The sequence below is a fragment of the Mesoplodon densirostris genome, chromosome 8 (assembly GCF_025265405.1).
Source record: "Mesoplodon densirostris isolate mMesDen1 chromosome 8, mMesDen1 primary haplotype, whole genome shotgun sequence".
NCBI classification, from domain to species: domain Eukaryota; kingdom Metazoa; phylum Chordata; class Mammalia; order Artiodactyla; family Ziphiidae; genus Mesoplodon; species Mesoplodon densirostris.
Genome location: NC_082668.1, coordinates 50,084,700 through 50,373,057, shown reverse-complemented (window position 1 = coordinate 50,373,057; position 288,358 = coordinate 50,084,700). Strand labels below are relative to the sequence as shown.

Here is a 288,358-nt window from a genome sequence, read left to right as displayed (position 1 = left end):
TTTTAATTATCAAAAAATAGTGCTGAGAGTGAAGGGGAAAGGTATAAACTTTGAAGAGATATCTGTAGATCATAAGAGGCATAAATGACTTGTACCTAGCATATATGTCATGGCAATTTTAAAAATAGAGAATTGCATAGAAAACAGGTTTGAATGGGTATGTCACAAAAGAATATATATAAATGACTAATGAATAAAAGGTATTCAATATCATGGTAATTACAGAAATGCAAATTAAAACTAAATTAATACACTTCATATCTACCAGAATGATTGACTCCCAGAAAGTAATTTTACTAGATTTAACCATAGATCTGAAAAATAATAAATTACTTTATCATTTATATCTCAAAAATAGAGTTTAACCTATGCTGGAATATCATTAAAAATAAATTGTTGGGCTTCCCTGGTGGGGTAGTGGTTGAGAGTCTGCCTGCCGATGTAAGGGACACGGGTTCGTGCCCCGGTCCAGGAAGATCCCACATGCCACGGAGCAGCTGGCCCCGTGAGCCATGGCCGCTGAGCCTGTGCGCCCGGGGCCTGTGCTCCGCAACAGGAGAGGCCACAACAGTGAGAGGCCCGTGTACCACAAAAATAAAAAAATTAAAAAATTAAAAAAAATAAATTGTTTATATCTGAATGTAAAATATCCATTTTTATTAAAGCTATGTGATGTTCCTCTTAAGAGTGAACTCCTGAAATAGTCTAAGTTATTATTTAGATGGGTTCTGATAAAACAGACGGACTTTATTAGAGCTAAAAATGACAACTTTATTTTCAGTTCAACACACAGTAGAAGTAGACTTTAAAATTATGAATATTTTCTTTCCTAAAACAATTGCAACTGAATATCTGTAGCTTTCAATTAGTAATGTAATTTCAATAATATAAAATTGATGGACTGTAATGAACTAGAAGTATCAATTGCCTACAAGCTCTCACTGAAAGTTTTTTTATGACAGACGCCATATGTAATTAAATTTCACAAAGGAAAAAGCCTTTCAAATGCTTTTGTTAGTATATTTTCAAAAAGAATACAGTATCAAGCTTTGTAGTAACATTTCTGTTTTTCTTCCTGCACTCAGAATAGCACTGTCAAATTATAGTTAATGACCCATTTTAAATCTCTCAAATTATAGAGTGAATGATGTGAGTTAATGTGCCCCCTTACTTTTTAAACATTTCTTAAGTAGTTTTCTAAGTTTTTTAAAGAAGAAAATATGCTTTAGTCATATCAAAAGTTATGTTCAACTTTTCCAGACAAGGAAGATGGTTTTTCTAATTTTATTTCTTGTACATAAGATTTGAAAGCATAGATAAAGCAGTATCTATAAACATATCAATTGATTTAACTCAGCTGAGTGAAGTTTATGTTAAAGAAAAAGAATCAAAATATCACATTTTGGAAATAAAACATATTTTATAATAGGAAGTGATGCTGAACTTTATACTCTTCTCTCAATTATACACTCAACTTAATTAAATATTAGGTTTATAGTAAGAGAACACTTCTCTATTCTCATAGTGATTCCTATTTCAGCTGAGTAGGTTTTTCTGTACTTTCCTAACACTGTCTGCAACTTGACAGAATTATGCATTCACAGGCAACGATTCATATTTGAAGGAAATGCCATAGAGGATAGGAGTTCACTACACGATCCTTAGCTAATAGGAAGCTTTTCATGGAAGCTTCTTCCTAGAAGCATAATGGAAGCTTCTTGTGCATGTAACTTCCAAAATTACAAGATGTTACCATTATGAGTTTACAAAATATGAAAGGAGAATTGATTAATAAAAGTTAGGTAACACTGAATATTGTCATCATGACATATATAACAGCCACACAATAAGCAAAATTACTTTTAACTATTTAGGGTCACGAAGCATATACCTATGGTGTCCTTTCTTCCTTTATTCAATTAATGCTTACTGTCTTAGTAAATTTGGCGAGGTGATGGATGTGTTAATTAACTTGAATGTGGTAATCATTTTACAATGTATATGTATATTAAATCATCACATTTGCATCTTAAATCACGCTGTAAAACCTAAATATAAAAAACTTGTATTTATCAAGCATACCTTGACAAGCTAGAAAAATATAATAAAAAAATAAGGCCGTAAATAAACACTAATGGTTCTCATAAAAAATATATTTTAAAGAACGCTTACTATCTGTAATTGCCAAGGATTGGCAAGGTATTTATCTGGAGTCATTTAAAAAATGAAATACCTTTTTAAGTCTGTAATTAGAGTTTCCAATGTTGATTTAATGTAATTATTTTTTGTTTACTTTTCTTCTGTGAATTACAACTGTGAAATGTCTCTTAACTGAATAAAGTAGAGAACTTTTCTGAACTGCTTAAAGAGACTGATACATAGAATATTTTGTGGTTATTGTAAGACAGTGGATTAAAGAAATGTAAGTATTCTCCTGCCATAAACATCTGGAAATCATGGGTAAAAACTAACAAACATATTTCAAATTCAAATCTGATCTTACGTTAAAGAAAAGGAAATTTCCAGTTTCCAGTTTCCAAGTATAAGATGGAACACTGGAACCTAGTTAGGAAAGCAGATGAGCTGATACTGCTCCTGCGTGAGGTCTCAGGGATAAGAGTACACAGCAGGAGAGGGTTCCATCCACATAAACCCAAGAGACTAGGCCTTGTGTCCATGTAGGGCAGAGGGTAGAAAATAAGATCACTGAAGATAAACCAGGAACCCCAGCTATCTGATAACCAGGAAAAGTAGGTGGACAGAGAAATGCAGAGAGTATTACAAGCTTCTCTGTATCTGCATAAGCTGTAGGTGAAAACAAACCAAAAAAATAAGATTCTCAGTTCAGCCTAGACATGCCCTGGATATCCCCAAGCCATGAAATTAACATAAAAGTTGGTTTTTGCCATTTGAATTCCAATTATGTCTAATGAAAGCAAACCAAAACCCACTGTGGAGATACACTGCCACTCAGAGAAAAAATTTACCAGAATAGAAGATGAGATTTTTCAATGCAAAAAAGCATAAAATTTCAAGTAAGATAAATGAATAAAAATTCACAGCTGAACATATCTGAGTGAAATTCCATAATACTATAAAAAAGATAATTCAAAAATAATCATAGACAAGAGATAAAACTACATCTAGAGCAAAATATCATGACCAATATGAAGCTAATTGAATATCTTTAAAATACTAAGATAGTCATCAAATCACAAGAGAAAAGAACAAGTAGAAAAAATCTACAAAAACAAATCCAAAACAATTAACTAAACGGCAATAGGAATATAGGTATCAATAATTACCTTAAATGTAAGCAGACTAAGTCCTCCAACCAAAAGACACAGACTGGATAAATGGATACAAAAACAAGACCTGTATATATGCTGCCTACAAGAGACTCACATCAGATCTAGAGACACATACAGACTGAAAGTGAGGGGATGAAAAAAAGTATACCATGCAAATGGAAATCAAAAGAAAGCCAGAGTTGCAATACTTGCAACAGAAAAAATAGAATTTAAAATAAATACTATTTCAAGAGATAAAGGACACTATATAATGGTCAAAGGATCAAACCAAGAAAAAGATATAACAATTGTAAATATATATGCAACCAACATAGGAACATCTCAATATATGAAGCAAATGTTCACAGACGTAAGAGGAGAATTTGACACTAACAAAATAATAGTGGGGGACTTTAACAGCCCACCTACATCAATGGACAGATCATTCAGGCATAAAATCAATAATAAAAAAAACACAGGCCTTAAATGACACCTTAGACCAGATGAACTTAATTGATATTTATATAGCATTCCACCCAAAAGCAGAATACACATTATTTTCAAGTGCACAAGGAAGATTCTCCAGGAGAAATTGCACACTAGGCTACAAAGCAAGCTTCCATAAACTTAAGAAATCTGAAATCATATCAAGCATCTTTTCTGACCACACTATGAGGCTAGAAATCAACTATAAGAAAAAACTGCAAAAACCATAAATACATGGAAGCTAAACAATATACCACTAAACAACGAATGGATCACTGAAGAAATCAAAGAGGAAATCAAATAATACCTAGAGACAAATGAAAATGAAAACATGATGATCCAAAACCTATGGGATGCAGCAAAAGCAATTCTAAGAGGGGAGTTTATACAAGCTTACACCAGGAAGCAAGAAAAATCTTAAATAAACCACCTAACCTTATGTATAAAGCAACTAGGGAAGAACAACAACAACAAAAAAACCCCGAAGTTAGTAGAGGGAAAGAAATCATGAAAATCAGAGCAGAAATAAATGAAATAGAGACTAAGAAAACAGTAGAAAAGGCCAAATGAAACTAAAAGCTGGTTCTTTGAAAAGATAAGCAAAATTCATACACCTTTAGCCAGACTCATCAAGGAAAAAAAGGGAGAGGGCTCAAATCAATAAAATGAAAAATAAAAAAGAAGTTACAACAAACAACACAGAAATACAAAGGATCATAAGACACTACTACAAGCAACTAGACACCAATAAAATGGACAACCTGGAAGAAATAAACAAATTCTTAGAAAGTTACAATCTCCCAAGACTGAACCAGGAAGAAATAGAAAATATGAAAACACCAATTAAAAGAACTGAAATTTTGAATCTGTGACTAAAAAACCAGAGACAGGCATGAGACACTAAAGCTGCTGCTGTAGCCACAAAGAAGTCTGTGTGCAAGCACAGGTCACAACCACACCTCTCCTGCTGGGAGCCTGTGCAGCCTGCCACTGCCAGGGTGCTGTGATCCAGGGACAACTTCCCCAGGAGAACACATGGCGTGCCTCAGGCTGTTGCAACATCATGGCAGCATCTGCCACCACAGGCTTGCCCCTCATTCCATACCCCTCCCTCTCCCCAGCCTGAGTGAGCCAGAGCCCCCTAATCAGCTGCTATTTTAACCCCATCCTGTCTGGCCAGGGAAGAGACACCCTCAGGTGACCCACACAGAGGTGGGGCCAAACTAAAGCTGAACCACAGGAGCTGTGTGAACAAAGAACAGAAAGGGAAATATCTCCCAGCAGCCTCAGGAGTAGCGGATTAAATCTCCACAATCAACTTGATGTATCTTGCATCTGTGGAATAACTGAATAGACAATGAATCATCCCACACTTGAGGCAGTGGACTTTGGGAGCAACTGTAGGCTAGGGGTTTGCTTTCTGCAACTAATTTGTTTCTGGTTTTATGTTTATCTTAGTTTAGTATTTAGAGCTTATTATCATTGGTAGATTTGTTTATTGATTTGGTCACTCTCTTCCTTTATATATATATTTTTTTTTTCTTTTTTTCTTTTTCTGAGTGTTTAGTGTATGCTTCTTTGTGTGATTTTGTCTGCATACCTTTACTTTTACCATTTATTGTAGGGTTCTGTCCGTCCATTTTTTTTTTTGTATAGTTGTACTGCTTGTTATAATTGGTGGATTTCTTTTTTCATTTGGTTGGTCTCTTCTTTCTTTTTTTAAATTACTTTTTTATTTTTTAATTTTTAATATATTTTTTTATTTTAATAAATTTATTTTATTCTTTTTTTCTTTTTCTTTTTTTTTCTCCCTTTTCTTCTGAGCTGTGTGGCTGACAGGGTCTTGGTACTCTGGCCAGGTTTCAGGCCTGAGCCTCTGAGGTGGGAGACTGAGTGCAGGAAACTGCTCCACCAGAGACCTCCTGGACCCACATAATACCAAATGGTGAAAGAACTCCCAGAGATCTCCATCTCAACATTAAGACCCAACTTCACTCAATGACCAGCAAGCTACGGTGCTGGACACCCTATGCCAAACAACTAGCAAGACAGGAACACAAACTCACCCATTAACAAAGAGGCTGCCTAAAATCATGATAAGTTCAGAGACACCTCAAAACACACAACTGGAAACGGTCCTGCCAACCAGAAAGAAAATATCCAGCCTCATCCACCAGAACAAAGGCATCAGTCCCCTACACCAGGAAGCTTACACAACCCACTGAACCAACCTTACCCACTGGGGGAAGACACCAGAAACAACAGGAAATATGAACTGGCAGCCTGCGAAAAGGAGACCCCAAACACAGTAAGTTAAGCAAAATGAGAAGACAGAGAACCACACAGCAGATGAAGGAGCAGGTAAAAACCCACCAGACCAAACAAATGAAGAGGAAATAGGCAGTCTACCTGAAAAAGAATTCAGAGTAATGATAGTAAGAATGATCCAAAATCTTGGAAATACAATGGAGAAAATATAAGAAACGTTTAACAAGGACGTAGAAGAACTAAAGAGCAAACAAACAAGGATAAACACCACAATAAATGAAATTAAATATTCTCTAGAAGGAATCAATAGCAGAATAACTGAGGCAGAGGAACGGATAAGTGGCCTGGAAGACAAAATAGTGGAAATAACTACAGCAGAGCAGAATAAAGAAAAAAGAATGAAAAGAATTGAGCACAGACTCAGAGACCTCTGGGGCAACATTAAATGCACAGACATTCGAATTATTGGGGTCCCAGAAGAAGAGAAGAAAAAAAGGGACTGAGAAAATATTTGAAGAAATCATAGTTGAAAACTTCCCTAATATGGGTAAGGTAATAGTCAATCAGTCCAGGAAGCACACAGAATCCCATACAGGATAAATCCAAGGAGAAACATGCCAAGACACATATTAGTCAAACTATCAAAAATTAAATACAAGAAAAAATATTAAAAGTAGCAAAGGAAAAGCAAAAAATAACATAAAAGGGAATCCCCATAGGGTTAACAGCTGATCTTTCAGCATAAACTCTGCAAGCCAGAAGGCAGTGGCAGGACATATTTAAAGTGATGAAAGGGAAAAACCTACAACCAAGGTTACTCTACCCAGTAAGGATCTCATTCACATTCGATGCAGAAATTAAAACCTTTACAAACAAGCAAAAGCTAAGAGAACTCAGCACCACCAAACTAGCTTTACAACAAATACTAAAGGAAATTCTCTTGGCAGTAAACACAAGAGAAGGAAAAGACCTACAAAAACAAACCCAAAACAATTAAGAAAATGATAATAGGAACATACATATTGATAATTACCTTATATGTAAATGGATTAAGTGTCTCAACCAAAAGATATAAACTGGCTGAATGGATACAAAAACATGACCTATACATATGCTGACTAAAAGAGACCCACTTCAGACCTAGGGACAAAACAGAGTGAAAGTGAGAGGATGGAAAAAGATATTCCATGCAAAAGGAAATCAAAAGAAAGCTGGAGTACAAATCCTCATATAAGACAAAATAGACTTTAAAATTACAACTATTACAAGAGACAAAAAAGGACACTACATGATGATTAAGGGATCATTCCAAGAAAAAGCTATAACAATTGTAAATATTTATGCAACCAACATAGGAGCACTTCAATACATAAGGCAAATGCTAACCTCCATAAAAGGGAAAATCGACAGTAACACAATCATAATAGGGGACTTTAATACCCCACTTTCACCAATGGAAAGATCATCCAAAATGAAAATAAATAAGGAAAGAGATGCTTTAAATGACACATTAAACAAGATGGACTAAATTGCTATTTATAGGACATTCCATCCAAAAACAACAGAATACACTTTATTTTCAAGTGCTCATGGAACATTCTCCAAGATAGATCATATGTGGGTCACAAATCAAGGCTTAGTAAACTTAAGAAAATTGAAATTGTATCAAGTATCTTTCCCGACCACAATGCTATGAAACTAGATATCAATTACCGGAAAAATATCTGTAAAAAATATTAATACATGGAGGCTAAACAATACATTACTAAATAACCAAGAGATCACTGATGAAATCAAAAAATACCCAGAAACAAATGACAATGAAAAAACAACAGCCCAAAACCTATGGATGTAGCAAAACCAGTTCTAAGAGGGAAGTTTATAGCAATACAATCCTACCTCAGGAAACAAGAAACACCTCAAAGTAACAAGCTAACCTTACACCTAAAGCAATTAGAGAAAGAAGAACAAAAAACCCCCATAGTTAGCAGAAGGAAAGATATCATAAAGATCAGATCAGAAATAAATGAAAAAGAAATGAAGAAAACAAGAGCAAAGATCAATAAAACTAAAAGTTGGTTCTTTGAGAAGAAAAACAAAATTATTAACTATTACTCAGACTCATCAAGAAAAGAAGGGAGAAGACTCAAATCAACAGAATTAGAAATGAAAAAGGAGAAGTAACAAGTGACAATGAAGAAATACAAAGGATCATGAGAGATTAATACAAGCAACTATATGCCAATAAAATGGACAAGCTGGAAGAAATGGACACACTTTTAGAAAAGCACAACCTTCTGAGACTGAGCCAGGAAGAAATAGAAAATATAAACAGACCAATCACAAGCACTGAAGTTGAAACTGTGATTAAAAATCTTCGAACAAAAAAAAGCGCAGGACCAGATGGCTTCACAGGGGAATTATATCAAACATTGAGAGAATAGCTAACACCTATCCTTCTCAAAGTCTTCCAAAATATAGCAGAGGGAGGAGCACTCCCAAACTCATTCTACGAGGCCACCATCACCCTGACACCAAAATCAGACAAAGATGTCACGAAGAAAGAAAACTACAGGCCATTATCACTGATGAACATAGATGCAAAAATCCTCAGCAAAATACTAGCAAACAGAATCCAACAGCACATTAAAAGGTTGACACACCATGATCATGTAGGGTTTATCCCAGGAATGCAAGGATTCTTCAATATATGCAAATCATTCAATGTGATAAACCATATTAACAAATGGAAGGAGAAAAACCATATGATTATCTCAATAGATGCAGAAAAAGCTTTTGACAAAATTCAACACCCATTTATGATAAAAAGTCTCCAGAAAGTAGGCATAGAGGGAACTTACCTCAACATAATAAAGGCCATATATGACAAACCCACAGCCAACATGTTTCTCAATGGTGAAAAACTGAAACCATTTCCACTAAGATCAGGAACTAGACAAGGTTGCCCACTCTCACTACTATTATTCAACATAGTTTTGGAAGTTTTAGCCACAGCAATCAGAGAAGAAAAACAAATAAAAGGAAACAAAATTGGAAAATCAGATGTAAAACTGTCACTGTTTGCAGATGACATGATAGTATATAGAGAGAATCCTAAAGATGCTACCAGAAAACTACTAGAGCTAATTAATGAAACTGGTAAAGTAGAAGGATACAAAATTATTGCAGAGAATTCTCTTGCATTCCTATACACTAATGATGAAGAATCTGAAAGAGAAATTAAGGAAATACTCCCATTTAGCATTGCAACAAAAAGAATAAAATACCTAGGAATAAACCTACCTAAGGAGACAAAAGACCTGTATGCAGAAAACTATAAGACACTGGTGACAAAAATTAAAGATGATACAAACAGATGGAGAGATATACCATGTTCCTGGATTGGACGAATCAACATTGTGAAAATGACTGTACTATCCAAGGCAATCTACAGATTCAATGCAATCGCTATCAAAATGCTAATGGCATTTTTCACAGAACTATAATAAAAAATTTCACAATTTGTATGGAAACATGAAAGACTCCGAATAGCCAAAGCAATCTGGAGAAAGAAAAATGGAGCTAGAGGAATCAGGTTCCCTGACATCAAACTATACTACAAAGCTACAGTAATCAAGACAGTATGGTACTGGTACAAAAACAGAAATACAGATCAATGGAACAGGAGAGAAATCCCAGAGATAAACCCATGCACATATGGTCACCTTATCTTTGATAAAGAAGACAAGAATATACAATGCAGAAAGGACAGCCTCTTCAATAAGTGGTGCTGGGAAACTGGACAGCTACATGTAATAGAATGAAGCTAGAACACTCCCTAACACCATACACAAAAATAAACTCAAAATGGATTTAAGGCCTAAATGTAAGGCCAGACACTATAAAACTCTTAGAGGAAAACATAGGCAGAACACTCTGTGACATAAATCACAGCAAGATCCTTTTTGACCCACCTCCTAGAGAAATGGAAATTAAAAAAAATAAACAAATGGGACCTAATGAAACTTAAAAGCTACTGTACAGCAAAGGAAACCATAAACAAGATGAAATGACAACCCTCAGAATGGGAGAAAATATTTGCAAAGGAAGCCACTGACAAAAGATTAATCTCTAAAGTATACAAGCAGCTCACGCAGGTCATTAACAAAAAAACAAACAATCCAATTCAAAAATGTGCAGAAGACCTAAATAGACATTTCTCCAAAGAAGATATACAGATTGCCAACAAACACATGAAAGGATGCTCAACATCACTAATCATTAGAGAAATGTAAATCAAAACTACAATGAGGTATCACCTCACACTATTCAGAATGGCCATCATTAAAAAATCAGCGACAATAAATGCTGGAGAGGGTGTGGAGAAAAGGGAACCCTCTTGTACTGTGGGTGGGAATGTAAATTGATACAGCCACTATGGAAAACAGTTTGGAGGTTCCTTACAAAACTAAAAATAGAACTACCATATGACCCAGCAATCCCACTACTAGGCATATACCCCGAGAAAACCATAATTCAAAAAGAGTCATGTACCGCAGAGTTCATTGCAGCTCTATTTACAATATCCAGGAGGTGGAAGCAACCTAAGTGTCTATCAATAGATGAACGGATAAAGAAGATATGGCACATATGTATAGTGGAATATTACTCAGCCATAAAAAGAAACAAAATTGAGTTATCTGTAGTGAGGTGGATGGACCTAGACACTGTCATACAGAGTGAAGTGAGAAAGAGAAAAACAAATACCATATGCTAACACATATATATGGAATCTAAAAAAGAAAAAAATAAATGGTTCTGAAGAACCTAGAGGCAGGACAGGAATAAAAATGCAGAGGTAGAGAATGGACTTGAGGATACGGGGAAGGGTAAGGGTAAGCCGGAACGAAGTGAGAGAGTGGCATGGACATATATACACTACCAAATGTAAAACAGATAGCTAGTGGGAAGCAGCCGCATAGCATAGGGAGATCAGCTTGGTCCTTTTTGTCCACCTAGAGTGGTGGGATAGGGACGGTGGCAGGGAGATGCAAGAGGGAGGAGACACGGGGATATATGTGTATATCTATAGCTGATTCACTTTGTTATACAGCAGAAACTAACACAACACTGTAAAGCAATTATACTCCAATAAAGATGTTAAAAAGAAAAAGTAAGTAAATTCAGTAATTCTACATAATGGCCAAGTTCACTAATGAATAATCCACCTAATTAATATAAACATTAGTTCAAAAAATAAGCAACAAACCTACCCTGATTACATATGCCATCATCACTTTCTAAATACTTCATTTTACAGAAATCAGTAATAGAAAATATAGTGAGAAAAAAACCTGTTAACAAATAATGTTTAAATGGTAACATATATATATATACCTACACAGATATACATATGCATACATATAACAAGTTTCACTTCACTCACACTCCATTTCACTTTTAGATTCTTTTAAAGTAGGGTTGACTCCAGGCTGATATATAAAACGTCTAGATCCTATGGAATTGAAGAAAACATGCATGTAAAGAGCTTAAATGTTATTAAATTTGTTTTCTTAAACAGAAAGAAAACATGCTTTTCCATATTGATTTGCTTGGTTTTCCTAGTCCAGAAATAATTGCATATCTACCAAACAGAAACAAGAGAAAAGTAATCCTTTACTTTCACATATCTGTTTATTGTAGACTTTCACTATGTTACAAGACCTTTCAAATTTCAAATAGAGTGAAACAAATAAAACATTGGTGCTGGGTTCATTAGCATTTAATGAATAACAAATTAGCTTGCCTGGACTAGTAATCTGAATTAGTTGTCCTCCTGAGTTTTTCATTTATGTTATCTTCTTTCATTCAAATTAAGGAAGTACACAAACAGAATTAGATGTGGTAGCAATCTCTGTAGCAAGTAACAGGAAATGGGCTTTGCAAAATGAATTACAGATATATTTCCTCATACCAGCAACAATCAAACCTTACATTTCAGGTAAATTTTAGACTTTTTCATTACACCATCTCCTATAAGTTAAGAGGGTAAGTTAATACAAAGTAATGTTTTTAAGAAAGTGAATTAAGTTGTTTTTCTCATGAATAGTTGATTTCATGAGGTCTTGGGGGAAAGGCATGTTAGAGTACTTCTGCTGAATCTAAGGTTGCACTGTTCCTAGAATCCACTACTATCACCAAGCACAGGCATGAGCATAACCGCATCCATTCCCACTTGTCCATTTGATTTGGCTTTATGCCTTCGGTAGCAAAAGCTGAGTTCTTTAAACAAAAATAAAATTTGATTCTAGTTCTTCAGCAATACTCTTTCAGACATAAATAAATAGTGACTGCCTCACGGCACAACTGGGTCCAGGTGAAACTGTAGAGTAAGCAAAATTTGTCTACAGTTGCTGTAATATTTTTCCACTTCTGCGAAAAACATCTCAGGCATTAAATTTACCTTAGTTGAACATTAACTCATTTTGCATGTGTTAAACAATTTAATCCTCCCCATAACACTGTGAATTAAAATGAACTAAATTTTAATTCAGAGGAGCTAAGTAAGTGAAAACAAATTACACAGCCAGTAAATGATAGAGCGAGTGCTTAGACACAAGTCAAAATAACTCCAAAAGAAGCGCTCTTAACTCTTTATCACACTGCCTGCCAGAAAACTGGGTTTTTCACAATTTCTTGAACATGGAAATTTGGACTGAAGGCTCACCTCATGACATCCAATTCTTTAACTAGGTCAGTGCTGCTGGGTCTACTTCTTGATTTTTCCCTTAAGCCCAGTGACAGCCAACATTACGTCCTTCATTGCTGTAGTCACTCGTTTTTAAGCACCTGGTAGAAATGGGTTATTATTTTAGTACCAAAGGGCATGGCTTCTGTGCTAAAGTACTTTGGAATCCAGTGGGACAATAGATAGGTGATAAAGTTCTGGAAAATTATGGATGTTATGGTAAAGGTATGCAGGAAGGTCTGTGAAAAAAGAATCTAATGATTTCAACAAGCTCCTGCAAATTTCCAGGGAAAAACATTTACATGGTGATCTCTGGCTCATTTATTTGTTCAGCCCCTTGCAAGTGTTGGTTTCTTCAGTGACACAAATGTGGAACTCAGCTCTCTTCTTTATATTACTACACACAAAACTAAACTTAAAAAAAAAAAAAACCACTAGCCTAATCCTGAATGTCAAACTAGGTAACTGGGTAGAGAGAGGAGAAAGAGAAGAGAGTTAGCTCAAAACAAAACGAACATTGGTCAAACATTACATATCTTTGTCCTTGAGGGTTCTTCAACTAATCTATGTTGTCCTTACAATATCCCACTCTTTTCTCTCACTCCTTTCTTCTATTCTCCCCCCACCCCCAGTTTCCTGTTCGTTCTGTCTATTAGAAATCTAACGATATTTGTGTGTGTGTCTGTCTGTATATAAGGCACTCATCTTTTATCCCAAGTGAATATCAATTGTATTTTCCTAAACAAAAGTTCTTCTCCATAATAGAAACTTTGATAAGTTCTGTAGCTCCTGAAGAAATATAGGTAGGTAAAGTCTCTCAAAGGAGAATATGAGTAAGTAAATACCAAGAGTAAATTTATAGGAGTTATCTGTGTAAGGCTTATCTAAGTAAGAGGAGTCATACATGTAAGAAAAGGATAAAAATAAGCTTAAAAATACTGAGAAGTAATTTCCAGTATGGTGGGTTTCACAGACCGCAGGATAGAAAAAACTTTCAGGAAGGACGAATGAGCAAACAGTGTCACGGATGCCAGGGAGACGAAGGACAAAACAGGCCATGCCTCTGGCAATGTGGCAGTTACTGCTGACTTCTGCAAGAAGAGTTTCAGTATCGTATGTAATGCTGGCCAACTTTTATATAAAGATTCAACCTAAAGATAAGTACTGTTCACAACACAGTTTTCCTTAAAAGCTCAGCTAAAATAAAAGAGCTTGGATAAATAATTTAACATAAAAATATCTTAGTTTGATTAGTGTATTACCATTTTAAAGATCTCCAGATGGATCTATAGTTTTCACAACTTATATACCAGACAAGTGCACACACAATATTCTCTTCATCTGAAATAATTTCATTCATGTATATAACTACAATTGTTATTTTTTAGGATAAAAACATCCTATGTATAACTGAAGCAGGAAAAAATGTAGTAAAAATTCTAATCATAAATACACATGAAAACAGGGAGCATTTATATATGTAAAATGACAAGTTAGTAATGTTATTCACAATATAAACATAACATTCTTGTTCTTTATCATACCTATTTATTCTTAAGCATGATTATAGATGATAAAGTAGTGTAAGTATCAGAGGCTCTGATACAACTAGTTTTATCATACATACATGCCTTTGAGGGTCAGGGGGAATGAGTACAACCAGAGGAGTTACTGGGGCCCTTCCCAAAATGTCTAAGACCTCTCTGGTTCTCCCAAGGAGGATTTATTCCTTTCTGATCCTAGTCGTGTAGGCGTCCTATCCTATTCTCCAGTCTCTCATAAGACTAGAGGGAAAAGTATCCTTCAGGGGTCCTCTTGATCACATCCCCCGGATTTGACCTATATACGGGCATAAGCGGCTGCCTGGACCAAGAATGAAAGAGGACTGAAATAGGGTTAGGGCAGGAGCCTAGGTAAGGCACATTTATGCTGCCAGTTTCTTGAATACCCATACCTTTTTTAAAAACTTAACTTTTATTAGAACATCTAACATGACTGTATTTGTTATTAGAATATTTTGAAATTAGGTTATTCATGATTATTCATTTGACTAATTCTTATATTTTATACAATATTACCCATTTCAAATGAGAAAACTGTGTCAAATGATGTATTGACATTCCCTCAACATCGTATGTTGAAATTCTAACCCTCAACATTAGGAGGTAGAGAATTTGGGAGGTATTTAGGTCATGAGAGTGGAGCCCTCATGATGAAGTCAGTGCCTTTACAAGAAGAGACAAGTGAGAGGCAATCTCTTTCCTCACCACATGAGGATATGAGAAGACGGCCATCTATAAACTAGGAAGGGGGTCTTCACCAAGAATCCAACCACCCTGTCAGTCTGATCTTAGGCTTCCAGCCTCCAGAACTGCGAGAAATAAATGATTGCTGTTTAAGCTACCCAGTCTATGTTATTCTATCACAGCAGCCCTAGGACATTCAGTATTATGAAAAAGACATTATTGCTCAATGCTTTGCTTCCTATTTTTGTGTTTGACCAAATGCTCAACAAACACCTGCTAACTTGACTTGACGAAACCTCAGTCAGGCTTCTGTCCTCTTACCAAACCCCTGAACTTTGTTCCACACTTGAGCTTAAGCACCGTAATGAAAACCAAGGTCCTGCTAATGGCACCTTCTGAAAATCAGCTGACCACAAAGAAAACATTTTTTGTTCAGTTCTTTGATAATGCTACCTGCTCACCCCACTCCTCTACACCTAGTCCTTTTCTAGCCTGATTTTGCTTCTCCTTATAAAAGAAAGAATCCCCTTCTTTCTTTACTCATAGACACAGATTCTATGGTCAGAGCATTCTCCCTCTACCATAGTCTTTCTGAATAAAATCTTTCCTTTTTTAAGTCTGGGCTTATTTTTATTATGATATGTTAAAATATTTTCTACATTGGGTTGACCCTGGATAAAGTCAGGAGAAATATTTTAGAGGGCATAAAAGATGCTTGTGTTGAAGAGAGCTTTCATTACTACACTGAAATCTTTAATTAAAAAAGATAAGGGAATTCCCTGGTGGTCCAGTGGTTAGGACTCTGCACTTTAAGTGCTGAGGGTGTGGGTTCAATCCCCGGTCAGGCAACTAAGATTCTGAGAGCCGCGTGGCCTTGGCCCCCCTACCAAAAAAAAACAAAACAAAAAAAGGATGAGTAACTTCAGAATTTCAGAGTGTAAGCTAACTTTTTAATGTTGACAAAAAGCAATGAAATAATTCATTTTAACTATTATTGAGTATCTGCAATGAAACAGAAAATGTATGTTTACAAATACTTTATTGCCTTCATGTTTCCCATGAACTCTATGCAAGTTTAACTCATTTTCTGAAAGAGGAAAATGAAGCTCATGGATACAGGAATGATATGGTTTGACTAAGGTCACACAAATAGCAGTAATATGGACAGTTGCCATTTGAATGCAAGTCTCATGATGCCAAACCAAATGTTGTTTACACACAACAGCTGCAGCACAAAACGTGTACACTATTTGATTATAAAAGAAAAGAAAAATCTTCTCTGTATAATATTGAAAGCTGAACACTTTCAAAGTCATCTTGGGATCCAGAGGCTTAGAGAATTTTGTTATTAAACAACCGAACAGAAAACAGTAAGAACACAGGGAAGGCTTTTCCCATATATAAAGGATGAGGTTATTTATGGATATTTTGCAAATTTTCCATTTGCTGGTGGTATTCAAGAGAACTGAGAATCTTATTTTAAGAGTATGGGGTATTTTGGATGTTTGCCATGTAATTATTCTTTCTTATTTGTGATAAATTGGGCTTTATATACTGTCACTATTTGACAAAGCATATGAAATATTTCAAAATGATTTGAAAATCAGTGCATGTTTTATTTTATTATTACTCAAAATTATTTTGGGTAGAAATAAAGGACTGAAGATTTTTTTTTCTATTATAATTGTCTCCTGATATTCTTAAGATTTTTTTTCTTTGCTTGATAAAAGAAGCAATATTTGGGTCTAGCAAATGAAGAGACTCATCATTTATCTTGACAAGACTCTAAATAGATATTCTTACATTTCAAGGTCATGGATGCTATATCCCATTAAGACAATTTCTCCAGTCTGTGTGGGACTGGAAGTTAATAAACCCATTAGAATATAGATCTTGGACTCTGAATCTGGTGCAGTTGAAAGTCCACTTCAAAAAGAAAGTCCTAGCTACAAAAATTGAATTGTGGTAAATTCTTATTTATACAATTCACTCTTTCTTTCTTTTCTCTTTTCTTTTCTTTTCTTCCTTTCTTTCAGGCACATTCTATCTAGAAGTTGTTTTTATTCATGATGCAAGTCTTCTATGGAGGAAACATGACTTGGAAAGTTTCAAGTGTCAAGGCCCAAGTATTTCCTGCACATCGCAATAAAGTGATTCTCTGATATCTTTAAGTAGGAAAACTATTCACTCTTAGAAATTATACCTCTCCTAAGGAGATCCCATTCTTTTCATATTTCCACCTATTTACCACTTCATGTGTCTTAATCATGTTTTTTATTCTATTTCAACCCTAGTGTTTGCTCTGAGTCTTGTTAGAAAGGATCCTTCCAACTCCTTGGCAATTCCTTACATCAAGGAAAAACCAAAACCTATTCATTCATTCAAGAAATATTTATTAAGCATCTACTATGTAAAATGAATTGCTCTACTTATTAGGGACTCAGTAGTATGGGGGAGAAAAGACACAGTGCCTGTTCTCTTGAAGCTTACACTATGTTGGGGGGAAAGACAAGAAATTAATAAACATTCAAGGTACTATTAGGTTGTAATAAACACTATGTTGAAAAATAAGCAGGAAGCAGAAATAGAGAGTTTGGGTGGCAGTGAGGGAATTTTAGGCAGGGTAATTAGGGAAAGCTTCAATGTCAAGATATCTGCACACAGACCTGGAGTGAAAGCAATGGAAGACAAGTATCCCAGACAGAGGGAACAGAGAGTGTGAGATTTCTGAGGTAGAAATATCCCTGCACTAATCAATGAATAATTAGCCAGCTTGGTAAATGTTAGAGCAGATTGAGCAATGGAAGGAATAATGAGGGCTGAAGTTGGTAAAGTACCCTGGGTTAGAACTTTTGGTTTGAACTACACTGATGTTAAGAATATGATCAAGGAGAAAAATGAACAAGTGTCAGAAAGTTCATGGTACATCCTAAATCTAAGCCAGAGGGTTCCTGTGGGTAAATCTGAAATCAAGGATGTTCCATGAAATTAATTAGGCATGGATTTTGCCTTCACTTTGTTTAGGATTTCAAAGACTTCAACATGTAAAATACATAACCACAAATACAAAAGCAGGCCATCTTCAACTAAGTACAAAAGGAACATCTGAAAGTATTGCCATCAAAATCTTCTTGCCAATAAAGAAGCAAAAAAAAAAATGGCAAAAAAAAATGAGTAGGCAAAGCCCGATTCTTAACAAGTATTAGAAAGAAAAGATTAATGAAAATATTTCCCAAAACATAATTGAGTCAGAATATCTGCACTCTTTACAATCACAACACAAATGAATACATACAGCTGACCCTAAATATGTATTTCATTATTTTATTTTTGTTTAAACTACTATGTATGTTATTATATTTAAAGTAATAAAATATTATTTTTATATAATCTGGAAAACTACAGGAAGTCATATCTTGGCATGTGTGACATTTCTAAGAACCTTTAATTTTCTGCTGTTTCTTGTGGTAAATGTGTCTTAATTAAATAAGCTGCTGATAATTTTTGGGTGGGGACCCAAGGCATCAGGAGATGGGTAGAGTGATCTCTCACAGTAACTACTAGGGGTAACACTATGAATACAGAAATATTATGAATAGACAAATACATCAGAAATACATCTACATGTGGAACAGCTCCTACAGAACACCTACTGTATGCTGGCAGAAGACGTCAGACCTCCCATAAGGGTCCGGAGGAAGATGGCGGAACAGTAAGACGCGGAGATCACCTTCCTCCCTACAGATACATCAGAAATTCATCTACATGTGGAACAACTCCTACAGAACACCTACTGAACGCTGACAGAAGACCTCAGACCCCCCCAAAAGGCAAAAAACTCCCCACATACCTGGGTAGGGCAAAAGAAAAAAGAATAAACAGAGACAAAATGATAGGGACAGGACCTGCACCAGTGGGAGGGAGCTGTGAAGGAGGAAAGGTTTCCACACACTAGAAGCCCCTTCGCGGGCGGAGACTGCGGGTGGCAGAGGGGGAAAGCTTCGGAGTAGCCGAGGAGAGCACAGCAACAGGGGTGTGGAGGGCAAAGCGGAGAGATTCCCGCACAGAGGATCGGGGCCAACCGGCACTCACCAGCCCGAGAGGCTTGTCTGCTCGGCCGGCGGGGCGGGCGGGGCTGGAAGCTGAGGCTCGGATATCGGGTTTCGGTCGGAGCGCAGGGAGAGGACTGGGGCTGGTGGCGGGAAGAGCCTGAAGGGGTTGGTGCGCCGCGGCTAGCCCAGAGGGAGTCCGGGTAAAAAGTCTGGAGCCGCCGAAGAGACAAGAGACCTTTTCTTCCCTTTTGTTTCCTGGTGCGCGAGGAGAGGGCATTAAGAGTGCTGCTTAAAGAAGCTCCAGAGACGGGCATGAGCCGCGGCTAAAGGCGCGGACCCCGGAGACGGGCATGGTACGCTGGGGCTGCTGCTGCCGCTGCCACAGGACTGTGTGCGAGCGCAGGTCACTGTCCACCCCCCCTTCCGGGGAGCCTGTACAGCCCGCCACTGCCGGGGTCCCGGGACCCAGGGACGGCTTCCCCGGGAAAGCGCACGGAGTGCCTCCGGCTGGTGCAACGTCACGCCGGCCTCTGCCGACGCAGGCCCGCCACGCACTGCGTGCCCCTCCCTCCCCTCAGCCTGAGTAAGCCAGAGCCCCCAAATCAGCGGCTCCTTTAAACCCGCCCTGTCTGAGCGAAGAACGGACGCCCTCCGGCGACCTACACGCAGAGGCGGGGCTAGATCCAAGGCTGAGACTTGGAAGCTGTGAGAGCAGAGAACAGACAGGGAAATGTCTCTGTGCAGCCGCGGAGGCAGCGGATTAAAGCTCCACGGTCCGCTTGATGTGCCCTGTGACTGTGGAGGACATGAATGGACAGCGAATCATCCAAAATTGAGGAGGTGGACTTTGAGGACAAGATTTAAGATTTTTTCCTCTTTTCCTCTTTTTACAACGAATTATCCCAAATTAAGGAGGTGGACTTTGAGAGCAAGATTTCAGACTTTTTCCCCTTTTCCTCTTTTTACAACGAATTATCCCAAATTGAAGAGGTGGACATTGAGAGCAAGATTTTCGATTTTTTCCCCCCTATTCATATTTGTGAATGTGTATGTGTATGTTTCTGAGATTTTCTCTGTATAGCTTTTTGTTTGTTTGTTTGTTTGTTTGTTTTTGCTGTACGCGGGCCTCTCACTGTTGTGGCCTCCCCCATTGCGGAGCACAGGCTCTGGACGCACAGGCCCAGCGTCCATGGCTCACGGGCCCAGCCTCTCCGCGGCATGTGGGATCTTCCCAGACCAGGGCACGAACACGTATCCTCTGCATCGGCAGGCGGACTCTCAACCACTGTGCCACCAGGGAAGCCCTCTGTATAGCTTTGCTTCCACCATAGGTCCCAGGGTTCTATCCGTCCATTTTTTTTCAATAATTACTTTTTTACTTTTAATAATGTTACTGTATTTTATACTTTATTCCATTTTACTTTATCTTCCCTCTTTCTTTTTTCCTACCTTCCCTTCCGCCCTCCCTCCTTCCGCCCCTTTCTTTCTTTCTTTCCTTCCTCCCTCCCTCCTGTCTTTCTTTCTTTACTTCCTCCCTCCCTTCTTCCTTTCAATCTTTTTCTTTCCTTCCTCCCTCCCTCCCTCCATTTTTTCTTCCTTCCTTCCTTCCTTCCTTCCTTTCTTTCCTTCTTCCTTTCTTTCTCTTTCTCTTTCTTTCTTCTACTAATTCTTTCTTTCTACTTTTTCTCCCTTTTATTCTGAGCCGGGTAGATGAAAAGCTCTTGGTGCTGCAGCCAGGAGTCAGTGCTGTGCCTCTGAAGTAGGAGAGCCAACTTCAGGACACGGGTCGACAAGAGACCTCCCAGCTCCACATAATATCAAGCAGCGAAAATCTCCCAGAGATCTCCATCTCAACACCAGCACCCAGCTTCACTCAACGACCAGCAAGCTACAGTGCTGGTCACCCTATGCCAAGCAACTAGCAAGGCAGGAACACAACCCCACCCATTAGCAGAGAGGCTGCCTAAAAACATAATAAGGCCACAGGCACCCCAAAACACACCACCAGACATGGACCTGTCCACCAGAAAGACAAGATCGAGCCTCAACCACCAGAACACAGGCACTAGTCCCCCCCACCAGGAAGCCTACACAACCTACTGAAAAAACCTTAGCCACTGGGGACAGACACCAAAAACAATGGGAACTACGAATCTGCAGCCTGCAAAAAAGAGAACCCAAACACAGTAACATAAGCAAAATGAGAAGACAGAAAAACACACAGCAGGTGAAGGAGCAAGATAAAAACCTACCAGACCTAACAAATGAAGAGGTAATAGGCAGTCTACCTGAAAAAGAATTCAGAATAATGATAGTAAAGATGATCCAAGATTCTATTTCCAAGATCCAAAATCTTGGAAATAGAATAGACAAAATGCAAGAAACAGTTAACAAGGACCTAGAAGAACTAAAGATGAATCAAGCATTGATTAAAAACACAATAAGTGAAATGAAAATTACTCTAGATGGGATCAATGGCAGAATAACTGAGGCAGAAGAACGGATAAGTGAGGTGGAAGATGAAATAGTGGAAATAACTGATGCAGAGCAAAATAAAGAAAAAAGAATGAAAAGAACAGAGGACAGTCTCAAAGACCTCTGGGACAACATTAAACGCACCAACATTCGAATTATAGGGGTTCCAGAAGAAGAAGAGAAAAAGAAAGGGACTGAGAAAATATTTGAAGAGATTATAGTTGAAAACTTCCCTAATATGGGAAAGGAAATAGTTAATCAAGTCCAGGAGGCATAGAGAGTCCCATACAGAATAAATCCAAGGAGAAATACACCAAGACACATATTGATCAAACTGTCAAAAATTAAACACAAAGAAATCATATTAAAAGCAGCAAGGGAAAAAAAAACAAATAACACACAAGGGAATCCCCATCAGGTTAACAGCTGATCTCACAGCAGAAACTCTACAAGCCAGAAGGGAGTGGCAGGACATAATTAAAGTGATGAAGGAGAAAAACCTGCAACCAAGATTATTCTACCCAGCAAGGATCTCATTCAGATTTGATGGAGAAATTAAAACCTTTACAGACAAGCAAAAGCTGAGAGAGTTCAGCACCACCAAACCGCTTTACAACAAATGCTAAAGGAACTTCTCTAGGCAAGAAACACAACAGAAGGAACAGACCTACAATAACGAACCCAAAACAATTAAGGAAATGGGAATAGGAACATACATATCAATAATTACCTTAAATGTAAATGGACTAAATGCTCCCACCAAAAGACACAGAGTGGCTGAATGGATACAAAAACAAGACCCATATATATGCTGTCTATAAGAGACCCACTTCAGACCTAGAGACACATTACAGATTGAAAGTAAGGGGATGGAAAAATATATTCCATGCAAATGGAAATCAAAAGAAAGCTGGAGTAGCAATTCTTATATCAGACAAAATAGACTTTAAAATAAAGACTATTAGAAGAGACAAAGGAGGACACTACATAATGATCAAGGGATCGATCCAAGAAGAAGATATAACAATTGTAAATATTTATGCACCCAACATAGGAGCACCTCAATACATAAGGTAAATACTAACAGCCATAAAAGGGGAAATTGACAGTAACACATTAATAGTAGGGGACTTTAACACCCCACTTTCACCAATGTACAGATCATCCAAAATGAAAATAAATAAGGAAACACAAGCTTTAAATGATACATTAAACAAGATGGACTTAATTGATATTTATAGGACATTCCATCCAAAAACAACAGAATACACATTTTTCTCAAGTGCTCATGGAATATTCTCCAGGATAGATCATATCTTGGGTCACAACTCAAGCCTTGGTAAATTTAAGAAAATTGAAATTGTATCAAGTATCTTTTCCAACCACAATGCTATGAGACTAGACATCAATTACAGGAAAAGATCTGTAAAAAATACAAACACATGGAGGCTAAACAATACACTACTCAATAATGAAGTGATCACTGAAGAAATCAAAGAGGAAATAAAAAAATACCTAGAAACAAATGACAATGGAGACACGACGACCCAAAACCTATGGGATGTAGCAAAAGCAGTTCTAAGGGGGAAGTTTATAGCAATACAATCCCACCTTAAGAAACAGGAAACATCTCGAGTAAACAACCTGACCCTGCACCTAAACCAATTAGAGAAAGAAGAACAAAAAACCCCCAAAGTTAGGAGAAGGAAAGAAATCATAAAGATCAGATCAGAAATAAATGAAAAAGAAATGAAGGAAACGATAGCAAAGATCAATAAAACTAAAAGCTGGTTCTTTGAGAAGATAAATAAAATTGATAAACCATTAGCCAGAATCATCAAGAAAAAAAAGGAAAAGACTCAAATCAGTAGAATTAGAAATGAAAAAGGAGAAGTAACAACTGACACTGCAGAAATACAAAAGATCATGAGAGACTACTACAAGAAACTCTTTGCTAATAAAATGGACAACCTGGAAGAAATGGACAAATTATTAGAAATGCACAACTTGCCGAGACTGAATCAGGAAGAAATAGAAAATATGAATAGACCAATCACAAGCACTGAAATTGAAACTGTGATTAAAAATCTTCCAACAAACAAAAGCTGAGGACCAGATGGCTTCGCAGGTGAATTCTATCAAACATTTAGAGAAGAGCTAACACCTATCCTTCTCAAACTCTTCCAAAATATAGCAGACGGAGGAGCACTCCCAAACTCATTCTACGAGGCCACCATCATCTTGATACCAAAACCAGGCAAGGATGTCACAAAGAAAGAAAACTACAGGCCAATATCACTGCTGAACATAGATGCAAAAATCCTCAACAAAATACTAGCAAACAGAATCCAACAGCACATTAAAAGGATCATACACCATGATCAAGTGGGGTTTATTCCAGGAATGCAAGGATTCTTCAATATACACAAATCAATCAATGTGATACACCATATTAACAAATTGAAGAAGAAAAACCATATGATCATCTCAATAGATGCAGAGAAAGCTTTTGACAAAATTCAACACCCATTTATGATAAAAACCCTGCAGAAAGTAGGCATAGAGGGAACTTTCCTCAACATAATAAAGGCCATATATGACAAACCCACAGCCAACATCATCCTTAATGGTGAAAAACTGAAGCCATTTCCACTAAGATCAGGAACAAGACAAGGCTGCCCACTCTCACCACTCTTATTCAACACAGTTTTGGAAGTTTTTGCCACAGCAATCAGAGAAGAAAAGGAAATAAAAGGAATCCAAATTGGAAAAGAAGAAGTAATGCTGTCACTGTTTGCAGATGACATGATACTATACATAGAGAATCCTAAAGATGCTACCAGAAAACTACTAGAGCTAATCAATGAATTTGGTAAAGTTGCAGGATACAAAATTAATGCAGATGATGAAAAATCTGAAAGTGAAATCAAGAAAACACTCCCATTTACCATTGCAACAAAAAGAATAAAATATCTAGGAATAAACCTACCTAAGGAGACAAAGGACCTGTATGCAGAAAATTATAAGACACTGATGAAAGAAATTAAAGATGATACAAACAGATGGAGAGATATATCATGCTCCTGGTTTGGAAGAATCGATATTGTGAAAATGACTCTACTACCCAAAGCAATCTACAGATTCAATGCAATCCCTATCAAACTACCACTGGCATTTTTCACCGAACTAGAACAAAAATTTTCACAATTTGTATGGAAACACAAAAGACCCCGAATAGCCAAAGCAATCTTGAGAACGAAACACGGAGCTGGAGGAATCAGGCTCCCTGACTTCAAACTATACTACAAAGCTACAGTAATTAAGACAGTGTGGTACTGGCACAAAAACAGAAAGATAGATCAATGGAACAGGATAGAAAGCCCAGAGATAAACCCACGCACATATGGTCAACTTATCTTTGATAAAGGAGGCAGGAATGTACAGTGGAGAAAGTACAGCCTCTTCAATAAGTGGTGCTGGGAAAACTGGATAGGGACACGTAACGGTATGAGATTAGATCACTCCCTAACACCATACACAAAAATAAGCTCAAAATGGACTAAAGACCTAAATGTAAGGCCAGAAACTATCAAACTCTTAGAGGAAAACATAGGCAGAACACTCTATGACATAAATCACAGCAAGATCCTTTTGGACCCACCTCCTAGAGAAATGGAAATAAAAACAAAGATAAACAAATGGGACCTAATGAAACTTCAAAGCTTTAGCACAGCAAAGGAAACCATAAACAAGACCAAAAGACAACCCTCAGAATGGGAGAAAATATTTGCAAATGAAGCAACTGACAAAGGATTAATCTCCAAAATTTATAAGCAGCTCATGCAGCTCAATAACAAAAAAACAAATAACCCAATCCAAAAATGGGCAGAAGACCTAAATAGACATTTCTCCACAGATATACAGACTGCCAACAAACACATGAAAGAATGCTCAACATCATTAATCATTAGAGAAATGCAAATCAAAACTACAATGAGATATCATCTCACACCAGTCAGAATGGCCATCATCAAGAAATCTAGAAACAATAAATGCTGGAGAGGGTGTGGAGAAAAGGGAACACTCTTGCACTGCTGGTGGGAATGTGAATTGGTACAGCCACTATGGAGAACAGTATGGAGCTTCCTTAAAAAACCAAAAATAGAAGTACCATATGACCCAGCAATCCCACTACTAGGCATATACCCTGAGAAAACCATAATTCAAAAAGAGGCATGTACCAAAATGTTCATTGCAGCTCTATTCACAATAGCCTGGAGCTGGAAACAACCTAAATGTCCATCATCGGATGAATGGATAAAGAAGATGTGGCACATATATAGAATGGAATATTATTCAGCCATAAAAAGAAACGAAACTGAGCTATTTGTAATGATGTGGATAGACCTAGAGTCTGTCATACAGAGTGAAGTAAGTCAGAAAGAGAAAGACAAATACCGTATGCTAACACATATATATGGAATTTTAAAAAAATGTCATGAAGAACCTAGGGGTAAAACGGGAATAAAGACAAAGACCTAATTGAGAATGGACCTGAGGATATGGGGAGGGGGAAGGGTAAGCTGTGAGAAAGCAAAAGAGAGGCATGGACATGTGTACAGTACCAAACGTAAGGTAGATAGTGGGAAGCAGCCGCAGAGCACAGGGAGATCAGCTCGGTGCTTTGTGACCGCCTGGAGGGGTGGGATGGGGAGGGTGTGAGGGAGGGAGATGCATGAGGGAAGGGATGTGGGAACAGATGTATATGTATGACTGATTCACTTTGTTATAAAGCAGAAACTAATAAAAATAAATAAATAAATTTTTAAAAATGTTGGCATAAAATATCAATCTATGGAATAATTTCTGTCCTTTATGAAGATTTTAAATTTTTTGATTACTAGTCCAACCTTTGAATTCTTTCTGGAAATCTTATTATTTAGATATTGAACCAAGAGAATTGAGAACCTAGGTTAATTAATAAAAATATTTCAAATGTTTTGAAGCCTGAACTATACCCCTGCCCTCACACTGTGTACTTGTGTCTGAATCTAAACTTCTTCAGCATTAGTCATCTCAAGAGTTGGTCAACAACCCTATCTACCTTCCTCCACATTCCAAGGCATAAGCATCACGCCTGTCCAAGTCTAACATCTTAAGTCAACACTTTTGTTTCCATCTTCTGATTCTTCCAGAAGCTTGTTCCTCAATCAATGACTTTTACTTTCCACCACAACCTCCCTAAGCACTTGCATATTTTGTTTTCACTGAAGTGAAAGTCACATGCTATAAGGTTAGTTGAAAATCAACAATTCAGTATCATTTAGCACATTTACAATATTGTGCGATCATCACATCTATCTAGTTCCAAGACATTTGCATCACCTCAAAAGAAAACTCCATATGCATTAAACATTTATTCCCCATTCTTTGCTCTCCCCATCTACACCCCGGCCCCTGGAACCAACCTGCACTATGTCTCAATGTATTTATTTATGCCGGGTATTTCATATAAATGGAATTATACAATAAATGATCTTTTGTGTCTGGCTTCTTTCACTTAGAATAATGCTTTTGAGGTTTATTTATGCTGTAGTATGTGTCAGTCCTTCCTTTTTATGGCTGAAAAACATGCTATTGTATATATATAACACATTTTCTTTATCCATCCATCAGATGATGGACAGTTTGGTTGTTTCTACCTTTTGGCTATTGTGTATAGTACAGCTATGACATTCATGTACAAGTTTTTGATGAGTACTTGTTTTCATTTTGGGGTGTATATACCTAGGAATAGAATCCTGGGTCATACAATAATTCTATGTATAATTTTTTAAGGAATGGCCAAACTGTTTTCCAAAATGGCTGAAACAATTTACATTCCCACAAGCAAGGTATAAAGGTTCCTATTTATCCACATCCTCACCAATATTTGTTATTCTGTTTAATTATTAAAACAGAAAAACAGGAACTGATGAGACAAACAACTGAATTAAATTCCAGAGAGTGATAAGCCTCACAAAAGAAATACATCACCCACAAACTTTTTCAGCTCTGGGAAAGCACAGCAGGGAAAGGTGGCTGCCATACAAGGCAGAAGAAAAGAAGCTGGGTAAAATTTTAACAAATTCATAAAGGAGTAGCATGAGATAGCATGTCAGTTTGGACTAGATGTTAACTCCAGCTCTAAACAGAGTTCACATTCGCTTATAGGCTTTCTTCCATGGCCTCTTCTGAGTACTCATGAAAATAATTCAGAGCAGAGCAGATGCCTGGAGACAGATCCACGGTTTCATGGAGACGGAGAAAATTCTCTGCCCCACTTGGACCCTCTGGTGCCCCAGATTCTTTGTCAGTACAAAGTAGAGGTCTGCTGTCATTGAGGAAGGTGAAGCAAACTGTTTCCCACCCAAGATCCACCACAGATACAGGACAGAGCTTGGCTTTCATGGAGAGAAGGGAAGGAATACTGAGAAAGACCTACCCCCAAGAATCAGGCACATATGCCTAACTCTTAGGGACTACAGAGAAAATGAAGCATCAGCTAACAAACATCACCAGTCTACCACTGGGAAAGGGACAAGAGCATGGAGCCAGGCCCCATTTGTGGCACAGACTTATACGAACTACTGGAAGATGAAGAACTGAAGCACTGAGGAAAGTGCTCTGGCACCATAGATGCTTCTCTAAGCATAGGATAAGAGCAGCCCATTGCTGAGAAATCTGAAGTCTGTAGTGAACTGAACGTAACAGTGGCAAAAACAAAACTCAAACTCAGTTCAAGTACTACTATATAGAATCAATCTCCCATGCTAGTGGCCTGACAGAAGAGGCATGCCCATTTCTGGATACAAACATTAGTTATCTCAGTCTTCTTTCACATACAATGTATAATGCATAATGCATAAATATTACAAAGACACAGTAACAAGGAAAAGCTAACCATTTTCAAGAGATAAAGTAAACTATACAGCCATACTGAAAGATGATCCTACTACTGGTCCTATCACACAGGAACTTTAAAATAACCATGATTTTTAAGTTAAAGAAACCAGCAGAAAATAAGGGAAACACACATTAATGTACAGGGAATGTGAAAACTATAAAAATAATTAAACAAAAATGCTAGGAGGGAAATCATGATGTAAGAGATGAAGAACTCCTTTAATGGACTCATCAGCAGAATGATCATAGCTGGGGAAGAATCAATTAACTTGAAGATAGATCAACAGAAATTACCAAAACTGAAACAAGCAGACAGAAAAAAATAAAGAAGAAAAATCAGAACAGAGTATTTAAAAACCATAGAACAATATCAAAGGCATGACACGTATGGAGTTCAGATCTTTGAAGAAGAAAAAGAAAGAGGTAAATAAAAAACTTGAGATAATGGCAGAGATTTTGCAAAATTAATGAATGGCATCTAACACAGATCCTAAAAGCTCCTATTGTTATACTATTTCTTGGAATTTAAAATCTAAAGTCCAATGTAGTCAATCAGATATATAATTGGAAAAGAATTTGAAACACAATATAATTTTATAAAAATTTAAATGATAAGTGAGATGGATGAAAGCTTTAATTTCCATCTTATAGAATAATAGCAGTGTATTAAATATCAGTGTAATATCAGTGTATTAAATGGCTTTAAATCATGACCATGATAACCTCTACCATACAGTGGTTGCTAAAAAAATATCAGTTTTGTTGTCATTCTTTTGTCTCTCTTGATATCTTTCAGTTAGCCATTTTTTAAAAAATGCATTAAATAAGACTGACAGATGTATCCACAATTCTACTATCTTTCTGTTTGTGAAATTAAATGTAGAGAATTTATAGTTCTACATTAAGAAGCAGACAATCTATTACATGTAGCTGTGCACTATCATATAAACACATTTTCTTTACTTTTCAATAGGTATTGAATTTTATTCAAGTTAGGAATTTGCCTAAACACTTTTAATTTCTGGAGCGATATATCTGTACTTCTATTCTGAAGGCAATGATAATGAAAATTTATAAATCACATATGTTAACTCATGTGACAGGATGTAAAAGAGTATTGTTCCAAAAATGTTTCAAAACATTTTTCCTTAGAGTAGTTTTGCAATCATCAGAATACAAAGAATGCATTATTGTTGTAAATAAGGATAATATCACACAAATTGACAGCATTACTTATTTAAAATTATGAGGCAATCATCATCATTATCATTATCATCTAACATTTCTATTATGCCCATTATGCATCACACACTGTTCAAGCCTTTCAGATTTATTTTATCAATCCTCATAATATCCTTATAATGGTTATTTTCTTTATACAGATACAGAACTTGAAGCACAGAAAACTTTGAAAAAAATTGTGTAATATCACACAAGATACAAGTGTTAGAACTGGCATTTAACTCAGGGAGTCTGAAGCGTTATGCTCATAATCACTCAACTGGTTCGTATTTTTTAACTTAAGTCAGTTCAGGCTGCTCTAATAGAATACCATAGACTGGGTGGCTTAATTTATTTCTCACAGTTTTGGTGGCTGAGAAGTCCAAGATTAAGGTATCAGCAGATCCAGTGTCTGGTGAGAGCTTACTTCATGGTTTGCAGATGGACATTTTCTCATAGTATCCTCACATGGAGGACAGCACAGGAGAGAGAAAGCAAGCTTTCTGTGTCTTTTTGTAAGGGCATGAATCTCATTCATGAGGGCTCTATCTTTATGACCTAATCACCTCCCAAATGCCCCATCTCCTAATACCATCGCACCATCACTGGGATTTCAACACATGAAAAAATTCTCCAAAGATTTTCTGTTATCTACAGGCAAAAGTACTTCCATACCATTCCCTAGGCCAAAAGAAAAAGCCACATGGCTCTCTAAAGGAGAATCAGACAGATTTCAAAAACATATTTGTGAGGTGGGTTAAGTCCTTGACACTGAAATCTAATTACAGGGACTGATAATCATTTTATCTCTGGAAATTGCCTAAATTATAGTTGGATGATGAGTCCTTACAAGAAATCTTAAATGCTATCTCACAACCATTATTATGTCATAAGATTTAACAATTGATCCTACAACAAAAGGAACAGGAGGGGACCACTCTAAACTAACTACAATTAACATTTTCCAGATCAGCAGAATCTTGGCAATGGATCACAAGACTGATATACTGTGGCCTGTCTTGGACAAAGTAGAGAAGAATGAGAAAGAGGAAAAAAATACAAAGAAAATAAAATGGCCCTGAAAGCAGTTATCAAATAGGCTATGGTATTCTCTACTGAACAGAAGTCAAGAAAAATTAAACAAGATCATTTTATGACTATGGTGGAACACAAACCTTCTGTAATTATGCCTGAATATAATACAAAGAGAAGGATTCTATGCTGCCACAAAAATAAACAGTCCTGGGCTTCCCTGGTGGCGCAGTGGTTGAGAGTCTGCCTGCCAATGCAGAGAACGAGGGTTCATGCCCCGGTCCAGGAAGATCCTACCTGCCACGGAGCGGCTGGGTCCGTGAGCCATGGCCGCTGAGCCTGCGCGTCCCGAGCCTGTGCTCCACAACGGGAGAGGCCACAACAGTGAGAGGCCCATGTACCACAAAAAAAAAAAAAAAAAAAAAAAAAAAAAACAGTCCCCTCTGTCACCTAAAACAAATGACTACTAATCCTTTACCAATGACAGCTCTCGCTCCATGACCTCTCACCGCATACATGTAAATTATTAAGAAATAAAGTCATTGAATTGCATTACTTTCTGGCAGTACTGAATCCTTGAACACTCCCCCAAATCACCTAAAAAAGTCCATTCTAATTCTTTCATACCAAGATGCTCCATGGTTCCCTTTGTTATGCATTCACCTTGCTATGGAAAATTAATACACTCCACTGTGTTTGAATATAGTCAATGTGTTCCTGGTGCTCTTTGCACCAGGACTCCATCAATACTTCAATCTTTTCTCTCCTTTACTATCCAAACCTAATCACTCATTGGGTCTTTGAAAATTTCCTTCTTAAGAACTTTTAGATATTTCAAATTGTTATATCTCCACTTTAACTACCTAGTTTAGTCCATGTCTATTCTCTTTTCTGAATTATCAATCCCTAACAGATCTCCCTAAACTCAGGGTTAGACCCATCCACAATGCAGTGAGAGTTTCCATTCAAAATCCACCTTAAAACATATAAATTGGATTTCCACAGCCCTTTGGATCTGACATACAAAGATGTTTACTGTGCAGTAATCACCTCCACAACCTTCTCACCAGCCATTCTTTTGCTCCGATCTTGCTGATTATTTACAATTAGTTGTTTTCTTCATGGTTTTGTTTACCTCTGGTCTATCTCTAATCTGCCCTCTCTTCACATATCCTTGCTACATCTATTTTAGAACCCAGTGTATATGTCACTGTCTTCAGGAAGATGTTCCATAGTATATTTGCATTCCTCAAAGCACTTTCTACATATCAAAATAGTATCTTACAGGTGTCTTCCTCACCTCCCTTCTCTTTCAACCCTCAAAGTTCCATGAGGTCGAGAACATGCCATTCTTTATCACCTCAATGTCTACATCTGAAAGAGGTTTCTAAATCTTTTGGAAATTTTATCGTATATTTTATTAAGTGCCATATAATGTAAAAAGATGATTAACAAATTTTTGTGTGAGAATAACTGGTAAGTGTCTGGTACGTCACATACATGTGCCATGAATTTTCACAAATTAAATAAATACTATAGGATTCAGTTAACTCATCAAAGAAGATGAAAATTCCTATCTCAGAGGTATTTCTCTGAATTTTAAATTTTGTATATTGATTGATATATTGAGTATATTATATACAATTTCCAGTATATGTAAATATATGTGCACAAATATACAGATGTTAGCTAATTTAATCCTTCATTTTTTTCTTTATAGGTATTCACATGTACTTTTTTCTTTTAGATAAATTTTGTATTTTAGACTAATAAATTCTAAATTCCTCTTCTGAACCCCAAGATCTTCTTTAACCTTCAACAAAACTATTCAGTTTTTAAACATTTTCTGCTAAAGATTCCTTTACTTTCATAAAAATTACTGAAAACCATAAAGAGCTTTAATTTGTATGGGATACATCTACTAATATTTAGTATATTGAAAATGGAAAAGTTTTAAACTATTACGTCATTTAAAAAATAAAATCATACACCAACCACATGTTCATTTAAATAACATTTTTATGAAAAAACTACATTGTGAAAAATAAAAAATAGGGAAAGGGCACTGTTTTACATTTTTGAAAACCTTTTTAATATCTAAATTAGTAAAAGACAACTGGATTGTTTATCTGCTCTGCATCCAATCTTTTGCAAATATGTTGAAGAAAATCCAGCATCAAACAGATTATGTAGTAGGATAAAAGAGGAGTATTTCAAAAATCTTTTCAGATTATGCAGACATTATTCTTTGATACTACTCCGAACTCAATAAACGATGATTTCATGAAATGTACTCCCAATGCAGAATCCAAAACCTTATTGATGTTACGTTAAAATCCATTGGTCTGTAAAATAGCTAGTGGGAACCTGCTGTATAGCACAAGGAGCTCAGCTTAGTGCTCTGTGATAACCTAGATGGGTGGGATGGGGGGGAGGGAGGTCCAAGAGGGAGGGGATATATGTATACATATAGCTGATTCAGTTCGTTGTACAGCAGAAACTAACACAACATTGTAAATCAATTATACTCCAATAGAAAAAACAAATCTATTGGTTTGTTTTGTAATTTGAATGGATCTTTTACCCAAGCATAAGTTTGTAGCATCAAGCATTAGTTATTTGGAAAATATTAGTTCACTGAATAATAAAGATCTTCCAATTGTTAATATATTTCATTACACATTTTTTTTTTTTTTTTTTTTTGTGGTACACGGGCCTCTCACTGTTGTGGCCTCTCCCGTTGCGGAGCACAGGCTCAGCGGCCATGGCTCACGGGCCTAGCCGCTCCGTGGCATGTGGGATCTTCCAGCACCGGGGCACGAACCCGTGTTCCCTGCATCGGCAGGCAGACTCTCAACCACTGCGCCACCAGGGAAGCCCCAACACAATATTTTTAATTACATTCATTTTATATCACTACTATTCTCATCATAAAACTATATTGAAGTATTGGGAGGCTGTCAAAGTCATGGTGATGAACAGAAGTTTCCAAAGTTCTAATTTTAACCAAATCTTACATTTTATCACTGGCAAAATATCTTCACTGTTTTCGTTGAAGTGACATCCATTTTTGAGATCTAAATAGCCATAGTTTGCCTAGTGAAAAATGCTGTTCTATTAATAAACAACTAGGTCAGCTCACAACTCAAACAATCAAATTATTTTCCTGGAGACAACCACATTTTTACATGAAACATCATGCTTCTTTCATATTTTCCATTTTGTCATACAGCCTATTGAAAATCATTTCACTCAAGGGTCAAGATTTAATAAATTCTTTTTCTGCTTTATCAAGAATATTCTTAAGTAAAACTGATATCTTAAAAAATTGTTATAGTGTGGTGGTGACAATAATTACTAAGAACTGGAATGTACAGTGTTTTCACCTAGCTACATTTACAGGCCGGCTAGTTGTTGAATTTACAAGCAAATTGGAGCCAGTTTGTAGCCTGAGATAAAAGTTGGCAGAAGGAGTCAAGTAGAAAACCCATGGAAGAAGGTACATTGAGAACCAAATAAAATACTTGAAAAAGTATTAACACAAAGAGAAGTAGAGAGAAAAATACCAAAAAAATTGTCCAAAAAATTATAGATCGCAAAGTGATTTTGGAAAAGTTTGTAAACAGAGCCTGAAAAGATTCCCTAAAATATTAGCTAGTGGTAATCCAGATATCAAGCAGAGAAGGTAGTCGCATTGCTTCCAGGATGCTGGTGCAAAGCAGCAGAATGGAAACAAGGGATTTAGAATGTTGAGGATGCTGGCAAAAACTTGTGTACAGTGTTGCACAGTGGAATTTAGGCTACATAGGGAATGAGATAAGACAATAAGAAGACTGGCTTCTAGAGGCAGAAGAGTAGGTTAGGTAAGAGTTTTTAAAAAGGATCCAGTTTGAAGGTTTATTAACTTTTATAGAGTCATTAAGTAACCACATTAATGGGAGTGGATGAATGAAGTAACGTGTAGACATAGTCTAATCACAGTAGTAGTGACTATTAAGCATGAACTACTGACTCATTCACAAATAGGCACACAATTAGAGTACTATATAAAGAAGCAATCCACCCAAAATGAGAGAAAATTATTGTGGCTGAGCCACTAGATAGGTTACTTAATTGAATGTTACACTTTTGCAGAAAAGCCGCCTTACTTAAATTTAAAAGAAAAGCGATCAGTTTGGTTCCAAAGGTATTTATCAAAAGAAAGAAAAGTGTGGGTATGGGGGATAGGACGTAAGTAGATGGTATCAATAGGATCAGTAAAGAGAAAGGAAGAACCAAATACAAATACAAAATGTAAAGGAGATTTTATATAATAGAGGAATATAAAGAGTGTAAAAATCATAGTGGCAGTCAAGGCATCTTCAGTGTCCTCAAGTGGTAAAATCAAGGTGTGTGCTGATGCTGGTTCTATACCTAAGGACTGTAGTATATGAGGTCAGTGAGCGAGACACCCATGAGAGATTTCTGAGAAATTACCATTCTCTTAGGGGAGCCAGGTTTGGTATGAGAATAAGGATGAAGCTTGTTTTGTGAAGTAATCCTGAAGGGGAGATGTGGGGTTTAATTTATGTAGGACACAAGGAAGGAGATGTCAGTAATAAAATAAAGGGGCATGTAAAGAAATATAAGGTCATATGTAAAATTATGTGATAATATTGACTGGAATTGACCTAAGTTGTTTACATTTTGGAGAATGGTTGATGCTGAAGAATGAGCATAATCATGGGTTTACCTAGATCCAAGATTTTTGAACAGATGTATGCACACACCAGGAAATGTCAGAGGTCAGGTGAGATTCATGACTATTCCAACTCTAATAATGGTGAGGGATTTTTGAAGATCCTAGAAGTGGATAGAATTGTAGCATGAGGTTTCAAGAATACATCTGATCTTAAAGAGATCATTTTTCTAAGGGTTTGTCAGATGAAACTCTTTTCATAGAGAAAGTGACTCACACTAGTTTTTTTTACACTATTTACACTATTTCCAAAGAAACTCACTGCCCAGAGAATTAGTCCCTTAAGACTTAAGTGGTGACAAACTCATGATAAAGAATCACTCAATTGTACTCTTAGTTCTGAGATTCCATCTCTTGGTCTCATTTATATGGCTGTTCCATGTAACTCTGAGTTGGGAATGTCACTGCAAAGATATCCCTAAAATGAGGTAAAGACATTAGCAGATACATATCTCAGCTAGTGATTACTTAGCATGAACTACTGACTCATTTACAAATGGGCACAAAAATAGAATACTAGATGAAGGAATCTAAGAAGCTAAGAGAAAAATCTTGTGTAGGGATTAAAAAAATAATATACTATTTTTAATCACTTTAATACGATAGAAAATTCCATGGAGTTAAAGAAGTGAAATTAAGTCTATGGCCAAATTGAGAAAGTGATTCACACTAGTAGTGTTTTTAAATTATTACTCTGTTAATCAAAAACAAAATATTAACTATTTACATGCAAATCTCAGAAACTCAGTATCAGTATTGAACAGTTTTAACATTAGTGCCTTCAATACTACATATATATTTTTCCCTTGCTTATAAAACTTTTATTGTATCATATAAACATTTGCAGATAAGTTGATCTGTATGCAAAATAACTATATATATTCAAACATATGCATAGCATATGCAAGGTCTTAGAGTATTTTTCTCTGTGATCCTAAGAAGTTTTTATCTGTGAACTTTGTGACTGACTATTGATAAATTAATAGATTATAGTGAAGACTGAAATTTATTTCTGTCAAAAAACACCCATGGAGTTTATATATTCATTGACTACAACATGACATCATTTCTATGGAGCATTAAATAACATTATATTTGATGAAAAGCTTTTATAATTTGAAGGGGGGTGGAATTAATGTTTTGGTACAATGCCTCTGTGTATTTGAAGCCCAGATAGTCACTGCTCAAGGAGTGGAAAACTAAGTCCTATCACTAGGAAAATGGTTTCTATAATCACAATATATTTATTACATAATCTAACAGAATAATTCAGCACTTGATTTATGTCCATAAGGCATAATACTATAAAAAGTAAGGATATAAATACATTTTTAAAAGTCAACATTTATTATTATACATTCCATTTACTCCACTTCTCTTATGCCAGTTCCATAACATGACATTTGACCCCTGGGGGGATGACATTTGGTATGAATTTAGTGTGTTGTCTGAACAGTCATAGATAATTTTAACATTTTCAGAATATATTGATTTTACTGCTTCCATAAAAGATCAAAATTATATTTCCCACAGGGATTCTTAACTGCTATATTAAGATGTATAAAAATATATTTTTTAACAAGAGAGACAGCAAAAATGAAGTTTGATTTCATTTTGATTATGACAGATGTCATAGAGACAAAAGGAAATTCTAAATTAGTCTTTGGATATTTTCATTATAATTTCATCTATCACAATGTTTGAAGTGCACAGAGTACAGATATGTAAAGAGAGAATGAAAATATATTCACTGCAAGTATCTACATAGCTTATCTTTCTCAATAGCTTTCTACTTCCTGCTGGCTTGATTGTTTCCTAATCAGCAAAATAAAACAGTAAAATGGGTATACATATAATTACATTTTAGAATCAACTATCAATCAACATGAACTTTTATTTATGAATCAATATGAACTTATTAAATGCAATGTGAATATTTCTTTGTCTGGGTTTTTAATCAAAGGAGTTCTTCATGATTTGGTGCAAATCCAGAAAGGGCATCCATTTGGCTTTCACATTTTTCTGAAATCTTATTCTATAAAACTTAACACTCCGCCAACAAAGTACGCTTTAAATTTGGTTTATTGTGAATTTTCATCTTTTTCATCAGGAGTGTCTCTAATAAAGTAAAAGAAATGTTGAGGAATTATTGAGATAGTCTATTCAACCACTTAAAATTCTCAGCATGGTTGTAAGTACTCTAGTCACCTTTGAAAACAGGGATTCCCAGGTGTTTTAGGCCTTAAGAAAATATCTGAGATAAATCTCAAAAACACCTGATTTTGAGCCCCACTGCCTCGATTACTGTTGCTGCTTTTTTTCTGGTTTTTGTGGAAGGAACTGTTCAGATACCACATCAGTATTGCAGCCATAAGTAAGACAGATGGCACAAAAACTGGTTTAAACTAAAAATGCAATAATGATTCAGTTTATATGTAATGTATGTTAGTTACTCTTCAAATTCTATAGTGAAAAGTACTTGGTGGGATAAATTAGGAGTATGGGATTAACAGATACACACTACTATATATAAAATAGATAAACAACAAGGACCTACTCTACAGCACAGGGAATTATATTCAGTATCTTGTAATAACCTATAATTGAAAAGAATCTGAAAAAGAATATAAACATGTATTATACAGATATATAACTGAATAATTTTATATTATATATATAACTGTACACCTGAAACTAACACATTATAAATTGAAGTATTAGATGATGGTTTTATATCTGTATCTATCTATACATATATGCATATAAAATATACATATATTATGTGTATTCTACATATACAAAGTTTATTAAATTGTAGAAATGTGAATGCTAATAAGTAGTTACAATAGGACCAAATTTTATTAGTATTTACATCTATCTCTCCTTCCCCAAAAAAGAGAGAAAAACAAATATATTCTGCTTTTAATAACATTTGATGTCTACTCAACTATTCCCTATTCCTTAGTAGAGTTTTTCAGCTCTGCTTACATGATTTATGTTTTTTAAGTGTGAACAGACAGGATGTATTTTACTATAACTTCTTAACATTAGTTTACATTTAAATGCCCTTTTAAATTACCTGATTAAGGAAAATTGTTCAGCAGAAACAATATTTATTTTTATTGCATCCTTTCTAACAACTCAAAATGATAGAAAGTTAAAGTGTGTTTTCCTTCCTTTTTATTTTGGTTTATTCTCTCTTAAAAAATCACAAGGGCATTATTCACATATTTGCATTTTATTTTCTGATATAAAACTCAGATATGAACCTGGAATGTTTATGTAACTCTGTTTTCCATCTGGACCATTAACATTTACCCTGAACCTGGCATGTGTTTATAAACTTCTTTTCTCTGGTATGATGTTTTAAAAATTAATAAATTAGGGACTTCCCTGGTGGCGCAGTGGTTAAGAATCTGCCTGCCAATGCAGGGGACACGGGTTCAATCCCTGGTCTGGGACTATCCCACATGCTGTGGAGAAACTAAGCCCATGTGCCATAACTACTGAGCCTGCGCTCTAGAGTCCACACACCACAGCTACTGAAGCCCGCGCACCCTAGAGCCAGCGCACCGCAACTACTGAGCCTGCATGCTGCAGCTACTGAAGCCGTTGCACTTAGATCCCGTGCTCTGCAACAAGAGAACCCACCTCAATGAGAAACCCATGCACTGCAGTGAAGAGTAGCCGCTGCTCGCCGCCCACTAGAGAAAGCCCACATACAGCAATGAAGACCCAACACAACCAAAAATAAATAAAATTAATTTTTAAAAACTGATAAATTAGATGTAAACATGGAAATATACATTAGGGTTAGGAAGCAGAAGGAACTGAAACAAAGGGGAGTTTTAAAATCAGAGTGGAAAATTTTAAACAAGATGCTAAAATGGATATGAGCTGGCAAAATTGCAATGTTTGAACAGAGGGGTAAAATGGTAATAATTCTAGGGAAAGACTATATTAGTAAGTTATTACCAGCTCTCTGCAATGAATAAATTAAAAGACTGAATATGAAAAGCTCAGAAGGCACAAGGTAAAATGTAACCTTTCAAAAATAGTTCCTGAAACTGTAATTGGGGCATGGCTAATACTGCCAGATTAGTAATATTGTTGTTGCAGAAGATATCTGGCCTCCTGGCTTTGAAATACTATCTATATGCTTCATTCCAGACCTCTTGTCCAAATTCTGATTTTGTATTGCCAACTGACTACATCCTCATGCGTATGTCTATTAGACAAATCAAACACAGTATTTCCAAACATAAACTCTTCCCTCCATGTTTGCCATCAAAGTTAATGGTAATTCCATTTTTTCCAACAGCTCTGGCCAGAAACCTTAATGTCATTCTAACTCCTTTATTTCTCTCTTACACCTTATATCCAATAATTAGGAAATCCACTGACTTTACCTGAACATATATGCAAACTCCTTCCCATTCTTTCCACCTTCACAACTATCATCTCACTCAGCCACCACCACTTCTCACTTAAAATACAAAAATAGCATCCTAAAGTTATTCCTGGTGCTACACTCTCCCCTACCACAGTCTGTTTTTAACAGAAAATCATTTTAAAATATGCCACTTCGGTCCCCATCTCACTTAAATAAAAGCCAAAATATTTGTGATGTCATATGATATCACCCACTCCTCAGTTCCACCATATATCACCTCTTCACATTCTCTATTCCATCCGCATCGCCTCTGAGTATACCAGGTATACTGCTACACTTGCAGCTTTACTTTAGCTCTGTCCTCTGTCTGAAACACTCCATCCTCAGATATCTGCATAGAAGTCCCTTACTCTTTTCAAGGAGTTTCTCAACAGCCAGCTTCCCAGTAAGTTCTATTCTTACCACCAAATATGATGCTGTAATCTGCAATATCTCACTCCACAAACTTGTGAGCCTTCTTCCTGCTCTACTGTTTATTTTCTTCCACAACACTTATCACCTTACAACATGCTAGATTATTTATTATCTTTATTGCATGTTATCTGCCTCTCATCCCTGAACTATAAGCTTCAGACAGCCAAAAATTTTTGTTTGATTTGGTCACTGATATATCCCAAATGACTAAAAGAGTATCTGGTACTTAGCGTGTACTCAATAAATACTTGTTTTCAAACTTTAGAAATATATAGTTTATAATGATAACAATACACATTTAGACAACAAGGATAAACTCAGTATACTAACGACATCTCTATGGATCTGTGTACTATAAAACCTAAGATAGTAAGTAAATGCTTCATTATCTGTTGTACAATAAATACACTAGACTATCCAACAAATAGACTAAATCTACAGTTCAGTAATGTTAACAAAAATTATCAGACAAGAAAAATTATCAAATAAAATAGTGTAGGTAACAGAATTACTACAAATATTTTTTTTTTATTTCCAGGAGTATTTCACATAATTTTCCATAGTTCAGGTTCAAAATTGTGTTCAGTAGACTAACTGCAATAATATCACCTCAAATGCTTGTTTACAATGTAAGTTTCTTTGGCTCTACCTCAAATTTATAGCATCAGAATTTGGGGGAGTGGGGTGGATATCACCTGGGAATGTGAAATTTTCCCATTTTTTCCAGGTAATATTTTGGAAGCTAGTGTTTAATACAATTTTTTTATTTAATTGAGAATAATGACACAAAATCTAAATGCATCTGTCTTCCCTACTTACATTTTAATTAACTTCTCTATACATGATACAATTTAGTTGCAATTCACTCATTAGATATACAGTTGTTTCTAACTTCCCTTGTAATATGCTGCTTCACCAATTATATCCTCTTGGCTCTTCTCCCATATCCTCTGATATTTTACCTTCAGAGTACAAACATGATAAAATCCCACCAATTCTAAACCTCCATGTTCTCTGAACTTTTACAAAGGACTAACCTGTTAAATCACACTTTCATGTATCAGACATCTTACCCAGTGTCAGGCTTTACTATAATTTCAAGGATAGAGGAAATTAAGAGCCACAGGTGGAGCAGGAAGTAGTCGAGGATTTTTAACACACCTTCCCAGGTCCTGCTTCTCTTTGTCAGATGAGATTTCTAAGTGATGAAGGTGGTTTACTTTATTTACACAGAAGGAACTAACTTAGTTATGAAAATCTACATTTAATATTTAGATAGTTATGTAGCTTATCTGATGTCTTCCTGGGAGAGAATCTCCCATAAATCTAAAATCTCATATTTGTTTAACACAAGCAATCAGTCCATGGGCATCATGCTAAAAAACATTCCCCAACTTTAATTTTCCCAATAAGAAAAATAATTTATTTTCCAAGTAATTGTTTATGAGAATGTTTATAAGAATATTAGACTGAGTCACCTGCCCTCTACACCCTCTCCTCATCATAGGAGAAAAATTTTTTCCAGGCCAGTTGCTTTCTTCTTTCCTTTTAGTTTTATTCCCTTAATTTTTTGTATTATTTATTATAATATCTTGACCTCTTTCTGTTGATTTAATTCTTATATTTTAAGAAATAAATGTAACTTACTATTATATTCATTTTTGTATAATTAAGTAAGGATTTACCACTATATTTTACAATATTCTGTCAAAGAAAACAAAGAGATTTTTTCTTGGAATTTATACCAAGAAATGATAAAATCCAAGGAAAAACGTTCATTTTTTACTTTAGGGACGCTACTGAGCTTCTAACAGTTTGTGTTTCCATTCTTGCTAAGCTTTACATATCTAATAAAGTATTCTGTGCAATATCCCCAGGTTGGCTTTATGTTCCCTTCTAACTTTTTCTAGATTTTCCCATATCCTAATATAATTAATTTTTGTTATTTATTTTTCTCACCCTTTCTAGGTCACCAAGAACTAAGAATAGTGCTTGCCCAAGAGCTGGCAAGAAAACAGTGACCAAAATACAGTCCAAAAGAAATGAATTCCATCAGCAACTGAACATGGAAAAGGACTTTGAGTTTCAGAGGATATCACAGTCCTGGCCCACACCTTGATTTCGGCCTGGCAAGGCCCTAAGCAGAGGAACCAAGCAAACTACACTTAGATTCCTAACCCTAAATTTGTGCTCTTAAATCAAGTTTGTGGAATTTGCTACACTGAAATAAAAACTAATGTAGATTTTAGTATCCGTGGGGTGGTGCTCTAACAAATACTTTAAAAGTGTGGCAGTGGCTTTGGATCTGGCAAAGACGAAGGCTGGAATAATTTTGAGGAGCGTGATAGAGAAATTTTTTTACATTGCTTCTAACAGACTGTTAAAAACGCTGCTGGTAAGACTTCTGAAGGAAGTGCAGAATATGCTTTTGCAAACTGGAGAAGGGGAGATCCTTGTTACATAATGGCAGTAAGCTTAGTGAAATTGTATCCTGCAATTAGTGCAAAGCAGAACCTGTAAGTGACAAATTTGATATATAGTTTCAGAACTTTTTAAACAAAAAGTTGAGGGTGCTTGTCTGGTTTCCTCTTGCTGCATATAATAAAATGTGAGAGAAGAAAGGTAAATTGAGAAAAGAATAGTATGACGAAAAAAAAAAAGAACCAGGACTAGATGATTTTGAAAATGTGCAGTGCCTCCAAGTGGCAAAATATTCCAAAAGTCAGAAATGGCTACTGAAAGTGTGGCATACAGAAATGACTAAGTATGTGACTATATAACATTTTGTTAAAACCCCAGAAAGATGAAAGGTCAGATATTCAGTATACAATGGGCTCTTTCCAAGAATGAAGGATGTGTCTTACAGACCTCAACCAAACCAGAGGATCTCTAAAGCTTAAGGGTGCTGACCCTTAGCCATCTCGACAGGAAGCCGTAGTAGAGAAGGAATTAACTCTAAAAGATCTGTGGATCTGACTTTTACCAAATGGGGTAAATACACGATAAATCCATGGAAGACCCCCAAAATTCTTGAGAAAATTGTTTCAGTAGAGACACTCCCAACTTGGACTAAAAGAGACAGAGAAAGTACAAAGTGAAGGGAGGCTGTCAGACCATCAAAATTCTACTGGCAGGAAGCAAGTTGATAAAACAACTCAGCTGCAAAGATACAGTAACTTTTTTGATAAAATAAGATGACTCAGAAATGGGAAGCTAGAACCAAGATGACAGAGCTGAGAGCAAAGGAAAATTATTCCTAGGCCTTAATACCTAATGAAGAGAATTCTAACGTTTGCCTGGCTGGATTTCAGAACTATTTTGGACTAGTGACATTTTTGGGCTTCTATTTCCCCTCTTTTTTGATCAATGCCTGTTGTATTATTCTATACTTGTCCTACCATTGTACACTGGGAATCTTAGGGGCAGATAACAGATCTCTTTAGTTTCAGGGTCCTACATGAGGCTAGGGATTATGTCCCAGGAGTTGATCATAATAGATTACGCTCAGGAGCCTCATCATAACCTTAGATGATTTAAATGAGATTTTGGACTTTGAGTCGATGTTATAATGGGACTAAACTCTTGGGTCCTTGGGAGGGAGTCAATGTATGCTACTGTGGGAGGAATGTGAATTTTTTATGGCCAGAAGGAAGACTGTGGTGGGAGAATTCTAGGATGGCCCCCATGATTCCCCCAAGAGCTTATTAACTATGTTATACAAAAATTCATAGCTCTTATTATTTGTTTTCTTTATCTAGCAAGTTCTGAGGATGGTGTGTTAAAATCTCCAATGATACATTATATTATATTTCTCCCTGCAGTTATGTCAATAAATATTTAAGGCTATGTTGTTAGGTGCAAATATTTTGAAAACCACAGTAATACTTTATTTATTTATTTGTTTGTTTGTTTGTTTGTTTTTGCGGTTTGTGGGCCTCTCACTGTTGTGGCCTCTCCCGTTGCGGAGCACAGGCTTCGGACGCGCAGGCTCAGCTGCCATGGCTCACGGGCCCAGCCGCTCCGCGGCATGTGGGATCTTCCCAGACCAGGGCACGAACCCGTGTCCCCTACATTGGCAGGCAGACTCTCAACCACTGCGCCACCAGGGAAGCCCCACAGTAATGCTTTTTAAATTTATGAATCATTTTATCAATATTCTTCACATTCCTTAGGATATTTAGCCTTAAATACGTTTAGACATTTATTAAAATTGCTACTCTGAAGGGTAAGCTGGGATTAAGTGAGAGAGTGGCATGGACATATATACACTACCAAATGTAAAACAGATAGCTAGCGGGAAGCAGCCACATAGCACAGGGACATCAGCTCCGTGCTTTGTGACCACTTAGACGGGTGGGATAGGGAGGGTGGGAGGAAGAAGCAAGAGGGAAGGGATATGGGGATATATGTATACATACAACTGATTCACTTTGCTATACAGCAGAAACTAACACAACATTGTAAAGCAATTATACTCCAATAAAGATGTTTTTTAAAAAAAAATTGCTACTCTGGCTATCCTCTGGTTCAATTTTTTTTTTTTTTTTTTGCCACGCCATGCAGCATGTGGAATCTTAGTTCCCCAACCAGGGATTGAACCCATGCCCCCTGCCTTGGAAGCATGGAGTCTTAACCACTGGACTGCCAGGGTAGTCCTGGTTCAATTTTTATGGTCTTTAGTTACCATCCTTGAAATTTTCTGCATAATCATGCCTTTTCATTTTCTACGTATCTGTTATATAATATATATTATTAGATGTTTAAAATTGAATCTGATAATTTGCATTTTCTAATTAACATTATATTAAGTTTTAATTTTATTATCTATTTTCTCTTTACCATTACAATGCTCACTAGAGAATCTCTTCAGTGTCAACCAAATGTTTAAACTGACAAGACTAAGAAGGTCACATCTGGCATCAGAGTTACTTAAAAGTATAGAGGTTAAGAGAAAACCGCTTGTCATCAGGAAAGTATCAAGTTTCCTCTATGTTAAGAATTGTCTTTACAGCATTTATATAGCTATCCAGGAGATATTCTCTGAGGTCTCAAGTAAGTTCAGGTGTCAGGAGACCAGAATCCCACCAGTGGTAATGGATTCATTAGGTTGGAAATTTCAAGTCACACATGAGCTGGTATCTCTTGTAACAAGTCCAGAAGAATAGCTCTTAGAAAGGCATGAGCTCCATCATCAGGAAAACATAAAGTTCAGGTTACCTCTTGATATTTATAGTTCCTCCAAGTTCAGTTTCAATTTACTAACCAGTAGTTAATTTTACCATAAGTAATACTGCCTAGTTGATATTCCAATTTTAGCAGGTTTACAGGCGGAAAAGCTAGAAAGTTAAGAGTCAAATTCTTATGAAGAATAGAAAAATGTTTACTTAATACCTAACCAAAATTACATTTTTATTTTGGTTTTCAATTATATATATCAAAAGATTTATATAATATTTTACTGGTTTGAAAACTTCCATTATTATTTTATTATTCTGATTACTCCTAACATAACCCATTTTAAGTTATTTTTACTTATTCATTTCTTAAGCTTAGCAATGTTTACATTTCATCTGAAAACTACGGATATATCTTCTGTTACTTTACTTTGCCCATTCTCTAGCATTATTTTACTTTGAGGTTTTACTTAGGAATGCTTTAGATATTTTCTTTCTTAATGTCATTGCTTATCATGCCATCGGTAAATTTAATTTAGAATTATTCACCCATCCTTCCCATAATTCTAGTGTTCTCTGTGATTTGTTTCTTCTTTTACCAGAATACTTTCTCCAAGAATTCGTTCAAAGGAGCCTTCATGTGATAAACATTCTGAGGTTGTATATGCCAAGGGATACTTTTATTTCTCCTGTTCATTTAATTAGCAGTTTACCTAGATATAAACATGATTAATCATAGATTTTCTTGAACCTAAGTGTGGTAGTCAGAATTATAATGTTATCTCCAAGATTCCTGCTTCCAGGAGTACATAGTCTATATAATTCCTGAGTTCAGCAGGACCTGTGAACATTATGTGATGTCATTTCTGTGATTAGATTATGTTGTGTGGCAAAAGTGAAGATGTGATTAGGTCCCAAACCAATTGACTTCAGGCTAATCAAATGTGAATTATCTTGAGTGGTCTTGAACTAATCAAGTGAGCACTTTCAAAGAGAATCTATTGGTTAGAGATTTTCTGCTTGACCTAGAAGAAATTAACTACCATCTTATGAGAGGGGGCCAAATGGCAAAGACTTTAGGGTGGCATCAAAAGAGCTGCAAGCAATCTCTGACCAACAATTAGCAAGAAAATGGAGACCTCAGTCTGGCAATTGCATAGGAGTGAATTCTATCAACAATCTGAATGAGCTTCAAATTGAAATCTGAGCTCCAGATGAGAACATAGTCTGGATGACAGCTTGAACTTTGTGAGATCCTGAACAGAAGACCCAACAACTTACCCTTGCCCAGACTCCTGACCCCTGGAAACTGCGTGATCATAAGTTTGTGTGATTTTTTAAGGTAGTAGATGTTAGAGATTGATGGTGCCACCACAAAAGATGTGTTGAAGTCCCAACGCCTAGAATCTGATACTTGTGAATGTGATCTTCTTTGGAAATAGGATCTTTGCAGATGTGATCAAGTTAAGATAAGGTCATTATGGCTGGTGTCCTTATAAGAGAGAAATGTGTAAACAGAGAGAGAACACAAAGAAAAGCATGTTCCCTGGAGACAGAGATTGAAGTACTATACCTGCAAGCTCAGAAACACCAAGAATTGCCAGTTAAGCACCAGAAGCTAAGAAGAAGCAAGGAAAGATTCTCCTCTACAAGTTTCAGAAAGCTTGGCCCTGCCAACACCTTGAGTTCATACTTCTAGCCTTCAGGGCTATGAGACAACACATTTACATGTTTTAAAATACCCAGTTTATGGTACTTTGTTACAACAGTTCTGGAAAATTATTACAGTAAATTTGTCATAATTTGTTACATAACAATAAGAAACAAATACACCAGGTTTTGTGGAGCTGTCTGATGTCAATTTAATTCTTTCATTATTTTTCTGAAATTTCAGAATATCTCCTTTTCTGATATTTTTAATTTCAAAATATTTCCCATTTTTAACTTAATTATTTGATAACTACAATTATTTTTCAACCTAAAGTACCACAACTGTCTTTAATTCTTGACAATTCTTGCTCATTATTTATGCAAAATACCCAGTATTACATTCATTTTTTCACTCTTTCTGAAACACGTATACTCATCTCCTAAATATTATATATTTCATATTATGTATTTTTATTTTAAGTATGTGTATGTATGTATACACTTTATATCATGGCAATAATATTAATAGTAAAGCACCCATGTATCTCACATCCAGTTTACGACTTAGAACATTAACAATAGTTTTAGAATCTCCTGTGTGCCTCTCCATACCATTTCTTTGATAGAATATCCAATGCTGCTTATTTGAGAGGAGAACAACTCTTTGCTAAGTGTGTCATCCTGTCAGAAACTGAAAGTCCCATATTTAATTTCATAGCTTAATTTAAGCAGTCTACTTCCTCATTCAAAATTAAAATCCCTAATTAACTCTTGGCTACTTCAGATTCTAATTACCAAGGCTTCCTTCTAGGGTTGGAATGTTTCGCTGGTTGGAAGTTTTTTTAAATGCAGGTAACTTCTCTCTCTCTTTTTTTTTTTTTTTCTAATGTGCTTAAAGTCTCTTTTTGTGGTAGTCTGAGATTATCTCAAGTGGTTCAATTTCCCTTGTTGGCTCAAATGATAAACAACATTCTATTTTAATAAACCATTTTCATTTTGATTGCCAACAGTTGCAAATTTTTGGCAAGGGCTGAAGCCAAGCAATTCAAGCAATAGATGGGTTTTATTTACCATGTATGGGAGGTTTAAAAATTATGTTTGAATACCTTAAGTGGACATAAAACTGTTGGAGGAGGTCATTAATAAGATGTGACTGCCCATTTGACCTGGACCCGGGCAATCAGAGGCTCCTCACCCCCACTCCTGTCCTTGGAATGTATGTTCCACTTGCTTTTCCTGAGCTAGAAGCTGCCCAAGGACACAGCCTTGAGACGGTAATATGGTGTTGAGACCAACCTGACTGTGTATGTGACTGAACCCAGTTAAGGTCTCTATATAAACTTTTAAGATTTGGCAAGCAAGTGCAGAAATCTACACACCTTGCGGCCACCCAAGACATGCCTGATAAGTAAGTTTCCTTGCTTACTAAACTGGCCACTGGGAAGAGATCAAGATGGCAGAGTAGGACATGGCACTCACCTCCCCCCATGAACACATCAAAAATACACCTACACATAGAGCAATTCTCACTGAAAACAACTGGAGACTGGAAGAAAGACTCTAATACAACCAAAGCTGTGGGAAAGATCCACACAGAGTCAAGTAGGAAGGGAAGAGAAGCAATCATGTTGGGACCTGCACCACTAGCAGGGAGCACAGAAAAGGAAAGGGATTCACTGAGCTCAGATATCCTCCCTGGGGAGTGAGCTGTTCAAACCACACATTGGGCAACCCAGCCCTGGGGTCCAACACTGGATAGACAAGTCCCCTTAGGTGGTTTGAAAACCAGTGGGACCAACAGCAGGGCTGTAAGAAACCTATATTCTACTCATGAAGAGTGTGCACATGCTTGCTTACTCCCAAAACAAGGTGGAGGAAGAATACTGACACTGCTCAGAACTGTGGTCAGTTTCCCATGACCACACTAGTGTATGTCCCAACTCACACCGGGTGCCCATTCCAGCTCCTCGTGCTACACCACACAGCTCCACACTACAGTGAAGGCTGCCGTGTGAGGAGAGTGCACAGTTGTGGACGACAGAGCCAGCTCAGAACTGATGCAGCATCCTCACAGGTTGAGGGCAACCTTTACTGGTGTTCATGGGGGCAGCATATCAGGAGCAGTCTGGAACACTGGTGCACTGGGACCACCCCAGCATGAGCCCCAACCCACACAAGGGAGCTGATCTGGCCCCTCTTGCTCCACAGTGCAGCTCCCCACTAAGGCAAAGTTGTCATTGCTGAGAATGTGTACTTTTGTGGGGGATGGAGCTGGCTCAGACTCAACATAGCATCTCAGCAGGGTGAGGGTAGCCATTACTGGAATTCGTGGAGGCAGCAGATGGAGAGCAGTCTGGACCTCTAGTACCCAGACTGCATCAGCACATGCCTTGGCCTGCACCAGCACCCACTCCAGCCCATCTTGCTACTATCTGCTGCCCTTTGAGGAGAAGGTGCCAATGCTGAGAAGGATAACAGTGCACACTTAGAGGGAACAGAACCAGCTCAGACCTGACTCTCTGGGCTCCAGAAACTTAGGACCCAAACCTGCCCCTGATAGGGTGGTGTTGGCCAATGAGCAGAGGAGGAGCCCTGGCTCATACCTGGCTCAGACTCCAGCCACTCAGTCTCTAGCCCCAACTACCACCAAGGTGATAGCTACCAGCACACCCTAGGGGAAGACATGCTTACTTCAGATCCTGCTCTCCCACCAAAGCTCTGGGCCCATGCACATTCTATAGAAATGCTCTCACACGAGGACACCCCTTCAAGACCAGGATATGTAACTATGTCACCTAATTTCATAGAGACAGAGAAAGTTAAGCAAAATAAGACAGAGCAATTTGTTTCAAATGAAAGAACAAGAAAAAAGCCCTGAAAAAATAACTAATGGACAGAGATAAGTAATTTAATAGAGATTCAAAGCACTAGTAATAAGAATGCTAACTGAACTAGGGAAAAGAATAGATGAACACAGTGAGAATTTTAAGAAGGAACTAGAAAATGTGAAAAAGAACCAGTCAGAACTGAAGAATACAATAACTGAAATGAAAAACACACTAAAAAAAATTAACAGTAGACCAGCTGATAAAGAAGAACACATGAGTGATCTGAAAAATAGATAATGGAAATCACCCAATTAGAACAGCAAAAAAGGAAAACAAATTTTTAAAAAAGAGAACAGTTTAAGGGACCTCTAGGACAACATCATGCATACTAACATTAGCATTATAGGGGTCCCAGAAAGAAAAGAGGGAGAGAAGGGGGTTAAAAATGTATTTGATGAAATTATGGCTGAAAATTTCCTGAACCTGAAAAAATAAGTAAGAATGTATAGGAAAGGAAAAACTCCACTACTACAGGCAAATATAGAGTAAAAGCTGAGGATCAACCACTTAAATAAGCTAGTATGAAGATTAAAAGACAAACAATTGAAAAATCAACTATAACTATAATAAACAGTGAAGGAATAAATATGAAGATGTAAAATATGACATCAAAACACAAAATATGGGGAGGGGACTAAAAACTATAGAACTCATGGAATGTCTTTAAACTTAAACGACTATGAGTTTAAAACAAGTAGATATAGTTATAGGTTAAAATATATGAACCCCATGGTAACCACAAATCAAAAATGTACAATAGATACACAAAAACTAGAGAGAAAGAAACACAAGCATTAATTAGAGAAAAACCATCAAACCACAAAGAAAGAAATTAGAAGACAAATCAGAGAAGAACTATTTAAAAAATAACAGAAAACAAGTAACAAAATGGCAATAAGTACATACCTATCAATAACTATTTTGGAAAACAGTATGGAGGTTTCTCAAAAAAACTAAAAATTGAAATACCATATGATCCAGCAATTCCCCTCCTGGGTATATATCTGAAGAAAAGGAAACCATTAATTTAAAAAGATACATGCACCCCAATGTTCATAACAGTATTAATTACAATAGCCAAGATATGGAAGCAATCTAAATGTCCATCAACAGATGAATGAATTAGAGAATGTGGTATAAATAAACATATATATATATATGTGTATATGTATATATACACACATACACAATAGAATATTGTTCAGCCACAAAAAAGAATGAAATTTTGCCTCTTGCAAAAACTTGGATATAACTGGAGGGTATTATGCTAGTGAAATGAGTCAGACAGAGAAAGACAAATACTCTATGTTATCACTTATATGTGGAATGTAAAAATAAAACAAATGCATAAATATAACAAAAAAGAAACATACTCACAGATACAGAGAACAAGCTAGTGGTTACCAGTGCTGAGAGAGAAGGGGTGAGGGATAAGATAGAGGTAGAGGATTAAGAGGTACAAACTATGCTGCATAAAATAACTAACCTACAAGGAAATATTGTAAAGCACAGAGAATTTGGTCATATTTTATAATAACTTTAAATGGAGTATAAACTATAAAAATATTGCATCACTATGCTGTACACCTGAAACTAATTTAAAATTGTAAATCAACTATATAATTCAATTTTTAAAAATTAGAAAAAAACCTGCCACCTACCAATCTGGAGTACTCTGCCTCTTTCATTGGTCTCTCCTTGCCTTCTGTATATGCAGGCTGGTTTCAGATTACACCCAGGAAGCTCCGGAGGATGTTCAATCCAACAGAAACACAATCCTCTACAAACTTTGCCCCCTTAATATCCACTGTAATCACTTGCATTATCTGTTTTGTCCACAAATATAATAGAATTTATACTTTATGTATTAGATAGCAAATCTTAGAGTGTCAGTTTAGAATCCACAAAGGAAGGGGGAACAATAGAATTGTCCCAAGTCTCATAGTGCATTTTAAAGCTCAATTATTTATATCATTCTCATTCTTACTAAGAATTAGGTGGACTACGGATTAATGAGTGAACAAAGACTATATTATTCCTTTAAAATTCAGTTTCAATGTAAACTTAAACTTTTCCTCTTCCACTCCTTTATATCTTGCATCCAGTATAGATTTAGATATCCCTAATATTATTTCCAATTTCCCTGTTTTATGTGTATATATTTTGATTCATAGAATGACACACACACACACATATGTGCCTTAATTATAACTACACATTCCATATATATGTAGAGATATAAAATTCTTTTTATATATAAACTTAAAAATATTTATCTATGTTCCTCTGTCCATCTAATCTACTGTTTCTATTTGGGGCACAGAACTCATGTTGTACCTACATGTCATTTAACTATCCTTTAATCCAGTAATAGACACAGACATTTTCTCCATCTTGTTGACAGCACAGATAACACTTTAATAGACATTGTAATGCATGTCCCATTATTGAACTGTAAAAGAAGTTTGGTGGGAGAGGAGAGTAGAGAGTGGAATATATATCTAGGATCACAATTGCTAGGATACAGGGTATCAGTAAAATTAATTAGACTGAGAAGTGCCAGACTGTTCACCTGAATGGCTGCCCCATTCTACGTTCTGAAAGGTGAAGGATTATTTTACATATTTCTACATCCAAGAACACTTCGTTAATTTCTACATAAATGCCCTTGTCTCCTGCACTTCACTCTTCTGAATGAAACGTCTGTGTGTCGGTAGGAAATAAGTGGACAAAAGGTAAAGTTATAATTACTCTAATGGTGCATACAGGTTCTGTGTGTATATAGGGAGGGCAACACATTTCCACTGGGGAGAGGACAGCTTAGACGCTGGGAGGAATGAGGGAGAGGAAGCATTAATGATCTTTTGTCGCTGATAATCTTTTAGTACTGCCCCTGCAGCCTTGTTCATGAAGGAAAATACTCTGTTAGCACTCTCCCACGCTGAATTCCCAAACTTGCGAGCATCATAAATTTAATCAACTGCTTGGTCTGCAATGCTCCTCCAGATAATTCTGGCCATGACTTGCTTGTCATTCCCTTTAACCTTACTGAAAGGGTTATCAAAAAATTCAGGCAATCTCTCCAGCTTCTGTACCTCTTGTGCAAAACACTTCCAGATCTTCCACACTTTCACTCTCCATTATTCCACACATGTGAAAAGAAGGTCACCTAGCTGGTGGCACGGACAAACGACACATTAGATTAACTGTTTTCAGGCAGCAAACAAAAACAAGGATTAGACTCAATTATTTAAACTGAATTGGGGGACCCTAAGACTTACCAGCGTGTTGCAAGGACACATTAGAGACACTTTCCAACTGTGCCCCCTGTCTAATATAGGTCCCATTGGAGGGGGGGAGGCCCAATAATTGTAAACACCACTTTCTAGGAGTATATATGTGCTCCCAGAATTGTACATCTTATGTGGAAGCCAGGCATAAACTGTCCTGTCTTCTGAAACACAGTGACTTTAACCTCAGGGGAGCTCATAAGCAACTTACAAGCAGATTATGTAGCTCTCAAATGACTGAAGAAACTTCTCCGAGATGAGGCTGCCCTTATTTATGTGCATGCTGCAGGCAGTTTTCCCTGCAATAGAAGTCGTTCAATTAAGAAAGTGAACACAAAATTTGTCCCTGATTTTAGCTGAAGAAATCAATGACAGTCTTGGCTGTGGAAGCTATTCAGGTCAGCTTTGATTGCTTAGACAATATAGATAGAGATTATAGTATTGCTCAGATGGCCTCTTTATGGGCCAAGTTAAACCCTGTACAACGACTAATACATCTTGCTCTAACAAGATTAATGCCTTAGGCTAAATGGAAAGGCCAATACAGAAACTTAAAAAGATAATCACCTTTCTCTCTGAGTTAGACCCTAACAGTGTATAGCATTTGTTCAATAAGTTGATACTGGTACTGTGCAGGGCAAGGTTGAAGTCAACATTGCAGGTTGACTCATCTTGCTGGTTCTAGTCTTGTTGATAGTGGCCTTAATTATATACTGCATGAAACAAATTTGGTCCCAATCCTTGTCAATCAGATTAAACAGAGTAATTTACATTCCCATGAAAGATTCACCAGAGGTTAAGACAGTGTAGAAATGTGAGGTGGATATTGCTGAAAGACATTTCTCCAGGGGTCTCTTGCATTTCTGCAGAGACACTGACAACTTCAAAGTACCCTTTCAAGGATGTCCGTATAGCAAAGAATTTTGGAAGATGGAGATATTATCTCCCATTGGAATAAAGGACAGACTTGTCTCCTGTTCAGTATAATAAAGATAATGTCTTTCTCCAGGGCAAAGTTTGGGCAGGCTTGCTTGCAGAACCTGATAATGAACTTGGGTTTCCTAAGCTCAGGGTTACTCAGTTTAACACAAACCCACTGTGTATTCAGCATCCACTTTTGTCCTCTTCCACTTCACTTGGGAGACTGGGGCCAAAGTAAACTAATACAAACATAAAATTCATATTGCCTTCTGTGCTGTGAGTAATAAATCCTTCATCTCTGACAAAGGAGTTTCAAGCTATATTCCATGAAGCCAAGTTGTTAACTTACAAGTAGGATAGAACATCAGCCCCATCATAGTACCTGACAGTATTATATGTTTAACAGATGTCCATAAAGAAATATTGCTCTTACATCTACTCTTTCTCCCCATACTACAAGATCTAATTCATTTTTTAAAAGTATAACTTGCATTGCCAAACACAAGCATGCATTGTGCCTCATAATATCTAATGTAATATAAAGTATGCAACTCCTTGTATCAATATGGCTTTATTCTACTGAAAAGATATAATCACATGGAACAATACAAAATTTTTAACAAAGGAAAGTAAATGTTGGTATTTGTATGTTTTACAAACAGTTATACCTTGTATAATTATTCAGTTTGGTTTATTTCAAATTGAATTTTGTTAATTTAACTAAATTTGTGAATTTTGTTAATTTAACCAAATATTTTAGGAATAAATTGTATATGCTATTGAAGGAATCTTGTAAAAATATTAGAAAAAAGTACAACATGAACTCAGAATCTAAAAGTTTTACATTCTACAGCACTGTCTCTAGAAATCCAACACACTCAGCATCATTTCAAAGACATTTTTTTCTAATCAATACACAGTGATACCTGAGAAAGAAGCATCCCTTTTCTATGCTCATTTACATATATTTATTCAATGAATATTAAATTAACACAACATGGCTAATTTAGAGCTGTGCAAACAAATGTCCTGTTCAAAGAATGATGATGGCCCACTTGTAAAAAAGGAAAAATACATCTTACTTGTCTTTTATTCCTTATGCTCCTCCTTATGTCATTTTATGAATTGTCTGAAATTATACTGAATAATATAGTTGTCATATTACTTTGGTTAGTAGATACTGTAATAGATGGAACAGATGCAAACTAGTCTTCTTAAATAAAACACAAACAATTTTTGTATTTTGAATTGAAAACTATAAAACTATTTTATAAACATAGTCACATCATGAAGTAAATATGTAAGCATCCAAACATCAGAATATGCATTTGGAATAATTTTCAATTGTCCCAAAATATGATGATGTCGAGGAAATCAGGATGGCCCTTTTCTATTACTCTAAGTTGATGATTAGCAAGCAATTATGTATAAGCATGGAAACGCTACATATATTTATTCTGTTAATTTTCTGCATCCATTTTTCTTTTCAATACGTTTTATTTTGTCAAACATAAAGTTTAAACCAACCAAAACACACACAAAAAAATAATTTTATGCTATAGATGGAGAAAATCATTTAAGAGCACTGATATACCTTCATATCTGACAAAGAAATGCAGTAATTGCTGATTTCTTCTAAGGCAATACCTATTGAGTCCCTGAGATAATTTAATCAATCAACATATATTTGAGAATATATACTCATGTTTACTAGAAACCATGATTGGTAAATGATAAATTTCTGTAATCCTTTCCAAAAAAGAAAATATACATATATAAAATTGTATCTTATAAATGATTCACCACTTTTTAGACAAACATATTAATGAGGAAAAAATAAGAGAGATCAACTCTAGAAGATAGTTCACCATACATAGCTTCAGGCTTCAAATAAATTTCTTTCATATCAAATAAATTGTACAAAATATTCTAGTCTTTACATTCATGGGCAGCTTGTATTGCTATCAAAAATGGCTGTAAATAAACAATGTAATAATTTTGAACTTAGATTTGAAAATAGTTCATTGTAAACAAATGTCATGCAAGAATTAAGGAATTGTCTTTATCATTTGTTTTGTTCTATGTTCACCTCACATTTGAAAAAGAAGAGGGAAAATCAGCATGAGAAAAAAAGTAGTTTAAAAGTGATCCCACACTGAACTCTATGAAAAGCTATTCATCCTGGATTAAAAAGAAAAACAACTGTGTCTCATGACAAACATCAAATTGTTTTAATAATGATGGATAAATACAAAGGTATTTCTAGTGTATAAAAAACAAATGAAAACAAAGATAAAGGGAACGTTTCCTGACTCTAAAAAAATCGACATTGATAACTATATATTCAATTATAATTTGATTTTCCTTGTTGTTTGTGCTCATGTATAATGCAATGATAATCTTGTGAGAAGTAATTTCAAATATTGAATAAGACTATTAATTAATACAAGTGTTACATTTGACATCCATGACTTCTTTTTTATATTCTGTACAATACTTGTCAGGCCTATAGTAGATATATAGCCCTAATTCCTGCTTTCATCCAATCTTAGGACTGGTTGCTCTATTTTCAGTAAAATAATTTTGGATATGTTAACCATTAGACTATATTTTTGTACATTTACTTGTTCTTGCTCCAAGGTCCCACCATCATTCAACACTTTAACAAAATTGTTTTAATTATATGCACACACACACACACACACACACACACACACACACACACGGGCGACACATACAAGCCAGATGCTGAAAATGTGGTCAGACAGGACTCCTCAGGTCACCTGAATAATCTACATCATATGCATCCTCATATGAAAACACTGTATTTTAAATAGATAATATGTGATGTATTTTCAAAACATAAAACTATATTTTATTAAGAAGAAATAGATATAAAGGGAAAAAAAGTGAAAATAAATCAAATAAAGTTTCCCAAATACAAAATAACATAGAAGTTGCTTTAACTGCAGAGGGATATATATAAGGGAGACAAGTCGGAAAGAATAAATGGAGAAGGATAAGGATACACTGTAAAATTCCTATGTAACAACCAGCTCTATGAAGAATACATGTTTGAATTATAGTGAAAATTGAGCAGTTGAAACCTTTGGGAGAAAACAATATGAGTTGTATATTACCTATACCTTGATAAGAAATGAAGTATAGTGCCCAGAAATGAAGTATCCAGCCCAGATTCACTGAATTGAGAGGCAATAAAATATAAAATATTCAATATACACCTGAGATAAAAATAAAGAGAAACAACCAAGTGCCAAAAAAGAATAAATAAATTCAAAAAAATAGATGTAAGAAGATGCTATAGTTTGAATCAGCTATAGATCTTGGAGAGGGTAGATTTTTTTTATACCCATGTAGCTCCCCTTTCTGGCTCCATGAAGCAGGAATTGGAATTGCCATGACAGATTTCAAAATATGTTTTAAAGCCATTATTTTAGAATAAAATTTTTTCCACATAAACAAAAAGTTGAGCCAGGTTATATCTTTATGAATAAGTAATGCTGATGAGAATGGGGGAAAATGTTTCTACAGGTATACAATTGATTTATTCTAATGGGATAACTGACTAATCTGAGTCTATGGGAATCTACATATCCAATCTTTTGCCAGCTGATTCTTGGTCACACTAGTGTTTAAGTAGCACTGACTTGGGGATGTGGTCCAATAAAAATAAAAGTATTCTATTCCAGATAGGTTAGCTCAAAGTGACTTTAAAGGAAAGAGAGTTTACTCCATCTGATTGACCATCAACTCTCAGTTATTTTATATTTAATGCTGAACTAAGATGATATAGAGTATACACTGTATAAGTAGAGACAGGGAAAACATTTTTCTTTCATAAGAATACCTAATAGAGAAATTATCCCAATAAATCTATTATATTTCAAAAGCTTTTTACTTATATTTTAATGGCCCAAGTAGCTAAGTCAGTGTCCTATTTAAAAGCATGGTAGTTTCCAGAAATTTAATACTGAAATAAAATAAACTTCATAATCCATGGCAGATTTTTTTGTTATTTCTGTAGACAATGGAAAAATTGCTTTAAATATTCTCATGGATTCTTTCCTTTCTCCTGGGGATTCTTTAATGAACCAAAGACGTCACTATTTGGGAAACCAGTTTGATCATCAATTGCTTAAATGATATATCAATTCAAAATGATTTTGTGGATTCTGAATGGGAGAGATTTGACAGCTTGTTATTTTATAATAAATACTCATTAAATGTCATCTACACCAAGTAACTGAAAAATACACTCTGTGTCTCGTTCAATTTACCTTCCAGCATGGAATAGTTATAATTGGTTGAAATCAAGATATGGGGCTGAAAATTTACTCATTTATCCTCCCCCAAACTGAGAAAAAATGAATATTGCAAATTGGATTATTTTGAAGTATGTGAGTTTATCTTCTGCAGGGAATTTGAATTTTGGTCATAAATGCTTAGAGCACATCTGGCACATAGGATAAGGAAAATAAGTTCATTAGACAAATTGCAAAGGGTCACAATGGAACATGTGCCCATGCATGAATATGGGGACTGCACCCTGGGGTAGTACTGAGGCATGTTTTGCCGGCTGCTTTAGTTTGTCCTACATGATTTGTTAAGCAAACAAAAGAATATGAGAAGCTTGCTTGCTTGAGTGTACCAAGGCTGCAATCAGGCACTTCACACATCCTTTCCAGCTCACTACCCCTGTGAGAGCTGCAGATGCAGAAAAGCTGGCTGCTGCACCAAGGTAAATATGGCACAGTAGCCAGAAAGAACTATGAACTACAAAAATGTTAACTGCAGATGCTGTACCAGAAGAATACACAAAGATGAAAAAAACAAAAACAAAAGAAAATTTAAAAGGCATAAAATATTCACTGAAGGCAAAATCTAAAACTCACTTTCTTAGATATCTAGATAAAGTTTGTGTATTTAAATACACTATAAGGAATTATGCAAACGTTGTCATGAATTGTATGATAATAATATAGAAACTCTAACATGATGGAAACTAAATTTGTAGAGGAGAAAAACAGTCACCTGTGAGGGAAAATTGTGTGTCAACTCATACCATAAATTTGAGGCAGGCCTGAAATTACAACTTGAGCCTCATAATTCCTAGTCTAATCCTCTTTCCATTGAGGAATGCTGCCTATCTCTCATCGTCATCATGCTCTCTATATCACCAATATCACTCTCCTTATGTTGCTGTTCAATATGCTATTTGATTATTTATCAAATATTACTGCCTACTAAATTCAAGTTATTACTTGGTGTTTTGATAATATATGAAATGAACAACTTTTGTTAAATTTCTCAGTTTATTGAACAAATTATAATAGTTTAAAATATTTTAATTAATGTAATATATATTATAATTTTTCCTGTGACAATATTGCTATTATTTAACCTTTTTGTTTTCAGGTTTTTTTTTTTTTAGTTCCTTAAAAAACTGAACATACTGTACTCTTAATCCTTTTAAGGAATATTAATTACATTTTTAAAAATGTCTCTTCCATTCTTTACATTATCTCAGTATGTTCTGGAATCTCTGGTTCAGTTTTTATATCCTGATCTTTCTCTTTCTGCTCCTGGCTTTCACCCTTGATTAGTATTTCATATTTATGAACAAATAAATATGTTGTTTAGTATTGGTATTGGCGTTTTATTCCTTTGCAGGGGTGAAAGGTTGCAAACAACATGCAAATAGTATAAGGTTTGCAAAATGGGCAGGTTCTAAGTAGAAGCAGCCTTCCATTTAAATTATTTAATAGGGAGATGCTTAAGACTCTCCAACTCACTATAATCACAAGGAAGCTGCTCTGGGGTTGGCATATTTAATACTTATTTCAAAACTAAGTGGCACTGAGCTCCACTACTTTTTTTTTTCCCTTGTTTATTTTGGGGATTGAAAATTGTCTTAACTTCTGTCTGTTCTCCAATTCCCACACTAGTTCCCTTCTGTGGAATGGTTAATTAGAAAGTATTTCTTGGGTCCAGCTAAGGGCATATGCTACAGCCTGTTGCTCCTTGTACACAGAATGTATACATTTTTGAAGACAGTTCTTTAATTCATTACAGTGATTTCTTCTCCAAAAGCCTATCACTGCATTCAGATTTTCTACTGCATTCCCTTCTGTGCAAAATTAGAGTTACACATTCTACTCCTCAGATGTCTCAGTCAATAAATCATCTGCTCTCTCCCGTCAGGAATTTGTCAGTGTTTCTCTACAGTTGATGGTACTATTTCTTATTTTGATACTGACATACTTTTGTGATTACTATTTTGTATATATCAATTCTCACTTCAATCCGACTTTATGAAAAAGAAAGGATAAATTATGTACTCTGCCATCTTGAATTAGATATGCATTTGCTTTTTATCTTTGTTTTTCATTGTTGTTTTGACCATACATTTTAAAAATTCATATAAATCTTTGTGTATCATTTCCTTTTCTAGTTTCTGTCTTTGTAGTTTGTATTAGGAAGATTTTTCCCTCTCTAACAATACACAGCATTTTCTTACTTAATTTTAATTATCTCAAGGTTTTATCAATTTTTTTCTCTTTCTGTATGATGATTAGAAACATAATGGACAAAAAAAAACACCCAACACTATGGACATCAACATACAATTTACCTACCTCTACTCGGAGGAAGAATTAGGGTGTTCTGCACAGGATTGTGTAATGAACAAAGGATAGAACTAAGATTGTGGGGACTTGGGTTTTTAAGTAGATTATACTATAATGAGAATGCATTAGAGCACTTATGGAACATCACAACCCTATAGTTTTCCCAACTGGCATGAGTTATAATCAGTGTAAATAAACTAAATATTAAGACATCTATACGTTTACATCCTCTATCTTGCCATTGTTTTCTGGATGAAAACTTCAGAGCTAGGAAATGATGGTGACATTCCCTGGCTTCAGGTGTGATCTGGAGAGGGCTATTACTATTAAAGCATCTGTAATAAGAAAGCTAACTGAATTAATGAAAAGAGTTGATGAACACAGCAAGAATTTTAACAAGGAATTAGGAAATAGAAAAAAGAGCCCATCAGAACTTAAGAGTAAAATAACTAAAATGAAATACACAATAGAAAATCTATTCTGAAGATCTTCCTATAATGTTAGGATCTATGTAGAAAGAGCACATTTTTTGTTTTCTGGATGCTATTTTAGTCCTGTAAGTTCACTTTCCTTTCCTCCAAGTAATTTTACCTAGTGGATAGATAAATTTGAGAACTTGTCTTATTAATGAAAGTAAATATGCAAGAATCAGCTTTTTTCCCCTGAAGATTGCTATTAAGTGAATCTCTACAAGAAATCTAGTTTGACCACAACAAAATTTACCCAGAATGAAGTTCTATAGGGAAGGTAATTACAAAGAAAGAGAATCCAGGAGGTCAAATGCTTTTTGACAAAGAATCAAAAGCAATTTAATTAAGAAAGGATAGTCTTTTTAACAAATGGACACCCATATGCAAAAAACAAACATCTAAACAGAAACCTTTGACCCTTCACAAAATCAACTCAAAATAATCATAGATATAAATGTAAAATACAAAGCTGTAAAACTCCTAGAAGATAACATAAGAGAAAATCTCGATAACATTGGGTCTGGTGATGACTTCTTAGGTACCACACCAAGCGTGAGCCATCAAAGAAAAAATCTGTAAGCTGAAATTTAATAAAATTAAACACTTCTCCACTGTGAAAGACACTGGAAGAAATATTTGCAAAACACATATATGATAAAGGACTAGTAACCCAAATATGCAAAAAACTCAATAATATGCATAATTCAAAAAAACACCTCAACAATAAGAACACAAACAACCCAATTAAAAAATGGACAAAAGATCTAAACAGACATCTCACCCAAGAAGATATATAGGTGGTAAGCACACTAATAGATGTCCAACATCATGTATCATTAGGGAATTGCAAATTAAAACAATAAGATACCACTACACACATATTAGAATGGCTAAAATCCAAAACAGTGCCAGCATCAAATCTTGGTGAGGATGTGGAAAAACAGGAACTTCTGTTCATTGCTGTTGGAAATGCAAAATTTTACAGCCACTTTGGAAGACGCTTTGGCAGTTTCTTACAAAACCAAACATACATTTAACCATACGATCCAACAGCTGAGTTGCTTAGTATTTACTCTGCTCAGAAAAATTGAAAATTTATGTCCTCACAAAAGTCTGCACACAAATGTTTATAGCAGCTCTACACACAAATGTTTATAGCAGCTCTATTCATCATTGTCAACCAGGATAAACTTCAATAAGGTGAATGGATAAACAAACTGTAGTATATTCAGAAAATGGAATATCATTCAGCATAGAAAGAAAAGAGCTATCAGGCCATGAAAATACATGAGAAAATCTTAAACAGATATGGCTAAGTGAAACAAGCCAAACTGAAAAGGCTACATGTTTCCAACTATATGACATTCCAGAAAAGGTAAAACTATGGATTCGGTAAAAAAATATCAGTGGTTTCCTGGGGTTTAGTGGGGAGGAGATAGAGAAAAGGAGGGATAAATAGGTGGATCCCGAGGGATTTTTAGAGCATTGAATCTATTCTGGATGAGACTGTAATGGTGACTTCATGTCATTACACGTTTGTCAAAACTGGTAGAAAGTGTAACACAGAGTGAGCCTTAATGTGAATTATGTACTTTAGTTAATAATGATGTATCCATATTGGGTCATCTATTTTAACAAATGTACCACAGTAATGCAATGTGTTATAAAAGAGGGATAATAGGGCAAGTGAGAACGTATGTGGGAACTCACTGTACTTTCCACTCAATTTTTTTGCTCTGCATACCTAAATTTGCTCTGAAAAAAAAAAATAAAGTATATATTTTTTTAAATGGGCAAAGGAATTGAACAGACATTTCTCCAAAGAAAATAAATCAAAGGCCAATAAGCACATGAAAAAATGCTCATCATTACTAGTCATTAAGAACCCTTTAAAACCACAATGAGATACCACTTCACACTCAATAGGACAGCTACTATGAAAAAACAAAAACGAAAAACAAGTATTAATAAAGATATAGAGAAATTGAAGCCTTCATACAGTGCTGGTGGGAACATGAAACGGTCTGTGGAAAACACTTCGGCAATTCCTCACAAAGTTAAACATAGAATTACCATATGACCCCAAAATTCTACTCCTAAGTATGTAACAAAGAGAGCAGAAAATATTTTCACACAATAACTTATGCATCAATTTCATAGCAGCATTATTCTTAATAGACAATAAGTGGAAAAAACTAAAATGTTCATTAACTGATGAGTGATAAACAAATGAGGCATGCCCATACAATAGAATATTATGTAGCTATAAAAAGAATGAAGTACAGATACATACTACCATCTGGAGGAGCCTTGAAAATGTTACACTAAGTGAAAGAAGACAAACATGAAATGTCTAATGTTGTATGATGTCAATTATACATATCTTAAATAGGAAAATCTATAGACAGAGCAAGAGGATTAGTGGTATAGCAGATTTGAGGAGGGTGAGAGAATAGGGATATGATACCTAAAATACATGGGCTTCTTTTTCAGGTGATGAGACAGTGTTATAATGGACTCTGTGGATGACTGCTCATGTCTGTGACTATACCATAAATCATTGAATTGTTCACTTTGAACAGGTAAATTGTATACTATGTAAATTAATATCTCAATAAAGTTGTTTAAATAATAATGTTGGGAAAATTACTACATGCAAAGAAGCAGCATAAGTAGACTCATAAATAGGAAAAAAATCAGTCAATAAAAATAGAATCAAAATGAGAGAGAAGATGGAATTAGAAGACAAACATTAAAACTGCTATTATAAATATGCTTAAAGAGGGACTTCCCTGGTGGTCCAGTGGGTAAGACTCTGTGCTCCCAATGCAGAGTGCCCAGGTTTGATCCCTGGTTGGGGAACTAGATCCCACATGCATGCCACAACTAAGAGTTTGGATGCTGCAACTAAGAGTTTGCATGCCACAACTAAAGATCCCACATGCCGCAACTAAACATACTGCAACAAAGATCCCATGTGCCACAACTAAGACCCAGCACAGCCAAAATAAATAAATAAATAAATAAATAAATAAATATTTAAGAATAAATAAATAAACATGCTTTAAGAAATAAAAATATAGATATAAAGAATTAAAAGAAAATATGAAAATAGAAACAAATGATATTAGAAAAGAACCAAATGTTAACTCTATAGCAGAAAAATATAATTTATGAAATATAATTTATAAAACTCTCACTTGGTAGTCAAAAACAAACAATTCTTTTGTTATATGTAGGACAATATCATGAAGTCTATCATATGAATAATAAAGATTAAAACATGTCTAAAAGTCTTCTGGTGAGAAAAAAAAGAATACCTGGAGAAAATGGAATGACATATTTGTAATATAAAAAGTAAAAGACTTTTAAATAAAATTTTCAACCTAGAATTCCATATTGAGGAAAAACATCCTTCAAAAGTGAAGGCAAACTAATTTTTTACATGGAAAAACAGTTGAAAGAATTCAAGGCCACCAAATGTGAACTACAAGAACTATCAAAGTATGTGCTTCGGGAAGAAAGAAAATGACGTTGCATTGAAACTTGGATCTACTCAAAGTAAATACCAAAGTATTATGGATAAGTATAATAAAAGATGCTTTTCAGTTTATGACTTCATTAAAAGGTAATTGACACTTAAAGGAAAAATAACAATCATCATGGGTTTCATAACATATAGGAAAAAACATGACAACAGCAAAAAAAAAAAAGCAAATGAAATACCCTTATAAGAATTTACATTATAAATGAAATGATTTAATAGTATTTGTAGGTAGACTGTGTAGGATAAAGATGCAAATTGTATTCTCTAGAGCATGGCGAAAAATAAATCAAAGAGATACAGATAGGAATACACAGAGGAGGTAGCACAGAACACTGAAAATATTCAAAAAGGAGAAAAAACAAATAATAGAGGGAGCAAATGGAAAATCAAAGCAAGATAGTGGGTCCAGATATGCTATGTCCCAAGCCAGTTTCTTCCTTGAGACTTAATGTTGCTTCTTTCAAGATATGGTCAGTTATCTCAGTTTCAAGAAGTGCTGATCATTTTTTTGGTTAATATTAGTCAACATCTTCACCCCACCCTACTTCTCAAGAACTTAGGATTCAACTCTTTGAGCTGTAAAGGAATAATTTCCTTCTCAATGAAATGGATCTTTATGTTAACACTGAATTATCTCACTCTATGTACAGCTCATCTCATCCAGTTCTTAGATATTTAAAAAAAATTTTTTAGGTTTACATTTCCCTCTAATAAGTATTTACACCATAATTCCCGAGATGAAAGAGGTAAATTTGAAAGTTATTTCTGAGTTATTATTTTAAAACTACTTTCTATTTAGACACATGTGGTATTCTTCTTTTTGTGTTGATTCTTAGAATCATAATTCTGTTTTTCTTAGTCTCTGGAATCCAGACTTTATACTCCCCTTCTTTTTCTGAGGACTTATTTCTGGATATTTGCTCATCCTTTCTGTATCTATTTAGGAATTGGATTTAGCTACACAAAAAGAAAGATCTGCCCATAGAAGCTTTAACAAATAGGGGTTTATTTTTCTCATGTAGTTATAAGTCTGGTATAGGCAGTCCAGAGCTTACTTAGCTGCCAAAAAAAGAGTTTCTTCTATCTTTCAGTATTTGAGCCTCTGTGACTTTTCCCCTCCTGGTACAATAACGCTATTCTGCCTTCAGTCTGTTAGTATGCTATCTATATTCCAAGGAGAAAAAAAGGGCAGGATGAAGCAAAACCTTTCCCAGAAATCCACTTCTACTAACTTTACATCTTTTTGTCCAAAACTGTAATACTTGGCCACACTAGCTGCAGGAGAGTCTGAGGAAGTGAGGATATTTAAATGGACACATTGCCTTTCTCAACAAAATTATGAGTAGTAAAGAACAGAGACACTGGAAATCAGGATGCAAATAGCATAGACTACCTTAGGTCAGAAGGTTTCTTCCGTAACTTCTTTCTGGATTCTTCATTACAATAATTACAGTAAAATCTATTTTTTATCTACATCAATATTTTATTCTTTCCAAAGTAAACAAAGCAACCAATTTCACGTATATGTTATTCTCTCATCAAAATATTTGAAAGGGCACCAAGTATGCCTCTCTTCCATCTGAGGACATGCATATACTCAGTAGTCCTATAGCACTTTCTTTTTTCAAGAAACCTCAAGGTGATATGAAATCAGAATCCAGATAATTCAATTTCCCAGATCCTTTTTCCTCTAGCCAAATACATTTTGTCCATTCCAGAGCCCTTCCTCACAGATCTGAACTATAAAAAACCCTTTATCTACATCAAAAATGTATTAAGGGAATTCCAGTGGTTAGGACTCCACGCTCTCACTGCTGAGGACCCGGGGTTCAGTCCCTGGTCAGGAAACTAAGATCCCAAAAGCCACATGGTTTGGCCAAAAAAAAAAAAAAAAGGTATTAAATCTGCCAGTATGCTATATCATGAGAATTTATAAAACTATTTTTACCTTATACATAGATATTTCTAATAATCTGAAGTTATGCTAAGGAAAATTTGTGATATATTTTAATAAATTATTCAAAATGTATAATATTTGTTTTTGATTTTATTATTTATCATTCTCCAGTATCTTATCACCAACTTTTTCTCTTTTTTGGGGGGGGCGGGGGGGACTGACACAGCAAACTGCATCAAACTAAAATAAACTTTTGAATCAAATATTTATAGATTTTCTTGTCCACAATTTTTAAATCAATTGGCTATTTGACTGCAGCTCTTTAACTAGTTTTCCCATAATTAATTTCATATTTTTTGATATGTTTCAAAGTAAATGCAAACATTTTTACATTTACCCCGAATACTGCCGTATGGACAGAGTTCAACATTCGTTCAAATTTTTGTTCAAGTTTAGGTTTTTTTTAATGTAATATTCAAATACAATAAAATGCACAAATCTTAAGTGTACATTGGGTGAGTTTTGATGAACGAATAGTCCTATGAAAGCGAAATCCTTACCCAAGATAAAGAACATTATCATCTCCTCAGAAATTGCCTTTCTTTCCCTTCCCATTCAATTCTCACCCACACTCCAAACGTAAGTATTGCTATGATCTTCCCCATAAGCATTCGTTTTATGCATCCTACAAATCCATATAAATTGAATCATTCAATATGCATTCTTTCATATTTCACTCAACAAAGGATTTTTACAATGTACCTGTGCTGCAATATATATCACTAGTTTCTTCCTTTTATTTCTGATTAATTTTATTTTATTTATTCATTTATTTTAATTTAAGCAATTTATTTGAGCAAAAATTCATTCAAGTCAGGCAGCAACCAATATAGCAGATAGAAAGCTCCAAAGAGTTGTACAAAATGAAAGTTTTACAGGCAGAGGGGAATGGGAACAAGTAAGTTATACTAAGCAAAAAAAGTAGGTTGGTTATTACAAAGTTCCTTTCCTTTCCTTTCCTTGAGATAGCAAGAGTAACCCAGGCAGATTCCCTATAACTAGTGCTGATCAGGTGATGCCTGATTGACTGGTTTAAGATTCCATTTCCCAGAGAGCTGAAGCTGTAATTAAGTTTAAGTCTTGGCTGGCTGTGTGTGGCTTAGCATAAGTGTCTCCATTTGGGGTCTGTTGTCTTGTTTTTAACACATTCTATTAATTTTCCTTAGAAACTCGATGATCACCCCCTACAACTGGTTACCATGAAGAATTAGGCTGATGAATACAGTAGCTGTCTTGGGTGGTTTTCCTTTGCTGCTGTAGACCTGTTTTCCTAACAGTCCGTTCCTTTTAATGTAAGGACCAACAGGGTGTTTTTTGGAAGTGGGTCTTGGTGTTGGTGGAACACAGAGGGAGCTAGGCTGTGGATCCCCACAACTACCAAAATAAAGGCTCTTCTAATCTCCAGGGAGAACGCCTGCATTTATTCCTGGGTAAAGTCACCTTCGACACTTTTGTTACACATGTATTTTTTTTCAGCATCTGATATAAAGTCCAGAGTTTCCTCAAGCTTTGCTCTTTTATCCTGGGCTTGACAACCCACACTGGTTTGCTACCTAGACAAACGACTTTCTTTTGAGAATGGTTCTCAAGTTTTATTCAAGAAGTTAAAGCTTTTCTCTACTCTACAGAACCCGGGAATGGGGAGAGGGAGCATCCACATGGCCACCTGTCATGAATAAATGTTGTTAGTAGTTAACCTGCCTGGGGGCCCGAGGTCCACACCTGCTCCTTATATTGGTTGCTTCTCTGCTGCAGTTTGTTCAGAGCTCTTTCAGGAAGAACTACGCTTTCCTCTGCTCTCTTGGGTGAGTGTTTCCCCTGGTTTTTATTTTTTCCGTCAGTCTGTTTTTCAGCATCTTGGACTGTAGTTTTTCCATTTCATATTTTCCAACCTTGTTTAGGTTTTTCTGCTTCCCTTTATGTTTCTTTTTTGCTCTTTCATCAGGACCTTAAGAGATACAGAAGGTAAGCAGAGGGACTGGTTGTCGTTGTTTGGTTCACAATATTTATATTGTAGCTTCTTTAGGAAAAAACCAAACTAAAACAAGAGAAAAATCTTGTTAGTCATGCTGACACAGTTTTGCGAAGTGCTGATAAAGTGTTTTAGACTTTAGAGAAATACTTAGCTACTGGAAACTTGTGAAATACTAGTTTGTTCCTTTCCATTTCTGAGTAGTAGTCCACCGTAGGAATGTACCACATTTGTTCAGCAGTTCTCCTGTTGAAGGACACCTGGGATGTTTCCATGTTTTTGCCTATTATGAAATAGAGCTGCTATTAACATTCATCTACACTTATTTTTTTTGTGAAAATAAGTTATTTCTTTTTAATAAATACCCAGGAGGAGACTGCTGGGTCAAAGGGTAGTTTATTTTTACTAAAAAAAAGAAGGGGAAAAAAAGCTTCCAGATTGTCTTTCGGACTTGTTTTACCATTTTACATTCAACCAACTATATATTGGTTGGTTATTCCAATCAACAACCAGAGAGGTCTGGATATTTCACATTGTTGCTGACATTTGATATTCGCAGTCATTGTAACAGACATTCTGATGGATGCGTGTAGTGTCTCACTGCAGTTTTAATTTGCATTTCCTTAGTGGCTAATCACGTTGACTGTGGTGCTTTGAGTCTACCTCATGTATGCATGGTTTCAGAGTCCGTCAGAGATTTCATCAGAATTTGTACATAGAATTTGGAGCTCCTCACCTCTATTTTCAGATCTAATATTTCACTTGAATTTTCTTTCATATTTGCTATTCCTCTACTGATATTTCCTATATTTTCACTCATTACAATCCTTTACTTCAATGAACATAGTCAAGAAAGTTATTTTAAAATCTTGGTCTGAAAATTGCAGCATCTGAGTTAACTAGCAATCGCCATTTGTGGAGAGCTTTTTCTTGATACTAGGTCACATTTTCCTGTGATTAACTTGATTTTTGTCCTGAACATTGTGAATAGTATGTTTGGTGCATTCTAGATTCTGTTATACTTCTCCAAGAATACAAATGTTTCATTTTAGTTTGTTAGACTTAAATTGCTGACTCATGCCTGCACTGAGTGGCAGTTTAGATTTCCACTCGATTCCTTAATCTTCGGTTGCAATCTGCTTTCAATTTGACCTTCATGTGCCTTGTTCAGGGGCCATTCAGTGAACACAGGCTAGGTTAATGAAGGAATCAGGTTTCTCCTGTCTCTTCCCTTACTAGGGACTCCTTCTTCACTTTATAGCAGCTGTGGTTTCCTGGAGTTCCTTCACAAGGTTCCTCTAGCTTCAAAGATTTCACATTTTTCTATTAGGCTTTTGGAACCCAGTGCTGCCACTTTTGCAACTATGGTGGGAATCACTCCATGTTGATCAATTCTCCCAAGTTTTGCCTCCTCTCAAAAGAAAAAAAAAAAAAAGCCTACTCTTTTAAAGCTATAGTGCCCTCAGGGAGTGTTCTGTTTTTTTTTTTTCCTCCCAAATTATTAATAACTTATTTGTGAAAAGACCAGTGTGTTAAATGCTTAGTCCTCTGTGGCCGACAACATATTCTGGCAGCAATTATGTATAAAGACTTTGCTATGTCAGACTAAAACCCTGTCATTTAAAGTGTCACAAATATCAGTTAGATACTAAAGGGGTTAGCCTTCCTAAAAGTATTTTTGTGGACCTTTCATCTTTCATTTGAACTATATTACTGAACCGGTGTCAAAAGAATTCATGGTATTTGTGTATCTGCTATAGGCAACCATTCTATTAGTCCAACTATTTCAGTAGTCCTTTACATTTCTACAATTCTTATAAATGTTTAGACAAGTAAGGCATTTTAATAGAGGATATGTAGGTAGAGAAACTGGAAAAAATGAATATTGTGTCTACTATGTAGTAAATATTTTGCTAGAGAAGTGAATCCTACATATCTAGTCCTGCCTAAGCTTATCCCAGCTACTGTATTTCTCCATGTGGCTCTGATAGCAAAAACCTCAGATTTTAAGTGCTCAAATATAACAAGCAGTATAAGTAAAAAATAGAATCCAGTTACTACGTAATTGTCAAATTTTAAAGTTTTCATGGTAAATTAGTATTTTTTAATCAAGGTAAGTTGGATGTTTAAGATATAATTATGGAGACAGAATGGGAGATGAAATAAGTGCATAAAGTAAGTACAATATATAAAATTCCACATGCAAAAAATAGACTTAATGATTTTCTTCATTTGTACATATGGCATCAAGAATAAATATGCCTTAAAGTTTGACACAGGTTAATATTTTATGAACCTTTCTCTAACCTGCTGATTAAAATTATTTTCAAGAGTCAATTTTTCTTTCTTTTCATTTTCATATCAAATGGGTTTTATAATTTATGAATTAATAATGGCCCATCTACTACAGATTTTAGAAATACTGTATATTATTTCTACTTAAATAAAATGAATCTTAGGATCCTTGTGATTATTTTATAGGTATATCATTTTTGTTATATATTTTGCAATAGATTGAATTTAAAACTGCAATTCTTTTGAGTTACTTTATTACTATATTGATACATTGAAAATCACACTAAACTTAATACAAATTGATGAAGTCCTTCTGTTTAATGAAATCCAAACATTCTTTACGGTTCAGTCTACTTTCACAAAGTCTTTCACATATCCTTACTGCTTTGATACCACACAACATCATTCAAGTGGTATTAATCATGTGCTATCCTGTGACCTCAACCATAGCATTAGTTTTATTTTTCACACCCTATGTCCTATTGCCCTAAATAAACAATCTCAGGGAGATTACATTGTACTTTAAATTGTTCCTATAAAGAAACTCAAAAGATATGTATACATAATCTGTTGACTACATACAAAAAAAATGAAATATACCTGTTTGAAAACATGAAATATCTATTTTTGTCTTACTAGAATAACATTTAATAGAAATGTTACATTTTTGAAGATATAAACAGTGAAAGATGTCTACAGCTGAATTTAACTATATATGTATATTTTTTTGTTTTATTATGTGATCCTAGGATTTTATTATGTATACATTTTAGGTTGTTGGCTGTTTTTGATTTGATTTTTTTTGATAAATTTGCCATGTTACATTTTATATATTTAAAGTGCACAGTGTATTACTTTGTTAGCTTCTTGTTCTCTTGACCCTTTATCATTCATTACATAATTACCTTTCTTATTACCATTTTTGGCTTGATCTATTTTGTCTGATGTAAGTATGGCTATACCTGCTTTCTTTCAGTTAACATTTACTTGCAGTATCATCTTCCACCCCTTCATTTTGAATCTGTTTGTCTTTGGAGTTGAAATGAGTCTCCTAAGGCAGCATATAGTTTGCTCTTCAATCCATCCAGCCACTCTGCCTTTCGATTGGTGAGTTTAACTCATTTATATTTAGGGTGATTATTGATATATAAGGACTCATTACTGTCATTTTATGTTTTGTGTTCTCATTGTTTTGTATCTCTATCGTTTGTTTTTACTTTGTGTTTCTGTTTGTCTTTTTGGGTTGGTAATTTTCTATGATGATTTGCTCAGTTTCCTCTTTTGTGCTTTTGTTCTAGACTTTGGTTTTGTGGTTACCATGAGGTTTGAATAAACTCCCATAGATGAAACAGTCCTTTTTTTACTGATAGCAGCTTATCTTCATTTGCTTATACAGGCTCCATCATTTTTCCCACCCCCTTTTATATTTTTGGTGTCACAAATTATCCTTTTTTATGCTGTGAGTTTGTTACTAAACTGTAGTAGCTACAGTTATTTTTAATGCTTTTTTCCCTTTAAACCTCTATGCTATAATTGTTTAACATCCTATTCTAAAATAGTTACAATTTTCTGATTCTGTCTTTTATCACCTTACTCAAAGTTTTGTGTATTTTTGTCTTACTACTTCAAGGAGAAAAGCTCCCTTCAACATTTCTTGTAAGGCAAGTTTAGTAGTGGTAAAATCCCTCAGTTTTTGTTTATCTGAGAAAGCTTTTATTTCCCTTTCATACCTGAAGGATAACTTTGCTGAATAAATTATTCTTTGCTGGAAGTTTTTATCTTTCAATACTTTCAATATGTCATTCCACTCTCTCCCATTCTGTAGAATTTCTGCTGAGAAATTTGCTTATGGTCTAATGGGGATTCATCTGTAGGTTTTTCCCTGACTGCCTTTAATAGGCTTTTATCATCGACTTTTGGCAGATTCATTGTAATGTGTCTTGGAGGGGGTCTTTTCTCATTGAGACAGTGATCTGTTATCTTCATGGACTATATGTCTACTTATTTCCCTTGGTTTGGGAAGTTCTCAGCCATTATTTCCTTGAATAACCTCTCTGCCCTCTTCTCTTCTTCTGGTATACCTGTTACTCTTAAGTTAGCTCTCCTAATGGAGTTTGATAGTTCTCATAAGGTTTCTTTACTTTTTTAAAGTCTTAGTTCTCTCTCCTATTCCACCAGAATCATTTCTAGATTCCTATCTTCCAGATTGTTTACTCTCTCTTCCACCTGATCTGTTTCCATGTGTTCCAATGCATCCTTCATCTCATATGTTGAGTTCTTCAGCTCCAGAATGTTTGTTCTTTATAATTTCAATATTTTTGGCAAATTACATTTGTTTACTAATTTTATTCCTGAGTTAACTGAACTACCTTTCTGAATTACCTTTCTGAGTTTTCTTGTAGCTCACTGAATTTCTTCATAACTGCTATTTTGAATTCTCTATTGGTTAGATGCCAATCTTCCATGACCTTGAGTTTGGCTGCTGGAAAATTGCCATCCTCTTTTCTGTGATACCATATTACTGTGATTTTTCATGGTATTTGATGAGATGTGCCTCTGCTGGCACATTTGAACTAAGGACACCTTTCCCTTTTATTTTTTTAAATTTATTTATTTTTATTTATCTATTTTTGGCTGTGTTGGGTCTTCGTTGCTGCATGTGGGCTTTCTCTAGTTGCGGCGAGCGGGGGGCTACTCCTCATCGTGGTGTGCAGGCTTCTCATTGTGGTGGCTTCTCTTGTTGCGGAGCACAGGCTCTAGGCACACTGTCTTCAGTAGTTGTGGCACGAAAGCTCAGTAGTTGTGGCTCACAGGCTCTAGAGCACAGGCTCAGTGGTTGTGTCACAGGGCTTAATTGCTCCACGGCATGTGGCACCTTCACGGACCAGGGCTCAAACTCGTGTCCCCTACGTAGGCAGGGGGATTCTTAACCACTGTGCCACCAGGGAAGTCCCTAGGGACATCTTTCTTATTTAGGTAAAGCTTCTTTACCTTGGGAATTAGAGGCCTTTCTTTTGTTTTCTAGCAAGTGGCACTATACCACATGCTTTCTTTTGCTTGTTTTTAAAGGAGTTGCCTCCGGCTATATTTGTGAGTGCACACTTTCCACCCTCTACTCCTTCTGCCAGAGGGGTTGTGGGTGCCATTGTCCTTGCTTGTACCACAGAGGTCACCAGTTCTGTTGCTGCTAACAAAATTGCCAGGGTCACAGGCACCACCACCATTGCTGGGGTCACCAGGGTTGCAGGCACCACAGCCACTCCTGGGGGAGCTAGGGTTGCAGGTGTTGCCACTGCTGCTAGGGACGCCAGGGTCATGGGTATCACTGCTATTCCTGGAACTGGGATTGTGGGAACCACCACCACTGCTCCTCCAGTTCCACTACTGCTCCTCCAGTTCCACCACTACTCCTCCAGTTCTACCACCTCCATGAGGTCCAATCCACCCACCTTCAGATGTACAGATCAATAGACATATAACATTTTATGTTTAAGGTGTATGTATTGATTTGATAAATTTATATATTGCAATATGATTACCATCAAAGCATTAACTAACACATCTATAATATTACATAAGTATCACTTCTTTTTTGTGGTGAGATCATTTAATATCTAGTCTCTTAGCATCTATGAAGTATATAATGCATTATTGTTGGCTGTAATTACTATGCTATGCATTAGATTTCTAGAACTTATTCACCCTCTAATTGCAATTATGTATCCTTTAACAATATCTTCTGATTCCCCCGCCCTCTCCAGCCCCCCGGTAATCAACATTCTACTCTCTGTTTCTACAAGTTTGGCTTTTTTAGATTCCATATATAAGTGATATCATACAGACTTTGTCTTTCTCTGACTTATCTCATTTAGCAATATGTTTTGTTAACGCTGAATTGGTAGTAAGCTGAGGTAACAGTTTAGAAGTCAAGGTCAGATTAGACATGACATAGGGCAAAGAGACAAAAATATGTCATTTCTGGAGAAAAGACTCAAAGAAGGTAAGAACCATATCTAGATCCAGAGATAGATGTTAGTCCTATTCCATAGTATTGCAGCAAGCTCAATATCCAATAGATATTTCCCTGGGAGAGAAATTAGTAGGATAAAGTATAAGGTCATTTTAAGGTTTTTGTCTTTTGAATATCTTACAGACTCAATTTTATTTTCTATTTCAGCATTTGCCAGATGGGTTAATGGTAATTAGTGGTAATGGTAATTCAGCAAGAGTTGCATGAATTTATATACATTATAAAATGTATTACTATTCTTGAAATATTAAGTGAATATTTTGGTTAATAAATATATAGTATGTTTAAAGAAATGAATCTATATACTTATTATTCATAATGTGTTCCTTCAATCAGCTGAGTCTGAAAATTCAAATACTAGCATGTTAAATGGCTGAAATATTTTGGTATTTAAAGGGTTCCATGCTCAAAATGTGTGGAAAACAATTATTTTAAGTGAATTTATTTCTTATGTTATTTAGTTACCTATATAAAATTAACACTGTAAAGGAATTTTAGAGATCTCATTGATGGACATTTTGTAAAATATACCTCTTTAAATAACAAAACAAAACATGATGATTTAGACATATTGGTTCTATCTGCTGCCAACCTGAGTACTGTAAAGATATTTGTTCTCTAAAAGTGTCTGATGACATTTTAAGAAAAATGGCTTATCCTTTTGATATTGAGTAATCTTTCTTCTGAAAACCCTTTTCCATCATGAAACAAGGACCCCATTTAGAGACAGTTCCCTACATCAGGTTCTACAAGAGAATGATGATGATCAATATAAATGGAGAGATCTAAATATGGTTTTTCATGAGTATATTCAGTCACTAATTGTTCACAACAGCATTATATATTTTCCAGACTAAGGCATCACTGTTGTTCAGAGAACACAAAAAATAGTTTGTTTTGATCTAACTTCTTAGAAATACAAAGTTTATTTCAAAAAAATCCTTATGAAAATAACTACTAGTTTCATGTACTAGCTGGTTAAATTACAGTATGCATAACAGAGAGGTATGTGTGTATTACACAAGATCTGTCCTCATATTTATCCCATTTAGAACTGTGCCATATGTACAAACATAACATAGAGAGCTGTACTCTGAAACTCACAGAAGAACCTTGTTGATTCTGCATAATATGTAAAAACAGCATATTAAGTTCTGAATTATAAGTGTACTGTTAAATATATACTGCTTGCGTTTAAAGTCTTGATAGTTGCTAACTGAAACTTGAATATTATAAAACAGAAGTGTCTTTATCCTATAAAATCTCTCACAGGCTTTGTTTTAATGAAAATATTATTGGAGTTATTCTTCACTGATACTCCTATCTTCTCTTCATCCCACATTTCCATTCTCAATAATTTAAGCCACATATTTGCTTTTGATTCCTTTCTTTCCTTTATCTACTCTCATGCTAAACAACTACATCATGAAATATTCCTTGTTCTACTTTCTTAATATTTCTGGAATCTATACCTTTTCTTCTTCAAGCCAATAGTTAGCTAAGCCCATGATCTCTAGCTTAGTTTACTTCAACAGCCTATGAGCTGGGCTGTCTCTTGTAAATGAACTCTTCTGATTCACTCTCTGTATTGCATTCATTCACTCATTCATTTATCTAGTATTTAATATATACTATGGGACCAGACACTTTTGTGTGTATGGTTAATCTTTCTAAAACTCAGTTAATCATATTATTATCTTTTTTAAAACTCTTCAATAAGCTCATATTTTCTATGAAATCCAATTATTTAAATTATTTATCTCCTCATTAATTTACTATTTCTCATTACTGGTCCATTGCAAATGTTTAGACACCTTCTCTGGCTAAGATCTCCCTTTTACCTAATGCTTTTTCAAGACTCTTATGTCCTCCCATGGTATTCATGATGAGCACTCATCATACTGTATTGTAAGTACTTGACTAAAATGTCTCATCTCTTGAAAATAAACTCCTTGAAAACAGACAATGTGCATTAGTAGTAATTACATGTAAAGTGTTTAGTAAAAGTATGGGGACAATAGAATCTCAATAAAGAATAACTGAACAGTCCTGATCACCTGAGTATTATAGTATATGCTAAACTTAATTTTCCATCATTTATGTCAAACTTCTGAATCTAAAATACAATATTAAAAATGCAGATCCAAAAACATTGGGAAAAACCTAGTCACTTTTTTCTGGAGTATCTGAAACATTCAGGCAGAACTGTAAACCAAGAGGTACACAAACCTCATAAGAAAGACAAAGGAAAAGTCTTGTGAATGACAGATTGCTCACACTTTGGATGTGACCTAGGAAGTCATATGTATTCTGGCAGCATATTATGAAAATTCATTCTTCAATATTCTTATGTTGTAATTTTTATACAACATCTCATATTGTATACTAATAAGCAAATATCGTATCATTTAATTTTTCTGTACCATATTTATGACCATCTCTTCATTATACCACTGTGAACTCACATAGATTTGTGTCCAGTAAGATTGACACAAAGATCCCAGGTCTAAATTCATATGAGAATTGAATTCTAGAATTCAACTGATTGTTGATTCTAGAATATCAAGGTGACAGCTGGACTCATTCATACAAACTTTGAGGTGAGTAATGGAAAATAAAATGTTTTAGTGAAATGTGTCCTCTCCCCTGTTTTAAGGTGTTTTGGGTGATTGTGTTATGGCTTTATGATGTGTCAACTTGGCTGAACAATATTCCCCAGAATACTCTTCCTAGTATATTTCTAATTAGAGTAGGCTACAGGGAATATTTTCTTGACATAGTTAAAAGAAAGGTAACAGTAGTAATTTTTTACCATATGCACACCGTTTCCTGGTTACTCAATCAAACATTACTCTATGTGTCACTGTAAAGGGATTTTATAAATATTAAAGTCCCTAATCAGTTGACTTTAAGTGAATTAAAAGAGAGCATCCTGCACACACCAAAGTTAATCTGTTGGTATTTATTTATTTAGTATAATTGAGCTACAACGCTGTTAGTTCCAGGTGAACAACATAGTGATTTGATATTTCTACACATTACAAAATGATCACCATGATAAGTTTACTTACTACCTGTCACCATACAAAGAGATTAGTATTGACTATATTCTCCTAGCCATACATTTCATCCCTGTGACTCATTTATTTTGTAACTGGAAGTTTGTACCTCTTAATTTTTCTCAAATATTTCCCTCATCCCACCATCCTCCTCACCTCTGGCAACCACCTGTTTTTTCTCTGTATGTACAACTCTGTTTTATTATGTTGGTTTTTTTTTTTTGAATTCCACATAAGTGATTTCATACCATATTCGTCTTTCTCTGACTTATTTCACTTAGCATTATGCCCTCCCATCTATCCATATTGTTGCAAAAGGCAAGATTTCATTTTTTTATGGCTAACTGTATAAATATACCACATCTTCCTTATCCATTTATTTATCAAAGGTAGCATCCACATTTTGGCTATTGTAAATAATGCTGTGATGAACACTGGGGTGCCTTTATCTTTTCAAATTAGTGTGTTTGTTTTCTTCAGAAAAATACCCAGAGGTGGAATTTCTGGATCAATTTTTAAGTTTTTGACGAACCTCTCTATTGTTTTCCATAGTGGCTGCAGCAATTTTGCATTCCTACCAACAGTGCACAAAGATTCCCTTTTCTCCACATCCTCACCAACACTTATTTATCTTTTTTATAATATCCATTCTGACAGATGTGAGGTATTATTTCATTGAGGCTTTGATGTGCACTTCCCTGATAATTACTAAGGTTGAGCATCTTTTCACATGTCTGTTGGCCACCTGTATCTCTTCTTTGGAAAAAATGTCTATTCAGGTTCTCTGCCCATTTTTTATACTGGTTGTTTTTTAATACTGAGTTGTGTGAAGTTTTGTGTATATTTTTGATATTAATCTCCTATCAGATATATCATTTGAAAATATTTTCTCCCATTCAGTAAATCAGAAGGTGTGATACTTCCAGCTTTGTTCTTCTTTCTTAAGACTATTTTGGCTTTTGAGGTTTTTTGTGTTTCCATACAAATTTTACAATTATTTGTTCTAGGCTTGTGAAAAATGCCATTGGTATTTTGATAAAGATTGCATTGAATCTATAGATTGCCTTGGGTAATATGGTCATTTTTAACAATATTCTTCTAATCAATGAGCATGGTATGGCTTCACATGTTCTTGTTGTCTGTATTTTTTGAATGTCTTATAGTTTTCTGAACACAAGTCTTTTGCCACGTTGGATAGCTTTATTCCTATGTATTTTATTTTGATGCAATTGTAAATGAAATTGCTTCTTAATTTCTTTTTCTGATATTTTGTTGGTAGTTTATAGAAATGTGACAGATATCTGTATTTTGTATCCTGTAAATTTACTGAATGTTTCTGCTAGTTCTAATAGTTTTGAGCGGAGGCATATTTGGAATTTCAATATGGCATCCTGTCATCTGCAAACAGTGGCAGTTTTACATCTTCCTTTCCAAGTTGAATTCCTTTTTTCTTGTCTATGTTTGGTTCTTCCTCATATTTTCTAACGCTTTTTTAAACTTTCACTGTGTTCATCCATTCTTCTCCTGAATTCATTGAGTATGATTATGATGAGCTTTTATTGGGTAGATTACTTATCTCCACTTTGCTTAGTTCTTCTGTGGCTTTATCTTGTTCCTTCATTTGGGACATGTTCCTCTGTTGCCTCTTTTTAACTAATTCTGTTTTATTTCTATGTATTAGGAATGTCAGTAACATTTCTGATCTTGGAGAAGTGGCCTTATGTGGGAGACATCCTATGGAGCCCAGCAACACACTCGACTCTGGTCACCAGAGCCCTGTGCTCTAGGGGTGTTCCCTATATGGATTGTGTGTGGCCTCTTCTTTTGTAGCAGGGATGATTACGGTGGGTGTGCTTATAGGTGCGCTAAGGTCCCAGCGTTAATAGTCTAGAAAGAGGACTCCAAAATGGTGCTTACCAGTACCAATGTCCTCACATTGGAAGAAGCTCCTACAAATGGTTGCCACCAGTGTCTCTGTCCCCAAAGGGTCCCATTGGCCTCTTGCCTCTCCAAGAGGCTTCTCCAAGATCTCCAAGTAGGTCTGAACCAGGCTCCTTTCAAATTACTGCCTCTGCACTAGGCCTCAGAGTGTGAGACTTTGCATATGCCCTTTAACTACAGAGTCTCTGTTTCCTACAGTTCTCTGGCCCTCATGAAAGTAAACCCTGCCAGCCTTCAAAGCCAAACATTCTGGAAGCTAATATTTCCAATGCAGACCCACTGGGCTGGGGAGCCCAATGTTGAGCCAGAACCCCTCAGTCTTTAGAGAAAGCCTCTGGAATTGTAATTATCCTTCTGTTGGTGGGTCGCCTACCTGGGGGTATGGGCCTTGACTGTACTGTGTCTCTACCCCTCCTACCTGCCTTGTTGTGTTTTCTTCTTTTTATCTTTAGTTGTAGAAGATCTTTCCTGCTAGTCTTCAGGTCATTCTCATTGATACTTCCTCTGTAAATCGTTTTAAATTTCATGTGTCCATGGAAGGAGATAAGATCAGTGTCTTCCTACTCCACCATCTTGACCACTGCCCTCTGTTGGAGGAACATTAAAAGAGGGCTTAGCACTTCCCTGATCAAAGACTACAGACAGCAGCTGGATCTGCAATTTCTCTCCTTTTCAGTGGATCTTCCTTTCTGGTTGCCCAGCTGTGCACAGCAAGCTTCAGCTCATCTCATGTCATTTCATCCTGCTCATGATCTACCCTTCCTGGCTGCCTGTCCTGTAGACTTTAGGGCTTGTTTAGCCAGCCCCCACAACTGCATACAGTAATTCTTCACAATAAACAAACAAATATATATATATATATTCACTTTTCTACTGACTGTTTCTCTGGATGAGTCCTGACTAGTACACACTAGCTTAAAAATATGACAACTCAACTGTCCATATCTATAATTACTCGTTAGCTTTAATATATTTTAAGAAACATGCCAGGTATGCTTTTTGCCTCTTAGCAAGAATTTAAAGAGTAAACTATTACATCAGGTGTCTGGCTTACAAGAAGTAGTACTGCAACTGTAGATCTCAAAGTCTAATCTTGGATTTTTTTAAGGAATGGTAAGTAGCTATATAATTTATGTAGCTTCTGTAATATAATGGCCAGAAGTTTCCAGGCCAAAATCTAAGAGCTTCAGTGATTTATATGAAAGAAGAGTAAGAAACAGAGCTGAAAAGTGCTTTAACTCTCACTAGGATGACTTGCACTGAAGAAGTGATCTGATATAAGAACTTCCATATAAGAGGAATTATCCTGAAACTTTACAGAATTTGTTTATTTGTTCTAACAGTTTTTTAGTGAAATCTTTAGGGTTTTCCATGTCATCTCCAGAGAGAAACAATATTATTTCATCCTTTCTGATTTGGATGTCTTCTTTTGCTTCCCTAATTGCTCTGGCTAGGATTTGCAGCACTATGTTGAATAAAGATGGGCACACTTGTCTTGTACCCATCTTAGAGGAAAAGCTTTCAAACTTTCCCGCTGAGTATGATGTTTAGCTGTGGGTTTGTCATGTGCAGCTTTTACTATGTTGAGGTAAGTTCTTTCCAATATGTTCAGAGCTTTTATCATGAAAAGGTGTTGAATTCTGTCAAATACTACTTCTGTATCTATTTAGAGAATCATACGATTTTTATACTTCATTCTATTAAGGTGGTGTATGGAGTTTATTGATTTATATAGGTTGAGCCATCCCTGTATTCCATGGATAAATCCCACTTGATCATGGTGTATGCTCATTTACATATGCTGTTGAATTTGGCTTGCTAGTATTTGTTTGGAATTTTTCCATCTATATTCACCAGGGATATTGGCCAGTGGTCTTCTTTTCTTGTAGTCTTTATCTGACTTAGGTGTGAGAGAAATTTTGTCTTTGGGGACAGAGAACACTTTGGGAGTATTCTCACCTCTTGAGTTTTGGGGTGGAGTCTGAGAAGAATTGGCATTAATTCTTTAAATGTTTGACAGGATTCACCAGTGAAACTACCTGGTCCTGGGCTTCTCTTTGTTGGGAGGGTTTTGATTACTGCTCAATCTCCTAAGTCATTGGTATATTCAAATTTTGTATTTTTCATGATTCAGTCTTAGCAAATTTATCCATTTCTTCTAGGTTATAAAATTTATTGTCATATAATTGTTCATAGTAGCCTCTTATGATATTTTGTATTTCTGTGGTATAAATTATAATTTTTCTCTTTCATTTTGTATATTTGAGTTCTTTTTTTCTTGGTTATATTTATTTCTGCTCTACTCTTTTATTTCCTTTCTATTGCTAACTTTGGAATTTGTTTCTTTTTCAAAATTCAAATGAGGTATAAAATTTGATCATTTATTTGAGGCATTTATCACTGTAAACTGTCCTTTGAGAACTGATTTTGCTGCATCCCATAAGCAATTTTATTGTTTTCATTTTCATGTGTCTCAAGTTACTTTCTGATTTCCCTTTTGATTCTTTCATTTACCCACTAGTTTTTCAAGATTGTGTTTTAATTTTCATGTATTTGTACGTTTTTCCATTTTCCTGAAACTTCTCGTTTCATATTATGATCAGAAAAAAACAACTGATAGGATTACAGTCTTCTTAAATTTATTAATATTTGCTTTGTGGCCTAAAATATGATCTAGAGAATGTTCTGTGTGCATTGATAAGTATGTGTATTATGGTGCTGTTGGATAGAATGTTCTATATATGTCTGTTAGGTCTATTTGGTGTAAAGTGTTATTCAGGGCCACTGTTTACTCATTACTTTTCTGTCTGGATGATCTATCCAATATTGAAAGAAAGGTATTGAAACCCCTACTATTATTATATTACTGTCTATTTCTCTCTTTAGTTCTGTTAATATTTGCTTTTTATATTTAGATGCTCATTGCATTCTTCAATTCCAGAATTTGCTCTATGGTTTCTACTTCTTTATAAAACTTCTCATTCTATTAGTGCATTTTTTCCTGATTTTATTTAGTTGTCCATCTGCATCCTCTTGCATGTCATTAAGTTTCCTTAAGACGTCTGACAAAAAATTCAAAACAGTTAATTTGTAGATCTCCATTTCTTTAGGGTAAGTTACTAAAGCTTAAAAGTTTCCTTTGGCAGTATCATATTAGCCTGTTTCTTCATGATCAATGCACTCTTGCATTGGTGAGCAACTCCTCCCAGGCCCTTAGTAAATAGTGCTAGTAACAGGACCATGGCTAATGGGGCTGTAGCCTACTCCTTAGGGGTACAGAGCTGTTTCTGGGTCTTTAATCGAGACCACAGTTGTCAAGTTAGCCTCTTGGGTGTAGGCATGCATTCTCAAAATGGATTTCCTAAGTTTTGGACTCCACTGAAGTTTCACAACTCCTACCTAGATCCCAAAGCTCCTACAAAGGCACTTTTGCCCATTTATGGTTGCCAAGTTATTGTTGCTGAGGTGAGATATCAATGAGAACCTCTTTTTCCTCCATCTTGCTCACTTCATCTATTTTTCTTTCCTGTCATTTTGTCTTCTACCTTTTCTCTTCAAAAAAGAGAAAACTGTTTCCATTTCTTTCCATTTTCTTTCCTTTTATCAAGGTGACCAAGATAGAAGAGGCAAATATGACTGAGGTAGAAGTAACTGGCAGGATTGGGGAATGGTTAAACAAAGGGGTCATGAGAAAAATAAGTAAATTTATTAAGGATAATGGATACCAGCAGGGAATTAAAACATGAGAAAGATGAAGACAAAAATGAAGCCTGTGGCATTTGATTGGACTTGGATAAATTGGTGTGAGCTGTGTGTTAACAAATGGATATGAATAAACAAAGAAAAAGATATAGGTCTCTTTGTGCATGTGTGTGTATCTTAGCTCTGTCTAATGAAAATACCTGGAAGCTATGAGCACATTTAATGTCTAGGTTTTTTAAATAAAAGTTTCAAAATCAGTAATAACAAACAGGAACTAGTATTGGGAATGAATAAAGTAGGGAAAGATCATTTTTACAGTATAATCACAACTAAGAAGTTCTACATAAATAGAATGAATTGTAGAATCAGAAACAAATAAAAATTTGATAAACATAACAGTCCTATTTTTTCAGGAGACTATCCTCAGTGGATACTAACATTCATGGATGAAAATGTGTTGAGAAACATACTATGTAGTCTTAAAATATCTCCCACAATTCCAATCAAAATTATGGCACATTTTTGTTTTTGTAGAAATTTACAAACTTATTCTAAAATTTATATATAAATGGAAAGGGTCCACAAATCTAAGATTGGTTTGAAGATGATAAAGAAAGCTGGATGTTGTACAATGACAGGCAAATCTGTAGTAATTAAGAGAATGTGGTACCACTGCAAGGATAGACAAATAGCTCAGTGGAGCAAAGAGAGAAACATACTGACTCCTGTTGTCACCTGGTTTACGTCCAAGTGACACTGCATTGAAATGAGGAAAGGTGTTCTTTTTTGAATAAATGGTACTGGATCAGTTGGAATCTGTGTGAAAAATACATCTTTTCCTCCACAACACACAAATAGCAATTCAGATAGATTATAAAACTAAATTTGAAAGTTAAAACAATAAAGCTTTTAGAAGTTAACACAGGCAAATATCTTCAAGACCCTAGGATAGAAAACAATTTATGAGTAAGTATATAAGAAACAAAATATTAAAGAAAAGATAGATTAATTGGATGTCAAAAATTAAGAGATTCTGGGACTTCCCTGGTGGTTCAGTGGTTAAGAATCCGCCTGCCAATGCAGAGGACACAGGTTTGAGCCCTGGTCCAGGAAGATCCCAAATGCCACGGAGCAATTAAGCCCGTGTGCCACAACTACTGAGCTTGCACTCTAGAGCCCGGGAGACACAACTACTGAGCCCAGATGCTGCAACTACTGAGCCCAGATGCTGCAACTACTGAAGCCTGCACGCCTAGAGCCTGTGCTCTGAAACAAGAGAAGCCACCGCAATGAGAAGCCCGCACAACACAATGAAGAGTAGCCCCCACTCGCTGCAAATAGAGAAAGCCCGCACGCAGCAACGATGACCCAACGCAGCCAAAAAATAAATAAATACAATTATTAAAAAAAGATTCTGACCATCAAAAGACATTAAGAAAGTGAAAATTAGGCCACAAAATGACAGATATTTGCAATATGTGAAAATAACAAAGGATGTATGCAAGTCCATAAAAACTGCTACAAATCAATAATAAAAAAGCAGACATGCCAACAAAGTAAAAAACTTCACAAAAGAGGATAAACAAATGACAGCATACGAGAGAATATGTATCATTAGTCACCAGAGAAATGAAAATTAGATACCACTGCACGTCTACCATAGGGCTAAAACAAAATAACAACAACTGATTATACCAATTATTAGTGATGATGTGGAGAGCTAGAACTTTTCTGTCCTACTGGTGGGACTGCAAATTAGAAATCCACTTTGGAAAATAGTTTGTAGTATTTACTAAAGCTGAAAATATTCATGCTACCACTCATCAATTCTATTCCAGAAATGCATACATACATGTACATCAAACAGCATGTATCATTATTTGTAATATCTCCAAACTAGAAACAATCAAAATGCCCATCAATAATGAAATGTAAAAGTACAGTTTGCTATATCCATATAGTGGATACCATTCAATGAACTGCTCCTACAGGCAACAACAGGAATGAATCTCACAGACATAATACTGAATAAAATAAACCAAGCACAAATGATACATGTCGTTAGATTCTATTTATGTAATATATAAAACATTCAAATTTCATCTACAGTGATATATGTCAGAATATTTTGCTTGGAGACATCACTGATATACTGCTGGTATACTGATAATGATCTAGATCTTGATCTAGGTGACAGTTATATAGGTGAGTTCACTTAGTAAAACTCATAGAAGTATATGCTTAATATTTTTGCATTTTACTGGATATAGAGCATGCGTCAATAGAAAAAAATGAAATAGACAAGAAATCAAGTCCCAATTCATGCAGTTTGGTCAGCTTCATTGCAATTTGTGGCTCCAAGGAGACTGACAGAACTAAGCCAGTAGAAATCTTCTATGTCTTTTAATAAGTTAAAGAAGCTGTTATAATACTTTTGAAAATAAATATCAAAAAGATAAAACACAAATTGACAGCAGTGTGCGATGCTCAACATTTATTTAAGAAAACAGTTTTAAAATTTTATGTCTCAGAATTTTAAGATTAGCATATTCATATTCAAAGAGAGGCTGTAACCTGGACTGAGTTTTTATACACAAGATAGAAATCCAGGGGGAAACATTGGAAAGGAATCACAGAGTGTCATATTAAAGTTCTGATCACTTACTGTTTGACTGTTTACATTTCATTTTATGATGATACACATAAAAGATCAATTGTTCTAGAAACAGGAAGATAAATGCTTATTTTATCAAATATAAAGAAAACATTATAACTGTGCTAGATTATCTCTTCTATACCTGTCTCTAACATAATCTTGGTAAGGATAAAAACTAATTTTTCTTGTATCTTCTTCCCCGTAAGCTCTAGGTCAGAATTTGCCAATGAAAGTAATTTGTGTGAGATATGGAAGGGAGAAGTGAAGCAAAAGCCATTGTTTTCAGAGATCAGTCACAGTGCCTTAATCAGAATGAAGCTGCAGATGACTTTACAAGCTCACACTGTCCCGTTGTGGCAGACTTTGCAGAATTCTTCATGAGCTCTCTCTTCATGCTTCCACCTTTTGGCTAGACACATCGCATAACTAGATTTCTATTTGAACACCAGCTTTTCCTCCTGCTCTAGTGCTTTAGGCTCTAGTTGTTATTGTCTCACTGATCATCCAGCTGTAGCATTTCAGATGTTCATACTAGCCCTTCCTGCTTTTGTATAAGCTCTAATTCATTTTATTAAACCCCTCACTCATATAAAAGTTGAATCGCTCAGTTTTGTTAACTGAGAAGCCACTTTGATATTTTACATATTGAAGTTTTCCAACTTTACTGCCACATTCACATTTTTCAAATTAAAGAACAGGATAACTTACTGACATGTTATTTAAGTACTTCAAAACAATTTAAAGAGATGTAATTTATAATAATAAGCACAAGGTACGAATGTTAGCAGTGAAAGCATATTTTCTATATTCTACATGCAAAACTTAGACTTTATTAACTTTTAATTAATGTAACAATCTTCTTATTTATAAAGATAGAATGTTTCCTTTATCACTCTAAAAGTCTTCGGAAACTTTACCAGGTAGTTAACAAACTTGAGTTACCGAAACAAGAAAGATTTTTTTAAATTCTTGCACTTCGTGAAGGTTAAAGGGATAATTTTGGTTTTAAAATATATTTTATGAAGCATAATGGTTATAGAGACTAAGATTTTGCAATGTTAGCATTTTGCAATGGTAGAAAGATGATAATTAGCAAAGGTCAAAAACTGTTCTTATTTATGATTAGCTGCAAATAAAGTAGGGATTTAAATGTGTTATCTGAATACCTTTGGACAACCAGATATTCATTGGTAAGAGTTTCCTCCTTAGTGATAAAATAGTCTTCAAATAGATGTGATGAAAATACTATCTTTGAAGTAATTTCTGATGAAATCTGATAAAACTCACTTACAGAAAACTGCATTATTTGAGTAAAAAATTAATGAGGAAAGTGAAAGTTGCCCAAAGACACAGAATATGCATTTGAATCTTATGATCACAGGCAGGCATTATCTATTCAAGTTCTCACAATAATTCTTGTTTCCATAAAGGGAGGAGGAAAAAATTATATAAAGAAGACGTGGAAACTAACATCTATTGAGGGCTGTCTACAAACCATTGCACAGCTTTTTTACATATGCTATTTCACCTTTTAATAACATAATTATTTAAAATAGATATTATCATTGCCATTTTATGAATTAAGGAATTGTGGTTCATAGCTCATTCAGTTAAGAGTTGGTAAAGGTGAACTTAGGACTACCTTGTACAAAAGCCTGTTGGAATTTTTTTAAATTAGTGTGACAAAGATAAATTTTATTCCCGTGAGCACACTAATATACAGTGTGTTCTGGAGTGAAGGAGGAATCACTTTCTAATTCTGTAACTTGAACAAGTTATTAACCCTGAGATAACACAAAGGATTCCATTTCAAAATCAGACTTACATGATTTGAAGATCTTTTCCAATATAAACTCTCCTAATAATTTCAAAATAATTTTATTAGTACTTTCTGTTTAAAGATATCAAAGAAATCTAGAAGCATTAATAGGGCAGTTAAGTAATAAAGTTAAACAAGAAAGGGAGCGAGAAAGTCACCAAAGGAATCTTAGTAAATACAGCATAAAATAATTTGACAGTAGAACATATATTTATATTAATAAGTGAAAATGGGTTTATTAAATTTTTTTAAAAATTTCAAATTGTCCCACAAAACAAAACCCAACTGTTTTCTGTATGTCACAGATATATCTAAAAGTGATTCAGAAGGATTTACAATAAAGAAATAGGTGACTGCATATGTCTGTCATGCCACCACTAATAAAACAGAAATGAACTCCTATATCAGACAAGGTAAAATTCAGACAGAAAAGTCTCAAATAAAAAAGAATTGAGAGATTTTTTTTTTCTACCAATGTCCTCTACGGTCTTTTTTATTCCCACCTTCATTACTTTTGAAACCATACTAAAGATAAAAGTTTTTTTCAGACTGTTCACTAATTAGGTGAAAATTAACCAAACAAAAAGCCCCGCAACTGATAAGCTGCTTCTTGTGAAATAACCCTGTGATTCCCTGCAACATTAATATAAATGACCAACTGACAGAAGATGATAGGACATAGTAATATTTTTAACTGGTGCTTATTCTGAACACTTATATTAGGATAGTTTTAATACCAACTACATGAAAAGGTGACAATTATTCCATGTTAACAAAAATTTCTCAATTCATTATTACAAGGATAAAAAAGTTAAGAAATTAATAAATTCCTCTAATTGTGGTTATACATTTAAATGAATGTCTATTTTTTAACAAAGTTGAGCAACCACATTTCTATGGTGATTGCACCTAGTATAAAACAAACATGCTTATTGAAAAAAAATTAATCTTAACGATTCCAGGTTCAGTCTGGGTAGAACAGATCCAAAGTTATATTCTCGAATAGTATAAAGCATATTCTCTTAAGCGCCATGATTTGAAAAATTGACAGAAGCCTTGAGTTACAACCTTAAATTTCCCATTAATCTATAGGTAATTTTGGAATATTTCATTTTACTAATTTCCTGTGATTTTATTTGTAAAATAAAAGTATTCATTTAAATGTCTGATACCATTTTCTGTTCTAATATTCTGAAGGATTTTCATGTTTGAAGTATAAATGCTCATAATCTATTATTTTGTGGCTGTCCTTCCTTAAATTCATAATACACACTTTACATATATAAGGAAAATGTCAATTATAAATCTATAACTAAAGAAAATTTGCATAAAGTAATATTCATGCTAAATCTGAAAAACTAATTTTTGGTCTTTTCTCTTTTGTTTATCTTTAAAAATACTGCCTTGATCCACCGAGTTAATTTCACAAGTAGCTAAGTTTTTGATCCTCCATTTAACACAATAATTATACCTTTACCCAGATCAGTAAGCCCCTGAACTTTGTTTAATCTGCAGATACTGATAGGTTTTATAAGTATCACTGTATGAAAGCTGAACAACTGCAATTAAAATATTCTGATGCAATCGAAGTATGCAAGAAAGTTATTACTATAATTTAATGATGTACCTATTCTTTAAATAAATAATTAAATGAGAGAAAAAGAGGAATGACAGCTATTACAGTTTGTTTTTTTTTTTTACTACCCTATAGCTCATTTTTTTAAAATATATATTGGAGTACAGTTGATTTACAGCATTGTTTCAGGTGTACAGCACAATGATTCAGCTATACATATATCCTTTTCCAAATTCTTTTCCCATTTAGGTTATTATAGAATACCGAGTACAGTTCCCTGTACTATACAGTAGGTCCTTGTTATCTGTTTTAAATACAGTAGTGTGTATATATCAATCCCAAACTCCCAATTTATCCTTCGCCACCCCTCCCACCCCTGCACCTTTCTCCTTTGGTAACCATAAGTTTATTTTCTAAGTCTGTCTGTTTCTGTTTTGTAAATAAGTTCATTTGTATCATTTATTTTAGATTCTGCATGTAAGTGATATCATATGATATTTGTCTTTCTCTGTCTGACTTACTTCACTTACTATGATAATCTCCAGGTCCATAGCTCATGTTCTTAACACCATGTAGGAAAACAATAATTTAGGGATTAAAAATGTGGGATGCTATCTAAAGAAGATAGTGTCAATTAGAAAGATCATTGCTCAGAAATGGATGCAATAAAATAAAATGAAAACAAAAGCATAAATATCCTGAAGTAAACACTGGTAATGTCCTTTTAAGCAATAATCAAGAAAAAAAATTTTTCCCTTTTCTTAAATTTACTCATTTACTGAAATGGTGTTTATTGATTACCTCCTAATGTCTTTTCTATCTAATAATAATTACTGAGCACTGATCTAGTTATTGAAGAGCACATTGAACAAGACAGACAAATCTTCCCTAAAGAATTTTCATTGTATCGTGATGAGACAGACCCATGTCTTCATATGATCGTCCCTCTGTGCCTGTCTATATCCTAACCTCCCATTCTGATAAGGATATCAGTCATATGAGATTAGGGCCTATCCTGATGATCTCATTTTAACTTAATCACCTATTTAAAGGCCCTCCCTCCAAATATGGCGACATTCTCAGGTACTGAGGGTTAGGATTTCTACATATGAATTTTAGGGGAACACAATTCAGTCCATAACAGAGCCCAAGGTTTTTATGGTGGATGATTAGATAGCACCTGCTCCCTAGCACATATCAAAATCCCAGACGCCCAGATAGAAAGCATGTGTCCAGCATAAACACTGTCTTTACAAACAGTCTAGGCACAGTGAACCCATGTAATCAGTTTGTTGAGTGGTTCAACTGCCAAGTTCCCAGATGCTAGTCATGAGAGAATCTTGCAAGCAGGCTTCTCTAAAAAAAGAGAGCAGGCTCAGGTGTAGTGTATTAACCCTTTTGTAAACAGGCTGACAAGTTCAAGCTTATTTTTAATTTGTGATATATTTTGGGCTAAATATACACATATGTTTATTATGATTACTAAATGATGCTTTGATTTTTAAAGGAGACAAAAAATATATTTTGCCGGTTAGCCCATAAGAAGCAATTTGGCCACTACTTTCATCTTATTCCCTAAGCTTATATAACTTTAAATACATTAACAGAAAATTATCCAGTGATTTTGCTTAAAGTTAGCAGAGTAAAGGTTTCAAAATACAAGATTGAAAAAAAAGTTAATAAGAAGATAAATAAATAAATAAACATACATTAAAAAAAATAATAACACATAAATAAATAAATAAAAAGAAGTCAACGTAACATTGGGTTTGCCAAAAAGTTCATTAGGCTTTGCCGTAATGAACCTTTTGGCCAACCCAATATTTGTCTTCTGTGAATATATCAGCTGCTACAGCAGTATTTTACTTAATGTTGACCTGTGGTCTGAAAAATTGTATTGGCTCTCTAAACATCTGATGTCTTACTTATGTCAACCCAGTTCAAAAATTTGCACTTGATATCATCTGAATATAATTTCTCAGAAAAATGGGAAATGTGCTTAGCTTTACCAGCTTACTGGTGACTTTTTGAAAAGGGAGTCTTTCTATTTTTACTCTATGAAGAGGCAAATTACTCCACCTGGAATCATCACATATATATTCTGACTTTCAGAGAGGGGCCTATATTATAATAAAAAGTGAATTAAACTTGGTTGAAACTAAAAAAAAAAAAAAGAAAGCATGAAAATTGAGGGAAAAGAATCTATATTGTCTCTGAAACAGAAAAAAATTATAAAAACTAGTTTTAGCCGTTACTTGAAACTACAACCTATGAGAAATATCTACTCAGGACAGAAAGACAATAACATCAGGCACGTACCTTACCAAATCTGTTTGTGGTAGGATGAATTAGTATAACTGCTCTGAGGGAAACATGACAGTATCTGTAAGAAAAAAAAATACCTTTTAATCTAGGAATCTATTTAAAAGGATGCTTATAACAGAATTTTTGTAACAGAAAAAAATCTAAAAATTCATAAATATAAGACTAGTTGAATAAATTATGGTAATTACAGCATTATACACTATACATGTGTAGTTAAAAACTAAATTAAATCACAGTTGTTCATTCATATGGAATGATCTTCAAGACATTGCTCAGTAAAAATGAACACTAAATGCTTCATAAGATATGTCTGCATGTACGTAACAATACACAGACTATATCAATAGTTTGCTTCTGGGTTGAGAGTCTTGGGATCTGAGAATAAGGGCAAATTAATTTTAGTGTTCAGATTTTTACTCACATATGTTATTACTTTACCAATATAAAATTCTTCATCTTATGCCTTCTGAGGGACATCAAATGATTAAATCAATCAATAGGATGAAAGTTGAGAAAGGCTATCATAGAAATCAATGCATCTTGGAATTTAAGATAACATAAAGGATTAGCTTGATAATTCAGATTCAAGGGACTCATACCCAGTATCAAGCTTTACTAATAATTTCAAGGATATATGTAATCATAAGGCACAGGTAACATTTAAAAAAAGGTCCAAGACCTCTAGCACAGTTCTCCAAGTCCTACTATACCACATCAGATGCACTCTGGCCCCAGTTAACAGATGAGGTTTTTGTGAGGAATGCATTACTTCACTTTGATAGAAGGAGCCAGTTAGATTATGAGACATTTATATTTTATATTGGGTTACACAGATTATATAACATTCTCCAACCAACCATTGTCCATAAATCTTTATATTCCAGTTTGTTTACCATAAGCAATTCTAGACAATTTAGGAATGTCCTGCTAAAAGCATTCCATAGAAAAAGATTTTTACTAGCAAAAACCTTTATTGCTATTGTGTGGGTAGGGCCATCATTAGTATGTGGCAACAAAAATATACTTAGGACTCACTAAATGCTTGCTAGGTACTATGCCAAGTACTATACATATAAAATTGAATAAGCAAATACCTGCTTTCAAGGAGTTTCCATTCTATTAAAGGGAGAGTGACAGGTAAAGAGACATTTTTGATGTATTGGGAAAAGTGCTAAAATGGAGGGAAGCACAGAGGAAGTGAATTTGACAAAAGCTTAGAAATGTCAGAAAGGCTTCCTAGAGGAGACAATACTTAAGCAGTCTTAAAGGCTGATTGCAATTAGCCAAGCAATGAAGTGCAAAGGGCTGTCAGGAAGAGGAAACAGCATAGCAAAGACACAGTCAGTCTTGAATCAGCAGGCTCAGAAGGCGAAGTATCTAGAATTTCTCAGCTTCCGGTTTGGGTAGATACTGATATTGTCACTGAGATGGGAAATGCAGGAAGAATAGGGCCTTTGTTTTGTTCTATGGTGGAAGGTGTGGGTTGAGATTTGAATATATTGAATTTGAGATGATTGTGAACATGCGTTCAAATTTAGGGGTCCTTAAGCATCTGCATGGCATTAAAACAAATAGAGCAGATGTAAAAGTACAGTGTACTGATTTAAGAAACTGCCTCTGGGGCCACTATTTAATAGTGATTGTCATTCTTCTTTAAGCTTTGAAAAAATGGGGTATTTCTTGACAAGGCTGTTATAAAGGTTAATGTAGAGAGTGTTTAGCACAGAATCTGGAGTTCGCAAATTCTCAATAAATGGTAGGTATTATTACTAATGGCCCCAAAATAAGAGGATAAGAGTGTGCCAAGGAATCTAAGAGACTAAGTCCAAATTCCTGACATCAGATACAGTCTCTGCCCTCAAAGTACTCACAGTCTAGTTAGCTCCTTGAAGAAAGGGACCATATTTTTTTCTCATCACTGTATCCTTTAGTACCCAGCTCAGATGACTGGCCCAAAGGTGTCAGGCACTTTATAAATTTTGGCTGGATGGTTGAGAGGAGGAGAAAGAGGTATATAGGAGAAGAGCAAGAGAGGGGGCGAGGAGGGATTGGGAGAGAGAGAGAAGAGAGCTAGAAATGAAAGGGGAAGACTAGAGGGGGGTAGGAGGATGGTACGTCCTGTGGCACCTGGAGCGGGGTGGGGAGAGGTTATGGGAACCTGGGGATGTGCTATGGTCACAGTCTACGGTGGGGGGGGGGCGCATGTAGAAAGCCAGGCCTCTGGCCCTAGAATGGGCTGCACAGTCACTCTTTTTTGTTTATTTTCTGCATGGAACCAAACCTTCTCGGAGGCCAGGAGAAATTAGCCAGCTGACACGCCAGCAAAGCTTTATACATTTTGATTCTGAGTTGGTTTGATTGAGGGCTGTAGGGTTCAGAGAGAAAAGATATTTCGACCTTGGCGCGCTGGGACCAGGCCCCTAGCACCGATTTCCTCAGCTCTGAGGCGCCCAGGCCTCGGGCGCAAGGGGCCGGCCCTCTCGGAGGGCACTCCTGTGTGACGCCCGCACATTCGGAGCCTGTGACGCCGCGAGGGTGGGGCCTCCGGAACTCGGGGTACCGGCATTCCGGCCCGGTGGGGACTGAGGGACAACGACGGGAAAGGGGCGCGAGGAGATGCGAGAGGGGAGGGCGGCGGAGGCGCAGAGGGGCCCAGGCCGGCTATGGAGTTGTACCTCAGCGCCTGCTCCAAGGCTGCCAACGTCGCCGCTGCCAAGACGGCCACCAGCAGCCTGGCCGCGGACAGCCAGCAGTGCGGAGACGTGAGTGTCAGAGAAGACTGGCCGTCCTCGTCCTCTACCAGCCCTCAGGCCTGGTGGGGGCGGGGGGGGGGGGGGGCGCCGCGTACGGTCACGTGCGGTGCGTGTGGACCGTACCCGTCCAGCTTCTGGCGCCCTCGTGCGACGCGGCAGATGGCGGGGCTCGGGCGGCACTGGCCTCAGCGGGCCGTGGCGCGGCGGGAGGGAGCTGGTAACCCGGAAGCGGAGGTCTTTCCGGCTGTCTGGCAGGGCTGGACCCTTCAGTTCCTTAGGTTGGAGTGACAGTCGGTTGGCCTAAACTAACCTAAAGGAAAGACAAAACTCTCCAATTGTACCTGACAGGGCGTGCACAAAACCCACTTTCCGGGGGTCGGAGCGGCTCAACTACTGGATCTGCCTCTTGGGGTGAAGCTGCCTATGATCCCAGGAAGCAACCCTTTATACTATACCACGAAATTAAGTGAAAAGGTAAAGTGATGTTTAATTGGCTTACGTTGGTTTCTTTGTACTTTTCAACTACTGTTAAATTCAGGCGCTAGCTACATCACGCGAAGTGCATTGAGGGAATTTGCACTCTCCTAAGGTATTGTTTAGGATGCGTACCAAGCAACGTCATCTAGTATGATTTGGACAGAATCATGGGCTAGAAAGTTTAGATTCTTAGTTCTGTCTTAATATGATTCCATAAATTATAAATTAATTTTATAACACTTCATTTATACCTATTTATTGAGATTTAATTCACTTAGAAGTATGTTTGGTCGAAAGGTGGAAGGTTATCTGTACTGGCTGGCATTTAATGATGTTATGATTTTAACCAATAATAACTTGGACAGAACTCTCATTACAGAACACCTCTCTTTGTTTTGAGCTGAATTCTGTTTCACACACGAAGTGCGAAAAAAAGTAGAGTTGAAATGAATTCAAGTGTTTAGTCCTTTAACCTGACTTTAGGAAAACAAGGCTCTGTCTCCCTGAGGAGACTCCATGATTTGCCCCAGCCTCCCCATCCAGTCTTTTCTCCAGTGCAGAGCCTCTGCTTTTTGGGGTCTTTTATACCTACTCACACAGACCATGTTAATACTTCTGTGACTTTGTTCACCTTGCCTCCCAAGCCTGGCATACCCTTTGCTCTTCTCCCCAACTATGAATTTGGGCCATCTTTCAAGATTCCTTCTCGACCCTTACAGCCCCCCACTTAGCTTATATTTCCTTATAATTTGCATTGCCCTTGGTCTGTGTAATTTTACTCAGTGCTATAATTTTATAATTTAAATCTTACTGGGTTATAGTGTACACTGCCCTCAAACTCTTCCATGTTTTTAGTCCTCAGTGTGACCCCCTCTCTCAAACCTCCCCATTCCTTGATTCAGTACTTAACACTGAAGAAGGTTCAATACATTCCTTTTGAGCAGTTGCTTTGATCAGTATTGCAAAAAATTCTACAAGGAAGAATTCTGAGTTACCCCCTTACTCATCTAGTATTTATGATGTCATCAGAAATGAGTAGGGCCCTTCATATTTGATACTTGCCTAATAAACATGATTTCTTAAAGTAAATTTTGTTTTTGGAAAATACATAATTTCCCTTTTTAAAAAGAAGTCTCTTCTACTAGAATACAGCAAGTTAACTAAAAATATGCCAACCTCACACAATTTGACTATATACAATTTGTCATATACACATAAAGCAGCTTTCCTAAAGCATGCTTGAAACCTATATCACTCCTTTTTATTATGTAAACTTAGCCCTGTCTTCTGTCTGCTTCCTCAAATATTGTTTGCTGTATTACCATTTTCTCTGTCAAATAATACTTCACTTGCCAACTACTTTTTAAAAAGGTGTTCTCTGTTCTTTATTACATTCATTTTCCCCCAAACTCTTCATTTAATCATAATTAGGCCCAATTTCCCTGAAGACTGACTTTGTACTGAAAGAAAAAGGATATCAATCTCCTCAATGAAGTAGTGCTTTATATTTATACTTTTAGTTGTTTCTTTCCAATTATTTTAATTGACAACAGATGGGTTACCCTGACACTAGTAAATGGGTTTGTATTGGGTTGCCCAAAAAGTTCATTCAGATTTTTCGGTAAGATGTTACTGAAAAACCCGAATGAACTTTTTGGGCAACCCAATATGAAAGGTGTTCTTTGTTTACAGGTCACTAGTCCAGGGCTGGTTTTGAGAAATATAGGCCATCAAAGATAAAATTCAACATCTAAAAGAAGTTGACAGCTAAACATCAACATCTAAAAGAAACAATCCACTCCTTGACTCATGATTTTTGACTATTTCCCTTACAGGAAAGATACGAACTTCTTATCTGGTCTCACTGAATTTAAGACATTGCCCTATAGAATTCCCTTTTTTTTTTCTTGCCTTCTCAGGGAAGCTTTGGTAATTAGGGAATTCTACTTTACAACTTAGACCGCTTGGAAGAGATTAAAGTCTGGTATTAAGCAAGTGGTCAGAAACTTACCAGGAAGCTTTTAAATGGATAAGGAACACTAGCGTCCTATCAGGTTCCCCAGTCTCCCCTTTTGTCCACATAAGAAGAATCCTCATACTTACCCTGAGGGAGTTCTTTTTAGGGTCCCAACCCAGGCTCCTTAGTGTTCAGAATCTAACTGAGGTGGCAACCGCCAGACAGAACACAGACTGAGCACAAATTGGTACCTCCAGACAGTTCTGGATTGATGCACAATGTGTGGGGTCATATAAATTGAATTAGATGCCTGCAGACAAGGCATGTGCTCTCAGGTTTGCCACATCTCCCACACGTTCCAATTGCCTTTCACTTGAGCCAATTCCTGCTTTGACATCACTTTAGACTAAAATTTCTGTTGTTCTGGCCAAGAAAACCTAAAGGAAAGCACAAAGATAGGATGCAAAGACAACATTCGGACGACTTCCACACCTGCTTCCATCCTCTACTTTTTCCCTTTCAGAGGTTCTCCCATTACCCATTATCACTATCCTGCTATTGAAAAATTTTTGAAAAATGGACTAAGTACTCACATCCCCCCCCAAAATTTTAACCCCCCCTCACTTTGTAATGTTTTAACTTACAGATGAGATTAAATAATTCATCTGCTTCCTCTAAAGTAACAGATATAGCAATATGACTATTAGCTGATATTTTCCTTCTTTTATATGTTAATGACTACTTCATAAGGTTGTATTTGGTCTTTACACATATGGAGAAACCTCGATCCCTATCAATATCCTTTATAATTGGTTCTTCAATATGTTGAACTGTATAATATAGACCTTGAATTTTTTCCTGACTGTAGTGCTCAGAAATCATTGGGTTTCTTGTATTAGATAAGAACTCAAAATACATTCTTTAATTCATCATCTTTAATATCTGAGTTTTACTTACATATATATATATATATATATATATATTTTTTTTTTTTTTTTGCGGTATGTGGGCCTCTCAGTGTTGTGGCCTCTCCCGTTGTGGAGCACAGGCTCCGGACGCGCAGGCTCAGCGGCCATGGCTCATGGGCCCAGCCGCTCCACGGCATGTGGGATCTTACCGGACTGGGGCATGAACCCGTGTCCCCTGCATCAGCAGGCGGACTCTCAACCACTGCACCACCAGAGAAGCCCTTACTTCTATTTTTTGTCAGAGTTGTTTCAATGAATTTTTGTGAAAGATTTTCTGTTTTCCTTCATTTTCAGATTATTGAGATATAATCATGATAATTGATATTATCCCTTTATCCTTCTAATGCAGTGCCTTGATCTGGAAGAGGGAGGAGGAAAAGGGAGAATCTTAGTATTAGCTTTATACATTAAAAACAAATTTTATCCTATTCCCTTTCTTTTCCTTTCCTCCTCCGTTTTCTAGCTTTGGGTCAGGAGCTGATGGAGATTGGGGTGGCGGGGCGTGGATTAATTGAGTGAGGGTGGATTTTTAGAATAATTCAGGTCAGTGAAGAAAAGAGGTAGGGATAAGAAATTAACATTGCCCATTCCAAATTCTTCTATTGCTGGTTTTTCCCCACTTCACATTCTTGCATGCTTTATTTTCAGTGAACAATCTGGTATTTTAATAGGTTGATATTACAAGTAAAATTCATTAATTGTATGTTTAAATCCATGTTTGCAGCTTTTCCGACCTTCTTATGGTTTTAACCTGACTGATCCTTATTGTCGACTTTTGGAAAACCAATATAAAAGTCTCCATGATCCACATTTAAGAGCCTACCATACTCGTAAAGACATCTTGATGAGATTAAAGGAAGGTGGCTACATCACCAGCAATAATAAAGTGAGTTGAAGATAATTTTTTTTTAATCATTGAAAACCTCCAAGACTTGGTATAAGCTTGCTTCTGTACCTCACTGGGTGACCTGTATCACCTTTAACTTGGTCAAAAGAGATACTTAATGGAAAAGTCCATAAATTATTCAGTATTTGGATCAAAGGAAATCAGACAGCAGTTGTTTTCTAAGTGCAACTACTTCCTCATTTACCTTTTTTCTTTGTTATATCAAAAGATGATTACCAAATAATTTGAGGATATACAAATAATTTTCCCAACTGTATCATAGTCCTCTTTCTCTGTCTCTAATGGCATGTATGCTTGTCAAGGATTATGTCCTGTATACTTTTTAAAAACTTTAGACAAAATAAGAACCTAGCAAAATCAGCCTGATAGAGTCCTGATAGACTCTATTCTTATTGGGGTTGAACGTTATTACGTTGGTATTTTTTAATAGCTCCAATTGTGTGTACTCAATTCCTTATCATGGCATAAGTCATATTAATAACGTAATGTTATTTGGATAGCAGTTTCCTATTGATTAACAATTTTAGAGAGATATTACTTACAAAATTGTTAGCAACTTATTACTCGATATCAAAATGTTATTTTTGCTCTGGAAAGTAATTGCTTTGATTATAAAATATTTGTATTTACATATTTTTGTTGTTATTCTTGTTTTGTGTGTGTTTTTTTTTAGATTGTATGTACCTTGAGGGAACTGAATAAGTACAGGCAATATCTTACCAGTTTAAAATTAGACTTTGAAAGAAACTATATAAGAGAACAAGTAAGTTAAATACTTAAATTTGTTTTTTTTTTACATAGAGTTTGGAAGAAAGGTTTGTATACAAAGTATTGTCTTATAATATTTTACTTTGAATTTTGATAACTTAATTTTTCCGAGTAAAAATTTAGAGCCGTAGCAAATAATATTTTGAGGTTCCTATTTTGTGCCAAGAGAAGGAAAGGGACCAAGTCATCTATTAATATGCCAGTGGTAGCTGACACAATTTAGTAATTAAATTGCTACTGAGATGTGTCCCTTCTACGTGAGCTGGGACCAATGGGAAGAGTCCATTGTAGTAGCAAGATTCTTAAGCTGGAAACCAAAACAGCTTAAGTAACAGGAGAGGAACAGTATGAATAGTTATAACATCCTAAAGGTGACTCAAAGAACATGTACACTGTATGTTTGTACCCACACACATGTGGCTGTGTTCATACAGTAAAAAATGTCCTTAAAGGTGAAGTGGAATGATTGGTATACAGTGAGTGGGTAAAGTTAGTGACTTCCTTTCACATTTTCACTCAAAGTTCATGTGACAGTGTGTGCACATGTGTGCCTGCGTGAGTGAATTCAGGCGTTAGAGTCAAGAGAGTTGGGTAAAAATGAGAAAGGTGCTCATACGTGTACTTTTACAGGTTTATGTTCTAAGGTCAAGAGAGTTGTATGGAAATGAGGATGACTCCCCAGTACTTTTAAGTGTTCTATATTTCCCCCCATTTCCTCCTCTGTACCTACAGTTTCTCCTCTGCTTCTTCCATTTTTTAAAATTTCTTCAGAATGGGTAGAAAAATAAGCTGAAATATTTATCTTTTACTTTCAGAGAGAGAAATATTTACTTTGGTTCAGTTGTCCATGTCTGCAGTGGATTCAAAATAGATTTAAATGCAGTTAGGGACTTCCCTGGCAGTCCAGTGGTTAAGACTTCACCTTCCAATGCAGGGGGTGTGGGTTCAATCCCTGGTCCGGGAGCTAGGATCCCACATGCCTCAGGGCCAAAAAACTAAAAACATAAAACAAAAGCAATATTGTAACTAATTCAGTAAAGACTTTAAAAATGGTCCACATCAAAAAAAATTTTTTTTAAAAAGATTTAAATACAGGTAAACAATGTTAGTTATTTACAAAGTATGGGAATTTTACTAAACGCTAAATATGAAAAGACATATCAAACAACAGTTTTCTGGGAAATGTTTTAAAAAATTTATATATACATATATACACACATATACATACATATACATATATATGATACAGACTTTTTCTTAATAGAAAATGCTTGCAAAACAAGTAAATAAACTACAGAAAGACAATCAAATACCTGGACGTTCTGATGTTGCACAGTTCCAAAATTGGTTGTTACAGGAGGGCACCCCATCTATTGAGGACCAGGAACGATTAATAAGTCACAGGTGAGATTGAAGTTAATGCATATTTTATGTATATAATGTGGACCCAAATAAGTTGGAAAATACTACAAATAATTGAAGGTAGGAAATTTGTTAAAGTACTGGATGCTATTTAACTCCACTCTTTCCGTATGGAGAGGAAGGGAGATCAAGAAGTACAGGAATTGGAAACTTGGGTGCCAAGGCTAAAGATGAGTTTCTACTAGAGAAGATAGAGTTTCTGGGAGTTCAAGAGGTAATCCAAGCTGATAACTGAAGAATTAGTCAAATCCAAAATCCTTCCTATAGTAAGAGATGGTGGGAAAGTATCTTTAGCACATGCCTCTAATAATAGATTTTATGGGTCTTCTTTAAGCTCTGACAGCATTAAGTTTGAGGAAATTAATGCAAAGTCAAAAAAGGAAGTTTGGTATAACTTTATCTAATACTAATATAAACATGCATTATCTCAAAAAAAAACCCTGCAAGCTCTTTAGATATTATCTACTTACATTCAATCATTACCTTTCCATGGTCAAGACCATTTCTTACTATAGTTCTTTCCTCCTCCTCCATTAAGGTGAGAAATGAAGCTGCATTACCTGATTTTATGTTCCATGGCAGTTCCATAATACAGGTTGACATACCAGAGACCCAGACTATATATGGAAGATATGTTCAAGGCCTTATAAAGGGGCTCAACACACATCTTTCTAAGGAAATTCAAATCTGATTTTTTCCAGATTTGAAGTCAGTGTTTCAGTTATTTCAGTCTTCTTTGCAAACTCATATTCCTAAGCCTATTGTGAATATGTACTGTACAAGATGTTTTTAATCAGTCTGCTCCACATTTTATCATTGTCTTGGCCATAACAACAGATTCTTATATGTATAGTAGGGAGATCTGTATAATGAATAAAATATGTTGAGTTCACGGGTCAGGCTGGCTTAAAGTCCATGAACAGAGCTGATAGAAAAACAGTAAAATTCCTGTAGCTCAAGAAATAAAAAGCAAGAAAGGGGGTAATTTGGGAATATCAAAGCAGATGATGCCATAATAAGGAAAACTCCCAATTCACCTTCACTTACCTTTGCATTTTTACTTAGATATTTGGATATGATAAGTAGGGAATTAGAACATCTTGAGTGCACAGCAGAAGAGCAAAGCCTAATACGGATGGATAGAGAAGAAAGACGACAGCGAGAACACACAAGAAGAAAACTTAGTCTTCATAGAAACATTGAAGAGGTGAGAGACAACAAATTTAAAATATTGAGAGAAAAATTGTGTACAGTTATTTCATTTGTAAATAATTTGAGCTGTCCATCATACTTCTTTTTTTTTTATTAGTTTCTGCTTTATAACAAAGTGAATCAGTCATACCATCATACTTCTTGAAGTCATTTCAAGTCTAAGCATTTTACCCACATTGATCGTTCTTCACAGCTATGATATGCATGTTGTTACATAAAATGAGGATGACACCACAAACTACGTATATGAGCTAATATCTGCTCTTAAAGTGATGATGGTGAAAGTTACTAGATGTTGTTTAACTCTCCTATAGCCCTCAGTGTGGAGAGGCAAAAATCTTAAATTTAGCTTTAGTTAAAAATAACCATCCCTGCATTCCTAATAGGAGTGCAGTGAAGGAAGCGCATTCTAAAGCCAACGTGTGACTTCAGTTACGCTTGACCTGATTTCTGTTAGGCTCTTGACTTGTTCTAACTTGCTTGTTGGTTTATTGTGAATACATACTGAATACAGTAACATCGTGCTCTTTAGGAATGGGAGACAAAAGAGATGTTACTTCTAACAAGGATCGGAGAAGATGTTAAAAGAGAAGCTAGGATAGAGGAACAACTGCGTAAAAGCAGAGAAGAGAGTGACAGGAAGGTAGGGTGAGCTTTAACCTCTAATTGGGGCTGTTTGAGGACAAACTTTTGATAGTTTTGATTTTTGAATGTAGTTCACTTTGTGCGATGATAGAATAGTTACCCCAAATGATTTGTATTATACAGAACTGAAAGTTATAAAAACTTTTGCTATATTTTGGTCATATTGCAACTATAATATAAAAAGTACTTCTCTAGTTTTTGATATAACTACTTTAGACTTTATCTCACACCATAAACTACACTTGTAATTCCTATAGAAAAAAATGACATAACTGATTGTTTTTCTTAGAATCAGAATTTCTTGGAGAAAGTTCTCAATTTTTTCCCACCAGTTAATTTTTTTAGAGTAACTGTTTTGAACCTTAAATAATATGTAATATTTTATGATTCAGAGTATAAATCAGTATAAAGAGAAAGAAAATTCATTTGTAATCCCAGTACCACCCTATTTATTGGTATACATACACACACAACTACATACACATACATTGCATAATATTTCTATGAATATTTACATATTGCAATAAATACATGTTGTTGTTCCTTATAGGCTATTTTGTAGACTGCTTTTTCATTTAATGAAATAACATTGACAACTCTTCATGTCAATAAATATTAACCTAAAATAATCTAATCTAAATGATTATTTTACATAGTATGTTGTTGACAAACCTATATGTAAGTGTAAGATTAACATAATTTGGTTATACTGCTATCTACTGCTATATAATTTTTTAAATATTGGAAATTGAAATATGTTGGTAATCTTTTATTCTACCCTTCATACATGTACCTTTAAGTATTGTCAGGGATTCATTACCCATATGGCAAGCTCAGCTTATTCTAATTTACTATAATTATTATTTTCTAGTATTTAATTTTTCACCACTTTTTTATTGGAGTATAGTTGACTTACAACATTGTTAGTTTTCAGGTGTACAGCAAAGTGATTCAGTTATACATGTACATATATTCATTCTTTTTTAGATTCTTTTCTCATATAGGTTATCACAGAATATTGAATAGAGTACCCTGTGCTATGCAGTAGGTCCTTGTTGGTTATCTATCTTATATATAGTAGTGTGTGTGTGTTCATCCCAAGCTTCTGATTTATCCCTTCCCCCACCACGTTTCCCCTTTGGTTACCCATAAGTTTGTTTTCGATATCTGTAGGTCTGTTTCTGTTTTGTAAATAAGTTCATTTGTTTCTTATTTTTTTTAAATTAGATTCCACATATGAGTTATATCCCATGATATTTGTCTTTCTCTTTCTGACTTCACTTAGTATGATAATCTCTAGGTCCATCCATGTTGCTGCAAATGGCATTATTTCATTTTTTATGGTAGAGTAATATTCTATTGTATATATGTACCACATCTTCTTTATCCATTCCTCTGTCGATGGATGTTTAGGTTGCTTCCGTGTTTTGTCTACTGTAAATAGTGCTGCAGCGCACACTGGGGTGCATGTATTCTTTTAGATTATAGTTTTCTCTGGATATGTGGCCAGGAGGGGGATTGCTGGATCATATTGGATTGCTGGATCAAAAATAGAATATATGGCTTCCCTGGTGGCTCAGTGGTTGAGAGTCTGCCTGCCGATGCAGGGGACACGGGTTCGTGCCCCAGTCCGGGAAGATCCCACATGCCATGGAGCATGGTTATTTATGGTTTTCTCTGCTGTGCAGAAGCATTTAATTAGGTCCCATTTGTTAATTTTTGTTTTTATTTTCATTACTCTAGGAGGTGGATCAAAAAGATATTGCTGCAATTTATGTCAAAGAGTGTTCTGCCTATGATTTCCTGTAAGAGTTTTATATTGTCCGACCTTACATTTAGGTCTTTGATCCATTTTGAGTTTATTTTTGTGTATCGTGTTAGAGAGTGTTCTAATTTCACTCTTTTACGTGTAGCAACAACATGCCCTAGGTTTCCTCTTAATTTTTGCCTGATCACATTTGCTTTTCAAGGAGTCTTGGCCAATTTTAGTGACATCTAGTGCAGTGGATCAAGTTATGGCACTGGGAGTGTCCACTAAACATGACCACTGATGGTAGGCATGGTAACACCACAGGCTACCTGAGGCATCTTAATGGCAGGGCTATTTGAATTATTGATATTTCCAATGCAGCTATTCTAAACTGTCTTTTTTGAATCATGTTTTAATATGAGAGGTTTTCAATTCATTTGTATATGTTTCTTAATATATTTATATTTTTTGCTTTCAGATTTGATATTATCTGTATTTTTACTCCAATTTATGTGCTTAAGTTACAGGGTTGTCAAAAACTTTAAAGCGATCTGTCTTGGCTTCTTTGTCAAAAATCAGTTGTATTAGTCTAAATTTACTCCTTTTCTGCTCTTTGCCCTATTTGTCTGTTATACTGCCTTGATTATTATACCTTTAATAATTGTTTAAATCAGTAATGTTAGCCTTCCAAGTTTGTTTTTCTATTTTGAAGTTGTTTTGGTTAATCTAAGCCCTTTACATTTCTGTATAAATTTTAAAATCATCTTGTCAATTTCTGCCAAGAAATTTTGCTGAGATTTTGATTGGAATTGTATTGACTCTGTAGGTCAGTTTGGGCAGAATTGATCTTTTGATAATAGTGGCTCTTCCAACTCATGAACCAAATACCTCTCTCCATTTATTTAGGTTTTCTTAATTTTTCTTCTCGTGTACTCATGTAATTTGAAGTGTACAGCTCTTACACATCTTTTGCTAGATCCATCTCTATGTATTTCATGATTTATGCTATTGTAATTTGTATTTTTAATTTCAAATTCCAATTGAGGTTAGGATATAGAAAAGTAATTTTTAATATTAATTTCGGGCCTCCCTGGTGGCGCAAGTGGTTGAGAGTCCGCCTGCCGATGCAGGGGATACGGGTTCGTGCCCCGGTCTGGGAGGATCCCATATGCCGCGGAGCGGCTGGGCCCGTGGGCCATGGCCGCTGAGCCTGCGTGTCTGGAGCCTGCGCGTCCGGAGCCTGTGCTCCGCAACGGGGGAGGCCACAACAGTGAGAGGCCCGCATACCGCAAAAAAAAAAAAAAAAAAATATTAATTTCATATCTTGTATTGATAAAAACACTTATTAGTTCTAGTTGTTTTATTCTAGGTACCAATCGATATTCTACATGAATGATCATGTTGCTAGAAATAAAAGTCGTTTAATTTCTCATTGAACATGGATGCCTTTTTATTTTATTTTCTTGCCTGACTGCACTGACTAGAACCTCCAATATTATGTAGAATAGAAGCAATTATAATGGACGTTATTATCAATTTTTTTTGTCCTATCTTGCCTCTCTACAGACATAATAGGCTGCTTGACATTGTACCAGGCTTCACTGATATGCTTTTCATTTTGTAATTTTTAAATTGAAATATAGTCAGTGTACAATATTATGTTAGTTTCAGGTGTATTACATAATGATTTGACATTTGCATACAGTATAAAATGATCACCACAATAAGTCTAGTAATCCTCTGTCCTTATACAAAGTTATTATGATATTATTGACCATATTCCCTATGCTATATATTTTGTCCTTGTGATTCATTTATTATATAACTTGAGGCTTGCACCTCTTAATCCCCTACATCTATTTCACCCACTTCCCACCTCCTCCCTTCTGGAAACCACCTGTTTCTTCTCTGTATCTGAATCTGTTTTATTATGTTGTTGTTCATTTTATTTTTTAGATGCTACACATGATATGCAGTATTTGTCTTACTCTGACTCATTTCACTTAGCTATAATATCCTCTAGTCCATCCACATTGTCACAAATGGCAAGATTTCATTTTTAATGGCTGAGTAATATTCCATTGTGTGTGTGACCACATCTTCTTTATCCATTTGGCTATGGATGGACACTTAGGTTGCTTCCATATCTTGGCTACTGTTAATAACGCTGCAGTGAACACTGGGGTGCATGTATCTTTTGTATTAGTGTTTGTACTTCCTTTGGTTAAATACCCAGAAGTGAAATTCCTGGGTCATATGGTAGCTCTATTTTTAATTTTTTGAGGAGTTTCCATACTGTTTTCCGTAGTGGCTGCTACCATCTAATAATTTACAATCCTACCAACAGTGTCTTGAGGGTTGCCTTTTCTCCACATCCTCACCATTTGTTATTAGTTGTCTTTTTAATGATAGCCATTCTGGCAGGGGTGAGGTGGTAACTCATTGTGATTTTGATTTGCATTTCCCTGAAGAAAAGTCATGTTGAGCAAGTCCTCTGACCATATTTAGGTTGGCTTGTTTTTGTTTGTTTGTTTGTTATTTTGATGAGTTGTAAGATTCCGTTGTGTATTTTGGATATTAACCCTTTATTGGGTGTATCGTTTGCAAATATCTTCTCCCATTCAGTAAGCTGCCTTTTGTTTTGCCAATAGTCTACATGTCTGAAAACGTTTTAGTTTGTTGGAATCGCATTTGTTTATTTTTGCTTTTGTTTTTCTTGCCTGAGGAGACAGATCAAAGTAATAATAATAATGCTAACATCGATGTCAAAGAGCATACTACCTGTTTTCCCCTAGGAGTTTATTGGTTTGGGGTCTTACATTTAAGTCTTTAATCCAATTTTGAATTTGTTTTTGTATATGGTATGAGAAAGTAAATCAGTTTGATCCTTTCCCTGTAGCTGTCCAGTTTTCCCAGCACCATTTATTGAAGAAGCTGTCTTTTCCCTGTTTAATATTCGTGCCTCCTTTATTGTAGATTAATTGACCATATAAGTGTGGGTTTATTTCTGGGCTCTCTTCTGTTCCAGTGATATATGTGTCTGCTTTGGTGCCAGCTTCATACTGCTTTGAACTGTAGCTCTGTAGTATACTTTGAAATCAGGGACCATGATTTTGGTCATCTTTCTCAAGATTGTTTTGGTTCTTCAGGGTCTTTTGTGTTTTCTTACCAATTTTAGAATTATTTGTTCTAGTTCTAAAAAATGCCATTGGTTAGGGTTAAGGATTACATTGAATCTGTATATTGCCTTGGGTAATATGGTCATTTTAACAATATTAATTCTTCCAATTCATGAGCACAGTATATCTCCCCATTTGTCCTCAGTTTATTTTATTAATGTCTTATAGTTTTCAACTGTAAGTCTCTTACCTCCTTTGTTAGAGTTATTACTAGGTATTCTTTTTGATGCAACTGTAAATGTGATTCTTAATTTCTCTTTCTGATAGCTCATTGTTAGTGTGTAAAAACAAGACAGATTTCTGTATATTAATTTTGTATCCTGCAACTGTACTGAATTCATTTACTAATTCTAATAACTTTGGGGGGCATCTCTAGGATTTTCTATATATAGTATCATGCCATCTGCAAACAGACAGTTTTACATCTTCCTTTCCAATTTGGATGCATTTTATTACTTTTCTTGTCTGATTGCCATGGCTAGGACTTCCAATACTATATTCAAGAAAAGTGGTGAGATGGGGCATCCTTGTCTTATTCCTGATCTTAGAGGAAATGCTTTCAGTTTTTCACCATTGAGTATGATGTTGACTGTAGGTTTGTCACAGAGGGTCTTTATTATGTTGAGGTATGCTTCCTCTGTACCCGCTTTGTGGAGGGGTTTTTTTTTTATCATAACTGGATGTTGAATTTTGTCAAAACTTTTTTCTGCATCTAAGGAGAAAATCATATGATTTTTCTTCAGACTGTTAATGTGGTGTATCACATAGATTGATTTGCAGATATTGAACCATTCTTATATCCCTGGGATAAGTCCCACTTGATTGTGGTGTGTGATCCTTATAATGTATTGTCAAGTTCTGACTTCTAATATTTTGCTGAGGATTTTTACATCTTAGGCTCACCAGTGATAATGGCCTGTAATTTCCCTTTTTTGTGGTGTCTTTGTCTTGTTTCAGTATCAGGGTGATGCTGGTCTCCTAGAATGACTTTAGAAGACCCTTCCTTCCTCTTTGATATTTTGGAATAGTTTGAGAAGAATAGGTGTTAACTCTTCTTTAAATATTGGTAGAATTCACCAGTGAATCACTCAGGTCCTGCTGGTTAAACTTCATTACTGGTATTTGGTTTGTTCATATTTTCCTCCCAATTCAGTCTTGGGAGAGTGTACATTTCTGGGAATGTATATTTCTTCTAGGTTGTATATTTTTTGGCATATAATTGTTCATAATAATCTCTTATCCTTTGTATTTCTGTGGTGTTGGTTGTAACTTCTTTTTCATTTCTGATTTATTTATTTGGACCCTCTCTTTCTTGATGAGTCTGGCTAAAGGTTTATCAATTCTGTTTATCTTTTCAAAGAACCAGCTCTTACTTTCATTGATCTTTTCCACCTTTTTTTTTAGTCTTTATTCCATTTATTCTGCTCTGATCATTATGACTTCTTTCCTTCTACTAACTCTGAGTTTTGTATGTTCTTCTCTTTCTAATTCTGTTAGGTGTGGGTTAGGTTCTTTATTTGAGAACTTTCTTGTCTCCTGAGGTAAGCTTGTATTGCTATAAACTTCCTTCTTAGAACTGCTTTTGCTCTGTCCCATAGATTTTGGATCATTGTGTTTCTGTTTTCTTTTGTTTCCAGGTATGTTTAGTTTGATTTCTTCAGTGACCCATTGGTTGGTTAGTAGCATGTTGTCTAGCCTCTACATATTTGTGTTTTTTGCAGGTTTTTTTCTAGTGGTGATTTCATTGTGGTCAGAAAAGATGCTTGATATGATTTCAATCTTCTTAAACTTATTTAGACTTGTTTTGTGGCCTAACATGTGATTGATCTGTGTTGGAGAATGTCCCACATGTACTTGAAAAGAATGTGTATTCTGCTGCTTTCCGATGGAATGTTATATGTATATATAAAATCCATTGGGTCTAATGTGTTATTTGTTTTGTTTTGTTTTGTTTTGCGGTACTTGGGCCTCTCACTGTTGTGGCCTCTCCCGTTGCGGAGCGCAGGCTCTGGACGAGCAGCCTCAGCAGCCATGGCTCACGGGCCCAGCCACTCCGCGACATGTGGGATCCTGCCAGACCGGGGCACGAACCCGTGTCCCCTGCCTTGGCAGGCAGACTCTCAACCACTGCTCCACCAGGGAAGCCCCTAATGTGTTATTTAAGGCTAGTGTTTCCGTATTGATTTTCTGTCTGAATGATCTATCTATTGATGTAAGTGGAGTGTTATTGTCCCCTACTATTATTTTGTTACTATCAATTTCTCCCTTTATATCTGTTAGCATTTACTTTGTGTATTTAGGTGCTCCTATGTTGGATACATAGATATTTACAATTGTTATATCTTCCTGGATCTATCCTTTTATCATTATGTAATATCCTTCCTTGTTTCTTGTCACAGTCTTTGTTTTAATGTCTATTTTGTCTGATAAAAGTACTGCTACCCCAGATTTTGTATGGAGTACTTTTTTCATCCCCTTAACTTTCGGTTTGTGTGTCTTTAGATCTGAAGTGAGTCACTTGTAAGCAGCATATATATGGGTCTTGTTTTTGTATTCATTCAGCCACTCTGTCATTTGATTGGAACATTTAGTCTATTTACATTTAAAGCAGTTACTGATATGTATGTACTTAATGCCATTTTGTTCATTGATTTGTGGTTGTTTTGTAGTTCTTTTACATTCCTTTAATCTTTTGCTCTCTTCCATTGTGACTTGATGGGTATCTTTAATATTATGCTTGGATTTGTTTCTCTTTTTTGTGTGTTTTATTATACATTTTTGGTTTGTGGTTACTGGGAGGTTCATGTGTATAAAAACCCATATATATATATATATATATATATATATATGATTATTCTAGTTGATTATCTCTTAGATTCAAATGCATTCTAGCAACCCTACATTTTTACTCTCCCCTCCACTTTTAATGTTTTGATATATTATATTTTACATCTTTCTGTTTTATGTATCCCTTAACTACTTATAGTGGATATAGATGATTTTACTACTTTTGTCTTTTAACTTTCCTACTAACTTTATAAGTGGTTGATCTACTGCCTTTATTGTATGCTTGCCTTTACCAATGAGATTTTTCCTTTTGTGTTTTTCATATTTCTAGTTGTGCTATTTTCTGCTTAGAGAAGTCCCTTTCACATTTCTTGTAAAGCCAGTTTAGTAATGCTGAACTCTTAGCTTTTGCTTATCTACAAAACTTATGAGCTGTCCTTCAAATGTGAATGATAGCCTTGCCAGGTATTCTTGGTTATAGTTTTCCCTTTCACACTTTGAATATATTGTGCCACTCTTTTCTAGTCTGCAAAATTTCTGCTGAAAAGTTAGCTCAGAGTCTTATGTGAGTCACCTTGTACATAACTAGTTGCTTTTCTCCTGCTGCTTTTACGATTCTTTCTTTAATTTTTGCCAATTTAATTATAATGTGTCTTGGTGTGGACCTCTTTGGGTTGATCTTGATTGGATTTCTTTGTGCTTCCTGGACCTGAATGTCTATTTTCTCTCCCAGGTTAGACAAGTTTTCATCTATTTCTTCAAATAAGTTCTCAGTCCCTTTCCCTCTCTCTTCTCCTTCTGGGACCCCTATAATGCAAATGATAGTGTGGTTGATGTCCAGAGATGTCTTAAACTCTCCTTATCTTGTTTAACTCCTTTTTTTCTTTTTTCTGTCCAGCTTGGGTCATTCCAACTACTCTGTCTTCCAGTTCACCAATCTGTTCCTCTCTATCAGCTAATCTGTTGATTCCTTCTAGTGTATTTTTTATTTTAGTTATTGTATTATTCAGTTCTGTTTGATTCTTCTTTATGTTTTCTAACTCTTGTTGAACTTCTCACTGGTTCATCCATCTTCTTCTGTGTTCCTTGAGCGTGTTTATGACCATTACCTTGAACTCAATTTTATCAGGTAGATTGTTTATCACCACTTTATTTAGTTCTTTTTCTGAAGTTTTGTTTTTGTTTGGAACATATTGCTCTCTCTCCTCGTTTTGCCTAATTCTTTGTGTTTATTTCTGTGTATTAGGTAGATTAGTTACATTTCCCAATCTTGAAGAAGTGTCCTTATGTAGGTACCATCCTGTGACGCCCAGCAGCACACTCCCCACTGGTCATGAGAGCTCTGTGCTCTAGGGGTGTCCTCTATGGGGGCTGCATGGGCTCTTCTCTTGCTTCTGCAGTTGCAGGGCTGACTACTTTGGTGCACTGGTAGGCAGGGCTGGCCCCTGGTCTGGTTGGCTGCCAGGTTGTGCCTCATGTGATGGCTGCCTACCCACTGGTGGACATAGCTGGGTCCTGGTGCAGCTGGTTACAAGGCCCAGGGGGTCCCATGTCTTGTGCCAGCCAACAGGTGGGCAAAGCATGTCCTGGTGAGGCTGGCTGTGGGGCCTATGGTGGCTGGGTTAAGAACTAGTCACCTGTTGGGAGATGGTGGGTCACAGTGAGGCTCGTTGTATGGCCCAGGTGGATACCAGGACTGGTGCCAGCTCCCTGGTGAGAAGATCATCCCCCAGTGCTAATAAGCTAGAGGGAGGATTCCAAAATGGCACTTGCCAGCACTGGTGTCTTCATAGTAGAACAAGCCTCCCAAAATGGCTACCACAAGCATCTCCATCCCCAGAGGGAATGCCAGCTGCCTCCTATCTCTCCAGGAGTCTCTCCAAGATGAACAAGTTGGTCTGACCCAGGCTTCTTTCAACTTACTGCCTCTGTGCTGGGACTTAGAACATGTGAGATTTACATGTGCCCTTTAAGAACAGAGTCACTATTTCCTATAGCCCTCTGGTTCTCCCATACTCAAGCCCTGCTGACCTTCAAAGCCAGATGTTCTTGAGGTTCATCTTCTTAGTGCAGGACCCCATGGCTGGGGAGCCTGATGTTGAGCTTGGACCTCTTTCTCCTTGGGAAGAACCTCTGCAATTGTGATTATCCTCTTGTGGGTCACCTACCCCAAGGTGTGGCTCTTGACTATACCTCACCTCTTCCTCTCCTAGCCATCTCATTGTGGTTACTTCTTTATATCTTTAGTTGTGGAAAATCTTTTCTGCCAGTCTTCGTGTCATTTTCACAGTTGCTCTGCAGATAGTTTTAATTTCGGTGTGCCCATGGAAGGTGGTGAGCTCAGGGTCTTCCTACTCCGCCATCTTGGCCCCAGCCTCTCATTTTGTGATTTCTTTTTTTCTCTCAGTGTTTCTTTTTAGATGGTTTCTTTTTCTGAACACGTATTAATTAATCTCTTTCCCTGTAATATCTACTCTGCCATTAATGCATCCATTGCATTACTCATCTCACACATTAAAAAAAAATTGATTTGGGCCCTTTTTATATCTTCCGTGTCTCTTGTTTACCTTGTAAATATATGGAATGTAGTTATGTTACCTGTTTTTTTTAAATTCAAGTATAGTTAATTTACAAGTCGTGTTAGCTTCAAGTGTGCAACAGTGATTCAGTTGTACATATATAGGTATATATAGATAGATGATTTTTCTGATTCTTTTCCATTATAGGTTACTACAAGATACTGCATATAGTTCCCTGTGCTATAGAGCAGGTCCTTGTTGTTTACCTATTTTATATATAGTAGTGTGTATATGTTAATCCCAGACTCCTAATTTATCTCTCCACCCACTCTCTGCTATCCCCTTTGGTAACTGTAAGTTTGTTTTCTATGTCTGTTGAGTCTATTGCTGCTTTGTAAATAAGTTCATTTGTATCATTTTTTTTTTAGATTCCACATATAAGTGATATATGATATTTGTCTTTCTCTGACTTCACTTATGTGATGATCTCTAGGTCCATCCATGTTGCTGAAAATGGCATTATGTAATTATTTTTTATGGCTGAGTAATATTCCATTGTATGTATGTATGTGTGTGTGTGTGTATATATATATATATATATATATATATATATATATATATATATATATGCCACATCTTCTTTATCCATTCCTATGTTGATGAACATTTAGGTTGCTTCCATGTCCTGACTGTTGTAAATAGTGCTGCAGTGAACATTGGGGTGCATGTATCTTTTCAAATTAGAGTTTTCTCCAGATACCTGCGCAGAAGTAGGTTTGTAGCATCACATGATAACTCTATTTTTAGTTTATCTATTTTAATGTCGTCTTTAATTCTAACAGCCGTATCATTTCTGGATCATTTTTGATTGATTACTCACTTTATGGGTCATATTTCTGTGCTTCTTTATATGCTTGGTATTCTTTGATTAGATGCCAGATATCGTGAATTTTATATTGTGTGTGCTGAATATTTTCAGCTTTTTATAAATATTCCTTAGCTTTTTTTCTTGAATGTAGATAGGTAGTTTATTTGGAAATGGTTTGGTTTTTATAGGTCTTGCTTTTTAATAGTGGTTAGATGGGGCCAGAGCCATGTTTAATCTGGGACTAGTTATTCCCCACTACTGAGGCAACATTTTAGTACTCTACCCAGTGCCCTATGACTTACAAAATTTTTCTGAGGTGGCTGGTGAGAATAGGCATCATAGGGAGGTGCCAAGTACTGTTTTCTTGAATCTTTTGGGATGATCCTGTCTTTGGTCTTGGATTGTTTCCTCACATACACATAGTGATCCATTCCATTGCTGACTACTTTAGGAAATTCTCTGAGGATTTCTGGGTGTTTTTCTCTGTGCAGCTATCTCTTTTCTGGCACATCCAGTGTCAATATTAGTCCAGAGATTTACAGACAGAATTCAAATTTCATGTATGATGTTATGTTTACCTATAATATAATATATAATATATATAATTATATATTATTATAATATATTATTATATTATATTATATATTATTATATTTTTATATTATATATATTATCTGTATAATTATATATTGTATATTATATATATAATATATTATTATTATATATAATTATATATTATATATAATATATAATATAATAGGCCTGAGTGACTCTTGGTTAAGGAATCCTCCAACTGAAGATGATTTGAAATTGCCTAAACTCACCAGGAGAGCAATGCATTGATATGCTATGTGTGTGCACAGTGAGATAAATTGCATCTAAGGGTTAAATATATTCTTCATGTTTGACCATGTGTGGAAATTTACCCCTTACTACCCTCCCAAATTTGTACTCAGAATAACCTCACAAGTCACAAGTCTTGCTCATTTCCAACATACTATCACATTTCAAATATTTATTTGTATTTCTAAACAGCAAGTTGATGTTAACCAATATACTTCTTTAATATTTTAGAAACAAACCCTTCTAGAGAAAAAAATGGCTTATCATTTACAAAAACTGCAAGAAAGTGGCATTAAAAGAGAAGATATGAGGAAAACTACAATTGATTACAGAGAACAAGATGGACCACATTATGAATGTGAGAACATTAAGGGCTGATGTAGCTATGTAGAAAGTGCTTGTCTGTGTATTTATGTAAAAGATCCTTTTACAAAACTCTGTTTGCTCACGTTTGCTACCTGCTTTGTGCCAGGGAAGGGTTCTAGGCATTTCCCTATCAATAGTTCAAGTTGAAAAGTAGACATACATGTAAAAATTAAAATAACCTTATCAAGTGGTTCAGCAGACAGGCTTGCCTATATTGCAGTTCTAACCAACTTCCCTATACTTAATATATTTTTTGCTACTGAAACCTTAAAAATTTGTAAGATAATTGCTATCACATACCAACATGGTGTTCTGCTATTTTGCCAGCCATAAAGAATAGACAGTACCAGAAAAGAACACAGGGGAAGAAGGAAAGGAGGAGGTAGAGAAAGATAGAAAGGAACAAAGAAAGGAAAAAAGAGAAGAAAGGAAAGTTAAAAGGGAAGAAAGGAAAGTTTAAAGGAAGAACATCAAGTCATTACTTTGTTATGCCCAATATCTACCAGCTTCCTTTTATTTTTAACATTTTAAGACTATAGTAGGATTTATTAAATTAAGTAATGATATTAAAATTTCATGGCCAGAATACAAAAATGTAGACTTGTTTTAATTATCTGTGACTAAATGTATCAGGGAAGAAGATAATTATCTTCCATGAGTTATCATCATAGCATCCCGTCAATCCTATCTCTGTCCCATCAATCCTGTTTCTATGTGAGAGCCTCCATTTGTCACTTAAGTATATTACTAACTAGTCTCCATTGGCTCTTATTTTTACCTACCTCAGATCCATTTTTTACACTGCTACATAATTACACGTAAAACTCTGTTCTGCTAGTTTTTTCTCCTGGCCTCAAAACAAAGATCCCTATTACCTCTTAAATAAAGCTCAGACTTCTTAGACAACGATTCATCACCATCTAGGGTCAAACCCAATCCTAACTTTATTTCACATTACCTCCTTGAAGAAGGCAGATATGATCTAGGGGTGATATGCTTAGGCTCTAGAGCTAAACTGCTGAAGTCGAAGTCCTGCTTTACCATTGTCTAGCCATGTAAATAGCTTGAACAAATTATTTAACCTCTTTGAATCATAATTTCATCATCTAAGAAGAAAATATTCCTAAATCCCATAAAGATCCCAAGAGTTCTAGCCCATAGTAAGCATTCAATTAATTTCATTGTCTAATCAAACGAGACTGCTGATCGTTCCTAAAACACAAGTGAACTTTTATACTTATGTGTCTCTCTTTATCCAAGTTTCTAGCCTGGAATGACATGCTGACTCTTTATCTCTTTAACTTCTACAATTCTTTAAGCTCCACTGTAAGTGGCACTACAAAAAGTCTTTCTTGATAACTGTAATTGGAAGATACCTGTCCTTCGAATCACTTATAGTACTTTGTATTATTCTTAATATATGTATTCCATACTTCCCACTGTCTTAATTACCTATTATATTGTAACTCCCACCTTTCTGTTTCACAGAGCACCTAGTATTGTATGTATATATGTATATCTTTGTGTGTGTTTGTATACATGCATGCTCACTGAATGGACTAATTCAGTCTATTCAGCTCATTGAGATAATGATAGCAATTTCATCCTTCAAAAAAGAAATCACTTTAGAAACTATATACATCCCTGCATCAACAACCGTTAACTTTCTCATTTAATAGGAAAAGAGTTTCAAGAAGACATTTTTAAACACTTGTTGCCTCAAATCCCTTTTTTTGAAGAAGTGGGATATAAATTAATTTATTTTATCAAGGTGACAAATGAAATTGAATTATTCCTCTGTAGTAATGTTGTCATCTTCCACCAAGTAGACAGCTTCCAGAGGGACAGAGAGAATAAGAGAGGACAGGAATATTGGGTGAACCTGCTCCAATGAGAAGACAGATCACTCTCACATTTGACAGCCTTAATGAAAACACATTGAGCGCACATGCTGTGAGGATCCTTTGCCATCCTAAATGGTTAGAAACAGGAACTATAATTTCCTTTATCACAAAGGAAGAATATGTATATGGTTGATTATGCTAGGCTGTGAGGTACATTCAAGAGTTGCTGGGTCTCCAGCCAGTAGCTATATTGGTATCCACCTCTACAAAGACGAAATGGCGTGTTACAGTTGAGCCAGGTATAGCTTTTCTCTCTGTCAGAGGAAAATTCTGTCCTTCTATCTTTTAACTTGAAGGGATAATATTTGAAGAGTAATCGTTTTTTCGCATTCCTCCATCTTCTCCAATACCTCCCCACAATCCTAAATAGAAATTAGCATATAGGCTCACTTCCTATTGGGCATGAAAAGAGAGCCTGTCTTGGGTAATTCTGTCATCATCATTATTAAAAATAAATGTTTTGTTGCATTTCTTTAAGCTTATTCTCCAAAGAAGAAAAAGAAGAGTAAGGATGACATAAAGATAGTTTATCCTGTTGGTGACCAGGAAGCAAATAAAGGAGCATATGGTAATTTAATATTGTGATAAGAAATATCTTCTTTATTTCTTTCTTTATATCATTCTGTGTTACTTCATGTTGTCCATTAGCGCTCATTGGATTAGACCAGGAACCCAAACAACAGCATAAATATCCTCCAAATAATATATTATCAAAAGTATAAGACTGTTAGAAATTGAGCAATATGAATTCTTCTCCCATATTAAATTTCCAGGGAAAAATTAAAGTATAAAAATTAAATCCCTTTGTCTTTATCTGTTAAATTCTAAAGAAAAAGTTTAAAATCTTTTCTTCCCTGAATGTGTAATTTGATTAGTCCCATAAAGTCTCTGGGATAAGACAGGGTTGCCTTAGCTGAGGCTGTCTTCCACTCAGGACTACTGAGGTTTACTTAATTCAGCTCTAAGCTTTAAAGACCAAAGATTTTTGAAGTCCAAAGATTTTTTGGTCCCATTTTTAAAGTCCAAAGATTTTTTTTTATAAAATATCAAAGTTACTTACAACACAATTATGACAACACCAGCCACATATCTACTAAATGTAGACAATAAAGCTAAATTCTCAGTCTCTAAAGCAGTTGTCTCATGCAGAATGATCTTCTAAAAGTCTAGTGTTGAATGCAGGCCAGACTGGTCTTACTGATGTCAAAAAAATCTCAGTGTTATTGGAGGAGAGGATGATAGATGGAAAATATGATTTTCAGCCTCACTAAGGTACCAGTCTATCTGTGACAGTTGTCCAGGTATCAAAACTATAAATTTAATTAAGCATAGTTGGGAGACAAAGATGAATTCTAAAACTATATTAATACATATCTGGGGGGAGAGGATCTATTTCTACTCTCTAAGAGATTAGCAAGTGAATCATTCTTGTTTTGTGTGAATTTTAGAAATGTACAGTAGTGATACCACAATTCATTATATATTAAAAGTGCCCCTCTTTCCCATTCATCATAATCAAACCTCCTTAGTTTCCATCTCATCACTGAACTGAGTATGAACTCCATACAGTGTCACAACCTTTACATTCTTATGGGCAGTTTGCCCCCACGTTTCATAATTGGCAACTATCCAAACAGAGTTCAGAGGCCAGAATTCTCTATAGTTCCTGCTTCTGATCTTGTCTCTGTATTTTTTCATTCTCATAAAAAGATCCTGAGGTAATTTATTTTGGTATTTAAATTACCCTAAAGCAAAATGGAATTTTTTATATAATTGCATGAATTTTAACACACGTATGAATTTGTATGACCTCTACCACAATCACGTGAAAACATTTACAACATTCCAAAAATGTCCTTTTGCAGTCACACCATCTTCCCTCCCACTAATAAGCCCAGGAAACCACTGATATGTTCTCCATCACTATAGTTCTTTTTCCTTTGGAAAATGCCTTGTAAATGGAATCATATGGTATTTGACCTTTTGATAATTGCTCCTTTCAGCATGCCTTTGAAATTCTTTCAAATCATTTCATTTGTCAATAGTTGACTCCTTTTTATTGCTGAGTAGTAGTCCATTGTGTGTATGTACCAGGCTTATTTATGCATACATCAGTTGAAGGAAATTTGGTTGTTTCCAGATTTTGGTGATTATGAATAGAAAGATCAGAAGTATACATTAAGCTTTTTGTGTGAACAAGGAATTGTTGTATATGTTTAAGTTTATAGAGAATTGCCCAACTGTTTTCCAGAGTGGCTATAGCATTTTGCATTCCCTGTTTGCTATGCATCCTTGTAACTGTTGGGATTATCAGTAGTTTTTATTTTAGTCATTCTAATAGATATAATGGTATCTCATTGTGGTTTTCATTTGTATTTGCCTGATGGCTAATGATGATGAATATCTTTTCATATGCTGTTTGCCTTTTGTAAATCCTGCCTGTTGAAGCTTTATGCTCTGTTCAGTTTTGGGAGTTATTTGTATATTCTGAGTATAAGTATTTTTCAGGTGTGTGACTTGCAAATATTTTCTCTCAGTCTGTAACTTGCCTTTTAATTTTCTGTTTGTTTCTGATTGATCAGTGTGTCTCCCCCTTTGCCCATATTGCACTGTGTTTGATTACTGTAGCTTGTTATTAAAATGTAGTATAATTCCAGCAACTTTATTTTTCTTCAAAAATTTTATGGAAATTTTAATTCATTTACCTGAGTATAAATTTTATACTTAGCTTTACTGCAAAAATTATGCCAGGATTTTTGAATAAAGTATATTAAATCAATCTATAGATCGATTTAAGGGGGAAAGAAATCTTTACAGGGTCCTTCTAATCAAGGACGTTTAGGTCGTCCTTGATTTCTTTCATAAGTGTTTTGTAGTTTTCAGTATAGAAATCTTGTATATGTTGTGTTATATGTATACATAAGTGCTTCATTTTTGGTACTGTTGTACATGGTATTTTTTAAGTTTGATTTCCAATTGTCCATGGCTATTGTTTATACTATGCCTCTTTTTACAGATTTTTTAGTGGTTGTTCTAAGTAACAGTGTACTTACTTAGCTTATCACAGTCAACCCTAACTAGATATTCTACCTCTTTATGCAGAATGTGGAAACCTTACCACTATGTATATCACCTTACTCCTCTCCCCTTTGTTATAATTATCTTATGTATTACATGTACATATACCAAACAGCCACTCAGAGTAATCATCATTTAAGTGACTAAACAGGTGAAGAACGTCCTATCATATTTACTCAAATAATTAACATTTTGGTCGCCTGTTAATTCCTGATGTTTCTGGTCCCACGTTTCTTTCTGGTATCATTTTCCTTCAGTCTGTAGAACTTCCCTTAGCATCTCTTTTAGAACAAATTATCTGGCACTGAATTATCTTAGTTTTCCTTCACCTGAGAGTATTTTTATTTTATCTTCATTCCTGAATTATCCTATTTACCCTTGATATCGAATTATAAGTTGTCAGCCTTTTTTTTTTTCCCAAAATACACTTTAAAACATGGTTCTGATGGACATAGATAACATTATTAAGGTATTTTAATATAATTGATATGATATTGTATACAGTGTTTTGTGACTTTCTTTTTATACTCAGCATTATATTTCAAAAGTTTTACCTATGTATTGTCTGAAATTTTACTTCCTTTCAGTACTAATCCTATCCCAGTGTGTGAATATCCCATTGTGTAAATATACCACAATTTAATATGTTTTTCTTTTGATGGAAATATCTGTTATTTGAACAATATTTCACCAAACATTCTATACATATATATCTCCTGGTATTCATGGACAGGTGATTCTCTAGGGGTTATGTGCCTTGATATGAGATTTCTGGGTCATGTTCTCTCTTCTGAGAAATTATTTTTTTAAATCTCTTGTCCATTTTCCTATTGAGTTATTTTTCTTTCTTTTACAGATTTGAAAGATTTTTTTGGTCACACACTCTATTATATACATACATATGGTATAGCAATATCTTCTTCCAATTTGTAATTTCTTTCTATTCTTTTTTTATCTTTTGATGTACAGAAGTTCTTAGTTCAGTATAATGAAATTTTACATTTTTCCGTATAGTTTGTATATTTTGTTACTTTTTATTTGAGGTTCATTTCTATGAGTTCTCTTTGATATGGCAAAGACATTAATATTTTGTCTTATTTGTGGCACATATTTCCATAATTTTGTTAATGACTTTTTTTAGCCTTATTAAACATTTCAAACATAAGCAAAAGCCAACAGAATCCTTATATGCCTATCTTTCAACTTCAGCAACTCATGGACAGTTTTGTTTTGTCTATGCCCTCAACTTCTCCCTGCTGCCATATTGTTTTAAAGCACATCCCACACATATTATTTAATCCATCAACATATCAATATGTACCTAAAAGATAAGGATTATTTTTAATGTGTAAGCACAATACCATGATCACATTGCACAAATAATAATTCCTTAATGTAATCAAATATGTAATCACAATTCAGCTTTCCAGTAATCTCATAAACGTCACAAAAGTATTTTGACGTTACTTTGAATCTACATTGACACATACTGCGATAGTTTGTATATCTTTTGAGTCTTTTAATCTATAGGTTCTCCTTCCATATATTCCTCTCCTTCCCTCCCTCCCTCCCTCCTCCTCTTTAAAATTAGTTTATTTGTTGAAGAAATTGAGTTGCTTGTCTTGGTGACTCCTCAGTGACTGAATTTTTGCTGATTGCATCTATATGGTATATGTTATTTCTTCTGTATTTCCTGTAAAGTATTAGTTAAATCTATGCACTTTCAGGTTCAGTTTCTTTAGCAAGACTGATGCATACATGATGGTGTATCTTTCCATCAGGAGGCACATAATATTGCATTGTCTTTCTCTTTGTGATATTAGCAGCCATTTATGTTCAAGGCCTTGATCCACAAATTAATTATGGGTTACAAAATTGGGATAGTTTTCCTTCTTCGTAAACTAGCTAGAAAATTTCTAATAAAAAGAAACTTTCCCCCAACTACTGTTTGGTTACATTGTGATACAGGATACTTGAGAAAAGCAGACTGATGCTTAATATGTTACCATCATTTATTAGTTTTCAAAATAATGAATTGTTTCAGTAGCATCTTCTAACAGTGAGCAATTAGTTTTGTTTCATTATGAATTCACAGATTTATATAAATCTTATGTGCTTAAAAATTGCTATTACTGTGCTTACTAATGTTGAAATTGTGACAGCTCTGGCCAGTGAGAGCCCCTTCAAGATAACTCTCGAGTCCTTTTTGACACAACCCTAGTGATTTTTCTTAGCTTCCTTGCTATCTGAGAAGACTGGACTATCCAAGCTTATCTTGTACACATTCAGTTGTTTCAACACCAATGAGTTTCATTGGTATCTTTGAGAAGATGAAGTAATCATATATAGTTGGACCTATTTCTGGACATGCTCTTTTCTTTTATTGGTCTATTTGTCCTTATGTGAGTATATTCAATCGCATTCTCTTAATTACTGTAGCTTTATAATAAGTCTTGAAATTTGGCAGTTTGAGTTCTCCAACATTTGTTGTTCTTCTAAGTTGACTTGGTTGTTCTAGGGCCTTTGCATTTCCATAGAAATTTTATTTTTTTTATTGAAGTATAGTAGATTTACAATATTCCAGTAATTTCAGGTGTACAGCATAATGATTCAGGGTTTTTTTGGCAGATTATATTCCATTATAGGTTATTACAAGATATTGAGTATAATTCCCTGTGCTATACAGTAAGTCCTTGTTGCTTATCTATTTTATGAATATAGTTTGTATCCATTAATCCCATACTAATTTGTGCCTTCCTTATTCCTTCTCCCCTTTGGTAATCATCAAGTTTGTTTTCTAAGTCTGTGAGTCCGTTTCTGTTTTGTATAGATTCATTTGTATTATTTTTTAGATTCCACATATAAGTGATATCATGTAGTATTTGTCTTTCTGTGTCTGACTTAACGCACTAAGCATAATATTCTCTAGGTCCATCCATGTTACTGCAAACAGCAATATTTCATTATTTTTTATGGTTGCATAATATTCTGTGTGTGTGTGTGTATACACATACATGATACACCACATCTTCTTAAGCCAATCATTTGTTGATGGGCACTTGGGTTATGTCCATGTCTTGACTATTGTAAATAGCAGTGCTGTGAACATTGGCAGGTATGTATCTCTTCAGCTCTCCAATTTCTACAACATAGTCAGCTGGGATTTTATTTGGGTTCACCTTTCATTTCTTCTTCTTGCTGGCCGGGACCTCCAGAACAGTGCTGAACAAAATGGTGATTGTGTACATCCTGATCTTGTTCTAAAATATAAGGCTAAGTGATCAATATAAATTAGAATATAGTTCTGGAGATTTGAAGATAGCTTTTGTCAAAGGAAGGACATACCCTCATACTCCTCATTCACTAAGAAGTTTCATCCTGAATGGGTGTTGAATTTTATCAAGTTTTTCCTTTCATCTTTGAGATAATCGTCTACATTTCCTCCTCTTTTCTCTTACTGTGTTACGTTACTTTGGCTTATTTTTGAATGATAAACTAACCCTGCATTCTTGGAATAAGCCTCGCTTATTCATTATGTATTATCTTTTATGGTATATTGTTAGATTCAATTTATTTATAGATTTTGCATCTTTATTCATAAGAGGATATTGACTGACTTTTTCTTTTCTTGTAATACCTTGTAATGATTTATATATATGAGTGATTCTGGTCTCAAAGTATGAGTTGGGAGAGGAGTGTACTCCTCTTCAATTTTCTGGATGAATTTGTGTAGAATTAGTGTAAATTCTTCCTTTGGTATTTTGTGTAATTCAGAAGTAAAGTCTTTTGAGCCTGGAGTTTTCTTTGTAGAAATGTTTTTAACTATATATTCCATTTCTTTAATAGATATGAGTTGCTTCATATTTTCTGTTTATTCATGAGTGAGATTTGACTGTTTTTGAGGAAAATCTGTCCCTTTCATATAAGTTTAATTTATTGCTATACATTTTCATAATCTGTTATTTTTAGTATTATCTATAGACAGTTGTGCTGTTATCTCTAATTTCCCTGATGATGGAAATTTGTGTCTTCTCTTTTTCCTGATCAATCTGGCTTTATCAGTTTTATTGAACTTCTCAAGGAGTCAAATATTAGTTTTTCTCTCTTGTTTTTCTATTTCTTTTTCACTTTGATCTTTACTTATTTCCTTTCTTCTGCTTACTAAGTGTTGAAAAGGATGTGGGAGAATTAAAACTCTGACGCACTGCTGAATGGTATGAAATGGTACAGCCACTTGGGAAAACAGTTTGGCATTTCGTAAAAGTTAGACATATACATACCATATGACCCAGCCATTCTACTACTAGGTATTTACCCAATAGAAATGAAAAAGTATGCCCACACAAAAACTTGTGCAGGTAAGTTCATAAATATTTGTAAGTTGCCAAAACTGGAAACAACCCAAACAACAGGTGAATAGATAAAGAATGGTAGCATATCCATACAATGGAATACTTCTCAGAAATTTTAAAAAAAAGGAATGAATTATTAAAACATACAATACTGAGTGAAAGACGACAGGCAAAAAATACTATATATCACGTATTATATGATCCCATTCATATAAAATTCTAGAAAATTCAGATTAATCTTGTGTAAGAGGTACAGAGCAGTGTTGTCTGAGGATGGGAAGAAAGAGATAAATGGATTACAAAGGTGGATGAGAAAACTTTCAGGGGTATTAGAAATTTTATTTTGGTTGAAGTGATGGCTTCACAGTTATAGATGTATTTTTAAATTGAGGAAACCATTCAAGTTAAATAATTAAGTTATAATTAAGTTATAATTAAACCACTATAATCAAACCAAACAATTATAATTAAACCATCAAATTATACTTCAGTGAGTTCTTTTAAAAAATACACTGTTTCTTTCATTTACTTTTAGGACCCTCTGTAAACACCATTCATCAGTCTCTAAGTAGTTCAAAGAATATTGCCAAAAAATCAGTACCTTCTGTTGGTCAGCCAGATGTACAAGATAATGATATTGAACAAAAGGTATGAAATTATGTCTCAAGCTTCTGTATGGTGATTATTAATTTATCTAGTTAACTTTTACTTCTGTGAACCGTCTCCCTCTCTAGCATGTTACGGATTGGTTAGGGATATTAGGATCTATTCATGAGAACTGATCCCTTTCCCTACATGTGTTGAGTTACCTTTGTGCTCAACTCACTCTCATTAGCAGAAACTAATCCAAACAAACATTTAGCAATTGCAATATCTAATATTTATTGAGCATCTACTGTTGGCCAAAGCCCTGTGACTTTTTCCTGAAGGAAGGGAAAATGAATAAATTGGTCACATGGGATACAAAGAAGAATAAGACATAATCTTTCCCCTTGAGGACTCATTGTCTAATGGGGCAGACAGATACAAAAATGTCATTACAGTAAATTGAGAGTCTGGGATGATAAATTTTATTTTCATTCTAAGCAGTGTGTTTTTAAAGCATTAGATTGGATTAGAATAGGTTGGATTGTATTTCCCTGAAACAAACTGAATGACTAAACGTTTTAGAACCAACCACTAAATAGATTACCATGTCTTTAAATGAAATATCGAGTACTAGAAAAGGGTAAAGTTTGTACGTGGCTGCATATTAAACTCAATTTTTTTTAAATTTATTTATTTATATTTGGCTGTGTTGGGTCTTGTTTCTGTGTGAGGGCTTTCTCCAGTTGCAGCGAGCAGAGGCCACTCTTCATCGCGGTGCGCGGGCCTCTCACTATCACGGCCCCTCCCATTGCGGAGCACAGGCTCCAGACGCGCGGGCTCAGTAGCCGTGGCTCACGGACTCAGTTGCTCCGCGGCATGTGGGATCCTCCCAGACCAGGGCCCGAACCCGTGTCCCCTGCATTGGCAGGCAGATTCTCAACCACTGCGCCACCAGGGAAGCCCTAAACTCAATTTTGAACTAGTGAAATTTGAGATCCCTGTGGAAGGTGTCCTAGGATGTTGGTAATAAGTATTGTCCCTGAGACAATTTTCATGAGAGAGTTAGAAGATAAAAGGGAAGAAAATCTGTATTAATTTGGTTGATTGGTAGAAGGCAAAATCTCTTTCAGAAGTGAAGTTACTAATGAATGTTTTTATCTTTAATGTTGTACCATATAGAAGGATGGAGAGACAAATGAAAAATCAAGTATTTTTGATAATAGAGGTAAGAAAATAAAAAACATTCATAATTGTTCTGTTGTTTGTTAAGTACCTAATTATGGTTTCACCATATGGTTTCTCAAGTTACTTGTTATACCATGGATTATAAAAACCATGGTTATTTTGGAAAATAAAGCATGGTATAAAATTGTTTATGAATTTTGATGTTATAATTAGCCTATATGTTTGAAAGATTGCTTGATAAGTATGACTTTTGAAATTTGCGAAGTGTGGAAAAGTTAGAGTCTCTGCTGTAGCTGTTTATAGTGATAGGTAGAGTAAGGTACTGACATACTATGGTTCAGTAGGTTATAATACAGAGAAATATCCCCAGGAAGGTCCTCATACTGCACTGCCATCTATTCCCCACAGACAATACATCCTATTTCCCATCTCCCCTTGAGTGGAATATACAATAACTAAGTTTTTCTGCACCTTGTTATATTTTTGGAAGTCACTAAAAACACTCCCATGCAAAACCTATATACACACATAGAAAATACTAGACACCTCCATCCAGTGGCCATTGACCACCTCAAATTCAATACAAAAATCAAATTTTTCAACTTCTTGATCCTTCTGTTTTTACCCAGGCACAAAACTTGACTTATCTTTGACTCTTCCTCTTTCTTGAATTTTGTATGCCAAAGTTGCCACTCTCTGTCTAATCTACCTCCTTCATTCCTCTTTCCCTCTCTTTTGCGTTCCCACAACTGCTGCCTTTCTTTCCTCCATCCTTGACTGTTTCAGTAACCTTCCTCCAACCTCTTCTTCCTCTTTTTAATCCACCCTACATTTTGGTGTAAAGCAATCTTCCTAAAACACAGTTTTGGTTATTCCCCTATTCAAGTTGTGAATGGTTTTCCGTCTCAGACTGAATGAAATGCAGACAGTTAAATCTGCCAGTGGTTTGTGGTTAGTGATAGGGATTAAGCTGGCATAATATTAAATAAATTAGGATCAGAGGTTAAGAATCTCAGACTTGCTCCTGAGGGCAGTGGTGAACCACTGGAAATTTGTAGGCACTAAACATCAAAAAAGGTCATGTTATTCTTAGAGATACTTCCTTAACTCAGGTAAATCCCTGATTGGTGTATTCCAGTGATTGTGGCAGCTCAGCAGGGAGAACATTGGATCAGTTCTATTCATTAACTTTCACCCTTGTTCCAGCAATATTATCTTTTCATATGTAAAAGTATCTCATCTTTCTCCAGGAGAGATACATGTCTCAGCTCAAGATTCAATGATTTCAGCTCAGAATTCAGCTACAAGAAGTTTTCCCAGATCTTCACAGTCTTATGTGCGTCCTTCAAAGGATGAGGTATATATTTCTTTTGACCCAAATGCAAACAATAAATCAAGTACAATCATATGATCATCATTCGTATAAAAATTCACTCATGAAATGACAATACAGAACAACTTCAGTCCCTGAAATTAATCATACCATAATAAAATTTTAATAGCTCTAGGATAGTCTTCCCAAATATAAGCTACAGCATGTTGTTTACAGTACATACGTGCAACCTTCAGAGGAAGTATCAAATTAGGCTTCTCTGATTGGGCTTTGACTAGTACTGATGGATTGTTCAGAGACAGACATACCGTCTCTCCCCATTTCCTTTTGACCAGTGAACAGTTATTTGCTGTTGAAAAGTTACCAGCAAAAATTCAGGGTGCGGCTTCTGCATATAACATAGATATATAGACATTTTTCTCTGTGCATTGCCAGCTTGCTATTGTAGGAGTCAAAACCACATCTTCCATTCCATTAGTAACACAGTGTTAACTGTATCAACGGTGCTAAAAAGTTAACATGGTTTGAAAGAGATTTCAGTAAACTGGAAATTTATTAAATTCTTTCCAAATGAATTCTATTTGATTAGGGTAGTAAGTGGCATCTTCTGTGTCCTCTAATGCATAATGATTGACAGGCTACATTATACATAGCTCATAAATGTAGTATGTTTACTATAATACGCTTTTCTGTAGCACAGTTTTATTATAAACAAGTATTTTACATTTCAGTGTTCTACTATGTTAATATCCACAGTAAGCATGAAAAAGAAATTTCTTAACAACTCTGACATTTAAAGTCCTCATATTGCCCAACAGATGTCAAAGACTATGTCATATACTAAAAACCAAACCAAAACAACAACAAAAAAAATGAAAAACTTCCTTAAAAACAGTCTATAAATTTTATTATGGACCTTTTTTGAGTAATATGTGTATTCTTAAATTTGCCATCCGTATTTCTCTAAAATGAATATTAAATGCCCACAAATATCTAATTTATTATAATAAATACTATGAGAATTTTATTATGATAAGTCTCACATCCTGTTTCCAACATGTTGTGCAAAGCCTACCACTGTCAGAAAATGTATTTCTGGTGGCCTGTGTTCAGCTCTCAGATCTGGGAATAAAAGAGTCTATTGCAGGAATTCCCTGGTAGTCCAGTGGTTAGGACTTGGCACTTTCACTGCTGGGGGCCTGAGTTCGATCCCTGGTTTAGGAGCTAAGATCCCACAAAGCACGTGGTGCAGCCAAAAGAAAAAAAGTCTATTGCACTGGATTTTCTGCTCTGAGAGCCAAATCCTCATATATTCAGAGAATCTGCTCTCTGCCTTCCAGCTCTGCTTAGCCTTTTATTCTTTTTTTAGCCTTGTTAAAAAATACACCTATTCATTTGTCCCATTGAGTTAACTTCCTTACTAATCAGTGCACTCCAAAGATAATTTAACAATAAATAATATTGTACAGAAAAGAGTTAACATAACAGGCTTGGGACTTCTGTCTTTGTAGAGGCCTGCTTGCAAGATTGGCCTATGGCTAGTGTTTGGGAACTTGGCTTTTCTAACATTCCCTAACCGATATGAAAATTTCCATATCGAATGGGTGGGTGCATGTACGTAGATTCTGCAAACAATGTGATTTTCGCTGAACATCTTATTTCCTTTTGGGGGGCTAGAATTTCAGATATGCACTAGGCAGAGGATGTCTTCATGACCAGCCTTCAATAAAAACCTTCAGTGCTGAGTTTCTAATGGATTTCTCAGGCTGAAACATTGCACACATGTTGCTGCATTTTTTATTGCTGGAGAAAAGAGCATGTTCAAATGTGTCTTTTTACAGGAGGGAGAGAACATAAGGAAGACTATGCCTGGATTTTTAGAGACTCCTCTTATGTCTTTCCCCCTTACTTATCCTATAGTGTATCCTTTTACTGTAATAAATATTAGATGTGAGTACAACTGTATTCTGAGTCCCATGAGTCTTAGAAAATTACCTTATGTGTGTATAGTCTTGTGGCCCTCCTATAATATAATATAACTGTGAACTTTTGAATTCTGTAAATAATAGATGTAATATAACCATCAAAAATGTGTGCATTTCTAAAAAAAATGACATTTAAGAGTTCTCAGAATCTTAAATCTCTGTATTTAAAATATATAAATAATAATTGATGTTCAGATCCTGGAAAAAAAAATCCTTTGAGAATGTTTGTTTTGCTGTTTGGATTATGTAGAAGGAGATAAATCCTGATTGGAATGAAAGATCAAAGAGACCAAGCTACTTCTGTGAATCAGGTAAACGTCAGCAACAGCTATTGAGTAAGTTGTGCAGTCTATTAATTCATTCTTTCAACTAACATTTATTGAGCTCCTGATTCATGCCAGGTATGGTGTTAAAGACTGAACAAAGAAAACCCATGGTTCTTACCCAGGGCTGTTAGAGTGTAGTAAGGAGATAATCATGCCAATAACCACAACCCAATATGATAAGTACAATAAAGAAAGTAGGTGTGTGTACAAATCAGAAGAAATATAGGGAAGACAGAGCCTAGGTCTGCCTGGGGTCCTCAGAGAAGCCTTTACAGAATAGGTCATACTTAAGACATGAAGGATGAGAAGGAATTTTCTATTTTAATTTTGGGAAAATTGATAATTTTTAATGTTAATTGTTCTCTTTCTTTGAGTATTGAATGCCTTTCTATTTGTTTAGAAGTTGTCTTGAATATTGTTTTATTATATACATATATATGACACATAAATATGTGATTCACGATAAATATTGGTTTTGTGCTTAAGTTTATTCCTAAGTAATTTTATCACCTTTGCCACTTTCATAAATATGTTCCCACATTCATGTATAAATAGATTCCTAATGCTAGAGAAACACTGTAAAGTTTTTCATCTTGTATCCAATTACCTTACCAAAATCTCCTGTTAATTTTAATACTTTTGCTAATATCTCTTGCTTTTTCTTAATAAACGATTACATGAGAGAATTTTTTAAATTCCCAAATGTTGGTACTCATTTTAATAATCTGTCTAAATATAGTTACTGGAACTTCCAATATTAAGTGGCATGGTAGTTAACAATATGACTGTTAAATTCTGGGTTTTACTTGAAATAGTTTTGGTGTTTTGCCATTTAGGATATTTGCTGTTGGTTTTGGTAAATAATACTTTATTATCTTTAAATAGTGTTTTCTCCTATCTTATGGCTGAAGATGAAATTATAAATTTTATTTATGAAATAAAATTATTAATTTTTGAAAAATCTTTTCTAGTACCTATTGATATAATCATGATATGTACTTCTTTGATTTATAAGGATTATGTTGATAGATTCTATCATATACTATTTTCCCATTTCAGAAATAAATCACACTCGTCATATTATACTTTTGTGTATTCTCTAAGCTGAAGTAAAACATATAATCAGAAAAGACTACAAAATAATATACAGCTCAGTGAATTCTCACAAAGCAAAACACCCATGAAACCACAATGTAGATCGAGAAATAGAACATTGGAAATACAGGAGAAGGCCTCATTATACTCACTCCCAATCAATATTCTCCTCTGCAGATACTGTCATTATCTTGATTTCTGATATTATAGTTTATATATCCATTTGTGTATATTTGTGCAGTTTCTTATTATCAAGCCAATACTCCACTGTCCTAATTACAAAAGCCTTGTAATAAATCTTGATATCCAGTAGAGCAGCTAGAGTATTGACTACTTGACTATTCTTAGCCCTTTGCCTTTCCATATAAATTTTTAAAAGAGCTTGTTGAGTTCCAAAAAAAAAAAATCTTAATGAGATTTTTTATTGGAATGCCATTAATCTGGAGATCAGTTTCAGGAGAATTTCATCTTTAAAGTATTAGATCTTCCAGTCCAAGAACATGTGTAACTTTCCTTTAATTTCTCTCACTAATGTTTATACTTTTGTGTCTTAAATATTTTTCATTAGATTTATTCCTAGGAACTTGATTTTTTATGATATTTTAAAGAATATCTTTTAAATTATTGATGCTCTGATGAAATAAAACTAAGTTTTCTATATTTGTCAGAAACCTGGGTAACCTCAGTTATCATTACTAATAATTTATCTACAGATTATTTTAGACTTTCTATATATATAATAATGTTTTCTACAAATGTCAGCTTTATCTCTTCCTTTCCAATCCTATAGCTATTTTTCTTGACTTCTTAAACTGTCTAGTATCATTAGTGTGTGTTGAATAAGACATTTTTTTGTTCCCAATATGAGAGAGAATACTTAACATTTTGTAATTAAGAAGAATGCCTGCTGATTATTTTTTATAGGTCTCAACATATTAAGGACATTGTCTTAAATCCTTACCCTGCTAAGATCTTTCATTATGAATGGATGTTGAGTTTTGTTCAATTGGATTTTGTTTTTGTTTCACAATTACTGAGATGATTATATGACTTTTCTCCTTTATTCTGTTAATGAATTATGTTCGTTTTTTAAAATGTTGCTCCAGACTTTTCTTCAAATAATAATCATTTGATCGTTATGTATTATTCTTTTTCTATGCACCTTGATTCAATCTGCTTGTTTTGTTTTACAATTTTTCCTTATATAGTCATAACAGCAATTGGCCTGTAATTTTCTCTTCTCATAATATCTTTTTTAACATAAAGGTTGTATTATCTTTATAAGTGTTCCATCCTTTATTTTCTTCTGGAAGACCTAGGTAGAATATTGGGGTAATTTTTTCCTTAAACATTTTGTAGAATTTACTGGTGATGCTATCTGGGCTAGGAGTTACTTTGTTAGGTAGCTCTTAATTACAATTAAACATTTTAAAATATAGGATCATTTAGTTGTTAGTCTAGTAATTTACCTTTTTCTAGAAATTTATCAATTTGCCTAAGTTTCCAAATGTATTAGCATAAAATTATTCATATCTTGTGTACATATCTTAATACTAATATTTTAACTTTTTAATTAAAATAAAAGCATTCAGAAAATACAAATTTGTGTTCAATAAATCATCAAAAAGCACACAAAACTATGTAACCCCTGATATGAACAATAATATCTGCACTGCAAAAACACTCATTCTTTTCCCTCCAAATCAAAACATCCTGCCTCCTTTTCATTCTCTTGATTTCTACCACAATAGATTAGTACTGCCTGTTTTTGAACTTTATATATAAATGAAAGCAAGGTATGCTTTGTTTCTGGCTGCCTCTCTCAATATTATGTTTCTGAGTTTCATACTATTTTTGTGTGTCATTGTAATTCATTTTAATTGTTACATAGTATTCCACTTTATGAACATACAATTTATTCTACTGTTTATGGATCTATGGATTTTACAGATATGAACTGTTAGGAGTAATAATTTACGAACTTTCTAGCACATTTGTGTGTGAGTGTGTTCTATGGATATATATCTAAGAATAAAACTGCTTAGCCATTGGATATGTATATACACTAGTAGATAATGCTCCAGAGTCTCCTGAAGGGGTCTCACCAATTTAAAGTTTTACCAGCAGTTAATGAGAATTCTTGTGATTTCATATCCAGCCATCTGAACACTTTGGTATTATAGTATTTAGCCATTCCGGTAGATTGTTATGTTATTGAGGTTTTAATTAACATTTCTCTTTTTAGTAATGAATTTTCATATCTTTATTGGCTACTTGGATATCTCATTTTGTGAAGGTTCTACTTAAGCCCCTTACTTGTTTTTCTATGAGACTGTGCCTCTGCTTCTTACTAGTTTGTTAGCAGGGTTTTTTTTTTTTTTTTTTACTTTCTGCTTTATAGCAAAGTGAATCAGTTATACATATACATCTGTTCCCATATCCCTTCCCTCTTATGTCTCCCTCCCTCCCTCCCTCCATATCGCACCCCTCCAGTCGGTCACAAAGCACCGAGCTGATCTCCCTGTGCTATGTGGCTGCTTCCCACTAGCTATCTACCTTAAGTTTGGTAGTGTATATATTTCCATACATCTCTCTCGCTTTGTCACGGCTTACACTTCCCCCTCCCAATATCCTCAAGTCCATTCTTAAGTAGGTCTGTGTCTTTATTTCTGTTTTACCCCTAGGTTCTTCATGACATTTTTTTTCATAAATTCCATATATATGTGTTAGCATACGGTATATGTCTTCCTCTTTCTGAATTACTTCACTCTGTATAAAAGACTCTAGGTCTATCCACCACAGTACAAATAGCTCAATTTCGTTTCTTTTTATGGCTGAAAATATTCCGTTGTATATATGTGCCGCATCTTCTTTATCCATTCATGGACACTTAGTTTGTTTCCATCTCCGGGCTATTGTAAATAGAGCTGCAATGAACATTTTGGTACATCTCTCTTTTTGAATTATGGTTTTCTCAGGGTATATGCCCAGTAGTAGGATTGCTGGGTCATATGGTAGTTCTATTTGTAGTTTTTTTAAGGAAACTCCATATTGTTCTCCACAGTGGCTGTACCAATTCACATTCCCACCAGCAGTGCAAGAGTGTTCCCTTTTCTCCACACCCTCTCCAGCATTTATTGTTTCTAGATTTTTTGATGATGGCCATTCTGACTGGTGTGAGATGATATCTCATTGTAGTTTTGATTTGCATTTCTCTAATGATTAATGATGTTGAGCGTTCTTTCATGTGTTTGTTGGCAGTGTGTATATCTTCTTTGGAGAAATGTCTATTTAGGTCTTCTGCCCATTTTTGGATTGGGTTGTTCGTTTTTCTGTTATTGAGCTGCATGAGCTGCTTATAAATTTTGGAGATTAATCCTTTGTCAGTTGCTTCATTTACAAATATTTTCTCCGATTCTGAGGGTTGTCTTTTGGTCTTGTTTATGGTTTCCTTTGCTGTGCAAAAGCTTTGAAGTTTCATTAGGTCCCATTTGTTTATTTTTGTTTTTATTTCCATTTCTCTAGGAGGTGGGTCCAAAAGGATCTTGCTGTGATTTATGTCATAGAGTGTTCTGCCTATGTTTTCCTCTAAGAGTTTGATAGTGTCTGGCCTTACATTTAGTTCTTTAATCCATTTTGAGCTTATTTTTGTATATGGTGTTAGGGAGTGATCTAATCTCATACTTTTAGATGTACCTGTCCAGTTTTCCCAGCACCACCTATTGAAGAGGCTGTCCTTTCTCCACTGTACGTTCCTGCCTCCTTTATCAAAGATACAGTGACCATATGTGCGTGGGCTTATCTCTGGGCATTCTATCCTGTTCCATTGATCTATCTTTCTGTTTATGTGCCTGTTCCCTACTGTCTTGATTACTGTAGCTTTGTAGTATAGTTTGAAGTCAGGGAGCCTGATTCCTCCAGCTCCGTTTTTCATCCTAAAGATTGCTTTGGCTATTCGGGGTCTTTTGTGTTTCCATACAAATTGTGAAATTTTTTGTTCTAGTTCTGTGAAAAATGCCAGTGAGAGTATGATAGGGATTGCATTGAATCTATAGATTGCTTTGGGTAGAAGAGTCATTTTCACAATGTTGATTCTTACAATTCAAGAACATGGTATATCTCTCCATCTATTTGTATCATCTTTAATTTCTTTCATCAGTGTCTTATAATTTTCTGCATACAGGTCTTTTGTCTCCTTAGGTAGGTTTATTCCTAGATATTTTATTCTTTTTGTTGCAATGGTAAATGGGAGTGTTTTCTTGATTTCACTTTCAGATTTCTCATCATTAGTGTACAGGAATGCCAGAGATTTCTGTGCATTAATTTTGTATCCTGCTACTTTACCAAATTCATTGATTAGCTCTAGTAGTTTTCTGGTAGCATCTTTAGCATTCTCTATGTATAGTACCATGTCATCTGGAAACAGTGACAGCTTTACTTCTTCTTTTCCAATTCGGATTCCTTTTATTTCCTTTTCTTCTCTGATTGCTGTGGCTAAAACTTCCAAAACCATGTTGAATAAGGGTGGTGAGAGTGGGCAGCCTTGTCTTGTTCCTGATCTTAGTGGAAATGGTATCAGTTTTTCACCATTGAGGAGGATGTTGGCTGTGGGTTTGTCATATATGGCCTTTATTATGTTGAGGAAAGTTCCCTCTATGCCTACTTTCTGCAGGGTTTTTATCATAAATGGGTGTTGAATTTTGTCAAAAGCTTTCTCTGCATCTATTGAGATGATCATATGGTTTTTGTCTTTGACTTTGTTAATATGGTGTATCACATTGATTGATTTGCGATATTGAAGAATCCTTGCATTCCTGGAATAAACCCCACTTGATCATGGTGTATGATCCTTTTAATGTGCTCTTGGATTCTGTTTGCTAGTATTTTGTTGAGGATTTTTGCATCTATGTTCATCAGTCATATTGGCCTGTAGTTTTCTTTTTTTGTGACATCCTTGCCTGGTTTTGGTATCAAGGTGATGGTGGCCTCGTAGAATGATTTTGGGAGTGTTCCTCCCTCTGCTATATTTTGGAAGAGTTTGAGAAGGATAGGTGTTAGCTCTTCTCTAAATGTTTGATAGAATTCGCCTGTGGAGCCATCTGGTCCTGGGCTTTTGTTTGTTGGAAGATTTTTAATCACAGTTTCAATTTCAGTGCTTGTGATTAGTCTGTTCATATTTTCTTTTTCTTCCTGATTCAGTCTTGGCAGGTTGTGCATTTCTAAGAATTTGTCCATTTCTTCCAGGTTGTCCATTTTATTGGCATAGAGTTGCTTGTAGCAGTCTCATGATCTTTTGTATTTCTGCAGTGTCAGTTGTTACTTCTCCTTTTTCATTTCTAATTCTATTGATTTGAGTCTTCTCCCTTTTTTTCTTGATGAGTCTGGCTAATGGTTTATCAATTTTGTTTATCTTCTCAAAGAACCAGCTTTTAGTTTTATTGATCTTTTCTATCGTTTCCTTCATTTCTTTTTCATTTATTTTTGATCTGATTTTTATGATTTCTTTCCTTCTGCTAACTTTGGGGGTTTTTTTGTTCTTCTTTGTCTAATTGCTTTAGGTGCAAGGTCAGGTTGTTTACTCGAGATGTTTCCTGTTTCTTAAGGTGGGATTGTATTGCCATATAATTCCCTCTTAGAAATGGTTTTGCTTTATCCCAAAGGTTTTGGGTCGTCGTGTCTCCATTGTCATTTGTTTCTAGGTATTTTTTTATTTCCTCTTTGATTTCTTCAGTGATCACTTCGTTATTGAGTAGTGTATTGTTTAGCCTCCATGTGTTTGTATTTTTTACAGATCTTTTCCTGTAATTGATGTCTAGTCTCATAGCATTGTGGTCGGAAAAGATACTTGATACAATTTCAATTTTCTTAAATTTACCAAGGCTTGAGTTGTGACCCAAGATATGATCTATCCTGGAGAATGTTCCATGAGCACTTGAGAAAAATGTGTATTCTGTTGTTTTTGGATGGAATGTCCTATAAATATCAATTAAATCCGTCTTGTTTAATGTATCATTTAAAGCTTGTGTTTCCTTATTTATTTTCATTTTGGATGATCTGTCCATTGGTGAAAGTGGGGTGTTAAAGTCCCCTACTATTAATGTGTTACTGTCTATTTCCCCTTTTATGTCTGTTAGTATTTGCCTTATGTATTGAGGTGCTCCTATGTTGGGTGCATAAATATTTACAATTGTTATATCTTCTTCTTGGATTGATCCCTTGATCATTATGTAGTGTCCTTCTTTGTCTCTTCTGATAATCTTTATTTTAAAGTCTTTTTTGTCTGATATGAGAATTGCTACTCCAGCTTTCTTTTGGTTTCCATTTGCATGAAATATCTTTTTCCATCCCCTTACTTTCAGTCTGTATGTGTCTCTAGGTCTGAAGTGGGTGTCTTGTAGACAGCATATATACAGGTCTTGTTTTTGTACCCCTTCAGCCAATCTGTGTCTTTTGGTGGGAGTATTTAGTCCATTTACAATTAAGGTAATTATCAATATGTATGTTCCTATTCCCATTTTCTTAATTGTTTTGGGTTCGTTATTGTAGGTCTTTTCCTTCTGTTGTGTTTCTTGCCTAGAGAAGTTCCTTTAGCATTTGTTGTACAGCTGGTTTGGTGGTGCTGAACTCTCTTAGCTTTTGCTTGTCTGTAAACCTTTTAATTTCTCCATCAAATCTGAATGAGATCCTTGCTGCATAGAGTAATCTTGGTTGCAGGTTTTTCTCTTTCATCACTTTAAATATATCCTGCCAGTCCCTTCTGACTTGCAGAGTTTCTGCTGAAAGATCAGCTTTTAACCTTATGGGGATTCCCTTGTGTGTTACTTGTTTTTCCCTTGCTGCTTTTAATATGCTTTCTTTGTATTTAATTTTTGACAGTTTGACTAATATGTGTCTTGGCATATTTCTCCTTGGATTTATTCTGTATGGGACTCTCTGTGCCTCCTTGACTTGATTAACTATTTCCTTTCCCATATTAGGGAAGTTTTCAACTATAATCTCTTCAAATATTTTCTCAGCTCCTTTCTTTTTCTCTTCTTCTGGAACCCCTATAATTCGAATGTTGGTGCGTTTAATGTTGTCCCATAGGTCTCTGAGACTGTCCTCAATTCTTTTCATTATTTTTTCTTTATTCTCCTCTGCAGCAGTTATTTCCACTATTTTATCTTCCACGTCACTTATCCGATCTTCTGCCTCAGTTATTCTGCTATTGATCCCATCTAGAGTATTTTTAATTTCATTTATTGTGTTGCTCATCGTTGCTTGATTCATCTTTAGATCTTCTAGGTCCTTGTTAAATGTTTCTTGCATTTTGTCTATTCTATTTCCAAGATTTTGGATCATCTTTACTATCATTATTCTGAATTCTTTTTCAGATAGACTGCCTATTTCCTCTTCATTTTTTAGGTCTGGTGGGTTTTTATCTTGCTCCTTCACCTGCTGTGTGTTTTTCTGTCTTCTCATTTTGCTTATCTTACTGTGTTTTTGATCTCCTTTTTGCAGGCTGCAGGTTCGTAGTTCCTGTTGTTTTTGGTGTCTGTCCCCAGTGGCTAAGGTTGGTTCAGTGGGTTGTGTAGGCTTCCTGGTGGAGGGGACTAGTGCCTGTGTTCTGGTGGATGAGGCTGGATCTTGTCTTTCTGTTGGGCAGGTCCATGTCTGGTGGTGTGTTTTGTGGTGTCTGTGGACTTATTATGATTTTAGGCAGCCCCTCTGCTAATGGGTGGGGTTGTGCTCCTGTCTTGCTAGTTGTTTGGCTTAGGGTGTCCAGCTTGCTGGTCGTTGAGTGAAGCTGGGTGCTGGTGTTGAGATGGAGATCTCTGGGAGATTTTCGCCATTTGATATTACGTGGAGCTGGGAGTTCTCTTGTGGACCAGTGTCCTGAAGTTGGCTCTCCCACCTCAGGGGCACAGCACTGACTCCTGGCTGCAGCCCCAAGAGCCTTTCATCCACACGGCTAAGAGCAAACAAGGGGTAGAGTAGCTAATGTGTCACCTGTGACATGCTTCATTTCTCTCTAAGGTCTTAGGTTTTCAGTGGGTCATTGTTTTACTTGCAGATAAGTGTCTTTTGTCTTGATTGAGTGTTTGTGGCTGTGGCCAATGACTGACTGGTGTAGGAGTGTACGAACCCAACTCCCTTGCCTGCAGAATCAGTCTGCCATTATTTTTGCTTTCTTTCTCTCTCAACAACTGAGCATGATAACATACACTCTCTTTCTCGTGAACCAGAAGAATCTGAAGGAGAGCTCGTGGGAGCAGGTGCTGCCACAGTCACAGCTGAGGTTTGACTCCAGTGAAGTCAAAACAGCATGAACCACCCTTCTTCTAGGGTTTTCTCTTTATAATATCATGTCATCTGCAAATAGATAATATTACTTCTTTCTTTCTGATTTAGTTATATTTTATTTTTTTCTTGCCTAATTGCTCTGGCTAGGACTTCCAGTACTGTGTGAATAAAAGTGGCAAGAGTTGGCATCCTTGTCTTGTTCCTGACCTAGAGCAAATGTTTTCCCCTTTTTCACCACTGAATATTATATTAGCTGGGGATTTGTATGGTCTTTATTATGTTGAGGAAAATACGTTCTATGCCCAATTTATTGAGAATTTCTGTCAGGAAATGGTGCTAAATTTTGTCATATACCTTTTATGCATCTAGAGATGATCATATGAGTTTTAGCCTTCATTTTGTTAATGTGGTGTATTACAGTTAACCACTTGCATATGTTGAACTATTCTTGCATCACCAGGATAAATCCCACTTGATCCTGGCATATGATTCTTTTAATGTACTACTGAATAGGTTTGCTAATATTTTGTTTTGAATTTTTGCATTGATGTTCATCAGACATATTGGCCTATAGCTTTTTTTTTTTTTTTCCCTTGTAGTGTCCTTGTCTGGCTTTGATATCTCAGTAATGCTGGCCTTGTGGAATGAATTTGGAACTGATCCCTCATCTTCTGGGTTTGTTTACTTTTTGTGTTTTTTTTTTTTGGAAGAGTTTGATAAGGATTTGTATTAATGCATCTTTAAATGTTTGGTCAATTCACCAGTGAAACCATCTGGTCCTGGACTTTTCTTTGCTGGAAGGTTTTAATTTTTTTCATTGAACTATAGTTGATTTACAATGTTGTGCCACTCTCTACTGTACAGCAGAGTGACTCAGTTATATATACATTCTTTTTTTATATTATTTTCCATTATGGCTTATCATAGGATATTGAATATAGTTCCCTGTGTGGAAGGTTTTTGATTACTGATTCAATCTCCTTATTAGTAATTGGTCTGTCGGATATTCAACTTCTTTATAATTCCATCTTGGTAGGTTGGATGTTTCTAAGAATTTATCCATTTCTTCTAGGTTATCTAATTTGTTGAGATATAATTATTCATAGTAGTTTTTTATTATCCTTTGACTTTATGTCATATCAACTGTAATGTCTCCTCTTTCATTTCTAATTTTGAGTCTTTCCTTCTTTTTTTCCTCTTAAGTCAAGCTAAAGGTTTGTCTATTTTGTTAATCTTTTTTAAAAAGTACTTATTTTCATTAATTTTTCCTATTTTCTTTTTAGGCTCTATTTCATTTATTTCCACTCTGATCTTTGTTATTCCCTTCCATCTGTTATCTTTGGGCTTAGTTTGTCCTTCTTTAATTAGTTCCTTGAGCTGTTAAAGCTAAGGTGTTTATTTCAGATATTTTTCTTCTCAGAAAATCTGTAATGCAATGGAGGTCCTATGTTGACATAGTAGACAAGTTTGACTTAATTGACATCTACAGGATACTACATCCAAAACAAACAAACAAACAAAAAACCCAGACTACACATTCTTCTCAAGCATGCGTGGAAATTTCTATAACAGACCACATACTAAGGTAACCAAACAACCTCCAACAAATTTGAGAGGATACATATTATTTCAAGCATCTTTTCTGACCACAATAGTATGAAACCAGAAATCAACCCAGAAAGTAAAATGGGAAAAGAATGAACACTATTGGAGACTAAACAACACGATACTAAAAAACCATAGGTCAATGATGAAATCAAAGTAGACATCAGAAAATACATCAAGATAAACAAAACTGAACTCACAACCATACAAAATCTATGGGATACAGCAGAATCACTTCTATATACAAAACTACAACAGTCACACAGGGATAGAAAACAAATATATGGCTTCCAAAGGGGAGACAGGAGGGAAGGAGAGACAAATGAGTATGTGATTAACAGATACAAACTACTATACATAAAATACATAAGCAACAAGGATTTACTGTATAGCATGAAGAATGAAATTCAGTATTTTGTAATCTATAATGGAATATAATCTGAAAATATATATATAACTGAATTACTATACACCTGAAGCTAAGGAAATATTGCAAATCAATTGTAATTTAATTTAAAAAATAAGCAAAAAGTAAATTTAATAAAGTCAATATCAAACATCCATTTTTCCATAGAGATAAGGACAGAGTATTCCCAGCCAAGCTATTAACTCTGTCTTCCAAAAGTGTGGAATTTTGTTTTGTTTTTTATTCTATTCTAATAATAATACCCTCTATGCTAAACATTTTCCTGTGAGTGTAGCTCACAACTGTAGATTTTGATGTAAATTGTTCTGTTTTTTATTGCTTTACACATAGATTTTACTTCCCCTCTTAAATTCTCTTTCAAAACAGATATCTGTGTATATTTTTAAATTTCTAATAAATAATTTTGGTAACATTCTTATTTTTAATTTCTTTGAATTAGTATCACAACATATAGCTTTTAAATCTCTCTTCATTGAAGTTAAGTTTTCTTCATGGCCAAATATGTATCAATATTTATTAATGTTCCACAGATATACCAAAAAAAATGTATATTCTTTATTTGAGAGACCTAAGGTTTTAATTCATGTGTTGGCCAGCCATGAAGTGTCTATTGCAACTATTCAACTCTGCCACTGTAGCTGGAAATCACCCATAGGCAATATGCAGTGAATGGGCATAGCTTGAGTCTTTGATCAGTTTTGCTTTTGACAATGTCACATGTAGTTCTTAGCCCTATGATTGCTGGGTTCCTCTTAAGTGAGTTTTTAATTTTCTCTACTTGGTCATCCTTTTTTTTTATGACCTTAGCTGTTAGGCCTAGGTATTAGAAGGAAATAAGCAAGTAGCGGAAACCACAATTATTTCTGCATAAGGGGAACAGGATGAATAGAATCATAAATAACCCTCTGTAAAGAGAAAATTCCTGTACCTCCCCTCAGGTATAATTTGTAGCCCTTTCTTACCTTAAGGACCTACAGCAAACCAGTCTACCAGTAGAGCTCCCCTTCAGGTCCTCTCAGTGTAAAACTGTTATCTCCCTTGCCTTCCTCCCCACATGAATAACTGTTTGCCTGAGAACTTTTTTTTTTCTTTTTTTAATTTTTACTAGAGTATAGTTTATTTAAAATACTGTGTTTCAGGTGTACAGCAGACTGAGTCAGTTATACATATACATATATCCACTTTTTTTAGATTATTTTCCCATATAGGCCATTATACATTACAGAGTACTGAGTAGAGTTCCCTGTCATATACAGTATGTCCTTATTTGTTATCTATTATATATATACATAGTTATCCATATATATATATATATAGTATGTATATGTCAATCCAAGTCTCTCAATTTATCCCTTCCCCCACCATCCCATAGTAATCACAAGTTTGTTTTCTACATCTGTGACTATTTTTGTTTTCTAAATAACTTCATTTGTACCTTTTTTTTTAGATCCCACATATAAGTGATATCATATGATATTTGTCTCTCTTTGTCTCACTTCACTCAGTATGACAATCTCTAGGTCCATACATGTTGCTGCAAATGACATTAGTTTGTTCTTTTTTATGGCTGAGAATATTCCATTGTATATATGTACTACACTATTACTTCATTCTTTTTAATAGCTGAGTAATAATCCATTGTATATATGTGCCACGTCCTCTTTATCCATTCCTCTGTCAATGGACATTTAGGTTGCTTCCATGTCTTGGCTGTTGTAAACAGCGCTGCAATGAACATTGGGGTGCATGTATCCTTTCAGACCATGTTTTTCTCTAGATATATGCCCAGCAGTGGGATTGCTGGATCATATGGTAAATCTATTTTTAGTCTTTTTAAGGAACATCCATACTGTTCTCCATAGTGGCTGTACCAGTTTACATTCCCATCAACAGTGCAAGAGGATTCCCTTTTCTCCACCTCCTCTCCAGCATTTATTGTTTGCAGATTTTTTGATGATGGGCACTCAGACCAGTGTGAGGTGATATCTCATTGTAGTTTTGATTTGCATTCCTCTAATAATTGGTGAGGTTGAGCATATTTCCATGTGCTATTTGGCCATTGACATGTTTTCTTGGAGATATGTCTATTTAGATCTTATGCCTATTTTTTGATTGGGTTGTTCGTGTTTTTGATACTGAGCTGCAAGAGCTGTCTGTATATTTTGGAAATTAACCCCTTGTTGGTCTCATCATTTGCAGATATTTTCTCTTATTCTGTAGGTTGTCATTTCATTTTGTTTACAGTTTCACAGCACCACTTATTGAAAAGACTGTCTTTTCTCCATTGTATATTCTTGCCTCCTTTGCCATAGGTTAGGTGACCACAGGTGCGTGGGTTTATTTCTGGGCTTTCTATCCTGTTCCACTGATCTATATTTCTTTTTTTGTGCCAGTACCAAACTGTTTTGATCACTGTGGCTTTGCAGTATAGCCTGACGTCAGGGAGTGTGATTACTCCAGCTCCATCTTTCTTTCTCAAGATTGCTTTGGCTATTCAGGGTCTTTCTTGTTTCCATACAAATTGTAAAAAATTTTGTTCTAATTTTGTCAAAAAGGTCATTGGTAATTTGATAGGGATTGCATTGAATCTGTAGATTGCTTTGGGTAGTATAGTCATTTTCACAATATTGATTCTTCCAATCCAGGAACATGGTATATCTCTCCATCTGTTTGTGTCATCTTTGGTTTCTTTTGTCAGTACCTTATGCTCAGTACTTATTCTGAGTACAAGCATTTGCCTCCTTAGGTAGGTTTATTCCTAGGTATTTTATTTGTCTTGATGTGATGGTAAATGGGATTGTTTCCTTAATTTATCTTTCTGATCTTTCATTATTAGTGTATAGGAATGCAAGAGATTTCTGTGTATTACATATCATGCAACTTTACAGAATTCATTGATAAGCTCTAGTACTTTTCTGGTAGAATCTTTAGGGTTTTCTATGTATAATATCATGTTATCTGCAAACAGTGACAGTTTTACTTCTTTTTTTCCAATCTGGATCCCTTTTCTTTCGTTTTCTTCACTGATTGTGTGGCTAGGACTTCCAAAACTATGTTGAATAGTAGTGGCAAGAGTGGACATTCTTGTCTTGTTCCTGATCTTAGAGGAAATGCTTTCAGTTTTTTCCATTGAGAATGATGTTTGCTGTGGGTTTGTTGTATATGACCTTTATTATATTGAAGTAGGTTCCCTCTATGCCCACTTTATGGAGAGTTTTTATCATAAATGGGTGTTGAAATTTGTCAGAAGCTTTTTCTTCATCTATTGAGATGATCATATGGTTTTTATTCTTCAGTTTGTTAATACAGTGTATCACATTGATTGGTTTGCATATATTGAAGAATCCTCGCATCCCTGAGATAAATCCCACTTGATCATGGTGTATGATCCTTTTAATGTGTTGTTGGATTTGGTTGGCTAGTATTTTGTTGAGGATTTTTGCATCTATGTTCATCAGTGATATTGGCCTGTAATTTTCTTTTTTTGTGATATCTTTGTCTGGTTTTGGTATCAGAGTGATGGTGGCTTCATACAATGAGCTTGGGAAGTATTCCTTCCCTTCCTCTGCAATTTTTTGAAGAGTTCCAGAAGGTAGGTGTTAACTCTTCTCTAAATGTTTTACAGAATTCCCCTTTGAAGCTATCTGTTCCTGGACTTGTGTTCGCTGCAAGTTTTTAAATCATAGTTTCAATTTCAGTACTTGTGATTGGTCTGTTCATATATTCTGTTTCTTCTTGGTTCAGTATTGGAAGGTTGTACCTTTCTAAGAATTTCTCTGTTTCTTCTAGGCTGTCCATTGTATTTCTGTATGGTTGCTTGTAATAGTCTCTTATGATCCTTTGTATTCCTGTGCTGTCAGTTGTAACTTCCTTTTTTCATTTCTAATTTTATTGATTGGGGCCCTCTCCCTTTTTCTCTTGATGAGTATAGCTAAAGGTTTATCAGTTTTTTTGTTCCAAAAGAACTAGCTTTTAGTTTCATTGATCTTTGCTGTTGTTTTACTTATCTCCATTTCATTTATTTCTGCTCTGATTTTTATGATTTCTTTTCCTTCTACTAACTTTGGGCTTTGTTCTTGTTTCTCTAAGATTGTATTGCTATAAACTTCCATCTTAGAATTCCCTTTGCTGTATCCCATAGGTTTTGGATTCTCTTTCTTTTGTTGTCATTTGTCTCTAGGTATTATTTGATTTCCTCTATGATTTCTTCAGTGATCCATTGGTTGTTTAGTAACATATTGTTTAGCCTCCACGTGTTTGTGTTTTTTATAGTTCTTTTTCCTGTAATTGATTTCTAAACTCATAGCATTGTGGTCAGAAAAGATACTTGATATGATTTCAATTTTCTTAAATTTTCTGAGGCTTGATTTGTGACCCAAGGTGTGATCTATCCTGGAGAATGTTCCATGTGCACTTGAGAAGAAAGTGTATTCTGCTGGTTTGGGATGGAATGTTCTATAAATATCAAGTCTATCTTGTCTGATGTGTCATTTAAGGCTTGTGTTTCCTTATTAATTTTCTGTCTGGATGATCTGCTATTAGTGTAAGTGGGGTCTTAAAGTCCCCCACTATTATTGTGTTACTTTTGATTTCCCTTTTTATGGCCATTAGCATTTGCTTTATATATTGGTGCTCCTATGTTGGGTGCATATATATTTACAATTGTTATATCTTCTTGGAATGATCCTTTATCATTATGTAGTGTCCTTGTCTCTTATTTTAAAGTCTGTTTTGTCTGATATGAGTATTGCTACTGCAGCTTTCTTTGATTTCCATTTGCATGGAATATCTTTTTCCATCCCCTCACTTTCAGTTTGTGTGTGTCCCAGGTCTGAAGTTGGTCTCTTATAGACAGCATATACACAATTCTTGTTTTGTATCTATTCAGCCATTCTGTGTCTATTGGTTGGAGCATTTAATCCATTTACATTTTAGGTAATTATTGATATGTATGTTCCTATTACCATTTTCTTAATTGTTTTGACTTTGTTTTTGTAAGTCTTTTTTCATCCCTTCCTCTTTTGTTCTCTTCTCTTGTGGTTTGATGACCATCTTTAGTGTTGTGTTTGGGTTGCTCTTTCTTTTTTGTGTGTGTATCTATTTTTTGGTTTGCATTTCCCATGAGGTTTTGATGTAGCCGTCTATATATATATACAAGGTTGTTTTAAGTTGCTGGTCTCTCAATTTCAAATGTAATTCCTATTTCCTGTATTTGTACTCTCCACTTCTTATGTTTGCTGGTTTTGATATCATATTTGTGTATGGATGATTTCCTACTTTTACTATAGGTTTGCTTTTACCAGTGCACTTTCCAATTTGTGATTTTCTTGTTTCTAGTTGTGGCTTTTTTTTTTTTTTTTTTTTTTTTTTTTAACCTCACCTGCCTAGAGAAGTTCCTTTAGCATTTGTTGAAAAGCTGGTTTGGTGGTGCTGAATTCTCTTAGCCATTGCTTGTCTGTAAAGCTTTTGAATTCTCCATCGAATCTGAATGAGAGCCTTGCTGGGTAGAGTATTCTTGGCTGTAGGTTTTTCCCTTTCATCACTTTAAACATATCCTGCCACTCTTTTCTGGCTTGCAGAGTTTACGCTAAAAAGTCAGATGATAACCATTGGGCATTCCCTTGTATGTCATTTGTTGATTTTCCCTTGTTGCTTTCAATAATTTTTCATTGTATTAATTTTTGTTCATTTGATTAATATGTGTCTCAGCATGTTCCTTCTTGGGTTTATCCTGTATGGGACTCTCTGTGCTTCCTGGACTTGGGTGACTATTTCCTTTCCCATGTTAGGGAAGTTTTCTACTCTAATCTCTTCAAATATTGTCTCAGGCCCTTTCTCTTTCTCTTCTTCTGGCACCACTATAATTCAAATGTTGGTGTGTTTAATGTTGTCCCAGAGGTTTCTGAGACTGTCCTCATTTCTTTCTTTCTTTCTTTCTTTCTTTCTTTCTTTCTTTCTTTCTTTCTTTCTTTCTTTCTTTCTTTCTTTTTTTTCTTTCTTTCTTTCATATTTATTTTTATTAGTTTCTGCTATATAACAAAGTGAATCAGTCATACATATACATCTGTTCCCACATCCCTTCCCTCTTGCATCACCCTCCCTCCCACCCTCTCTATCCCACCCCTCCAGGCGGTCACAAAGCACCCAGCTGATCTCCCTGTGCTATGCGGCTGCTTCCCACTATCTATCTACCTTACGTTCAGTAGTGTATATATGTCCATGCCTCTCTTTCGCTTTGTCACAGCTTACCCTTCCCCCTCCCCATATCCTCAAGTCCATTCTCAAGTAGGTCTGTGTCCTTATTCCTGTTTCACCCCTAGGTTCTTCATGACATTTTTTTTAATTCCATATATATGTGTTAGCATACGGTATTTGTCTTTCTCTTTCTGACTTACTTCACTCTGTATGACAGACTCTAGGTCTATCCACCTCATTACAAATAGCTCAGTTTCATTTATTTTTATGGCTAAGTAATATTCCATTGTATATATGTGCCACATCTTCTTTATCCATTCATCCGATGATGGACACTTAGGTTGTTTCCATCTCCGGGCTATTGTGAATAGAGCTGCAATGAACATTTTGGTACATGTCTCTTTTTGAATTATGGTTTTCTCAGGGTATATGCCTAGTAGTAGGATTGCTGGGTCATATGGTAGTTCTATTTGTAGTTTTTTAAGGAACCTCCATGCTGTTCTCCATAGTGGCTGTACCAATTCACATTCCCACCAGCAGTGCAAGAGTGTTCCCTTTTCTCCACACCCTCTCCAACATTAATTGTTTCTAGATTTCTTGATGATGGTCATTCTGACTGGTGTGAGATGATATCTCATTGTAGTTTTGATTTGCATTTCTCTAATGATTAATGATGTTGAGGATTCTTTCATGTGTTTGTTGGCAGTCTGTATATCTTCTTTAGGTCTTCTGCCCATTTTTGGATTGGGTTGTTTGTTTTTTTGCTATTGAGCTGCATGAGCTGTTTATAAACTTTGGAGATTAATCCTTTGTCAGTTGCTTCATTTGCAAATATTTTCTCCCATTCTGAGGGTTCTCTTTTGGTCTTGTTTATGGTTTCCTTTGCTGTGCAAAAGCTTTGAAGTTTCATTAGGTCCCATTTGTTTATCTTTGTTTTTATTTCCATTTCTCTAGGAGGTGGGTCAAAAAGGATCTTGCTGGGATTTATGTCATAGAGTGTTCTGCCTATGTTTTCTTTTAAGAGTTTGATAGTTTCTGGCCTTACATTTAGGTCTTCAATCCATTTTGGGCTTATTTTTATGTATGGTGTTAGGGAGTGATCTAATCTCATACTTTTACATGTCCCTGTCCAGTTTTCCCAGCACCACTTATTGAAGAGGCTGTCCTTTCTCCACTGTACGTTCCTGCCTCCTTTATCAAATATACAGTGACCATATGTGCGCGGATTTATCTCTGGGCTTTCTATCCTATTCCATTGATCTATCTTTCTGTTTTTGTGCCAGTACCACACTGTCTTGATTACTGTAGCTTTGTAGTATAGTCTGAAGTCAGGGAGCCTGATTCCTCCAGCTCCGTTTTTCGTTCTCAAGATTGCTTTGGCTATTTGGGGTCTTTTATTTTTCCAAACAAATTTTGAAATTTTTTGTTCTAGTTCTGTGACAAATGCCAGTGGTAGTTTGCTAGGGATTGCATTGAATCTGTAGATTGCTTTGGGTAGTAGAGTCATTTTCACAATATTGATTCTTCCAATCCAGGAGCATGGTATATCTCTCCATCTATTTGTATCATCTTTAATTTCTTTCAAGAGTGTCTTACAATTTTCTGCATACAGGTCTTTTGTCTCCTTAGGTAGGTTTATTCCTAGCTATTTTATTCTTTTTGTTGCAATGGTAAATGGGAGTGTTTTCTTGATTTCATTTTCAGATTTCTCATCATTAGTGTACAGGAATGCCAGAGATTTCTGTGCATTAATTTTGTATCCTGCTACTTTACCAAATTCATTGATTAGCTCTAGTAGTTTTCTGGTAGCATCTTTAGGATTCTCTATGTATAGTATCATGTCATCTGCAAACAGTGACAGCTTTACTACTTCTTTTCCAATTCGGATTCCTTTTATTTCCTTTTCTTCTCTGATTGCTGTGGCTAAAACTTCCAAAACTATGTTGAATAAGAGTGGTGAGAGTGGGCAGCCTTGTCTTGTTCCTGATCTTAGTGGAAATGGTATCAGTTTTTCGCCATTGAGGAGGATGTTGGCTGTGGGTTTGTCATATATGGCCTTTATTATATTGAGGAAAGTTCCCTCTATGCCTACTTTTTGCAGGGTTTTTATCATAAATGGGTGTTGAATTTTGTCAAAAGCTTTCTCTGCATCTATTGAGATGATCATATGGTTTTTGTCTTTGACTTTGTTAATATGGTGTATCATGTTGATTGATTTGCGATATTGAAGAATCCTTGCATTCCTGGAATAAACCCCACTTAATCATGGTGTATGATCCTTTTAATGTGCTGTTGGATTCTGTTTGCTAGTATTTTGTTGAGAATTTTTGCATCTATGTTCATCAGTCATATTGGCCTGTAGTTTTCATTTTTTGTGACATCCTTGCCTGGTTTTGGTATCAAGGTGATGGTGGCCTCGTAAAATGAGTTTGGGAGTGCTCCTCCCTCTGCTATAGTTTGGAAGAGTTTGAGAAGGATAGGTATTAGCTCTTCTCTAAATGTTTGATAGAATTCACCTGTGAAGCCATCTGGTCCTTGGCTTTTGTTTGTTGGAAGATTTTTAATCACAGTTTCAATTTCAGTGCTTGTGATTGGTCTATTCATATTTTCTATTTCTTCCTGATTCAGTCTTGGCAGGTTGTGCATTTCTAAGAATTTGTCCATTTCTTCCAGGTTGTCCATTTTATTGGCATAGAGTTGCTTGTAGTAGTCTCTCATGATCTTTTGTATTTCTGCAGTGTCAGTTGTTACTTCTCCTTTTTCATTTCTAATTCTATTGATTTGAGTCTTCTCCCTTCTTTTCTTGATGAGTCTGGCTAATGGTTTATCAATTTTGTTTATCTTCTCAAAGAACCAGCTTTTAGTTTTATTGATCTTTGCTACCATTTCCTTCATTTTTTTTCATTTATTTCTGATCTGATATTTATGATTTCTTTCCTTATGCTAACTTTGGGTTTTTTTTGTTCTTCTTTCTCTAATTGCTTTAGGTGCCGGGTCAGGTTGTTTACTCGAGATGTTTCCTGTTTCTTAAGGTGGGATACTTTTGCTATAAACTTCCCCTTTAGAACTGCTTTTGCCGCGTCCCATAGGTTTTGGGCCATCGTGTCTCCATTGTCATTTGTTTCTAGGTATTTTTTTATTTCCTCTTTGATTTCTTCAGTGGTCACTTCGTTATTGAGTAGTGTATTGTTTAGCCTCCATGTGTTTGTATTTTTTACAGATCTTTTCCTGTAATTGATGTCTAGTCTCATAGCATTGTGGTCGGAAAAGATACTTGATACAATTTCAATTTTCTTAAATTTACCAAGGCTTGAGTTGTGACCCAAGATATGATCTATCCTGGAGAATGTTCCATGAGCACTTGAGAAAAATGTGTATTCTGTTGTTTTTGGATGGAATGTCCTATAAATATAATTAAGTCCATCTTGTTTAATGTATCATTTAAAGCTTGTGTTTCCTTATTTATTTTCATTTTGGATGATCTGTCCATTGGTGAAAGTGGGGTGTTAAAGTCCCCTACTATTAATGTGTTACTGTCTATTTCCCCTTTTATGTCTGTTAGTATTTGCCTTATGTATTGAGGTGCTCCTATGTTGGGTGCATAAATATTTACAATTGTTATATCTTCTTCTTGGATTGATCCCTTGATCATTATGTAGTGGGTTTTTTTCTCTCTTCTAATAGTCTTTATTTTAAAGTCTATATTGTTGGATATGAGAATTGCTACTCCAGCTTTCTTTTGATTTCCATTTGCATGGAATATCTTTTTCCATCCCCTTTCAAACTGTATGTGTCTCTAGGTCTGAAGTGGTTCTCTTGTAGACAGCATATATATGGGTCTTGTTTTTGTATCCGTTCAGCCAATCTGTGTCTTTTGCTGGGAGCATTTAGTCCATTTACATTTAAGGTAATTATTGATATGTATGTTCCTATTCCCATTTCCTTAATTGCTTTGGGTTCGTTATTGTAGGTATTTTACTTCTGTTCTCTTTCTTGCCTAGAGAAGTTCCTTTAGCATTTGTTGTAAAGCTGGTTTGGTGGTGCTGAACTCTCTCAGCTTTTGCTTGTCTGTAAAGGTTTTAATTTCTCCATCAAATCTGAATGAGATCCTTGCTGGGTAGAATAATCTTGGTTGCGGTTTTTTTGCCTTCATCACTTTAATTATGTCCTGCCACTCCCTTCTGGCCTGTAGAGTTTCTGCTGAGAGATCAGCTGTTAACCTGATGGGGATTCCCTTGTGTGTTATTTGTTCTTTTTCCCTTGCTGCTTTTAATATGATTTCTTTGTGTTTAATTTTTGACAGTTTAATTAATATGTGTCTTGGCGTATTTCTCCTTGGATTTATTCTGTATGGGACTCTCTGTGCCTCCTGGACTTGATTAACTATTTCCTTTCCCATATTAGGGAAGTTTTCAACTATAATCTCTTCAAATATTTTCTCCATCCCTTTCTTTTTCTCTTCTTCTTTTGGAACCCCTACAATTCGAATGTTGGTGCGTTTAATGTTGTCCCAGAGGTCTCTGAGACTGCCCTCTGTTCTTTTCATTCTTTTTTCTTTATTTTGCTCTGCATCAGTTATTTCCACTATTTTATCTTCCACCTCACTTATCCGTTCTTCTGCCTCAGTTATTCTGCTATTGATCCCATCTAGAGTATTTTTCATTTCATTTATTGTGTTTTTAATCGATGCTTGATTCATCTTTAGTTCTTCTAGGTCCTTTTTAACTGTTTCTTGCATTTTGTCTATTCTATTTCCAAGATTTTGGATCATCTTTACTATCATTATTCTGAGTTCTTTTTCAGGTAGACTGCCTATTACCTCTTCATTTGTTAGGTCTGGTAGGTTTTTATCTTGCTCCTTCACCTGCTGTGTGTTTTTCTGTCTTCTCATTTTGCTTATCTTACTGTGTTTGGGGTCTCCTTTTTGCAGGCTGCAGGTTCATAGTTCCCGTTGTTTTTGGTGTCTGTCCCCCGTAGCTAAGGTTGTTTCAGTAGGTTGTGTAGGCTTCCAGGTGGGTGGTGACTAGTGCCTGTGCTCTGGTGGTTGAGGCTTGATCTTGTCTTTCTGGTGGACAGGTGCATGTCTGGTGGTGTGTTTTTGGGTGCCTGTGGCCTTATGTTTTTAGGCAATCTCTCTCCTAATGGGTGGGGTTGTGTTCCTGTCTTGCTAGTTGCTTGGCATAGGGTGACCAGCACTGTAACTTGCTGGTCGTTGACTGAAGCTGGGTTGTTGTGTTGAGATGGAGATCTCTGAGAGATTTTTGCTGCTTGATATTATGTGGAGCTGGGAGGTCTCATGTGGACCCGTGTCCTGAAGTTGGCTCTGCCACCTCAGAGGCACAGCACTGACTCCTGGCTGCAGCACCAAGAGCTTTTCATCTACCCGGCTCAGAATAAAAGGGAGAAAAAGTAGAAAAAAAGAATTAGTAGAAGAAAGAAAGGGAGAGTGAAAGAAAGGAAGAAGGAAAGAAAGGAAGGAAAGAAGGAAGAAAGAAAAAAAGAAAGAAAGAATGAAAGAAAGGAGGGATGGAGGGAGGGAGGAAGGAAAGAAAGAAAGGAGGGAGGGAGGAAGGAAAGAAAAAGAAAGAGTGAAAGGAAGAAGGGAGGGAGGGAGGAAAGAAGGAAAGAAAGACAGGAGGGAGGGAGGGAGGAAGGAAAGAAAGAGAAAGAAAGAAAGGAGGGGTGGAGGGAGGGAGGGAGGAAGGGAAGGTAGGAAAAAAGAAAGAGCAGATAAAGTAAAATAGAATAAAGTATAAAATATAGTAGGGTTATTAAAATTAAAAAGTGATTATTGAAAAAAAAATGGACAGATAGAACCCTGGGACATATGGTGGAAGCAAAGCTATACAGAGAAAATCTCACACAGAAGCATACACATACACATTCACAAAAAGAGAACGGGGGGAAAAAATCGAAAATCTTGCTCTCAAAGTCCACCTCTTCAATTTGGGATAATTCATTGTTAAAAGAGGAAAAGGGGAAAAGTCTGAAATCTTGCTCTCAAAGTCCACATCCTTAATTTGGGATAATTCGTTGTAAAAAGAGGAAAAGGGGAAAAAATCTTAAATCTTGTCCTCAAAGTCCACCTCCTCAGTTTGGGATGATTCGCTGTCCATCCATGCACTCCACAGAGGCAGGGCACATCAAGCGGACCGTGGAGCTTTAATCCGCTGCCTCTGAGGCTGCACAGAGAGATTTCCCTGTCTCTTCTCTGCTCTCACAGCTCCCGGTCTCAGCCTTGGACCTGGCCCCGCCTCTGCGTGTAGGTCGCCGGGGGCGTCCGTTCTTCTCTCAGACAGGACGGGTTTAAAGGAGCTGCTGATTCAGGGGCTCTGGCTCACTCAGGCAGAGGGGAGGGAGGGCCACGCTGTGCGGGGAGGGCCTGCGGCTGCAGAGGCCAGCGTGACGTTGCACCAGCCCGAGGCACTCCGTGCGCTTTCCCGGGGAAGCCGTCCCTGGGTCCCGGGATGCCGGCAGTGGCGGGCTGCACAGGCTCCCCGGAAGGGGGGGTGGACAGTGACCTGCGCTCTCACAGAGGCCTTGTGGCGGCGGCAGCAGCAGCCCCAGCGTCCCACGCCCGTCTCTGTGGTCCGCGCCCGTCTCTGTAGCTTCTTTAAGCAGCGCTCTTAATGCCCTCTCCTCTCGCACCAGGAAACAAAAGGGAAGAAAAAGTCTCTTGTCTCTTTGGCAGCTCCAGACTTTTTCCCCGGACTCCCTCCGGGCTAGTCGTGGTGCACTGACCCCTTCAGGCTCTCTTCCTGCCGCCAGCCCCAGTCCTCTCCCTGCTCTCCGCTCGGACTGAGACTCGATACCCGAGCCTCAGCTCCCAGCCCCGCCCGCCCCAGTGGCTGAGCAGACAAGCCTCTCGGGCTGGTGTGTGCCTGAGGGCACCGATCCTCTGTGTCGGAATCTCTCCGCTTTGCCCTCCACACCCCTATTGCTGTGCTCTCTTCCGCTACTCTGAAGCTTCCCCCTCCGCCACCCGCAGTCTCCACCCACGAAGGGGCTTCTAGTGTGTGGAAACATTTCCTCCTTCACGGCTCCCTCCCACTGGTGCAGGTCCGGTCCCTGTCCTTTTGTCTCTGTTTTTTCTTTTTTTCTTTTGCCCTACCCAGGTATGTGCCTTTTGGGGGGTCTGAGGTCTTCTGTCAGCGTTCAGTAGGTGTTCTGTAGGAGTTGATCCACGTGTAGATGAATTTCTGATGTATCTGTGGGGAGGAAGGTGATCTCCGTGTCTTACTCTTCCGTCATCTTCTTGCAGTCCTCATTTCTTTTCATTCTTTTTTCTTTATTCTATTCTACAGCAGTGATTTCCACCATTCTATCTTCTAGCTCACTTATCCATTCTTCTTCCTCATTTATTCTCCTATCGATTCCTTCTAGTGTATTTTTCATTTCAGTTATTGTACTGTTCATTTCTGATTGTTCTTTAGTTTTTCTAGGTCTTTGTTAAACATTTCTTGTATCATCTCAATCTGATTCTCCATTCTTTTTCTGAGATTTTAGATCATCTTTACTATAATTACTCTGAATTCTTTTTCAGGTAGGTTTCCTATCTCCTCTTCATTTATTTGGTCTTGTAGGTTTTTATCTTGCTCCTTCTGCAACATATTTCTGTCGTCTCATTCTATCTAAGTTACTGTGTTTGTGGTCTCCTTTCCATGGGCTGCAGGATCATAGTTCCTCTTGCTTCTGGTATCTGCCCCTTGGTGGGTGAGGTTGGTCCAGGCTTCCTGGTGGGGGGGACAGGTGCCTGCCCTCTGGTGGGTGGAGCTCGGTGTTGTTCCTCGTGGGCCGGGCCATGTCTGGGGTGTGTTTTGGGGGTGTCTGTGAGCTTAGTACAACTTTAGGCAGCTGTCTGCTGATGGGTAGGGCTGTGTTCCTGTCTTGCTGGTTGTTTGGCCTGAGGCATTCCAGCACTGGAGCCTGCAGGCTGTTGGGTGGGGTTGGTTCTTGGTGTCAAAATGGGGACCTCCAAGAGAGCTCACGCCAATTAATATTCTCTGGGGCCTCTGCTACCAGTCCCGTTGCCCACACAGTGAGGTATAGCCAACCAACCCCCACCTCCCCAGGAGACCCTCCAAGACCCCTAGGTAGATCTAGCCCAGGTTCCTATGGAGGTACTACTTTATGCTGAGTCCCAATGCACATGAAACCTTGTATGCACCCTCCAAGAGTGGAGCACCTGCACTCAAGCCCTCCTGGGCTTCAAGGCTAAATGCTCTGGAGGTTCTTCCTCCCCATGCCAGACCCTCATACTGTCTTGGAGTTTGGAGGGCTATTTTTATGTGGGAGCATCCCTATGTAGCCTGCTTGGGTTTAATTTTTTTTTTTTTTTTTTGGTGCAAGGACTGTTTTTAGTATGGATGACTGCCACCTCTTTTCTCAGTGTATGCCCTGTCTCTTTGATAGAGGGTTTAACTGGTGTTGTGCTGACTATAGCCTGCCCTGGATATTGAGTGGGGCCTCCCCTTTGCTCTCTGGTTGTCACTGCCCTGTCAGGGGCAGGATCTGCTCCCTAGTTGTTCACATAGAGGCCCCCAGATCTCTTTCTTAGCTGTGTTTCTGGTCTATGGTATGAGGTAGGTGGGACTGGAGTGCTCCCATGGGGAGAGAAGCCAGAGTATTCCACCTCTGGAGCTGTTCATCTGTGAGTGTGCTCTGTTGTGTCCCCTTTCGCCTATTGTGCGGGCTCACAAAGTATACTGTTGTTGGTACTGCTCTCAGTCCCAGCTTAACAATGGGTATACCAGCAATTGCTATTGACTCTCTGCCTGAGAACTATTCTTTTGAAAGATCTCTCCTCACCCACTTATCTGGAATGCCAGCTTGCTAATATGCAGATATCATATATGTGTGGATCTGTTTCTGATTTCTCTATTCTGTTCCAAAAGATCAGTTTGTCATCGCACTAGTATCACACTGTTGATGATTCACAATGTCTTGACATCAGTAATGAGAAGACATCTCATCCACCAGCTCCCATCTGCTACCACTTTTACCACTTTGTTCTACTTTTCTGGGAGTGCCTTGGCTAAATCTATCTTCCTCCATATAAATTTTAAATTGACCTGCCAGTCTCAGAAACACACGCAAACACACACAGCTGAGGTGTTGACTGAAACTGCATTGAAACTATAAATTAATAAGGGGAGAACAGATATCTGTACAATACTGATTCTCCCTAACAGCATAAATGGTCTATCACTCCATTTTATGGAAATTTCATATCTTTAAGTTTAGTATTTTTGCCAGAAACATCTTACACATCTTTTTGTTATATTTGTTCCTAGGTACTAACTATTTCTATTGCTATTAAAAATGGTATATTCTCTAACTATTTGTTACTAATGTATAGAAATGTGATTGATTTTTATATGATTACGTGTCCAGCAACCTTTTCAAATTCTCTAATTCTTATTCCTTATTTGTTGATTCTTTTTTTTTTTTTTTTTTTTTTTTTTTTTTTTTTTTGCGGTACGCGGGCCTCTCACCGTTGTGGCCTCTCCCGCTGCGGAGCACAGGCTCCGGACGCACAGGCTCAGCAGCCATGGCTCACGGGCCTAGCCGCTCCACGGCATGTCGGCCATGGCTCACGGGCCTAGCCGCTCCACGGCACGTGGGACCCTCCCGGACCGGGACCGGGACACGAACCCGTGCCCCCTACATCGGCAGGCGGACTCCCAACCACTGCGCCACCAGGGAAGCCCCTGTTGATTCTTTTGTTTTTTAATATAAACATATTACCAGTAAATAATGACAGATTAGTTACTTTATTTGCAATCTTAATATTTTTAAATTATTTCTTGTACTCTTCCCATTTCTAGGGCCTTCAGAGAAATGGTGAATAAAATGATGAAAGTGGGCTTTTTGTCTTCTTTCTGATTTAAAATATTTTAAAATTATTCACCATTAGATATGATGCTTACCACAATATTTTGGTAGATACCAGGTTAAGAAAATGCCCTTCTATTTCTAATTTGCTAAGGTATATCAGTGAATGTTGACTTTTTAGTGCATCTCTTGTTGAGATGATCACTTTTTATTCTCAGAACAATCATTCATTCCTTGATTAAATCAAATTTATTCATCATGTATTATATATTTCTAGATTAGATTTTCCAGGATTTTTCTTTTTTTATTGATTTCTAATTGCTTTGTAGACTGAGAACATGACATTTATGTTACCAGCCTTTTGAAGTATCTGAAGAATTGCTTTATTGGCTTAGAGTACATGATTAAGTTGTTTAATGTCCTGTTTGAAAACAATGAATATTGTCAACTTTGAAATACAGTATTCTAAATATTTCCATTCAAATGAGATGTTTAGTTGTGTAGTTAAAATAGTCTGTATTCTTACTTTTTAAATTCTTTGTTCAAAAAATTATCAGGAATGATAAGATAGTTTTTCAACTCCTCCATGTAGTTGTATCCATTTTTGCTTTTTTATTTCTTGATTGAGGTTATTAGTCATATCTAGGGTTATCTTGGTAACTTATTACCGAGTTAATAACTTAATATTATTATTATGTAGTGACCTTTGTCCTGAGCCATGCTTTCTGTCTTAAATTCAATTTGCCTGATGTTACTATAGTTGTATCAGCTTTCAATCTTAGAGTCTTTAGATGTTTAATTGTAGCTCTTACAAATACTTGACTTTGGATTTTGCTTTATTTTATTCAGTATTAGAATTTCTGATTTTTAACTGAGTTTAAACCATTTACATTTATGCTAATTACAGATATTTGGAAGATTTTTACTGCCTTATTTTTGCTTTCAGTTTGTTCTCCTTTTAAATATATATATATATAATTTTTCCTTTCTTTCTTTCTTTTAAAATATTAAGTGTATTTTTAAATTCAGCTTTCCTTCTACTGTTTTGGAAATTTTTTACTATGTGTATATTTCTTTTGACAATTACCCTTAAATTTTAACATGTATACTTAAAGTAAAAGTCAAAGTTAGAATAATTTACTTCTACTCACTATCTCATATCATATTTAATAGTTTATCTGGTAAAAATTCAAGATTAAATTACTTTTCTATTTTATAGAAATTATGTTTCTATTTTTCTATTAAATTACTATTCTATTTTTCAAGTTTTGTTTATATTTTATCACATGTTAACCATTTATTGTTGTTCATCATTCCTCTTTTCATTTCATACTTTATAGAATCATCTTCATTTTTCCTAAAATACATCCATTCTTTAGAAATGTCATTAATATATATTTTGGGAGTAAAGTCTCAGATTTTATTTAATAAAACTGTATTTTATCCATGTTATGGGATATAATTATGGCTGGATATACCAGTTCTCAGGGACAGTTCTTTTTTTCTTAGCATTTTAAAAATATTGTTTCACTTAAATGATCTGCTTTCTGTTCTACTTAATTCCTATGTAAGTGGTCCTTCCTCCCACATCCCCCTCCCCACCTTCTCACCCCTGCCACACACATGCCACAGGCTGCTTTTAAGATCTTTCATCTGCTTTACTTTAGTATCACTATGATGAGCAGTTCTGGCCAAGTCTCAGCTGTTTTTCTCTCCTATGTTGCTTCTCATTTTCTTTATTCTTTTCTTCTGAAACTCCACTTATATACATGTGTGTGTGTGTGTGTGTGTGTGTGTGTGTGTGTGTGTCTACTTCCACATTGTCTAAAAACCACGTTTTCCATTTCTCTCTATTGCATTCTGGTTAATTTCTTTGAGGTTGTCTTCCATTTCACCAATTCTCTCTTCAGTTGTATCTATTTTACTATTATATAAATTTAATACACTTTTAAATTTGTTTGATTAAACATATATATATAACATAAAATTTCTCATTATTATTCAGATTTGATTGGACTTTTTTGATAGGTTCCATTCCTGTGATTTCCAATTACTTTATTTATTTAAACATATAAAATGCACATATTTTATATTCTATATTTGATAATTCCAATATCTGAAATATTTGTGGTCTAATTTTAATTTTTTTCCCTAATAACTGGCATGTTGGTTTATTTCTTCATATTTGTCTATGAGTGGCAGGGATGTGTTGTTATACGTTAGCTTGTTTTTGACAGAAATGCATCATGTTTGACAGAATTCCGTACTTTGATAGGATGTATTACTATGTAGAAACTCAAACTGAACACATTAAATATGTACAGTTTTGCAAATATCAATTATACTTCAATAAAGCTGTTAAGTTTTTTTCATATGCTACTGCTAGGCATCTGGGAGAGCTATAAAAACAGGGTCATTTTAAATTTCTCATTTGGAGTTTTATGGACCATACAGTGAATTTAAACCTCAAAGTCACATAAGTGATAATATATGGTTATGAATTCTTCAGAGATATTATTCTTTTCTGCTGTTCTTCCTGTATCCACAGCTGATGCCAAGGCATAATTTGTTTGTGCCGCTACCTCTGTGGCATGATTTATTTTAAGACAGCTCTTTCACCAAGGGTGTAGTTTTGTGGGATAAAGTATATTTTCACAAGCTCTAAGGTTTTATTTCCCATCTGGTTTGAGCCTGATATATGGTTTTAAATCCCCTGGCTATCCATTAAGTTTGCATTTATGGCCAATGGGTACAGGGCAGGCATCAGCTTCATCATTTGCTTACAATTCCATATGTGTGTTCCCCCCAATGTTTTACTCTCAAATATTTCTCTTACCTCCTTGAAAGCTTAGCTGTTTTTAAGAGGATGGTTTTAATATTTTATATAGAATTATAGGAAAATATTTTTAGAATATTTACTCCAGCATATTAATGAAACCACAGAAGAGTTTGTTTTTTATTTTGCTTTTACAATTATATTATCTTCACACTTAATTTCTCAGGTCTATGAATTCTTAATTTCAGGTACTGCTTCTCCAAATCTGAACACACACAAAAAAACATATCTACACAAACAAAGTCAAAAAGTTTCATAGGATTTAAGTAAGACTTTTTTACACATCACTGGTACCTATTGGTTACTCATTTATTGGGAGAAACAAGAGTTACCACTTTAACTTGACTTAACAGGCTCTAATTACTAACACTACTTTCTGTAACCAGGACATTCTTTTGGTCTAAAATTTTTATTCCTTTGTGTATTTGCGTAATTAACACACCAAATCCAGTGTGGAGGTGTTGTGCATAAAAATTTCTATGTCATCTGTATCCAGAATCTTTACTAAAATCCAGTAATGAAATCTAGCTAGATTACATACAAAGTGAGTGAGATGATGTTTGAGTGGGAAGAGATTAATGGCCAACAAATCAATGAATAAATGTTGAGGAAACATATTAATTATGTAGTATTCTCAAAAAATAAATGTTGGAGATATAGTGGGAAATTTACATCATAATCAGGGAGACAGAAGAGTAAACCTTTAATTACAGTATAGCATAATGAGTTTTATAATAGAATGGGTAGAATGCTTTAGGACCACTAGAGAAGAATATTTACTTAGTTTTAAGGAAGTCTTTCTAGAAGAGTTAACACAAGCTGACTGAGACCTAAAAGATAAGTTAAAGAGGGCATAGGGGGCTTCCCTGGTGGTGCAGTGGTTGAGAGTCCACCTGCCGATGCAGGGGGCGCGGGTTCGTGTCCCGTTCCAGGAAGATCCCACATGCCGCGGAGGGGCTAGGCCCGTGCGCCATGGCCGCTGAGCCTGCGTGTCCCAAGTCTGTGCTCCGCAACGGGAGAGGCCACAACAGTGAGAGGCTCGCGTACCGCAAAAAAATAAAAAAAAAAGGAGGGCATAGGGTGCTCCAGCCAAAGGAAATGGCATAAACAAGGGCCCAGAGGCATGGAAAAGATGATACATTTAGGAAATAAGTTATTTTGAGCCTCTGATCCATAGAATACACGTGGAAGACTAGCCAGAGAAGACACTAGAGAAGTAGATAAGAACATCAGATTGTATGGTATATTTTATGCTTTGCAAAGAAATTTAGACTTCATTGTCAAGAGTCTCTGGAGGCTTTTAAACAAGACTGTGACAACAGAGAATAAAGAACTATTAGAGGATATTATCATTTTACAAGTTGTTGGGGAAGGATGCAAACTAATTATTTTCTTTTTCTGGTAAATAGGACCTCGGGCTCCTGCCACAGTCCAGGGTATTTTCCCTTCTTGTGTTTTCTCAAATACGTAAGTATCTAAGAAAATTAATGTATAATGATAAATTAATATTCTAATAAGTATGTGGGTCATATTAAAAAGCAAATACATGGGACCCTCCATTTTTGTGCTTCTGCTTAGACTTAGTGAAACGTTTGTCTTTTGCAAATTCTCCTCACTAAGCTTAAATTGTAAAGTAGACAAAGTTAATGTTCTTCCTTTCCCTTATTTCCTTATCCCACTGTGGTTCTACACTTACCCTATATTCAGTCTTCATGCCACTTTCAAGTATATCCAACCATGTCTTCTCCTCTTCAGGTAGATTTCCAGGATCTGGACTTGTCTCTTTGCCTTTCTCCCCTTTGAAACATTTACCTTTCTTTAAACCTTTTGAGATTACTGGCTTCCTAAGGACAGATTAGTTTAGTTTTACTTTTTAAATTTTTAATTAGTCATTCCTAACCTAAAGTGTATTTGCCATATAATCCAAAATAATAATCTCTAATGATGGAACTTGCAAGTCTCTGGAGAAGAAATTTGGGGAGCCTGAGGGATTTTTATTCCTCAAACTGGTGGCAGCCTATTTCTGTTGGTGTCTATACATGGCTTTCTCAACTTTAGAGACTATCATTTTAGACCCAACACCGTTGCCTTTTTTAAAAACATCAATAACTGAGGTCCAGGAAAGACTTTACAAACCCCAAATTCCTATGAAAATGATTGGATAGAGTTAAGTGGTACATGATGGTAAATGCTGTTGACATATTCAAACCAAGCTTTCTTGGAGGAAGGATCTTGACTTTAGGACTGATGAACATCAGTTTAACTGACTTACTGAGAGTTCATAGGATACACAGCACTATAATAGATGCAGAAAGAAGGAAACTGGACTAGTCCGGTTTAAAGAAATAGAACAAGGTGGAAGAATGGTGATCATTTGTACAAAATGGCCATTTTTATTTTAGGTATTTGATAAATGTTTATTAAATATAAATACCTGCCTCTTTATAGAAGTGGTTAGAGGAAGATCATAATAAAGTCTTGAGTGCTGCCTCTTTATTTTTCTCCACCCAACATTATAGAACTACAGAGTCACTGAGATCTTCCATAGCAAATACTTTGGATACTTTTTCATTAAAATTCTTAGCTCGGTAAGATGAGTAACTCTGTGTATTACCTGGAGATTCTTCACCACGCCCTCCCAAATTGACAGGGAAAAATACTTTTAGTTGCAGCCAACCAGCCTAACATCCTGTCAGAATACAAACAAAACACAGCTAACAATACTTTCTGGTCTGACTCTGCCCATCATACACATTCACATTCTTCTCATTCTGATTTAATTCCAGATTTCGTAAGACTTTACTGTGGAATCATTACATGTATTCTACCATCCATTCTACCCTATCTCTCCCTCCCTTTCGTCTATTGATTAGTTCTGTTTTTTCTAATGTTAATACAAAAGACAGAAACATTTGTAAAATAGACATGGAAATTCAAGACCAAGAGAATGAAGACAAAGCAAGTATGATAGTAGTGGGTATAAACAGTTTCAATAATTATGCATTACACTTAGATAATGAATATATTTATATTATTGGGATGGAAGATGTAGGAAGTAACAGAGTGAAGAAGACAGTAAGTCTGCTTGCTACTTTCAATCTGTGGTCAGAAATTTATAGTTTACTTATTGGGCAATACTCTGATGTTTTGGAAGGGGAATGGTATGGTCAAATTAGCATACATGATGGTTAACTCCAACAGAAATATATAAGAAAAATTGATGGCAAGAAACTAGGAACCAGTTCTAGAAGTCCATTAGTGGCCTGCACAAAGGCTTCATTTTGTGTTAGAGCGAGTAGGCCCAAATCCAAATGATTTTAAATGGGAATTTATTTATGTTCAAAGCATAATGCTAGATATTGGGTAGATACCACAAGGAAGAAACCTATGCCACTGTGATTGTGAGCTGTTCTTTTTCAAAGATACCCTGTTGGTGAGAAAGAGGATGGAAATAGGACAAGTTAAAACACCACAAAGCTCAGTGTTCTTACCTAGATCATCTATTTTTCTTGAGTAAACACTCTGTGGAATGCTGAAAGCCTTTGGTTAATTTTCAGAGTTCTGAAAACTGAAAAAAATTGACTATGAAAACCATTTACTATAAAATAATGAAAAAAATGTGTTAGTTTACCTATTGCTTTTAAGAAGGAGTAAATTTTCAGAGCTCTTTACTCTGCCATTTTCACTGATATCAACCTTTATCTGGTTATCACAGTTGTTTTTTAGTGGTCTTCTTTGAAGTTTTCTCAGTTATTTGATTATTTTTATTCTTAGGTCTTTTCTCTTTGTTTGGATATTTCTGCATGCCTTTGAGACAGAAAGTCTGTTGGAGTCAGGTACAGATATCAGTTAATACAATGGACTCCTTGAGTTCCATTTGGTGCCCACAGTATAATGTGAAGAGAATAGAAAAATGAATCTGGGAGAGTTAGGTTGCAGAATATCAAAAAGAAAAAAAAAAAAAACTGTGCTTAGGTTAACCTAAAAAAACAGATCCTGAAAAAATAAAGGAGACCAAAAGATAAAAACATGTCACTGACATTACCTTTCAGGCTCCAGGTTCTATATTGCAAAAAGTACTAGTCTGAGTATGGACTGTTGCTACAAAGCCCATGCCTGAGCTAAAACCAGGGAGGTTTTCATTTTCTGCCAAGATATAGGATATAATTCTCTGTCTTGCTGTTTCTCATAACTGAATTTTAGACTTTGGGAAATTTTTAATTTTATTTGTTTATTTAAAAGAATTTTTTATATTGGAGTATATTGGATTTACAGTGTTAGTTTCAGGTGTACAGCAAAGTGATTCAGTTATACATATACATATATCTATTTTTTTTCAGATTTTTTTCCCATTAGGTTATTATAGAATATTGAGTAGAGTTCCCTGTCCTATACAGTAGGTCCTGTTAATTATCTATTTTATATATAGTAGTTTGTATATGTTAATCCCAAACTCTGAATTTATCCCTCCCGCCCATTTCCCCTTTGGTAACCAGAAGTTTGTTTTCAAAGTCTGTGAGTCTGTTTCTGTTCTGTAAATAAGTTCATTTTTATCACTTTTTAGACTCCACATATAAGTGATATCATATGATATTTGTCTTTGTCTGACTTACTTCATTTGGTATGATAATCTCTAGGTTGATTCATGTTTGGCATTATTTTATTCTTTCTTGTGGCCGAGTAATATCCCATTGTATATATGTACCACATCTTCTTTATCCATTCCTCTGTCAGTGGACATTTAGGTTGCTTCTATGTCTTGGCTACTGTAAATAGTGCTGCAATGAATATTGGGGTGCATGTATCTTTTTGAAGTATGGTTTTCTCTGGATACATGTCCAGGAGTGGGATTGCTAAATCATATGGTAGTTGTATTTTTAGTTCTTTAAGGAACCTCCATTGTTCTCCATAGTGGTTGTACCAGTTTATATTCCCACCAACAGTGTAGGAGGGTTCCCTTTTTTCTACACCCTCTCCAGCATTTATTGTTTGTAGACATTGTTCTTTGGCTGCGCTGCAGCTTGTGGGATTCTAGTTCCCCAACCAGGGATCGAACCCATGCACACTGCAGTGGAACCGCAAACTCCTAACCACTGGAAAGCCAGGGAATTCCTTGTTTGTAGACTTTTTGATGATGGCCATTCTGACCAGTATTGGTGATACTGGATTGTAGTTTTGATTTGCATTTCTCTAATAATTAGCAAAAATGCTGAACATCTTTTCATGTGCCTCTTGGCCATCTGTATGTCTTCTTTGGAGAAATGTCTGTTTAGATCTTCTGCCCATTTTTTCATTGGGTTATTTGATTTTTTAATATTGAGCTGCATGAGCTGTTCATATATTTTGGAGATTAATCCTTTGTCCGTTGATTCATTTGCAAATATTTTCTCCCATTCTGAGGGTTCTCTTTTCGTCTTGTTTATAGTTTCCTTTGCTTTGCAAAAGCTTTTAAGATGCATTAGCTCCCATTTGTTTGTTTTTATTTCCATTACTCTAGGAGGTGAGTCAAAAAAGATCTTGCTGTGATTTATCAAAGAGTGTTCTTTCTATGTTTTACTCTAAGAGTTTTATAATGTCCCATGTTACATTTAGGTCTTTACTCCATTTTGAGTTTATTTTTGTGAACGTTGTTAGGGAGTTTTCTAATTTTATTCTTTTACATGTAGCTGTCCAGTTTTACCAGCACCACTTATTGAAGAGACTTTCTTTTCCATGTATATCCTTGCCTCCTTTGTCATAGATTAGGTGACCATAGATACATGGGTTTATATGTGGGCTTTCTATCCTGTTCCATTGATCTATATTTCTATTTTTGTGCCAGTACCATTCTGTCTTGATTACTGTAGTTTTGTAGTATTGTCTGAAGTCAGGGAGTCTGATTCCTTCAGCTCCGTTTTTTTCCCTCAAGACTGCTTTGGCTATTTGGGGTCCTTTGTGTCTCCACACAAATTTTAAGATTTCTTGTTCTAGTTCTGTGAAAAATGCCACTGGTAGTTTGATAGGGATTGCATTGAATCTGTAGATTGCTTTTTGTAGTATAGTCATTTTCACAATATTCTTCTAATCCAAGAATACGGTATATCGCTCACCATCTGTGTCATCTTTGATTTCTTTCCTCAGTGTCTTATAGTTTTCTGAATACAGGTCTTTTACCTCCTTAGGTAGGTTTATTCCTAGGTATTTTAATATTTTTGTTGCAGTGGTGATTGGGATTGCTTCCTTAATTAATTTTTCCAATATTTTGTTGTTAGTGTATAGGAATGCAAGAGATTTCTGTGCATTTATTTTGTAGTCTGAAACGTTACCAAATTCATTGATTAGCTCTAGTAGTTTTCTGGTGGCATCTTTAGGATTATCTATGTATAGTATCATGTCATCTGCAAACAGTGACAGTTTTACTACTTCTTGTCAAATTTGTATTCCTTTTATTTCTTTTTCTTTGCTGATTGTCATGGCTAGGACTTCCAAAACTATGTTGAATAATAGCAGCAAGAGTGGACATCCTTGTCTTGTTCCTGACCTTAGAGGGAATGCTGTCAGCTTTTCACCATTGAGAATGATGTTTTCTGTGGGTTTGTCATATATGACCTTTATTATGTGGAGGTAGGTTCCCTCTATGCCCACTTTATGGAGATTTTTTTATCATAAATGGGTGTTGAATTTTTCAAAAGCTTTTTCTGCATCTATTGAGATGATCATATGGTTTTTATTCTTCAACTTTTAATGTGGCATATTACATTGTTTTGCATGTATTGAAGAATCCTTGCATCCCTGGGATAAATCCAACTTCATCATGGTGTATGATCCTTTTAATGTGTTGTTGGATTCTGTTTGCTAGTATTTTGTTGAATATTTTTGCATCTATATTCATCAGTGACATTGGTCTGTAATTTTCTTTTTTTGTGATATCTTTTTCTGCTTTTCATACCAGGGTGATGGTGGCCTTGTAGAATGAGTTTGGGAATTTTCTTTCCTCTGCAGTTTTCTGGAAGAGTTTGAGAAGGATTGGTTTTAGTGCTTCTCTAAATGTTTGATAGAATTGGCCTGTGAAGCCATCTGGTCCTGGGCTTTTGTTTGTTGGAAGATTTTTAATCACAGTTTCAATTTCATGACTTGTGATTGGTCTGTTCATATTTTCTATTTCTTCCTGGTTCAGGCTTGGAAGGTTATACCTTTCTAAGAGTTTGTCCATTTCTTCCAGGTTGTCCATTTTATCAGCATAGAGTTGTTTGTAGTAGTCTCTTATGATGCTTTGTATTTCTGCAATGTCTGTTTTAACTTGTCCTTTTTCATTTCTAATTTTATTGATTTGAGTCCTCTCCCTCTTTTACTTGATGAGTTTGGCTAAAGGTTCACCAATTTTATCTTCTCAAAGGACCAACTTTTAGTTTTATTGATCTTGCTACTGTTTTCTTTTTTTCTATTTCATTTATTTCTGCTCTGATCTTTATGAATTTTTTCCTTCTATGAACTTTGGGTTTTCTTTGTTCTTTTTTCTCTTGTTCCAGTAGGTGTAAGGTTAGATTGTTTATTTGAGACTTTTCTTGTTTCTTGAGATAGGATTGTATTGCTATAAACTTCCTTCTTAGAACTGCTTTTGCTGCATTCCATAGGTTTTGGATCATGTTTTCATTGTCATTTTCTCTAGGTATTTTTTGATTTCCTCTTTGATTTCTTCAGTGATCTCTTGGTTATTTAGTAATGTATTGTTTAGCCTCCATGTGTTTATGTTTTTTACATTTTTTCCCCATAAAATTTCTAATCTCATAGTGTTGTGGTTGGAAAAGGTGCTTGATATGGTTTCAATTTTCTTAAATTTACTGAGGCTTGATTTGTGACCCAAAATGTGATCTATCCTGGAGAATGTTCCATGTGCACTTGAGCAGAAAGTGTAATCTGCTGTTTTTGGATGGAATGTCCTATAAATATCAATTCAATCTATCTGGTCTAGTGTGTTGTTTAAAGCTTGTGTATCCTTATTAATTCTGTGTCTGGATGATCTGTCCGTTGGTGTAAGTGTGGTGTCAAAGTCCCTCACTATTATTGTGTTACTTTCAATTTCCTCTTTTATAGCTGTTAGCATTTGCCTTATGTATTGAGGTGCTCCTATGTTGGGTGCATATATATTTATAATTGTTTTATCTTCTTCTTGGATTGATCCCTTGATCATTATGTAGTGTCCTTCCTTGTCTCTTGTAACAGACTTTAAAGTCTATTTTACCTGAAACAAGTATTGCTACTCCAGCTTTCTTTTGATTTACATTTGCATGGAATATCTTTTTCCATCCCCTTATTTTCAGTTTCTATGTGTCCCTAGGTCTGAAGTGGGTCTCTTGTAAACAGCATATATATGGGTCTTGTTTTTGTATCCATTCAGTGAGCTTGTGTCTTTTGGTTGGAGCATTTAATCCATTCACTTTTAAGGTAGTTATTGATATGTATGTTCCTATTACCATTTTCTTAATTGTTTTGGGTTTGTTTTTTTAGGTCCTTTTCTTCTCTTATGTTTCCCACTTAGAGAAGTTGCTTCAGCATTTGTTGTAGAGCTGGTTTGGTGCTGCTGAATTTTCTTAGCTTTTGCTTGTCTGTAAAGCTTTTGATTTCTCTCTCGAATCTGAATGAGATCCTTGCCGGGCAGAGTAATCTTGGTTTAGGTTCTTCCCTTTCATCACTTTAAATATATCATGCCTTGCCCTTCTGGCTTGTATAGTTTCTGCTGAGAAATCAGCTGTTAACCTTATGGGAATTCCCTTGTATTTTGTTTGTCATTTTTCCCTTGTTGCTTTTAATAATTTTTCTTTGTCTTTAATTTTTGTCAGTTTGATCAATATGTTTCTTGATGTGTTTCTCCTTGGGTTTATCATGCCTGGTACTCTCTGCACTTCCTGGACTTGGGTGGCTATTTTCTTTCCCATGTTAGGGAAATTTTCAACTTTAATCTCTTCAAATGTTTTCTCGGGTCCTTTCTCTCTCTCTCTTCTCCTTCTGGGACCCCTATAATGTGAATGTTGTTGCATTTAATGTTGTCCCAGAGGTCTCTTAGGCTGTCTTCATTTCTTTTCATTATTTTTCCTTTATTCTGTTTTGTGGCAGTGAATTACACCATTCTGTCTTCCAGGTCACTTATCCATTCTTCTGCCTCAGTTATTTTGCTATTGATTCCTTCTAGTGTATTTTTCATTTCAATTATTGTATTGCTCATCTCTCTTTGTTCTTTAATTCTTCTAGGTGTTTGTTCTTTCATTCTTCTAGGTCTTCATTAGACATTTCTTGCATCTTCTGCATCTTTGCCTCCATTCTTTTTCTGAGGTACTGGATCCTCTTCACTATCGTTATTCTGAATTCTTTTTCTGGAAGGTTGCCTATCTCCACTTCATTTAGTTGTTTTTCTGGGGTTTTATCTTTTTCCTTCATCTAGTACATAGTCCTCTGCCTTTTCATCTTGTCTATCTTTCTGTGAGTGTGGTTTTTGTTCCCCAGGCTGCAGGATTGTAGTTCTTCTTGCTTCTGCTATCTGCCCTCTGATGGATGAGGCTATCTAAGAGGCTTGTGCAAGCTTCATGATGGGAGGGACTGGTGGTGGGTAGAGCTGGGTGTTGCTCTGTTGGGCAGAGCTCCATAAAACTTTAATCCTTTTGTCTGCTGATGGGTGGGGCTGGCTTCCCTCCCTGTTGGTTGTTTGGCCTGAGGTGACCCAGCTCTGGAGTCTACCTGGCTCTTTGGTGGGACTCATGGCGGACTCTGGGAGGCCTCACACCAAGGAGTACTTCCCAAAACTGCTGCCAGTGTCCTTGTCCCCGTGGTGAGCCACAGCCATCCCCGGCCTCTGCAGAAGACCCTCCAACACTAGCAGGTAGGTCTGGTTCAGTCTCCTATGGGGGTCACTGCTCCTTGCCCTGGGTCCTGATGCACACACTACTTTGTGTGTGCCCTCCAAGAGTGGAGTCTCTGTTTCCCCAAGTCCTGTCAAAGTCCTGCAATCAAATCCCACTAGCCTTCAATGTCTGATTCTCTGGGAATTCCTCCTCCTGTTGCCAGACCCCCAGGTTGGGAAGCCTGCTATGGGGCTCAGAACCTTCACACCAGTTGGTGGACTTCTGTGGTTTAAGTGTTCTCCAGTTTATGAGTCACCCACCCAGTGGCTATGGGATTTGATTTTATTGTGATTGCACCACTCCTACCATCTCATTGCAGCGTCTCCTTTGTCTTTGGATGTGGGGTATCTTTTTAAGTGAGTTCTAGTGTCTTCTTGTTGATGATTGTTCAGCAGTTAGTTGTGATTCCGGTGCTCTCGCAAGAGGGAGTTGAGAGCATGTCCTTCCACTCTGCCATCTTGAACCAATCTCCAATATCTGTCTCTAGGTATTTTTTGATTTCCTCTTTGATTTCTTCAGTGATCCCTTTGTCCTTTACTCACATATTTTTTAGCCTCTACTTGCTTGTTGTTTTTATAATTTTTTTTCTTGTAGTCAATTTCTAATCTCATAGAGTTATAGTTGGAAAAGATGCTTGATATGGTTTCAATTTTCTTAAATTTAGCAAGGCTCACTTTGTGGCCCCACATATTGTCTATCCTGGATAATGTTCCATATGCACTTAAGAAGAATGTGTATCCTGCTGCTTTTGGATGGAATGTCCTATAAATATCAATTAAGTCTATATGGTTTAATGTGTCATTTAAAGCCTGTGTTTCCTTATTGATTTTCTCTCTGGATGAACTGTCCATTGATGAAAGTGGAGTGTGAAAGTCCCTCACTGTTATTGTGTAACTCATGATTTCTTTTTTCTGAAGTTGGCTATTGCTTTAATTCTGATTTTAAACGTCTGAACACTGCCCAGCTAAGAAATTCCACTTCTAAGAATTTATTATAAGAAAATAATGAGAGATGTGCAGAAATGCATATATAAAGGTGTTCATCAAAACATTTGTGTTAATAAAGATTAGGCAAAAGCATAAATGCCCAATAAAGAATTTGTTAAATACTTTGATATAGTCATTTTATGGAAAGTGCTTTGGTTATTAAATATGGCTGTATTTTTATCTCTATCTATATGCCTGTATTTTCTAATTTTTATCTACCACAAATATTTTGTAGTTATATAACTTAATTGAAAAATTTTTAAATCTGCTCAGCTCAGTGCTTTGTCCAAAATTATGTTCCTTGCTTGTTTTTCTTATGCTTTTTTTTCCAATTTGACTTTACAGTTGAATAGCCAAAGTTCAGTATATGTAGACTCTAAGTTTTAATTTTTCAACTTTAGCTTTTACATCTTCTGTTTTTAGTAGTTTAGCTTAACTTCAACACCTGACACTGAGCTGCTATATAGAACAGCACACAAGCCAATGGAAAGCTGTCATTTTCATTTTGAACACTGTCCGTCTCCTGCAAGCTCATATCTGAGGCCTGTATATTCTAATTAAGTATCAAGAAGGACAAGCACAACCATAAACTCAAATATCTAGGAAACATTTGAAGATGTAATCAGTTGAAACATTCCTTTTTTCATCTAGACCTGACTGCATCTTAACTCAGATTAGGAATTTTGGCATGGTTTTGCCAGGTTGCAGCCTGTTGGCCTAAAAGCCAGAATGAATAGTATCTTTAGTATTTATAGCTCAAAAGTTGTCTCTTTGAAAGGAAGACAAAGAGGTGCCTGATTACATCATAGCTATGTGTGCCTGTGTGTGTGTGTGTGTGCATGTGTGTCTGAGAGAGGAGGGATGGGGGAGGGGACAGAATGGAGGAGAGGGAGAGGAGAGAGTGAGAAAGTGAGTGGGATTGTGTAAAGGGTTTCTGTTATCTTTGGCACTAGGTTAATTTGCCCTTTTAAAGTTCTTATAGACTCCAATCGTTCTTCCTAGTAGATGTTCTACTTTTAATTAATTGATTAGTTGTTCAATGTCTGACTCTCTTTCTAGAAGGTAAAGAGACATGAGGGCAGGAACCATGTCTCCACCCACTCCCCTCTCTCTTTCCCTAGTTCCTACCACGGTGCTTTTTGTATATGTAGTGAGGATTTAATAAATATTAGTTGAATAAATGCATGCAAGGGTCTTAAAAAACCATATTTAAATATATATATATATATATATATTTTTACCTTATCTAACAGCTTCTGTGGCTGCTGTAGCTTCCCCCCCACACACACACAGCTGCTTCTTAAAGCCATTTTTATAGCAGGAGAGGACCATTTCCTCAAACTGAAGGAGGTGCTTGTTGGCTACTTCTGCAGCGGGAGGGTTGGCCCACCCTCCATCCGTTGTGAGCTTCCAAAGGTGGGACCTACTCTTCAGCCCTGTTTTACGGCAGTTAGGATCAGTGTTTGCACCTCCCTTCCTAGCTGCCCCTATGCTCTAGATAGTTCTGTGACAAAAACCAAGCATGTGTTTCACAGTCTGCAGTAACACAGAGCTGTAGCCTTTTTAGGATGTCTCATTTGGATGCCAGTGTGACTGTGGGAACTCCAGCTCTCTCATAGACAAAGTACACATCCATCTTTAATTTGTGCTACATGCTAGGCTTTGCCTCATGAAAGCTTGGTGAAGGCAGGCATTTTTGTCTGTGTTGTTCACTGGTCTGTCTTCATCCTTAAGGACAGGGCTTGAATGCTCACTCTGGGCACTCAGTAACTGTTTGTGGAATGAGTGAATGAATGATGAAATATCCTCATAGCTGGTGAATGTCATCTTGTGTTTGATGTGGCATTTTGGCTGTAGTTCACTCAGTTAAGAACTTGAAATGTGTACTGTTTATGAAGAGGACAATCTTTTTCTCACCCCCCTACCCCTATTTTCTGTCTGGCTGATCTGCCCATTGGTTTCAGTGGGAAACCAAAGTCCCCCACTATTATTGTGTTACTGTCAATTTCCCCTATTACAGCTCTTAGCATTTGCCTTGTGTATTGAGGTGCTCCTATGTTGGGTACATAAATATTTGATTGTTACATCTTCTTCTTGGATTGAACCCCTTGATCATTATGTAGTGTCCTTCCTTATCTCTTGTAACAGTCTTTATTTTAAAGTCTATTTTTTCTGATATATGAGTATTGCTCCTCCAGCTTTCTTTGATTTCCAATTGCATGGAATGTCTTTTTCCATCCCGTCACTTTCAGTCTGTATGTGTCCCTAGGTCTGAAGTGGGTCTCTTGTAGACAGCATAGATATTGGTCTTGTTTTTTTTTTTTTTTATTATTTCAGCCAGGCTATATCTTTTGGTTGGAGCATTAAACCCATTTACATTCAAGGTAATTCAAGGTAATTATCAACACGTATGTTCCTATTACCATTTTCTTTATTGTTTTGGGTTTGTTTCTGTAGGTCTTTTTCTTCTCTTGTGTTTCCCGCCTAGAGAAGTTCCTTTAGCATTTGCTGTAAAGCTGTTTTGGTGGTGCTGAATTTTCTTGTCTTTTGCTTGTCTGTAAAGTTTTTGATTTCTCTGTTGAATCTGAATGAGATCCTTCTTGGGTAGAGTAATCTTGGTTGTATGTTTTTCCCTTTCATCATTTTAAGTATTTCCTGCCACTCCCTTCTGGCTGGCAGAGTTTTTGCTGAAAAATCAGCTGATAACTTTATGGGGATTCCCTTGTATGTTATTTGTTGCTTTTCCCTTGCTGCTTTTGTTTTTTCTTTGAATTTAATTTTTGTTAGTTTGATTAATATGTCTTGGTGTGTATCCCCTTGTGTTTATTCTGTATGGGACTCTCTGTGCTTCCTGGACTTGGGTGCCTATTTCCCATGTTAGGGAAGTTTTTGACTATAATCTCTTCAAATATTTTCTCAGGCCCTTTCTCTTTCTCTTCTTCTTCTGGAACCCCTATAATTCAAATGTTGGTGCATTAAATGTTGTCCTAGAGGTTTCTGAGACTGTCCTCATTTCTTCTTATTCTATTTTCTTTATTCTGCTCCTCAGCAGTGATTTCCACCATTCTATCTTCTAGCTCACTTATTTGTTCTTCTGTTATTGATTTCTTCTAGTGTACTTTTCACTTCAGTTATTATGTTGTTCATCACTGTTTGTTTGTTCTTTAGTTCTTCTATGTCCTTGTTAAACATTTTTTGTATTTTCTCAATCCGTACCTCCATTCTATTTCTGAGATTTTGGATCATCTTTACTGTCATTACTCTGAAATATTTTTCAGGTAGCTTGCCTATTTCCTCTTCATTTATTTGGTCTTATAGTTTTTTACCTGGCTCCTTCATCAGTAACATATTTTTTTGTCATCTCATTTTTTTTGATGGGTGGGGCTATGTTCTTCTCTTACTGGTTGTTTGGCCTGAGGCATCCAGCACTGGAGTTTGCAGGCAGTTGGGTAGAGCTGGGTCTTGGTGCCAAGATGAGGACCTCCCGGAGAGCTCACAGCAATTAATATTCCTTGGGGTCTGAGGTTCTCTGTTAGTCCAGTGTTTTGGACTCAGTGCTCCCACCACAGGAGCTAAGGTCTGACCCCTGGCCTGGGAAACCAAGATCCTGTGAGCTGCGTGGCACAGCCCCCCCCCAAAAAAAAATGGCAACAAAGAATAAAAAATAAAATTAGAATAAAAAATACATTAGAAAAATTAAAAATATAAATGAAACAACAACAAGGCAAAACCAAACCACAACAGCAACCAAAAATAAAAAAGGGCCAGAAAAGACCTCGGTGGGGGCTCAGGGATTAGGCGAGGGGGACAGGGCATAGGCTCAGGACTGGCATGCCGGAAAAGGCCTTGGGGGATTGGGGGACAGGGCCTAGACTCAGCGCAGCCAGGGGGCGAAGGTTTAGGCTTGGGACCCCAGGGCACTGAGCCAATGGGGAAAACGCTGGCCGTGTTCCTTTCTGATCCCCCCAAACTCTCTCCCCATCCCTGCTGATCCCCTTTCCATGTGTGGGCCCCTCTGAGCATGGGAACTGCCCCCATACCCCAGTCTCTCAGGGGCACGAGTCCTGTCTTGCCTCTACTTGCTATTTTCTTATTTTGGGGGGGTTTGTTTATGTAGGGTTTTTTTCTTCCCTTTTCTCTTCTCTTGTGATTTGATGACTATCTTTAGTGTTGGATTCCTTTTTCTTTTTTGTCTATCTATTGTAGATACAGTTACCATGAGGTTTTGATAAAGAAGTGTATACATATGCAAGGTTGTTTTAAGTTGCTGGTCTCAATTTCAAATGCATTTCCAATATATCATGCATTTATACTCTCCTCGCGATTGATGGTTTTGATATCATATTTGTGTGTGGATGATTTCCTACTTTTATTGTATGTTTGCCTTTACTGGTGAACTTTTCCATTTGTACTTTTCTTGTTTTTAGTTGTGGCCTTTTCTTTTCCTCCTAGAGAAGCTCCTTTAGCATTTGTCATAAAGCTGTTTTGGTGGTGCTGAATTCTCTTAACTTTTGCTTGTCTGTAAAGCTTTTGATTTCTCTGTCAAATCTGAATGAAAGCCTTGCTGGTTTGAGTATTCTTGGTTGTACATTTTTCCCTTTCTTCACTTTACATATATCATACCACTCCTTTATGGCCTGACTTTCTGTGTTTGTAGTCTCCATTCTGCATGCTGCAGGACTGTAGTTCTTGCTTCTGGTGTCTGCCCCCTGGTGGGCGAGGTCAGTTCAGGGGCTCATGCAGGCTTCTTGGCAGGAGGGACTGGTACCTGCCCACTTTGGGTGGAACTGGGTCATGTCCCTCTGGTGGACAGGCCTGTGTCAAGGGGCTCAGGAGCACTTTAGCCAGCCTGTCTGTTAATGGGTAGGACTGTATTCCCATCCTGTTGGTTTTATGGCCTCAGGCATCCCAGCACTTGAACCTGCAGACTAATGGGTGGGGCCAGGTCTCAGTGCCAAAGTGGTGACCTTTGGGAGAGTTCATGCTGAGGAATTTTCCCAGTGGCCTCTGCCACCAGCATTCTTGCCCCCGAATGGGCCACAGCTGACCCCCAGGAGACACTCCAAGACCCGCAGATAGGTCTGGCCCAGGTTCCTACAGAGTGACTGCTTTGCCCTGGGTCCCTGTGCACATGAAACCTTGTGTGCACCCTCCAAGAGTGAAGTCTCTGTTTCCCCCAGTCCAATGGAGCTCCTGCACTCAAGCCCCGCTAGCCTTCAAACCAAATGCTCTGGGGGCTCCTCCTCCTGCTGCCAAATCCCCAGGCTGGGGAACCTGATGTGTGACTCAGAACTCTCAGTCCTGTGGGAGAACCTCTGTGATATAATTAGTTTCCAGTTTGTGGGTTGCCAACCTGGGGGGTATGGGATTTGATTATATTATGAAAGCACCCCTTCTACCATCTTTCTGTGGCTTATTCTTTGCCTTTAGATGTAGAATATCTCTTTTGATAGGTTCCAGTCTTTTCTGTCAATGGTTGTTCAGCCATTAGTTGTGTTTTTGGTGTTTTCATGAGAGAAGGTGAGCTCAAATCCTTCTACTCGGCCATCTTGCCAACCTTCTGAAGGAACCCATTTAACTGTATACATGTTCTTCTAAGATCTTGGGAGAACACAGTTGATGAGTAAGCTATCACTGATTTCAGTTCAAGCTTGTTTCCTCTGCATGTGGTCTTCTTCACAGGTCAGTGATGCTCGCTGCTATTGGAGCAGGATCCCAGCTCTCATCACTGCACAACACAAACTCAGTGTCTAATTTTATAATGTAAAGTACAGGCCTAGAAAAAGTAAAAAAGGTATATCAATTTTCTCTTAAGAAAGCAGGAAGAAGATAAGCAAAGGGCCTATGTTGAAATTTATGAAAATAAATATCTGAAATATACAAAAATAAATCAGAACTAAAGTCTTAGATCTTGTTTTATTAAATGTATGTTATTCTATATTTTTCATTGAGTTAATTTTTACAATTCAGAAAACTATGTTGTTTATTTCATTAGTATCATGATAAAAAATCTAATTAGAACACATGATAGAATATTGTCATACATAGAAAAGGGCTACATCTAAATTGGTATTTAATATGGCTAGAAATTTATGATTTTAACCCATAGTTATTAAATAGTCACCACTTAATTCCTTACTACTGTTTGAGGAGAGTGTGGGTAGGACTATGGGATTTGAAAGGGTAAATTAAGGATTATCCAGAAGCTCTGGTCAGATTGTCTTGCTAACTCATGCTGCCTTTTAGCAAACAGAAAGGACTAGCTCACTGTCTCCCTCCAGGTCTGTGTCCTTCCCCAGAGAACCTCAAAGCAGGAATGGTTAACATGGGTCAGAATTGGAATTTTCAAATAGACATATTTTTTTATGCAGCAGCCACAATTCTACTCCTTTGAGTAATAAATCATGTGGGCCAAAATCAAAGAAGGAAGAGAAATAGGTGGTGGGGGTGGACAATAAAAAAGTTTATTCTTTTGAACTTCTTTTAAAAATCTCTTAGATATAAAGAGAAGAAACTGATTCACTGATTAGAAGTTTTGTAAAAAGCTATATAAATTCTTGACCCTAAGTAATAATTAAATCATCAACCTTTCTTGACTTTACAGACAACAGAATCTCCTACAAAACTGCTTGAAAGAAAAAGTATGTATCATAAAACTCATTGATAAAGCAGCATATTAACAATACTCTTGTATGTGTCATAATAGGAAAAAAACTATGGATCAAACTGAGTAATCATTTATTGATATTAGTGTCCCTCTTTGCCCTTTCTTTCTTCTTTAATATGTTTACTTTAAGTTAATTCTTAGATTTTACAGTAGTCTAAAGTTCTCATCAAAATATAATTTTGGCTCTTCAGGAAGATGTCTCATGGGGATGAGCAGGAAGTCAGGGAAGGGTCATTAAGGGACCTAGCCATCAAATAATCATAAAACCAGTCTGTCATGGGAAGCCATTAACAAAATCACTTCACAGACTTGGCTGATGAGTTGGGATGCCTGGGTTTGTCTCTAGCCAGTTTGGTGGGAAACACCCCAGTCACATAAAAAGGACCTGGTCACCTATGAGCTGAGACTTGGATAAGAGGGTATTTTTATAAGGCCTAATTCTGGATCCAGTCAGACCAGTTAGGAAAGAGAGAGAGGTTTCAAAACAACATATATTCTGACATACTTTTTTCACATGGACTCAATTCATAGAACATGTAGCAAAATGAAAACTTTGATTCAAAGTTTTGGCTCATTCAATGCAGCCAAAAATAAATAAAATAAATTTAAAAAATATTTCTTTTCAGTATATAATTTGAGGTATATAGAAACAGATAGATAGATTTTGTTTCTACTGTTGGTCCAGTTTAAATGTAGGACAGCACCACTGACCACTAAGGAAACTGTCATTCAAATCTGGTCCCTGAGTTCTTATTTCCAGCTCAAAATGAGGGATTCTTCGACACCTATTCTTGCTCAACCCTCCTGACTCTTTGAGACTCAGTTCTAGATTGCCCTTGTCTTCAATCTAGATTCATTTGTTCCCTCAGTGCATCACCTTTTCTCAGCCTTCTTAAGACAGTTTCCACTGATACTTTCTTGTTGGATACAAAGCCATTCAATCTCTGTAAAGCATGAACTTTTTTGTTGCCTATCAAATGATTCTTAGCAATTAGCTGTAGTCATTTCCATATATACACATCACAGGCTCACCCCTGCAGCAGGGAAGGGGAGGAGATATGGCTTCTTTTCCATCCTTACATCTTAGCTAGACAGATGCCTCTGAAGGCACCCAAATGTTTTGACTGCATCTGTTTGAGAAATGCTTTGTTAGAAATAATCTGGTTCATTTTAAAGTACTTTTGCTGGGTTATAGACACCATGTTTCTTCTTGCCAAAATACTTGCCTGTAATGTGCCTGGATAGCAAGTTAGTGATTTTTTTTTCCAGAAATTCATTTATCCTGGCAATAAATGTTGTGTGGGGGGGAACTTCTGAGGGAATGGGAGTCAAATGGAAACTTATACAAAAAGTATTTTACTGTAGCACAGAATAAACCAACTTGAAATTAATTTGAAATTCTAAATAGATTTTCTTTCACTGTGTTCTTTTTATAACGATGATGGTATCAAGTTATGCATTGTTTCACATAAAAAATTAAATGTTATCCTCTGTCCCAGAATAGAGTAAGTTGTTAACATGATTTTCTTTTCATTCCTGCTTGCCTCTTTCCAGGTAACTTCTGGGGAACTGAATAGCATAATTCATAATATAATGACCTGGGTTGTGGCTACAGTGACCAGTATATTATACCCAGCCATCACAAAGTATGAAGAAAGGTTGAAAAATAATGCATACCCAGTGTGTGATGACTCCATCCTCTCTTCAGATAGTTTGAGTTTTTGTAGCACATGCAGTGAAGAGTTTACATATGGAAGCTACACATCTGCAACAACTAAAACATTTCAGGGAGAGCCCTGTGCATTTGCAGTTGACATATCAGTAAGGCGACCAACCACACCTTTAAAACCACCATCTGCCCATGTGGAAAGAACAGCTGTGGGAAAAACATATCACATTAAAGAACAATCTATAACATCTGAACTCAAATATAATAAAACAAGCATGATATATACATACCCTAAGTTCAGAAGTTGTAAATCTGATAGTCACCTTCTAGCATCATTTGAAACGGGCACAAAAAAATTAAAGGATGCTACCACTGAAACAGATGGCACAAAAAAATCAAAGGATGCTACCACTGAAACAGATGGCTTAGAGAGTCCATTGTTTTCTGATCAAAAAACAAAAGCCATGAATGAAATGAAGAGTTTAAAGAATGTTTTTGTTAACTTTAAGTGTCACTTAAAAGGGGAAACTAAATTGATTTTGGAAAGCATTTTTCAAGAAATAATGTCTGATTTAACACAGGCCATTCCTTCTATCTCTTCTGTTACTGCTGAAGTTTTTGTTGACCAAAGTAAGCCTGAAAAAGGAGACTTGGTTTCTAATGCTGATATCTGCTCAGTAGCTTCAGAGATCGTGGAAAATATGCTTGAGAAGCTACAGTCTGCAGTTGAGAAAAAATGTATCCAGATATTTTCACAAGAAGATTTGTCAGTCAACATTAAACCAAGCTTAACACCCAGTGGAGAATCTCTCACTCCATCATATGGAAAACCTTTAATAGATTCACTGCCTCATACTGTGGAACCCATGTGTGATATTGCAGAGGATATGGTGCATGCCATTTTAGAAAAGCTGATGACTCTTGCATCTTGCAAGCAATATGAATTTCCTCATCTGGAAGATGCAGCTAAACTTTCCTATCAGCAACATATGGCAGACCCAACATATATGCGCCTTATAAAAGCCAACAAAAAGAAATGTAGTGCTGAACTTGATGCAGCTAATTTAATTGTTAAAGAAGAAATACAAAATTTAATGTCAAATATTTTTTCCCAGTCCTCTTTGGTTGGCTATATAGAGGAAGCAATCAGCACTATACTAGGACATGTACAAACCGAACTTAACAATGAGAGACTTATTCTATCTGATGAAACAGTAGTATTCCTTAAGCTGCTCGATGATATCTTTACTCAGTTACATCAGGAACCAGTACAAGCAGATAATCAAAAATGTAGACATTCTAGACTGAGAAGTCCTTCTGACACTGAAGTAAAGTGCGGACTCACTGGCACTAGATTATCTAATGGTTCTGGGTGTGGAAGACCATTTCCACCTATTAATGTTTCTGGCATGGTCCTTTATTCTGAAGATGATAATGAAGAAATAGACAAAACTGTGGAAAATGTGCTTGATTCATCTTTTAAAGATGAAAAAGCAAAATCACAAGAACAGATTCCTGAGCATTGGTTTACAAAAGGAAACACTTGTCCTGAATACAAAAGAAATAGCAAACAACCTACAAAGCCTGCTTCTTCAAGAAGGAAAATTGCATTTCGTGATCGGAGGTTAAAGGCTGAGCTACCATTTTTTAAGAATAAAATTTTAAAGGAAAATCCCTGTTTAAATAAAGACATTTTGTTTTTCAGCCAAGATCAAAAGCATCAAATACAAAAGGCTTCAGAAAACATAGTTAAAAGTATTTTAAAGGAAATGCTCAAGGACATATCTTCTATTCCTCCTGGCCATTTAGACAGTAAAACTGGCAAAGAGGCTTCAGTTCTTGTTTCAGAAAAACCTCAAGTACTGTCACATCAAGAATGGATGGACCAGATGTTTTCTGTGTCAGAAATTAGTGCAGTGGCTCAAGAAATAACAGATGCTATATTAAATACACTTCATAAGGCAAGCTGCATTCCCAATACCACCAAAAGTTCCATTTCATCATCAGTTCATCAAACTTCTCTAGAGAGTCCTGACACTCTCCACATGGTCAAAGAAGCACCAAATCAAAAGCCATTAAAAATATTGTTTGAGAGTGAAAATAAAATGAAATATTTATCTTCACTCGATGTAGATCCTGCAAAGCCTTCCCTGTTAAAATCTGAAGAAAGTGAACCTAAGCCTATAGATGACATTACTGATAAGATCATTAATGCAGTTTTTAAAAGGCTGAAGTTATTTATTTGTCCAAAATTGCAAATGGGCTTCAAACCTTCACTTGCAGAGCAATCTTCATTACAATCTCAACTTCGTACTTATACAACTAAAGTGGTAAACATTGTTTTGCATGCTATCCAGAATGAACTGGAACTCAATATGAAAAACTTAAATCTTAGGGAAACAGACCATACCAAATCCCTTACAGGTAAAGGATTTTTTACTGACACTGATAAATTAGAATCTCTTGTCTCAAATCTCAGTGATGACATTATGGCATCTCCAGTATTAACTTGCATTTGTGAAATATTATCAAGTGGACATTCAGATCAAAGCAATATTTCACTCCCTTCAGATAATCCAAAGCCTATGACGTCATGCAGATCTGATAATGTTGATAAAGGGAACATTTTGCCAAGTGGACAGGATAAAAAAACTTTTTACAGATTTTTAGCTACTCCATGTGCTCTCCATAGTGTCATTAGTGAAAAAGATCTCAAAGAGAATTCCAGATTGCAAGTGTTAGATAATATTGGGGAAACACTCTGTGAAATGTTATGCAAGCTCATAGGAATCCACCCTTACTGTCAGCCATCTTGTAGTAAGCTAAGCAGAGAGAAGACAAATGAGAATCAGCAAACAGCCACTGAAATGCAGTCTAATGTTCAGCTCATTTCCACAACAATTTTTGAATATATCCTTGCAAAATTATGTAGTGTTGACATGGATAGTAGTTCTGTAAGTTCAGGATTTAAAGCTGTCTCAGAGTCTCTTGATATTGACAGCCTATCGTTTACTTCAATTATTGAGGAAATGGCCAAGTGCACTGACATAATCTCCAGCATAGTTTCCAGGATGGTTCAGAAGGGTAATAAAGAGATGACTAAAAGCAAGGAAAAATCTATTGCTCCTAAGTCTTCCAAAACAGGGAGCACAAAAGAAATTCATTCTAATAAACTGAAAGCTGTGGCTTCAGATATTCTTAATATGGTTTTTGCTAAACTAGAAGGGTTTGCCAATGGAAATTTAGAAACTCTGGAGGCGTCTATCGATGGAAATAAAAAAAGCAGTAAGATGGACTTGGAATGTGAAAGTCCCAGTGTTTTCACGGACACACATGAAGAACTATTGCAGTCTGCTTTATACACGCATGCAAAGAAGGTATCAAGTGCTATTTTGAAAGCTATTCAAACAGAATTAAATATGAACTCATTAGATTTGAGGACAAGTATGGAAACACCACCATCTGACAAACAAATGCTTGAGAATATAGTCAGTTTAATTTTAGATGCAGTATCCTCAGATATGCTTAATGAAACTGAAACTGAAGAGAGAGGCATTCAAGCTTATAGATACAGGCCAACCTATGGAAATATTCTTCCTGGTGGAGTTGAATCAGATTCATTTCTAGAAGATGCTGCAAATACAGAGAGAGAATTCATTGGAGAGAGAAGATCACTTAGAGAAGAAACTAAATCAGATTCTCTTCAACAATGTGTTCTAGAAAGAACCTTAAACAAAATTGAAGTGAAACTCAAAGAACCACAGAAATCTCCAATTGTTCCCATTATAAGAAATATTTTGAATGAAATTTTTCAAAGTGCTTTGATCAGTCAATTAAATGTGCTTTCTCTCTCCCATTCCTATTTAAGTGGCATCCCTCACAATGTTGAAGAGACAGTTGCTCAAACATCTGTTCAATTTATAGATAAAATGATAATGTCTGAAGCAGATGTAACCATAGTGGCAGGTGATATTGTTAGAACTGTGTTTGATAAACTTTATTTAGCTGCTATGACAGGGAGAAATGCAAGCGAAAACAGGTATAAGACCATCACCTTTTCAACAAATGTTTCTTTTCATGAACACACCAGTGGAGGAGGAAAGCCCTCCATCACTGTGCCAAACAAGAATCCATATACTCTTCATTCCAGATTCAATGTTGACACACAGGCTAAAGTAAACATAGTTGAAGATATTGTACAGGCAATATTAACAAGTTTAGAAACTTTTGCTACTTCCAAAGTACAATCTCTCTTTTGTCCCCAGATCAACTTCACAGTTCCAATGGCTTTACCTATTCAGCAGGATAAGAGTACATTAAGCAAAGCATTATCAGCCAAAGATTTGTATTCTGATGATCAATTTTCCTGTTGCTCAGTGGATCATATTATGTCAGAAAAGACCAATTCATTATGTCAAGTCTCTTTGAATAAATTAAATACATATGCAATAGAAGTGGCCAGAAAAATTTTACAAGGAATCAAACATGAATTAGATAAAGAAAGGGAAAATTCTTTAACTCATAACATTGTGGTTTCTGAAAGTATTGCAAGTCAGATTGTTAACACAGTGTTAGATATTGTATCATCTAAAGGAAAATGTGACAAAAACAATTCTGACAAAGAGATTAATTCAGATCAGCAAGAAGGTATAATTGAAAAGCTGTTTATTAAGGGTGAGTATCAAAAAGTACTTCAGTTTCAAATACAAGATACCATTGAAAGTATCTTATGTGATATTTATGAAAAAATACTGTATCAGAATAATCTCACATTTGCCACACCTGCTTTGAAATATAGCATAGCTGGCAAAAATTCCAGAGCAAATTCTGAAATGTTCATTGAGGGTGTAAATAAGATTCCTCCAAATTTTTCAGTTCCTAAGTCAGATGTCATTTTGATATCCAATGATATAGTAGATAGTGTTCTTCATAATCTCAGTTCTGTCATACTTAGCATAAATTCAAAGGATCCTACTTCTACAAGATTGCCCCTGACCTTTTGTGATATGTTTCCAAAAGCAGAGTGTCAACAGCCTCTTCTTATGGAGTCAAAAAGTGAAAGAAAAACAGGGCATTTTCCATCTTCAAAAAATCTGAAATCAGCTTATGCTAATGATACTCATATAACTATAGTAGAGAAAGAAGACCCCACAAAATCTGTTCCTGACCCATGTGAGGAAAGTGCTGACTTCATTACTAAAACTATTTTCAATCGGTTAGAATCATTCGCCACAGAAAGAATGGATTTGTTAATTACTCTTGATTTCCAGCCTAAAGAAAAGTCATGTCTGAGCCCAGAACTGGAAAACTGTAGACAAGATCACAGCATCTTTCGTGAATCAAGCCAGGTGGAATCAAATGTGAATATTCTGAAAATATCAAATGAAACTGTTCTCAGTGAAGAGCTCACAGATTTCACTTTTGCCAGTTACAGAGAAAAACTTGGATCTACAATTCATCTATCACATGCTAGTCTTAAGGAATATGCTGACATAATTGCCAGTGCCATTTTGAAGCTGATTAAAAATGACTTAGACCTCAAAATCCAAAAGATGCATCCATATCCAAACAACATTTCATTCCAAGAAATCACCACTGTGAGTGAAATTGTCAACAGTATCTTAAAGATATTATATAATAAAAGATCTGTAAAGGAAATCAGTTTTTACTCAAAAGACAATCCTAACTTATTTTCACAACTAACTGCATCAAATGAAATATCACTGGGACAAAGAGCTCAGGAAACACAAACCAAACTGTCTCTGTTTTCAAAGTATCCATTAGAACAAAACCAAATGGCATCGGAAAGGGAAAGCCAGAGAATTGTTCTAGAAGAAATATTTACGAAAAATGAAGAATCAAAACAAAAAGAAAGAACTGCATTATTCAGTGAAGTGGAAGAAATTTTAAGTAAAGTGTATCAAAGAATAATGGAAATCATAGGCCATTTGCCTTCATTTAATGAAATCCCCCACTTTATGTCTAACTCTAAAATTAAAACATTAGACATAACACAAAAAAACTTCTTTCAATCCCATATTAACAGTGTAGCAAGTGACATAATTGAAAGCATTTTGGGAGGAATGTACTCTGTAGTTGTGACATCGTTATATGAAAATAATAAAGTACAAGCAACTGACAAAAATATTTTACCAAAGAAATCATCATGCATCAGAGAAGCTACAAAAGCAGGAATAGGAAGTAATCTCACTAACTATATGCTACCACAGGTTTATCCTTATGCAGGCAGTCAAAATGTCTCTCTACTGGAAAAAACTTTTTTACAATGTTCACCATTAAAAGTGGGGAAGGATTTAGTCCAAATAGTTCTCAATAAGATCACAAATTTTGTCTCACTTTATCTAGAAGAGGCCCTGTCCCATAAAGGTTGTTCTGTTGAGTTGCAACCTCTAAGTCTATACAGTTCTAAACTGAGCCCTAAGGGCAACCCTAAGCCAGGTTTTAAAACAAGTTTAAAAGCAAGATCAAAAGTTACTCCTTTGCCTAAATTTAGAGCAAAACCACACCTAGGACCTAGTTATACTAAGGCCAAAAGCAAGACTAAATTAGGTCCTGGAGAGAAGACTCCAAAAGACATCTGGTCCAAGACTGCCATTGGGCTGCCACACATCCTACCAACGGGAGATGCCAAAAACTTACTGGAAGTGAAGTTGCCTACTTCAGAACTAAAAATGTATGCCAAGGATATAATAAGTAATATCTTGAAAACAACTGTTAAAGAATTTGAAAAGGTGATGCAAATTAGAGCAATGGTAAGTGATAAAGCTTTACCATCTGATCAAATCATGGCAGCAAATAAAGTAGTTAGTACGGTTTTGCAAGGATTATATGCTACAAATAACCAAAATTTGGCTAATCCTATCATATTCTATCATCTGGATGATCCCAAACTTTCACAGGGGAATAAAGGTGCAGAGTCTCTTGCCAAACCACAAGCACGTTTTTACTTGGAAAATGTTTCTTCACAGTTAGAACAGATTTTTCCTAAAGAAGGTATATTTAAAAAAATGTTTGACAAATGGCAAGCAGAATCAAATGACATGGAAAATGAAAAATGTAAGCTCTTGATGATAGCTGAAAATGGTTTAACTGAAATTTCAATAAAAGCAAAAGAATTAGAATATTCTTTTTCACTTTTAAATTTGCCACATCTTGAGGATTGTGAAAACAGGTTTCATAGTAGTTTTAAGGGAGCTTCTACGAGAGCTGAAGACACCAAAGCACAAATTAATATGTTTGGAAGGGAAATTGTTGAAATGCTATTTGAAAAATTACAGCTGTGCCTTTTATCCCAAATGCCCACTCCACGTGGTAAAGAAACTCCAGCAAGCAGGAAAGAACACATTACTACTAAAAGTAAATATGGTTTTCTAACCAAGGACAGCCTCAGCAATGAACCAATATATAACACTAAAACCGAAGACCAAAGTCCTTTGGGCTCTAGCAACCAAATTGTTCGAGAAATTGTAGAAAGGGTTTTAAACCTGTTAGAGTCATTTGTAGACTTACAGTTTAAATATATCTCTAAATATGAGTTTTCTGAAGTAGTGAAAATGCCTATAGAAAACCTTTTTCCTGTCCAACAGAGACTATTAAGCAAAAAGATGTTGCCAAAATTACAACCACTAAAAAAGTTTTCTGATGAATCCAAGTCAAGTACTGTCATTTCCAAGGAAAATGTACAGAATACCCTTCTACAGGTTCATTCATTCCATTCAGAGTTACTTACATATGCCATTAATATTGTCAGCGACATGCTTGGTATAATTAAGAGCAATCTGGTCAAAGAAATTAGCCAAGCAGAACCATCTTCAATTAGCATATTGAAAGAAAATATTGCAGCAAGTGAGATCATTGGTACACTGATGGACCAGTGTACTTATTTCAATGAGTCTCTGATCAAAAACCTTCCAAAGGAAAGTTTGTTCCAAGGAGTAGAAAATACCTACATTGTTAATCAGGTTGAATTAGCAACTAATACGAAAATGCCCATGTCAAAGTTAAAGGAAGTAAGATTCGGGAATCATCCTCCACAAAGTAGTGTACCAGGTTTAGGGTTTTATTCAGAGGAAGATAAGAAAAAAAAGTATAAGTCTTCATCAAATTTACCCTTATATTCCAGAGCCTCTGTAGAAGACACAATTAGAAGCTCAGAGCCAATGGAAAGGCCTGATTCAGAAAACATACCATCATGCTCTAGAAACAAAGTACAAGACTTTAGCCCAAAGGAATCTGACTTGGGCTATTTTGCTCAAGCTATGAAAGGAAATAGCTCCCTCCCTGAAGGGAGTGTCTTACAAAAACCGTTAAAGAAAGCAAATGAATCCACAGAAACAGCATTACAGCAAGTCATGTCATTCATGGAAATGAGAAAAGGTGAAAATCCAAGAGTGTTTCATTATGAGATCTCCAAACCAGTTGTTGAGCCAAACCAAATTCAGACAACTGTCTCTCCACTCAAAATTTGTTTAGCCGCAGAAAATATTGTCAGTACTGTGCTGTCAAGCTACGGCTTTCCAAGTCAACCACACATTAATGAGAGCACAGAAACAATGAAACCATTTTTCATATCAAAGCAAAACCCTTTGTCTGTAATATATGGTCAAAAGAATGAGGAGAAAAGCTTGCATAGAATGTGCGATAAAAGAAGCAGTTGTATACCTGAAGAAGAAAATAAAAAACCTGAAGCCAGCAGGGGAGATTTTTCTTTAATGCAAAAACGGGAAAATAAGAGTTACCTGAAGATAAAGACTCTGAAGGAAGTTGAAGTCATTGCTTTTGCTGATCATGAACTGGGTCCAAATGAAATTCATTTGGTAGCAAGACATGTCACCACATCTGTGGTCACATATTTCAAGAACTTTGAAACTAGAGGTAAGCAAGGGTGGGCATAATTTAGAAAAAAATAGATATATTTAAAAGTGGGCATAATTTAGAAAAAAATAGATATATTTAAAAGATATCCAGTCCAAGAAGCTTCATTTACTGTTTTTCTGAAAACAGCCTTAGAAGGAGGGTATTTAATTACTTCTTAATATATCAGGATACTAAAAAAAAAAAAAAGTAAACATTCATATGGTTTGAATCCGAAAAGGTCTGTCTCTCAATTTTCCATATCTGCAGATGAGAGAAAATGTGACTTTATTAAAGCAGGGGATTTTGGTTGAACATGAGGTACGAGTTCCAAAGATCTTTTAAAGTTCTCATGCATGACTTCTTTATAATCATACCAAATGTACAGGTAACTGAAGGTTGTGATTCAACTTTAATGTGTACAGTTGAAGTCGTTGCTATTATTAGTTACAGTGTATAAGAACAGTAGTGTTAAACATCTTATTTTGCTTGTATTCCAGTGTTATTAAATTCCTTTTAAGTATAATACTCTAAACATATATTTAACAATATTTTTCATTCCCTTTTTAAAAATGCTTATCTGTATATGCTAGAGGTTGAACCATATGTGATAGCTACTTTCATATGTGAAAACCTATTATTGGAAAGCTCATAAAATTCAATCTAATAATCTATTATAGCCTTGAACTGGATCAGTAATTCTAGTTGCGAATAATTAGTTGCTACGTTACCAGTCCAGATACATCACTTGCCCATCATTCAAACTGCAGAACACAAACTATCAGTCCTACGTACCTGCACAATGAGGCCATTTCCTATACTTAAAACTGGTATAATTTCAAGGTGGACAGTTGTGTGTCTGCAATTGCAAGCTTATAAGTAGAATTTCTTTAAGCATAGCCTAATTGAACTTAGAGAATAAGAAAAACAAAGCAAAGAAGAGAAGATCCATGATTCCCTCCCACTGGTATTTGGCTCTTTCTATCATATCTCTTCTCTATTCCCAGACATGTCCGGGGCCTTCCAGCGATTTCACTCATGTTCCTTCCACATGAAACACTCTTTCCTCCCTCCCTTCATCTCAACATGGCCACAACCTGTCTAGCTGTCAAAGTTCAGCTTAAAGCCTCCCCTCTCCACTGAGTCTTGCCTGATTCCACATGCAGAGGTATAATAGGTTATTACATTCTGAGGAAGTTTTGTGAAAAAGAGTATGTAGCTCTGGCTACCACTCCAAGAAATCGGCCATACCAAGTAGGTATATGATTTGCAGTACTCTGTTGAATAGCAGAATACAGTCCTGTGCCTGGCTGGGTTGGCCCATCATCTTTGTGACAAACTAATCTAGGGGTTAAAGTACTGCTGATGTTACAGTCCATCTCTAACCTTTCTGAAGTGAGCACACTTTTATTTCAGTCAAGTTGTTATTGCAACACAACTCTTTAGCTTCCTAAAAGTAATACATAACATTATATGTTTGACTAAAAATATTTTTAAAATAATTATATGAAGTCTCTAGAGATCACTGCAGACATGTTAAGATGTAACACCACACTTGGAAATCATTTCTCTGCCCCAGGATTTCCAGCTTCTTCAAGCACCTTAACCCATCTAAGCAAGACAGGTATCAGCACTAGACTTAGAGATTTGAATTCTTCAGGGTTATTTTCTCAACTTTATGGCTAAAACTAAGATTCCACAGGTGGGAACATAAGTATCTGAAGAAAACCCAATATCTTTCTTGACTAGATTTTTCTTTTTCTTTAGTGAGGTATTCCAAAGGTGAAATTCATATGTAAATAACTACCAATATATAGAATTTTCCATATGTCCCTTAATGCATGCTAAAATGGTAATGTTTTCTTTTTTAAGTTTCCAGTGAGGAGGTGTCTATTGTTTCCCCACCGTCAAGAAAAAACTATGAATCAAAACAGCCTCTAAGAAGCATATACAATGATTCTTCGCTTTGTCAATTTTGTGAACATCTCACTGAGTCCGTCATTTGCCATTTAATTTCAAGCATTTCTGATTGCACCACAGATAGCAGAGAAAAGGAGAAAGATTCCCATGCAGCATTTAACACAATTATTTCAATTGATTCTCAAGTGTTTGAGAGTAGGTCAATTTCTGTTGGAGAACTTGCTTTAAGTATTTCTGAAATCATTGCTGAAATTCTTTTAAATAGTAACATCATAGAGACTGACATTGCACAGCAAATGTTTTCGTTAAAAAGAAAGTACATTTGCTGCCCAGGAGTAGCTGCTGCTGACTTTGATGGTCTCTTTCAGGATCTCTTACTAGGTGTGATTCATGTACTGTCCAAAGAAATAGGGTTAAATCATCACCTGGAAAACAGTGGAAGAAATAGACCATTTTCCATGCTTAGAAGCAACGGTGTGCCCATTTGCAACAAAAAAAATACCATGCAAAGACAGAAAGCTTCCAGAGACTGGGAATTATCTACTCACAAAACTGATCATATCATTCAAAAAAATAAATTAAGTTATCTGGCCCATAAGTTAGATAGTCTGGCTGGTAGCCTAAAAACTCATGAATCCAAAGAAGTAGTCAACAAAGTTTTCAGTATTGTTTTGGATTTATTTTTACCAGATGAACAGCCAGATGAGGCTATGGATGCTGATAAAAAAGCAAGAATATTTTTCTCATCATCAAATGATTGGCAATGTAATAACATACTTGGAAATAACTTAGGGCTTACCCCCAAATCAGTTTTCCTTCTCAATGTTGTGTGTGAGAAACTTATTAGAACACTTTTAGAAAAATGCACAAACTCTGTCTTTCTTGATAATAGCCCTCTTTCTGAAGAGATATCAGCAGAAGAATGTCAACTTTTAAAAATACTTCAAAGTGTACAAGATGAAGAATTTGATTATTGTAAGAGAACGATGGACTGTGAACAATTTCAAGGGGATTATATGTCAGACGTTTTGGAAAATCTGGCAGAAATGGATCAAGATTTACTGTCATCAGACTCTATTCTTACTGTTCTTTCCCACAGCTTGGTTAAATCATTGATGGATAAATTATGTCACAGTATACAACTCCCCCAAAGTCCACCTTTTGCAAACAAGCATTTGAAGTATGGAACGAGAGAAATACAGTCTAGTTTCATAAAAACAAAAAGGCCAGAGTTAACAGAATTAGGACAAGGTAAAGGTTCTTTAGGACTCACGAGTTATGATGGCAATGCTTTGACAGGACCCCTGAATAATCTCAGTGTAGTTAACTCCAAAATACAAGCACCATTTGGCAAGAAGTGTTCAGTAAATTTTGCTAATGTGTCACCTCTTAAAAGACAGGGAACAAAGGATATGGATACAATAGCCATCCATAATAAGCTATGTCCAGGAGATATGAATACGGGTGTTTATTCAGCCACATTTTTAGAGGACATAATTTCAGAACTGTTTTTTAACCTCTCTATTTCACTGTGGGGCAAAAGTGAAAATATCACTGACGCCCACCTCAATGAGATGAATGCATTATTTGTCAACAATGTAGTGAATGAGTTTAATAAGGCAAGGGTCACTGTTTTACGGAATTCTGAAGAAAGGCTGTGTTTTCCACCAATCTATAAAGAAACTTTTAGTAGGATTGTTGACTCAGTTTATTATTATGTTTTACAGCAATATAAGTTGAAAATGACCTGTGGTAGTAATCTGGCATGTGACAGTACTTCAATAGCAGAACAAATAACGAATAGCATATTATTAGAGATTTTGGACTACCAGCTCCCATCTTGCTTCAGGGGAAAGCCCTTACATAATTCATACTACCCTCTCAACGCTGAAATTATATTACAGAAACTTCAAAACAACCTGAGAGAATTTACTTCCCAAGCTAGGTCTTCAGCAGGCTATAGCACCATGTTATCACATTCATTTTTAGAAGATATCATCAGAAGACTTTTATCTCAACTCATTCCTCCACCCAGTAAGGCGTCCTCTTTGGGAAAAAAATATTTCATGAGTTCAGATTTTAATGAAACATCTACCTGTATAATAAATAAGGTTATATCAGCCATTTCAAAACATAAAATTTGGTTCACTATATATGATAATCAATATCTATGTACAGGAAAAAACCTCCAGAAGATGGTGGATTCTGTTTATAGAAATATTATGCAAACATCTGACTCTCTTCTTTCAATACAGAAAAGTATAGTCAGCAGAAGCCCAATTATGGTTGACCAAATAGCCAGTTTTATTATCCAAGAGATTATTGAAAATCATCTTCAACGATTTTTGTGTGGAGAAGGTTTACCTCGTCCAAAGACTCCATTGGATACAATATCAAATATGGTTAAACAGGTTCTCAGTGAAGTCATAGAGTCACACAGACCCCAGACACCATCACCCTCAGGTATTTACCCGAAGACATTTGTAAGGGAAATTGTTGCCAGAGTTTTATCAAAAATTTTCAGTCCAAAGCATAACACTGAAATTGAGCTGGAAAACATGACTCAAAAAATAGTAAGTTCAGTAAATAACCATTTTGACAAAGCTAAAGTTCACATTCTATATAATGAAAAAGAACAGTCTTACCCCTCTGAAGATACAGATATTGTGGATGAACTCGTCACCTCAGTTTATAGAAATGTTTTAAAACAGCATGTATTGGACCCTGAGGTTGATAAAGAGTCTGAAGACAGCGATATTTTTGTGGAAAAAATTACCAACTTAGTTGTAGCAGCTATTTCAAATTACCTTCTTCATCCACTGTTTTCTGGGGATTTGTCATCTTCTTCATATTTTATTTCAACAACTGAGAATATCACTCAAGATGTTCTTAGTAACATCAGTAGGTCTACCAAGCCAAGTCAGAGTTTATCTCCATATAACACCTTGCTGCCATACACATTTTTAGAAGACATGATCAGAATACTATTATCTAGAATTTTCCCTTCTGCATCTAGCATTGTTGCAAACAGAGAAACTCCAAAAGATAGATCAAAAGTTAATTTCAATGAAATTGCTTCAAATATAATCAGTGATATTAGGAAGAAAATTTCCCAACATGAAATTCGATTTTCAAAAGATGAAGAAACCAAGTTTGTTTATTCAGAAGACAATGTTCAGCACCTTGTGGACTCAGTATTCAAAAATATTTCAAACTCTGAGTCTCAAGAATCAGTTGAGCAAAATATCACAAGCAGTAATGATGTTTTTATTGACAGAATAGCAGGTTTTATCATTAAACATATCTGTCAACAACATCTTCAGCTATTTGTGGACAGAAAGTCATTACCTTCTTCATCATATACATATTTTGGTGATGAGAAAAGGCAGTGGTTTTATGCCAATGTTTATTCCTCAACTTTTTTGGAAGGTGTGATTTCTGGGGTTTTAAGCAAGATATTCCACAGGGTGTTAGACATTGTACAAACAAAATCAGTAACAGATTCAGAAGATGAACTGTTTGATAAAGCTGAAAAACTCATACAGTTCATAACAGAGGAATTCTCAAAAGCCCAAGTTAGCATTTTAGAGAATGCTGAGGAAAATTTATGTTTGCCTCCAGTGGAGAGAGGTGTAGTCAAAAACATTATTGACATGGTGTACAGCAAAGTTGTGCAAGCATATGAAATGGATATGATGCCTGATAAAGATTTTCTAAATGACACAAAGACACTGGCTGCAAGGATAACTAAAACCATCCTAGCCGAAACCTTTGATTTCCAAATTCATCCAAATCTTATAGAAAAATTTCCATTTGGATCACAATCCAAACTTAGTACTGATATTTTGATAAAGAAAGTTCAATGTGACATTACTAAATCAAGATTCCAAAGACAGGCTTCAACAATATATACTACTATGTTATCACATACTCATTTGGAAAAAATTGTGTCTCAGCTTATATCTCAGATGAGTCCATTGGCCTCCAGTACAGAACACCCAAATACTTCTCAATCAGACTTAAGTAATACAGTAATAAAACTAATAAATGACATCATGTCAATAATTTCAAAACATTCAATATGTATTATTAAATATGGGAATGAAAAACATAGTATGATTTCAGAAAAAGATATCCAATCCATGGTTAATTCCATTTATGCTGATCTTTCCTATTCAAATATATTCCAGTCTCTTACAAAAGATAAAAAAGATATAAGTAATATACCTGTTTCAAAAATAGCAAGTTTTATAATAAAAGAAATCTTTAACCATCATCTTCAGTTATTTTTATCTGGAGATAAAACTCTCCTTTCAGCCGCAGTTGATCAAACTTACAAACAGAAAGTAGTAGATCCTAAACAAAAGGAGTTGTCTTTCATTGTGAATTCAGTTGTCTTTTGGGAGGAAGTAATTTCTGAACTTTTATGTAAACTTCTTTATGCACTTTCACATAATGTCTTGGCTGCTGAAAACCCAGATACAGTAAAAGACAAAATTACTGGCATTGTTACAACATCAGTAAAATCAATTGTTCTGGAGTTCACCACATCGGAGATTTTAGTTTCAGATAACTTTGATGATGATATGTGTTTTTCAGAAGGATATAAAGAAATGGTTAAAAAAACAGTCAACCTAATTTATGAAAAAATATTAAATGAATATAAATCTCTGATTCAAATATATAGGGCTATACAAAGTGACTCAGCTTGTTTTGGGAGAAAAATATATAATTTGCTTTTGGAAGAAATTTATGATTATCAGGTGCAGTCATTAGTTTCAGGAGAATTAGTATCTTCTTCCTACTCTTCCCCTCAAGCTGATAAAATCATCAGAAATGTGCTCAATGTCATCATGAGAGATAGCCATGCCTTGCCATTATGTATTACTGTGCTGTCATGTTCTCTTTTAGAAGACATGGTTTACAAGCTTCTAGTGCGTATCTTCCTTTCAACTGACACTGAAAGTGAACTACAAGAGGAAGAGGTTTCACCAGATTATGAGTTTGTGGATGCAGCATCAAAATTAACTGATGAAATTATCAAAGAAATTTCTGAACATGAGATCCTTCTTGGTACGGCAGAGGAGAATGCAGAGAGTATGCAATTAGAAGTGATTGAGAATTTGGTTTACTCTATATGTAATAATATTTTGAAGAAGTCTGAATTTCAAGCTGAAGTCCAGAAAGATGCAGACAAAAAAGGAGGCTCATTTCCTAGTAAAATAGCTGGCTTCATTATGAAGGAAATCATGGATCATCATCTGAGGCCATTTTTACATGGTGAAGAATCATCTTCCAATAACTTATCTAATTATGACCATGTCTCTGTACATACTAAACCTGGTAAAGAAAAGAGACAGCTTTCTCTATATTCAGCTACATTTTTGGAAGATGCAATTGTTGACCTTGTTCACAGGTTTTACTCTCTTCCAAGTACTACTGAAGATTCTAAGAAAAAAGAAACACCAGAGCCAGACATTGTGAGCTTGGCTATAAAATTTGCAAACTCTCTGATAGGAGAATTTAGGAAAAGTGAAATTAAAGTTCTACCAAATGCTGAAGAAATTTTTTCTTTTCCACCAATTGATAAAGAGACAGTTGATAAGATATCCAATTTTGTGTATGATCAGTTCATAGGAAAGTATGGATCTAATGCTATTCAGAAGGATGATAAAAATAACATTGTTACAGATATGATTGCTGCTTCAGCCCAGAAGGCCATCTCTGCTTTCAAGATTCAACCACTTTTTTCAGGAGACTGGTCTTCCACCTTCTATTCATTTCTAAATCCAGATAACATCACCCAAAGGGTTAAACACCTTCCACAGAAAACCTCTACACAGATAAACAGATGCTTAAAAGGGAACCAACTTACTTTACCAGAACAATCATATAAACACACATCTCTAACCTCAGACCAGAAAAATGTGTTGGACACTTTGGAAATAGATAGAGGTGCAATGAGTAAAAAGAAAAGTTTCAAAACTAAGGAGACATCAATGAAAAAAGGTGACATCCAAGATCCAATAGTTACCTCTGTAACTAGATTTATGAAAAGCAATATGGTTAACCTGTTATCAGAGTCAGCTGCAGATGTGGCAAATAAAAAGAATGAAAATAAAATGGGAATTCCAATTCAAAAATATAATGTATCAGAAGTTACTTCTCCAACTACTAGTGTGAAAAGTAAAGATAAACAGGAGCCGTATTTGAAGGGAACACTTAAAAATAATGAAATTGAGAAGAAAAGCATATCACCTTCAAATAAGGAGGGGCAAGGTAAGGAGGTACACACACAATTTCTAGTAACTACTGATGGTACAAAATGTGAAAAGGAAATACTTGGACCAGAGTTTGGAATAGACATTGAGAAGGAGATGGACAAAACAAGAGAAAATTCATTAAAAAAAGACAAGCCCTTTCAGTTAGCTTCTTTGACAACCAAAGCAAGAAATACAAAGACAACAACAGAGAAAACAGTTGCCCAAAAGCCAAATGATGAGGAGAGGAAAGACTCTCCAGCTCAAATAGATATAAAGGAAGGACAGTGCTCAGATTATAAATGTATTCAAAATGTCATTGAAAATATTTATGATAATATCTTAGGAATAGATCATTCTCAAAAATCAGCAGATGATTCAAAACGACAAAGTCTCCCAAGTTATATATCATTGCCTCTAGTTCAAGAGGTTGGCAAGGATTTTGCACAGTCCATTTCAACAAAGGATTTATACCTGTCAATTAACAAAAATCTCCCTGACAAAGAGAAAAAAGAAAAAGAGAAAGCAGGAGAAATAGAAAAAGAGAGGGAGAAAGAGAAAGAGAGAGGGGAAAAAAGAGAAAAAGAGAATATAAAAGTTAAGGATATTAAAAAGGAACCTAGTAAATCAGACAGTCCTCAGTACCCACCAAAAAGTGAACCTGCAATTTTTCCTGCTAAATTTTTAGAAGATGTTATCACCGAAATGGTTAACAAATTGGTCTTTTCTTCCTCACCAGAAACACAAACATATGATAGATGTCAAAATGTAAGTGATGATGAAAATCAAGCTGAACTCTATGACACCGCTATGAGACTTATTGATTCACTGTTGAAGGAGTTTTCAGATGCTCAAATTAAGGTATTTAGGCCAGATAAGGAAAATCAGTTTTTTCTACCAGTAGATAAAGTGTCATCAGTTCCTAAAGAACCTCCCAGTCATAAAGAATCAAATATAGATAAAGCACCATCCAACGTCAAGAAAATAACTGTGGATAATATGCATAAAATGACTGAAAAACCCTCTTCAAGTAAGATACTTTTCCTAGATAAAATATCAATTGATAAAACATTGGTCAACAAAGTCGTTCACTCCTCTGTGTGCAATATTTTGAAGGAATATAAATCTCAAGACTCCATTTGTAAGAATATAAAGAGTAATGGGGGAAATTTAGCAAGACGACTAACTAGTGCAATGATAAGTGAAATTTTTCAACATAAGCTAAATTTGATATCGTGTGATGAGTTTCCACCTTCATCATGTTTGCCTCTGGAAACTAAGGATGTTGTTAAAAAGGTCCAAAAGGTGGCTCAAACAGCCAGCAAAGAATGTCAAACATCATTGCCATATACCATCATGCTGCCTCATGAATTCTTAGAGAATGTGATTTATGCTCTTTCATCTAAAATTTTCCCAACAGTATCCAACACCGAAGCAGAAACACCTGAGGGCAACTGGTTCACAGAACTAGATTTCCTTCAAATGAAGTTATTAACTACAGTTACAACAGAGATCTCCAAAAATGAAAATATGATTATACAGTATGTGGAATCCTTACATCCCAATGATGATGAAATTATTCAATTAGTGGTTCACTCGCTCTATAATAATCTCTTGTCACAGTTTGGATCACAAGAGATTATACAAAATTGTGCAGCCAGTGGATGTAGAATTCTTTCAGAAACCATGGTTGACTTAATTCTACAAGAAGTGACTGGCAATCAGTTGCAGAACTACTTTTCTGGAGAGCTAACTCCATATCAGTGTGCAGAAGTTGACAATGTTGTTGAAAATATTCTTAAAGATATTATCCAAACTGCTGATGTTCCCCAGCCTCAACCATCACATGCTCATATACTGCCTTATAGCATAATAGAAGAAATTGCTGTAAAATTTTTATTGATGCTTTTATCTATGTTTCCAAAAGTAGATAATGAAAGACCCAAATCCCTAGAAACTGAAATTCAAAAAATGATCTCAAAAATATTAAATTCAATACAAGAATTTATCTCCAAAAGTAAGATTAAAGTATCACCAGCGAAGGAATTGCCTACTGTACCTTTAGCTGACAATGAAACCATTGAAAAAGTAGTTAATTCTGTTTATACCAGTATTTTAAAGCACTCTGGCTCACACATTTCTATATTTAAAGATTTAATGGGTAAGAGTAATATCCTCTCTGATATAATAGGTTTTTTATTGGTGAAAGAAATTTCCAATTCTAAATTTCAACCTCAAGTAGAAGAAAAATTATCACGTTCAGAATTAGCTCTGGAAGCTATCAAAATTACGGAAAAAGTGATCAAAATGATTGATGAATTTAAGTCCCAGGAAAAGTCTTCATCCAAAAAAAGTTGTGTGTTAGATGCCACGTTTTTAGAGGAAGGATTGGCTTTGTTCTTGGCTAAAATAGTAAGGTTGCCAAGTGCCTCAAGTAAACATGCAAAAAACTTATCAAAGCCTGAGTTAAATAAAATTGCATCTCAACTGACAAAATCTGTGACAGCTGAAATTTCTAAGAGTAATATTAATCTTGCTGCTGCTGATTCTGAAGAACACTTTTTAAATCCAGAAAGTATAGAAATGATTTCTCAGGTTATTGATTCTATTTATAGTAATGTACTACAACAACCTGGAACCCATAAAGATCTTTATTATGATATAAAAAGTACAAATGGAGTTTTCCCTAAAAAAGTGGCCAGTTTAATTATTAATGAAGTTTCAAATTTTCCCTTAGATACAGTTAGTCCAAAGAATTCAAATGCTGGTCTCTTCAGAGATCTAGACGTTAACAGAATTGTTCAAAAGGCACAAGAGCATGCTAAAGTGATCCCTGACTTAGATAAAGAAGAGTCAAATAAAGATCCAATTGTAGAGGACTCTACAATTAAAATAGTTCCACATGTTGGGAATAAACCACTCAAAATAGATCCAAACATTATCTCAGAACATTTAGCAGTAATTTCTGTAAAAACTCAACCTCTTGAGAAACTTAAGGTGGAATGTTTAAAAAACACTGGACATAACATAGCAGAACTGAGAAGAGCATCAATAAGTAGAAGTTATTCCTCAGACACATCTACTGTAGGACAGTTAAAGAGAGAAAGACGTACCTCATTGAATAAGATGGGACGACTCAATGTAAAACCCTTTGAGGTAAGTGAAAAAGCAATAGAAAAAAAAAGTGAGCCATGATTGTTCTGTGATTCCCTTCCTCAAATAGGTATATGGGAATGTATTTGTTGTTGTTGTTGTTATTGCCTAGCCCAATAGGAAAATTGGTTGCACGAGTTCATTCGTATAGTTATATGACTTACTGGGACTTGCCATATCAGCTCTGTGGCTCACTCTAAAGGTCTCAGGCTAGTTTTCCTAAGACAATGAGTTTAAACTGACTTTAAAAAAATAATGGGAATATAGGGACATACCCTTAACAGTAAAATCAGGCTGACTGAAATTATAATGATAAAACTATCTAAAATAGATTTCTCAAACCTAAGGCTCTACAGGAGTAATACTACTATTTTTACTTTTAAAAACATTCATCAACACACATCAGACTACTCTGATTACTATTACTCTATAAACTTTTAGGTTATACTTGTTTCTTATTATTTCACTTTAATTATATTAGCCTTCCTCAAGTTCTTCTATACTCTCAAGAAGTGTCAAGTTTCTTTCTTCTTCTATCCTTGTTCTAGATTTAGCTGCTTTAATGCTGCCATATTTATGAACCTGTTTCCTTATGCTTTAGTCCCTAGCTCTGCCCTGCAGCTCCATACTTAGGCCCCAAATATATTAAACTAATTGAGACTTTAAAATGATAAAATGATGTCCTTGTTACAAGGAAACTATACCGCTGAGGACAAAGGGTGGTCTGGCCAATAGTTACACTGATCTACTACACATTTTGATTTTTATCAGAGCCTCTTCTACTAATGGTATTCACTCATAAGAGTACTGAGTGTGCTTAGGGGTATAAACTGTGGCCTGGACAATGAGCAAAGTTTTATAGAACTATTCTCCCTGGAGCATAAACTTGAAGTAAATTTTCTTCAGCACTATCCTGCAACCCATTGAACTAGGTCTCAGGGCTGTTAAATATATTAATTGGCACTTTGTGCTTTCATACTCAAATACTGAGATTATTATGGGCTGACATACTAATTTAATCTTCTTTTCCCTAAATTTTTTGAACCAGATGGCAGTCCTTTCAAACCCTAAAATTTATCCTTCCACATCGATTCTCATCGTTTGCATTAGCATATTATTTGGTAGTCTTCATTCATACATAAGTAACCCCTTAGGAGTAAAATTTGTTGAACAGACTATAGAATAACATTAGTCAAAAGCAGTTTTTAATTATCTGTAGAATTTTCTGTCACAAATCTTACTTGTAGTTACCAGTTCTCTTTCATTAAGTCATTTATAGACCACAGGAAAGCAGGATGGGAATATTTAAACCAAAATAATTACCACTGTCCTCTTAAGGGGAAGAAAATCCATCCTCAAAATAAAACACAAAGAAGCAGACCTAGACAACTCTGATAAGACATATGATTTGTACCAATCTGAGTACCACTCTCCTGCATAGGGACAAGAGAAGAAACTAAAGAACAGTAGATTAGATCAGCGAACCTAGACACTTGTTGGCCTCACCCAAGGGCTTTATTTTCTGTTTTGAGATACCATAAATTCCCAACACCCTAGGCATGTACATATGAAAACCATATATAGTCACAAATTCCAAAGCCATATAGAACGATTTTGGATTTTGTAAACCACTGGTCCCCTCCACTAACACAGAAAATCAAAACTGATTGGTTTTAAATTATTAAGGAGGCTGTTTCTATATTTTGTTTCCGCAGAAGATATTCTTTTAGGACACCAATATCTGAAAAACTGGCTTACAGTGTTACACAGGGATGTTGAGGTCTAGAATTATTAACTCAAAACAATTTGGAGGTTCTGTGGCATCAAAGGCTACTGAGATGCAGAAGTTCTATTATTTAATTGTAACTGTCTTTTATCTGTCTTAACACATTGAAAATGGAAAGTGAGATTTGACTAGGGAGGTGAGAAAAAAATGAAGATTTATGTTTTCAAGATTCTTTTGGAAAATGTATCCAAAGGATCAGGGGTGTAATTATAGGGATTAAAGAGTCAAAGACCTTCACAATCTTGGTTATTCATCATTTCTAAAAGTCAAGATCAGATAATACCTTGCTTTCTTGTTGAAAATATGTACATTTCAGTTTCTCCATGATAACCCATCTACAATTTTAGAAAAATTTATTATCATGTCTACTTCTGTCACAAACTTTCAAAGTAACTGAAAAACAAAAAAGTAAATATGATGTAACAAAATAAAAAGTTTAACCAAAAAAAGAAGAAAAACCTATTTTAGTCCTTCCTTTAAACTCTGAAGTAAAATAAAATAACCTCTGAAGGTAAAAGAAATGATAGATAACAACAAATATTTCTTACAATTTTCATGTTTCTTTTTTAAAATATTGCTAATGTAAGCATGGCATCTTAAGATAATACTACTTTAACACTGAAACTAGAAATCATACTAAAATAGCTGTATTATAATAGAATCACAGGAAAAGTGATTGAGGCATTTGTTTTTGATATTCATTATACCTTCAATTCCAGGCTGTTTGCAGAAATTCATTTCTGAATATAAGAAAGCCCGATATCACCAAGGTGGAGCTTTTAAAAGATGTTCAGAACAAAAAAGAACTTATCCTTCGGTTAGTAACTCATGATATTGATCAAGAAGGTTCAGAAAGTACCATAGAAGAGGAACTAATGTCTGATGAAGATGAAGTTGTTTTAAGAGAGATTGTACAAGAAGGACACTTAGGAGAAAATTTTGAAGATCAAGTGAAAGAAGCCACAAAGCCAGTAGAAACGAAAGTTGTTTCTCCCAAGCCAACACGAAGCACAAGTAGCCTGAAAGAGAATTTTTCACTAAGCAAATATTGTCAGCCCACATCCAATGCAAATGTTGAAAATACTGAAGCAACCTCAAATCATGTAATAGAACCAAAGGAGGGACAAGTTAAAAGAACTGTTGCTAAACTTGACATGGCCACCTGCTCAAGAAGCTTGACTGAAACAGATTCTATTGGGGAGGAAAAGCCACAGAGGAAGGTGAGTGAGAAATATGACTGTCAATAACCAGATATCTATGGAAAGAGTAGAGATCTTCAGAAATTCTGTCCAAGAATGTACCTTAATTGGGCAGAAAAAAAATACTAAAATGGCTCCAGATAGTCTCTTCCTTAGTCTGGCAACATTTACAGTATGAGAGAAATAACTAACAGATGAAGCCATAAAACACAATTGAGGGAAAGCAGGTAATGGAAAGAGACATATATTAGCTAGAAGTCCAGGGATAACAGAAAATGGAAGCTATTTAAGAGAAATGCAAGCTAATTATTTATATCCATCTTTTAATAGATTCTAGCCCTTTTGTATTTTGGCTGATAAATACCTTTTGAGCAGGTAGGGCGGGACCAGAATATAGGCCAAGGTAGGAAGAGGTAAAAAAGAATCCACACGAATTCAGATTGTCTGAGTTTGAATCTTGACTCTCACTTTCATAGATACATATCTTTTGGGCAGCTACATAGCCAACTTTTTTCTTACAAGTTACTTAGCCAACTTGCCCAAAGTTAACAAGTTAATCAATATATTTTAAATATCACCCTTACAATCGGCCCATAAACTCCACTCTCATCATGGGGAACAGCTCTTGTCCCTAATACCATACCCCTCACATAACATAATGGTCTAGACTTAAGTGACCTTTTGGGTGGTTCCTATCCAAAAATCCATATCAAAACATGTCTTGGAAAAGTGTATATGATACAGGATTTCCTGGTGAGACAATTATTTTGATTATCCATCTGACATTATTCCTAGGTTAACACAAAAGCTGAGATGAACCAGAGAAAAAGAACAGAGATACAACTCTTCAGTTCAGAAGTTTCCCAGGTAAATCATCTTAACACATACTCTGACCTATTTGTTGGAAATCTGTGTGATTACATGACCAAATGCAGTCTGCAGAATAGTTTTCTTGAGCCTCATAGTCAGAAATGCTGGCTTCATAGAAAACTAAAGAATTGTTATAACAATACCAAAAGTCAAAATGGATTTCATATAATGGATTATTGTTCATATACAATAATCCCAATAATAGTAGTCTGTTTTTTCAAGATCCTAATAGACATAACAATTAAGGTATTCTTACAAAAGTTATAGCCATAAAATCACACATGACTTCCCAACAAACAGATCAGACTACGGTTAAGATGACTGACTTGACAAGCTTCTGAATTGACCAGAATTATATCTCTGTTCTTTTTCTTTTTGAACTAAGTTTTCATTAAAATATTTGTAGGGGCTTCCCTGGTGGCACAGTGGTTGAGAGTCCGCCTGCCGATGCAGGGGACACGGGTTCGTGCCCCGGTCCGGGAAGATCCCACATGCCGCGGAGTGGCTGGGCCCGTGAGCCATGGCCGCTGAGCAGCTGGGCCCGTGAGCCATGGTCACTGAGCCTGCGCATCCGGAGCCTGTGCTCCGCAACGGGAGAGGCCACAACAGTGAGAGGCCCGTGTACCACAAAATATATATATATATATATATATATTTGTAAAGTACAGAAATGGAAAGCTATATTCTTCAAAGTTTGTGCTAGGTTAATCTTTAATGTTTATTCAGACTTCAATATTATAATATAGATCATCTTTACTAGCCGTTTCCAAAGAATTATATTGGAAAGAGACATTTTAATTAGAATTACAGTGTTCATCCATTTTTAATGTAATCTCTGAAACTTTTTCTAATACTAGTGTAGATTAGAGGGCAGAATATGCCAAGTATATGAGAAAGTGCATATCAAACGCTACTTTATGTAACATATGGTTTGCACTTTTCCAGAAAGAAGAAAGAAACCTTATTACTGAGCCGACACATTACTTCGTACACAGAATTATGAGTTCATCTTCATACAACCAAGAAGATCTGATTTCATCTGCTAGGTACATGAGATTAAAGCAATATAAAAATAGAAATATGAGATGAAAGTAATGCTTATGGGAAGAATGAGGTCTCTGGTAAAACTACGATTGGGCAAGTTTTCAGCCCTAGACCTTCCCTCACTCCTTATCCTTTTCTCCCTTGGCTCCCTACTGTGGACATTCCCTAAACCCTCTCCTTTCTATCTGATTCCCTATTTCTAGTTACCTGGCCTCTATGTTCTTCCTAGTATAGCAGTGTCTTGGATGAAGAATTTGCTAGTGTGTTTTGTTTTTGTTTTTTGTTTTTCTTACCTGGAAGATAGTGAAGATTCTATTGTGACCCAGTGCCTTTCAGCCCAAAGGGTTCCTGCTCAACTCTCTTTAAGTAACAAAATGTTCCAGTGTGTATAACTGCCTCTAAGAAGAATCCAAATAAGAGAGGGAGCAGTGTAAGTCAAAGCATTCAGGGATGAATTCTAGAAAGCAATGGAGTTTCATGTGGGCCTGTAAAGATGGACAGCATTTACATGAGGAGAAGGCAACCCAAGTTCGGATGAATATAGGAGCAAAGTCTGAACTATATGGCATTTATAGAGGACAGAGAGAAAAAGTACACTGTAGACTTGAAAACTAATTAATAACTATATCTAAAACAATAACTATGTAAAACAGTTAGAACTTGTCTAAAATTATTCTTAAGTTTATAAGAATATTCATAACCTAGAAGAGGTAGCATTTCTATTGTGGGAGAAGCAATAGGTATAAATAGGAGAAAAATCTAGCTGGTTATAATTTTTTCCCACTCAGCATGATGGAATTGTTTCTTTTTGACACTGACACTATTTTGGGACATATTTTCCTGGCCAATCATTGCCTCTTTTTTCCTGCGTAATGATTATATTAACATACAAAATTAGTAATGCAGGTACGTCTCTATTGTTTATATCAGTGAAGACAGAGGGCACAGATAATACCAAATAAAAGACAATTTAGGGGCTTCCCTGGTGGTGCAGTGGTTGAGAGTCTGCCTGCTAATGCAGGGGACACGGGTTTGAGCCCTGGTCTGGGAGGATCCCACATGCCGTGGAGCAACTAGGCCCGTGAGCCACGACTACTGAGCCTGCGCGTCTGGAGCCTGTGCTCCGCAACAAGAGGCCGCGATAGTGAGAGGCCCGCGCACCGCGATGAAGAGTGGCCCCCGCTTGCCACAACTAGAGAAAGCCCTCGCACAGAAACGAAGACGCAACACAGCAAAAATAAATTAATTAATTAATAAAAACTCCTACCCCCAACATCTTCTTTAAAAAAAAAAAAAAAAAAAGACAATTTAGAGCAAGATAGCAGACCAAGAAACTGCACACCCTTATTTTCTTGTAGGAACAAAAAATAAACAACTACAGACTGCTAAAACAACTTTATAGGAGCTCTGGAAACAGTCAAATAACTGCAGCAACCAAGGGAATGCCCAATCAAAGAAAAGCCACATTCAAAGTGGCAGGAAATTCCACACACTTTTACTCGTTTTTGCCCGACCCCCTTCTGCAACATGATGTGGCACAGTTGGGAAGAAATGGCCTAATTCTCAGTTTTCTCTCTTGAGGTGGAAAGAGCAGACTGGAACTTGTTTGTAATGTTTGGGCCTATCTGTGGGCTGCCTGAGGGAATGTTTTCTGTCTCACCTCAATAGGAGCTCAAATTGGGAATGCTGGCATTGTTTGGGTCTAAGCCTAGAAGCCAAAGAAGTCAGTAGATGGATGCCATGGTGCATGAAAATCACAAGGGACTGCAGATGCACAAACACCTGAGGGAAAGAGATTACAGGCAGGGGAAAACAACAGGATAGCTAAGGCCCTGAGAAGAAACATGATGAGACCCTTAGGAAATAAAACATTCAAAAGCAGGTCAGGAAAATGGAAGAAGGAAAAAAAAAAAGAACATACATAGGCCCAGAAGGACATATACCCAGAAAAAAAGTAAGATTTGAAGGCTTTACCTCAGATTGTTACCAAGGCTCAGAGTCCTACTAATTAGTGAAGGGCTTCTACAACAATCTCCAAAAACTGGAAGGGGTAGCTATTTCTTTAAATGCTCAAATTTCGACATAAGATTACAATGCATATTAATGAAAATAGGGCACATTTTAAGAAACCAAATAAATTCCCAGAAAATGTCCATGATGAAGCACATGAATTAGACACACATGACAAAGATTTTAAAATAACTGTCTTAAATATGTTCAAAAGCTACAGAAAAACACAGACAAAGAACTAAATGAAATCAGGGGAAAAGTATATGAATAAAATACATATAAATAAAAACAAAGAGATAGAAACTAAAAAGGAACCAGACAGAAATAACAGAAATTCTGGAGCTCAAAAATTCACTAGATGGGTTCAAGAGCAGACTCAATCAAGTGGAAGAAATAATCAGTGAACTTGAACACAAGTCATTTGAAATTATTGAGTCTGAGCTGCAAAAAGAAAAGACTGAAAAAAGAGTGAACAGATTCTGTGGCACTTAATGGACACGATCAAGCAGTGATATATACATATGTAAGTGTGTATATATACATACATATATATATATATATATATATATATGTATATATACACACACACCATGGTGAGTTCCAGAGAAGAGAGAAAGAAAGGGGCAGGGAGATTATTTGAGGAAATAACGGCTAAAACCTCCTCAAATTTGAAAAAGCATGAATATACAAATACAATAAGTTCAGTGAATTCTAAGTAGCATAAGCACACAGAGACTACCCAAGACATCTTATAGTCACAGTCATCAAAAGCCAAAGATAAAAAGAGAATCTTGAAAGTGACAAGACAGAAATGACTTGTACAAGAGATCTCCATAAAATTATCAGTAAAATTTTCAGAAGAAATCTTGCAGGATGGAAGGCAGTAGATTATATACTTAAAGGGCTAAAAGAAAGAAAACTATCAAGTGAGAACTCTATAACCAGCAAAAATACCCTTCAAAAATGAGAAAGAAATCAGAATATTCTAAGACAAAAAATAAAACAAAAAGCTGAGAAAGTTCATTACCATTAGACATGACTGCAAGAAACAGTAAAAAACAGTTCTTCAAATTGAAAGTAAAAGATGCTAGACAGTAACTCAAAACCATATGAAAATATAAAACTCTCTAGTAAAGGTAAACACAGGGACAAAAATAAAAACCAGTATTATAATAATTTTAGTTCATAATTCCACTTTTATTTTCTACAGTATTTAAAAAACAAATGCATAAAAAGTAATTATAAATTTATGCTGATGGGCATGGAATATATAAAGCCATAATTTGGGACAGTAATAACTAAGGGATGGGGGTTGATCTATAAAGGAGTAGAGTATTTTTATGAAGTTGAGGTTAAATTGGTATCAATTTAAGATAGACTGTCATAACTTTAGGACATTATATGGAATCTGTGTGGTAACAAAGAAAATATCTATAGAATATAAATGAAAGGAAATAAAAAGGTAATCAAAATGCATCTCTGCAAAACCTCAACTGACACAAAGGAAGGCAGTAGTGGAGGAAATGAGGGATTACACACCTCAATATAATAAAGGCCATATACGACAAACCTACAGCTAACATCATACTCAGTGGTGAAAAGCTGAAAACATTTCCTCTAAGATCAGGAGCAAGACAAGGATGTCCAGTCTTGCACTTTTATTCAACATAGTTTTGGAAGTCCTAGCTATGACAATCAGAGAAGAAAAAGAAATAAAAGGAATTCAAATTGGAAAAGAAGAAGTTAAACTGTCACTCTTTGCAGATGACATGATATTATATATAGAAAATCCTAAAGACACTACCAGAAAACTACTAGAGCTCGTCAGTGAATTTGGTAAAGTTGCAGGTTACAAAATTAATACACAGAAATATCTTGCATTTCTATATACTAACAATGAAAGATCAGAATAAGAAGGAAACAATTCCATTTACCATTGCAGCAAAAAGAATAAAATACCTAGGAATAAACCTACCTAAGGAGACAAAAGACCTGTACTCCAAAAACTATACAACACTGATGAAAGAAATCAAAGATGACACAAACAGAAGATATACCAGGTTCTTGGATTGGAAGAATCAATATTCTCAAAATGACTGTACTACCTAAGGCAATCTACAGATTCAATGCAATCCCTATCAAATTACCAATGGCATTTTTCACAGAACTAGAACAAAAAAATCTGTATGGAGACACAAAAGACCCCAGATAACCAAAGCAACTTGAGAGAGTAAAAGGGATCTGGAGGAATCAGGCTCCCTCACTTCAGACTATAATACAAAGCTATAGTAATCAATATGATACTGGCACAAAAACAGAAATACAGATGAATGGAACAGGATAGAAAGCCCAGAGATAAACCCACACACCTGTGGTCACCTAATCTATGACAAAGGAAAGAAGAATATACAATGGTGAAAAGACAGCCTCTTCAATAAGTTGTGCTGGGTAAACTGGACAGCTACATGTAAAAAAAAAAAAAAAATGAAATTAGAACACTCTTTTACACCATACACAAAAATAAACTGAAAATGGATTAAAGACTTAAATGTGAGACTGGACACTATAAAACTCTTAGAGGAAAACATAGGCAGAACACTCTCTGACATAAATTGCAGCAATATCTTTTTCAATCCATCTCCCAGAGTAATAGAAATAAAAACAAAAGTAGGGCTTCCCTGGTGGTGCAGTGGTTGAGAGTCCGCCTGCCAATGCAGGGGACACGGGTTCATGCCCCGGTCTGGGAATATCCCACATGCCGCGGAGCGGCTGGGCCCATGAGCCATGGCCACTGAGCCTGTGCGTCCGGAGCCTGTGCTCCGCAACGGGAGAGGCCACAACAACGAGAGGCCCACGTATCGCAAAAAAAAAAAAAAAAAAAAGAGTAAACAAATGGGACCGAATTAAACTCAAAAGCTTATGCACAGCAAAGGAAATCATAAACAAAATGAAAAGGAAATGCACAGAATGGGAGAAAATATTTCCAAACGATGTGACAGACAAGTGATTAGTCTCCAAAATTTACAAACAGCTCATGTGGCTTACTATCATAAAAATAAACAACCCAATCAAAAAATGAGCAGACAACCTAAATAGACATTTCTCCAAAGAAGACATACAGATGGGCAAGAGGCCCATGAAAAGATATTCAACATTGCTAATTAGAGATGTGCAAATCAAAACTACAAGGAGATATCACCTCACACCAGTCAAAATAGCTATCATCAAAAAAATCCACAAACAATAAATGCTGGAGAGAGTGTGAAAAGAAGGGAACCCTCCTGCACTGTTGGTGGGAATGTAAATTGGTACAGCCACTGTGGAGAACAGTATGGAGGATGCTTAAGAAACCAAAAATAAAGCTACCATATGATTCTGCAATCTCACTCCTGGGCATATATCTGGAGAAAAACATGGTCCGAAAGGATACATGTACCCCAATGTTCACTGCATCACTGTTTATAATAGCCAAGACATGGAAGCAACCTAAAAGTCCATCGACAGAGGAATGGATAAAGAAGATGTGGTACATATATACAATGGAATATTACTCAGCCATAAAAAGGAACAAAATAGTGCCATTTGCAGAGACATGGAAGGACCTAGAGATGGTCATACAGAGTGAAGTAAGTCAGAAAGAGACAAACAAATATCATATAATATCACTTATATGTGGAATCTAGAAAAATGTACAGATGAACTTACTGGCAAAGCAGAAGTAGAGTCACATAGGTAGAGAACAAACTTATGGTTACCAAGAGGAGAAGGGTGGGGTGGGATGAATTGGGAGATTGGGATTGACACATATACACTACTATGTATAAAATAGATAACTATTGAGAACATACTGTTTAGCACAGGGAACTCTACTCAATGATCTGTAGTGACCTAAATGGGAAGGAAATCTAAAAAGAGTGGATATATGTATACGTATAACTGACTCACTTTGCTGTACAGCAGAAGCTAACACAACATTGAAAAGCAACTATACTCCAATAAAAAAGAAAAAAGATCTTACAATAACAACCTAACATTACATCTTAAATACCTACCTAGAAAAAGAAAAATAAGCTAAACTCAAAACTATTAGATGGAAGGAAATAATAAAGATTAAAGTAGAGATAAACAAAATAAGAGAATAGAAAAATAAAATCAGTGAAACCAAGAGTTGGTTCTTCAAAACGTTGATAAAACTGACAAATTTTAGCTACATTACCTAAGGAAAAAAAAGAGAAGACTCAAATAGCTAAAATCATAGGTGAAAGAAGAGACATTATAACTGATTTTACAGAAATAAAAAGAATTATGAGTACTATGATTTTACAGAAATAAAAAGAATTATAAGAGCACTATTAACAATTGTATGCCAACAAATTGGATAATCAAATGAAATAGACAAATTCTTAAAAACATGACCTACCAAGATTGATTCATGAAAAAATGTAAAAATCTGAAGAAACCTATAACTAGTAAAGAAATTGAACCAGTAATTAAGAAGCTCCTAACAAAGAAAAACTCAGGGCCAGATGATTTCACTGGTGAATTGTAGCAAACATTTAAAGGAGAATTAAAACCAATCCTCCTCAAACTATTGATGTAAAGTAAACTTCCTCCAAACAAAACAAGAACAAACCTCTTCAAACTATTGATACAAAAATCTTCAACAAAATACTAGTAAACAGAATTCAATAGCAGATTAAAATGATTATACACTATGACTAAGGTTGATTTATCCCAGGAATACAAAGGAAGTTCAACATATGAGAATCAGTCAGTGTAACACAAGACATTAACAGGATGAAGGAAAAAGAAACACATTCTTATCTAAACTAATGCAGGAAAAACCATTTAACAAAATTCAACACCTTTTCATGATAATGACACTTAACAAACTAGAAATAAGAGAAAATTACCTTGAAATAATAAAAGCCATATATGGAAAAACTACAACTAAAATTATTGTACTCAGGGTGAAATCCTGAAGGATTTTCCTCTAAGCTCAGGAAAAAGACAAGGGTGCCCACTCTTATCATTTCTGTTGAGTATACTACCAGAAGTCCTAGCCATAGCAATTAAGCAAGAAATAAAAGGCATCTAAATTGGATGAGAAGTAAAGTGAGCTCTGTTCACAGATGGCATTATCTTATATGTAGAAAACCCTAAAGATTCCATACAAAAAAGAAAGAAAACTTTTAGAACAAATAAATGAATTCATCAAAGTTGCTGGATATAGAATAAACACAGAGGAAGACAATTGCATTTCTATACAGTAACAATGAACAATCCAAAAACGAAGTTAAGAAAAATTCAATCTGCATTAGTATCAAACAGAATAAAATATTTAGGAATAGACTTACCAAGCGGCAAAAGATTTGTACACTGAAAACTACAAAACATACCTAAAGGAAATTAAAAGAGGCACAGATTAATGGAAATAGGCCATTAATATTTCAATATTACCCAAAGGATTCTACAGATTAAATGAATCCTTATAAAAATACTTAATGACCTTTTTCTGCAGAAAAAGAAAAAAATCATTCTAGAATTTATATAGTATCTCAAAGGACCCCTAACAGCCAAAACAATCTTGAAAAGGAAGAACATACTTGGACTTCCTGATTTCAAAACTTACTACAGAGCTATGATAATCAAAACAGTGTGGTGCTGACATGAAGACAGATATGTAGACCAATGGAATAGAATAAAGAGCCCAGAAACAAATCCTTAATATATGGTCAAATAATTTTTGATAAGCATGCCAAGACCATCCAATGGAGAAAAAACAGTCTTTTCAACAAACAGTGTTGGGAAAACTAGATAACCACACACGAACAAAAATGAAGTTAGAGCCTTACCTTATACTGTGTATAAAAACTAATTCAAAATGGATCAAAGACCTACATAAAACTATAGAACTCTTATAAGAAAACATAGGGGGAAAGCCCCATGACACTGGATTTGACAATAGTTTCTTGGATATGATACTAAAATCACAAGCAGTAAAAGAAAAATTAGATAAGTTTGACTTAACCAAAATTAAAAACGTCTGTGCTTCAAAGGACAGAGTGAAAAGTCAGCACATAGAATGGGAGAAAATATTTGAAAGTCATATGTCTGATAAGGGATTACTATCCAGAATATATAAAGAACTCCTATAACTCAACAACAGCAAAAAACCAAACAACCTGATTAAAAATTGGTCAAGGGACTTGAATAGATACTTCTACAAAGAGGATGGACAAATGGGCAATAAGCACGTGAAAAGATCCTCAACATCACTAATCATTAGGGAAATGCAAGTCAAAACCATAATGAGATGCTATTGCACACCCATTAGGATAGCTATTATCAAAAATTTTTTCAGAAAATAACACATTGGCAAGAATGTGAAGAAACTGGAACGCTTGTCCAGTGCTGCTGGGAATTTAAAATGGTGCAGTCACTATGGAAAACAGTGTGAGAGTTTCTCTAAAAAGTTAAATATATAGAGTAACCATATGATCCAGCAATTCTACTTCTGGGTATATACCCCAAAGAATTGAAAACGGGGACTCAAGCAGATATTTTTACACTCATATTCATAGCATCATATTCACAATAGCCAAATCATGGAAGCAGCACAAGAGTCCATTGATGGATGAATGGAAAAACGAAATATGGTATATACATTCAGTAGAATATTATTCAGTTTTAGAAAGGAAGGACATCCTGACGCATGCTATATGTCACCCTGAAGACATTATGCTAAGTGAATAAGTCAGTCTCAAAATGACAAATATTATATGATTCCACTTAGATACCTAAGTAGTCAAATCACAGAGGCAGAAGGTAGAAGATTGGTTCCAGGGGATGGAGAGAGAGGAATATGCGGTGTTAGTATTTAGGAGTACAGAGTTTCAACTGGGGAAAATGAAAAAGTTCTATAGACGAATGGTGGTGATGGTTGCACCATAATGTGAATGTACTCAAGAATAGAACTGTACACTGAAAAATGGTTAAGGTGGTAAATTTTATGTTATGTGTATTTAACCAAAATTTTAAAAGTTGGGAAAAAAGAGTCAATTTAGAAATAATTTGCATTCAATTTGGAAACTCAGTGATACACTCTTCCAGGTTTACTTCCATATGAAGAATGACTGACAGATTGTTCTTTTACTTAACCAGTAATTTCTTGATTCATTAAATACACAAAAAATTAAATATTGTTTTTTCTTTTGTTTTAGTGAGACTGAAGATTGTATGGCAGACAAAAGTATAAAAATTATGGAAGGTTGGATTTTTGTATTTCTTGATTTAAAATAGAAAGTATTCAAAAGGACACTCTACTGCTTTGATCAGTGTTTTTAATTATCAAACCTGAAGTTGATACTTTTTTTTTTCCTATGAGCTTATCTACTTTTAGAAATGATCCAGTACTACATCACCCAGGAGTTAAAATAAGTCAGCTAGTTTGCCTTATTAATGATTTTGGTCAAGAATATGGTATAATATGAATTTATATTTACCATGCTCCTGTGAGAAATATTCACAAAATCAGGGTATATCATATGATAGTTTCTAGCTGAACCAGAACCCATGATACTAGGATTTAACAATTTCTTTGAGAAGTTATCCTTCATTTGTGCTTAACCCTATCAAAATGTACCCCAAAAAAGGCTTTTAAAGCTAAATTTATTTGCTTACATTTAAATATGGACCTCACTTTGTTGTTGTTTTTTTAATCTTTAATTGTACTGACTGCTTAGAACATTTGTGTGAGGACTGTTTGACACTCTGTTGAAACCTCAGATGATTAATGTGGTTCTAACAATGGTAGCATGTCCAAGAGGTTGAGTGTCATGTTTACTATAAAGTGGCCTTGAAATTTGAACCACAGCTTTACCCTGGCTATTTCAAACATACAACTCACTTAGGTTGTTACTTAAGAAACATATTCTCTCAACTTGGAAGTCATTTTTATTAAGATGGGATTCATAGAGTAACAGTAAGCATGCCAAAATTCTATAAATGTACCATAACCAGGGGTCAAAATAATCACTGTATGATTCCTATATTATGGAATCCTAGGCTGCTAGAGTTACACAGAAATCACTTACTATAATGCCCCTCATTGTTTACATGAGGAAACTCAAGCTCAAGGTGAGAAAATGTCCAAGATTACTTTGAGTCAGAGGCAGAACACAGTCTAGATCCCAAGGCTCCTGACCCTAAATTCAGTGTTTTGTTTTTTCCAACTTTGTTGCAATGATCCAGGTTAATTCTTATATCCTTCACTAATATTGCAGCTGTCCAATTCAATCATTTATTCATTCATTCATTCAAAGATTTTACTGAGCACCTCCTTTGTGTTCTAAAATCCCATGTGTGAACAAAACTGACAAAGTCCTTGATCTCAAAGAATTTACATTGTAACTTGAGGCAGGGCATCAAAGATAATTCCAGGTATAAGTATTTCCCATCTCATCTGGGACAAAAGCCAAAGAACTTACAGTGGCTTGCAAAACCTTACATCATCTGGACATCACTCCAAATCCCTATTACCTCTCTAACCTCCTCCTCTGTTTCTCTTTCTGGCTCACCCTGCTCAGGCCTCACTGACCTTCTTGCTGTTCCTCAAATATTCCAGGAATTCAGGGTCTTTGCACTTGCTGATCCTCATGTAGTACTCTTTCCTCTGTATCTACATTGCTCATTCCTCACCTTCAGAACTTTGCTCCAATATCACCTTCTCAGTGACATCTTCTTTGACCACTTTTTTGAAATTGTAACTTCATTCTCAAGGTGGCACTACATATTCCACTTCTTTGCTATTTTTCTCCCTAGCATTTATTACTATATGCCAGACTGTATGTTTTAATTAATTGTTTTTTCACTACCTCCCTCTAGAATGTAAGCTCCATGAAGATCACAGCTATATTCCCAAGAGCCTAAAACAGGCATATAGTAGGAGGAGGCAGTTGGTAAAATAGGAGAGACTATGGGAATCTAAGGAGGGTGCACAAGAATTCTGTTTTGGTTATGTTAAGGTATTAGATATTAGATATTTAAGTTGAGGTGTCACATAAGCAATAGGATATTTCAGTCTGGAGTTCAGTGACAAACTTAGGGTTGACCACATACATTCCTAATTTTAGTTTATAGTTTTATATAGAATATGGGAGAAAATCTCAAATAAATCTGATTATGTTAGATCCTGAATTAGCAGGAATTTTTCTGTGACTCTTCATTAAAACAAATTCCTAGTATATCCTGGAAAGTTGATAGCCATCTAACCTGGAAACATAAAAACTGGTGTTTGGAATAATAGTCCTGGTAATAAACCCAAATGTCCTCAGTCATTTAAAAGCAAAAGTCAGTTCAGCTATATGCGATATAGAGTCAGACACTTTAGAAATATTATCAACCAACAATGAAAGTTTACCAATTTTCTCAGATAAGTCAGATAATCAGATCTTATCATATTTGAGTTAATTGAGGTTTTACTATTTTTTTCCAGAACCTACATTGACCCAAAGGGTAATTCAGAGTGTAATCCCAGGTGTTGACTCTTGATGATCGCATGTCTATAAAATGCATACTTTTTACGTATGAGATCTCATTGTGTCCTCTTGAGATACAGTCAGGAAGATAGTCTTATTCACATTCTACATAGGAGGAAACTGGGAGAGAAGTTAGATTAAATTTGCCAATATTCACACAGCTCTAAGTAGTGAAGCCAAGACTCAAACTCGGGTTTTCTGACTCCCTAACACATTAGCTGGGGTCTTTCTGAGACTTATCTCACAGTACCATTTCTACCTCCTTGGGTTGAATTCTTCTACTGGTGTCTTGACCTCCCCTGAAATTTAGGTAACTTTTAGTTCTGTGCAACTCCACAAGGTCTCTTCTTGGCATTGCCTCAAAATTTTCCTGATTTTCACTCAGAGTATTTCATAAGACTAGCACCTTCTTCTTTGTTCCAATTATCTGCTTTTAATTAGCTATGTAGAATCAAAGAGTGTTAAAGCTAGAAAGGCCCTTAGGAATCACCCACAGGGTAACTTCTCATTTACATGTAAAATAAATAGGCCCGTAGGGATTGAGTGGCCATGCATAGATGTATACCTACTAAGTTACAGAATCTGCCTTTCCTACTACATCACACTTCATCTTTCATAATTTCTAAAAGAAGGGCTACGATATGCCACAGAATTCTAACGATCTCACCTATTTCAGTTTTGTTCACATTGTCTGTACACTAAAAATAATAATAATTTCTTCTATCAGCCTAAATTCTATGACTTTTTGGTGAAAAACAATAAAAATCAGATTTGTGTCAACACTATTTATGCCTCAGAAAAAATACTATTTTTCCCCCCTCTACAGCAAGTTCTCAGGAACGAAGGCCAGAAAATTCAAACAATTTTAAGGTAAATATTTTTCAGTATCCTCTAATTAGAATACATGGAGTCCAGGTGAACATAGCCCAATTTTCAAGGTCAAACCAGGGACTACGTGGTGCTATTTGAGAGGCATCAGGAAGCATTCCCCTATTTGCAATTTCTTCACGCTCAGATCTCTCCTCCTGGCTGAGACTTCTTGGTGGTACCCAAGAAATCCATTAATTCTCACCTTAGGGTTAAGTTATCATTCCTTGCTTAAGTGTATAGGATAAGCCACTGTTCCTCCCTAGCACCTAATCGCAATTCCATCCCTTAACTCTGTTACTGCAGTCTCTGGAGGAAGAGGGAGTGAGTCACTTGGCCCTGCCTAGGGCAGGTAGACCGAAGTGAGGGACTTGGTGGAGGCAGGGAGGAAATACAAGCAAAAATGGAAGAGAGCAGTTTATAAGAAATAATTGCTGATTCCATCTATTTCTCTGTATTCCTAAGGACTGACTGTCTAAAGGCAGTTTTCCAAAAGGCCCAGCTGTTCTCCAGTGTAAACTCAGAAAGTGTCCTCTTTGCTAATCCTTTTTAGAAAGCTTCCAATGAGTGCTCAAGCTACAAATCCTCTTCTGTTTTGTTTGTTTCTTGGCTCAATTTAATCCCATTTTTAAGCAAATCTCCCCAACCCCATGACATTACAGTCCATCAGTTATCCAGTCACTTCTCATTATCAGAGTAATTTTCAGAACCATATCTTACAACTCATACTTAAGATAACTTTTGCCACATATCTAAAGATGCTGGGTTAGTTCCTCACTCAACCTAATCTTCATTTTTGAACATAAACATCTATTTGATAACCTCAGGCTGCACTTAGGCCATATTTTCCAAGTAAAATCATATGGCACTAAAGGGGAGACAATGAATCTCTAGTCTGATGACAGGCCATTCCTTGTGCCAAAGTGAATTGCAGGCTAACCTGGACCCTTTTGGTTCTTGCCCTTTTCCTTGCTTACTGCTTTTTCCATGGTAAAACTATAACTAAAGTTGTTATTCAGTCCAGTTCTGAGTAATGTGGAGTAAGCACATTCCACCTGTATCTCTCACTGATTAAAAGCAAAAATATTGGACAACTACTGAGGGTTCTGAAAAGTAAATAATAGCAGGAGTTTGAGGAGGGAAATCGAAACTCAAAAAATAATACCATTATGAGTTTCCTGGGTTTTTTCCTCTCACATCTCCTAGCAATGACCCAGGGCAGTTCAAATCCTGTAATTATATAGAGGGAATGGATAAAATAAGAAAGCTCCAAGAGAATCCACTGCTCGCTCTCTTACCATAATTAGGAAGAAGTTCCTATGAAATGGAAAATAGGGAAGCCCACTTTTTCACCCTCTTCTGCCCCTGCCACAAGGTAAGTTTCAGCCATAAAGCTACTCAACAATGGCAGCAAAGGCTGTGAGGCACTTAAGACTGAAAGAAAATCCTTCTGACCAGAGGAATTAGGAAAAAGGCTCCAGTAACCTGAAGAACATTAGGGGGAAACGTGCTACTTTTTTCTCTGCTTTCTCTTGTTAATTTACCCCAGACATGGATACAGTCATGGGATGTGTGAGACAGCACACAGGAAGGCTAGAAGCACACAGCATTCTAGGCATAGAACCAGAAAAGGGGACTGCTGAGAGTCAGAGACACTAAAAGAAATCAAAGAGAGGAGGGATATCAAAAAAGGAATCTCTCCAAATCTGCTTATAAATTGTCTCCTGAGATGTGCATGCCAGGAACTGACCTGAAGTTCTATAGACAAAAGGCTATGAGAACTTGAACTACAGTCTTAATAGTGGTATAGACTAAAAAATACCACCGAGACTTTGAAAACTGAACTTACATTGGAACCACAGCCATAGAAGGCAGAGTAGGATGTGTGGTCTGAAACTTAATGGGTTAATTACGTACTTCAAAAAAATCAACCTTCTACAAAGGATTTTAACAGTTCTTAGAATCACACAAATTGTTTAAAATGCTCAGGATATAATCCAATATTATTTAACATACAAAGAACTAAGACAATGTCTACCACTTTCAAGGGAAAGGACAAGAGATGCCAACTCCAACATAGCCAAGATTTTGAAATTTTCGGACAAAAACCTTAAGTGATTTTAACAAAGTTCCACAAAGTAATAGCAAATACTCCTGAATCTAATGCAACGCTAGATGTTCTTAGCAGAACTTAAGTATATTACTCATCTCATAAGTAGGGAGCATCTGCTCCCTACTTATAGATTAGGGATTATCAACTCTAATTCTCACAAATTAGAGCCATGATTTTTTTTTTAAATATCAATATCTGCCCCACCCTCAAGGATTTCAATTCCAGTGGTGGTATGGGACCCAGGTATTCATATTTTAAAAAAATTTTCCAGAGATAACTCTACTGTGAAGCCAATGCTGAGAATAAATTCTTTAGGTAGTCTCTGCTCCATTTTATTCTTTAGGCACCCTGTTCAAAATATTTCAAACATAAACTACCTCAAGTCCTTTTGGAGGAATTGTAATAAAACTCATTAATATCTGGTAGTCTTTACATAATCTCTATACAGTACATTTTATGTTACATGTATTTAGCCTTACTTCATTGACTTTTTTACTTTTTAAATTGCTAGCATTATAGAATAGTTACAGTGAAGCCCAGGTACCTGTCCCAGGCTATTTTATGCCTTTCTGGGAAAATTGCTCCCTTTGCATTCAAATATATGATAAAGACCTATAGAGTAAAATCAGTACCTGAGTTATGTTCCCTGCCGTAGCTCCACACACCTGCTTTACTTCTCTAGATTCCAAAATCGATAAAATTTCCATAAAAGGAGATTGGGCTTATATAGTAAACATCCATTTTCCTTCTCTTATCTCTATTATCAGAAAAGAATTTATAACTTACTTCTCACTCCAATTCATCCAAAAGGGGAGGGGGGAGAGACAGAGCTGACATATTTTGTCACTTTTAACATGCCTGAACCTTTAATCATCATTTGGTAGCCAAGGCCCATATCTATGATAAGGGTCAATCCTAGCCATCATAATTGGCAAAACGTATGAGTCTAAGTCTCAGAGAATAATTATTTGTGACTGCAGAACACAGAAATTATATAAAATGCTGTAATGATTGTGCTACATCTCTTGAGGATTTCTAGGTATCTCTAGTGTGTAGTATCCAACAAAAGATCGAGTCAATACTTTGTTTTGTCTTGGCAGTTTATCACCATATTTAAAAGAAACAAGAATATTCTTCATAGTGTGAATTCCTCAAAAGAAGTCATTTCAGGTACAAAATATACTATCCTTTTAACATTACTCCTAGAATGGGTAGTTTCTCCCTTGCAGTATTGACATGTATTATCAATATGAGATTGCTATATATAAAAATATAAATAGTAAGATATTATTTCCATTTGCAGTTTTCTATGCAATTCTTAAACCAAAGGAGTAATAGATAACAGAACTAACGTTGAATAGGTATCAGCTATCTTCATTTTACTAAACAGAAAGTGAGAGTAGGTTACTCAAGGTCACCCCAAGCTAGTAAGCTGCAGAGCTGGGATTCAAATACAGATCTGCCCGACTTCAAAGCCTAAGCTCATTCAACATGACCACAGTTCACATAATCAAATGTTCACAGGAGCTAGGTAGGTAAAAAACAAGAGCAGTATTTTGAGCAGGGGTCTGTGGTCCACTGGAGAAGGCATGCCCCATTTAAAGAAGGGAGCTCTTACTCAGGTCCAGTCATTGGCATGTTGGATTGTTGCCATGCCTTCTAATTCAGGTCCTAGCATTTTTCAAAAGAAACTTGAAATGGAAGTTCTATGTGAAAATTCCTGACTTTCAGGTTTTATCAAGTAATGCAAAACACTTTATGGACCAAACCAAACTTGTTCATATCTCCTACACCGTATTATATTCCCTCTGCAAGTCTTAGAGCCCTAATTTACAAATGAGAAAGTGGAGGTAAATAACTGGCTGAGGTTATACAGCCAACAAATGGAGAGCTTTTAGGGCTCAAAAACATATCTTCTGACTCTGACCCAACATTCTTTCTTCCCTCTACATTGTGGTTCCATATAGTTGCCATTGCATCAAAGAATTATGTCCTTAATGACAAAGATAGCTTAAAGTTTTACTGTGAAAAGAGCTATTAACTGATAAACACAAGCGTTCACTATTCTCTTTGGGGATGATGCTATTAACCTAGGACACCAGCAACCCACCAGTCATCTAATAGTGAATGTGGATTTGGGCAATGTCTTCATTGTGTTTCTAGGAACTGCTTTATACTGGAAACCACCCAGAATACTTTTTAACAATGGACCCTCTCTAGCTGGCTAAGTTAGCATCTTAGAGTAATGATGCCCAGGAATCTGCATTTTTAACAAGGCCACCAAGTTTTCAGAACATTAACTCTTACCTCTCCAACGAGAATTTCAGAAGGCTTGTATCAGTGCCTCAGTCGTGTTAGTAAAATTTTTATCTTGCCTTTTCAGAATATACATCTTTCTCTTTCATTCATGCTTTTGTCTTATCTGCTGCAGATTTTGGCTTTTTCCTTTTTATTGCACAGTAAAAACCTAAACATACATTTTTATTCTTTATTCTGTTGGCTTTCTTAGTTTTAAATCTGCTGTTGGCTATCTTAGCTTTAACAATAGAAGATTACCTTGCTAGAAAAGACAAATCTAGGTAACTGCAAGAGGTATAGTCATGAACTTTGGCATGTATTGGAATTAAGAAAAAATGGGCTTTTACTATCATGTGTGTTTTCATGTCCTATCACATCCTATCATAAAGTTTCAGAAAAGTACATATTTGTCTTTATATGTAAAATATTCATTTTGTTAAATTATAATATGATATTCTTAGAGTCCATGCCCTGAAGGAATGGTATAGAAAAATGAATCCAAATGGACATTTTTATTATCTATACAGCCTCCTGTCACATGACAAAAAAATAAAAAATACTTGAAGTTAGTCAACTAAAAATTTACCCAAAGTGGTGAGAAATTATAGCAGTTTTAATGCACTTCTGTTTTCAAGTGAGCACTCTGAAATAGACACCCTCACTATATAGCATTGAAAGTTACTTTCCCATGTGAGTTTAGCTCATCAGACTTTTTCAGAGGTTTTTCTGCTAGAAAAAGAAAGGTATTCTTTGTACACCTGATTAACGAAGTATCAGAGGGCAGCATATAATAATGCCATGAGAGTCAGAAAGCTGTTCCCTGTCCAAGCTTGGCCACTCCTCATGTGACCTTAGGCAAGGTTTCTGACCTCGCCAAGATTCATATACAAAAATGGAGATATTTTTCCTGTTTCCTTCACAGGAGTGTTGGAAGAATCAAATCAAAAGAATCTTTTTTAATCCCATAAATTATTCTATAAATGTCAGTTTTTGAATTCTAAATCATCAATTGTATAGTATGGCTGCCTCAAATAGAATATCTAATAAATATCTGTACTACTTTTTTTGCTTTGTCCACAGAAACTCCCAAGCCTAGTATTCCTAAACGAGGATCTAAAATGCTGGCAAATGTATCTTCAGTTGTGTCAAAGGTGTTTTCTCGAACTAACACCAATATTTCCAAATCTTCTTCACCACCTCACCAGGACAAGCACTGAAGTTTCTATACCTGATATAACTATGCTTATTTTCCTTAGAAAATAAAATGTTTTTTTAAAACATAACATAGTGTCCTGTAAGATGATTCTTATAATGCTGAGCAAAATATTAAAAGCAAGAGAAGTATATGAGAGAAAGTTTTGATAATGCTTTTGATAAGCATTTTGGTATAAGACGATGCTGAGTGCTAGTATTATTCAATACATACTTGCCATGAAGATAAAGAGACCAAAAGTATACCTAGTAAACCAGTTAGCCCTCATTACCCATCAGAAAATGAACTTGAATTTTTCCTGTTAAATTTTTAGAAGGTATGTTCACCAAAATAGTTAGCAAACTGAGATGAAACTCAAGCTTAATTCTATGACACAGCTATGAAACTGATTGGTTCACTATAAAAGATGTATTTGGATGTTCAAATAAAAGTATCTATACCACCTGCAGATAAAATTTCATCAGTTTATAAAACACCTCCCAAAAAGATCCAACTATGGATAAAGCACCATCAAGAAGTAAAGAATTATTGTGCATAAAATATTATATATATATAAAATGACCCCGTGACTAAAAAACCCTTTTCTGACAAGGTACCTTTTGTGGATAAAATACCATAAATACACAAATTGTTAGTCAATAAAGTTATTAAATCCTTTATATAGATACCTTATATGAATATAGATACAAAGATTCTATTTGTAAGAACATAAAAAGCACTGAGGAAAACTTAACAAGATGGATAGCTAGTGCTATCTATTTTTTCAAAATCAGTTAATTTGCTACTTTGTGACATGGATCCAACTTCGTTCAGCATGTTTGCCTCTGGATTCTAAAAGTCTTGTTTAAAAGATAAAAAAGGTGGACCAAACAGTAAAGAATTTCAGTCATCATCACTATCTACCCTAATGCTGACTCACACATTTTTAGAGAATGTGGTACCTTTTATCTATAATCTTCTTGACAGTAGCCAGTGCTAAAGCAGAAACATCTGAGAAAATTTTGTTTTACAAAATTGGATTTCCTTTAATAAAGTTAGTGACGTTATGACAGATAGCTCCAAAGGGAAAAAAATGTAATTATAAAGAATTTTTACATTCCAGTGATGATGAAGCTACTCAGTTAGTAATGTAGTCTATTTATAATAATCTCTTATAAATTATTTGATCTCAAAGATCATACAAAATGATGTACCCTATAGATGTAGACCTTTTCAAAAATGATAGTTGATGAGAAGTGACTGGCAGTCCAGATCAAAACAATTTTCAGGAGAACTAATTCTTCCAGTGTGCATAAATTGACAGTGGTATTGAAAATATCCTTACAGATGTCGTCCAAACAAACCACTGATGCTCCCCAGCTTCAGAAATCACATACTTTTAGGCTGCCTTTTAACATAACAGAAGATTTTACGGTAAAATTTTTTATCAAGGTTCTCATCCATGTTTTCAAAAGTTGATAAGGAAATAAGCAAATCTTTAGCCCTGAAATGCACTCTGATTTTAAGGCATTCTGGTTCACATATGTCTCTAATTAAAGATTTAACATATAAGAGTAATGTACTCTCTGATAGAAGGTTTTTAATGATAAAGGAGATTTCCAATTTTCTCCAACTCGAGAAAGAAGCATAAAATTCAGAATTCTTGAAGCTGTCAAAATTATGGAAAAAGTCGTTTAAATTATTGATAAATTTAAGTTCTAGAAAAAACCTTAATCCCGAAAAGCTTCTGTTATATGTCATGTGTTAAATGAAACTTTGTGACTGTTTAGATAACTTAGTGGGAAAAAATGCATATTACCTGATAAAGTCTGTAGTAGCTTAAATTTTTATAAGTAACGAGCTTTTGATTCTGAAGAATACCTCTTAATCCATAAGGCATGGGAATGAGTTCTCAGGTTGTTGACTCTGTTTCTGTTACACAGAGGCTGGCAAACCTTTTATGTGAAGGGCTAGATAGTAAACATCATTCTTTTGCAGGGCATAATGGTCTCTGTCAAAACTATTTCATTATGCCTTGCTAGCACAAAAGCAACAATAGACAATACATGAACAAGTGAATGTGGTGGGAATTCAATGAATATTTATGAAAAGTAAAATTTGAGGCTTTTTTTTTTTACATTTTTACACCCCAAAACATCATTTTTTTTCCAGTGATTAAAAACTTATAAAACCATTCTTACTTTGCAGGCTTGTCAAAAATAGATGGCAGGCCAGGTTTACCCCAAGGGTGGTAGTTTCCTGACTCATGTACTATGAAAATTTGGGACCCATAAACTAACTGAGTTTGATATTAAAGGCACATATATTTCTAAAAACAATGAACTTTGGGAGTTCCCTGGCAGTCCAGTGGTTAGGACTTGGAGCTTTCATTGCTGAGGGCCTGGGTTCAATCCCTGGTCAGGGAACTAAAATCCCACAATCCGTGCAGTGAGGCCAAACAAACAAAAGCAATGAATTTTACTAGGGAAGTTTCAAATTTTATTACAAAAAATTAATACATAAGGTTCAAATATTCATCTTTTTAGTAATTTGGTTATTGAATACATTGCTGAGAAGGCACATGAGCATTCTTCTAAAATATACCTTGAGTTAGGAAAAGAAAGTGGGAAAAAGAAAGTTAGATCAAGACTTAATGTGAGGTTGAATTGCCAGTAAGAATTGTTTACTACCTTAGAAATAGCCAATCAAAATGGATCCAGACATATTTTCAGAACACGTGATAATCACATTTGCGAAAACCTCACCATTAGTCTAGATTGACAGCAAAATAGAGTATACACCTCACAGTTCCCATACCCCCACAGAAACACTGACAACAAGCAAAAACTGTCAAACCCAACTTTTCAGAACTCTGGAAAACAGTTAAAGGTTTACAGTAACTAATCAAACATTGAATCAAGAAAAAGGTAACTTTCAAATGGTAGCAAAGATTTATGATGTTTTTACTTGTCCTTGCCCCACCCCCTCCCCAGCACAGTAGCAGTCTTAAAGAAAGAAACTTGCATTCCTTGTGTAAGTTCTTGGACCCTGCTTTTGAAGGAAGCAGAGCAGACTTCATTGGAAAATTATTGCGTTTGTCTGTTACAAACTGGGAGCTGCCTGAAATGCAGAAAAGCACCTGTGCCTGTTCAGCTTAACTGGGAACTCAGACCAGAAAAGCAGTAGGCATAGCTCAAAAAAGCTGCAAGCCAAATTAACAACTCACAGATGCTTAGGGGGAAAAAATGTGATGGAAACATAAAACAGATGCCAAAAGCCCTGGAACAAAAGTTAGGGAGTTTCATTAAGAAATTAAGGAATTCAAAAGCACCCATGAGAGGAATTTAGAAAACTATGGACATGCCCAGGACAAAACTCATGCTCAGAAAAGATATGAAACACCCTAAATTTTCACCTCAAACCAATCCTTAGGCTCAGTGTAAGCCTACCTAAGTATTTGAAGTAGTTCCCTTCATAGATCCAATCTTCACAGACTAGGGTGCGTATGTTTTTTAGCTCCTGGTGTTCAAGGGAATCTCTATGAAAACTCTAGCTTAACACAAGGAACAGAGACTTCAGTGACCACAGAAGATGAGGAACACATCCTCTGAAAATATAGTTTGGGGAAGTCACTAAACAAATGGGCTACTATAGCCTTCAAAAATCAAAAACATAAAAAACCCAAAAAACACGGAAAAGAGGCAGATCTGATTTCCAAGTTACCACATTATAATATGCAAATGTCCAGTTTTCAACAACAAAAACAACCCAAAAAACCCCACAAGGAATACAAAGAAACAGGAAAAATATAGCCCCTTTAGAGGAACAAAATAAACATTAAGAAACCCTCCCTGAGGGAGTCCAGACTTTGGAGTAGTTATACAAAGACCATAGAACAATTATATTAAATATCCTCAAAAAGCCAAAGGAAAACATAGACATAGACTGAAGGAAATCAGGAAAATAATATGTGCACTAAATAAGAATATCAATACAGAAGTAGAAATTATAAAAGGGAAACAAACAGCCACCATGGAAAATTTTGACAGTCCCTCAAGAAGTTAAGCATAGAATTGCTACATATTTCATTAATTCCACTTCTAGGTATATACCCAAAAGAACTGAAAGCAGGGATTCAAATACTTGTGCACCAATGTTCATAGGAGCACTATTCACAATAGCCAAAGGTGGAAACAACCCAAATGTTCATCAATAGGTGAATGGATAAACAAGATACAGTATAAGTGTACAATAAAATATTATTCAGCCTTAAAAAGGAATAAAATTCTGATATACACTATAACATGGAGGAACCTTGAAAACATTATGCTAAGTGAAATAAACCAGACACAAAAAAAGTTAATGTATGATTTCACTTATCTGAGTTACACAGAACCAGAAAATTCACAGAGAAAAGTCGAATAGATGTTAACAGGAACTGGAGAGAGTGTAGATTGGGAAATTATTGATTAATGGGTATAGAATTTCTTTGGGGGATGATGAAAAAGTTCTGGAAATGGATAGAGGTAATGTTTGCAGATCATTGTAAATGTACTTAATGGTACTGAATTTCACACTTAAAAATAGTTAAAAGGCTAAATTTTGTTATGTGTTTTTATCATAATAATAAAGAGAGGCATGGACATATATACACTACCAAACATAAGGTAGATAGATAGTGGGAAGCAGCCACAGAGCACAGGGAGATCAGCTCGGTGCTTTGTGACCGCCTGGAGGGGTGGGATGGGAGGGTGGGGGGGGGAGATGCATGAGGGAAGGGATGTGGGAACAGATGTATATGTATGACTGATTCACTTTGTTATAAAGCAGAAATTAATAAAAAAAATAATAATAATAATAAATAACTTGTAAAAAATGGAACCACACAGATTCTGGAGATGAAAAGTACAATAACTGAAATAGAAAATTCACTAGAGGGGTTCAACAGAAGATTTAAACACACAGAAGAAATAATCAGTGAACTTGAAGATAGAAAAATTGAAATTATTTAGTCTGAGAAGCAGAAAAAAAAAATGAAAATAAACAGAGCCTAAAAAACATATATGAGATAAGGACCTATGTGATACTGTCCAGCAGACTAAAATATGCATTATGTGAATCCCTGAAGGAAAAGAGAAAAAGGACAGAAAGAATATGTGAAGAAATAATGGCCAAAACATCCCAAATTTATCAAAATTCATGAATCTACAAACCTAAGTTTCAAAATTGGATAGACTCACACCAATAAACATTATAATCAACCTGTCAAAAGACAAGCTATCATGAAAACAGTGAGAGAAGTGACACCTCACATTCACTTACAAGGAACCTCAATAAGATTAACAGGTAATTTCTCTTCAAACTATGTGTGGCAGAAGACAGTAGGATGACCTGTTTAAAGTGCTGAAAGAAAAAAAACTATCAACTAAGAATTCTGTGTCAAAACTGTCCTTAAAATAGGGAGAAATTAAGACATTCCCAGGAAAAATCTGAGGGAGTGTGTTATCACTAGACCTGCCCTACAAGGATTTATAAAAAGAATCCTTCAAATTGAAATGAAAAGATGCTAGACAGTAACTCAAAGCTTTGTGAAAAAGTAAAGTTCTCTGGTAAAGGTAAATACATAGGCAAATATAAAAGACAATGTTATTAATTTTGGGTTTGTAACCCAATTTTGTAACTCCATATTTTCCTATAGGATTTAGAAGACAAATACATTAAAATTATAATTCAATGGTATTGGCCACATCATGTATATATTTTTTACAATACTTATTGTATTCTACATGGAATAAGTACAGGGGAGAAGAGGAGATAAAGCTGTATAAGAAAAGCAATTTTCCATGCCATTAAATTATGTTGACATCAATTCAAATTATGTTATAAATTTGTAAATGTATTCTCTCCATGGTATGGTAATAAAATAATGTTATGTTATTAACATTTTAGATGTTAATAAAACATCTAAAAATATACAGAAAATAAAAAGATAGTCAAATGGTTCACCACAAAAAAAGCAACGACACACAAAAGAAGGCAGTGATGAAGAAAGTGAAGGATAAAAATAGCTGTAAGCACACAGAAATAGTTAAATGGAAAAATCCTTCCCTATCTGTAATTACTTTACATGTAAATGGAATAAATTCTCTAATCAAAAGGCAAGGCATATAGAATAAAAAATAATAATAATACAACTATATACCGCCTACAGGAGACGCATTTTAGATCCAAAGAAACAAATAGATTTAAAGGATGGAAAAAGATACTCCATGCCAATAATAACCAAAAGAGGCCTAGGTTGCTATATTAATATCAGACAAAATAGACTAGGTCAATGTTATGAGACAAAAAATGACATTATATATTGATAAAAGGGTCTATTCATTAATAAAACAATTATAAACATATCTGCACCAAACAACAGAGCCCCCAAAATAAATAAAGCAAATAATGCCAGAATTCAAAGGAGAAATACTTTTTCAATATACCACTTCCAATAATGAATAGAATTTCTATAAAGAATATCAATAAGTATTATAGAAGACTAAGGTAAAACTATAAATTGATTAGACCTAACAGACAGGTAGAGCACTCCACCCAGGAAGAGAATCCACAAGGGCACACAGAATATTCTTCAGAATAGACCATGTTAGGCCACAAGACAAATCACAATAAATTCTAGAAGACTGAGTCAAAGTATCTTTTCTGACCACAATGGAGTAATGCTAGATATCAATAAGGAACACTGGAAAATTCACAAATATGTGGAAATTAAATGACATACTCTTAACCAATGGGTCAAAGAAGAAATCTCAAGAGTTTAGAAAATACTTTTAAATAAATTAAAATAATTATGCAACATAACAAAACTTACGGGATGCAGCAAAGGCAGTGCTCAGAGGGAAATTTATAGCTATAAACATCTACATTAAAAAAAGAAGAAAGATCTCAAGTCAATAACCTTAACTTCACACCTTGAGGAACTAGAAAGAGGAGAAAAATAAACCCAAAGATAGCAGAGGAAATGAAATAATAAAGATTAGAATTAAGAAAAATAAAATATGAACTAGAAAAATAGAATCTATGAAGCCATATGTTTGTGTTTTTGAAAAAATGAAAATTTACAAACTTTTAGCTAGATTGACCAAAAAATAGGAAACTTTCCACTTTTCACTATTGAGTATGATGTTATTAGCTGTGGGTTTTTAATAAATCCCCTTTATCATGTTGAGGAAGTTCCCTTCTAGTCCTAGTTTTCTGAATGTTTTTATCATGAAGGAATGGTGGATCTTGTCAAATGCCTTTTCTCTGTTCATTGAGATGATCAGGTCACTTTTCTTCTTCAATCTATTAACATAGTCCCAATTACTTACTTAGGGCTACTGTTACAAAGCACCACAAACTGAATGGCTTAAACAACAGAAATGTCTCACAGTTCTAGAAGCTAGAATTCTGAGATCAGAGTTTGTCCTTCCTCTGAAAGCACTAGAACAGGATCTGTTCTAAGCCTGTTTTCTAGCTTTTGGTAGTTCCTTGGCTTTAGGCAGTATAACTCCAGTCTTCATATTGGATTTTCCCTGTGTATGTCTGGGTTTTTACATGATGTTCTTTCTACAATAACATTAGTCATATTGAATTAGGGTCCCACCATACTCCACTACAACTTCATCTCAACAAATAATTACATCCTCAATGACCCTATTTCCAAATAAAGTGGCTTTATTTGGTAGAGAGGTTAGAAAATCAATATATGAATTTGGAGGGGGCACAATTCAAACCATAACACAGTGTATCATATTGGTTAGTTTTGTCATGTTGAACCTTCCTTGTGTTCTGGGATAACTCCCATTGAGTCATGATGTCTAATCCTTTTAATATGCTATTAAATTCAGTGTGCTAGTTTTCTGTTGAGAATTTTTGCATTTATATTCATAAAAAATACTGGTATTTAATTTTCTTTTCTTGTGATGTCCTTACATGGCTTTGGTGTCAGGGTAATGCTGGCCTCATAGTACAGGTTAGGAAATGTTCCTTCCTCTTCAATTTTTGGAAAAGTTTGAGAAATACTGGTGTTAATTCTCATTTAAGTGTTCAGTATAATTCACTACTGAAGCCATCTGGTCCTGGATTTTTCTTTGTTGGGAGATTTTTAGTGCCCTGTTTCATCACTACTATTCAACATCATAATAGAACTTTTATTTGCCAGAGCAATTAGACAATAAAAAGACATAAAAGCCATCCAAGTGGGAGAGAAAGAAGTAAAACTATCTCTATTTGCAGATGTGAATACACATCCCCAAATATGCAAATCCACAAGAAGGCTACTAGAACTAATAAGTGAACTCAGCAAGGTTACAGAATGTAAACACAAAAAGTCAACTGTATTTCTATACACCTAAAATAAATAATCCCCCCCAAAATTAAGAGCAATTCCCACTACAATAGCATACCTAAATAAAATAATAATCAATCAATCAAGGAGGTGAAAGACTTATGCAATAAAAAGTTCATAACATTTCTGAAAGAAATTTTAAAAGGAATAAATAAATGGAAAAGACCTTCATGTTCTTATATTTTTGGCAATGGATTATTAGATATGACACCAAAAGTGTGAGCAACATATCTGGACTCCATCAAAATTAAAAACTTTTGTGCATCAAAGGATATTATCATGAAAGTGAAGAGACAACTTGTAGAATGGATGAAAATATTTAAATATTTTCAAATCATGTATCTGATAAAGGTGTAACATCCAGAATATATAAAGAACTCATGCAACTCAAAATAAAAAACAATTAAAATATGGGCAAAGACTTGAATAGACATTTCTCCAAACAAGATATAAAAATGGCCAATAAGCTTTTGTAGACATGCAGTATCATTAACCATTAGGAAATTGAAATCAAAACCAGAATGAGTTACTGTTTCATACATATTAGGATGTATGAAACAGTAACTTTTCATACATACTATGAATGACATACATAGTATGTATGTTTCATACATACTAGGATGACATACATAGTATGTATGTTTCTTACATACTAGGATGACTTTTTTTTTTTAAGGAAAATGACAGGGTTAGCCAGGACATAGAGAAATTAGAATACTCTTAAATTGCTGTTGGGAATTGCAGCTGCTGTGGAAAAGTTTGGTGGTACCTCAAAAAGCTAAACATAGAATTACCATATGACTCAGCAATTCCACTCTGAAAACAGGAATTCAAATACTTATATAATAACATTCATTGCAGCATAATTTGACAAAAGGTGGAAACAACTATTGTCAACAGACGAATGGACAAAAACAATGTGATATACACATATAGTGGAATATTATTCAGCCATCAAAGAATGAAGCCCTTACACATGCTATAACAGAAATGAACCTCTAAAACATTATACTAAATAAGTGAAATAATCCAGACACAGGACAAATATTTATTCTACTTAAATTATATAGGCAAATGCATAGACCTAAAAAGTAGATTAAAGGTTACCAGGAACAGGGGTTGAAGGTAGGAATGGAGATTACTGCTTACAATTACTACTTAATTGTTGCAGTTTCTACTTGGAGTACTGAGAAATTTTTGGAAATAGTGGTGATGATTCCTCACCACTGTACATCAAATAATGGTGATGTAATCCTCACAGTGATTACACTGTGAATGTAATGCCACTGAAGTTTACACTTAAAAATGTTTAAAATGAAAAATATTGTATGTTCTATCACAATAAAAGAAATTTAAAACTCTCACCCTTCTAGAGAAACTGAAGATGTTATATCTAACTAGAACTGGACATAGAATAACTGAACCGAGAAAAGCATCAGTAAATGAAAAGAGTTACTTACTAGGCACATCTAATGCAGAAAACAGGAAGACCTATTTCAATAGATAAACCTAGACAACTGGATGTAACGTTTTTAAAGGTAAGTGAAAAAGGCAATGATGAGAAGAAATGAGTGGTCAGTGAGACACAGTTCTTCTGTTACCCTCTTAAACTGGACTCTGGGAATGGAAATGCAGTAAAACTGACTGGCTGAAATTGTAATCCTCATTGACCATTCAGAAGAAATGCAATCTTTTACAGTTTCTGCAATTCTTTATTATGGATATTCTTTATCATACACTGTAGTGATGCAAAAGGGCCAATAAATAGAATAATGGAAAACTAACCTCTAGTATAGTTTTAAATCCTCAAACTAGTGTTCCACAGTAGCACTGTTCTTATTTTAACAATATTAATTAGACTTTAAATACTAGGTTTCCCTCACTTTTTCTTATATTTGCATTATATAAACCTTTCTCATATATTTTCACATCCTCATAATAAAACTAACTTCTTCCCTCTTTTACCTTGTCCTAAAGCTAGCTATCCCAATGTTGCTAATCTTATGCATCATTTCAATAAGGAGCTTATCAGGTCAATAGTTTTATCTCATACTCTATTTTTTTGGAAAACATAGATATCATGACCAAATGCAATGTGCAGTTTCCCACTGCGGCATGGTCAGAAATGCTGGCCTATAGCATTTCTAAGGAAATTTTGTGGGTTTTTTCCTTAATTTATACCAAACTCTAATACCAGACTTGCATTTTTTCCTAAAGAAGAAAGGAGACCAATTACTGAACTAACACAGTACTTCATACATAGAATTATGAGTTCACCCTCATATATCCAAGAGGATCTAATTTCATTTGCTGCTTACATTCAATTAAAGCAACTAAAAACTACGAATCTGAGATGTAAATTAAGCATATGGCAAGATGGAGCCCTTAATAATACTTTGAGGAAAACAGTGATCAGCCCTCAATCTTTGTTGACTTCTTGACCATTCCTCCATTCCCTACCTTCTATGGTCAGTTCTTAGACCTCCATTTTCCATCTGCTTCCCTACTCCTGTTTCCCTGATTTCTATTTCTTTTTCTTGAGACCATCTTTGTTGTACAGTGATGCAATGGATCAAATTTTTGGAACGTGTTAGATTATTTAATTGGGACACAGGCACTGAGTTAACAATAATACAGTGCCTGTACTATAGGCCCCAAAACTCACTGATTCAAAGCTTGCATTTTTGTTTTTAGTATTCAATTATTCAATTTGTAAATCTAAGTCTCCTTAAACTTGTAACACAACCTGTCACTTATAATAGTCACTTGTAAATATAGTAAATTTGTGTTAAAATTAAAGGCACTCACTTTTACTTGTGTCCTTTGTTCAAATAATACTTAATTAGTTTATCATTTTGACAGTGGAGAATTACCTTAAATATTTACCAGTTTACAAATTTCATTAGGTAAATTCCTTAAGATGGTTCAAGCTATATGAAAAAATTAGTCTATTTTTCTCAAGCATTCAAAATATCTACATCTCAATCTAGACAACAAAGGCTTCCTACCACTTATAAAACTCTTAAATTTAATAAATCAGACTTTTAAATTTAAAAAATCAAACACTCAAGTATTTCAAGCAAAGCATGAAGAAAAGCATAGCGATTATAAAATTTGTCACTACGATTCTTAAATATATCAAATAAATTAGCAATGCTATGGATTTTTTATAAACATGCACCCATTCAAGTACACCCACACACATATATGAATATTTAAACATTATTATAATTGTAAGGCAGCTTTAAGCTTTGTGACCAAAAATAAAGTTTGGGGTGATGAATTTCATTGGTGGGTGTCATTAAGGGGCCTGAAACGACTGAAGATTACCAGCATCACCTCACCACTCTAAGGCTAAGAGCAATGATCAGAGAGGACACCCAACTGTCAATATTTTCTCAATTGAAGGAGTCATCCCCAAAAGACTATTTGTCCTCTGATACTGCTTAAATTAACTGAACATGTAACCAAAAGAGATTTAAACAAGAATAACAGGATGTTGTCAATTAAGAAGTTTATTTTTCCATTAGCAGAGTGAGATCCCATGGAAGGCGAAGGGAAGGAATATTAGAACACTTACAGAAAGTTGAAGAAATTGTTTTCTCTGAATACCAAAGTATTGTCTGGGTTAATGTGCAGAAGTTATGGCTGGGACTTTTGGCTATGGCTTTGAGGAGTTTAATAAATCCTCCTCCTCAAAAATACGTATAAAATTAGACAGAATTATCAAAACAAACCATATTAGGAATCTGGAAATAGACCAATGGCAAAAAAAAAAATTGGGAAGGGATTATTCATAATTTCAGGTAAGAACAGAGTCTGTTTTTTGCATGGGCGGTGCGGGGCTGCTCCCTTCCTTCTCTCTTCCCATCTTGATCAGCTAGGACAGTTTTCACAGAGCATGGCTGACCACCATAACCAGAAGTTTTGCTTCCAGAAAGGCACACTTGATTTGGGGTGAAAGCTAAAAACTGTGATGTTTTTTCATTAATAGTAGGGAACTGAGTGGGAAATAAAGGGCAAAACCTGTAACTCTGCTAGGAACAGTTTGTAGTCCTAGTTGGTACAGAGTGCCCCAGCCAGAGAGGCTGGATACTGGCAACTGTGTAAGGGTGAGATAAGCTGTCCTGGCTGACACATTCCTGGCTGACAAAGAAATTAGGTACATGCATAAGGGATACTTGAGAGATCCTGAGATCTCTCATCCCTGAGATATTTCAGATATCTGAGAAGTGGAAGCCTAGAAAGACTGGAAGACTGGCTGTATTTTGAATGCATTTCAACATACATGCAGGGAATTAGGCTAAGATTTAAATTCTTAAGGACTTGAGTTGTAGGAGTACGTGCTTTTCCCCTATCACTGGCTGACAGCTTTGCAGTCTTAGCCTCTTAGACACCAGGCTAAAAAATAATTAGAATAAAAAATATGAGAAGAGATATAACCAGATATATTCTTTGAGATGCAGGAAAGTTACAAAAAATAAAGCAGGATTCAGACTTGCTACAACATATTACCTAAAATGCACAATTTTGTCAATAAAATTAGGAAATATGAAAGAATAAGGAAACCATGATCCATACTCTGGAAGAAAAGCAGGCACTATAAATGGACTTTCAGGGGGCCTAGATGTTGGATTTAGTAGATAAATGCTTCAACTATTTTACATATATATATATATATATATATATGTGTGTTTAAAGAATTAAAATAGGATAAAAATGACTCAATAAAGGGGATTTTCTAGTTATTTTTCTGTGATTTCTAGTTTAATCCCATTGTGTTCTGAGAGCAGTCACTATATGATTTCCATTCTTTTAAATTCATTAAGGTGTGTTTTATTGCTCAGAATGTAGTCAACCTTGATGAATATATTATTGTGCTTGAAAAGAATGTATATGCTGCTGTTGTTGGAGAAAGTGGTTATGGATGTCAGTTATATCCAGTTGATTGTCCTTATTCATTTTCTGCCTACTGAATCTGCCCATTTATAATATGGGATGTTGAAATCTCCAGTGATGATAATTGGTTTATCTATTTCTCTTTGCAACTTTATTAGTTTTTGCCTCATGTAGTTTGTCATTCTCTTATTAAATGCATACATGTTAAGGATTGTTATACTTCTTGGATAATTTATCCTATTATTATGTAATGCCCTTATTTATCTCTGATATCTTTCCTTGCTTTGAAGTCCTTGCTGTCTAAAATTAATATAACTACTCCTGTCTTCTTTTGATTAGTATTAGCATATTATATTTTCTCCATCCATTTACCTTTAACCTATATATGTCTTCATATTAATGCAATTTCTTATAGACAACATATATTTAGTCTATTTTTTTTTTACCCATCTGACAACTTGTCTTTTAATTGGTAAATTTAGACAATTGATGTTCAAAGTAATTACTAACTTAAAAGGATATTAGAGAACTACTAATCTTCCCAAATTTCATAGATCATTTGTTATCACTTTAATGTCAGTGCTTTTACTGGCAAAAAAAAAAAACTGGAACAAATATAGCTATATTACAAATTAATCATGTTATTACAAATTGATCATGTTTTCAAAAGTAACACTAAATTATAATATTTCCAGTATCACAAAGAAAAAATGTGCTTTCAAACATTTCTATGCTATAGCACTTATAAGAATGTCATTTAATTTAATAATGCTATTTAAGGCATTTCAAAAGTTGAAAAGCATAGTGAAATATACTTTTGTGAAGGAGATCATTTTTGATAGTACATATAACTTAAGTCTTCATTTTGTTGGAATAAAATCACCTTTGGAATTTCTAAGAAAAATCTTATTTCAAAAATTCTTACTGACTGAAATTCCAAGAAAGTTGTACTAGAGAGGTGATATGTTGAAAATAGAAGAGTTATGAGAATTAAATGATTTGCAATGTGTAAAGCACTTAGAACAGCCTGACACAAAGTAAATTTAAGAGTGCTCAAATGAAATAATTAACATATATTCCCAACTAACTTCTCATTCCTAATTTCTTCCCTGGAGAATTAAAACAATCCAGTAAATCATATTGAAAGGCACTTAGTTTACTTTAGACCAAAAGCAGAGTTAACAGTTATACAATTTTTTCAAAGGCAGTTGGTGACGGCCGAGGGACCTATGGCAAGGAAGTCTTGTGGTACTTTCACGTGAGGTAAAATCTTAGATTTGGAAACGTGCTAAGAGTTCTAGGGATAAAAAATAATAATAAATATACTTAGGAAGTGCTCATATCAGTTAAATTTGGTTCTTGTAAGAGCTAACTAGCTCTTTTTATCCCAATAAACATGTAAAGATGTTATGTTAGTCAGATAAATTGTTCCCAGTGGGCACAGTGGCTTCCTTAGAGAATATTGCCACTTGCATCCAGAAAGATCTGAGTTAAGAGAGACAAGAGGTAATTATGACTTCACCTCAATATATGCAAACTACAAGTGCTATGTTGATGATCTCAAAAGCTAAATTAAATTGCACACAGGATTTTAGATATATATCCTGATGTTCTTGAATGCCACGAAGAGGGATGGCTTCAAATATTTACTGAGCTTCTACTACGTCTCAGGCACTGCTCACATTGGGTAATACAGAAATAAGTAAAACTGTTTGCAGCCTCTGGCTCAGTATAGTATACAAGGCATATATATTAACTGATAATCACAATAATGTAAAATAGGTAGTATGGCTAATATAAACAAAACATGAAAGATAAATGAAAAACATATCTAAATGTACCAAATAGCATAATTTTAAAATCACTGAACTTTCAGTTCCATAGTAATTACATAAATAAATTTGTAGAAAATGAAAATACAAATATGTCTTCTGTAACAAAAAAAATAACCGTACAACTGATGGAAATATAAGCAATATGAAGAACTGTATTATATCACCATCATAGAAAAGAATCTGGAAGTCAGATATAAAAACATGTAAAGAAACATTTATAATATGCATGTATATAAGTAGAAGTTTGGAAAGTGATATGGGAAATTGAAACAGTTGTTTTAGCTCTGAGGAGGATTTACTTTTTTCTTTTATAAAATATTCTTGGGGTTAAAATTAATAAGTGAATAGCTACATTGATCTTCCTTTCTGCTATTACATTAATGATCTGCTACTTCTGTTATTACATTATCTATTATGGAGTACATGTCAAAACACGTGGGTTTTGGTTAATCCATATTTAAATATTATAATGTGGTGAATAATGACAGAGAGTTGAGAAACAAACACACCTGGGTGCATATTTTCTCTCTGTCACCCACTACCTGGGACAGGTTACTTATTCTTGCTGTACAAAGGGATACTAAGAATTCCCATTTCACAGAGATGTTGTGAAGAATTATTGAGGCATGTAGATGATGTTCGATTAATGAATTGTATAATTCACAGATAATTTTCATTCAGATCAAATATCCTCAATGACCTAATATTCCTTCACAGGCCAGAAATATTCACTCCACTATTGAGTCTTGTGCAGATGTTCCATACTCTATAAAAACATTAGGAAAAGGTAAAAATCTCACCTAGCCCCACTTCACACCTAGAAGCCCTTTTTGCCTTGCAGTGAGAAAACTATTTCCAGCTAATAATTTGGAAAAAAATCACAGGGTCATGTTGTTTGCTTTTCTCTTCTCAAAGGATCACAGACTTACACGGCATTTTGTCCAATGTCCAAAAACAATTATTTCATATTTTGTCTGCCTTCAGATTTTGTTTTTGCCGAAGGAGAAAGGGTAAATCCAGTTCATTACTCTGTCATAGATGGAAAGGGAAGTTATTATTTTATTTTTACTCTTATTTTAAAATTATTTTATTAGAAAAATATTAGGTAGTTTTAGTTGGAAACTTCCTACCAGATCAACTAAAAGATTTTATACACTAGAGTTTAATCAGTTCAGTTCATGATCAAGACAGTTTTATATACATTCCTTGTGGATCACATGAATTTCCTCTGAGCTTAGAACACAAAGTCTAAATATCCCTGACCTTAGAGAACAATTAAGAGTGTATGACTTTAGTTTTTTATTGACTTGAGAAGTGTGGTTTAGATAAATCACTTTTTGACGTTCTAAACAGTTTCATCACATCATTCAGAACAATTATATTTTGTGTTTAAGACTCCCATTGCTAATATGTGTCAGACTCTGATATTATATATTTATAAAAATTTTACATCTGATCATCTTTTATCGATGATTACACAAAAGATTCCAAAATTCACAAGCTTCAATTTCTCTAAAAGTTTGAAAGAGTATTGTCTTAACTAAGAAATAAGACTTTCAAAATAATACTATAACACAATCAGATAATTGATCATTATCAATGTTTTGCTATAAATTATATACTCATTTTCTGAAAATTATATATTTCTAACTTGCTGACAGCCTATTTTAAACACTGAATAAACTACTTTACTCTCTAATGTATTTCACTTATGATTTATTTTTTATTTCAGTATAAGGAAAAAGAAAGCAGCTGCATTCTCCAGCTGTGAGAAAGTGTTTCAATATATGAGGCAAGCAACATCAGTAATAAATAAAGCAATTTACTTCTTTACAAAAATGACTATCTCTATTTAATATCAAAGCTGTTGCTAGTGGTAGAGACTAGCAGCTGGTATGGCTAAAGTGAATACTCACAGGGAAATTAGGTTGCCACTATATCAGCTATATTATGCTCACAAAGGCATACTAAGATTCCTGTGAAAAACATTTAAGTGCTTTCCTTTTGAATTCACTACCAAGAAACCATCTTATTTCACTTAGGTCACTGATAACAATTGAGTGACAGAATGCAGTCCATTGGTGCTACCACAAAGCAGTTAACTTCCACTTCCCATTGTAGGCAAAGAGTCCAGAGTGTCCTTTAGTAATAAATAAGAAATGTACTAAATTCATAAAATTGATGCAAAAAAATAAAATTATATTGCATCTCCAGAGGTTGCCATGTTTCTAGAACAGCTAGGGGCTGTGAAAATAGAGTATGTTCCAATATGAAGCTTTCAGGTAATTCATCATTTTACACACACACACACACACACACTTCCCCAGTTATCAACTATCACAAGTTAGACTACTATGATAAAACTTCCCAAAGGGACTTCAGAACTAGTTGTATTTTCGAGCAACCACTAATCTATAAGGATCTATGGTTAGACTGAATTTTCTAATGTCATTTTCACTAGAGAAACCAGGCAACTACCCAACAGTTATTTTTCAACCATCGACCTGGAATCATATTTTCACACTAATATTTGGATATTAGAGATCAAGGCATAATCTATTCATGGATCCAGGTATATGTCTTGAATTTACATATGTCAATGACTAAGAACTTGCAGTGTTCATATTTCATTGAAATAACTATAGCTTATATTTGGATATCACCTTATAGTTTACATTATATTTTTGTATATTAATATATTTAATAACTATGTAAGATGGATATGAGAGTGTAACAGAGAAAAACAAACCTGACTCCATATTGGATCTATTCCTTTAGCTCTAACCCTTGTGCTCTGTTGCCTGTGCTTAGTCATGCTGGCTGTGCGCCTTTGTAAAAGAATGTTACCTATAGACTGAAATATACATGATAGGCTCTGACCTTTAAAGGTATAACACTTTTCCATTTATATAGAGATAAAAAGTTGCAGAACAGAGAATAACATTTGCCTTCTTGGAGGCTTACAAGAACATTGTGACGGACAGCTGCAAGAACAAAGGATTTCTTCACCAAGAAGTCTGCAACCTTTTAGTATAAAAGAAGCCTGAATTGTAACTCGGGTAAGATGGTTCTTTTGGACACCAGTCCACCATCTTTTTGGTTCAGTCTGCTGGCTTTTCAAATAAAGACACTAGTCCTTGCCCCTACAACTTGTCTCTCATTTATTGGCCTGTCATGAGGTTAGCAGTATTATCTTGGACTCAGTAAAAAAAAGGAATTATTGCCCCACTTGATATGAGACCATGAATTTCAGAAGGGTAAATAATAGCCTAATGCTACATAGCTACTCATTTGCAATCTGTTTGCTAGACTGAAAAGGGAAAATTCCACAGAATAACTGTCAATGTCATTATCATTACACTAATACACCAAGTTTGGGAAATAAGTTAATGATAGGGAAAAAAGCTTATAATAGATAATTAATGGAGAAAGGAGATGATTACAAAGGAATTTCTGTTAACTTGCATGTTTTCATCAGTATTTTATCCTATATCTTTTTACTGTATCAACTGAAATAGGTTTCTGCATATAAAACCACATTATATATTATTTGTGGAGAAATTCTGTATTCTGAGTGCTGACAATCTTGTCAACTTGCTTGAGCTACTAAATGCCCAGCAGGTACATACTGATAAGAATTTTTACACCTCAAAAGTCTGACACTGAGGACAAATTGGAGAATTTTTCCATAGCTGTTGAATAGTACAACATGATTATAGAAAACTAATAGGTAACTTAAAAGGCCACTTCTTGGTTTTCTATATTTCATAAAATGGTCAGTGAAGTAAAAATTATTTTCTCAATAATAATAACAGTAATATGAAGCAGCAGCAGAAGAGAAAGAAGAGGAGGAAGAAGAAGAGGAAGAAGGGAAGGAGTGTGAGGAGAAGAACAAGTTGCCTTTTTCATGCTACTTTCTTAAGTATTCCAGACCACATGATGTATATTACACCTGAATAAATAAGCTCTCTTCTATTGAATGAAACATGAAAGAGATTTCTAAAATGATAAGATGCCACTCTTCTTGCTATTTTTGTGTTTTAAAGTTATTTTTATAGTTATATAAATATATAGAATATTTTATAAATATTTCATAATATATTTGTTTTAATTATATTGTTTTATATTATATACAATACCTATTTTAAATGAATATTCTAAAAGTTCTCCATTTAAATTTCTAATATGAAAAATATAGATAGAATTTACCCACATTAAGGGTCTCCACAATTTTTAAGAATTTTCTAAGTTTCTCAGAGCAAATTTTGAGAGCCACTCCCTTAAATTATGTTTTAGAGTGTGTTACACCAGGTACATAACTAATATATTCATCTTTTCAAATGGGCAAAGAGTTCTGCTTGTGCTACATATAATATAATGAGTTCTTTTTGTCTGGTCTACTAATTTAAAATTTTAGAATAAATATTTTCTATGGAATATTTTTAAAATACTCAAATTATCATTAAGCATAGGTAAATGAAACAAAAATTCATATTAAGGATGTGGGTCAAAATTTGTTATTTAATTTGATAGTTTATCATTATAGGTAAAGAATTTTCCTTTTCATAGTCATGACAATTTATTATTATATTGGTGAGTGTCTATAAAACTTATCTGTATAAGGAGTAGTATATTTTGAAGTAGAGAGAAAACATGTAAACAGTATTCTGGCAATGGTCAAAGTGGATTATGTTAAATGACTTCAATAATAGCACTCTCTTCTTTGGTGTTCAAAACAATAGATCTAAAAGGTTCCTGACTGCAAATTTTGAGAACCACTCAGAAGCACATGCGTATGAGAAAAAAATTTTTCAATGAATGTAATTGTCCCCCCTTATAACACAAAATATTTAAAATAATCAGAAGTTAGAAACAACCTATAAAATAAGAATGTTAAAGTTAAAACTAAAGTAATTTGAAAGTATACTATGGGATGTAGATTGGCATATTTTAGATTACCTGAATAATCCCATAATTCTGTCTTTTACAATTTCTAGATTATGGATATATGACATTACATTTTCACTTAGAAAACTGATTTAGCACATATTATGTATCACAAATTGTGAGTAAAACTGGAACACAAAGTTAAGATGGATATCTCAGGCCTAGATGTTACAAAATTTCCAGTCTCTTGGTATTAAAAATATATATGTATAGTATTTAAGTTTTATTGATATATATATATATATATATATACACACACACATATATAAATATACACACATACACATAGATACAAATATAGGTATAAAAGGGTGTGAAGACAAAATCTTAATCTATGTAGAAGCTGGGAAGACCTGAAATAGACTAAGGGGTTTTATCAGTCTACTGTGGGTCCTGAAGTTCTGATACAATACTATGATGGTTGGTCATTTTGCAAGAACTTTGGGAGGTTCATTTCATTATTAAATTTAATTGAATATTTGATTTGTTTTTTTATTCTTCCAAGGGAATCTAAAAAAACTAGCTTGATCTGAGTTATGCTAGTTCTGCCTATCTTAGTATAAAAGTTAACCTTTATTCTATCTTGGTTTACTTTGTTTCAGCACCAACTTTTGGTCCATATTCAACTGTTTATTCTTACTGGAAGAAAATTATATATATATATATATATATATATATATATATATATATATATATTTATCATGGATCATAAGAGTAAAACTAAATTTATCACCACTGCCTAAATTAAAGTTTTTTGGCTACACTACTTTATTAACCTAACCATCTGCTTATGCTTCAATAGTTAAATAAACATCCTAATTTATGAAACTAATTATATATACAACTGCAATTGTACTAGTTAGGAATTATTACTAGAGTTCATACACTGAAAATCTAGCAATCTAGTTAAACTAGCTAATCCTAGTTGTCTTGCATTGGGAAAGAGTTTAAGCAAACCATGCTAATAATAAAGGATACTTCTCTAACAATAACCAGTGCTCTTCTACTCATTTAGTTGTAAGGATAGATAGGGCTCCATAGCAAAGAAAAGAAAATCATGCATTGAAACATTTTCTTCACTACGTAAAGCAATCTATGAAAATATCAACACTGTGATTCTCTTGCAGGTATGAAGAAGCAACTGCCTCAAATCAACCATCTGAGCTCCTGATGTGGTCAGTTTTATGTCAACTTGACTGGGCCACGGAGTGCCCAGATATTTGGTCAAACATATTTATGGGTCTGTGAGGGTGTTTCTAGATGAGATTAACATTTCAATTGATAAAAGCAAGTAAAGCAGATTGTCCTCCCCAATGTGAATGGGCCTCAACCAACCCATTGAAGGAATGAATAGACTAAAAGACTGAATAAGAAAACTTATTTCTAACTGCTTGACTGTCTTCAAGCTGGGACATCAGTATTCTCCTGCATTCAAGCTCAGTCTGGAACTTACACCACTGGCTGGCTCTCCTACATCTCCAGTTTGCTAACTACAGATCTTAGATCTTATGTCATAAAACCTCGCCTCACATCACTTCTCTTCACCTCACCTCGCCTCGCGTCTTCGCCTTGCTGCGCCTCAGCCAACGAGTCACGCCACGCCTGCCGGTTCTCTTCCTACTTCCCAGCCGCCGTGTGACCCTGCTGGTCCTGCAGCCTGGTCAGCGCCTGGCCCACTCGGAGCCTCCCCGGCAGTGCCCCGCGTCAACCGTAGAGGTGGCTATTGCCCTCGTGGTGTTTTTTACCACCTTCTTAACCCCCAGTGGGTATGTGCTAAGCAATATGAACCAGTTCTGAAGACGGTAGTGGGAGAAGATGTAGAGCAGCTGTTAACGTCCAACAAACTTTCAGAAAACTCTGTGGCTTCTTTAAATGAGTAAAAGTGCTTAGTTGGGTTAATGATGCAACTGCTGTGAGTATTCACTTTCATAACCACATGCTTATGGTAAATATTTTGCACTTTTTTTGTATTGTATTATAGAAAGTTGTATAGTCATTTAAAAATGTTAAATAAAATTGAGACACTTGTTCATGCTTGGTAAAAAAAAAAGAGAGAGAGGTGTCATATTGATACCACACACACACACACAGAGAGAGTCAAATTCTCAAAAGCAAAGAATACAACAGTGTTTGCCATGGGCTGGGGGGGATGGAGAAAATGGGGAATTGTTATTTAATGGGTATAAAATTTCAGTTACACTGGATGAATAAATTCTAGAATATATGCTGTACAACATAGTACATATAGATTACAATACAGTATTGTGCTCTTAAAAATTTAAGAGGGTAGATCTCATGTTAAGATCTCACCACGATAAATAAATAAATAAGAAAACTCTGGAAGGTATTGCTATGTATATTACCTTGATTGTGGTGATGGTATCAAAGGTGTATCAAAGGTGTTTGCATATGTCCCAATTCATCAAACTGTACACATTAAATACGTGCAGCATACATATAAATGATAACTCAACAAGGCTGTTAAAAAATAGGGAACTTTCTCAATCTGATCAAATGAATCTAAAAAAAAAATCTACAGCTTAGGTCTTCAATAATGAAGGAAACCTGAATATTTTCCTTGTGTAATCAGGAAAAGGGTAATGATTCCCACTTCCAACACTCCTGTTCAACATTGTTCTCAAGGCCCTAGCCATCACGATAAGGCAAAAAAAAAAAAAATCAATAAAAGATAAAGCCAGGAAAGTAAGAAGTAAACCTTTTGCAGAGAGTATGATTGTTTAAATAGAAAATTCCATGGAATCCACAAAAAAAACTACTAAAATTTATGAATTAATATGGCAAAATTCAAGGATAAAAGATTAAAATACCCAAATCAGTTGTACTTTTGCTAACTAGTGGCAACAATTAAAAAAATAAAATATTTAAATTTCCGTTCACTATACACAAAATAAAATATTCATGAAAATGAATGCACTATTTCTCAACAATGTAAATTATATATCATTAATGACAGAAAATAAAAAAGACTACTAGATGGAGAAATATTCAATACTCATGGACTGAAACACTTAGTATTTTTAAGATAGTAACGCCTCCCATTTCAACTATGCATTAAATACAATTCCAATTATATGAGTCAACAAGCTGATTCAAAAATGATTTTGAATAAAAAGAAAAACCTGGAAGACTTATTCCACCTAATTTTGAGAATAAAGCTACAAAATCAAAACTGTTTGGTATTAGTGAAAAGATAATATACATCAATGTAACAAAATGGAACATCCAGAAATAGGCCACATATATAGGGTCAATTTGTTTCTGACAAAGATGCCAAAGCAATTAATTTAATCTGTATGCATAAAGATTGAGCATTCTCCCTTTTCTCATGCCATGCAGAAAAAATGAACTCAAAATGAAAAGCCTACCTAAATATTCAACTAAACATGATAAAATTTCTTAAAGAAAACAGTTTATTTGTATTCTAACAAAGATTTTTTTTAGATAAATTAACAAAACATGGAACATAAAAGAAAAAATTGTAAACTGAGACTTCATTAAAAGAAGTGTTCTTCAAGGACTTCCCCGGTTGTCCAGTGGTTAAGACCCCACACTCCCATTGCAGGGGACCCAGTTCCATCCCTGGTCAGGGAAGTGGATCCCACATGCCTCAATTAAAAGATCCCACATGCCTCAACTAAGATCCGGCACAGCCAAATAAATATATATTTTTTTAAAGTGTTCTTCAAAAGACATTATTTATACAATGAAGAGAAAAACTGTTGAGCTGCCAGGTGTCAAGGTGGTAGATTAGGACAATGAGCCAAACCAAAAGTAACAATCAAGGCTTTGTTCACTTACTGTGTGTATTTGTTTGTTAGGACTGCCGTAACAGGGTACCACAGACTGGGTGGTTTAAACTTACAGTTCTAGAGGCTAGAGATCAAGACGTCAGCAGGGTTGTTTCTTCTGAAGCCTCTCTCCTGGGCTTGTAGATAACCATCTTCTCCCTGTGTCTTCACGTGATCTTCCCTCTGTGTGTCTTTGTCCTAAAATTCTCTTCTTATAAGGACACCGGTCATACTGGATTAGAGTCCATGCCAATGACCTTATTTAAACTTATTACCTCTTTAAGTCCCTATTTCCAAGTACAGTCACATTCTGAGGTACTGGAGGTTAGGGCTTCAACATATGAATTGTTCGGGGACACAATTTTCCCCATGATACTGCGATAGTGCAGACAAGAAGCAAAGAAAAAGAAAAGTACAGGCTAAATAGCCAATGTTCCATTCTTCCCCATGGAAGGGCACCGGCAGAGGGTCAGTTAGATGATATGCAGCACAGTGGGCGAAACCACCTCAAGGCTGAGGATCCTGAAAAATAAGGAAGAAAGAAAACAACCCCCTCCTGCCTTTTATAGACCCAGGCGGCCAGGAGCAGGGGGAGGGAGATGTGGTAGGAGTGAAAAAGTGCTGAGTCAGAGTGGAGCAACTATCTTAGCAAGAAGGTTTCAGCTGAGGCACCTAAAATGAGCCTCAGCTGTGGGCTCTGAATGGCGGCACCTACTTTAGGAATGTTGATATGCGTATGAACATGGCTCGCCAGAAGCGGGGGCCTTTGTCCTTGACTGCCACTCTCTCCATAGTTACAGTCTCAAAAATGGTTGTTCATGAATACAGTGTATAAATACGTGAAAGTCTACATTTTAAATATAAGATTAGGAACACATACTCTAGAAGCAATTAAAATAAATTTGTCAGGGTACTGATAAAGGAACTGTGAAAATAAACTAAGACTACCCAAATGAGAATGAGCAAATGAGATTTATTCAGAGCTTGCTATAGCAAGGGAGTCAGCCATCAACCCTTTTGTTGGCAGAGACTCAAAGGCAGACAGATGAATGGGAAAGCTTTATATGGAAAGGGACGGCTTCAGTATCCTCTGATTGGAGGCTGTTGCCCTGGAGAAGCCGTAAGCAGACTAACTAGAAGTGGAGCATCCTATATGATTGGTTAGGGGAGCACACTTGGCTTTCTCTGGTTGATTCTAACTTGGAAGCAGGGGCAAAAATTAGAGAAGCCTCAGTTACTGATCAAGTCCTGGCTGTTTTGGGTCAATGGCTACTGAGGCTGTTGTTTAGCTTCCTGGACTGGTTGCTGCAGGCTGAGGGTCAGAATTCTACTTTTATATATGGTTTTGAGATAGGCTGGGACCGGGACCCTTTACTGGAGTGCTTGCACCTGGACAGATGTCTCCTTCTTGAGCAACAGAATACAAAGAAACTATAAGGGGTTATAAATAACTGCATGCATGCACAGTTGGGACAAATTATGAACAGTAAGATAGAAAAAGGCCAAAAACCAACTGACACATCTGAGGTTCCGGGAGCAAAAGCAGGGTACTGCACATGATCCCTGCACACAGCACCACCAAGGGGGTACGCAGACCACCTAAGCAGCCCTTCTGGCTGTCCCACCCATCTGCCCCTACTCTCACCACATTTAAGGAACCAGCTTGCCCCACCCTGGGGGAGCAAGGGCACCTGTTACTTGTTTTCACTCCCTCTTGCTGAAGCAGGAGTCCCAGTAAAGCCTTGCTTAAGTTTCTCGTCTGGCCTCTATCAATTTCTATTTGATTAAAGAGTCCAAGGACCTAGGTTGGTAACACTTTGGCTATTGTCCACTTATATATTCGATCTCTCAGTGAGAAGGCAGTAAAACATTAGTGCAGAATTTTATGACCAACATATACTGTCAATTCCTGAATAAAGCCCAAGTAACATATATTCTTTTGCATTTTTTTCTAGAGTTTATACGTGGAATTGAAAGTAACATTAACATTAAATATGTAATTAGAATTAAAATTACATTGTAAAGTAGGAAAAGTGTTCACAAAGCACAAAATTAAGTGAAATAACCATGAATGTACTATAAGATACCGAGGAGGAAAAATCGAAGCCTGGAGTTTCCCAGAAGACAGTGAATGCAATGCAAGTCACAAATAAGGCATAACACTAGATCAGCAGATTAGAGATCCTAAAGGCAAATTATAATTTTTTAATTTACCACATTTTTTTTTCCAGAAAAAAAAAAACAATAACTTGGAGTAGTATTTAGAACAGGCATATATTCAAAGGCAATGATAAAATTAAGGACTGGAGAAGAAACCAAATTTTAAACTGTCTCTCAGCCAGGGTAAAAATAAATGTTAATTGCATTTGCTCTCTTTAATTGAAAGAATGAACAAGACCGAAACCTCAAAGAAGGGAATAATGTTTTAAACACTAAAAGAAATTTCTCATAGTCTGGTAGTTTGATATGATGATAAATAGTGTAGTCTCTAAAATCAGACTGCCTCAGATCAAGTCCTATCTCTGCCTCTTATAAGCTGGTTGTTTCTCTCTATAACATGAAATTCTTGTCATGGTTATGTAGCATATATTTAAACCACTTAAACATAACATCTAGCACCTTGTTTAATATCTCTTCAAAGTTAGCTATAAATATATTATTCACATAAGAAATAAGTATTGAGTGCTGAAAACTGTCTAGTCACTATTTTAAACACTGGGGATACAACAGTAAACCAAATAGACACGGTCCCTGGTTTTACAGTTGCATTCTGGAGCCATATAAATGCTATAAAGAAGATTAGGGCAAACTAAGAGTTAGCAATACTGCAGAGAGAAGTGTTCTATATATAGAATAGTCCAAGAAGAACTTCTTCAACACAGTAACCTTTGAACATAGACCTGAAAATAGAGGCAGGAAAAGTCACAGGGAAAGGTAGAGGAGTGTGTTTGATAGAAGGAACTCTGTGAAGTGTCACACACATGTCAATTCATTCTTAGCATGTTCCAAAAACAACAAGGCCATATTGGTGAAATGGAAACCATGACATGCGTTGAGTAGAGCAATGATTTGATTTTATTTTGAAAGTATTATACTGGCTACTCTTAGCAGCATGAACTATAGGGAGGCAAGACAGAAGATCATTATCTTTGTCAATGTCTCCCCCACCTTTCCCCCATATATATCATCTATCCATTCATTTATTTATCTATCTAGAGTATATTATATAATATACATATGTTGTATGTATAAAAGAAGACCAGCTATTATATCTGCCTTGTTCATCTAAGGTGATATAACGAGAACTCTTTTGGAGAGAATTTTTAAAGCAGAAGTAAATAGAGGGTATTGTTTTGCTTTGGTTTTTGTTTTCTGTTTGTCTTGCTATAATTTTAATAAAAGATGAGGGCCTGGTAAAGTGAAATTCAATGAAAGCAAAGTTGTAAGGATCTAAGATAAGTATGCCTCACTTTGAATCTTCGTTCTGTGACCTTGGACAAATTACTTAACCTCCCTGTGATTCAGTTTCTTCATCTTTAAGTTGGAATAATGCTAGGACCTACAGCAAAGTTGATTTTTTTGTTGTTGAGAATTAAGTTAATATATGTAAAATGCTTAGGAAAATGCCTGCAGTATAACAAGCATTTAATAAATATGAGTTCTTATTATTCTTATTATTGAAGAAAAGAGAAAAATGATTTGATTGACCAAACATCATGTAGCTCTAAAAGAATATTTTAAATTCTAACTTAACTAGTAGAATTGTGTCAGTATAGGTGATTTTGCTCAGCAGCACAGTAGTGAGCCTCTGGGTCAGAGACTCTGAGGGACAGCAGCAGTCTGAGGTATTTTATAGACTGAGGTTTATCATAGAGATGGCTAGCAGGTGTTGAGTGCAGTTTTGCAGGGTATGCAAAGCAGTCTCTAAATGGCCTAATCTAAAAAACCTGAGTTCGGTGCCTGTGGGCTTTGGAGCTAATGGGCCCCAGTCTGCTATGAAGAAATAATCACCATAGGGCCAATAGACAGAGGCCATCTTTGCCTTGTTTATATAACAGAGCCTCCCATGAGTCCCATGTGATGTGGACATGACTGGTTCAGAGTCAAGTCTGTAGACAGGTACCATGAAATAGCAGGGTCCCAAAAAGCAGGTGCCCGAAGAAAAATCTGACAGAGAAGTAGAGAGGGCTCCTCTTCCACTCAGGATGAAAGGAAGACTGAGAGGGACAAGCGCTGTCAGTGGGCACTTTTTAAGACACGGAGATCAGGTTCTTTGTTACTCTGGCATGGATTTTTGTTGCAAAGGCTATCTGGGCAAACAGTGACCAGAGGATATGAATGACAGAAGTGTTCTGTGCCTCACCTTAATAAGAGATCCCATAAACCATATTTCCACACACCTCTCGTCATTTGTAGACAAAGTCTGAGAAGCCTGAGAGACCAAGCATTTTACCTAGAGAGACTGAATGTTTCCTTAAAAGATTCTTGAATCACTTATTTTCTATACTAAGTCTAGCTCTTGTGTTGATTTTCCTTTGTCTGCTATCCAAGATAGGGGTTGGGGAGGGCCTGCGAGGAAAAAGAAACCATTTATAGACAAAGAAATCACCTTTCATCTGATCACGGCTGTGGTTGTTTGAGGATTTTGCCAGGCTTTCTACCTACTCATTATTTGAGATTATGGTATTGCGGGGGTGAAGGGGGAGGTGTGGTTTCTGTGTTTGGTAAAGAACTTTTATGGTTGCTTGTATTTTCTTTAGTTCTCAATTTATTCAGTTTACAAATTTAAAAATTTATTTTCCTTTTAAACTCCTAAACACTGTTTATAATCTGGTGTATTCAATTATAAATATAGTAATGTGGGTTATCTTTAAATACCTTTATCTGGAAAATTTGTTTTTTTAAGTTTATTGAGGTATACAAAAAACTACACATATTTAAATATGCCATTTGATGGGTTTAGACACAAGCAAACATCTGTGATGCCATCAGTATAATCAAGGTACTAGACATATCCAACACCTCCCAAAGTTTTCTTGTGTCCCTTTATTGTTGTTGTTTAATTTTTTAGTAAGAACAGTTAACATGAGGTATACCTTCCTAACAAATTTTGGAGTGCACCATGCCTTATTGTTAGCCATAGGCACTATTATACAGCGGATTTCTAGAATTTACTCACCTAGCATAACGGAAACTTTGCACCCATTGAACAACAGCTCTCCATTTCCCTCAACCCCCAGCCCCTGGCAACCACTATTCTACTCTGTTTCTATGAGTTTGACTATTTTAGAAATCTTAGATAAGTGGAATCAAATTTAATGCCAATTAATTTTCATTTTCATTTCCATGAGTAAATTTCCCTAAATATCTAGCAATGTTTACAAACTTAATTTTATCAATTCTGTAAGACATTTCAAACTACATCTGAAAATTTAATCTATGTCTCTCAACCATTTGCAATACCTACTTCCAAATGTTTGAAAAACTCTTTTACATCTGATGTATCAGGCTTTTTTTCAATCTCCTTCAGTGTTTCAAATAAACATACAGACAAGCACAATAATTTTAAAACTTGTCACTACACCTGTTAAATACAACTTAAACCAATTAATGTTATATTTAAATTTAAATCTACTATAATTCTATAAATTCAAACATTAATTTAAATCTATTAATGTTATAGAATTTGATTTAAAAATCACACATACAAACACTCCCATGCAGACATGCATAAATATGGATAATTATAGGCATAGGGGACAGTGTTAAAATAACTATACCAACTACGTAAACACTGATCCACTTATAGACACCTCCCATCTTGTCTCATTCCCACATACATCATATTCAAACCATCCATACATGTCCATATCCAAAAGCATAAGACCCATTGATCCAAAAGCCTACATAAACTCATATTTACATATACATATTTAAATATAACTGGAATGGACTTATAAATATTGTTGGAATGATATCAATCCTAAAATAATCTTGCCATATTAATATATTCTAATGCTTTAAATACACATGTGGTATAATATATAATACCAAAATTCTTATAAAAATTGAATTGCTTCATTTGGTATTGCAATATAAAATATTCACATAAAGAAATCTTGTAGAATTGGCAACAATATAGCATACCTGTTCCTTTGTGTTTAAAGCACATCATTTCTTAGGTGAAGATTAGCTCCAGATCTCTAAGGAGTCACTTTTACTCCTCAAAGTAAACATTGTGAAGAATGGGACATTTTTATATAATAGGTTTCCTTAAATTTGTCACCTATGTCAGCCAGGTTTTAGATTATTTTAGACTTTGCATCTTCTAATCTGAACATCAGAGTTTTCACTGCAACTTTTGAATAAGCTTATTACTAAGTTATGGAGTTGGAGATGACTAGTTGAGAATGGCCCTTGCAAAAGAGCACCTGAGCTGTATACCCAGCAGTAATAGGATTTGCAAAGTGAAGCAAACAAAAAGTCTAATTCATTATCTTTAGATTTTAAAATAAAAGGGGTTTTACATAGTAAATAATTCATTTCTCAAAATGATAACCCCCTGCTAGTTACCGTCTGAATAAAAAACTATTTTTATGGTTTTGGATATATGTAAACAGAAAGCTTTAATGCTTAAAAATATATGTAGATTCCAAAATGAATCTGAGGATACAGTATATTTAAATATTTATACTACAATATTAATGTTGAAATATAATTCATCAATGAGTTTATTTTTGGCTTCAGTATGAATTCATAATTAGACCAAACATGGTTTGAACATAGTATATATTTGCAATGAAGAAAGTGAATATTTTGGGTAATTGAATCATAAATTTTACCCATTATACCTGGACTTTGTCTATATCCTTCAAAAGAGCTCTAACATCCTTAATTGCATCCTGTATTTTTTTGTAAAATAGCTTTGCACAATTTATTGCACAATTATTTCAGAACAATATGAGGACACAGAGATATCACATTCATTTTATTTTCTTTCCATTGTGTTTTATGGTTGTGTGAGGAACTGTGGTTCTATAATTTGTATTTTGTTTGAATATTTATACTACATTAATTTAATTGAAATTTTTAAAAACTTACAATCGTCCACAGTGAAGAAATATTATTTCAACATTTTTGGTAAACATAGAGATTTACCACCAGATCTCCCACCAGGAAGGCTGACTGCCTAACAGTGGAGAGGAAAGTCAGCAGACAGCTTCCAGCTCGTAAGTTCTTCAGAGCCTGCAGCAGCTGCAAACACCTAACCCCACCCAACTTCATGCCTTTCCCAGGGCACCTGTATCCAGACTGAAAGAGATAAGGAGACAAGGGCCTTGCCCTTTTGACCCAACTGGGTATCATCTGATGGGCAACACTCCTGAGAGACCCTTGCCAGGTTGACCAAGGCTTTTCTTTTCTTTTCTTTTTTCCTTTAACATCTTTATTGAAGTATAATTACTTTACAATGCTGCATTAGTTTCTGCTCTATAACAGAGTGAATCAGCTATATGCATACATATATCCCCATAACGCCTCCCTCTTGCATCTCCCTCCCATCCTCCTTATCCCACCCCTCTAGGTGGTCCCAAAGCACCAAGCTGATCTCTCTGTGCTATACAGCTGCTTCCCACTAGCTATCTGTTTTACATTTGGTAGTGTATATATGTCAGTTACTCTCTCACATCGTCCCAGCTTACCCTTCCCCCTCCCCATGTCCTCAAGTCCATTCTCTATGTCTGTGTCTTTATTCCTGTGCTGCCCCTAGGTTCTTCAGAACTTTTTCTTTTTCTTTTTAGATTCCATATATATGCGTTAGCATACGGTATTTGTTTTTCTCTGACTTACTTCACTCTGTAAGACAGACTCTAGGTCCATCCACCTCACTAAAAATAACTCAATTTCATTTCTTTTTATGGCTGAGTAATATTCCATTGTATATATGTGCCACATCTTCTTTATCCATTCATCTCTCAACTTAGGTTGCTTCCATGTCCTGGCTATTGTAAATAGTGCTGCAATGAACATTGTGGTACATGACTCTTTGAATTATGGTTTTCTCAGGGTATATGCCCAGTAGTGGGATTGCTGGGTCATATGGTAGTTCTATTTTCAGTTTTTTAAGGCACCTCCATACTGTTCTCCATAGTGGCTGTATCAATTTATATTCCCACCAACAGTGCAGGAGGGTTCCCTTTTCTCCACACCCCCTCTAGCATTTATAGTTCGTAGATTTGTTGATGATTGCCATTCTGACAGGTGTGAGGTGATACCTCACTGTAGTTTTGATTTGCATTTCTCTAATAAGAGTGATGTTGAGCATCCTTTCATGTGTTTGTTGGCAATCTGTATATCTTCTGTGGAGAAATGTCTATTTAGGTTTTCTGCCCACTTATGGATTGGGTTGTTTGTTCTTTTGATATTGAGCTGCATGAGCTGTTTGTATATTTTGGAGATTAATCCTTTGTCAGTTGCTTCCTTTGCAAATATTTTCTCCCATTCTGAGGGTTGTCTTTTCATCTTGTTTATGGATTCCTTTGCTGTGCAAAAGCTTTTAAGTTTCGTTTGGTCCAATTTGTTTACTTTTGTTTTTATTTCCATTTCTCTAGGAGGTGAGTCAAAAAGGATCTTGCTGTGATTTATGTCATAGAGTGTTCTGCCTATGTTTTCCTCTAAGAGTTTCATAGTGTCGGGCCTTACATTTAGGTCTTTAATCCATTTTGAGCTTATTTTTGTGTATTGTGTTCGGAAGTGTTCTAATTTCATTCTTTTACATGTAGCTGTCCAGTTTTCCCAGCACCACTTATTGAAGAGGCAGTTTTTCCTCCATTGTATACTCTTGCCTCCTTTATCAAAGATAAGGTGACCATAGGTGTATGGGTTTATCTCTGGGCTTTCTATCTTGTTCCATTGATCTATATTTCTGTTTTTGTGTCAGTACCATACTGCTTGATTACTGTAGCTTTGTAGTATAGTCTGAAGTCCGGGAGCCTGATTCCTCCAGCTCCATTTATCTTTCTTAAGATTGCTTTGGCTATTCGAGGTCTTTTGTATTTCCATACCAATTATGAAATTTTTTGTTCTAGTTCTGTGAAAAACGTCATTGGTAGTTTGATAGGGATTGCAGTGAATCTGTAGATTGCTTTGGGTAGTATAGTCATTTTCACAATGTTGATTCTTCGAATCCAAGAACATGGTATATCTCTCCATCTGTTTGTATCACCTTTAATTTCTTTCATCAGTGTCTTATAGTTTTCTGCATACAGGTCTTTTGTTTCCTTAGGTAGGGTTGCTCCTAGATATTTTATTCTTTTTGTTACAGTGGTAACTGGGAGTGTTTCCTTAATTTCTCTTACAGATTTTTCATCATTAGTGTATAGGAATGCAAGAGATTTCTGTGCATTAATTTTGCATCCTGCTACTCTACCAAATTCATTGATTAGCTCTAGTAGTTTTCTGATAGTGTCTTTAGGATTCTCTACATATAGTATCATGGCACCTGCAAACAGTGACAGTTTTACTTCTTCTTTTCCAATTTGGATTCCTTTTATTTCTTTTCCTTCTCTGATTGCTGTGGCTAAAATTTCCAAAACTATGTGAATAATAATGGTGAGAGTGGGCAACCTTGTCTTGTTCCTGATCTGAAAGGAAATGGTTTCAGTTTTTCACCACTGAGAACAATCTTGGCTGTGGGTTTGTCACATATGGTTTTTATTATGTTGAGGTAGGTTCCCTCTATGCCTATTTTCTGGAGAGTTTTTATCATAAATGGGTGTTGAATTTTGTCAAAAGCTTTTTCTGCATCTACTGAGATTATCATATGGTTTTTATCCTTCACTTTGTTGATATTGTGTATCACGTTGATTGATTTGCATTTATTGAAGAGTCCTTGCTTTCCTGGGATAAACCCCACTTGATCATCGTGTATGATCCTTTTAATGTGCTGCTGGATTCTGTTTGCTAGTATTTTGTTGAGGATTTTTGCACCTATGTTCATCTGATATTGGCCTGTAGTTTACTTTCTTTGTGACATCTTTGTCTGGTTTTGGTATCAGGGTGATAGTGGCCATGTAGAATGAGTTTGGGAGTGTTCCTCCCTCTGCAGTTTTTGGGAAGAGTTTGAGAAGGATAGGTGTTAGCTCTTCTGTAAATGTTTGATGGAATTCGCCTGTGAAGCCATCTGGTCCTGGCCTTTGTTTGTTGGAAGATTTTTAATCACAGTTTCAATTTCAGTGCTTGTGATTGGTCTGTGTATATTTTCTATTTCTTCCTGGTTCAGTCTCAGAAGGTTGTGCTTTTCTAAGAATTTGTCCATTTCTTCCAGGTTGTCCATTTTATTGACATATAGTTGCTTGTAGTAACCATTTTATCTTCCAGCTCACTTATCTGTTCTTCTGCCTCAGTTATTCTGCTATTGATTCCTTCTAGAGTATTTTAATTTCAGTAATTGTGCTGTTCATCACTGCTGTTTGCTCTTTAGTTCTTCTAGATCCTTGTTAAATAGTTCTTGTATTTTCTCCATTCTGTTTCTGAGATTTTGGATCAATTGCAGACAATTTTGTTATACCACTACTTAAATGAACCAAGGCTCTTAATATCAATCTGAAAATAAACATTATGACATTTTAAGAGCTCACAGAACTTTATCTGCAGTCAGGTCATTATTAACCTCAAAGCACTACACTTTCTGTTAGGGAGCACTTACTGACCTTTAGTTTCTTGGTGTCAAGACTACCCCTCTATCCTCTGCTCAGTGATGCTGGGGTAGGAAATCTGAAAACTATATTTAGCCAATTCCTTTACCAGCTGAAAGTTACTCTCTCCTAGTAGTAATCACTGGTGGAAGATTAGAAAGCTGAAATGAGGAGAAGAGCTTCCAGCTCACTGGTCTGGTTGACCTCTCTCTGGTTAGGATGGTTAAGTCCAGATTCCAGCATCTTTTGACACACCCAGCAGTCATGTGTCACTCCCTCTGGAGTATGCATAACAGCCCAGAAACATGAACAGAGGCGTTAGAGTTTCAGAAGCACCAATTTGCATCCACCCCTCCTCTGCTCTCTGAACTCCATCAATCACAGCCCTTCATCACAGGTGTGAGCATCAGAGTCAGGATTCCTAGACTCAGGTGATATCACTTCTTCCCTTTCGTTTCCCTGCTCAAACAATGGTGGGACCTTTATGCAGTTTTGATTCTCTGGGTTCCCTTAGCATCCTTTTATCCTCTGTTGGGCTCCACCTATGAAAACAGATGTCTGTATTAAATCTCTGTGTTTTTTTTTACTGGACCCTGACTGATACAGGATGTTTTCTCAGAACTGGGGTGGAGCGGAATATAAATTCTTATACATCAATAAAATTTAGTTTATAAACATGAAAACAACATGAAAAGATGTGACAGCATGAGAGCACAAGCCAAGTATTATTGAAATTCTTACATTGGAAAATCAATACAAAATACATGTTTAATAAAATCACAATGTTTTAAGTAGTGATCTTTTTTCACAGTGCATACATATACAAAACAAGGCCTAAAATGAAGTTACCTAAAAAAGATAACGTCACCAACATCTAATTAGAGTCTGCTAAATTATAACTTACAAGATACATTGAGAAAATCGTCCATTCATTCAAGATTTGTAATTTCCTCTTTAAGACATAAAGTATATAACATCTTTGGTAAAAACCTTGCAATTGGGGGTAATATTTAACTCAATATTACAGACAATTCCAAATCACTATTTGTATGTATGTATACTAAACTATTGCAGTATGCAGCCTTGAAGATGTTCCCTACCTCATCCCTCCATTGCCCCTGCCTATGGGTATTCAAGCCCTTGTGTAATACCCTACCCTTGAATATGGCCTGGACTTACTGGTTCATTTCTAGTGAATATGATATAGCGGACATGAAGAGCTGCAGTCTTTCTTGCTCTGTCTTAGATTGCCCACTCAGAGGGAAACCAGCTGGCAGCCCTGTGGAGAGGCCACATCACTATGCCTACAAACAGCCCTATCAATAATCTTGAAATTATTGATTTCTTCCTCTGAGGCCTGTCAATAATCGTGAAAGTAAGCTTGGAAGTGAATCCTACCCTAGTTGAAATATGAGACAACTGCAGTCCTAGCTGACACTTTGATTGCAGTCTCTTGAGGCCATTGAGCAGAAATATGCAGTAAATCTGTGCCTGACTTCCTGACTGACAGAAACCGTGAAATAATAAATGTTTGCTGTTTTCAACCACTAAGTTTTGGAGTAATTTATTAGGCAGAAATAGATTACTAACACAGATTTTGGTGCCTGAATGTGAGGACTGCCATTACAAAAACCTAAAACGTGGGAACAACTTTGAAACTGAGCAGTGGACTTTGAGGAGAGTGTTAGTGAAACCTTAAAATGCCTTCAACATTCTGTCTGTGGAATTTAGGACTTTATGCTGTGGGTGAGGGCTTACAAGAAAGAGAGGAAAATCTTTCTGAAAAAATGGAATAAGGAGAATCCTTGTTACTTAGTGGCAGAAAGATTAACAACACTAAACTGATTGTGTAGAAAGTAGAACATATGCCTAATGAGCTGGGTGATCTCCCTAAAGAGATGTATAAGAAAAGAGATACATAAGAAAAAAGATGTATAAGAAAAGTTTTGAAGGTGCAGCCTAGCTTCTTCATGATGCTGATAGTGAACGGAAAGAAAAAAGAGATAAATTGAAAGACAGACTTAAAAAAGAGCCAAAACTTGATGGTTTAAAAGATCTTCAGCCTCTCCAGACAGCACATGATGCTAAAATTAAGAATGTACCAAAAGAGAAGAGGCCTTTGGACCTCCAGATTCTACTTGCAAGAAGCAGGCTACTACATCTATTTAGCTACAAAAAAAAAGTGCTACCTTTCATGCAATAGGTAAAATGATGCAGAGGGTGAAAACATGAGCCCAGAGATCAGACGTGAGTGCCAAGGAAAATTATTTCCAGGCCTTAAGGCATAATCAAGGAGCTTCTAACATTTCCATATATTTTAGAATTCTTATAAACAAGTGACTACTTGTCTCACTTCCCCCCTTTCCAAACTGAATGTCTATAGCAGTTATCTTATACCTGTCTCACCATTAATGTTAGGTATTTTGAGGGCGGACAGCATGTCCTTTTGGTTTCCAGGCTCTACAGATTCAGAACTATAATTGAGGAGCTGTACTTAGGAAACAAACTTAAAGGGTTTTATCCATGTATGGACCTGAATTAGATGATGAGATTCTGGACTTTGAGCTGATTAAGTAATGGCATAAAGAGCTCTCTAAGGAGAGATACAGGATATATGTCAGAAAATAAAACTGTTTTGAAATGGAAAAGTGTTTTCAAAAATTATCCAAACTTTACTAATTTCTTAAAAGCATAAGGAGGAAAATATAATCAAGAACATAATCTTTTCCTCATTTTTATTAGATTATGTTCTTATTATTGAGTTATAAATGTTCATTTTATATATGGGTATGGGTGTGTGTGTGTGTGTGTGTGTGTACAAGTCCTTTATCAGATATGTGTTTTGAAAATATTTCCTTCCATTCTATGGTTTGCCTTATTATTTTCTTACAATGACTATTGAAGAGCATCACAATTTTAACTTTGATGAAGTCCCATTTATCATTTTTTTGGATTTTATAATTCATGATTTTTTTTGTCCAGTCTAAGAAGTATTTGCCTAACCTACGGTCAGGAAATTTTTTCTTTGTTCTCTACTAGAAGCTTTACCGTTTTACTTTTTACATTTAGGTCAATGATCAGCTCTGAATTAGGTATTGTAAATGTATAAATTAAGTTTTTAGGTTAAAATTTTTTCCCATGTGGATATTTAACTTTCCCATCATCACTTTTTTTTAAGAGTATTTCTCCCACTGTATTTCTTTTATCAAAACTGAATTGACCATATCTGTGCAGGTGTATTTCTGAACTCTCTATTTTATGCCACCAATATATATGTCTAATACTTAAGTAATAGCACACTATCTTAATTACTGTAGCTTTATGGTAAATCTTGAAATCAAGCAGCTTAAATCCTTTAACTTTGCTGTCCTTTTTCTAAAATGTTTTGGCTTTTCTAGGTCCTTCATATTTTCTTATGAATTTGAATATCAGCCTGTCAATTTCTGAGAAGTCCCAGTGAGGTTTTGATGGAATTAATGTTTGCCATGTTTTACATATGGTTGCTTGCTAAAAATTAGTAGTATATAGAAGAAAATAGCTTAGCTTTCAAAAGTGCTTACTCAAGGAAAATGCAAATGATTAGTTAGATAGTAATATGGAAAACATTTGGCCAATAGGTTTTTAATCAATTAATAATTTTTTTCATTAAAATACATAAATCCAGCAATAACTCTTAAATAAAAGAAATGCAATATTGTCTAACTCCCTTTTTGTATCTAGCTTTACATCATTAAGATGTCTTTCTCACTAGATTACAGGTGAAAATCAAAATGTTAGTGCAAATTAACAATGCTTGCTATAATAAGCATAGCGTAAACACTTATTTTATTTTTTAACATCTTTATTGGAGCATAATTGCTTTACAATGGTGTGTTAGTTTCTGCTGTATCACAAAGCGAATCAGCTATACGTATACACATATTCCCATATATCCTCCCTCTTGCATCTCCCTCCCAATCCCACCCCTCTAGGTGGTCACAAAGCACTGAGCTGATCTCCCTGTGCTATGCAGCTGCTTCCCGCTAGCCATCTATTTTACATTTGGTAGTGTATATATGTCCATGACACTCTCTCACTTCATCCCAGTTTACCCTTCCCCCTCCCCATGTCCTCAAGTCCATCCTCTATGTCTGCGTCTTTATTCCTGTCCTGCCCCTGGTTCTTCAGAACCATTTTTTTTTTTTTTTAGATTCCATATATATGTGTTAGCATACGGTATTTGTTTTTCTCTTTCGGACTTACTTGACTGTATATGACAGACTCTAGGTCCATCCACCTCACTACAAATAACTCAATTTCATTTCTTTTTATGACTGAGTAATATTCCATTGTATCTATGTGCCACCATATGACCCAGCAATCCCACTACTGGGCATATACCCTGAGAAAACCATAATTCAAAAAGAGTCATGTACCACAATGTTCACTGCAGCTCTATTTACAATAGCCAGGACATGGAAGCAACCTAAGTGTCCATCGACAGATGAATGGATAAAGATGTGGCGTAAACCCTTCTTAATTTTCTTATTGCTCATTAATGAGACATCAACACATTTTATTTATATATTATTATATTCATTATAAACATATAGCACTCTTATTCTTCTCAGATGCCCCACTGAATGAATTTGATGATGCAATTCTCAAGAGAGAGAAATATATAGTGCTGTGTGGCTAAAAGCAAATTTTCTTTAATTAGATTATCTCTTTCATAGACTGAAAAGTACATGCAATTCTTATAAACATTTAAATTCTGTTTAAGTAATAGAAAAACAATTTGACAATATACGTCAAACATTTTTTAGGTTTAAGTAGATACATTTATAAACAGTCACAACACATCTGTCAGCTCTTTTGGTCTACAGTTATAATATATAGCCTTAGTAGAACAGCATCACTGAACACTTGTACCTTTACTGGCTGGAATGACAACAGGAAATCATGTTGAGTGGAACCTAGAGAAACATGCTTAAGTATTCTGCTGTCTAGGAAGCAAAGGCTCTGAAATATCTCAGTCTGGCACTGTTCCCACTGAGTGAGCTGAAAAGGTCAGGCAAGGGTCTTTAGGGAGCTGGAAGGGGTCAGTGTTTATAGGTATGTTGGGTTATCTGTCACTCAGTTTCTCTGGATGATCAGTATGAGATTTCCCATTGGTTAATCATCTTTCATAGTTAGCATATCTAGACTGGCCCATATTATCTGAAACTCTGACCATTTCTTACTACATCTACTGTGAGTAACCACCACCATTTCTCAGCTGGGTCATTATTATAGATTCTTAACTGGTCTTTCCTCACATTTCTATGTCTATTCTCTACTCAAAAGCCAGAGTGAGGCTTAGAATCATTATCCAGATCATCTGATTCTATTTTTCAAAACCATTCAGTGCCTCTCCATCTCACTCAAAGCAAAAGCCAAAATTCTCACATGGTCTGAATGACCCTCCAAGGTCTGTGCTTCTCAGTAAAGTTTTGTCCCTGCTTCTCTCAAGACAGTATTAAAGGCCACAAGAATGAGTCAACATAATTCTACAGTCTGACATTTTTCTACTTAGTTATCTAAACATCCAAACACTGTAGGCATATGATATACGTCTTTCCTCAACACACACACACACACACACACACACACACACACACACACACACACAAAGAGATAATTTAACTGGGTGCTTTATTATGAAATAAGGACTGCCAAATGCCCACTTGTTAGTGAATGTATTGGGTTGGTCAAAAAGCTTGTTCATTATGTTATGTAAACGTAACATATTATGGAAAAACCAGAATGAACTTTTTGACTAACCCAATATATTTCCATCCTTCTGACAACTCCAAAAATTTCATACTTTAGAGCTTGTCAGAGGCAACAGCCTACTTGCAAGTATCAGATTAAGTATTAGGAAACTTTCGACTGCAAATGATGCCAATACATCTCAGACTAGTTCTAAGAAAAGAAAATAGAGTGCCTAAATTGAGACTTTGAAAGGGGAAAATGAATTCAGGTGTCTCTTCTCCTATTGACTTGGCTTTGCTTCCTACTGTGCAGGGCTCCTTTTGTGAGCTCTACAGATGGGCTTCCGCCATTCAAATAGGTGAGATGACCATCAGAGGCCTCAACATCACATCTCATAGTTTAGCAGGTTTAGAGGGTTTTTTTCCCCTCTTTCCTTGTTTCTTAAAATTAATATCTGAGAGTATATCTCATTGGCACTGTTTAGATTACATGCCTAATTCTTTGACAAACACTGTTAAGAAAGAGAAATCATAATTGGCCTGATCTTGATCTTGTTCCCGTAAAACCTGGAAGTGCCTTACCAGGATGACATAACAGGTAAGACAGTAATTCCCCAAAGGGAAGGATGCTACACACTGGGAAGAGGAAAATTATCTGATATCTTGCTATGATATCATATATTTGCACTTTTGATGATAAGATATGGAAGCTAGTAGCATTTGCCAAATTCTTCATCTTTCACTATAACAAGAATTTCTACTCTGAACAAAAATGCAATGTCTTCCATCCCAAACCTGAAGAAGGAAACAGATATCCAGGTACAGGAAGCATAAAGAATCCATCAACAGAAGAATGGATAAAGAAGATGTGGTATATATATGCAATGGAATATTACTCAGCCATAAAAATGAATGAAATATTGCCCTTTTCAGCAATGAGGATGGACCTAGAGAATCTTATGCTTAGTGAAATAAGGCAGACAAAGACAAATACTGTATGTTATCACTTACATGTGAAATGTTGAAAATAAACTAATGAATATAACAAAACAGAAGAAAAGTGCAACATTTTTATAGAAAAAAATAGCAACAGGCTCAGTACTGAAGTTTTACTCTTAAGAAACTTTATGGGTGACCCATACCAATGAGAAGTCGGGGACTACTGTGCTATTTATGAAAATATTATATGGCTTAAAGCTATACATGGATAAGGCCTCAAAATGTTTAAATTCTATGATACAAATGGAAACAAACTGCTATAACTATTAATAGAAAGAGGAAAGGTTGTTGGATCCAAGAAGAGTTTATAAATTTTTCAATATAAAAAACAATCAATTATAACACAGTGGTAAATAAATAAATTAATTAATTAGGGCTTCCTTGGTGGCACAGTGGTTGATAGTCTGCCTGCCAATGCAGGAGACACGGGTTTGAGCCCCGGTCTGGGAAGATCCCACATGCCGCGAAGCAACTGGGCCCAAGAGCCACAACTACTGAGCCTGTGCGTCTGGAGCCTGTGCTCCGCAACAAGAGAGGCCACGACAGTGAGAGGCCCGCGCACCGCAATGAAGAGTGGCCCCCACTTGCCGTAACTGGAGAAAGCCCTCGCACAGAAATGAAGACCCAACACAGCCATAATTAAATAAATAAATTTTTAAAAAAGTAATTAATTCACCTAACAAAAAATACATAATACCTTTATACATATTTTTTAAATTCAATTAAAGAACAGAAAAAAATACCTATATAAATGCAGACATATACCATTTTCATAGTGATGAAAAATATCAATACTCTAAAGATGCCATTCTCTCCAAAATAATTTAAGTATATATTTAAATAAATAAATTTAATTTATAAATGTAAAGAAATATGGACAAAATATGCAATTTCATAAAGGGGTCCTAAAATTTACATGAGAAAATAAATGCCCACAGTGAGCAAAAGCAATTGAAAAGAACACACATAAGGGAAGTCAAGGAAAATGCACCCTAACAGCTATTAAGCTAGCTGAAGCCATTGCAATTAAGACAATAAGGAACTGATATAGACAAACAGACCAAATAAAATCCAGAAATAAGTATGAATTATGTAGAGGTATCATCACAAATAAATGTGAAAATAATAGAATGTTCAATAAATTATTTGGGGAAATTTAACTCTAAGAAAAAAAATATGAGGCTATTATCATTAATTCACATCATAAATGAAAATAAGCCCCAGGTGGATTAAATGCCCAGATATGGCAAGCAAAATTATAAAGCCCTGGAAGATAAAGTTAAGATGATTTATGGAGTGGGAAGGATTTCTTATACAGGGCCTAAAACGCAAGCTCTAAGATAATTTTTAATGAATTTTACTACAAAATATAAAGATAAATACATTTTATTAGCTACTATAGCTTTGATCAAAACAATCTCCATACCCCATATAAATTTATCAATAATAATTAAGTAATTAATAAGTTAAGATATAGAAAATACTATTGGGAATATAAAAAGTAAATAAGACAAAAATCTCTATTTTCAAGTAGTTGACATGTGCATGGATAATAACTAAAATTCCAAGTAGAATCTGATAGATTTTTTTAAGATAACTCAAATTACTGATCATTTTTCCCACCTTGTATGTTTTAAAGCATAATTTGTATGTGTTATCTTCTCCCTATTTCAGAGAATTCAGCATAAATGATACATTCAATAATTTTTATGTTTTCATTTATTTATGATAGTACCAGTCAAACTTACTAATATGTTTGTAAAACTGCTTCAAAGAATCTATTTCCACTTAACTTTAACCTAACCTAAATAGGTTAGGTTACAATAGCTTTTTGGCTACAAACCTGTGTGTTTTAATTACTCTTGTTAAAAGTGTAAAGGCTTTTCTCCCTCATGATTTTATTATGAAAATATCTACCTAAGCCATATACCATATGGACCACACTAGATAAAATTTATTTACAATGTTATAAAAGGCTGTACTCCTCTCTTTATTTAGGACTATAATGCCAACAACAACCACTGCATCTTGAGTTAGCCACAAAATTATCAAACGCAATGCTTAGATTTAATTAAACATTTTATAATCCCTTTTAACCCGGCAAAGATGTTCACCCTTTTCCCATGTCCAGTTATAAGAATAGAATGGTAAATAACTAATAAATTAGAATTAGGTTTATAATTTTATTTCCAGAAAAATTACGTGTTTTTAATATGCATTTCAGCTTATCTGTAAATAACCTAAAAGTGATGTCAAAATCTTACCAGGTAATATCCCTTCTGTCATATTCAAGTATAAGCTGGTGGGTGCTGTGTGTCAAATGACCACAATTTTACGAAAACATACAACATAATGAATCACATATTTTAAATGTTCATTAAATACTCATTTATTGTCATTTCTCTTAAGACAAAGATAACATGTACTCATTTGTGGAATATTGTAATAACCTTCTGTTATTTTTAAGGCAAAATGAAGCAAGCTCAAAATTATCAAGAAAGATGAGTTTATTTGGGAATAGCAGAGGAATTATAATTCCAGACACGCAAACAGGCGAATCCGCTGAGGGTTTAGGGTAGGCTCTATATATGGTCCGGGAACATAAAGAAGGGAGAGTGCAGTTGGAGTCTGTTAAAATCAAAAACTAATGGAGACCAGGTGTGAAAATTCCCTGAGCTGACAAAACCAGTCCAGACATATAAACAAAGCTCAATTCAGCTTATTTTTCAAGACCAATGAGACCTGGCTCATTTCTTGTTCATGCCTCTGGAAACCATAAGCAAACTTTCCCACGGTTGATATGAGGCAACCCCTAACCAACTCCCTATCATTTAAGAAAATTCCAATATTATCAGTCATCTGTAAATCAGGCATTTAAAGGAAATCAGTCTCTCAGTCCTTAAGTTTTGTTTTCCTGAGGGTACATGCATGACATTTTCCATTTTATACTCTCTGGTTACATTTCAGATTGACATTCCTTCTAACTATACTCTCCACCACCAGCTTCTCTCCTTTGAATTGTCCCAGCATAGCGCTGCTTGCTTATTCTTTCAAAAGCACCCTCAAATGATTTCTCTGTTCAAGAGTCATCAGTTCTCCACTGCCTAAAGAAAAATGTCTACACTCATTATCTTACTTAATGTCTTTTATAACCTTGCCCAAATAGTTTTTCAATCGAATTTCCCAATACTATCTTACAGGAAATTTGCATTTAAAGATCAAGAGTCTACTTACCATCACATAACTCACTTGTAATTTAACTCAAATCATTGAGTACCTACTATGTGCCAGGTACCACCTTAGCACCCTTGTTCATCTCTTGTATAATACGACATCGTTTGGTGATTTTAATTATTAAAAGTCTATGGGTCTTTCATGTCCCAGAACAGACACCATCTGTACCATGATACCTGTCCTAACTGCTTAAACTCAGTCATCTCTACTTGAGCCAAGAACCCATATTCTGTACAGTCAGAAATACTGACAAAGCGTACTTCCTTGTGTAGTGTTGTATACTGTCTCATAGTGTTATTTTATGTTTTGATATTTATTGATTTATTTTACTATAATTCACATGTATATGTCTTGCAGAAAAAGATAACTGGTCCCTACAGTGCAGAGACAAAATATGGAATATGAATAAAATACTGTTCCTGCTTTCAAGTGCTTATCAACCCCAAATAGATATCAGATGGCCTCACAAATACTTTCCTCTGCTATAAACATCAATAGGCATCCAGCATATCAATACACACACACACACACACGCAACAGTCACATTAACTTCAAGAAAATACTTCTCTATAATTTATTTACATTTCCCTCTTTCACTTTTAAGATGTATGAGAATTGAAACCATTTACCAGTACATGCACAGAGCTTACCATCTATATTAAAATGACTTCTGGTTTTTCACCATCTTCATCAGCACAACCAAGTGGTCATAAAGTAGTTACGGCTTTTGAGCTTTTTTTTGTTGTTTTTCCAGGAAACTCTTACCCAGGAAGAAAAAAGTTACAAATAATTTTATTAGTCATTTCAGGAAAAGTTCCTGAGAGACCTATTTCATTGAACATCAGATTACTGAGCATTTTAATCAATAATCTCAAATGACTGTTTTCTTTCCCAGACTCTTGTTTTATTTTTATTGAAGTATAATTGACATACAATATTATATTAGTTTCAGGTGTACAACATAGTGATTTGACATTTATATATACTACAAATTAATCACCACAATAAGTCTAGTTACCATCTGTCACCATACAAAAGTAATAGAGTATTACAGACTATATCTTATATGTTGTACATTACTTCCCCATGACTTATTTATTTTATAACTGGAACTTTGTACCTCTTGATCCCCTTCACCAATTTTGCCCACAACCCAACTGCCCTCTTTTCTGCAACCACCAATTTGTCTTCTGTATCTATGAGTCTGATTTTGTTTTTTTTTGTTGTTGTTGTTCATTTGTTTTGTTTTTTAGATTACACATATGAGTGAAATCATATGGTATTTGTCTTTCTCTATCTGACTTATTTCACTTAGCATAATACCATGTTTTCTTTATCCATTCACCTATCAATGGATACTTAGGTTGCCTCCACATCTTGGCTATTATAAATAATAGTGCAATGAAACAGGGGTGCATATGTCTTTTCAAATTAGTTCTTTTGTTTTCTTTGGATAAATACCCAGAAGTGGAATAATTAGAGCTACCATATGATCTCCTAAACTCTTTCAATCCCTTTCCTCATAACCCTCACTTTGCTGTATCCATGAGGCCTCAAAACCCTCACTTTGCTGTATCCATGAGGCCTAAACTATCATATCATAATCTTTAACCAATCTTAATCAGACTATACTATCAAAAAGTTCATAAATTTCACAACTCTGTGTCTCCCCTTGGAGACGCTAAGACTCTATCTAGGTAGTGCTCACTCTTATCACAGAAAGTAATGGACTCACCTTTGTCTTATTAACAAATTATTTCAGTGGTATTTTGGGGAGGCTAGTATTTAACATTTGTCATCATTATATATTATGTATTTGTTTAGTCTGTGTTCTTAGCTAGAAATTAGAAATTAAAACTAAAATCCCTAAGAGTAATTTGAGAGACTAAAGATTCTTGGTGCATAAGGTATGATGCAGAAAGGAATAGACCATAAGCTTAGGAAAAAATTATATTTGATGTTTGAAACTTATTTTAACACCTGAAGAAAAATTTTATATCTTGGGATTTACTCTCTCTGCATTCTGACATATCTTGATTATAAAAATTATTTTAAAACAAAGTGAAAGGGCTTCCCTGGTGGCGCAGTGGTTGAGAGTCCTCCTGCCGATGCAGGGGACATGGGTTCGTGCCCCGGTCCGGGAAGATCCCACATGCCACGGAGCGGCTGGGTCCATGAGCCATGGCCACTGAGCCTGCGCGTCCGGAGCCTGTGCTCCGCAACAGGAGAGGCCGCAACAGTGAGAGGCCCGCGTACCGCAAAAGAAAAAAAAAAAAAAACCAAAGTGAAACAAAAGCTCAAAAGGAGTAAGCACTTTGTGTCCACTTAAAGGTAAATAAGGATAGTTAGGAACCAAAATTCTATCTCAATCTCTAATTAAGCCACATGGAGAAAGAAAGCTAACAGGAAATTAATTATTTGGGGGAATCATCATAACTAATCTTAGTAAAAAATGTGAGGATTATTCAAGTGAAAGACCAGGCTCAGAAACTGCCTTTTTGCTCACACACTGTCTACAGCACTGTGTCTCAGATATGCCACATGGACTGCTACCTTTCGCCTGGTAACAGTTAGGGTTAATGTGAGACGAGCACATGCCAACTCTTTACTTTCCATAATTAAGGGTTCAGAAACATTGAAGAAGAGTTCAGAGAGAAACAGGACAGGATTGATGGGACTTCTCCTGGCCTTAGTTCCCTAACAGATGTAAAGTTGCTGGTAATCCTGCCCAAGCATGATAGAGTCCAACCAGATTTGAGGAAAGTCAGTAATTACTGGCATTAGGTCTTTAGTAACTCAAGTGTCCATCCCAGCAGAGGGTGGAGGTTGGGGAGAATATACAAGCTTATTTCGTTCATTTAAGGGAATATGAAACTCATTATTAGGGAGGCCATACCTTCACCAATGGGCAATATATAGAGTTCACAGGTATCCTGAGATCCATGGCTGCTTCTTCCCATCCAATGTCTCAAAAAGCACAACCCTCATGAACATGTACCGGCACATATCATCTCTAAAATAAAATGGACTTAGGTTAACTGCATTGCAGTTAATGACTTAGGTTATCATGCAATGAGGACAGGAGAGAAAGCTGTGTGGGAGTGAGAGCTCGAAGTCAGGAAAACTGCAGTTTTACACAAATAACAGAGGAAAATTCGGCACTCTAGGGCTTCTGGAAAGCTACGAAAGAAGCTTTAAAAATTGTTAGTTTTTACCAAAAAAGAGAAGAATTATATCTACGGGAGTTTGGGAGTAAAGAAGAAAATTTTAAAGGCATTTGTCTGAATCACTTACTGTCATTTCTAAAGGATGTAAACATTTCTAAAAAAAGTACATATTCACAATTTTAGAATTTGTGGATTAACCCCTTTGTATTACAGAGATGAGGAGCAGAGAGCCAGAGTTTAAGTGACATATCCAAGGTTATATAGATAGAAACAAAGCTATTCAGGAATAGAATCTCAATTCTCTTACCCTTGAGAAAGGTTTTTTTCCCCCTCTACAATATCACACTCTCTATTTCAATCAATTAAATTGTGTTCTGAATATTCATTATACAATCAAAAAACATTTTAAAGAATCTACCAGCCACTGGGCTAAGTACGAATAATGGTGATCAAAATGGGTATGCCTCCTCCCCTCATGATCCTTACAGTTTGATATTATGAGAAGGAAATAATGGTAGAGTACACGTATCATGTTCCATAGTGCTTCAAATAAAGTTGGGGAAGTGAGACTTCATGACTAAATGCAGACTAAAGGAATACACAGGGGGAGACATAGTTCTTTAAGTCAGCAACACAGATAGTGTTTCCATTTTACACTTAAAGAGAATGGAGAAGGCATTGCTAGCTAGAATGGTAACATGAGCAAAGAAAAGGACAACTGGGTGAAAGAAAGCAATCTCGCATTGCTTTATACTTAAAATTCTTTTTACATATCTACATAATTTAATTTTTAGAAATATCTGTAATTTAGTTTTAATTTTTTTGTATTTTATATTTAAAATAGCTTAGATTTAGAATGGCGATTAATGTGTTCAAGTCAGCTAAGCTAAAAAATGCCTAAACTTGGACTAGACCATAGTTTTTCTGATTTCAAGTCCAGTGCTTTTCTACTATAGTGTTGCATAAATCACAGCTCAGATACCATTTCCTGAAGCAAACAATCACAGTTGATGCTGTGCCTGATTTGTGTAACAAAAATTGGATCTGGTAATAGAAACGCCAACTCACAATCTTAATAACCTAATCATTCAGATCTGAAATTTGTTTTTCAAAATGTGTGACAAATTAGTTTGACGTAATAATTTATTTGCTTTTTTCCCAAGTTTTCCAATATGTGTTGTAATTCTACCACTGTTAATTGGACATTTGATATTAATAACCATTTTGAAAACTTCAGTACATTTGAATTATATAGCTAAAAGATAAATCAATTTTTCTCTACATTTCCCTATTAAATAAATACTTATTACTAGGATAATCTAAGAAGGAATATATTTGAAGACCAGAAATGAGTTATGACATAAAGAAAAAATTATGTAACCTTTATTGCATACATTATCCTATACTATTAATTTTAGTCCCTGTATTTATATTATAGACAAAGAAACATATAGAATTAATAAAAAATAAATTTATAAATAGTCAATAATGACTTACAAAGGCTGCTGCTATGAGACGAATGATAGAATTAACCTATTTTCCCTTTTTCATACTTTTTAAGTGTTTTATACTTAAGTAGTCATATTCCTATTTACAGAACTATCAATATACACCAGTTCTTAAAAGTAAAATAAGGTTTGCAATAGGGAAGAACGACTCTGACTCCATATGGGTCTGTTTTTTTTAAAATTTCTATTGTTTTTGCTACAAGTTAATCACTAAAGAGATGTTGCCTATTGCTTAAAGTATACATAATGGCCTATCCCTAGGAACCCTGCCTCCCATACAATGAGGTTAAACTAAAATACCTTTGTTTAGCTCACAGAAAACATCTTGACCAGGCTTACCTGTGAACGGCTGCATGAAAGAAGAAATTAACACATCCCCTCTGGAGTCTGGTGGGAACCAGGAAATATCTGCAACAACTTATCACCTTTTTTTACTCACCTCCCTGCCTTTGTTCTATAAAAGAAACTAGCATCCAAACTCAGGCAAGATGGTTCTTTGGGACACTAGTCCACTATCTTCTTCATCAGCCGGCTTTCAGAATAAAGTCTTTTCTTGCCCCAACAACCCGTCCCTCCATTTACTGGCCGGTCGTGTGGCAAGCAGTATGAGCTTGGACTTGGTAACAAGTTCACTCCCTTCCTCTACTGAAAAATGTGTAATATTTCATGCCAATGACCATTGAATAGAGTATAGAAAGTAAGACAGAAAGAGTAAGAAAGGAAGAAAGCAAGCAAGAAAGAAAGAAACAAGAAAAAGAAAGAAAGGGAAAGAGAGAAAGTAAGTTAGACATCACAAACTCTTGGATTATGAATTTGGTTTTACGAAATTTATGTTTTTAATAATTTGATACCAGGTTATAAATGCTCAGAATGTGAAATGATGAAAGCAGAAAAAATATTAGAGGGTTGTTTATTACATACTTAACATCTGAGAAGCCTACATTTTTTTAAAATCCTTACATAAAGAGTATATATATATATATATATATATATATATATATATATATATACATATATAACTAGTTAATGTAGAAAGAAAGAAATAGTTGCTAATTTGTGGCCATTTCTATTATTAAGCTAATGGAGTACTTAACTCAAGCATAAACTAACTTTACTGCTTTATATTTCTAATATAACTTTAGAGCTTGTAGTTTACAATGTTTATAGTCTACTTTTTATCATATGAATGGCCCTGTTAGTACATAAGCATTTACAGTCTTAGTTATAGATGATGAACTGCAGGCTTCAGTAGTTAAGTGATTTTCTTAAGGTTACTTAACTAGTAAATAGTAAAGTCTAGATCCAACCATATCTTCTGAATTTAAAGGCAAGGCATGTTCTATTATAAATAATTCCCCTGAAAATGAGTTTTCGTTACTTAGTAGTCATAATCAAGGCACATATGCTCACTAATTATTAATTCTAAGGATAGAATTCAAAACAGTCTAATGATTACTGAATTAGTTGCTATGAAAAGCAACTTGAGCATACTTGAAAATTTTCAAATGCCTGGCTCTGCTCCAGATATCAAGCATGTTACCTACCAGAGAAACAGCTCTCTCTCTTAGCTATAAAATTTTGCTTCTCATCTCTTAGAATTCACCTAAGACTGGTGAGGAACAGAAGAACTCATCATTTCCTTTTTTCTCATTTCCAAAGCTCTATTTTCTGCAAAGAGGAAAAATCCAAAGTGGAATATCCCCCTGAGGTGAACCCCATATTACAATATTGCCATGAAATGATGGTGTAAAAAAAGATGAGCAGGGCTTCCCTGGTGGCGCAGTGGTTAAGAGTCTACCTGCCAATGCAGGGGACGCAGGTTCATGCCCCGGTCTGGGAGGATCCCACATGCTACGGAGTGGCTGGGCCCGTGAGCCATGGCAGCTGAGCCTGCGCATCTGGGGCCTGTGCTCCACAATGGGAGAGGCCACAACAGTGAGGGGCCCGCGTACCGCACAAAAAAAAAAAAAAAAAAAAAAAAGATGAGCACATAAAACAGGAGAACCTCTAGGAGATGTTTCCTTAAGGATGTGATACTGAGTTGAAGTTTGAAGAATAAGATCAACAGAATAGTGAAAATGTTTTAGGCAGAGAAAACAATGTGGACAAAGACCCTCTGACAAGAACATATGACACATTCAAAGAAATATTAAAAAGTCTACATGACTGGCTCAGACAGGAAAAACATGATGGATGTTGTGATAAACTTTTGACATAATTTCTCACTGCAGTTTCTCTATTGTCTATTGCATCTGACTTTTGTGGCTTTTCTTTCTTTCTTTTTCTTTTTTGTCCTGCTATCCTACTCCTTTTAGTCTTTTATTTTCAAAAAATGGAAAATGAAACCCATTATCAGATAGTAAGTAAATTTATTAAGCTTCCAAGAACTGTACTAATAAGTAAAATATATATAGAATAAAGCATTCTTTCACATATTTTCTTTTGTTTTGTATTAAGTAGTTCAACATTTTAACTGTCATGCTTAGTTAAGTTTTCACAATCATTCAAAAATCATGATGGGGGCTTCCCTGGTGGCACAGTGGTTGAGAGTCCGCCTGCCGATGCAGGGGACATGGGTTCGTGTCCCGGTCCAGGAAGATCCCACATGCTGCAGAGTGGCTGCACCCATGAGCCATGGCTGCTGAGCCTGCGCGTCCGGAGCCTGGGCTCCACAACGGGAGAGGCCACAACAGTGAGAGGCCCGTGTACCGCAAAAAAAAAAAAAAAAAAAAAAAAAAAAAAAATCATGATGATTCTGAAAATATAACAATAATCTTTTTTGTAATAATTTTATAGTCCATAAATAATGTATATTCATTTAATAAAGATTAAATGAATTCAAAGCGAAAAATATCTAGATAATCATGTTACTCACTAAAGTCCATTAGAGAGAAAGTGAGAAACAGAGAGTTAATAAATGAATAACTGCCAAATAGAGAATATTTTGAAACCAACTAGTAGAAAATATCAGAACTGGATATATAAATATATTTACAATTCCCATGGAGTGTGTAGAATTTTCTAAGAGAATTTGGCACATCTCTTAGGTATCCAAATAACAAAATCTCGAAGTAAATGTAAGTTTCAAAACAGGCCTGTTACAGGTGAGATGTGAATCATCCCTAGGTTTCTCATTATAGACTGTAGTCAGGAAGGAAGAAATAAAGTAGGATATCTGCTCTTAATTTTCTGAGACCTAGTTGTATAAACCAGAACTCTGGACTGAAGATGTTGCAGAATGGAGAAAAAAGGTTGAGAAAGAAGCACCTTTGTAACTACTGGCCCAAGTCACTTGAAACCAGATAAATAAATTTCCACTTGGGAGAACTATGAAAGCAATAAAAACTCCTGCAGATAAAAAAAGGGGACACCAAACCTGAGGGCAGTCATGTTACCCCAGGGAGAGGACCCAGCAGATGTGGTGAAAAAGTATCCTTATAGAGTACAACCTAACTAAAACTTTCAAATGATTTTTATCATTCTCCCCAAATTTCCCCCACAAATTCTTGATGTAAATATAGACAAAGTTTTAAAAATTGTCACTGATATGAACAAAGTAGCAGCTTTGTTTTGAAATCTCCCATTCAAAATATTGATGTTCTTTTTAGTGCATAGGACAACACACTTAACAACAAACACACAAGCACACACAAACAAAAAACACTTTCTCAGGGGAGAAAAACCAAAGAAAGAATGAAAACACTCACACTTGAAACTAGAACACGCTAAGAGGAAATCCTCAAATTCTAAATGCTAACAGAAACAACAGAGAACTTTGGAGATATCAGGCAGCAGCAATGGGAGTGACAGTAGAATGGGGAAAGAGAAAAAGGCATTGAATGGCAGATACCCAAAATCAGAAGCAAAAGTGAGCTTTCACCTCATGGTGCATTTGCACAAGATGTGAGCATATGTGAAGGGATAGAGAGAAAGTGTAGAAACAACCCAGTGACACAAAGTTGGCAGACCTCATAAGGTATGAGGAATAAACATCTTCTAAAACAGAGGAACATAGCTTACAAGGAGGGGCTAGGAATTTTGGAGATAACAGCCAGGGAAGGAACTAGAGAACACAGGAAGCTCCCCAGAACATGACTGGGTTCATAAAAGTCAGAAGCAGGTTAGCTACCAATTGGCACAGCACTTAAAGAGAATAACTGCCCCCACAAAGTGCCCCAGGGGTGACTTCCTTGCCTTCTCCCCTTATGCAAAAAGCTGGTATAGAAAAATTAAACTTGGAAGCAGATTCTAGGACTAAGTTAACTGTTAAGAAACAGGCAAAACTCAGTTTCTTAGAAAAATAAAACATTTACAGAAACAAGGTCAAAATCTTAAGTCACACGGGGGATGACAGACCTGGTTAATAGTTAAGTAGAGAACATAAAGGGCAGAAATAAAATAGTGAGCAAACTGAAACAAAAATAAACATTAAAAATTATTAGTAAGAAACTGATCACTGAATAGGGAAAGGATAGCCACTGTATGCATACTTGGAGTTTCCAAAGAAAAATGTTAAAACAACTGGAGAGAACAAATGTTAGTAATACAATTCAATAAGTTCCTATAATAATAGACTAGAATCTGATGTTGAAAGGGCACTTTTTGTGATGGAGAAAATTAACCAAGAGTGTTGAACACCAAGTCAAATGTTAGAGAAATATTTAGATTTTTTAAATAAAATAATAATTTTTGGTTATTAGGCCAAAAGATCAACTCATATATTTTAGAAAAAAAGGACCATGGCTAGTATAAAATTTCTCTGCATTAACATTCAACATACACTAAGACAGGAATGTGCATACTTTGGGATGAATATGACCATGTTTGCATTTGGGAGGGTAGCCATAGGACTGACTACATAGAAAAATGCTAGAATTAAGAAAATATTAAAATTAAGAAAACAGTTTATAGTTTAACAGTAAAAGAGACATAGCTAAAGAGAGAATTAGTGGGCCTCCCTGGTGGCGCAGTGGTTGAGAGTCCGCCTGCCGATGCAGGGGATGCGGGTTCGTGCCCCGGTCTGGGAGGATCCCATATGCCGCGGAGCGGCTGGGCCCGTGAGCCATGGCCGCTGGGCCTGTGCATCCGGAGCCTGTGCTCCGCAACGGGAGAGGCCACAACAGTGAGAGGCCCGCATACCACAAAAAGAAAAAAAAAAAAAAAAAAAAAAGAGAGAATTAGTGAACAAGCAGAGAGGTCACAAAAAAATATACCAACTAAAACACAGAGCAGGAAAAGAGAATTACAGAAAAAAAATGTTAAGAAATACATAGGCTATGGTGGAAAAGTACAATATAAAGTATAAATAAAACACTAAAAGGAGAGGAGATAGATAATGGGGCAGAAGAAATATTTGAAGGATTTTGGTTAAGAATTTGTAATACCAATAAAAGACATTAACCTATATATTCTGTAAGAACTAGGAACACCAAAGAGGAAAAACATGACAAAAACCATACTTAGGGCATCATAATAAAATTTCTGGAAAAAAAAAAAAGAAAAAGATTTTAAATGCAGCAAGGAAAGAAAAGATAGTTCTGCTATAATGAGACATATGTGTTCCTATAAATCATTGTATTATGCAAAATGACATAATAAAATCCACAGGGATTATGGGTCAACAGGGCTGCAGGCACAATATTCAAAAACTGTCAGTGACACATTAAAAAAAAAAACAACCAACATGGGACTCTAATAAAACAGTAGTATAATTTTATACACATTAAATGATTAAGAAACACATAAATACAATAATAAATACGGCACTTTGCCTTGAAAAATGCCCAAAGTTTATCTGTGAAAGAAACTGTGGGAAGAGTTGCAGCTAATACACAATCTTATGAAAATTTAAAAAAGCAAAGTAGCTCGCTCTGATTATCAGTCCTTTCAATACCTACTTTATAGAATTATTTTGAGTATAAAATATAAGCAAATAGCTTAGAAGAATGCCTGGCACTTTATGTGTTCACTAATTGTCATTAGTCATCAAGGAAATACAAATAAAAAACACAGTGTGATAGCACTTCATACCCAATAAAATGGCTGAAATAAAAAGGATTGACTATGCCTAGTGGTGACAAGGATGTGGAGCAACTGTAATTCTTATATATTTTAGATGAGAGTGTAAAATGTTACAACTACTTTGGAAAACCTTATACAATTAAACATATATTCATTCCATGTACCAGAGATAGCAATTCATGGATATATACCCAAGAGTACATAATGTATATACTCATAAAAGATTTGTAAACTAATGTTCATAACATTTTTATTCATAATAGCTAAAACTGGAAACAACACAAAAGTCCATTGAAAAGAGAATAAATATGAAAGTTTTGGCATATTCTTACATTGTGATAGTACTCAGTAATAAATGATATAAACTACTGCTTTGTGAAACACCACAGATAATTCAAAAAAATATATCATGGATGATTTTTTTTAAAAAAAACAAACCATTGCTGAGTGAAAGAAGCCAGATGAAAAAATTTTACAACACAATTTATATGTAGTTCCAGAACTGAAAAATCAAAGCTCTAGTGATAAAAATCAGATCAACGGTTACCCAGAGGCCAGGGCATTGAAAGCAAAAGTTCAGGAGTACCTTTCAATGATTATAGAAGTAATTTTTATCTTGAGATTGTGGTTCCACAAGTATATAAATTTGTCAAAACTCATCAAATTGTCGTAAAATCTGCTCATTTTAATTTATGTAAACTTTACCTTGGTAAAATTGATTTTAAAAATCTGAAAACAACCCAAATATCCATCAACAAAAGAATGGATAAAACATTTGGAGTATACTCATATAATGGAATACTCCTAGGATATAAAAATGAATGAAGTACTGATTCATGCAACAATTGGATAAATCTGAAAAACATTGTGTTAAGTATAAGAATCCAGAAACAGATCACCTGATGTATAATTGCATTAACATGAATTTCTAAAACCAGCAAACAAAGCTAAGGTGCTAAAAGTCTGAATGGTGATTGCTTTGGGGTGGTTTTGGGAGATTAGATAGAAAAGGGAAAATCATAAATTCCTGAGATGATGGGAATGTTCTATATCTTGATTTGACAAAGCTTGTTAAACATACAATCAAAATTTTAAAATTTTCTTGCATGCTAATTATACTTCAATGATAAACAAGCACATACATATCTATGGATATATGTCTTTGAAAAGAAATACAATAAAAATAAAAGTTCAAACTATGTTTTTAGTAGTCTTAAACTAGTATGTAAACTAACTGATGTTTCTAGTAAACATAGAAATTGATGTTTACATAGAAACTGATGTTTCTATGTAAACTAACTGATGCATAAAATTCAAGTTCTCTGACAATAAATTCAAAACTAAGGAGAATAGGGAGGAAAAATTCCATTAGTCAAAGAAAACATGAATGATTTGAATTTGGGGATGGAAATATGTAAGTAATACAAAGACAGAAAACCTCTTATAACTGAACATATTGGTTTACTATCTCCCGTAGAAATTAAAAGAAAACAAAATATCAATGTACAATATTTGCTTGACGTTTTCAGAGTCAGCTTCAAAAGGCAACCTATTGTCTTATATATCAAGATCTAATCATGCAGCTCAGTGGCCTGCATCTATGTCTTTGCTGCTTGAGAGTGAATTTTGCCCATAACTATAACTAAAGGCTAAACTGGAGCTCCAATCTATCATTTGTTTAAATTTCTATTACTCATGATGACATAAAAATTACTAGGCAGATAATGTCTATCTCTTCTGTAAGATTCCTGTGCTGCACTTTTCCATTTTATTTAGTAGTTTTGAAAACATGTTTACAAACCAATAATTCCCCTCCAACCTAATGTAACATTTTTTTCTCTAAATTTAAGATTATATTCGTATTTTAAGGTGAAAGACAGAAATCAGTTCAAATATAAGTTGGAAAACCTTAGCTTGACCCCAGAGGAGTGTGCATCAGACCAAATGTTTGTGGGTCCTGTCTCTCCTTCACGTTATTTATCGCCTGTGTTCTACAATTTCAAACTCCCTGAAATATTCTAATTTGCAATATTCTAATTTGTTGCCACCACTCATCTATAATTCAGTCTTCACGTCATCTAATTAGTATCCAGAAATTTACACTGCCTATTTGTAGTTGTAACATAAGCTCAACCCAGACAGAATTCTCTAAATCAGTGGTTTTTAATAATTTTTGGGCTCATGGATGCTTTTGAGAGTGTGATAAAAGTATGAACTGACTCTCCTAAGGAAATATATGTGTGCACAGAGACACATACATGTGCACATTTACATGTAGATGTCCACATATTTATTACATATATGTATATATGTGGATTATTAAATTATATATTCTATTGTCAAAAAAAATTTTTTTAAGTGAAGGACCCTCCATGGATCTTGTAGGTTTTTCTGGACACCCGATTGAAGTAGGTCTCCATATTTGGTTTTACTTATTCTGGACTCTAGCATTTGGGCAGATACAGATTTCTCTGGATACCATTATCTGATGTAGACTTTTACTCAAGTTTTATGAAATTGGCATAATATATTAATAATAACTAAACTGAAGAATAAATATCCAGAATAATAAGTGATATAGATTGTGATTCTAAAACCTGTTTCTAGGACACTAACAACAACAAAAGAAGCTATCATATAAATACTGTGAAGGAACTAGGGGAAGTTTTGATAATATTAAGACCATGGAAGGACGAATGTTTTCCTCTCTTCCTGACGCATTAAATGTAATGAAGTCCATTGTTCAGTTTGGTGAAGCCTCCAGCCACTTCTCTATATAAGCAGAAAAAGATGATCATATTGGAACAGATCTTTAATCTTTAGAGAACTTTGAGAAGCTTAGTTTACACAAATTTAAATAAAATAAACACTTTGTGCAAAAAAGAAAAATTCTCAATAGAGCATGACCGCACTATGTCTTGTTATTAATATTCAGGAATCTGAAGAGGATGGACCTATGTATACAGGGTAGAAGAAAACTAGAAATCTTGGCAGCAAGATTAAGCAAGGAAGCAAATCACTCAGTCTCCCTCTCCCTAGGCTTCAGAGTTCTGCAAATCTGTCAGATGGATCTCAGTATCTTTGATAGAGGGATCATTTACTGCTATTTGCCACCATAAATGACATTAATTGACTGACCATGAGAGAAGAGAGAGTCAGAATTTTGTGACCTTAACAAAAGGACACAGAGGTCCTCTTACAGATGATTTGATTTGGGAAAGATGATGTATAGACTTTTAAGCTTGTGGTTGGGGAATGTTAGTGGTCCAAGGAGGCTCCTCTGTTACCTACTGTTGGTTCCACCTTTCTGACTGAACCTTGATAGACACATACATTGAGAGTGGTTCCAGAGGATCAGACTCTTAAGGATAAGTTCTATGAATTTGTTATATGTTCTATGATTTATGGAATGAGATCTCATGATCCACACGAATTATAATATTTTCAGTTTTAAACTGCTAAATTTTGGAGTGATTTGTGGCACAATATATAACTAATATAGTACTGCTAAAATGAATAAACAGAATTGTAAGAGATATAGACTGTGGTTCTGATAGCAGTATCTTAGGTTTTCTACAAAGGAAGTGAAAAGTAAACCTACCAGCCTTTTCAAGGGAAGGATATATTTTCTGGTCTGGTTTGCATTATATATGTTGTTCACTTTCGCTGATTCTCTTTAGTGGATCTAATATTCTTTTATTTCTTCATATCATCACTATTAGAATTCCATTTATTTGTTACAGTGCCCTTACTATTAAGTTCTCAGCCTTTGTATGCTCAATGCTGCAAGTACCACTTAAGAACTGAATCTTTACCAGTTGATATTCAATGCAGAGTCTATTTCTAATGTGTTTTACAAAATGCCAGCTTTCTGCTTTACTTGTTAACCTTGGGAATGACAGTTATCTGTTTGGCCCTGCAGTTCCTTCTGTAACTAACCAGTCTGTCTTTTTTTTTTTTTTCTTTTATCTTGAACTCATACTAAAAGTCAGCCATGTCATCTCTGCATGCTGGGGCAAATGTGAGTTTTTATTCTTAATTTTTACCAGTAGTAGGAAAAGGGGGGGGGGGCGGGAAATATGCCTGCAATCTTATATAGTTACACAGTAGCTCTTTTACTGAAAATTTATTTGAGAGGAATAGTCTCAATTTATGCCTGTTGTCCTAGCATAATTTTTGGCATATCCTTTTACTCTAGAAAGTGTCTAGATATAAATGATAATTCTTGACAACTGCATTTATAATCCGAAGTGTTCAATCTAAAGAGGCAGTGTTAAATTGTGATAAGGAGTGCCATTTTTGTCACCAGAAAACTGTAATGAAATTCTAATGCTATCTTTTTTCAGCTTTTTTGCTCTGAGGCAAATTATTTACCTGCTCCTCGTTCCCAAAATAGAAAAGAAAAGTAATATGAACTCATAGATTTGTTATGAGTATTTAATATATTAATATAAGTAAAATCCTAAGAAAAGTAACTGTCATACAATAATCAGTAAATATGAATATTGCTATGGTTAATTTTCTGTGTTAACTTGACTGGGTCATGAAGTACTCAGATATTTGGCCAAACATTATTCTGGATGTTTCTAAAAGGGGGTATCTGAATTAGATTAACATTGAAATTGGTAGACTGAGTAAGGCAGATTGCCCTGCCTAATGTGGGTGGGCTTCATCCAATCAGTTGAAGGCCTGAATAGGATAAAAAGGCTGACCCTCCCTTAAGTAACAGAGAATTCTTTCTGAATGACTACCTTCAAACTGGAACACTGGCTTTTTCCTGCCTTTGGACTTGAACTGAAAGATCAGTGCTTCCTGAGCCTTGAGGCTGCAGGTCTTCAGACAGGAACTACACAGTTGGCTCTCCTGGGACTCCAGCGTGCTGACTCACCCTGTAGATCTTGGGAGTTGCTAGCCTCTATAACTGCATGAGCAATTCCTTTAAATAAATAAGCAATCAAACTAATAAACATCTTATTGATTACGTTTCTCTGGAAAACCCTGACTAGTACCCATATTACATAGTCTATGAGAAAATTGCTTAATAACCAGTTGTGTATGCTAGAGAAGGAAAAGGATATATTCTTCAACTTTTCCACCTGTAGCTTTATAAAAGGGGAGAATTTAACACTGATCCTGAGCAAATCCATTTACAAAATGGTCTGTAGAGAATGTGATTAAATTAGCTTACAATTTTAAAAAAATGTAGTATACTATAATTCAGGAATTGGGTTCTCAGAATTTTGATATTGTGGTGAACATGATGACAATGATGACTATGGTTATGGAAAACAAAACAACTATTACAGTCATCATTTACCTTAATACAAAGTGACTAAGACTTGAACCCAGTAGCGAGGCAGACAATATTTAAAAATGTCAAAGAAAAAAAGGTGTTTCTTATCATTAATATAAAAATTAGTCAAATTAAAATAATAATGAAGCACAATTAACCTATTAGAATAGCAAAATATTTTTACTTTTCAAGTAACAATAATTGATTTTGAACAGTATCCTGTGAAATGGGTAGTTTCTTAAGAAAATAATCAGACAGTCACACTCAAAAAACCAAATAAACAAAAAATTACTCTTATTTAAAAGGGTAAATAATTGAAAAAGCAAGGATTATTCAAATTATATCACATTGCTTTAATACAATAGTATGTAAGTATTAAAATTATGTTTATAAAAAATTTGTAACGGCATGCCAAAGTAATGTTAAATGACAAAAAATCAGGATGCAATATGATTGCAACCAAATTTTTAAAACTTCCTAAAGTAGAAAAATAAAGTATAATGTTCATTTCATTTCTGGGTAAGAAGATCATAGTTTTTTAAGATGATATTCTTTAAAATTTTAAATATATTTTCTCAAATTTTCACCCATAAGCAGTAATACTTTAATTATATGGGAAAAGAGAGAAGCAACAGATACTATAAGCAAAATAAACAAACAAAAACTTGGTCTGTTCATTTATTATATATTTTGTGCTCAGCAGCATGCCTATAAGGAACTTACAATCTAATTGAGGAAATAAATAAAATATTTACTGAACAAAGATGAGCTTGGTATTTGCCATGTTGACTTTAAAGCACAATAGGGCTTAAAGCAATCTCTTGTGTTATACAAGCCAGGAATTACCTGTCACTCTGAGTGCCAATTTTGCAAACAATATGAGCCTTTCACCCTCAGGAGCAAAATCCATAATATGTACACTGTGAGAATATAGCTGACTGACTGCATTAAAGTCTTAGATTATTATAAGTGCATTCTTTCTAACTCTCTACAGTAATGATGCCATTTCATTGAACTTTAATATTATTTGTTGTTTTCCTTAAATATAAATTAATAGAAGAACAAATTCCAACCATTCCAACCTACTATATTGTTCTTAGTGAAGGTCTCCATTAAAATCATCCACAAAGGATAACCATTATTAATAGTTCATGTTTTTTCCTCTAAATGTCTTTCTAGATCGCTTTCTCTCTCTACATTAGTTTATATCATTGGATCTTGCTATAGAAACTATAAAATGACTTTTTCATTAAAAAATATATAATATCTATATATCTAAATCTATTTAAAATTCTATCGACATAGCCAATAGCATGGACTTTGTAATTATAAACACTGCATTCAAATTCCACCACATATTGGCTGTGTCACCTAGAAAAATCATGTAAATCTCTCAAAAGCCCAATTTCCTAGTAAATAAAATGCTGATAATGTTTCTGACTCATAGGATTCTAATAAAAATTCAATGAGCCAATACATGTAAAGCTCTTAGCACAATGTTAAATATGTTCAGTTGTTTTTTAGTTGTTGGTATTGTTTATTATTATTATTTTATATTTCACAAGAAAATACTATTTTTACATGCATGAAACATTTTCTTCCATCTGTTTCTATTGCAAAATTTTTGTTCTTACAAAATTTATTGTTACAAATATATAATGGATAAAACATACTCATGCAAATATTGCTTGAGGATCAATTTTTATAAGTGAAATTATGGATCTAAATATTTTCATCTTAAAAAGTTTTAGCCAATATAAACTCCTTATAAAAACATATGAGGGCTTCCCTGGTGGCGCAGTGGTTGAGTCCGCCTGCTGATGCAGGGGACGCGGGTTCGTGCCCCAGTCCGGGAAGATCCCACATGCCGCGGAGCAGTTAGGCCCATGAGCCATGGCCACTGAGCCTGCGCGTCCGGAGCCTGTGCTCCGCAACGGAAGAGGCCACAACAGTGAGAGGCCTGCATACCGCAAAAAAAAAAAAAAAAAGAGAATTACAATGCTTTTTTTTTTTTTACACATACTCATAAACAATGCCTTTTTTTTTTTTTTTTTTTTTTTTGCGGTATGCGGGCCTCTCACTGTTGTGGCCTCCCCCGTTGCGGAGCACAGGCTCCGGACGCGCAGGCTCCGGACGCGCAGGCTCAGCGGCCATGGCTCACGGGCCCAGCCGCTCCGCGGCATATGGGATCCTCCCAGACCGGGGCACGAACCCGTATCCCCTGCATCGGCAGGCGGACTCTCAACCACTTGTGCCACCAGGGAGGCCCAACAATGCCTTTTTAAAAATTTTTCCCAAGATTATTTTCGCCTTATTTTCCAGGTTTTCAAGCACTTCAGTTGAACTTCACTATTTCTTAATGTGTGTGTATTAGAGATTCGAATTTGACAACATGTAACAGAGAACTCCCAGTACAGTTAAATAAACAAATGAGGAATTTAGATGTTAATTTCTTTGCCATAACAATCAGGAAATAGATAGCTTTATGAAACAAGTTCCTCCTTCAGGTATAAAGAAAAAAGCATCTGTGGCATCTGAAGTGAATCTTTCTCCAAATGCCAAACACTTCTGCTTACGTCTAATTGGCAAGAATTGTCATGTGGTTAACTGACAGGAAGCCTGGGAAAAACATCTAGCTGGGTCCATCACTGCTTGATCTCAGATTTCCAGCCTGCAGAATTGTGAGCAATAAATTCCTGCTATTTATAAGTACCCAGCCTGTGGTATTTTGTTGTATACGCCTGAACAGACTAAGACAAAAATTGGTACCTAGAAGTAGGGTGCTGCTGTAACAAATACCTAAAAACGTAGAAGTAGTTTTGGAACTAGGCAATGGCCAAAGGCTGGAAGAGTTTTGAGCTGCATGTTAGAAAAAGCCTATATTGCTGTGAACAGACCACTAAAGGCAATTCAGGTGAAGACTCAGAAGAGGACACCTGCAGAGGGAGCCTCAGTCTTCTTAGAGAATATCTAAGTGGCTGTGAACAGAATGTTGGTAGGAATGTGGACAGTAAAGGCCATTCTGATGAACTCTCAGATGGAAGTGAGGAACCTGTTATTGGAAACTACAGGAAAGGCAATCTTTACAGGAAAGGCAATCTTTATTATAAAGTGTCAAAGAACTTGCCTGAATTTGGTCATGACCTAGTGTTTTGTGGAAGGCAGAACTTGTGAGCGGTGAAAAAATTTAGATATTTGACTGAAGCTATTTCTAAGCAAAGTGTTAAAAGTAAAGATTGACTTCTGTTGAACACATATAGTAAAATGTGAGGAGAGAAATGACTTAAAGAAGTAATTGTTAATCAAAAGGGAAGCAGAAATTTGAAATTTGGAAAATTCCTATCCTATCGTTTTGCAAAAAAAAACAAGCAAGCATGTTCTGAAGGGAACACTCGGTGTGGCCAAGCGAACCTCTGATAAGGGGATTAGGAACCATGGATTTAATCAGCCACCCCAACAGGAAAACAGCCAGTTTGAATGGAAGGGGAAGGAGACAGGAAGGAATTTGGAAGTTGTTGGATTTCCTAGATTTTACTAGAAGGGACCATGGACTTATTCACCTGCAAACATGCAATATTCTTCAAGACAAGAGAAAAAGGATTCCAAAGGTGATTCAGAAATCATCAGAGCCGCCTCCTCAGTTTCAAAAGTAGGAGCCATTGCCTAGGTTTCAACAGACTGGAAGACCACGGCTGAATCTGTGGGGGTGGTTAACACCCAAGCCATGGGGGCTGGACCCCTGCCCAGGGGTGGGTCTACCCCCACAAACCCAGACCAGTAGAACCACTGGACTGTGTTTCCAGACCAGGAGAGATGCTGCATGGGCTGTGCCCAGCAAAGCCATGGGAACTGGAATGTGTGTCCAGAAGGCAGAATCCCCATCCCAGTAGGTCTGAAAGGCAAGGCCTCTGCCCCAGAGGGCAGAGCATCAAGTTAAAGAAGATTTACTCTAAAGCCTTGTCTTGTTGGGTTTGAGATTTGCTTGGGACCTATCACCCCTTCCTTCTGTCCTATGTCTCACTTTTGAATTTGGAATATCTGTCTTATGCTTGCCCCACTATAGTATTTTGAAAGCACATAACTCATAACTTGTTTGATTGCACAAATTCACAACTGGAGAGGAATTTGTCTCAGAATGAATCATAATTTGAGTCCCACCCATATCTGATTGAGGTGATATTTAGATGAGACTTTGGACTTTAGATTTTTAAGCTGATGCTAGAACAAGTTAAGACTTTTGGAGCTGCTGGGGTGGAATGAATGTATTTGTATTTGAGAAGGAAATGAATTGAGAGGGTGGGGCAAAGGCAGAATGCCATGGCCTGAATGTCTGTGCCCCTCCAAAATTCATTTGTTGAAATCTTAACCCCAAAATGTTATGGTATTAGAAGGTGGGGTCATGAGAGTTGAGCCTTCATGAGTGGGATTAGTGCTTTTAGAAAGGAGACCCCACAGAGATCCCTCAGCCCTTGTACCACATGAGGATACAATGAGAAGTCTGCAACCCTGAAGAGGGCCCTCACCCAACCATACTGCCATACCTGATTTCAGACTTTCAGCCTTCAAAACTGTGAGAAATAAATTTCTTTTGTTTATAAGATATCCAGTCTGTGGTATTTTTATATAGCAGCACGAACAGACTAAGAAACTGCCCCAAACAAAACTGAAGGTTTGTTACTAAGGAAAAAGGAGAATGGAAATTAGATACGTGAACAATCTCTGTCACATTAGCCTTTTATAATTCTTCTCTTTTTTAGTCTAAATTGCTTCTT

The 288,358-nt window shown here is 35.5% G+C and overlaps 1 protein-coding gene across 1 annotated transcript; it reads left to right on the top strand.

Moving 5' to 3' along the window:
- The first annotated feature begins 94,950 nt into the window (after positions 1–94,950).
- FSIP2 (fibrous sheath interacting protein 2) lies at positions 94,951–223,081 on the top strand. The gene is made up of 24 exons (XM_060106711.1): positions 94,951–95,049; positions 95,389–95,514; positions 99,167–99,328; positions 100,023–100,112; positions 101,382–101,521; positions 102,605–102,746; positions 103,284–103,394; positions 115,574–115,700; positions 118,091–118,180; positions 125,578–125,690; positions 126,810–126,855; positions 128,066–128,172; positions 130,384–130,444; positions 162,144–162,201; positions 178,200–178,236; positions 179,817–186,307; positions 186,356–188,826; positions 190,678–200,141; positions 202,644–203,144; positions 204,939–205,039; positions 214,271–214,317; positions 217,413–217,456; positions 220,667–220,736; positions 222,945–223,081. The coding sequence occupies exons 1-24, from the start codon at positions 94,951–94,953 to the stop codon at positions 223,079–223,081; spliced, it is 20,835 nt and encodes a 6,944-aa protein (XP_059962694.1).
- Positions 223,082–288,358: the final 65,277 nt, after the last annotated feature.

Coding starts and splice junctions, on each gene's coding strand:
- FSIP2 (XM_060106711.1), top strand. CDS start 94,951: ATGGAGTTGTACCTCAGCGCCTGCTCCAAGGCTGCCAACGTCGCCGCT. Junction 200,142..202,643: donor TCAATGTAAAACCCTTTGAG/GTAAGTGAAAAA, acceptor CTTCAATTCCAG/GCTGTTTGCAGAAATTCATT. Junction 217,457..220,666: donor AAAATTCAAACAATTTTAAG/GTAAATATTTTT, acceptor TTGTCTTGGCAG/TTTATCACCATATTTAAAAG.